The 212969-nt window shown below is 44.3% G+C and overlaps 3 protein-coding genes and 1 non-coding gene across 6 annotated transcripts; 3 read left to right on the plus strand and 1 right to left on the minus strand.

Moving 5' to 3' along the window:
* Window positions 1–29161: 29161 nt before the first annotated feature.
* On the plus strand, window positions 29162–43483 carry BMF (Bcl2 modifying factor). Of its 3 annotated transcripts, none has more exons than XM_068966357.1 (3): window positions 29162–29453; window positions 30967–31127; window positions 43382–43483. In XM_068966357.1, the coding sequence occupies exons 1-3, from the start codon at window positions 29162–29164 to the stop codon at window positions 43481–43483; spliced, it is 555 nt and encodes a 184-aa protein (XP_068822458.1). The 3 variants fall into 3 exon arrangements, with proteins under 3 accessions (XP_068822458.1, XP_068822459.1, XP_068822460.1); XM_068966358.1 differs by having other exon boundaries at window positions 30967–31073; XM_068966359.1 differs by lacking the exon at window positions 30967–31127 and having other exon boundaries at window positions 43382–43455.
* A 49822-nt stretch (window positions 43484–93305) lies between these two features.
* Window positions 93306–96605, plus strand: SRP14 (signal recognition particle 14). Its single transcript, XM_068965643.1, has 5 exons — window positions 93306–93388; window positions 93537–93609; window positions 94130–94242; window positions 95411–95443; window positions 95943–96605. Exons 1-5 carry the CDS (start codon window positions 93365–93367, stop codon window positions 96030–96032), a joined length of 333 nt encoding a protein of 110 aa, XP_068821744.1. The 5' UTR covers window positions 93306–93364; the 3' UTR covers window positions 96033–96605.
* A 247-nt stretch (window positions 96606–96852) lies between these two features.
* Window positions 96853–198683, minus strand: EIF2AK4 (eukaryotic translation initiation factor 2 alpha kinase 4). The gene is made up of 39 exons (XM_068966743.1): window positions 198540–198683; window positions 182778–182890; window positions 179624–179726; window positions 172432–172584; window positions 170353–170433; window positions 168743–168891; window positions 162971–163086; window positions 159718–159875; window positions 158296–158831; window positions 153176–153282; window positions 152432–152589; window positions 148292–148719; window positions 147686–147755; window positions 145498–145581; window positions 143578–143700; window positions 142208–142312; window positions 140105–140162; window positions 139280–139359; window positions 135203–135304; window positions 133789–133842; window positions 130821–131057; window positions 128880–128955; window positions 128210–128331; window positions 124806–124855; window positions 123734–123902; window positions 122326–122442; window positions 120544–120609; window positions 116981–117151; window positions 116421–116555; window positions 113476–113583; window positions 112777–112905; window positions 111060–111146; window positions 105138–105250; window positions 101914–101972; window positions 100929–101026; window positions 99642–99710; window positions 98933–98977; window positions 97483–97601; window positions 96853–97000 (listed from the first exon to the last, which is right to left on the minus strand). Exons 1-39 carry the CDS (start codon window positions 198681–198683, stop codon window positions 96943–96945), a joined length of 4950 nt encoding a protein of 1649 aa, XP_068822844.1. The 3' UTR covers window positions 96853–96942.
* On the plus strand, window positions 176981–177082 carry LOC138074684 (U6 spliceosomal RNA). The gene has a single exon (XR_011144509.1). It is a non-coding gene; the product is annotated as a U6 spliceosomal RNA (small nuclear RNA).
* Window positions 198684–212969: the final 14286 nt, after the last annotated feature.

Here is a 212969-nt window from a genome sequence, read left to right on the forward strand (position 1 = left end):
CCTGGTGCCGTCTATGGGGTTGCACGGAGTCGGACACGACTGAAGCAACTTAGCAGCAGCAGCAGCTGCACAGCCGTCCTGAAAGATTCACTAGAGCCCTTAATAGCTAATGCACACTCATGAATCTCTGAGGGAGGGAGTATATTCTGTCTTCTAATGTTCTCTAACAAGCTTCCATAAACTTAGCAACTTAAAACATCACAAATTTATTACCTTACAATTTGGTAAGTCAGAAATTTGACTCAAGTCTCACACTAAACAAGGTGTTGGCAGGACTGTGTTTCTGGAGGCCCTTCAGGAGAATTTGTTTCCTGTTTTCTTGTTTTTAGAGACATTCGCCAGTATTCCCTAGCTTGTGGCCCCTTTCCTCCACCTTCAAAGCCAGCAGCATCACTCTCCTGGACCCAGTATCTGTCACCACATCTCTTTTTCTGATCACAGTCAGGAAAATCTCTCTGCTTTGAAGGACTCATGTAATTATAACAGACCCATTCATATTATCCAGGATGACCTTTCTGTCTCAAGGTCCTAACCTTTAGTCACATCTGCCTAGTTTCTTTTGCCACATAAGGTGACATATTCACAGGTTCCATGGATTAGGACATACTCATCTTTGGGGACCGTTATTCTGCCTACCACAGGGGACACTAAAATATGTTGGCATCTCTAGACTTATTTGACCATAAAGAAGCCTTTTCACACATCTTTCAGAAGAGATTTTGGCTCTTTGTACTCTAACAGTAGGTCCCAGGGAAAGAAAATTCATAGCAGAATAAATCTTAATGATGGAATTTCAGGTTCAGTGGCAACTGGTAAGAGTTGGGGACTAGCAAGCCTCTCATTTTTCACCCATTTACATGCAAAGCCATACCTATCTGCATCAGTGGTAGTTTAGTTTTGTTGTCAGAAAATCTATGAGCTCTTGCTTGGTCATGGGGGGATGTGTGTGTTCTTGATTGTCAAAGGCTGATTTTCCCCAATTTTGCCTTCTTGAATTATACAAAACCCTACTTTAGCAGGCTAAACACTGCAAAGTTGAAAATCCCTGGGTCTCCAGGGATCCCTGGACAAACTGCTTGTTTACTGTGCAACCACAGGAGGAGAGAGGGACTTTCTGAGGATGCGAGGAAGGTCAAGAGAGGCTGAATGAGGGTGTGTGTGTTCAGGACCTGAAGGAAACCACATCTGGCAAAGCAGCATCACCATGCTGCCCTTTACCCCAGCAACAGATCAGCCAATCAGGGCAGTGGTTGCATCTTGTATTTACCAGTGATGAGTTGTCCTGAGGTAGAAGAACCAATGAGGAGGAGCCATAATAATCCAAACCATCTTTGTGTTGCCAGGAGGAAGGGTGAGAAGAGGCATTAACCCCAGGGCTGGCAGCTACTGGCTGCTACCTAGTTGCATCTCACAGTGGCTGTTGTGACAAGGTATTAGGGAACTCTCCTAGGAGGTGGGTTTCTCTCCAATTCCATGAAAACTTTCTGGACTCTACTTCTGCTTTTCGGAAGAACTACCCTACTTTTCATGGGTCTTCTCAAATCACTGGAAATTGCCTGACCCTGAATTTCCACACTGATGAATGCAAAAAATACACATACTGAACAAAAAGATATCAGTTATCAACTGGTATCAACAGAAAAGAGCCAAAAGGTCAGAATGGATCACAAGCTAAGAACAGAAGCATTCATATGGCAGGGCCATTAAGATACCAGGTAAGATACAAGTTTGTCATCAATAAGAAGTGCAAAAGCAGGCTGTTTTGATCTGGAATTAGCCCGACCAGAGTACCAGAGTTTTACCCTACAGGAAGGTCTTGGATAATTTAGAGTTGCCAAATATTCATTATTGTACTCAGTTTATACAGGAGGTGAGCCAACCTCAAGGAAGTAAGTGGCAATGAGAGTCACCCATTATAGGAAGAACAGAACAGGATCTGAATGCTGCCAGCGTCCTACTTCTAGACCGGTGCTCTGGGTGCCACAAACCTCAGTTCTAAATTAAGGAATTCAACCTTAATTTATGTTGAATTCTTTCAACCCAAGTTTATGTTTAATTAACTTCAGCTTCTGGGTGCCAAATTCTTGGGGAGGAAACTAGTATCATGAAGAGTGGGAACCTCCACTTATTCCAACATATTGGATATTTGAAGAAAAAAAAGAGGATGGGGTGCCTGGCAGGCAGTTTTTTTTGTTTCTGAGGAAGAAGAATGGTGGAACCATAGGCTTGGGGAGAACTGGAATGGGAAGGGCCACTTGATATCTATCTTGGGCAGTGAGCCTTCTTGACCTGGCCCCAAGGACCCTGGCTTTGTAGAGAAAGGACTGATAGGCAGAGGCTGTAGAAACTGATACTGTGTAATGCTGGCCTCCAGCAGCACTGTCTTCAGGCCCAATTGCCAAGGGCACAACCCAGCTCCAACATCTCAATTTCTGGCCATTCTGAGAGCACTGGGAGGCCATTCCTGGACCCCATGCTAGTGCCACATCAGCACCCTTGTTGCAGGCTCCAGCAGAGGGGAAATATCCTCCAGTGGTCTCAGAGGTAGAGGCCTTCAACCAGGGAGCTAGAGCAGGAAGGGAAAAGCATGGCAAATACTGGATGGTGACAGTGGGGAATGGACAGGTTGCTGAGTGCCAGATCTCTGGGAAACACTCAGATGACCTGGGGGAGGCTTTGAAAGGGAGGTTGAGTCAGGCCCTCATATATAATTGTCCAAATTATGCTATGCCCAAGAGTGCCTGGCCAGAGGCACAAATGGAGAAGCTTTTTTCTGCTTCATTCACTCAGAGTAGGCACTTTAAAAAGAATATGCCCAGAGGGACCTCCTTTCTCTAATTCATCCAAAGCAATGTATGTATTAACCGTTACCTTGGGTCTAGAGATCCTAAGGAAGAGCCAGTGGAATTTTCATTATTCATGTTCAGGTGGCTCCATAGCATTGAGACCTGAAAAATGAATTTCATACTGGTCCGTCCTTATTCAAGGCGGTAGAGATGCCATGCTAGGTGGACAACAACTGGGATGGCTCTTGGCAGAGCCAACCAGTGTGGGAAAACTGACAGGAGGATGGAGTGTGTAGGGCATGGGTACCCCACCTCCCATTACTTATCCACCTAGGAGGCTTCCTCACTCCCTTTCTCAGTTGTTGCCTCCTGGGGCGTGGTGCAGACTGGAAAGTTTGCTTCTGACATTCTGAGGGGCCCAGCTGTGGGAGACATTCTGTGGATCTGGGTTATGTGATGCTTTTCCAAGAAATGACCAGAGGTCAGAGGCCACCAGGCTGGGACAGGATAAGATGATTGGAAACAACTTAGTTTGGCTGAATGTGGGAGCCAAGCATGGAAATATTTGGATTGCACAGTAAAAGCCAGCCATGGTTAGATAGGAGATGATTCAGAGAATTAAGTGATGTGACAAGTTATTTGACCTCTGCTCCCACCTCCTCCTGCTCCTCTAAAGGCTGTCCTTTTCTGATCATTGCCTGGAAGGGTGGGTCCTCACAGGACTGGTCACCATTGTTTCTTTCTTAAGTCAATTCTGAGACTGAGAGCCAGTGGAAAACCTGAACTTGGGCCACTTCTAGAGCAACACTAGGGAAATTCTTCACATTTCAGAGTCCCAGGCTCACTCCTGGGCTTGAACATGCCAGTGATGAGAACCCTAAGCTCTTGAGCTGGATCAGAACCATACAAACTTCCTTTCTCCATGGAGGTCTTCAGGACATGTTGCCTCTGGGAAGTTCCTATGTCTTTCTTTCAACACAGGTTCCCAAACTGAAGGAGGGAGAAAGAATCCAGAAACAGGCAGAGTTAGAAAAACATCATCTCCTAACAGCTAAAGACAAGAGTAGATCAATCTGATCTTGTTTCTGATTTTCCATCCAGACCCTTCGTAAGGAGTTAGAGAAGGCGGTGAGCATTCCAAGAAGAGTGACCCAGGGACATCTGCCAGCTGTGGTCCTTGTAACTTCACCAGGGGAGCTGTGGTATTTGAGAGGCTGGCTTCTACCAACTGAGAGCCTTGTGTCTGGGACAGATAGACCCTGGATACGTATTACTTATGGTGGCTGTCATGGGGAAGACGATGCCTCACAGACAGGTGTGAAAGAGGCTCAGCCCTCCCATCTGTGGGAGACAGTTTCTTCCTCAACTGCAAACAAAGAAATTGGACCAGCTGGCTCCTCTAAGCAGTCAAAGGCTCTGCGTTCTACAGCGTGACCCTCAGTGGGGTGTAAAAGCCACGAGGTGGGGCTTCCCTGGTGGTCCAGTGGTTGAGAGTCTGCCTTCCAATGCAGGGCACATGAGTTTGATCCCTGGTAGGGGAATTAAGATCCCATCTACTGCGGGGCAACTAAGTGCATGCACTACCACTACTGAGCCCGTGTGCCTCAACTCAAGAGAAGCCCACTGGCCACAGTGGAAGATCCTGAATGCTGCAACTAAACCCCAATGCAGCCAAAAATAATAATAACATAAATATTTTTTAAAAGAGAACCATGATGTGGGGTGTCACGGTTCTGGCTCTTCACTGAATTCCCAGACTGATGGAAGTGAACATGGCTCAGATGGTAAAGAACCTGCCTGAAATGCAGGAGACCCAGCTTCGATCCTTGGGTTGAGAAGATCCCCAGGAGAAGGGAATGGGTACCCACTCCAGTATTCTTGCCTGGAGAATTCCATGGTCAGAAAAGCCTGGTAGGCTACAGTCCATGGGGTTGCAAAGAGTGGGACACTTCTGAGCGACTCAGCATGAGCACGAGGACATGACCTTGGTGACCAAACCCTCTGGGATGTCCTTCATTCATGCAACAAACACTGCCTAAGTATTTCATGTCAGGTGCCATACTTGACAGGTATGGACACATTTTCATATAAATATGAAAAATTGCATAAGTCCTGTGCTTAAAAAAAACTTCTATAATATGGCAGCTTATGAGCCTGGAGTTAGGGGAACTCAAAAGAGAATGCAGCTCCTTCCCCTCCTGGGAGCTGACAGAAGGGGAAGTCAGAAGAGGGGTCCTGGAAAATGAGTAAAAGATACTGGAAGAAGAGGAAGTGACTTCAAGGCAGAAGGAACAGCATAGCTAACGTGTCATCCTAGGCAACAGAGAGTGCGCTGGGTGTTACAAAGGTAGGAGCTTAGAGGTGAGGTGGAGACCTGGCTATGGATGCCCCCGCCCCCTATGCCTGGCAAATGGCAAGGTTGGAGGGCAAACCCAGCCCTCTCGGCTCCTGTTTAGGGCAGGTGTCCAGCTGTAGTCTAGAAGCTGGAGATCTTCCATGGAGCTCTTCCATGGAGCTCTCGGGTTTCCCAGCTATGGAACTATGTATTCCAGCCGGCTCTGGGAAGGGCCTGAAGAGCCCTCTCCTCCATCCCAGGTGAGAAGAGGGCAGCACAGAGCACAGAATGAGCACCTCGCCTACCTGGATGCATTCCCTTCCTCACCTCAGACACAGCTCTCGGATGCCAAACTGTTGTCATTTATTTGCTCTATCCCGACTAGGTTGCCGAGGCTGCCAGGACCAGGAGGGACTGCCCCAGCTGGTCTGACTGGTTGGGCTGCAGTTGCAGCTCTGTCTCTCCCAGAGGGCTCCTGTGTCTCCCCTGCTTCCCCTCCTCCAGCTCCTCCCTCCACCCTCAGCTCTGACGTGTTCCCATTGGTTGGAGTGGCTTCTCCCGGCCAGTGCTTGGCAGCTGGTACCCTCCCCCAGCTGGGGCTGTGGTGGAGAGTCGTGATGTTTGAACTTCTCCCTTTCCTTGCCTCCTGGATTCATCTGCAGACTGAGGCAGCCTCCTGTTGGACAAACTGTCCATACTTCAAGAAACATTCCACTCGGGGGGTTTGTACCACGGGGTAGTTCTGGTCCCCAGAGGGCATCTGGAGGGTGAGGGTAACTGATCACCTAGGAGACCGAGCTCCGTGTGTGCATTTAATGGGGACGGGGCAGGGATGTCCTGCAAAGCAGGGGACAACCCAATAGAACAACGAATTGTCCCCTCAAATGGCAGTAACTTCCCTAGTTGGGAAACATTGCATTGGAGCCCACTTTATTCACAGGGTGCAGTTTGCGTAATCTCTGCAGCAGTGTTCCTCCTCACACTTCATTGCACACAAAACACCTGGGGATCTTGTTAAAATGCAGATCTTGACTCAGTAGGGTCTGGGGAGGGGCCCGAGCATCTGCATTTCTAATGAGCTCCCAGGTGTTCATGCTTCTGGTTCATGACCACACACACTTTTCAAAGCAAGGCTTTACAGCACAAATGTGTATGTCTTTTCTTTTAGGGAAGGACATTTTACCTGCCGAATTTGTTGAACTGAATATTGCCAAATATTTGCTTAGGTTGGTGGTTTTCCATAGCTAGTGATTTTGCCTCCTCCTTCAGGGGACATTTTTTACTTTGACTGTCACAACTAGGGTAGTTGGGGGTGTGGGGGAGAGGGGCTTGGGTGCTACTGACGTCTATAGCAGGTGGAGGCCAGGTATACCACTGAACATCCACCAATGGATAGGACAGCCCTTTACAACAATGAGCCAGCCCCAAATGTCAGTATTGCCAAGGCTGAGAAACCCTGGCTTGGATAAAAATTTTAAACAATGGGAACTATATTTGTGGGGAATCTGACTTCATTGCAACTTCATTGCATTAGTGACTGCAGCCACGATGCTGTGAACCCGTCATCCACTGAGACTGGGGCTCTTCTAAGCATGATCACATCCAGCCAGTTAGACATCAGAAGCACTGGGTTGTGGTCCTGATGAGTAAGCTTGGTAGTGGGTATTACACTTCATCAGCCTTGGAGAGCAAATAAAAAAGAAAGCAACCACAACTGTGGAGGGTAGTGGGTGGCAAGAAGCGGGGCAGGATGAAGGAGGAGCACACAGGTAGAGGTGGCAGGAGTCCATATTTTGGTTCTAGCACTGAGTGTTCATGACAGTTTCTTATATTATTTTGAAATAAACAGTTAAACATAAATAAACACAAGGATGGACCATGCATGGATCAGTGAAGAAAGGGGGCTATAGACCAAGGATTATGATTAATCCAGTGTACCTGGGGTTAAAAAAAAAGGTGATTTACACAGGGCAACTGACTAATAATAAAGTGATACCATTATATTGATGGCAAAATTATCTGCCGGGGGGAGAGAACGTGACAGGTTATGCAAATGACAAAAGTAGGCACCCTGGGAAGATGCCACTTGCCTCGGGTCTGACTCTTTCCTCGCATGTGCAGAGTGGAGGGGAATCTGGAAGGTGAGGGAGACAGGCTTTTTTATCTTCTGCTCAGTTTTAGCCATGTCAGGACTGTCCCATGAAGTGTTGCACTGGAAGGTCAATGGCTCCAGCCTGTATCCTGACAGCCTGCCACCCAGAGATGCCTCCCATCAAGTTCCCTGGTCTGCCTTCCAGGAGCAAGCTATCCTTGCTCCTCTGAGATCCACAGCCTGTCTGTTCCACTGCCTGACTCGTCGTGTTCAGCTATTCTGCTAGACAGACACAGGCAGTTGATGGTGTTTTCTCTGGCAACTTTCCATGCGCCCACAATTCCCCACTGTCTTTATTTCCCCTGTGTTCCAGTTACCCAGGCTCCTAGCCTCCTGTTCTTGCAGAATCTCAGTTAGCCCCAGAATACACAGTTCACCTTGCTTCAGACTTTCTTTCCTATCCACGTCAACACATACCTTTCCTATGGTCCCTCCCTCCAGACGCCTGTCTCTGAGACCATATAATTATAAACACCAGAGAATTTTCCTCAGTGACGTTGATGCACTTTTTATTATAACTTCCTCATGTGGTGGATGTGCATTTTAACAGAGGATATCTGAATAGCTGGCTTCCCATGTGACACTAGTGATAAAGAACCCACCTGCCAATGCAGGAGACATAAGAGACGCAGGTTCAATCCCTGGGTTGAGAAGATCCCCTGGAGGAGGGCGTGGCAACCCACTCCAGTATTCTTGCCTGGAAAATCCCACAGACCGAGAAGCCTAGCAGGCTGCAGTCCATGGGAGAGCAAAGAGTTGGACACGACTAAGGCAACTTAGCACGCATGCATGCATGTGAGTAGCTAACATCTCAAACCAAAGAAACACCTGCAGAAGCGGGAGTTTTTTGGTCTGTGGTGGGAGTTAAAAAATCACCAAATGTCAGAATGAGAAGAGATCTTGGAGGTCTTCTAAAGCAACTCTCTCAATTGACAGATGAGGAAACCAAGGTTCAGAGAAGTTATCTGCTAAAGGTCACATAGCATGTAATGGGGGCAAATTTGAGGGCACAGTCCAACTCCCATTTCTTTTTTCAGTTACTCAGTCAGCAAATCCTTATTGGGCATTTACTATTACATGCCAGGCACTAACTGGGCAAGGGGGTCACAAATAAGGTGGGATCTTTGTTCGAAGTCACTCCCAGCCTAGTGGGAAAGAAAATTGCCGTACAGTGGGGTCAGTGATTCAGCAGAAGTAGCATATGCAGCTTGGACATGTGGAGAAAGAGAAAAATTCTGAGGAAAACTTGGCAGAGCAATTTTCTGACCACACCAAGGGTGTCTCTCCATAACTCTCACCAAAGTGGAGACTTAGACACCAGACAGAAACTCAGAGCTACTCCAGGATGACCAGAGAAACGATTGTCTAAAATAATAACAGTGATAGGTGGTGAAAGTGGAGTTGCTCAGTCGTGTCCGACTCTTTGCAACCCCGTGGACTGTAGCCTACCAGGCTCCTCTGTCTATGGGATTCTCCAGGCAAGAATACTGGACTGGTTTGCCATTTCCTTCTTCAGGGGATCTTCCCGACCCAGGGATGGAACCTAGGTGCAGATGCTTTAACCTCTGAGCCACCAGGGAAGCCCCAAGGTAGTGAAAGGGGACATTTTTAATAGTTATGCCTGGGCAGCAGTTATATATTACGTGTTTGGACTATCCTAGGCAAACCTGAACATGTGTCCTTCCTAACTTTGGGGTGGTACCTTTTGGACCTCCCTCCTGCAGGCCCTCTATCGTGCTTAAAACTGAATCACCAGGAATACAATCCTGCCTGCCGGCCTTAAGGGTGCCCCAAAAGCTGATAAACCAATCCTGTTGCCCTCCACCCCAGGCAGAGGATTTGCTTTTCTTCTCTTTGCCTTTCGTGCCCTGCAGAAGGGGTACAGGGATGATTCTGTGAGGACTGTGGAGCTGTCCTTGTTCAGGCTGTGTCCTCCAGGGAAACAGAAGCACCACGGACTCTTTCAGAGAACACCAGGACTGGATTTGAGTTTGGTGTGTGCTTACCTTAAAGGGAAGATGTTGGGTCCAAGGAAGGAACTTCCACATCTAAAAGCCCATGATTCTGTGGTGGTTCCCACCCTGCACAGATACTGAGTGACGAGACTGACGGTCTTACCCTTGCATCATCAGGGTATGGGTGAGATTTAAGATTGCACCAAAATCTGTATACCCCTTGGAGCAGGGCTCCATGTTTAGAAATGGCAAAAATCCAAGACCAACGCATAATGAGTCACACGGGGCCCCTCTCTGGGTCCTCTCTGCTTGAGTCTCCCTTTACAAGAAGGGTCCACTCTGAGTCTTCGCGCGCCACCCTCCAGTCCCTTTTTTCTAACTCATTTCTCCAAGCCTCCTCAAGGCCCATCCTGGGCCCTCTTTGACTATGGGAAAACATCTACGCTGGCCATGACACAATGGTGGTTTCTTCCTCTCCAGCAAATTCCATTAGAAGGGAGAGACGAAAAGTGAGGACCCCAGCAGCATGTTCCTCTGGATCACACAGTTGTCAGTTTCATCCATATTTCTCCATGTTTTTGTGCCTCCCAGCTCTCTCTCTTGTCAAATGTTCTTAGGCATTAAATCTGTCCAGTAGCTTGAGGTTTGATATACTGCAGTTTTTGATTGAAACCAGTGAAATCAGGAATGCCCCCGAGGTCCAGTGGTTAGGACTCTGTACTTTCACTGCTAGAAATTTGAATTCAGCAGGTCAGAGTCACAGTCTGCTTTCTTTCTTTTTTTTTTTTGTAATGTAATGAACAGCCTACTTTCTTAACATAGTCTATATAGGCTCCTGTTTCTTTCCACCTGTAATAGCTTTCTATATGTATTTTCAATCTCTTATCTGTACCCTTGGGGCCAGATAATATGGTGCATATACCATGGTTTTTTTTTTACCACCTCCAGCAGGGTCTGCGCCAGCACTGCATTTGTAAATACTTTGCTAATTTGGCAGAAAAAAATATAGTATTAATCACCCTAAGTGGAATAGAAATTATGAATAGCTTCACATCATTTTAATAGGCTTTGATGCCAAGTGGTTTTTTGCTTGTTTCTTTAAGATTTTGGAGCATTTCAGAATTTTGGATGAGGGGTTGTGAACATGCACCTGTCATTCTCCTCTTTGTGGCTATAACAACCATCCTTCTTCAGTTCAGTTCAGTCGCTCAGTCGTGTCCTACTATTTGTGACCCCATGAATCACAGCACGCCAGGCCTCCCTGTACATCACCAACTCCCAGAGCTCACCTAAACTCATGCCCATCGAGTCGGTGATGCCATCCAGCCATCTCATCCTCTGTCATCCCCTTCTCCTCCTGCCCCCAATCCCTCCCAGCATCAGAGTCTTTTCCAGTGAGTCAACTCTTCACATGAGGTGGCCAAAGTATTGGAGCTTCAGCTTTAGCATCAGTCCTTCCAATGAACACCCAGGACTGATCTCCTTTAGAGTGGACCATCCTTCTTAGCAGGCTTCACACCCCACTTGCTGATTCCTCTTAATCACTTCCGAGGCGCACTGCACTAAAGCAGTTTGTCCAAGGATGGCCAACTGAACACGTCGGGTGTGAAGCCCCATGTGGAAGTGGAGGGAAGTAAAACGGGAAATTTGGGTCTGTGGCTTTTGTCAAATGAGGGAACAAACCCCTTAGCCCTGAAGAGGAGGTTGTGGCTGAACTTTACCCCAGATAAACTGGAGCACCTTCTATAGGGGAGGCCTCGGCTCCTTTCTCCAAGCCTTTCTTCTAGCAACCGCTGCATCTTACCAAGACCTTCCGATACTCCAAAAGGATCCCAGCTGTGGGATTTGTAGGCCTCAGAGGAGGCTGTGGGAACTGAGAGCTTTGGGACCTTCCTCAGGTCATTCCGCATGAACACCTACCTTCTTGACCTAAGTATGGACAATCCTGTGACGAGAGAAGGTAACTTTCGCAATGCTGTGTGGGTGGCTCTGGCCTGAGGGTCACGTAGGATCTAGAGACATGAGTCATGGTTGGGCTCTGCCCTCAGGAAACCAGGTAACTCAACAGCTTAAGGGCACAGAGCTCCTTGAGAGTGAAATTTGGGGCCAGAGTTCAGACTTCCTCCTCACTGTGGGAGGCTCAGTCCCAGCTGTGGATGCAGCCACACATGCTGTCCCCTCATACTTCCTCCAGGCACCACCAGGCTTCTAGGACAGAGTTCTGAGTGACAGCTCATTAGATGCAGAGAGTCTATGGAAGTTCAAACTTTAGAACAATCTCTCTGGCTTTGTCTGGAGCCAGGCTGGTCAATGGCCAGAGAACGAAGGGTTCTGCAGGAGAAAACAGCATGCCACTTTAATGGTGTACCTTAAGGGCAGGTGTAACGGATCAGGGCCAAATTCGGCCCCGACCCCCCACCCTCCAGCCCCCCAGGGTCTGCTCCTCTGCCTGCCTTCCAGGAGATTTCCCTACAAGGCTCCACACTACTGGCATGCTGCTACATGTCTGCCCTGCTCTAACTGCTGTGTGTATTCTCTTGGGGGGAAGTAGGCACTGCCAAAGGGATGTGTGCTTGGCAGGTTCTCTCTTCCCAGACTGGGGCACTCCCTGCAGTCTGAGGCTCCATGGGGGCTCAGGCCTGCCTTTACTCAGTGCTTTCAGGAGGGAGTCACTGAGCCAAGGCCTTCCCTGGATCTGAAGGGAGAAGACGGAAGGGCAGATGGATCTGGATCTGGAGCAGGGCAAAGGGGGAAGTAGAGAGGGTGAGAGGCTAATAGAGAACGCTCAGTTTCTGTGGCACTGGGTTTCTGGCCTCACTTCAGGGAGCTCCCCCCAGCACAGTAGGAGCTTCTGGGCTGTGGCACTGTCCTGCCCTGGCCTGTGGTCATGCCACCTGTTTCACAGACCAGTTTGTAATATTAGGGTTGATTGCAGTCATCACTGGGCACCCTAATTAATTCATGTGCAAGTGTATGCAAATATATGCAAATAAGAACAACATCTGGACTATCCCAAGAATCTTAGTGTTATTTTTGTTCAGGTTCCTGGGCTGGAAATGCAGGGTTCACGTGGGGTTCATGTGGGCTGGGGGCATTTAAAGGACAGAACTGTTTCCTTTTTAAAACAGTCCTTTCTTCCTCTACTTCCTTTTCTTCTTTCTAGTAGAAATTCAGCCTTAGACTCAGTGAGGGAAAGGAGAAATGTGAACCCAAACCCAAAATTGAAAGTCCAGAAAAAAAAAGCCCAAGTTTTCATGGGAATGGGTACAGCCTGGAAGTACTGTCTCTCCATTAAAGAAATAGGGTCATAAGATTGTCATATTATTTTTTGAATAATGTCATAATCATCTTGGAATTAAAACAAAGTTTATACCCAGCTATTTGAGTCTCTAAATTATGTGCGGAGAATGTAGATTGTAACTGAAAGTGGATTAAACCACAGGTTTGCTGCAGCCCTGGCTGGGTAGTTACTGAAGAGGTATTTAACATGTAAATCTTACCCTGTTTTTAATGAGCAGTAGCTCTGAAAGACACAGATGCTGAGTTACAGGGACACTGGTGGTTCTGGGAGGTCACAGAGCAGACTCAGGCAACTGGCCTATCATACCCCTGCTGCTCCTTCCCTTTTCTGGGAAAGGGAAGGGAAACTAACATTTCCTGAGCATCTATGTGATTGGCACCAGCCTAAGGATGAGCATGTGCGTCATCTCATTTTTAATCCCCAGTTTTTAAAAACAGATGAAGAAACTAGGATGAAAAAATGTTAAGTAATTTATAAGGGACACAGCAGGATTTCTTCCTGTCTGAGATTCCAAACCCCACCCTTTTTTTACTAACTAGCTACTTCCCTAAAACCGCCTGTAGCAGAGGAAGCTTCTGCTTTACTGGCAAGCCCGACCAAGACTGGTGGCTATCCTCATAATTGCTGGCAAAGCTAGGGGCAAATATCTGCTGCCTCCAGAGGCCATATCTTGCACAACCATTTATATAGGTTGATAAATGAGCTCTAGGCCACCCTGGCTTCCATTTCACTCTGATAGGCTGACCTCCATACCAAGTTTTCTTTCTGTCTGAGAAGTAGTCTTGGACTTTGGAGGCATCAAAAATACACCAGATCAGGCAAGGTGTACATGCTGCGTACATGCAGTGAACAGGCTACATGCTGGAACAACCTGGATCAGGCTTCTGTGGTGCACGATTGGGGCTGATGAAGGATTTTTCTGGTTTCATGAATAAGGTAAGGATTTGAATGACGTGAGACCCTCTGTGTTCAAAGGAGATGCCTGCTAGTCCTCCAGAGAGAAATAACACAGGTGATTAAAAATGAACATCAGGCTCAAACTTGCAGTGTCTGTTCTCCAGGATGGCAGTCACCCTAAGGGAAAGGGGCAGGACAATTGTTCCACACCCACTAGCTCAAACTCAGGTTAGAGAAGTGGCTCTGTTTTCTCTTGTTTTTCCCTTCTTGTAGGGCATATTTGGGAGGAGGGGGCATAGATGGAAAAGGGGCATTTTAGGACTTTATCTACAACCTGCATTAGTAAATTTATTAATTTTAAAGGCTGAATCTTCTTTTTTCCTTTTTAATGCAAGTCTCTATCTAGAGTTGTAGCCCTAAATTTCAGATGTCCGTTTGAATAACCTAGAGAGTTTTACAAAATTCCAAGGCCTGGATCCCCTCCCTAGGGGGGATGGTCTGAGGGGAGTATGCATGCGTGCTAAGTTGCTTTAGTTGTGTCTGACTCTTTGTGATCCCATGGACTGTAGCCCGCCAAGTTCCTCTGTCCATGGGATTTCCGAGGCAAGAATACTGGAGTGGGTTGCCATGCCCTTCTCCAGGGGATCTTCCTGACCCAGGGATCGGACCTGCATCTCCTGCATTGGCAGACAGGTTCTTTACCACTAGCACTATCTGGGATGCCCAGGTGAGCAGAGGCATAGGGATTTTTTCAAGCTCCCCAGGTATTCCTAGCATTTAAAACCACTGCATCCAAATCACTTGGAGGCTTTATTAAACCACAGACTGCGGGGCACACACTCTGAGTTTCTTAGTCAGTGAGTCTGAGAAGATCAAGAATTATTAGCTGGGCTTCCCTGGTGGCTCAATGGTAAAGAATCCACCTGCCAATGCAGGAGACACAGTTTCGATCCCTGATCTGGAAAGATCCCACATGCCTGAGCAGCTGAGCCCATGCACCACAATTATTGAGCCTGTGTCTAGAGCCCAGAAGCTGCAACTATTGAAGCCCATGTACCCTACAGCCTGTGATCCATAACAAGTGAAGCCACTGCAATGAGAAGTCTATGCATCGCAACTATAGAGTAGTCCCCACTTGCCACAACTAGAGAAAAGCCCATGCAGCAACGAAGACCCAGCACAATCAAAAAGTAAATACATAAATGTTTTTTAAAAAAAGAATTATTAGCATTTCTAACAAGTTCCAGGTGATGCTGATGCTGCTGAACCAGAGACCACAATTTGAAAAATCACTGTTCTAGAGAGATTAGGTAAAGGCAACTGTTAATAATAATAACTACTACCATGTATTGAGTACTTATTATATGTCACTTAACACTTTGGTATTAAGCATTTTACATATTATAGCCTCATTTATTCCTATAGTAGTCATATTCTATACAATGATTTTTTTAGGTACCTTATATGCTGTTTTTATAATGCTACAGTTATTTTATATGTGCTAGGTTGGACTCCCTAACTGGAACATGCACCTTCCGAAAATAGAGTTGATGACTTTTTCATTCTTCTTCTGGACTTTATTTTCCTGGTCTATGGTTGTCACACAGTACTGAACACATAGTAATAGCTATGATTTGTTGAGCATCTAACATGTACCAAAAGCTCTCTGCTAGGTTTTTCATATAATTTATTATATTTTCTACTTCCCAACAACTACCTGAGGATGAGTGCTATAATTATCTCCATCTGACAGACGGAACTCCATCTGGAACTAAGTTCAGAGAGATTAATATACTCGTTCCAAATCACCAGTAGGTGCCTTTGCTGGAATTTGAATCCCCATTTGTCTGACTCCAAAGCTTTGTTCTTACCCTGTTATTTTGGCTTCTTAACTGAGTCACAGCATTATCTTTGGCCACCTAATTAAATCCCCAAGGAGTCCTGGTCCTCTTTTCAATGGACCGTGGGAATGACTGGAGTGGAGAAGGGGTGGGAGCAAGGGTCTTGATGACTTCGAAGATGCTGGCTAGAATGGCAGGGAGGCACACTCACCAAGGCCCCTCGGCCCTGGTAGCTTTTATCTCCCCAAACCACAATACCTGCCACGTAGTTGGTACACAATAAATATTTATCAGAATAGTACTGATGCTGTCTACCTTATAGTACTTGGTTACATACTGTTGGTGCTAATGTCCTCTATTTCTTCTTCTGTATAAATTTTATCTCCTCAAAAGCCTATAACAGAGCAAAAGACAGGCAAACTAATATTAGTGACATATAGAAATGATCATACGTGAAGTGGAATTTGTAAGGTTGCAAGGTTGGTTTTATACACAAAATCAATCAATAACTAACTCAATATCAATAAAATAAAGAATAAAATCACATGAACATCTCAGTAGAAACAAAAAAGCATTTGGTAAAATCTAAAAAATTTTTGTGATAAAGACACTCAATAAACTAGGGATGAAAGGGAACGTCCTCAACCCGATAAAGGGCACCTACAAAAACCCCACAGCTAACATCACACATAATAGTGAAAGACTGAGAGCTTTTGCCCTAAGATCAGCGACATGACAAAGATGTTCACTCTTGTCACTTCTCTGCAACATTTTACTGGAAGTTTTAGCCAGGGAAGTTAGGCAAGAAAAATAAATAAAAGACATACAGACCTTGAAAAAATAAGACTATCTTTACTCACAGATGACCTAATTAATATCGTACATAGAAAAGCCTGATTCCTCAAAAATTTAAAAAACAAACAAACAAACTATTGGACTAAATAAATGAATTCAGTAAGATTGTAGAATACAAGATCAATATAGAAAAATTAATTGTATTTCAATGCACCAGAAATGAACAATATAAAAATAAACTTAAGAAAACAATTGTATTTATAGCAGCAGCAAAAAAGTAAAATGCTCAGGAATAATTTAATGTGCAAAAGTGTACACTGAAAGCTATTAGACATTGTTGAAAGAAATTTAAAAAGATCTAAATGAAAGGAAAGATACCCATTGTCATGAATCGATCAGAAGACTTAATATTGTTAAAACGGCCATACTTCCTAATTGATTTACAGATCAATGCAATCTCCAATCAAAATCCCAGATGGCTCTTTTGCAGAAATTGACAAGTGTATCCTGAAATTCACATGGAAATATAAGGGACTAAGAATATCCAAATGATCTTGAAAAACAGGAGAAAAGTTGGAAGATTCACACCTCCCAATTTTAAAAGTTACTATACAGCAACAGTAATTCAGATAGTATGGTAATGGAATAAAGGATAGACACATACATGAAAGGAAGAGAAATACAACTTAGTGACCAACACCATTCAATGGGAGAAAGAATAATCTTTTCAACAAATGATGCTGGGACCACTGGATATCCATGCATAAAAAAATGAACTTAAATCCCCTTTTTAACACTATATACAAAAGTTAGTTAAAATGAAGCATAGCCCTAAATGTAAGAGCTAAAACTTATAAAACTCTTGGAAGAAAACATATGAGTAAATCATTATGGCCTTAGGTTAGGTAATGGTTTCTTGGATATGACCCCAAAAGCATAAGCAATATAGAAAGAATAGACAAATTGAACTACATCAAAATTATAAATGTTTGTGCTGTAAATGACATCATCAAAACAAGAAGTAAAAAGATAACAGAACAGGAAAAAACATATGCAAATCATATATCTGATAAGGGACTTGTATCCAAAGTATATAAAGAATTCTTACAGAAAGTTAGAGTTAGCTGCTCAAAGAGTCTTCACTCATGCAAGACTCTTTGCAACCCCATGCACTGTAGCCCACCAGGCTGCTCTGTCCGTGGGATTTTCCAAGCAAGAATACCAGAGTGGGTTGTCATTTCCTTCTCGAGAGGATCTTCCCGATCCAGAGATCAAACCTGGGTCTCCTACGTTACAGGAGAATTCTTTACTGTTTGAGCTACCAGGGAAGCCAGCCAATAAAAAGACACATAATCCAGTTTTAAAATGGGCAAAAGATTTGAATAGACATTTCTTTAAGGAAGATATGCAAATGGCCAATAAGCCCAAAGCCCATGAAAACATATTTAACATCATTCAGTTCAGTTCAGTTCAGTCACTCAGTTGTGTCCGACTTTTTGTGACTCCATGAACTGCAGCATGCCAGGCTTCCCTGTCCATCACCAACTTCCGGAACTTGCTCAAACTCATGTCCATCAGGTCCGTGATGCCATCCAACCATCTCATCCTCATTCCCTTCTCCTCCTGCCTTCAGTCTTTCCCAGCATCAGGGTCTTTTCCAGTGATTCAGTTCTTCACATCAGGTGACCAAAATATTGGAGTTTTCAGCTTCAGCATCAGACCTTCCAATGAAGCATTAGTTATTACATAAATGCAATTAAACCCCTTGTGATTCTTCAAAAGATTAAACATAAATTTACCAGTTGACTCAGCAATTACACACTCCAGGTATACACTCAAAAGGATGGAAAACAGGTATTTAAACAAAAACTTCTACATGAATGTTAATAACATCAAATGGTGGATACAACACAAATGTATACCAACTAATGAACAGATAAACAAAATGTGATAAATTCATGCAATGGAACAGTATTCAGCCATCAAAAAGAATGAAGTACTGATACACGCTACAGCATGGATAAATCTAGAGAGGACTGTAAGTGAAATAGGCCAGTTACAAAAGACAACATAGAATATGATTCCATTGTCAAAGTCTCAGGAATAGGCCAGTTTATAGAGACGGAAAGTAGATCAGTGGCTACTTGGTTACTTGGGCTGGGGAGTGACTGATACAGGGTATCAGCGTACAGGGTTTATTCTGAGGGTAATGAAAATGTTCTAAAATTGTGAGTATTTAAAAAAACATTAGGTTGAATACTTTAAATCAGGGATCCCCAGCTTCTGGGATCTAATGCCTGATGATCTGAGGTGGAGCTGATGTAATAATAATAGAAATAAAGTACACAGTAAATGTAATGTGCTTGAATCATCTCGAAACCATCCGCCCCACTGCCTTGTCCGTGGAAAAATTTTCTTCCGTGAAACCAGTCCCTGGTTGGGAACTGCTACTTTAAATGAATGAATTTTGAGGTAGGTGATTATAACTCAATTATATCTCAGTAAAGACTATTTAGCACAGGCAATGAGAAGGCAGTCAGGAAATGTGTCTTATTCCTCATAGCCTCTGTAACCCTCATATAGTTAGAGGCACACAGTCTGTATTCAATAAACATTCAATATAAAGGAGATAATTTCTTTGCAGAGAATAATGATTTCCGTTAAACCTATTGGGGATGTGTAGAAATAGGAAGAGACCTCCCTTCATTTACAAAGAATCAAAAAGATCAAATAAAACAAGAGCTCCAAAACATAAGACTAATTTTTTAAAAAATGATATTTCAAAGATAACGACACAAACTTTATTTCAAGTACAAAGAAATGGAATACAGAAGCTCTCTGCCTACAGGGAATATTTGAATAACAAACATTCAAGCAAAAACTTCCTTCCTGCAGACAGGGAAACTGGTAAACTCCAGGGATCCTTTTAGAGGAACTACATTCTAAACCCAACATTGTTTTATTATCCTCTTCTGGGAGCTTACCTAGTCCAAAGGCACAGTGAAGGTCATAGCCTGTGATCCTGTCTTGGAGCTGAATTAGGCTGGGAAGTAGTTTCTCCCTAAAGTCAATAAGAATTTATGCCTGGGGCTTTATACAGAGGTCAGTTTTGTATATTTTATATCCTCATTGTGAGAGCAATCAGGATGGAAAAAATAATTTTACTCTGAAGTATCTGCGAATTTTTGATATTTTTCTCTAGTTGTGAAAACCAGGATTGACCCCAATACTTAAGTTTCTTTATCACAAGTTTACATAGTCTCAGATGATAATGCTTAGAAGTTTGTCAAACGTGGAACAGGCTCCATAATCTGGTCTGATCTGGGGAAAGAGTTGAGGGTCTTTGGCTTCTCCCTTTATCCCTTAGAGGTCCTCACATCTTGAACAGGTTCAATGACCCTGAATCCTTAGGAAAGAGACTGAAATGGCCCTATCGTTACCTAATTTCATGTCGCAGTTTGACATTTCTCTGAACAAAGTTAACCAGTGTTAGTAATTTAAGGCTGGGCTGGTCCTAAGAGAACAACCTGCTACTTACTCAAATCACTGATTTCTGTGTCCTAACACCTGCCAAGGAGTAAGTCAGGTTTGCGTACAGAGAACATCTGAAAGCTGGGAAAGATCCATATAGTGGTCACTGGTTTAGCATAGCTACCTCTCTGGGTAAAGAGACAGTAATAACCCCACTTGTAGAGCTGTTTAAAATGTCACCCAGATGGAGGCAAATCATTTTCACATGGGGATATAACATTAAAGGAAGCAGCCTCTAGCCTTTTCCATTCCTTCTCTGAGACCAGCATCTTAGAACTGGAGACAACTCATTGGTCTACATGAGGACTTTGGATGAATGCAGCTTATACATATGGTAAAGAGTATCTTAAAGAGAAACAACAGATTAATTTTCATTAATTTTTATTTCAACATTGCTGTATTTTCTGCTTTTTTGTCTTTAATGACTGGTTATGAACATAATTAAACAATATATGATTAAAAGTAAAACAACATAAATTAAAAATAAATTTAAAGAAAGCAGCACACATCCTCCACACAGGATGACTCCACTAAAACGCTGAGCATTTTATGAGCTCATGAAGGCTGACTGCTGTGGCTGTGGCCCAAGGTGAGGCCAGAGAGAGGTGACAAATGCAGAAGGAAAGCAGGGTAGGAAGAGAGATTAAGGAGACAGAATCTGCATGGCAGATAGAGAAAAGGAAGTTGGCAGAGAGGGAAAGGAAGTCCAGGATGGGCAGAAGAGGAACTTTGGGGGCAAAGATCTATCCTTAGTTCCAGAAAATTCCATAACCATTTAAAGAGCGCAGCAAAGCCCAGAGCCATGTGTCTGCCTGTTTAATGGGCCTGAGACATCCTAGCTGTGTTGGCAGGCTTTACAGCCCCTTCCTCTCTGGCCCACCTGAGAAGCTCACGTGAACCAGACAGAAAGTCAGAGGTGAGGTAATGGTGGCTCCTGGGACTAGTCTCCTGCATCCAAGAGGACTTTTTCTTTGAGCTTACAGGATCTCTGATTGTTTCTTGGCTGGGAAAGCCCCTTCAGCCTGACTTACTCTCCCTCATCCAGCAGCGTTCAGAAAAAGGGTGAGTGGCCCCAGTAGGTCCCTACAAACCCATCCGAATAACAAACCACAGTCCCTTGTCCAGACATGCACATTAGCCTGAACCCACAGGGCCAGCGCAGGAGTAAAAGATAAGGTAGTGTGCTCAATGTACTCAAGGATAGAAGCAGGAACTGAAAACGTGCCCCAGAGCTGAGGCTGGGCTGCTGGACCGCTTCCTGCGGGTGATGCAATCGCTTCTGCCACAGGTGGCGGCGGTGGTGGGAGTGTCTGCAACTGAGAGAGGCTGGAATTTACCTCACTAGGCTGCCTCCGGCTTGGCCTTCCAGTTCTGGGGGCACTGGGGACACTGTGTTATTGAGGGGGAAGAGGGATGAATCCTGCCTGTCGGGAGGGCCTGGGCGTGTCTTTGGGGCAGTAGATGTAGGGGATGTGAGCACTGGCTTTCATGCCAGACAGATGTGACCTTAAATCAGGGTTCTGTTGCCTGTCTTTGGAGAAGTGACCTTAGCTTCCTTGAATGTAAAATGGCTCTGATGTTGATAAATCCCTCTTGGGATTGTTTAGGATTAAATGAACTGTGCCTGGCATGCAGTAGGTGCTCAACAAGTGAGAATTGTTTTAATTATAGCCCAGGGACCTCAGGCAGGATTGAGATAAGAGGCTGGTGCTGCCCCAAAGTCCTAACCCCTACCCAGCCTGCCTATTTACCTAAATTATGCCACCTCTGAATCTGTAGGGGCAAAGATGTAAATGTGAGTGCTGGAAGGTCACTTGTTGATGGCAGAGCTGGGAACTGAATTCTTTCTACTTGGCCTGATGATAGCGGGGCATCAGGCATTTCCCAGACGCTCTGTGCAAGGAAAGGCAAGACCACTTGTGGGGATGCTCAGCCTTCCTGGAAAGGCCGGTTTCCCTTACCTCGTGCATTTGCAGCTCTTCCTGCCATACCCTCCTCCTATCCCCAGTTTCTCTTTGAGCTTGTGTGTAGGTGTGCAGATGAGGGTTCATGTTTGGGATGAAAGGGTGTGGATATATTCAGTGATCCCCGCAGGGATTTATCTGCACCTCCAGCTCTTGGCGTGGAGCCTAGCACGTGGCAGGTGCTCAGCAAATGTCTGGTGAACTCACACGTGGGTAAGTGAACACCTGGCTCGCTTTCAGATAGTGGCCCTCTCCCACTCCAGGACAGCGGGGAGTTGAGCGTTTGGCTGGGAAACAGCTGATCCAACTCATTTCTTGGCCCAGCACCTCTTGAACACCAGATTCAAAAACTGAGAGGCTCTGAGCTTGAAAAGCACAGGTCCCTGGCGCTTCTGGTGGCAGGTTTCCTTGATAGCAACTGATTGTACTCTGGCCTCAGCTGGAAATTTCTGAGATGTTCATGCCAGTCCCAAGGAGACTAATGTACTGATGTAACTTTGCCCAGGAAAGAGGATGCATCGAGGGAGGAGTAGAGTAAAAGGCAGAGTATTTTGATTGGATTTCTTCATTCCTTGGCAGGTTAAAGCCAACTTCTTTTCCACGGGCTGAGCAGGCTGAGTGCTGGACTAGGCAAGAGGCAAGAACACTTCCTGAGGGCCATGCTTATAGTTTTTCTGCAAATTTGTCTGCATAAGCTTAGTAAATTCTGTCATGTGCCAGACCTGGAGGAGGGTAGTCTGAAGGTATCAAGATGTTGATGGCATCAGCTATGCCTCTTAGGGGGAGGCTCTGCTGGTGAGAAGAAACATGTAAGCCAAGACAATGTAGATAGGGCATTCACGGAAAATCTTCCACTGCAGCTTTTTTCTCCACTCTTCAAACACAGGACTATTCCTATTTTCTAAATGTGGAGAGGCACATTCATTCACTCATTCAGCAAATACTTTTTGAGTATTCCCCAAAACAAAACTGTGTACTGACTGTCATAATGCATGTGATCCCAAACTTCACCTAATCTTTTAGGTACCATTCAGCTTTTCCATGGTAGCCTCAGTCTCTGCATTTCCCTTTACATCCAGGTCTTGGAATTCCTAAGTATTTTCTCTTTAGCAACGCTTTTTCTATTTGAACCCCACTCTCCAGTGATTGGTAAGGAGGGAGTTCAGTGACTAGGGAATCAAGTCTCTCCACTTGCTCACTCGATTAGAAGAAGCCACTCTGTCAGTTCTGGTAGGTTCCCCTCCCTCCCTAACCCCTTGCCCCTCTTCTGTGCCACGTGCATACACACACACATACACACACACACACACACACAAACACCTCTCTGCAACTCAGAAGAGACTATTCCTTTGCACACAGATGGAATAATGCACAGAGAGATAAATTCACTCTGTTAGAGCAAGTCCACTGAGGAAGGACACCATGGCTTCCAGGTTCCCGGCCTTTCTTACACACACGATCCCTCCCAGAGGGAGTTAAGAGGCAAGAGAGTTGAGCAGTATGGGCTTTTCCACCAAGACCCCCACCTTACACATAAATCAGTTTCCAATCTAACCCCTCCCTAGGGGTTGAGTTACAAACCTCAGTAACCCCAGGGCGGCCTGCCTGGTAATTCCTATTATTCAGCTGTCAGCTGGTGTTTTTTAAAAACCTCCCTTCCCAGTGATCCAGTTACTAGAGTTTTAGAGCCCATTCCTTGTCTCAGAGAGAAACCCTATAGCCAGGTGAAACAATGGAGAGAGCTCGGCAGCTTTCTACAGGGAGCTGGGTTTTCTCTTCTGCTGAAAGAAGCCTCCCCTTAACTCTTTGCATTTCCTCCCCGGTCTTCTGTGCCTCCCTCTCAGGCGCCCAGCTGATGCCTTTCGGAGTAACTTGACTTTTTTTTTGCGGCAAAATACTTCTTCCCAGAGCCAGCATTAGTTAGCAGAGGGAAAAATAAAAAACAAACAAACAAATGGAAGAAAAAAAAAAAAAAAACGGGCAAAGAATGGTTTCAACAGAGATAGAGGGAAAAGAGATTCTGCTGCGGATGCAAGATGCATGTGCTCTGAACCACAAGTCCAGGGTTCTTCTGTTCCCAGGGTGCTGCTGTTGGTAGCAGACTTGGAGCCAAGACCTCCAGCCCAGCAGGTCCTGACACTTCGGGCTGCAGAGTCTATCCTGTGTTGGAGGGGAGAAAGGGCATGGGGAGGGGTCTGCTTTGACAGTGATGAGAAGTGGGAGTGAGGCTTCTGACCTCCCTGACCCCTTCATCCCTGACAGTCTTTTTCTGGTCCCTCTAGCTCATAAGGCTGGGCCCCTGCTGCTTGACCTTAGAGGCTGAGAGCAAAGGAGGCCAAGTTATGGGTGTCCTTCACAGGGAGCCCAGGGGGGCAAGCTGGGAAGGCCTGGTAGAGAGGCCTGTGAAGAAATGTCACCACAGGGTATGACCCTTCTTCTATCTTCCAACCTGCTCAGACCCACTAAAATGATCCCCTCTGCTCCTTAGCCCCATTCCCCTACAACGTGAGTTTAAAACTTTTACAGGGTCGCAGACCCCTTTGGGAAACTGTTCTAAGCAACAGAGCCACCACACCCACATAAAAATGCTTGTGTGAACTCACAAATACAATCTAGCAAGTTTCTCTCCTAAAGCTGAGGAGCCCCTGGTGAGCCTGGTGAATACATGGACCCCAGGTTATAAGCTTTCTCTACCAGATTCCTTGCCTCATGGACCCAGTTCTGCCTTGCAGGGCTGTGGTAAGGCAGACAGAGCTTTAGCAGCTCACGTGGGTCAGGATGACCCATGTACCCTGGGGCCTGTGTTGCCCCAGAGGACAGACTCAGACCTGGTTTGTCCTTCAGTTCTACTCTTGACCCTAAGTCATGCCCTTAGGCCCAACTGGCCCACCTGAGATACGGGCCCAGGAGGAGAGCCAGTCAGAAGAGACGGACGGATCTAAGGAGGTGAGTGTAGACCCAAGCAAATGTGGTGAGGGCTCCTTGGTGCCCCGCACGGAGTCTGGTCTTGGGTTTCTCGTCTGCTCGCATATGGCATGACTGCTTCATCACCCTGACCAGTTCTGACACTCCTTCTTGGCCAAGCCTCCTGGCAAAATAATATACCTCCTTTCGGCTCCAGCACCTCTTTCTGGACATCTGTCAACTTATGTGGGGACCGGGCTGATGACCAAGCTTGACTCTTGCCCCTTTCCCTTTTCCCTCTTCTCCATCTTTTGGGGATAGCATTTTCCTACTCTAGCAACCACAGCCCTCATTATGCCTGGTCCACTTTCTTAGGTACGCTTTGAAGGAGTTAGGGACAGAATGAGTAGGAAAAAGGGACAAGAGCTTTAGGCTCCACTGGGCTAAGAGTCCCAGCCCCACTTAGCTTAAATTTGAGTTTACAAACTCAGAGAGAGCAGCTTGGTGGTCCCCACTACCAGTCCCCACTGTCCCCTGGGTCAAGCCCCATCATCCCTCACCTAATCTGTTGCAGGGACTGGCTCCCTTTCACTGATTTCTGGCCTCTTCATTTATCTTCCCTAAAATCCAGGCTTGGTCAAGTCAGTCATCTTCTATGAAATCTTTGCTGGCTGACCTATGCCTCTGGAATAAAGTGCAGATTCCTCAGCTGCCATTCCAGGGACACCTCTGTAATCTGATCTGAACCTCCCTGCCCATGCTCACCCTTCCTTAGTCCAGGTGTGCACTCAATGATCCTATACGTCCCCCTGCCCTTGATCCCTTGACAAATTCTCCAGTTCAGCGCTTGATTGTGCTAAAGCTAGGCCTTGGCTATTTTATCTGGTATTCCTGATTGAAAAATTGCTGCATCCTTCAAGGTCCAATTCAAAAGCCACCTTCCTAAAGCCTTCCCCAGTCTTAGCATTCTGAATTCTTCTGCATTCCCAGCAGTCATTATCCCTGGCATTACCACATTTCATGTCGCTTTCCATTATCTTCTGGTCTACTTCTCTAAGGGCAGGCACCAGGTTTTTGGTACCTAGCCCAGAACCTGGTACAACGAGGGTGTTTAAGAAGTGTTTGTGAACTAGCCCATAGATTCCCCTGCCGATAGTAGGTGGTCTGCAGGACACGCTGCTTTCCTTGCAGCCCTAGCTCCATCTCTCAGCGCTGCCATAAGCAAGATGTGTGTAAACTGCCCGAGCAGCCCCTGCATTCCTGATCTCTCCTCTCCTCAGCCAGATGTTAATTTTGTTTGACTGTCCATTCCCAGTCAAGAAGAGAGCCTGTGGGTCCCTTTGGATGTTTGATCTGAGTGTCACTCGAGATAACAGTGTCAGTCACACATGTTTTCAAGCTTCCTACAGCTTTGAGGGCTGGAGTTTGCTTCTGACCTGCCCAGCAGCCAGGGAAGATGCTTTGCCACCAGGTGGCCGGGATCCACAGGCACCCGTATCTTGGGCCCTCTGGATGCTGCCAGCCTCATCATTTAAAATCTCCCCGCTTCCTTCTCTTCGTCTCCCTTTCTGGACGCGCCGAAATTATTCAGTCCATACTCTTGAAAAAGAAGACAAAAATCACTTTGGCGCCCCCTATCTCCCTCCTAACAGGGAGGACTAAAAGGCTCTCGAGTGCTTCCAAAGTCCGTGTTAGGAACCGAATCTGCTTGGGCGACGGCGCTCCAATTGCGTTTCTGGCGGAGGTCGGAATTTGGCTCGGTCCCTTGCAATGTTTCCAAGGGAAGGTTAGTACAATCGTGACAGTCCCTGGCAGCCGCCCAGCCCGGGACTTCGGGCTCCACTCTCCATTGGCTAGCCATCCGTGTGACGCTCCGGAGGCGGGGCCTCATCAGCTGTTTGCGGGATGCCCCGAGCGGGCGTATTTTGGAAACAATACCGCGCGGTGCAGAGTGGCCTCCACCCGAGCCTGCCCGCCTCCTGCCGCCGCCGCCCCTGCCCGCGCCTCCCGCCGCCCGCTGCTGCCGGGTGAGCGCCTGGGCAGCCAAGGGCCGGGCGGAGTTGGATCTCACCTCCTTGGGGAAGTGGGGAGAGGATCGCGCTGCGCGTGGGGGCCCGGGAAGGGTTGGGCTGCGGGCGTCTGGAGTGATCATGGACTGGGGCACCGGGGTGTGGGAACGGGGTACCGAACCCACATGTAGGTGCGCTGCTCCACAAAGGAATGCGGGGCTAGTGGCATTTGAGTCTCTAATGACTTGGGTCCAGGTGGGCAGAGGAACCTGCGCTTCCCCGCTGAGCAGATCTGGGTGCCCGAGAATGGCCCGGTCTCTGGATCTGACATTGGGGTAGGGCAGGGAGTTGTGGGACCTCCTACATCCCTGCGGAGTCTGAAGGCTCCTCTCCTTAACAGCTGGGCTTTCCCCCCTCCTTCCCAATTGAGTTTGGGCGCCAAGCCCCCGAGTGCTCGTCACGCTGGACCCTGGCACGGAACCCTGGCATCACGACTCGGAGGCCGAGATTCTCCCCTGGAGCCACCCAGGTCTGCTGTGTGTTGTGTGAGAGCGTGAGTGTGTGTGTGTGTGTGTGTGTGTGTGTGTGTGTGTGTGTGTATGTATGTGTGCGTTCCCAGATTTTAGCCCTCGAAGAGGTTCAGAATGTCTGGCTACTGCCTTCTCCCAGGAGGAGGAGTCTGAGTTCAGCATCCCTGTTAGTGTCCTTAAGGGCTGGGATGGCTCCAGCAGGTTTTAGGTCTCCTTGATAGGACTGCTTCTCTGGTAGTGCACTTAGGAAGTGCCCTCCTGCTGCCTGTTTGGACACCACCTCTTCAGCTCAGGGGAAGGGGAGAAGTCTTTTTACTGTATCCCAGTTTGCACTTGATCTTGCCCAGCACCCCTCTGAAGGCTCCCACCTGCAGAAGAGCCATCGTAGTTCCTGTGTAGAGTGGGAAGGGTCCCCCTAGGCTGGCAGACCCACACTCTCTGGCTGCACCTCCCCCACTGTCCAGTGCAGGCAAGGGCTGAACTTCGGGGCTTTGCTGGGAGAGGGTGGGAGAGGTGATAAGCTTCAAAGGAAAAGCCAAGACAATGACTGTTGCTTGCTATTGGCTTTGGAGGGCCCCATCTTAGGTTGGGATTGCCAGCTTGCCTAGAGGAGGTGGAAGGGCTGGAGGGGAGCCCCTGCCAGGTGACTGGTAGGACAGCGCTTGGTCCTTTCTGCGGGATGCCTTGTTTCCTGGCACTGATAAACTAGTCCTCTCACACCTTTTAGGAAAACACTGTCCCAAGAACACCACGTGCCTTTTTTTTGCCATCCAAGTGGACAGGGAAGAGGGCAGGCAGGATAGGGACCATAGATAGCTCAAGGACAGGATGGGATGGAGGGAGAGTTGAAGCAGGCGCCTTAAAGAAAGCTTGCATTTGAGAAAGCCAAGATTCTTGAATTAACTGAGATTCCTCTAAGTACTTTACCAACCCACAGACCATTTGGCTTGTTCTTCAAGGGCAAGAGAGTGGAAGACAGAATTCCCAGGGGACCTCTAATTGACTCTGGCAGTGACAAACACCATCTCTCCATATCCTTAACCACTCAGGTGGTTGCTTTTCTGACTGCCCCAGGGACCCTGAGGGGTTCCTGGTGTGTGTATAGGGGACTGACTTTGAGCACAAGAAGCTGGGTGACTGCAAGCTCGTACTTCCAAGAGCCATCAAGTGGAGCAAGTGGAACTTCTTTATCACCAAGAAACTCATATCAACAACCTGAGTTCAGGCAGCAAGTGAGGTCACAGAGAGAGGGCTGAATTTCACTTCCTTCTATGAGGCAGGTTGTACCCATCTCAGGTTTGGTGCTGGCAGGAATGGTAGGCTGTGGGGAAGGATTTGAAGTTGTGGAGATTAGTGACTCCACACTGAGCTGGGGAACTCTGGGCACTTTGCTGCATGCCGTACCTCTCCTCTCGGCTAAGCTGTGGTAGACAGATAGCTCCAGTCTGCTGAGAGGGCAGCTGCAATGACTAACTTGGGTTTTTCTCCCCCTCTCTCTCCCAGGACACACTCTTACCACATCGTTGAGCCTGTTTGTTGTGTTGAGCAAGCAGCGGGTGGAGACTAGAGTCTTGGGCGGGGCTTAGCAGGTTTGGAGGGAACCTGGCCGGGCTAGGATCGCTGGCTTTTGTTTTTGCTGCCCAGCCTGGAGCTCTGCTCAGACTGAGATGAGAACTTGATGGTTACTCCTCAGGCCAGCAAGGGGGTCTGTGTGTGGTGAGCACTGTGGGTACAGCCAGTCACAGCACCTTCTGCCCTCCCACAGCCACTCACAGAGGCTAGTCTTGTTGACATTTCTCCAGGTACCCTCCGTACTTGTAGCAGCTGACCATACCCCTGCTATGTCTATGAGTCAGTAGCAGTCCAGCTGTGTGACTGTGACCAGCCTGGGTCAGAAGAGGATGCTGAGGGGAAGGTGGCTCCAAGTGGGCGCAGGGAAGAAACATGGAGAATCCTGGAACTGCAAGGCAGCCCACATTTGGGGGTGGGTTGTCACCCTTGGCAATGCTTTATCTGTAGGATTGACTGTCATCAGTGCCTGAGCCCACTTCTCCACATAAGAAGGGGGAGCAGGAAAGAAGGAAAGGGAGGGAAGTCCTTCCAGGTAGAGCCTGGGTGGGGGCAGCCTCCCGGATGCCTGCATTGCACCCTCACAGGGGAGATGGAGCCACCCCAGTGTGTGGAGGAGCTGGAGGATGACGTATTCCAGCCAGAGGATGGGGAGCCAGGGGCCCAGCCCAGGAGGTTGCTTTCTGCTGACCTGTTTGCCCAGAGCCAGCTGGACTGCCCCCTCAGCCGTCTGCAGCTCTTCCCTCTCACGCACTGCTGTGGCCCTGGGCTTCGACCCACCAGCCAGGAAGACAAGGCTACCCAGACTCTCAGCCCAGCTTCCCCGAGCCAGGGTGTCATGCTGCCTTGTGGGGTGACTGAGGAGCCCCAGCGACTCTTTTATGGTGAGTGCTCTTAGCCTCAGGACTCCTCCCTTAGAGATGGGGGAAAAGAGGGGACTTTCCCTCCCCAACCTGCTCTTTGCTATTTCCTTCCCCAAATTGAGCAGCAGGGGCTATTGATCCCTCAACTGTTCACCTGCTGACTCTCTGCTTATATACTGCTTCTTGTCTGTGCTCCTCAGGCCACAAGCAGGACAGATTGCCTTGCCATTCTTTTCTGCTCATTTGTCCCTTTCTGGAGGGATCCTTGGGTCCATGGTGTCTCCTTGGGTTGGAAGAAGGGTACCTGGGTCTTGGCTTTTACATATTATGGCCTGTTGAGTGGCCCAGGCTTTTGTGTCGTAATAGTGATGTACCTTCCGTAAAGTGGCTAGTGTTGCCCTGGAGAAGGCTGGGGGATCTGTGACTCGCTGTTGACACTGAAGGGGAAAACCCAGCTTGTTCTGGGAGAGAAGTTTCCTGGAGGCAGAAGGTCCCCCGCCCCGGTTGTCACTTGGGACTTTCTGTGTTTGGAAGGGGAACTGGAGAAAGAGGTTGGGCCTGCCTAGGCTCATTGCCAACAAAGGGGCTGTTTCCAAGTCTCAGTCAGATAAGACCCTTTCATTTGTGGGCTTCAGTGGTTGGTTTTAATAGCAATTTGCCCTCCTCTGGCAAAAGGGCAAGGTTAGATAGCCAGTGTTCTTCATTTAGCACAAAGCTTATGGAGGGAAGGGTGGTTCAGAGGCTATCTTGCTGGGTCCAATGGAGCGGATTGAGGAGACGCTGCAGTTATTCCCAGAAGGAGCTGCACTGTAGGACAATTCAGGCAAAGTTCTGGCAGGAATCTGAGAAGATGGATAAGGCAGGCGGGCAGGAAGGAGGGAAAGACGGGAGCAAGCGGGCGCCCCTAGCGGCAGCTCGGTGACCAGCACTTGGTCAGTGAGGAGAGCAGGTCTAGATGTCTGGCCTGGGGCTGGCTGCAGAGAGGAACTTGGCTACTCTGTGGTTCAGAGGAGTCTTCTCTCCCTGTGTTTCTGTGCCACTGCCCACAGCTTCAGGGCCTGAAACCAGCCTTTCTCTGCTACACCAAAAAGTGAGGTTACTTTCTGATTTTCTTTCTCTGTCCCTTGCTTTGCTCAACTGAGGATCTCTGGAGAGCTGCCTCCAATATTTTTCTAGAGAAGAGCTTCAGCCTGCTGCTACTGTATGAATAATGAATAATAAATTGTGGTCAAGCGTAGCTGTGTAAATAAGGACAGAAGGTTGGCAAGTTCAGCCACACTTATTACCTTTGCCATGGCACTGCCAGTGAAGGGAGGGCTGAAGGAAAGCCTGGCATCAGCTTTCATACTCTCGGTCAGCAGGCAAGTCAGGCTGTCCACATTTGGCAGAGTGCCCTGAGAAAGGCAGGCTCAGTTCCTCTCCCTTCCCATACTAGAGTCTACCCTTGACCCCGGGTCTTGACCAGGGGTGGCAGGCATGGGGAAGATGGGGCAGTGGTGGAGCTTGCTGAGATGTGGGCCCTCTGTCTTTGCAGGCAATGCTGGCTACCGGCTCCCCCTTCCTGCCAGTTTCCCTGCAGGCTTGCCCCTTGGTGAGCAACCCCCTGAAGGACAGTGGCAACATCGAGCAGAGATACAGATTGCCCGAAAACTCCAGTGCATTGCAGACCAGTTCCATCGGCTTCATATGCAGCAAGTAGGCACTGGGGCTTGGTGGGGGGAGGTGGTGTGCATCTGCTGGGGCTGTGGGGCTGGGGCCTGCCTCAGCAACTCTGTCTCTGCCAGGCCCCACGTTACCGTGATTCTCTTGAACTGGAAATCGAGAATGGGCCTGGCTGGATGAGTGCTTTTGCTCTCACCTATGAGATCCAAGTTGTTTATCTGCCTGCTTTCAGCTCAGGCCCCTGGGAAATGCTCCAATCTCTTCCGGAGAATGGCATAGCTTCTTGCAGCCTTGATTGACACACTGTATCTTATTGAGTTCATCAGTGGGAGATGGTCCCTTGCAGACCTAAGGGGAAGATTTTCATGGTGCTGAGGAAAACTGGACAGTCGGAGGTACCTGGCTGTGGTGCAGTGGGAAATGGGTAACCGAGGCCTGGACGGGTCTGAGTTGGGAAAAGTGGTGGAACCGGTTGTAACCCGACACTTTCCAGCTGGGGAGGCCGCTCCTCATTGTCTCTGTCTGGAAACCAGGGCCAGGACTCTGGAGACTGTGTACCTCAGAGTCTCTCCAGACCAGCGACCGGGTGCTCAGCGGGCAGCCTGGCACCAGCCCGCCAGGGCGGAGCATCGCGTGTCACTGGAGCTTGTGGCAGAGCCCATCAACAAAGGCGGCGGCTGGCGGGCTCGTGTGGAGGAGCCCTCTGTGCCTTGGGCTGGAGGCTGCCTGGCTCTGCAGCGGCAGTCTGGCCCAGCCCCTGGGCACTTAACTCTTCCTCCCTGGGCTGACTTTCTGGATGGCTGCCAAGGCGGGGAGAGGAGCCTGAGGCTGGATCCCTGCTAGTACAACCACCGCTGAAGCAAAGTCATGCCACGTGGAAATGAACACATTCCCTGCCTCTGAGACAGTGTCCTTGCCTAGTCGGCTGTGTGTATGTGTATGCGTGTCTATATATGACTGTATATCAGGAAATCAAGAGAATAATTAATCCACCACGATTAATTAGACCCTGAGGTTAGGTGGGGAAATTCAGGTGACCGGAGGAGAGCTATTGATAATAGGTTTGGCTTGAGGACCAAAACATGGCCAGCACCTGGCGGGAGGTGGGGTGGGGAGACAGAAATTGAGTTTAAGTTTCCTGAGATCCAGACAGAAGGGGTTATTCTCTGCCAAGGTGAGAGTCTTTGCCAAGGGGTTCTGAGGGAAACGTGGGGTTAGACCTGGTCCTGGTGGGTCCCCCAGTCCCTCAGGAAGAGAGGGTGGCCCTATGCTTAGATAATAAGGCAGCCTGGCTGTCTCCTCTGGCTCCAAGTTCCTATTCCCTCCTTTGATAGTTCTGTGGAAACTTGGCTTAGGGTTTTCCCTTCAGTCCACTCTGGTTCTTGATTTCTGCCTCTTGGCCTTCTTCCTACCCATTCACTTTACGCTGGTTGTGTAGGCCTGTGGTTGGCCTGAGCTCGCAGCTCCTAGCCCCAGTGCTGTAACTGATGGAGGACACAGTGGCTCTGGGTCTCCTGGACTCACCTGGGGGACTACCTGGAAGGCAGTTTTCTGCATTCCCATTAGACCTGATCTCTCTCAACAGCTGTTTCCCGGAATGTTCCACCATCCACTGGTGAGCCCTTCTAGGCTTGGGAGCAGGCTGGGAGGCCTCCCCTGCCCAGTCGAGCCCTGGCACAGGACTAGAACTCAGCCCAGGGGCATTTCTTCCCAACTCAGTCCCTCACAGGAGAAGCTGGCCCTGATCCCAAGGTCTGACCCTGCCCTTTGCTGTTTGGCATCACTGACCCCAGTGCAGAGCTGTCTCTTCGAGGGCCTGGTTCAGCTTGGGAGCAGGAGGGGCAGAGCCACAGAGTGGGAGGAGAACTAGAGGAGAGTCTCCCCAGCTCTGCACCTCCTCCGCTGCTGGCTCCTGACTTCCCTGTGCCCCTCACCATCTTGCCAGCTACCTTCTCCTACCGTGCAGTGGCAGGAGGCCGGCCAATGAGGCCGAGAGCTGGATTTCCCAAATTTTCCATCGCAAAGAGCCAGGCTTTTTGTCCATGGGAGTCTTACTTTTATCGCCCTCCTCCCCACTCACCCTGCTCACTTCGCCGGGAGCCCATCCTGTGGGAAGGACTGGGATCATGGCCATGGGCAGATGGAGTGCTGGCATGTGTAGGGCCTTTTAGCAGCTAGTTTTAAGAAGTGAGTCATTTTCTGAACTTGATTACAATATAAACTAATGTCTAGATATTTCATATCCACACAAACCTGTCGTCACTCTTACATTCTTATCCTTCATCTTCTTTCCCTATTCCTTCCCTTCATCTCTGCAAGCAGGACACTGAGGCACAGGGGTAGAAGTAATTTAGGGTTAAGTCTTGAGGCTTCAGATACAAAGTCTGAAGGCCTAGGTTTGAATGCCAGCTCTGCCATCTACCAGCTACTGGGAAGACACTTGATCTGGCAGAGCCTATTTCCTCTTCTGTAAATTAGACCTAATGTCACAGAATTTGATCATGAAGATTCAGTGAGAAAACACCTATCTGAGTTCCAGGCACACAGTAGGTATTCTTTGATGCTTGTTTCCTTTGTCTCTATAATCCTGATCATCCCCCACATTTGTTCTTGTCAGTTCACAGTGCATCTTCCAGCCCACCTGTCCAGCTAGTCCCTAAGCAGAGCTGCCTCCTGTGGGCTCCCTTCCACCTGCCCTGTTCAGAGAAATTGGCTTCCAAGCTATTCACTTATGGGCCTTGTCCTTGTACATTTCTCCTGGGGGAATGATGATCAGTCTCCATCACTGTGGGTTGAGTTTAGATAACCAGGAAAGACAACTCAAGACACAGTAAGAAGGTTGAAGGGGCCTGGCCATCTCCTTTCTTCTCAGGTCTGGGATGGTGTCCCAGGGCCAGACGATGGCCATGGGTCCCCGAATCCTGTAGGGAAGGTGAAGCTTCTGCCTTTTGTCCCTGGTTAGGGATCTCAGTTATTTTTTTTTTTTTTTTGGCCACAGCAGGCTTGTGGGATCTTAGTTCCCTAACCAGGGATTGAACCCATGCCCTCAGCAGTGAAAGCATTGAGTCTTAATCACTGGACTGTCAGTCATTTCCACTTATTCTTTTTCTATATGAGGGGAAGCCCCAGGAGATGTGGAGCACAGGGAAGGGTGTGATGATGGTAGTGCCTTATAGGATGGCATTATGGCAAAGTGAGTATGTCAGCATGACCCTAAAGGCAACATGCTCCAAACTCCCCCTGGTGCTGCTTATTGTGGGCTGTAAACCCTCCCAGCATGTTTCTCAAGGAGCTTGCTGGATGGAGGTCTAGCCTGGCTACCCAAGTGATCTCTCCAGGATAGCTTCTCTGAACCAATGGGCAAGGATTGGAGACAAGCTGTGCTTGCTGTCAATGCTTTGGGTCTCCAAAGCAGCAAGGGAGTTGGTGGCAGAGTGAGTGGAGATAAAAAGCCTTTCCAAACCTGGTCACACACCCCTAACTTCCTCTGGCTGGGTCAGGAGTAAAAGATTCCCCTCTTTGCTCCTTTGTGAGCTTAGCTGAGCTGCAACAGTGATCGGTGGTGGTCTGGTGACCTTAGCCTACCTTGACCTTGGCTCTGTGATGGTGCCTTGGTGTTTCTTGTCTGTCCAGCTTCTTCAGGGAACATGGCAGTACAGGATTGCTTCCTCCCTGCGCTCAGGGGCTGCTCTGGCCCAGAAGGTGAGTCCCAGTTTCTTTCCATTCCCCTTGCCGTGGTCTCCTCCAACATGAGTCAAAAAATGGAAAAAAGCTGGTGTCCTCTCCCCTTAGGAAAGTCTCCTGTCCCAGTGGCACCCTCTTGAACTTTGTGGGGTATTTCTAGGCAGTGTTAAGAAGCCAAGAATCATTAAAAAAAAAAAAAAAGTGGCTACTGGAGACCGTTGAGTGAGTAAAGCTACAGGAGAATTGAAATTCTTGTTGGAAATGGCTTTTTCACCTGGACCAGGAGTAGCTCCATTCAGAAGAGTCAGATTTGGAAATTCCCTGAATAGTAATTAGACTTTATGGAAAATGAGATCTGAGAAAAATTTCAGCCACTCAGTGGAAACCATCTTTAGTTGTAAGGTCAGAGAAAGGATCCTGGGGTTAGACACAAAGTCTGGTTCAAATCCCAGCTCTGTCCCTTATGAGTCCTGTGTTCATAGGCAAATCATGTAACTAACTTATCTGAGCCTCAGTTTCTCATACACACCTTGCAGAGTTGATGTGAAAGCCCTTTGGAAATTGTAATATGTTTAACTATTAATTCCCTGGTGGCTCAGTAGTAAAGAATCTGCCCACAATGCAGAAGACCCAGGTTCGATCCCTGGGTCGGGAAGATCCTCTGGAGAAGGGAATGGCAACCCACTCCAGTATTCTTGCCTGGAGAATCCCATGGACAGAGGAGCCTGGTGGGCTACAGTCCAGGGGGTTGCAAAGAGTCAGCCACGATTGAGCGACTAACACACAGTAACTATTAATGCCTCGACAATTTAACACTTTTGAAAATGGGTTTTAGGATTTTGTTTGGACCTGGTTTTGGAGTTCTTGGGGAGCTCTTTTGGAAGTTGTACGTGAGCTGGTGGTTTCTTGGTTTATTAACTAGTGGCTTCTCTGCCAGCAGCCTGGATCTTTTGTTCAGGGAGCCCCTCACTGCTTCCTGACCCTTTGGGATGCTGTCCTTGTTGGTGAGTGGTTTTCTGGAGTTCAGACTATGCCTAATAAAGCTGTTCAGGCTCTAGATGGGGAAGCCCGGGGCAAGAGCCCCAGAGATTCTCTCTAGGGTAAGAAGGGTCCCTAGGAGCCAGCTCCAGAGTGGGAGTTACCCCTCCGACAGTGCCTGGGGAAGAGTGAGGCTGGGGGAGGGGCTGTGGAGAGTGCTGTGCGTGAGAGCCAGTGCTGGGGCTTTGGGGGCCCTGTGTTTGCTCTGTGGCTGGCTCTGTTTATATCGCTCGCTATATTTAGCTTCTGAGTCATCAGCGTGGCTGACTAGAGCCGAGTTCCCCACACAACTCTGCACCTGACTACTCTCTCTTCCAGGAGAAGGGCCTTGTAGTTCCGGACAGGCCATTCCGTCCCCACCAAGGCAAGCCATAGGGATAGGGTTGACTTTGGGTTTCCCCCCTCCTCCCCCCCAGGGCAGGGAGGGTGATGGGAGGGAGGGATTTGGAGGAGGCATTAGAAAAGAAGGACAAAGAAAAAAGTCTGGTTTGCCTTTTGATCTGTGTCTGGCAACCAACAGGGCATGTTCCATGACCAGTACAGAAGCAGCCAGTGTGTGGGGTGAGGAGGAAAGTCTGGCCTTCGGTGCTCGACTTGACCGTCCCGTCCAGGGAGTGGCCCCAGGCGGGATGAGAACAGTCAGCTGCAAAGGCATCAGGTCGGGAGGTAGAGCCTTGGGGGTTTCTTCTCCCCCTCCTTGTAGATCCACAACGGACCTGCTCCCTCCTCACTCCCCTCTCTCCCTCACTTTTTAAAAATAATCATTTATTTTTTAATTGGAGTATAGTTGCTTTACAACGTGGTGTTAGTTTTGCTATATAACAATGTGAATCAGCCATATGTATCTCCCTCTCTTGTGACCAGAGCGCACATACCCCTCTTCCTGAGTTCCTAAGAAGCTGCTCAGTAGTTTGAAGGAGCTGCTCTCAGACTGGGGGAGACAGGGGCAGCTGGGTCAGGGCCTCAGTACTTCCTGTCTCCAGGCCACAGAGGGGCAACCCAAGGCTCTGGGGCATGGGTGGCAAGCACAGCCCTATCCCCCACCCCCAGGGACTGAAGCCGGTGGCCTCCACTTATGTTAGGGGAAGCCCTCCAATCTTGGACTGAGCTGGGCCCAGGCTGCCCTTCTGGGAGAAGCAATTGGTGTTGCCATGGTGGTGACTGATAGCTTCAACGTCTGTTAGTGCTGCTGGCTGGGCTGAGGAAGCGCTTGGCGCGAATTTTTTTCCTTTTCCGTTTTGCCACATTGCTCATTCCTTGGTGTCTCGGACAAAAGCAATTTGGGACAGTAGGCCCACAGGGCCCATGGGGCTGCCCCGGGGGTCTTAGAATTCCTTGCCCAGCCTGGCAGCCTGGAATCCTGAACCTGGCTGCCTCTGGCTGCCATGGTCCATCTCAGAGTGAAAAGTCAGGGATTCCTCCAGGACTTCATGAGCCTGCCCAGAAGATAGTGCTCCTGGGGCACTTGCTCTGAGCTGAGGGTGTCAAGGGAATTGCTCCACAAAGTCGAACCTGGACCTCACCAGGGACTGGGGAGCTGCTCCAGGTAGCCACGGCCCAATGCTTTACAGATACTTCTCTCATTTAAGCACCACAGCAACCTGGTACTTCGACACCTCATTACCCCCATTTTATTGGAAGCCAGGGCTCTGAGAAGTGGGATTACATGCCCATGTGACACTGTTGATCCATGGTCTTCCCATCACTTACCCCTGCTCCTCAGCAGGTGCAGCCCAGAAGGCGAGAATCTGATGGAGGTCCCACTCTCCACCCTGGCCCACCTTTGCCTCCTGTGAAACTGAGTTCTTGCTTTCATCCCTTTCAGACTGTAAAATAATTGAAGACAAGGCTTACAGCTTGCTTATCTTTGTGTCCTTCGTAACTCTTAGCTCAGTTGGATACCTGATAAAAGGTTGCTGAATCAAACAGAAACATCTTCCCGACCTCTTGTATGTGGAATTTTCCTGAAGTCTTCCTTAGCTCTGTATGCCTGTTGTCAACAGCAAGGCTTTGTGCTTCAGCCTCACTGTGGTCGGTTTAGAGTTGATGGGGAAAGGAAAAAAGTGCGGTAGGAAAACGACATTTTATAGAGAGTGTATTACCCTATATTTTAAAAGAAACTGAACATGGTTTCAGAGAAACATCTGAAGTTAACATTTCAGACCAGTTTTAGCTTTATTTCTGTTTGATCTTGAGTTAGCTCTGCCTCAGAAAGGTTTATTGTCTTTCTAGTCCACAGCATCCTTACTAGATAGTTAATGATCTGGAAACAATTTCTTTAAACGTACTGGAGGGGAGGGCAGTTAGGTGGTGATTCTCTTTGAACAGTAAATATCATTTTCATAATATGAATAAATACACTGTAATATTTTAGAGAAAGAACACATCTCTGGAGTCAGGGATCTGAATCACCCCCTCCCAACTAACATTAGGGGTAACTTTTCTGAGCCTTTGCTTTCCCATCTGTAAAATGGGATTGAAAATAATACCTGCCCTTCTTATTGGAGAAGGAAATGGCAACCCATTCCAGTGTTCTTGCCTGGAGAATCCCAGGGACGGGGGAGCCTGGTGGGCCGCCATCTATGGGGTCGCATAGAGTCGGACACGACTGAAGCGACTTAGCAGCAGCAGCAGCAGCAGCAGCCTTTATTATGGCCCAGATTTTTGTGAGGAGCAAAAGAGATGATAAGAAATCATTTCAGGTATGAGATTGTTATAAACTGATCTGTTTGGTCGATTTGCATTTTGTGTGTTTGGTTTTTCGAAATCAGGGCTACAGTGTAGCTTTGCTCTTTACCCAAATTCTTTGAGGGTGAACTAGCTCCTGCTGGAGCATCTGGTACACCGGTGACACACAGAGTCCCCAGAGGGTGTGAACTGGATACGAAGCAGGAGAGACAGAGGGAGATTCTTATCAGGGGAGAGCAGGGAACCCTCTTTGTGCTTAGAGCAGAGGCCATGTGGGATGAAACAGAGTTTGATATGTGTAATACAACCTTGTCAGACACTGCAGCCAGCTCTTAAAAAAAATAAAAAAGCCTTTAATAGTTGGGCCTCTCTCTAGGCAAGAGGCTGATCCTATCGCATCAAGTACATCTTCAGACCTGGCCAGACATCAGTTGTTCCTGGCTTCAGACAAGCAGGTTATCTTGGAACACTGACTTTTCTATAGTCAGGGCAGTGTGCTTGTTGAATACCTACTGTGTGCCCTACGTGTTCCCCATCATCCAGGATGAATGACTGGGTATTCAGTCACAGTGCCTTGCACACAGTGGGAATGACTCCAACACTTGTCAGCTGACTGCCTTCATCCCCCGCCCACAGAAGGAAAGTGGGGCTGAAAGGAGAACCCCTGGTCTGTCATCCTGGTTGTGCTCTCTTAACTGAAGAGAGCATTTTTATCCACCATGTGAGGACCCCTTCCTTTGGGGCATTCACCTCGATTCTTGCCTTCCGTGCCTTGGTCCTACCTTCTGGACCAAATTTGAGAGCTCTGGTGTACACTTAAATTCCCATCAGCTTCTCATCTTCTGAGCCCATCTTCTAGCCCTGAGGATACCCTGGCTATGCATTCTGGGAACCCCCATTCTTTGTAGATTCCCAAACTTGAGGGGTCCCAAGCAGCTTGGGAGAGCTGAACCTTGTGCCAGGGGTCAGCACTCACTGATCTCAGGTGATGAGTCAGGGGCCAAGCGCACTCTTTCCTGGTTCCCCTTTCCTTCTCCCTTTCTCCTGGACACCCTCTCCTGGAAGGATCCATGTGCTCTGATGTTTCAGTGTCTCCGTATACCTCATCCTGTTCAGTGAATGTTGACTGCCTTTCTTCTTACTCTTTCTCTCCCTGGCCTCCCTTCAAGTCCTTTTTCTTTCCTTTCTAGTAATGTCCTTTTTAAAAATTTAGAAAAAACATTTTATTTATCATTGTTCTTCATAATCAAGGCCTTCTGGTTCTCTTACTGTGTGGCGATTTGATGTCCTTTCAGAAAAGGGCCTTCTGGAGCTCGCCCTGTGGCCCGAGAAGGCTGGGTGGGGTATGCGTGGCATTGCTCGTGCTTGCAGAAAGGGTTGCTGGGGCAGTAGATGGTTTCCCAGGCCCTGGTCTTGCTGTGTCTTATGGCTGCCGGGGCAGCCAGCTTGACCCTGTACTAGGCAGCTTGTTCTCCAAGCCCACCCAGACCCTCCACCAGGCTGAATTTAGTTGTTGGAGCTCTGAGTTATAATCCTGAAGGTGATTGTGGGTGACAAACTCCGAATCACCAAGCTTTATGGTTGGAAATCACCTCGGTGGTTTCTAAATGCCTGTGTGGCCTGGCTGCCTTAGAAGCACCTGGGCAGGATTAACCTCCAGCTTCGCCAAGTCTTTACTCTGGAGGGAGGAGATTGAAAGAGACTAAAGAAAATACCAAATCATGAAATGTTTTCTTCTAGGCTATAGAATCATGAGTGATTTTATTTTCTCCTTTCTAATTTCTTGTATTCCAGTTTTTCTACAGTTAAGATGTATCATTTTTATGACTAAAGTAGACAATAGATGGTACTTCTGATTTCAAAAAATGTCACTCGGGAGCATTTCAGTATACAAATTCTTGGGCCCTTCCCTGAAGATTCTGCCCCAGTTGTTCTGGGCGGGACTTGAGGACTCTATTTACAATAGCTCCTCAGTGGCTTCTGTGACACAGCAGGTATGGGAACCACTAATACCATACTTCCACTTCACCTATGAGGAGAGGGAAGACTCAGGCTGGCTGGTGAGAGACCCCAGCCTCCCAGCTCCTCTGATTCCTGGCCCCGGGGAGTTACCCGCTGCCTAGAGTGCCTCCTTCCTGATTCAGGAGCCCCAAGGCCTGTCCCAGGCAGAGGCCCAGAACCTAGGTCCTTCCTAAGGCTGGTCCCTTGTGGAGCTAGGCCAGTCTGTGTCTCCCAGCAATGTCTCCACCTTCCAGTCTAATACCACTGTCTTCTGGGTCCCTAGAACCCACCATGATTGGAGTGAGGATTCTCTCTTGCCTTATTTGCAAAGACTGTGGGCCCAGAAAGTTACCCAGAGTGGCAAGTGGCCTCCATTAGGGGAATGTGGGGAGAGATTGAGGCCTACAGAGATGGGATTGGCTCAGGCCCCAAACTGTAGAGCTGTGATCTCCCTTCCTTGGCCCTTGAGCTGTTTTGAGATGATTTAGAGAACGGGAAGATGGAGGGCCTGCTCTGGTATAAAGAAAGGTGTGTGGTGGCACTTGGAGGACAGTGTAATGAGTAAGGACATTAGGGCCAGGTGGTCTGGATTTAACCCAGTCCCTGCTGCTTACTAGCTGTGTGGCCAAGTTTCCTAGCTCTTTGAATGATCTCATCTGTAAAATGGGCATGATAATATATACATGTGTCATAGGGTTGTTGAGAGGATCAAAGGAGCTTAATGTGTGTAGAGCAGTTCTTCTTATACTCTGATGTGTCTTAAAGTTACCTGGGGATCTTGTAACAAACTCAATAAAGACTTTAAAAATGGCCCATATTTTTAAAAAATGTTTAAAAAATGCATTCTGATTCATTACATCTACATTTCTTATAAGCTCCCAGCTGAGGCTGAAGCTGCTGGTCTGTGGACCACACTTTGAGAACCAAGGACATAAACCAGAACCTGACACACTCAGTTTACAGTGACTGTTTGGATTTTGGCTGTTATTGTTACTTGGCCTTTTCAAAGAGGCACCTGAGGAGCCTCTAAATTCCAGCAGACTGGCCTCCCTAGAGACCAGTCTTTTCCTGGATTTTCCTCCTATTCCACCCATGACCTTTGCACCTGTCCTGGGTAGCAGCTGGGGAGAGGAGACAGGAGGAGGGGGTGCTCTGTCCAGCTGCTGCAGGCAAGCCTGAGTCTTCAGGTTTGCAGCTGAGTCCGTTTTCACGCTGCTTTACTCTAACCAGATTTTGTTAAGCCTGGTGTGTTTCCTCTTTTTACTCGTCTTTGTTTACAAAACACAAGGAAGCCATCAGTCTCCCCAGTCGCAGTCTGCCAGGCCTCCTCTGTGGCACACCCTGACTTCCCTCCCCTTCCTAGCAGGAGCCGTGCCTCCAACTTTCTGGGTTTTCCAGTCTCCCCTTCTGCAGGGAAAAGAGCAATGCTATTGCTACAGATAGGGGGTGCGGCTGTGGGGGGACACGGATACATGACAGGGCCCTGAGGTCAGCCTCAGTTGACATCTCACCTCTCCTCTCTGTGGCCTCAGGCAGGATGACAGGGAACCCAGCAACCTGGCCAGTTGCCTGGGGACAGGTCAGGGGGTCAGGGCCTGACGTCCCTGGGAAGCTCTGGGAATCCAGGAGCTCTGGGGGCTCACTTTGCAACTCTGCCACTGACTTACTCTAGCCTCTGCTCAGCTGACTGGGAGTTGCCTGGTGGGGGCCGGGGCTGTGGTTAAAGACTGCAGGGGCTCCAGCTCCCCCTACACACGCCCACCTCACGTAAACGTGATTGCTGCCCAGGCTGCTGCAGCAGTCCAAGTCCAGCCTCTGTGCTGGCTCCTTTTTTTGCACACTAGGTTTTTATTCCCCTGTCCACTGAGAACCCTGTGGAGAGGGCCCCAGCCTCGTCCTCCTGCCCTGGCAGATAAAGAGAGAACAAAGACCGCCTCTCCCAGCACCCCTCAGTTCCCTCCGGGCCTCTGCCGATACCTGTGTGGGTGGGGCACCAGCCACAGTCCTGTGAGTCACTGACCCCTGACCTTTGCCCCAAGCTTCCCTGCCTGACAGTAGGACCTGGGATAACCTCCAGAGAGTAGTGTGCATTCTTTGTTTTTGTTTTGTTTTCAAGTATGTTCTTGCTTAACGTTTAATTGGCTCCAGTCAGTAGGAAAGCGCTCCAAGAGGGATTATTTATGGCTTACTGTCAAGAGCAGCTATAAAAAGGGCAGCGCGGAGCTGAAGATGCTGGGAAGGGAGAGAGGGCAGGCGCCCAAGTGTGTGTGTGTGTGAGTGTGTCTGTGTGTGTGTCTGTGTGTGTCTGTGTGTGTGCGTGTTTGCACTGGATGAAATCAGATTTTTGCTGCCTCAGCAGTGTGGTTTAAATGGAAGATTAACCCTTTGACCTTCACAGTGTCAAATCACTTGCAGATGGAGGCTCCCCCCCTTTCCCCCTTGTTCTCTGTGTTACTTTGGAGTTGGGGGAGAGAGGGGGGCACTTCTTCTCTTTCTTTCTGAAGAAAGTTTGTTGTTCGTGCAGCTGAGGTTTGAGGGGCTCAGGAGCCAATCTGATTAAAAGCAGCACTTGGCTAAACTCTGGAAAATCCTGCAAGCAGGGGAAAAAGTTTAATCCTCTTGTGCGCAGTGCATAAAGAGCCTGGTCTTTTCTTTTTAACGTTCACACTGCAATTGTATATGGAGAGCTCTATCTCCCCCTCATCGCCACTTTTCTCATCACTCCCCCAGATCCCCCATGCCCCCGAGTTTGCTGTCCTGATGGGATTAAGGTGCTGCCCTGGGATGTGTGGATCTGAACTTTTGCACTGGAAATAATAAGCTGTCGTCTCAGGCTGCATTTAGGAGTTGCATCGCCTTTTTTTTTTTTCTTTTAGCACCAGCAGAACCGAAATCGCATGTGGTGGCAGATCCTCCTCTTCCTACACAACGTGGCTTTGAATGGAGATGAGAACAGGAATGGGGCAGGCCCCAGGTGAGGCTGGGCTGCCCCCTTTGCACGGGCACCATGGAACGACATCGATGAGGACTGACACTGCGTCTTGTGAAGTTTTGTTTTGTGTTTTTATTTTAAAAATTTCTCTGTGTACATAAGACATACCCAAGCAGGACCTCTTTCCCTGTTCAGGGCCTCGACCAGGAGTGGGGGCCTTTGTCAAACACTGTTGAAGCAGAGGCTGGTGTGTCTCCCTGGAACCTCCTAAGGGCTCGGATGAGTAGATCCTTCTGTCATCAGTTGTTGAAGACGACCAGGTAGTGATCTCCCGTGAGTGGACTGTAGTTTTCCCACAGGAACTTAAGAGATAGAAGGCTGGATTAGACTTGTGGTTCCACCAAACCTATCAGCCTTCCACCGTGAATGGAGCCCCTATCTGACGGGTCACACTTTAACCCCCCCAGGGCCTCAGCCAGGGGCTTTCCAGCTGTGCATGGCAGCTACACTAGGTCGGTCAGCCAGCTCCATGTCTGGGCTCTCACTGGGCCCAGCCATCGCCCGCCCCAAGGGCTAAAGGGTTCTTGCCCAGCCCCTGTCATCTCCAGCAGACCTCAGGGAGGGTTGGGTTTCTCCATGGACCCTCAAAAAGTGCCGCAAAAATGAACCAAACTTCTGGGTAGGCCTCACGTCTGCCTTGGTCCCACTTAGAAGCCCAGGATTGGTCCTGAGGTGCAGAACCACTGCCCACTCTGGCTGCCCGGGACTGGCTGGGTGTCAACCACGGAGGAGCCAAATAGCCAGTCAGCGTGCTGTAGCCAGCAGCTTGTGCCTTTGTCAGGTCTTCTTTTGAAAGAGCCAGCCAACAGACTGCGTCCCGCCCCCAACAGCAGCACTCTAGGGCCGGAAGAGACAGGACCGGACTGTGGAGGTGTCGGAAACCAGGCGGCCATCCCACCCATGAGAGTAAGCCCTAGAGGAACCCAGACCCCTTGGTTTCCTTGGAAACCAGTTACCTCCTCCCTCTTATCCCCATTCCTTTCTCACACCTAGTGGGATCCAGGAAGAAGCCAGCATAGTGGCTTTGTCAGCTGAAATGTGTCTTTTAGAGTAACAGACAGTAATTAGAGTGAGGAACTATCAAAGCTGGGTGCACATTTCCCGTCTTCCTTCAGCTTCCAGCCAGGCCAGAAAGGCAAGCGCTGGAATGCAGCAGGATCGCCGCTGCCTCTGAACTCCTTTTCTCTCCCTGCTGTGGCACTAATGGAGAGAATTTAAAGCAGCCTGCCTGGCAGCTCTGAGAGCAGACATGGGGAATCTGAAAAAGATGCAGGGAATCTGTTAACTGGACACCTAGAAATTAAATTATCAATTTTCGATACGTGAGAAAAGTTAACATTGGTGCTAACGGTGAAGCAAGGCCCGAAGAAAAGACGGCTTCCCTGGGCAGAGAAGGCCCCAGGGCTACCCAAGGAAGCTGGAGGAGTCCAGAGCAGACTCTCATATCTGAACAAGTCCCCGCTCCTCTGATTGTGCAGAGAGGAGGTCTTCGTTCCCATTGAAGGACACACTGATCTGGATGTACGGTCAGGCAGGTTGTTCACTGCACAAGGGCACCGGCAGAAGAAGGTGATGGAAGCTAGAATCTAGCCCATGCTCTGCTCACTAAGTTGTATGCCCTAGTGTCGGGCTGTGTCCACTTACAGGAAGGATGCCTTTCCTAATTTGCACAAAGGTACCCTATGAGCTCACAATGGCTTGAAGAAGGACTTCAAACTGTGCATCAGCCTTGGTTTTGTTCTGCTTGGATATTCTAGAGGTATTGCCTACCTATTCTTGGTCAGAATTGTATTCTCAGGGTGTATACCATGGTTTGTCTGCTAAGAAGATAGGTTCCTTCTGGAACCCAGGGAACAGGCATGGAGACTGGTGCTGGGATAGGCTGACCATTGTGAAGTCCAGCCTTCCCTGTGGGTCTTCACACCATTTTTTTGAATTGCATGGGACATGTGTTATTTTTCCCTCTCCTGGACCAAGGCTGTGACTGGCAGAGTGCCGGTATACCTCGAGTGGCACACATAAGGAAACAGGATTATTTTTACCAGCCACTTTTACCTCCTCTTAGCAGACTTTCCATGTGAGCTGAGTGAGAGCGGAAATAAATGGCCCAGGCCTTGGTGCCTAGGCAAAGCCATCAGCCTCAGAGACCTTGCCGGGCCGAGGAGGATGTCCAGTGGCCTATCCTGAGAACTGAGCCCACAGTCTGAGAAGCTCAGTTGAACATTGCATCTGGGGCTGGGTGGAGGGTCGTCTGACTGTACTGTCTCCATATTCCATGAAGCCAGAAACTAATTCACTATCCTAAGCAAGCCAGGACCAAATGTGAAACACCCCTCCTTCCCTTCCCGCCAGAACTCAGCAGGTAGAATAGTCCCAGGAGGGAGAGGTTCCTCCTGGCTGGCTGTTTTTAATTGGTGTAGTGATCTAGACTGGCCTCTTCCCCCTCTGCCTGGTGACTTGGTCTGAACATTCCTCAAGTTCAACCTCAAGAGACCCGTCTCTCCCCTGGGCTCCCTCTCCCCAGCCCCCACCCCCAGGAGCTTGGCTGTCTCCAGTTAGGGGGTGGAGAATCAACTGGAGGGAGAGTCTGACCTGGCTCCTGACCTGTAACCGACAGAAGACTTGTGGAGCTTTTGTGGTTTGCTGAGGGTGGGGTTCGGGAGAGGGACTGGAAACTCTTCCCTGGTAGGAATTGCCCTGGAGGGAAGGGAAGCCTGATGTTCAGGGTCAAAACAACTCTTCTCATTAAGAACCCCAGAGTAGGGGCTTCTGAAAAGTGGCAGGACTAGGGAGGGAACCCCCTCAGGCCAGCTGTCTGACTCCCTCAGACAGTTCTAGGACTCAGCTGGGCCTCTCTATCTTTGGCTGCTTCAAAGCCTGGACTGGTAGAAGGCTACCCCTGGGGCCTTTTCTTGCTCAGTCCAAGGATCACCTCCCTCAAGTCCCCAGAGCAAGGGGCTTATGTGACAGGCATGTCCTGAATGCTCAGAGGGGCCCAGCTGACGTGTCTCTCTGTCCCCAGTGGCCAAGCCTCATCCAAGGATGAGTTGGACATGGCAAGGAGGGACATAGTCCAGCCAGGGCCTCCTCCACTTGGGGGCCGAGGAGCCACTGTGATTGTCCTGGTTAGCATGCAGAGAGTTCTGATGAAGTGGGGTGGGGCAAGTGAGGGATAGCAGAAGCAGGCACATCGGCTCTGTGGGGGCTTCTGCACATTGGTCCTGCAGGGTCCCTCTGTGTGTGGGTGGGGACACCTTGGTGAGAGACTACTCAGGCTGACTCCTTAACTCATTAGCCTGTGAAGCCTCCTGGGGACACTGAACAGTGGGTGTCCAAGGCTGGTGGGCACTTTGAGCCTTGAGGGAACAGCAGAGCAAGCCATAGATGCGTCAGCCGCTCAGGCTGAAGGTGCTTGGAGCTCTGCAGGCTCCTAGTCCGTGCTGCCCTTCTCTCTGCACAGCAGACCAGCACCTCTCCCTGCTCCGTGAGCATCACCCAGCAGGTCGCTCCATCCCTGGGTCCACAAGGGCTGTGGGGGAGACCTAGTGAGAATGTAGCATTTTGTCCCTCCCAGGTTAGCTGTCCTGGGTTCACTGTGCTCTGCCTCTGGGAGAGAGACAAGAGAAGAGAGGGAGGGGATGGGAACTCATTGTTTCTAAACCTGTACAGAATATTTGGCTTTGTGTTCTTCACATGCATATATGTGTATATATCTTTGCCCTCATCAATTGGTACAGTTTTTAATAAAACCATTTAAAGCAAAGCTGGTCTTTTCCAAGGTGTAATAAAAATGCAAGGGGGTCTTGTTAAGGGATTCAGTTCAGTTCAGTTCAGTTGCTCAGTCGTGTCTGACTCTTTGCGACCCCATGAATCACAACACGCCAGGCCTCCCTGTCCATCACCAACTCCCGGAGTTCACTCAGACTCACATCCATCGAGTCAGTGATGCCATCCAGCCATCTTATCCTCTGTTGTCCCCTTCTCCTGCTGCCCCCAATCCCTCCCAGCATCAGAGTCTTTTCCAATGAGTCAACCCTTCGCATGAGGTGGCCAAAGTACTGGAGTTTCAGCTTTAGCATCATTCCTTCCAAAGAAATCCCAGGGCTGATCTCCTTCAGAATGGACTGGTTGGATCTCCTTGCAGTCCAAGGGACTCTCAAGAGTCTTCTCCAACACCACAGTTCAAAAGCATCAATTCTTCAGTGCTCAGCCTTCTTCACAGTCCAACTCTCACATCCATACATGACCACAGGAAAAACCATAGCTTTGACTAGACGGACCTTAGTCGGCAAAGTAATGTCTCTGCTTTTGAATATGCTATCTAGGTTGGTCATAACTTTTCTTCCAAGGAGTAAGCGTCTTTTAATTTCATGGCTGCAATCACCATCTGCAGTGATTTTGTTAAGGGATTAGAGATTCCCAACTTGCTTCTCCCAACTTCCTTCTCGCTGCCCTCATGAGTGACACCCCACCCCCACCACCCCACCCCCGCCCAGGACCCCAGCTTTTGTCAGGACTTCTTTTCCCTCTTGGGGCTAGTGAAGAGACATTCTGATCACACAAGAAGCACAGCAGAGGCCCCATGAAGTGGAAAAACACAAACTTTGGATCCAGACCTGGATTTGGATTCGGTTCCAGCCTCCACCAGCTGAATGATCATAGGCAAGTCGAATAACCTCTCTGAGCCTTCAGTTTTTCTGTGTGTAAATTACTGGCATGCTTGCCCTGCAGGATTAAAGGGAATGTGGACAAAGGACTTGCCCTGGGGCCAGCCCTTGGCAATGGCAGCCTTAGTGACCAGAAGTGCCCTAGTGGCGCCTCCACACAACTGCTCACCCCTGTCATCCTAGGCCTGGCTTTCCTTTTATCAAGGTAGCATCTCACAAGGTAGGCTAGTTGTAGGAGTACTTCCTGGCTTGCCTTTGAGTATTAACAATGTGTTTGACTCAAAGGGGTAGTTTAAAGCGCTTGACAGAGCTCTAAAAATCCTTGGGAAAAACCACTCACAGCAGTAAGCTGTGAACCAAAGGGCCAACTCACTTGGCCTGTGCTGGGCCCCCATGACCTGGGAAGCTGTTGGCTCTCTGAGGATCAGCCTTGGACTCGGGTTCCTAGCCTGGTAGAAAGTGAGTGCTTGAAGTGATGTCAGTTGTCTTGTCTAACCTCTTCATTTTAAGGAGGAGAAAACTGAGGCCCAGAAAAGGGATGCAGTTTTCTTTTGGGACTTTTTAAACAGCTGAGTCAGTCAGAGCGGGGCTCACCCCATCCATCTTGGTTTCCATTTGGAAATTGCAGTGCTCTTGCCCAGATCTGCAGGGAAGCCAAAACTCATCTATTTTTAATGCCAAATAACTGCCTCTTCTCCTGTAAAACATGGCACTTCTAACCACTCTATATTTGGACAGCAAGGTTTATTTTTACTGGAGTGTGGTAGAAGTGGGGCCTGGTGCCATATCCGGATGTTATTCTACATTTCACGTGCGGGGTTGCAGTTGAGCCCTTAAAGCAGCTCCTCTGAGATTCGTGGGGTATTAGGTGATTGTGACAGAAGTGACGTTCTTTCAAGTCATCTATGCCTGCTTCAGGTGAGGCTGCACTCATGCCCAGCTAGAAACCTGATGGCTCACCTGTCCCAGCCAGGCCCTCCATTCTCTCTCCAATCCCTCCAGGAGTCCATTGAGAAGCTAAAGGCTCAGCTGCCCAAGCTTGAACCCAGGCCCGGCTGTTTGTCAGCAGAGCCACACTGGGCAGGTCACATAGTCTCTCTGTGCCTTGGTTTCCTCATCTGTAAAATGAGATGATAATAATCTCATAAGTTTGTTGTGAGCATTAAATGTGTGACTCTGTGTAAGGGACTTAGAATAGTGCTTGTTACATGTTCATTTAAAAATATATATTAGCTGTTAATATTATTGCTTTTATTATTATGATTTGTAGGCAGATGACCAATAAGCTCTGACCATTCTTATCTGGAAATAGCCCCTGCACCTGTCTTCTCTCTATCTCTGCTACACTGTTTCAGGGTCAGTTTTTTCCCTGGACAACTGCAAGCCCCTACCTGCTCTCTTTCCCTGCCTTGCCACACCCCCAGTGCCTTCTCTGCTGCCAGGGGACCTTTCTAAAAGACAGACTCCATTCCACCCCTCTCCACTGGAAAACTTATTCTACTCTATCCAGTCCACATTCATTTCTTAGCCTGCCCCTCCAGTCCTCCTTGTATGAGTATTCTGACCCATAGAAACTAGGATCAGAATAGAATGAGTTGCCATTCCCTTCTCCACTGTATGTGTATTCTTATATGTGTATTATACATGGTAAATTACCCCTAAATGTAGCTGATTAAAGGGTTTCCCAGGTGGGTCAAATGGTAGAGTCCAGCTGCCAATGCAGGAGATGTGGGTTCAATCCCTAGGTCGGGAAGATCCCCTGGAAGAGGAAGGGGCACCCTACTCCAGTGTTCTTGCCTGGGAAATCCCATGGACAGAGGAGCCTGGTGGGCTACAGTCCATGGGGTCACAGAGAGTCAGATACAACTGAGCGATTGAGCATGCACGCACATAAACCTCTTAAAACCACCAGTCATCTCAGTTATTTATTATCACTTCACAGTTTCTATGGGTCAGAAGTGGCAGCCCAAGGAGGCAGTATGTTGAGAGGCTAGTATAAAGGTGGAGATTTCTGGAGCACCCATTCAGTTTACACTATACAAGTTCAGTGAGACAGGGGGAACGGGGAGAGAGAGAAATGCATTCACTAAGGTAGTGCAGCAGACGGGTCTCTGGGCCTGCACTCAGGGAACATGTGGTACCTGGAGTGAGTGTAACATAGAACACAGTATGTGACAGGAGCATGCACGACCTCTTATCGCACCAGCATCTTATCCCTCAAAGATGCTTTTCTTCTGGTCCAGTCTGGCCCTACATGTCAGTGGTTTCCTCAGCTGCTCAACTGAGGCAAGAGGACCCTCTTCCAACCTGAAGGAAAGCTGGCTGTCTGGGGTTTCCTGAGCAGTGATCCTGTTGTACGTCATGGGTGTCTGACAGGATTTTCAAGGGCAATTTTCACTTCCTGTGCTTTTGGTCTTACAGGAAGCCTTAGCAGCAGTCCCTGTGGAAATTGAGACTCCACTGGACCCTGAAACCAGTCATTCTGCCCTTAATCCCCTGCTTTCCTAGAGAAGCTTTTGCCCTAAGTGGGAAGGGTCTGAATGGAATTAGAATTGGAACTGCCCTGAAGGGAGGGTAGAGAGTACGTGATGTAAGTGGTATTCAGTCTGGCTGTGGCTTTGCTACCATCCAAAGATGCCCTGGCTCCATGCTACCCTGCGGGCAGATCTCTCTCTAGCGTTTGAACTAATGCCGAGCTCTGCCTGTGAGACAACAAGGTTCACTGAACAAGTTGACGGCCCTGGCTGAGCCCTTTGCCAGGAGCCCTTCAGCATGACGCCACTGTAAGTTCATGCATAGATTTCAAAGAAACACGTGATCCCTGTCCACAACATTAGGTCCCAAAGAAAACCAGTTACTCTGAAGCAGTGCGAAGTTCACTTGGCTGGGATTAGGGAGATGGGTTTTTAAGATGACTCTGTCACTAACTAGCTGAATGACTTGGGGCAGGGAAGTGATGTCACCTCTCTGGTCCTTGGTGTCCTCATCTGGACATTAGGGTGGAACCAGACTGCCTATCTGTGACCTGCCCAGCATTTTCTTCTGCAATTTCTTTGTTGGGTTTTAAGCTCTTTTAAAAGAGATTCTGCTGGAACTATATACCAATCCTCTCCTCAGGAGAATGCACAGACTCAAGGATTTTTGTATCAGATCCCAGGCAGCTTATTTGGTCTCTTGGTTTCCAGATTTAAGGACTCTAAGGACAAAAGCAAAAGGAGGAGTAATGCAAAAACTCAGAAACCACAGCAAGCTCTTTCTTCATTCTTCCCCTGCCTTTGTTTATCCCACAGGAAGTGATCCTCTCTCCCAGACACTTCACCCTTGTGTCCACTGTGAGGGAGAGTGGCATCATCTCTGGAGGGCCTGCGTTTACTGCATTCTTGATTTCAGAGACACCCACTTCTCCATCAGTGCACAGGGGACTGAAGCTGTGACAGTGTTGTAGCTCTTTGAACTCATCCAGCTTGAAGCGGGGCAGTGAGATCTGGGCAACTTCCTATAAACTCAGGGAGGAAAGGGGCTTCTGATGAAGGTGTCTTGGAGGATCGTGCTGAAGGAGCTGGCAGGAAGCACGTGGATGCTGACGATGAAGGAGAGCATGGCCCGTGGCCATGGGAGACCCAGGAGCTGCCAAGGTGAAAGGCCTGGGAACTCTGGGCACCCTTGATAAAAGGTTCTTGCTTTACACCTGAGTGAGTTCAGGGTTCTGCCTGGTGATTCTGCCTTTGAAGTGGAGAGGGTTCAGTGCCTGGCAACAACCTCATTTCTAACACCTCATTACATTTGCCCAGAGTGCCCTTGAACGCCAGGTACAAACTTTACAGGGACTGTACATGTCCATACACACACACACACACACAATCAAGTGGGCTGAGTACTGGTTTAAACAGCGACAACAGTCTGATAGATCAGCCCAGGGTCTGGTAGATCAAACCTGCATTCAGTGAGCCTTTCGCTGGAGCACTAAGGCTGGATACTGCTCAATGTGCTGCTGCTGTTGCTGTAGACCTAACCTCAGTGATTCCCTTCTGAAATGTAGAGAAGAGCTGGTGATATTTCATCTACTGAGGAAACTGAAATTCACCTGTAAGAATGACTGTCATACCATCAGGACCGCCTCTCGCCACTGGCAGCCACCATTTACCCAGAATGAGAACCTGCGTTTCCTTGATTAGCATGTGAATGACTGTGTGTCTCTGCAGACAGACTTCTGGTGGCAGGAACTGGTCTGTCTCATTCGCCACTCTATCCCCACTATCCAGCAAAGAACCTGACACTTGCACGATGCTCAGAAACCTCTGTGGAAGGAAGGAGTGATGAATAAGAATGGGAGGAATGGAATGAGTACCAATGTGATATTTAGCTAGATGGGCCATTCTCCGCCATATGTATTTCTGAACTCCTCTGGAGTCCCGTGGGTACAGGCATTAAGTGGCAAAATGAATCTTGTTTCCTTATCCTCCCCTGCCGAAGTCTAGAAGTCAAATTTTTGCAGACTTTCAGGAAACTTGACTTGCTCACTTTAGTAAGATTGGATGCAGTGATTTCTGGGCAGAGGTGGGGTCAGGGAAAGGGCATGCTGGCACTGGGGCAGACGGGCTATGAGCAGTATAGGATGGTGGGTCAGGCTCAGTACTGGCTGTGAGCAGAACCCAAGCTCACCCAAGCCCACCCAAGCCCATGGTGGATGGTGCTGCCATGGGCTGCAAGTGCCTGAGGGTACAGCCAGGGTGGGCTGAATCAGCAACCTGTCAGCCTTCCTCTGGCAGTGCCAACTCTCCTCCCCCGGAGGGGGCCATTGAGGGGGAGATGTGGTCCAGGCTGCCCTGTTGTCTTCTCTGGTTCCTCCCAGCCATCCACAACAAGGATGGGGAGGAGTTGGGGGAAGCACTGGCCCAGGAACAGCCTGCAGTGTTTAGATGTTAGGATTCCAAGGAAGTTCTGTTGCCTAATTTATCAAAAACTCTCCCCCCGGACATTGCTCTTGCTTTCAGTTGCCTTAGCTTGCCTCTTCCCCATACTGGCTATAGGAGTACTTGTGTCCCTTTGCAAGCCAAGGAAGCTCTATTTATTTATTTTTGAGGTCCTCTGCTCTACCATGAGCCACAAATAGAAGCTCTCCCCACGGAAGCCTTGGAGCCTGACACAAAGAGTTAATCTCCCTCCAGTGGCATCCTGTCAGACCCCTGAAACCCGTGTCAGCTCTCTCTTTCCCGTTCCCCCTGTGTTTAGCCTCAGGACTGCCTATTGCTCGCTCCTTGCACACAAAGGCTTCTCTGTTTCTGGCCAGGCTGGAGTCACATGCTTTCACTCTTAACCCCAGAGCTTTAAAACTAAACACCCACCCTCTTTGGCCCCGGATGACCCTGTTTACGTCTGCTGAGCCAATTCCAAACAGCAACGGTAGTGAAACTTGGTTGGGAGAGACTTCTCGACTACTTGGTGTAAGAGAGCAAATCTTCACTTTGTACATGTGAGGACTTCAAGAAGTTTTGGGAAACAGCTTAGAGGGGGAAAAAACAAAACAAAACAAAACACAAGGAAGCCGGCAGCCTGCCCCAACTTCTCTATTTTCTGAAGTGCCTCTTACCAGAGACCCCAGGGGCTCAGGACAAAGCTTGCAAGAAACAGAAAATGGTGAGCTGAGTTTTAATGGTTGAGGGGAAAGACATTCTGAATTTTCTTATTGTGATCCTGCTTTTTCTTAAAAAAGAAAAAAAACTCTTAAGGAAAGGAATATTATTTTTATTTTTAAATTTATAATTTTTTTTAAACAAAAGATGTTCCCTTCACTCCATGCTACTGAAAATAGGAAAGAAAAATTCCCTTTCTTGGTCTAAGGGAGTGACTTGTGGAACTTCAGAGGCTGTTGGAGAGGAGGTCTGGACCTATCCATTTCAAAGTTCTGGGTCAGAAGGACCTGAGTTTCTGTTTTCTCCCTAAAGATTTCTTTTCTTTCTGTCTTTGTGTTAGCCCATGTTAGCTGTGAAGGAAGTCAAATTTCCTTTGATTGTTTTTTACCCTGATCAAAGTGGTAGAAGTTGAAGAGAAAAATACCAGAGCCTGAGATCGCTGGTAACATAGGAGGCCCCATATTAGATATCTGTAAACAGTATAGAAATCAGAAATGAGTGTCTGTTGGTCTCATGTCCATCTCCAAAGAAAGCAGTGGGGGCAGAGCCAAGAAAACCAGTTCTGTGTTCAAGGGGTCAGTGAAATTCCATAGACCGGGAATGGCAAGTAAGTTTCATCTCAAGTGATAATACTGACAAACTGGCAGCCACCTGTCTAGGGAAGGATTCTGATGGTGTATCTAGACGTAGCAGAAAAGAGTGCCTCGATTAATCAGTGCTGTCTGCTGGGCATGAGGAGGAAATGATAGCACGTTTGCTGTCTCTGTCATAGTTCAATCTCAGAAAGTTAGGAGTATTGTACGCACATAAAGATGACTAGAAAACAGGCAGTCCCAGAGAGGAAATGGCAGACGAGATGGGAGAAGACATAGTAATTATGGCAGAGACACTGGTGCTCACTAACACTGTATTTAGTCCTGCATTGTAGGCAGGCCATGTCACAACGTCTAAACAGTGAAATAGAAGGAGGAATGCTGCGCGTCACCTCCAGGTTGGAGCAGAAAATATCTGTGAGCCATTTTTTAACTCTCTTCCCTTGTTCCAGTGACTGAGGAGGACTCTTACTCAGGTAGTGCCGCTACCACATGGTATAACCTATGTTATCCTAGGTGCCTGAGGACTATGTGGAGCAAAGCCCCTGGCCATATGGAATGAACACATAACATAGGAAAGAAAGAAGACTTGTTGTGTCCACTGTGTTCAGAGTTACTTTATTGCTGCAGCACACCCTAGCGTAGCCTGCCTAACAGAGTTAACAAGGGGGAACAATTTTTTATTTATGTTTTTCATTCTCTGCCCATATTTGAAGTTACTATTTCAAAAACATGACATGATAGAACTTTGGATATCAACTCTGGTGTATATGAGTGTCACCAATCTGGAAGATATTGTCCACAGTAGGGATTACAATTCTACAAAATAGTGAAAATGCATTTGAAAGTAACTTGAAAGTATTGGGTTGGCCAAGAAGTTCATCAGGGTTTTTCCCATAAGATGTGACAGAGAAACCCAAATGATCTTTTTTTGGCCAACCCAATATAAGCAATATACAAATAAAGTATATTTTAGACATAACTTCCAGGACTAATGCTTACTCTACCCGTACTACCATCACTGCCTGGGGCCAGAGAGGATGGTGAGAAGGATCACTAGTAGCAAGGAGGAGAAAAGACTTCAGATTCCTGAAAACACTAGTGTTGGGGTACTTGAGCTGGGAAATTTCTAGATATAAAAGATAAAAGATATAAAAGGTAATTTAATTATATGCCAAAGGATTTCTTAGGAAAAAATGCTGATTACTGCCCATCACAATTAACAAAGTATTCCCATGCCAAGATCTGTTCACCAACCTCTTCCAAAATGTTTGCACAGATGGTTCAGTTTATGTACTTGTTATTAATAACCACCAGCCTTGTTGATCAGTTTTCTTATTTTCTTATCAGCTGCTATTCTTCTTTCTTCCCACCAGAGCTATTAGGATTTGTACTACAGTGCAATTGCCCGAACTAATTTTTTCTCCTCAGGTGCCCACTTCTCATTCCCATATCTCCAAGTCCAATGCAGTGATCACTGAGATCATAACCATTTAAGGTTCTGCTCATTCTTCTTCGGCTTTCTAAATCTTTGCATCTCTGATGATTTCTATAAGTGTAATATCTAGGTCAGAGATATTAGGAATGCTAACTGCTATATTATATAGCAACCCCCTGGTCAAATCTCCAGGGCTTAACACACAAAAGTTTATTTCTCATACACAGCTGTCTAATGTGGGTACTCAATGGGTGATTCAGGGATCCAGACTCCTTCTAGCTTGTCACTCATCGAGCTTTAGCATGTACCTTTAAAATCCCCTACTGATGGGTAAAGAGAGGGTGAAGAAGGCATGTCTGCTTCTTCACCACATCAGCTTGGCAATGATACACACCAGCTCCATTCATTTTCCATTAGTGAGCTCTAGTCACATGGTACTGTACTTATGCCAGGAAAACTGAGGGATAGAGCTCCCGGCTGGGTGGGCACTTCCCAGCATCACCTGCATGCCATGGAAAGTGAAAGTGAAAGGGTTAGTTGCTCCGTTGTGTCCCACTCTTTGTGACCCTATGGACTGTAGCCTGCCAGGCTCTGCTGTCCATGGAATTCTCCAGGCAAGAATACTGGAGTGGGTAGCCATTCCCTTCTCCAGAGGATCTTCCCGACCCAGGGATCAAACCCAGGTCTACGGCAATGCAGGCAGATTCTTTATGGTCTCAGCCTGCATGATATGGAAGGGGACATAATTTGTGCACAGCTAACCATTTCTGGCCACAAAGGGTATTCCAAGTCAATCTGCATTAATTCAGTGAGGAAAGTCCCCAGCACTGCTGGGTCACATGATTGACTAAAGTGGCTAAAATTCTCCCTCACCCTCTCCCCAATACTCTATTCCCCTCCTCTCCTCATTAGGCTCAGAGTGAATCACGTTGATTCCATGGTGTGATTTTCCTATCCTCTGGACCTCCTTCCCCTTCCTCTTTTACCCAGCAGCTTGACAGTCTCACTTAGAGGGAAGTTCCCACCTTGCTCTTCTTCCCTTTCAGGCAAGTAAGTTGCTGAATGCCCTGGTTTGCTCCTCTGTCCTTCTCCTACCCTTGGTGCTGCCCTTCTTTCCCCGGAGCTCCAGCAGATATTCCTCTACCGTTTGAGTCTTCTCCATGAGGCTTCTTCTCCCTTGGAACCTCTCTGGAAACCAGTTCCCTCAACTCTTAGGATTTTGATTTTCAGAGAGTGTTCCTGCTGATGTGGGCCTACCGTTCACCTCATCTCCTGGCCTGCTTGCAGTCCTACTCATTTAGTCCTGTTCCTGTCTCCAGAGACAGCACACAGTTTGCATCTGGCTGGCTTCAGTGCTGATCTGGAAGGGTAGACTTGAAGCCCTGGGCTCGTCCCTGGGCCTGGCAGGCTCTCCTTCGATGAGTGGTTATGGCTGGCATGGGAACAGCAGGCAAGACACTTCTACCCCCAGATCCTGCTGACCATCTTAATAGATAGAGGAGGAGGGAGGGAGAACAGGGAAGGAGGCACAGTGTTAACTGCACTTGTGCAGGTCCTGAGCACTGTGCTACGTCTTCTGAGTTAGATTGGCCAAGTTCGGTGCTGAGAAGCACATAAGCCTTGAAAGAACAAGGGAACTCCCAATCTGGGCTGGGAGTGCCTGCCACGCATTCTGAGCCCAGAAGCCCCTCCCAAGACCCCTGGGATCCAAGGTTCTTCCCAGTGAATAACTTCTTTGCAAAGCTTCTCCCGCAGGAAGGAGGCAGGTGGGGCAAACTCCTGTTTGTCACTGGTGTGAACAGGAGAAGCAAGTTATAAACAATCTATTACCTCCTTTCAGAACTGGCGATGCAGGAGCTCTAGTGAGAGGAGCTAAGGCTCTCCTAGCCCCAGGAGCTCTCTCTTTCCCTCCTTTCTCTCCATGCCTCCAAGTGTCTAACTCTATAGGAGAGTATTGGCAAACAGACCCCCAAGCCAGGGTATCGACTGAACTCTGAGCTGCTTTGTGCTTCAGACCCCCCCCCTGCCACCAACATACCTGCTTTCAGTATAACCCTTAGGAATGAACCTTTTGCGGGGGAGGGAAGGAGTGGGAAAGACATCAATTTCCTTGAGAGAGGTGGGGCAGGGGAGCTGCAGAGAGAAAGCTACTCTGTCTGCAAAGGAAGTCAGAAAGGAAGACAGAGTCTCTTTGAACTTCTCCCCTCCAAGCTGACAGGAAAACTGCAAAAACACCATCAGACTGGATCAGGATGCAAAGGCAGCAACCAGGAAGACGTGGCTCCTTTGAAGGTTGCCCGCTCTGCGCGAGGCATGCTTCTGGAGGGGAATCCCAGCTGGTGCGGTAAGCAAGCCTGGCTGCTCAGACTGACCCCAGGCTGGAAACAGGCTCATGGGGCTGTCGGGTTCCTGGCATCACCAGAGCCAGAGGAAAGGGGGGTGTAAGATGTAGATGCCAAAGAGCTGGCCAGGGACAGCGGAGGATCTGGCAAGGAATGCTGGGGCCGGCACAGAAGAGGGAGAGTTAAGCAAGGGCAAGGTCATCCAGGCCCCGGGGGAGATACTGTGCTGATGAGGCCCAGCCGTGAGGGATTGGGACGATCAGCACTGGCCTCAGGCTGGGGGACTGGCAGGATGTGAGCAGAACTTACTATGTGATTTGTGGGAGCCAGTGCAAAATGAAAATGCAGGCCCATTGTTAAAATGGGATGAAAAGGTTTAAGATGGCGACAGCAGACTATTAAACCAAGGGCAGGCCCTTCTAAGCACGCATGGGGCCCTGTGTGGCTGCTCATGTCACACATCTGTGAAACCGGCCCTGGATGTGGAGGTTATCCATTGTGAAAGGCCTGCAAGCTCCTGGGCCAAAAGGATGAGTCCAGACTGCAGAAGTGAAGGGCAGAGTGGGGGAAAAAAAAATCAGACTCCCTGAGGAGTCTTTTGGTTTTTAAAAAATACTGGGGAAAAATAAAGACTCTCCATTAACAACACGTTTTTAACTTTTTAACAGGCCTTCTCATCTCTAAAACCATATAACAAAGGTGACAATTTTATGAGCCAAGTTATACACAGCACATTTTATGTTCCTAAATGACCTAAGTGATTTTTGTAGGTCCTCATAGGACACTAAAAAAGTCAGTGCAGTGGTTGAGGGGGGGATGAATTGTATGTATTTCTACTTCTCCATCAAATATCCAAACTTGTTTTAAAGGAAAGTCATCTCTCCCACTACTCCTCCCTTTGTCCAAAATGCATGGACACTTATCCTGAGTGCGGACCAGCGTGTCTCTTACTTGTCACCGCATCTGTTTTTCACAGTCCAGGGGCTGCAAGTCCCCAGTGCTGTGAGAGTCACTGGGTGAATAGCACATCCCCCTCCCAATCCCCCACCCCCCATCCCCACCCCATCCCAACCTATCCACCTTCAGCTAGTCAGTCATTCCACTATCAGATCCCTCTGAGTACAGGTCACAGAAAAGCAGAGGATCCGGTCCCAGAGCTTGAAGAGCAAAGCGGGGGAAACTGAGGGTTAGAAAGAGATCTTAAGATGGCATGAGAGCTCGCTGTTCTTCCTCTGCTCTTGGAGGGCTGTTTCAAATGCCTCTCTCACTCCCTGTTTCAACCTCCCTCTCTGGGTCACAGTGGGGTTAGGGTGCCTATCACTGCCTCCTGGGCTGGGATGCACTCGTGCGCCTGCATCTCTGAGGATGTGGGACCATCACGCTGTTGCAGGACCTGGCCTCCCTGCTTTCCACCCCAGGCCTCGGGGAGCAGGGACTGTCACTCTGGGCACATAGTCAGGTGTTTTCTCTCCCCCAGGTTTATTTTTCTGAACATCTCAGGGGAGAGATGGACTGACCACTCCCTAAAATTTAGAGACTCTGCCTGGCAGGATGATCTCCCTGATGTCAGACCCGATCAGCAAGACTGAGACCATAGATCTCCTCTGAACAGACTGAAGAGTCCGCTTGAGGTGGAGACGTGTGTGGTGGTGAAGGGTTACACTATACTTCACTGCCCAGGGGAGAGCCTCCAGGGGAGTCCGGGAGCTAGAAGTAAACTTAAGAAAGCAAAGAATTTCCCTTCCACCCAGCCGAGCCTCCGCTCATAAACTGCAATGGGAACAGCTTCACAGCAGCCAGGCTTGAGAGTGAGCCCTCAGGTCGGCTTCCCTGCCACCCCTCCCACTCCCTGTTCAGGGTGGGGGAGCTGAGGTGGAGCTGAGCCAAGTGGCCCTGCAGGGTTTTCGAGGGACAGGAAAAGCAAGCCTCAATCCGGAGAGCAGAAGGGGGGCTGCTTCACCTGCTCTTCCTGCTGACAGACACCAGCCAAGCTTAGAAACCTCCTGTGGTCCTCCTGCTCTCACCGTCCCATCCCCGACTCCCCACCCCACCCCCATCAGCCGGGCCACAGAGCAGCCTCGGAGGCAGCCAGGGACAGGAAGAGGCTCTATCAGGGCAGTCCCCTGGGGAGGACCAAAGGTCAGAGCCGGGGGTCTGGAGCCTCAGCAGGCGGCCCTTCCCCACTGACAGTGACGCCTGCAGCTGGCTGGGGCCCGGCCAGCGGGTGGCAGCAGCCCCCGGGGCAGGCCTCATGCCCTCGTGGCCAGGGTGACTGAATCTGCCAGCTGTGGGGCCCGCCCGTGCCAAGTCTGCCCTGGCTCCGTCTAGTCGTAATCGATGCTGGCGCCAGGCCAGGCCCCCTGCCAGCTCCGGTCACACTCGGCTAACGCCAGAGGCCCAGCCCATTAACTCCTCGCCAAAGCCCATTGTCTGGGTCCCAGCCCGGTGGTTTATTTACTCCGGGGCTGGACGGCGGGGGCGGGGAGGAGGTGGCCCGGGCTGGCGGGCCGGGCGGGGCTGAGGGGGAGAGTGGGGCTCGGTGGCTGCTCGCGGGGAGGGGCGGAGGGCTGGCTGAGCCCTGTTGGCCCGGCGTCCAGAGCCCCAGGGCAGGGCACGCGGGGGAGGGTTTGGTTTATTTTTTAGTCTTTTTTTTTTTTTTTGGCCACATCAAAGATTCCCTGTAAAAGCGGAGCAGTACAGATGCATTTCCAGAGGTTGATCGGTACCGTAGAGTGGGAGCAGGCGCTGTAGACACCGAATTCTTAACTCCAGACAGTGGCCTCCAAATCCTCTAAAAGAATTTTTAACATTACGTACCCTCTTGTATTTTTTAAGTTCACATTTAAAATTTTTCATCTCAAGTTTAAATAATTCCAAAGGATATCCTTTCTCACATCCTATGAACATTGATTTTTTTTCACTTAACATGTGCCTTTATTTGATTATATAGTATAGTCATGAAAAGTCAAAGAGAAATAAATGTTGACACCTCAAAATAAAAATTTTAAAATCTATTTTAAATGTTCAGTGGAATCTAAATATCATAGCAATTTGATATCCTCCATTATTCATTAAGAAATAGAAAAATAGACAAATTTTTCAACAGTTGGAAATTTATGTTGATTTTTGTCTCCATGAGCTTTTATTTCCATTCTACTCCTGTTATACATTTTATCCTAATATATTTTTTATGATTGAAAATCTTCTTTTGAGTAATAATATCAATAAAAGGTTTTAAGTTACAACTTCCTTAGCTAACAATTTTTGTTATGGTTTTAGTTGTCACAGTGATTAATACTAATTGATTGATCATAGCCATGTAAATTACACAATTTGATAAACTATTAAACATAAAAAGTAAATTTTTTTTGGAAATATATCTCTTAATGAGGTGGCAGGGGCAAGTTTTCTTCCCAATTAGTGCATCTATATGTAAATAACTATGATTTACTGCTAAACTGAAAGTTCAGCATCTATTTCATTCCATGTTTTATTTTTATGGATTTAAACATTGTTCACCTAAATAAGTAAATAAATGGAAACCAATGAGTTTTGTTACAGGAATGACATTCAATTCTTTGAACTTCTTCCAAGTTATACGCTTAATATCTGACTCTTCTGCTAGGAGTGAGCTCCAGACATGATCTAAACACACAGATACTTGTGGCCAAAGCTCTAGTTCATGTTCCCGAGTCCAAGCGCCTACTGCTCACCTCACTATAGGCCACTCATTGAGAGATGAGGTGTTGGGGCAAGGAATAGCAGACTGAGAAGAAGGCAGACTTAGGTCCTGAAAAAGCATCTTCCCTGAAGTTAGAATTTAGGCTTCTTTTATACTCAAAGGGGAGGGAATAAAGTCCAGGTTCCCCATATTTGGTAGGGGATGTGTTAATTTCTTCCTTCCTGCAGCCATTCACAGGTGGGTCTGGTTAAGATGTTTCCTGTTAACAATGGTATTTTAGCTTAACACACATTACGTAGGAGACAGGGTTCCCAGAAATGGGCCAGTCTGTACAATTTAAACTGATGGGTAACATACCCTTAGTAATTGATGCCTAATAGAATACAAAGATTCTTCCCTGTTATATTCACAGCCCTCAGACTACCCTTAGCAGAGCTCATCTCCCTCTAGTCCAGCCTTCCTCAGGCTTCCACCTGAAACCTGCTATTTATCAGCATTATTTATCAAGGGTTCCCTGAACTAAGGGAATAAAGTGGCTGGAGGCTGAGAGAGACCTGATTCATCAATTAGAAGCATCAGTCTATCTCAGGATCCTAGAGAAGCGGTTTCCAGACAATCGGCAAAAGCTAAGAGGCAGCATTCTCAGATATACAAGTTATGTACATATACGGCTGTCAGTCCCTACATTATGTGGATTACATTTTATTTTAGAAATTAAAAACATGAAATTTGTTTTAGTCCCCATGCTTCTTTGTAACGCAGTGCTCTAGAGCTTTCACTCTGGGGTATCCTCAAAGCCCCAGGGAGCGTGTGGGGCTGGGCCAGGAGGTGGCACTGGAATTTCTGCTCTGGCTTCTCAAAAGCATGGTGTTTTTCAGTCCTTCAGCCAGTGTTTCCTAAGAGTACATGCCAGGTGCTGTGCTGGTGTCTGAGAACACAAAGTGATACGCCCTTTTGTTGTACAACAGTGTGAGTATAGTAACAGTACTGCATTGTACACTTAAAAATGATGAAGATGGGACATTTTATGTTATATGGGTTTTTCTGTACACAGAAAAGGTGGTATCTACTCTTATAGAGATTATAGAATAGTGACAGGAAACAGAATTTGCTCATTAGTTTATGTGACAACCCTTCATTAAGGAATACCGGTCACATTCCAGGCCCTGAGTAGCTGCTAGGGAGAAGCCTGTAAGTAAAACGGGGCACCTTTGTGTCTTATGGAGCTGACGGTCCATGACCAGGCAGCAACATACACCTGCATTGCCCAATACAGTAACTACTAGTCACATATGGCTGTTTAAATTAATTAAAATTAAATACATGTAAAATGCAGACTTCAGTGTTACTGTAAGCTACATTTCAAGTGCTTGATAGCCACAGGTGACTGGTACTACCATATTGTAAGCACAGAGAGAGAACGTTCCCATCATTGCAGACGACTCTGAAGCATGAAGTATGATCACTGCAATGAATGAGATGAGCCAGATTATCATGTAGGATCCTTATCAGCTGATCCAGTGCCTCAGGGGCAATTTGTAGGATTTTCTGTGTAGGGAGGTGCAGCTCTAGAGAAGTCCACATCTCAAGAACAAGAAATGTGAATTACCATGTGGTAACCAGGTTCCCACTCGGGAGCTCTGAGTTATGGCCTTATCTCCTCTCACAGGATCCTCGTCCGTCAGTATATCACGTGACCTTGCTTGTGCTGTTTTGTCAGCGTTGGTCCTCTGCACTTTTCAAGGCCCAGGTGAAACACTACCTCCTTTCTCCCCACAGCCTTTCTTGAGCCCTGTATGAAGCTGATTAATATTTATTGAGCACATATTGTGTGTGTTATAGGTGGGCATGGATGGTGGAATGTGGTCCTGTGGCCACAAGATGAAAGAGGAGCCCTCAGATTTTCAGTGTGAGTGGTAATGAAGAAGGAATTCACAGGGCCTGGACTCCCTTAGGCCTGTTCATGCTGATCATGCTCAGCCACCTTTCCAATGGGCTCTGAACTCTGTGTTTAGTGCCTACGAAAATAACAACAGAAGGATAAGACCCCTCCAGACAGGGGAACCTTGAGGATCCTATCTAGGTTACTCATCGCCTAAGAGAAAACATACACTAATCATCCCTTCCTCCAGACAGGCCATACATTTTTCTGTATCAATCGGAGCGTAACCTCAGGTTTATTCATTATTGGCTAATTGACTGTTTGAGCACATGAGCACATAGCACGTGAATGATGGGGTTATTGGGATTGTATTTTCCTTGGTTTATGTAAGTCTCAAGGAATTTGGAGTGGTGGGTTCAGACACATACACATGGGGTATAGAAGATTTTCACAAATGCTGGTCGGGGTCCTAGGCTAAGAGGAGACTCTGCCTTGGGCCCGCCGGTGTAATAAACTGCACTCCACTATCTGCATTGTCCTTCTGAGTGAGTTTGTTTCCCGGAACATGTGGCTACAACAAGTTTAAGGTCTCTGAACCACATGGCTGGCAATGGAGGCTTCGTCATCATCAGCACACGTTCTTCAGCAACAGATGCTGTAGATCCCCCTGGGTGGTTAGGCCACTCAAGATGGCTGTTCTCTTGCTTTCTGTACATCCCCTGCCTGACCAGTACCTGTTTTCCACATGTGGCTATCCAGTCTTCTTAATTATAGAGCTTAATTTGTCCCTGGTAACTGATGAGTTCATCTGATGTCAATTCCCTCTAGAAATGGTAGCTTCCTTCTCTCCCGCAAAGAAGTCTCCTTTCATGTCCTGCCCGCTATCTGCGAAGGGGTGTTGCTCCAGGAAGCTTTGTGTAGGATCCCCCTATCCAATAATCCATTAATGCTTCTGTCACTGTCTCCAGACTCTTTCTTTGGTCTCAAAGCTGTGCAACTAGTCACTACAAGGCTTGCAGGCCTGTAGTGTACGGCCCAATAATCCCTCGTCCCACTCCTAACCTGTGGATTCTGAAGAGCAGCAGCAGCCTGACACATCCTGTCTCCACCTCCTGCCTCAGGTTACATATAAAATACACCAGAAAAGGACTCGGTGAAGGAGTCTGCCCTTTCATGCCTCAATTATCCAACCTGAGAGATGGGGAGGTGAATCTTTACCAGCTGACCATGACTCCAAAGTCTCCAGAGATTCTCAAAGAAGTCTGCAGAGAAGACTGAGATAGGGGCCAGTCTGACTCTTCCTATGCATCAGAAAATCTACCTCCTCCTGGTGCGTTTCAAGAGGAATAAACATTGGACTTCCCTGGTGGTCCAGTAGCTAAGAATCAGCCTTTCAGTGCAGGGGATGTGGGTTCAATCCCTGGTCGGGGAACTGTGATCCCACATGCCTTGGAGCAACTAAGTCCACAGGCTACAACCACTGAGCCTGCACACTTGAGAGCCTGTGCTCCACAACAAGAGAAATCCTCCCAGCGACAAAGGAGACCCAGTGCAGCCAAAAAAAAAAAAAATTTGATCGGTATTGCTGCCTGAGTTCTGAAGTGACGGAGATTTTGTTGTTATTGTTTAGTCACTAAGTTGTGTCCAGCTCTTTGCAGCCCCATGGACTGTAGCCCACCAGGCTCCTTTGTTCATGGGACTTCCCAGGCAAGAATAGTGGAGTGGGTTGCCATTTCCTTCTCTAAATGATGGAGATGTATCCTAGCAAAACGCTTCCTGCCAGTATCTGGCTAGCTACCTCCTCCACCCTGCAGAACCTGCCTGAGTGAGAGTACAGTTTCTGTGTTTGCACAGATGACGCCTTGGGCACGGCAGCCTGAAGACCCCTGCCCCACATGCTAATGCTGGGGATGCTGTGTGGACCAGTGAGAAGAGGATGAGCTATGGAGTCATGCCTGGGTTCAAGTCCTGGTTCTGCCATCAGCAAGCCCAGTAGCCCTGAGCAAATAACTCAACCCCTCCATGTCCATTTCCAGATTTGTAAAATGGACAATGATACCTGCTTCCCAGGGAACTAAACTGCATTTCTCACTCTGCCACTTATTGGCTGTTGGAGTTCAGATGAGTAACATAGATATTCTGAGTCCCTGTCACTCCATCCCTAAAGGGGGAATCAGACAGGGCGCTGTGAGGAGTACTCAATGGCTGATGCACGGAGAGTGCTTCGTGCATGTTGGCCTTTCCTACAAGTGAAGTAAGCAAGGTGGATATAACTCTCTCTGCCCGGTGGGTCAGGGAGGATCACACTTGCTTTGGGGGAAGCCTGGATGAGAATATGGCTCCCTCACATCCTAGCTTCAAATCAAGCCCCCTGGCTGAAGCCTTGTTCTGGCTGTTTCCCTGAACTGGGCCCCAGGTGCCCAGAGTTACTGAATAGTGACCAGCCCATCCCCGAGCCAGGGCTACTGGCTCTGCTCCTTTTCGGAGAGTCTGGGGAGCCTCTCCATGTCAGTCTGTGGCTTTGCCACTTGTCCCTGCTCGTCTTCCCCATGGCCTGTGGGAAGTTCTGGCTCCTCACTCATGCCTGAAGTTCCCTCCAGTACCCAAGGGAAGGCATGCCTACCTTCTTGATTGCTCAGGATCAGAGTGGCATGGCATAGTGCATGCAAGGGGCATTTTAGAGCCAGGGAGGAGAAAGAGAGCTCTCCTGACAGTGGGAATGTGGTTAATATAAAGTAAGGGCCCCAAGGAAAATAAAGCCTGGGCCAAATGGTGGGGAGTCTGAGAAGGCAGGTGGTCAGGGAAAGGAGAAAGAGAGAGAGACCAAAACTTACAGAGCTGGGACTCACCTTGTCTCTTCTCCATTTTATAGGTAAGGAAAATGCTGTCCATTTTGCACAGTTACACAACTGTTTGTGAGAAAGGTTGGGGTGATATTGATATTCTAGCCTCTTGAGTGCCCACTCAGTTTCCCTTCCAGTACCAAAGCTGCCCTCATTTTCCATTCTGAGCAGTTGGTGTCTGGGAAGACTTCCCCTCCCCTAACCCCAACATTGCTACCTCAGGGTCACATACCACCCAAGGGACCAGGCTGGGATGAGACCTCTTACACATCTCCCTCTGAAAGACCATCAGGACAATCCCATTCATGCCTTGCTCCCTTGCCTGTCACCTCCTGAAGTCTGAGAATCTTGGTCATCCTCTTCCCCCAGACTTTTACTTTCATAAAGCTCTGTAATCATCCTAATAAGATCAATCCCCCAAATACTTTAACTTTACTCTCTGGAACTCATGGTTTATCATCAGCAAAATCTCCCCATACACTCAACCTTCTCTTTGAGCATTTCTTCACCTTCCTGCTCTTAATGGAAACCTCCCTAATCCCCAAAACACAACTCCCTTGTAGCCACCTCTTGTGGTTGCTCTTTCTTCTACATCCCTCATACCAATGAGTCGGGAGGTGGGAAGTTGTCCTCCTTGCTCCTGTTGGGGATTTCTAGGATTCTTCTCCTTCCCTCTCACCCTAAAACTTCATCTCCTTTGAAGGCATCAGAAATGCTGTCTCCTCCAGGTGAATTTCAGGAGGGCAAGATAGTGCCATCAGACCAAATCAGCCACCTCCCCTTTGAGGAAGTTTACCATGCTCTAGGCCATTCCACTCAATCCCGGAATACTTTAGTGCCTGGCTCATGATCTTCCCCTCCACCTCCACTCCTTCATTATTTTCTGAGAACTTAACAATCATCCTTTCATTCAACAACTATTTTTGAGCATTTACTATGTGCCCAGGAAGCATTCTTAGAATTGAGGATACAGAAGTAAACTAGAGAGAAAATGTCCCAGCCTTCAAGGTTTTTACATTCCCATGGGAGTAAGGACAATTAACGAGTAAGGACTACATAAAAGAATGTCCCTGGTGGCTCAGTGGCAAAGAAACTACCTGCAATGCAGGAGCCGCAAGAGACGCCGAGTTCACTCCCTGGGTTGGGAAGATCTCTTGGAAGAGAAAATGGCAACCCACTCCAATATTCTTGTCAGGAAAAGTCCCATTGACAGAGGAGCCTGGTGGGCTGCAGTCCATGCGGTTGCAAAGAGCTGGACGTGACTGAGCAACTGAGCACGCAAAATAACGTTAGGCAGAGGTACGATGAAAGGGAAAACGGCAGGTAGAGGGTTAATGCAGGTGATGAGGAGTTGTCTTAGACACAGCGGGCAGGGAAGGACTTCTACATAGATAACCGACCCAACACCTAGGCTTGATGGTCTTTGACGTCCTCTCTGCACCAGACTTCTTCCCACCTCTGCCACACACTCCCATGCCCATAACCTGAGCTCTACACTTCTGAAGGCCCCACTTCCTGATCACCACTTCCTGTGTTTTTAGCTCATCTAGTCTATCCCCTCTGTTCTATTCTTTGTCCCCTTTGGGACCACCATTCCACTGAACTCACCCTCTTTTGCTGTCCGTTAGCCCCTTGATCTCCCATTAACCTCCTTTTCCAGCTTGAGTCTGTGGTCTGACAGTAATCACCTTTTTGCATAAGCCCTCCACTCTCTTGGCCCTTTCCCTTCAGTTGGACTCTCCTGACACACCTTGACCCTACTTAACCCCAACACCCTACCTACTCTGCACCTGTGCTGAGTAGCTGAACAGAGGGGGGAAGAATTCACAGCCATGCCAACTAGCTCTACTCTACGTCTCTGACCACAAACCTCAAGTGGGCACTCAGCTTGCCCAGTAATCCTATTGTGTTTCTCTTTTAGATTCACTGCCCCACTTTCCAGATGAGTGTTTCACATCTCTCTTCTCCAGTCCTCAACACCTCCTGTTTGTTCCCAACAAACAACAGCCTTGGTAGCTAACAGCCTTGCTCCTTATTTTGCTAAGAAAATAGATGCAATCATATGAAAAGTATTTGTCTTCTCACCATCAGCTCTCCCAAGTGCCTGCAACTATATTCTAGTCACTGCCTTCTTTTCTTCCAATGAATGGCCTCCTCTCTAATTCCCAGCCAGCCCCTCTTCTTGTTCACCAGATTCCAATCCCTTCGTTCCCTCCAGGACTTTGCCCCCAATCATCCTTCTCTTTCCTGCATATCCAACTGCCTTTCTCCACCAGATCGTTCCCTTCTGCAGATAAATGTGCTGTCATCACTCTCATCCTAAAAGCAAACCCTCCCTTGACCCTGTGATCGCTCCAGCTCTGCCCTGTCTCCTCCCACCCTGCATTCTCACCCCTATGCCCTCTTGGCCCACTCCAGCCAAGATTTGTCTCTACCACTCCACTGAAGCTGCACTTGTTCAAGCCACCAGTGATTTCCTTTTAGGCATAGCCAATGATCAGTTTCCTGTCATTTTATCCCACCTCTCAACTGCATTTGCTTAGTAGACAAATTGCTCTGGTTTCCTCCTACCTGCATAGCAGCTCTTTCCTGAGTTCCTTCACTGGCTCTTACTCTTCTTGACCCTTAATTGTTAGTATGGTGTGGGGACTTCTCTCCTACTTATAGTCTCTCCTTCTTAGGTCCCATCTTGGCCTGTGACTTTCAATGCCATCTAGAAGTTGGAGTCTTCAAGAAGCAATGATGGGGGAAGGACTTCCCTGGGGGTCTGGTGGCTAAGACTCCGTTCTCCCAGTGCGGGGGGCCCTGGTTGGGAAAGTTGATCCTACATGCCACAACAAAGATCAGAAATCCCATGTGCCGCAACTAAGACCAGGCGCAGCCAAAGAAATAAATCAATAATACTTAAAAAAAAAAAAAGAAGCAATGAGGAACAGGGCAGAGGATGAAAGAGCAGCTCCTCCTGTCTAGATATGAGTCCTGCTCCACCCCGATGAACTGTGTGACCTTAATCTTCTGTGTCTCAATGGATGGTATCTTAAATGGGATCTCCCCAAACAGAGTCTGAGACAGAGGCTTCACTGTATTTGGGAACATGACCCAGGGAACAGGAGTGAGGGAGAGGAAGAGAGAATCACAGATAGAGGGTTGCTGGTCTAGACATGAAATTAGTTGGCTGTCTCTATGTGTGACTGCTGCTCCATCCAGCAGGATCTTCTGAGAAGCATGAAATGTACTTCAGAACCTCCCAGAAGAAAGAGGGGTCACTTGTACATCAGCTCCTATGAAGTTACCCCAGGGATATTAACTACCTGCCCTGCTGGGTGGCTCATGGGTCAACACCAAATGGATTCCATGGATGTCCCCCACACCAGGGTGTCAGGAGGCTTTAAGATGAAAGCAGAAGGACGCTGTTGGTGCTTTTGTGCCCTGATGCTGGTCAAGGCCTGTGCAAAGCTGTTTACCACAGTGGGGTCAACTCTTCAGAAGGGAGGCCGAGGGAATCTGGAGTAGTGCACACAATGTGCCTAGCATGTGCTCAGTGTGTGCTCGGTTGCTCAGTCATGTCCAGCTCTTCACAACCCCCTGGACTGCAGCCCACCAGACTCTTCTGTCCGTGGGATTATCCTAGCAAGAATATTGGAATGGCTTGTCATTTCCTCCTCCAGGGAATCTTCCTGACCCAGGGATCAAACCAACATCTCCAGCGTCTCCTGCATTGACAGGTGGATTCTTTCCCACTGAGCCACCTGGGAAGCCTTGTGTCCAGTCCTGATGGGGTAACTGTAGAGCTCTCCTCACTGGACTGCTAACCCGCAGCTTGTGACCGTTGGCATGCTGGTGACTCTGATTCTGACATCTCCCTCACCTAGTGGACATCTCAGAGGCCTGTCATGTTCAAAACTGAGCTCTGAGCCCTGCCCCTCCCCCAACCCAACTCTTCCTCCAGTTTTCCCCATTGTAGTTTAAGAGCCTGGATTCATCTCTCTTCCCCTCCCTTTGCATCCAATCCATTATCAAATTCTAGTTTCTAAATACCCCAGTCTGACCTCTTCATTAATTTCTATCACAAAGCAACCAGCCCAGGCCAAGTGACCCATTCGCCCATGTACCCCTCACCCCTGAGCCTGGCCCAGGGCAGTAGCTGCTGCTGCTGCTGCTAAGTCGCTTCAGTCGTGTCCGACTCTGAGCGACCCTATAGACAGCAGCCTACCAGGCTCCTCTATCCCCGGGATTCTCCAGGCAAGAACACTGGAGTGGGTTGCCATTTCCTTCTCCAGTGCATGAAAGTGAAAAGTGAAAGGGAAGTCGCTCAGTTGTGTCTGACTCTTCGCAACCCCACGGACTGCAGCCGACTAGGCTCCTCCGTCCATGGGATTTTCCAGGCCAGAGTACATTGCCTTCTCCATCAGGGCAGTAGCCTCCCAGCTATCTCCGCTTCTGTCTGTGCTCCCTTAAAGTTTATCCTCCCGCAGCTCACTGCATGATAATGTTACTCCCTGATTAATGCAGGCCTCCAAAAACTTCCCATTATCATTTTTTATAACAGCTTTATTGTATAACAGCTTTATTGAGATATAATCCATATACCATGTAATTCACCCATTTAAAGTATACAATTTAGTGGGGTTTTATTTTTAGTATATTCACAGGATCATGTGACTGACCATGGCTGTAATCAGTATTAGAACATTTTCATCAACTGCCCCCTGAGTTGTATCCATTAGTAGTCACTGACCCATTTCCTCCCAACTCTCCCAGCCCTGGGTGAATCTACTTTAGAGACTAACCTACTTTTTCTCTCCATGGATTTGCCTATTTTAGATATTTCCCATAATGAGAACCATGTCTATATGTCTTTGTGACCAGTTTCTGTTTCCTGTTATTCTTAAAATAAGACCCAAACTTCTTGCCATGGTCCAGCACCCACCGGAGGCTCCCCAGCTTGCCGCCTGTCTCGTTGGCTGCCTCCTCCAGCCTCACTCAATGCCTCTGTGCTGTGAGCAGTCTCACTCCTTCACGCTCAGGACCCCGACCTTGCTCTCCCCTTTATCTGTCCTGGACTCTCTTTCTCGGATCTGTGAATGGGCCACTTCTCTGGACTTGTGTCTGTCCTAATGTCACTTCCTCAGAGAGGATTTCCCTCTTTTCCATCTCATCTGCAATCTCTAACAATCTGAAATATTTATTTGTTTACCTCTTTAGCCCCTGTAGACCTCTGTAGCACAGAGCTGTTTTTGGTTTTTAACTTCATCCTTTATTGAATTGTCCAACTCTGAGTGTTTTTCTGGACATACTGTGCAGCATGTGGGATCTTATGGCCCTGATTAGGGTCAAACCCGCACCCCCTGCAGTGGACGTGTGGGATCTTAACCACTGGACTGCCTAGGTAGTGCCCTAGAGCGGAGGTTTTTGTCCTGTTAACGTTTGTATCTTCAGCACACAGGGCAGTTCTGGGTGCCAAGTTAGGGCTTGACATTTGCTGCACCAATGATTGGATGGTGCTTCCAGGAAGTCCCACTGAGGAATTTCCACAATTCCTTCCACCTCCTTAAACAGGATGCTGCTGCTGCTGCTGCTAAGTCGCTTCAGTTGTGTCCGACTCTGTGTGACCCCATAGACGGCAGCCCACCAGGCTCCCCTGTCCCTGGGAGTCTCCGGGCAAGAACTCTGGAGTGGGTTGCCATTTCCTTCTCCAATGCATGAAAGTGAAAAGTGAAAGTGAAGTCGCTCAGTCGTGTCCGACTCTTAGTGACCCCATGGACTGCAGACCACCAGGCTTCTCCGTCCATGGGATTTTCCAGGCAAGAGTACTGGAGTGGGGTGACCATTGCCTTCTCCGTAAACAGGATGAGACACCTTCAAAGTTACAAGCTCTTCCCTCAGTTCAGTTCAGTCACTCGGTCATGTCTGACTCTTTGCGACCCCATGGACTGCAGCACTCCAGGCCTCCCTGTCCATCCCCAACTCCCGGAGCTTACTTAAACTCATGTCCCTTGCGTTGGTGATTCCATCCCACCTTCGCATCCTCTGTCATCCCCTTCTCCTTCTGTCTTCAATCTTTCCCAGCATCAGGGTCTTTTCCAATGAATTGGTTCTTCGCATCAGGTGGCCAAAGTATTGGAGTTTCAGCTCAGCATCAGTCCTTCCAGTGAATATTCAGGACTGATCTCCTTTAGGATGGACTAGTTGGATCTTCTCGCAGTCGAAGGGACTCTCAAGAGTCTTCTCCAACACCACAGTTTAAAAGCATCAATTCTTCAGTGCTCAGCTTTCTTTATAGTCCAACTCTCTCACTTCCATACATGACTATTAGAAAATGAAAACCCACAATATTATAGTTGTCATTATTTTCTTTTTCTGCTGGGTCTCATGATCCTTGTTCATGTACCATGCACCCCATATACTAGCTGAGCTCTCTTCCCTTGGGCTTTCTTCACGGATTCTCTTCCTGGAGTCCCTTGCTCTTCTAGGGAATAGCACTCTGATTATCAGTCCTGAGGCTTAAACACAAATGAAACACCATGGCCTGGACCACACAGCCCTCTGCTATCTGTGCACCTCATCTGCCAAGCTGAGTGCTCTGGGCTCCCGCTCTGGACTTGGCCTTCTTCTTCCCTTGCTTCTTTGGAGCCTAGACATTGCCTCCTTCTTTTCTCTTTCCAAATCTCAGTCTGGTGGGAAAACAGGCCTTTTCACATATTGCTGGTGGGAATGACTGTGGCACAATCTCTCGAAGACAGTTTGCAAGTCTCTCTAAGTTACAAGTGTCCCAACCCTTGGACCCTGTGTACCTGTGCGTATGGGAAAGGACAGATCCTGCTCTGTCTGGCAGCAAGACATTAGAGACTGACTATCTAGTGCTGTCAGTGGAGGACTGGCTTAGAACAAAGGACACTTTGTTAAGTGTAAGAGAAAACGGAGAACCTTCCATGTGTGGATATGGAACAATCCCTAACATGCAGTGTCAAGAAAAACTATGATTGTAATAAACTACCTCTTGAATAATAATGAGGAAAACCAAGGAAATATATTTACACAAAGAAATACTAGAAGGAGAAGCATTTTTTTATATCAGGGGATGAGAACTGTTAGAAAAAAATTAGAAGGAAGACTTCCCACTGAGATTTTTAATGTTTTTGTATTTGAACCATGTGACTGTAATTACATATTTAAAGATAAAGTAACAAAATATATTGAAAGATCACAGTCTTATTTGGGGGGTTCTTGTCTTCTAAGGACTCTAAGATTTTTCTTTCAAGAAATTGAAAGTGTTCAGCAGTCATGGCTGGGTGCAGAGAGAAACCCCCCATGATGCTGGCTGTGACGTCTGGGGTGCAGCCTGTCAGCTCATCAAGGAAAGGCCTTGTTTTATTCATCACGTGTTCCCAACACCAGCACAGGGAATCATACAGAGCAGGCTCTCATTAAATATTCGTTGACTGAAATACAGATAGAAGCATGAACAGAAAGATTCCGAACTCAATAATGGAGAATTTCAGTCTTGGTTAACTGTCCATACTGATATAAAATTGTCAAAATGGGTGAATCTGAGCAAGAAGGAGAAGGGCAATGCTGTTTAAGTCAGAAATCAGAAGGTGGCATTCAGACATGGGTTGCAGCTCTCCCAGCCACAGATTTACTGGAATTTTCTTGACATATGGGGTCTGGACAACCACAATGAGTAAATGCCCATGATAGTGTAATAAGACCAATAAAGCAAAAACACATAAATCAGTAGCCCAGTGAGGAAGGACCACCTCCTCGAGGGCCTCCTCATCAAGGTCCCTCATCTCAGGAGCTCAAAGTGCTTTTCACGGGGCTTTGCCCCCGTACCCGTGAGGGAACACCCAGCTCAGTGGTGACTCCCAGCCAGAGCTCCGTGCTTGTGGCCACGTGGCACTGCTGCAAACCAGCCAAGCACAAGTCTGGAGCTCACAGTGGACTCTTGGCACTGGCCTGGGTGGTTGGCACCAGCCCTACCCACTTAGAGGTGTCAGTTTACACAGGAGCCAAAACTGAAGCTTGCCCAGTACCCGCCCAGCACACACCCTCACCTCCTCCGGCCTGGCCGCCTCCCTGCAGCTGGCCCCGTCTTGAGGCAAGGGAGTGAGGACCGAACTTGCGGGTGGTGCCAGGCCTTCTGTCTTCCTCCTCCCCATTTCTGACTCAGGAGTTTCTGCAGATGGGTAGATCTGCTTTCTCTCAGGCCTTCTTTGCCAAATCGCCTGCCCCGCTGCTTATCCTGGGTGAGGGAGCTGTTTCTGAGGGGGAGCTGGGCTTTTACTGCAGACTGGAGGCCACCATAGCCCTGAGCCCGAGGCCATAAGGCCTCAGAGGCAAAGTGTTGAGCAGAAGCAATTTGCCTGGAGCTGGACGTGAGATAAGCCAGAGCCCTGGGCCTTGTCACCACCTGTGCCTGTCAGACCCCAGCCTTCCCATCCCTCCATCTCCCAAGCCTCTGGACCCAAGTGAACGTTGCTCCGCTGGGACCTGGGCGGAGCACCAGCCACATGTCCCCCTGGGATGTGGGTGTGTGCCCAGCAGCCCAGGGCAGGGCAGCGGGCAGGCTGTTCGCATGGGCTGAGCCTCTAGACCTTATTCACTCTATCCCGGGAAGGTGGGGGGCGGGAATGTCTCGGCAGGGAAGCTTCCACATTTTTTGCTTCATTGCCTCAGAGTGAGTAGTGCTCTGAGATCCCTTGAGCACAATGGTCTGCCCCAGAGGGCAACTGGGGTAACCTGCCCTTTTCTAGGCAAGACAGAGAACAGCGCCTGCCAGAGTCTAGCACTGTGGGCTCATGGCTGCCTTGACCAGCAGAGGCCTGGCCCTGCCAAATCTCACTTCCTCCTCTTCCTTCCTGTCCATCCCTCTCACCTCTCACACTCAACTCACCCTCAGCTTCAGGAGCCCCCATCCCTCCTCTCCTCCCCTCCCCACCCAGGGGATGCCGAGCCAGCACTAAAGAGGCCACCAGCTTCTTCCAGAAGTCAGTGGTCTGGATCCAGGGAAGAGTTGAGAGGCCCTGTGGAGAGGGTCTACGGTTGTCTCTGAAACGGGAGTCTCTGCCTTTGGCTTTAGGGAAGCCCGGCAGACCCCTCCCAGGTTTGGTCACTCAGCCAGAGTGCTCCCTGTGGCAGGTCCAGGTCAAAGGGCTGCCAGACTGCTCTGCCACCCCCAGCAGCTGGACCAAGGCTGAGGCACCCCTCCCAGGGGCCTCAGGCCTGGGGCCTCTCAGGTTCCCTCAGAGGGAGGGAGGGGGCTGCCGCAGAGCCAGCTGCAGCTGTGGGAAACCACACACCGCAGCCTGCAGGTGCAAGGGGCCTGGGGGAAGGGGAGAGGATTCATTAACTATTTCTTGGAAGCAGGCCTTCTCCATTCCTTCCATTCCCAAACTGTGGCTTCCCTAAAATGCCAGGTACCATGCTTGGTGGTGTAGGGTGGATCCATGGCCAAAGAAAAATCAAAAGACCTCTGATACAGGGATGCAAGAGACAAGCCCCCACCCAAGACATCCAGAACCCTGCAGAGCGAGGCCAGGGGACTGTCACTGCCTCTCAGCTAGCTTTGGGGGCCACTGAGAAATCTTGGTGTCAGGTCTGTTTTCCTGTGTGGTTCCTTGGAGAAATTCCATGTCATGGGACACTGCCTGGGGGGCTGGACTGGAGCCTCCTCCTCAGTGATGGCACTCACTGCCCCCCCCCCCACCAGCCTGCCCACTGAGGACCCCTCAGGGGGCTATCTAAGGGGGCAAAGGGCCTAGTCTCAGAGGAAGGATGGATGGCCAAGCAGGTCTGCTCACGCCCAGTCCAGGTCTTGGGGTGGGAACTATTACTATTGAGTAAACTGTGGCTTGGATGCTGGTTGGGGTTTCCAGGGGCTGGAAGCCATTCAAGGGGAAAGCTTTCACACAGTCCCCGGAAGGGCACCTGTCTGCTGGACCTGCCCCCAGGTGCTTAAAGCTGCCCATCTGCCTGCCTGCCCGCCCACGCCAGTCTGACTTCTCATCCTGCCCATCCAACTGCCTGCCGTGGAGCACCCGTCAAGGGCAGTCTTCCTACAGGGGGCCCAGGAGGTGCAGGACCCTGTGGGAAAAGGAAGTCTTGCTCTTGTTTAAGCTCCACTCCCCTTCTCATTCTCTGCAGTATAAGTCATCACTCATCCCCCTACTCCCTTGATCATTCCTAAATGTGAGAAAGGTGACGTTTTCTAGAAGGAACCAAGTTCATTCTGCACACCTGTCTGAGCACCCACTGCTTGGCAGGCTGTGCTAAATCTTGGAGTGTAGAGATACGTCTTTGCTCGGCAAGAGCTCACAGTCTGGCAGGATAAATGTTCACACTCTATTCAGAGAGAGGACTCTTCAAGGGAAGGCACCCCATTCTTCCAGGTCAGAGGAGGATCAGAGGAGAGGCTGATGTTGACAACAGATGTCTGCAGAGAGCTCACAACTGTTATACAAAATGTCTCCACTACTTATCCTCTACCGTCACCTCTTTGGGAGGGAGGGGGTGATTGCCTTCAGTTTCTGACTTTATCAATTTGCCCCATCCTACCTTTCTAACCTCAGCTTCCTCCTCTTTGCCCTACAGGGAACATCCGTTACAATTGCAATATAATAGACAAATGTATTTGGTCTTGATCTTACCTGCAACAGAACTTTAAATAAAAGCATGCTATTTCCTCAGTGATGGGAATTATTTTTGGAGTTGACAACCTGTCCTTTGGGTCACAATTGAGTTTTTGCTAATGAGGTGACTGGTGGTGGGTCCTTAGATAGTCTGAAGTTGAGGGGGGGACTGGCCCTGCCAGAAAGAAGGTGGGAAATTTCATCCCCACCCCACTCCCAACCTCTGGAGAGACGAAGGCAACTGGAGATGGAGTTCAATCATGTGGTCAGTGGCTTAACTAACCGTGCCTGTGACATGAAACCCCACCTAAAAACTCTGGAGACTGAAATTCGGAGGAGCTTCCTGCCTGGTGAACACATCGATGTTCACCAGGTGAGGTGGCACCTGACCCGTGAGGACAGGGCGCGGAGACTCTGCCCCCAGACCTTCCCTGTATGTCGCTTCAGTCTGGCTCTTCTAGAATTAATTGTACTTTATAATAAAACTCTAAGTCTAGTACACTTGGTAAGTTCTATGAGTGATTCTAGCAAATTGTTGAAGCTGAAAGGAGGTAGTGGGAACTAGTATAGCCAAATCAGACAGAAGTGTGGGTGGCCTGGGGACCCCATTTGCATCTGTCAACAGAAGTAAGGGCAGTCTTCTTGGGGCCTCTGCCCTTTAGCTTATGGGATCTGAAGCTAAGCCTGAGTAGTTAGTGTCAGAATTGATCCTGAATTCAATTGCAGGACTCCTGGTTGGTGTCAGAATGTACTACTAAAGAGGCCTGCTTATCGCCTTCCCTCTAAATCACATGCATCCCTAACCCACCCTCCTGTCTGAAATGTCTCTCTTGGCTCCCATGTTCACTAGTCCACTAGCCTCAGTTTTTCCAAATCATTCCCATCCTTCAAAGCCCGCCTCCTGCACAACTTTTTGGCAGTAGAGGTGCTGTCCTGAAGCCTTCCTTGTAGGCAGAAGTCTGGCTCTCCTGCCAGGTGGCATGTCTGGGGAGAGGGATCTGGTGCTGTGGAATACTTCAGGTCAAGGAGTGAGTGAAAGTCGCTCAGTCGTGTCCGACTCTTTGCGACCCCATGGACTATACAGTCCATGGAATTCTCCAGGCTAGAATACTGGAGTGGGTAGCCTTTCCTTTCCCCAGGGGATCTTCCCAACCCAGGAGGGATCATACCCAGGTCTCCTGCATTGCAGGTGGATTCTTTACCAGCTGAGTCACAAGGGAAGCCCAAGGAGCTGCTCTTTAAATGCTCCTGGTCAAATAGGAGGAGAGGGCTGAGTCAGAGTGAGGGGGGCTGCTGGCCTGGCTGAGCTCTCCTTGAAGATGTAGCCTCTATGCAGCCCTGTCCACCTCTCCCCTTCTTCTGATTCTGGGAAAAGCAGTGTCTTGGGGTAGGCAGGGGCTGGGAGTTCTGGCTCTGCAGCCCCCAGCACCACTAAGCCTGATGGTAAATACAGAGTTTTGTCACCTTCTCCATGGTGGCGCTAGTGGTAAAGAAACTGCCTGCTGATGCAGGAGATGTAAGAGACTCAGGTTCAATCCCTGGCTGGGGAAGATCCCCTGGAGAAGGGAATGGCTACACACCCCTGTATTCTTGACTGGAGAATCCCATGGACAGAGGAGCCTGGTGTGCTACAGTTCATAGGATCGCACAGAGTTGGACATGGCTAAAGCGACTTAGCATACACACACTATAGTGATGGGCAGCACTCACCCAGGTCAACAAACACACACCTTCTTGTGCATGTACACTTGGGTGTGTGTGCATACACACACACAAACATAGACACACAGAGGAGCATGCCAAGCCCGTGTCTGCACAGCTCTGGGCTACAGCTGTGAAGCGCCACATGTCAGCTTGGTCTGGCCCTGTTCCTCTCCCCTTTGCTTTTTTTGCCAACATTGGTCTTGGCAGAGCACTGCCCCACAGGCTAAAGGCCAGTGGAGACTAGCATACTCCCCTCCTCCCCTCCCTCTAGCCTTCCTCCCATCTTACACACTCCACCCTGGGCTGAGGCTGCCTCCAAGAGCCTAGGGTTGTGGCTCCAAAACAGCGCAGACAGCATCGAAGCCACGTGGGTGATCTGGTGGGAGGCCAGAGAGCAGTGTCATTCGGTCTCCTGGCCCCCACACTGGATAAAGAACAGGTAGTAGATGGATGAGAGCTAAACTGGACTCTCCTCTTAGGGGTTGCTGAGGCCTGGGAAGCAAACAGGGAGGGTTTCAGAAAGTGACCCGGAACCCCAAGGCCTTCTGCCTCATCACTGCCCACAGGAAACCTTGGTCTGGCTTCAGAGAAAGCAGGTCTCCTGTGATATCTGGACTGCCCCCTTCTCTCCCTTTTCCAGCCCCCACTCTGCTGAAAGTCTCTCCAATGATACCTTGGGGTCCTAGAAAGGCAGAATCTTAGCCTTGACTATTTTTAGCTTGACTGTGGCCTGAAAGGCTCAGTCCCCAGTTGAAGGAATTTTAAGGAGCAGCTTCCATGAAGAAGAGCATTAGAAAGCCTGGGCTTTTTCCTTCTTTGTGTTACTGCACCCCTTGCCCTGCTCTCAGATGTGTTCCTCCTCCCAGCTCATTGTAAAGTGGGGGTGGAACGACCTTAAACTATCTAGAAAGAGTCTTGCTCTTCACTAAGTGTTGGGGAGCCTTCTATAAGATGAGCTTCTCTTGAGGTGTTCTCAGTCCACCAGATCCACTGCTCTTTATCGTGGGGATCTGGGGGAAACAAAACTACCATCTCAGGTCCTAAATTAAATCCCATTCCTTTTCTTTTTAAAATTAATCTTCTTGGCCATGCCGTCTAGCATGTGGGGTCTTAGTTCCCGGACCAGGGATCAAATCCACCTTCTTTGCATTGATCTCAACTACTGGACCTCCAGAGAAATCCCGAGTTCCATTCTATTTTATCTAGCCCTCAATCAGAGTCTCATCCTAATTTCTCTCTGTTACTCAAGCCCTAGTTTTCACAGCAGCCCCAAAGCGTCCTCTGAGCATGGGTCTCTCACATTTTAAACTGGAAGTCACCCAGACCTCACCCATCCCAACTCTTCGTGTTACAAAGAAGGAGACTGAAGTCTGCCTAAGGGAAGTGACTTGTCCAAGGTCACACAGCTTTTCCCTGGCAGGATTAAGATTGACAAATCCTGCATTTTGATTTTGTGCTTTTTCTGAAAAGCCACACCACTCAGCATCTCCACTCAGTTTGGAGTTTGGGACCTGGAGCTTAGGTCCTATTTTTAGAGACATCCTTAGAAATTCAAGGGTGAGGACTTTATGAAGAGACAGTGCTTGTTTCCCTCCCCAAAGCTCTTGTTTTGAGTTACATTGCATCATGCGAGAGAGGGGGTGAGGGGGCTGCTGGGCCATGGCACGCCTCTGCTGACTTGTCCAAACCGACCTGGGGAGCAGGTGTGGGCCCTCTGTCCCCAGAGCTTCTCGAAGAACAGTTTGTTCTGCGGGGGCTGCTGCTGGGGGAGAAGGAGAGTGACAGACACTTGCACACAGCCCTGGAGCCTGCTGCAGCTGCTTCCTGTTGTCAGATGCTCCCCGGCTGAGGGGGTGAACTCCCTGGCACCCCTCGCCCCTGCCTAGCTCTCCACGTGGCTACCTACCTCCCTAGGCCACTGACACCCCATGGATTCAGAGGAAGACCAAGTTCAAGGAGTGAGAGCTCAGAGGAAGGAAGCGGCCTGGGGCCAGGCACACTTCCAGTCTCATTCTGTGCAAAGAGAATCTGTCCTGAGAATATGCATGTTCCCTCCTGCCTTGTCTCCCCTTCCCCAGTAGAAGACCTTTTTCATCATTCCCGCTGAGCCAAATTCTTCCCAGGGGGGTCCCCTGGGCCGTTCCACAGTGATTCCCCTGTCCCCTTCACCCCCCCATGGGCTGTACTGGACCATCCAGTATGCAGTATGAGTGTGTGGGCCCCAACCTCACACTGCCTTGTTTTGTGGTTTGACTTTTCACCTGGCTTTGTTTTATCTCCTCTTTAAGACTCAAAGACAGGAGAATTTGGGTCCCTGACCACTGCCTCCTACTTCAGACAAGATCCCACACAGAGCTGAGCTCATGCTGACCCAATTGGAGGGACATAATGAATTCTCATTGAATGTCCCAATGTCTCTGCCCTGGTTCCCATGTGAACTGCAGTCACCCCAGCCTGGGGTGTGTGTGTGTGTGTGTGAGGGGAGAGGACCATGATTTCAGCTTCCCTGCCTGGAATTTTCTGTCTGATCGTCACCATGCCTCATTACAGGAAGCTGCCCACGGCCTTGCCCCTCTCCAAGCTTGCTTCCAGATTCCCCTCTGACTCATGAGAGTACTACGGGGCTGATCAAGTGGACCATCTCCGGTCTACACAGGGTTCTCCCAGTGTGAACGCTGGCAGGTGGACAGCCAGGGAAAAGGGAGAATGGTTGCTGCCTGCAGGGCAGCCACTGCTCACCTCAGGGCACCACTCAGAACACTGCCAGGATGAGCTCTCTGCTTTATCCTGCTTTATCGCCCGTCTCAGGTAGGGCCTGGCTCGTTGTACCCAGGGGGTCTGAGAGGGGCTGGGGTGGAGGTGGAGGGAGCACTAAGCCCAGACTCTCAGCCTAGCGCTCTTCCCCACATTGTGAAATGGCCTTGGATGAGGGCCAAGCAGGAAGCCGTCTCCAATAGCCTTTAACCCAGTGCCTGGCGCTTGCGGTGTAAAGGTGGGCCTCAGGCTCTTCTTTCCCCAAGGGAGGGCTGAGCTTGGCATTGAGCCCACCTGCTAGGAGACAGCCTGATCTGCCCTTGGCTAAGCAAGAGGGCCCATGCCTCCCTACCACCTATATGGGACATTCAGAGGGGTGTGAAAGGAAATGGAAAGTGCATGGGCCTGGGGCTTCGGGTCTCCAGCCTCTACTCTGCCATGATGAGCTTCATGATCTTGGGCAAGTCACTTTCCCTATCTGGGCCTCACTCAGGTTTCTTATCTTTGAGCAACTAGAAGGGTAAGCGTTGGACTAGAACGATCTTGTAGGCCTCTTAACAGTTTCGTATTGTGACTCACTAAGTCAGTGGTTTAGTGATGTTATTAACCAGGACCTGGCTCTGATCTGGCAAGGGGTCAGTTCACCGTGTCTGTCTAGGTTTTGCCATATAAATCTGCATCTGCTGGTCTCTCAGAGTGCTGGAGTCGGCTTCCCTGGACAATCAAGGATAAATGATGGCAGAAGACAAGAGATGAAGAGCATCTGTTACTTTGGGGAGTTGGGACACCTGGGTAATTTGCACAGAAACTCTGGCTACATAATTTCCTGTCCTTCACTTCCCAGCAGGAAATTTAAAAATTTAGCATCCCTAATCATCATGAATAAAGGGGCTCCTTGTCCCACTCACTAAACTCTTGAAAGTAGGGGGAGGAGGAAGGCAGGAAGAACACAGGGTTCTTCATACCCCAGATCTCCAGCCTGCCTGGGATGACTTGAACTATAACCACGCCTGCTTTTCTGGGTCTCAATTTCCCCTCATACAGCCTGGGGTGTGATGGCCTCTCCTTCCTGAGGTTCAGCAAGGAAGGAAAGCATCAACGAGGGGGGTAACCCTGTTAAAGCTCACATGTATTTCATGAGTGCCATTACCCAATTCTGCACACTTCTGACCTTCCAGGAGCGTAAGGCAAGGTGCCCATGGGGTGTCATCTGTGGAGTACTGGGAATTGCTTTGAATCTCCCCAAAGCCACAGCACCTGAAATCCTACCATTAGAGTCTTTTCTTTGTCTAATATTGCTGAAACTGCCTCCAAAAATGGAGTGTGTGTGTGATGTATCTAACCATCTGTCATGAACACGTTAGCATGATTTAGCTGCCAGATGGGTGGCCTGTGCACCACTAGCTGAGGTTAGTCAGAGACTGGGGTTTTGGTTGGTGGAGGGGAAGGTGTTTCGGAGGACTGAGGGCTTGTACTGGGGCACTGCTTGAGCAGGAGGGGAAAATATCTGAAACCTGGCCTTCCTGCCGGGCTTTCTCAGGTCCTTCTCCACCAAAGCAGTGTAAGCAGAATATTCCCATTTTACAGTCTGAGGAAACAGGCTCATATAGATGAAAGAAGTGACTTTTCTTCAGAAACGCAGCCAGAAAGTGCTGAGTTGGACCTCGAATCCAAAAATTGAGGACCCAGGAGGCAGGATTTTGTCTGTGCTGGGGGTGGAGCAGGGTGGAAAAGGGGATGGAGCATGGGAGGGTGGTGGGGAGAGACGACAGATGGAGAGCAGAGTCCTGGGTTTTGCTACTGCGCCCAGAGCTGGCCGCTTTTCTGACTTCCCTCCCTTCTCACCATCTCCTACCCCTCTCCCACCACTGTCTCTGGTCTGGGCTGCCCTCAGGCTGCACCATTCACCCGTTCTTCACCCTGTCAGGGGCAGTGCAGCGAGGTGGCTGGCTCTGAAGTCAGTGAGCCCAGGTTCAAACCTCCACTCCACCTCTTACTAAGGGTGTGACCAAGTCACATCTTTCTACTCGCTGGTGCCTCAGTGTCTTCCAGAAGCTGGATGTCAAACAACACTCATCTCACAAGACTACTATGAGAGTTCAAGAGATAATACATTGGCTTGGACAAAGTGGTAAAGAATCTGCCTCCAATGCAGGAATTGCAGGAGACCCAGGTTCGATCCCTGGGTTGGGAAGATCCCCTGGAGGAGCGCACGGCAACGCACTCCAGTATTCTTGCCTGAAAAATTCCATGGACAGAGGAGCCTGGTGGGCTACAGTTCATGGGGTCATAAAGAGTCAGACATGACTGAGTGACTGAGTACAAATGCAATATTTGAAGCAAGCAGCAATGAGCCTGGCACTAATAATTTCTTTTTTTTTTTATTATAAATTGTGACTATATTTTTGTCTAAAGTACATAAGTAGAAAGTAAAACCTTATAATTTCCAGATATTTAGCAGATCCTCCTTCATTCATAGACTAATTCTCATTTTACATTTATTGGGTTACTTTCATTTAAAAAATTTTTTTTTTAATTTTTACTTTATTTTACTTTACAATACTGTATTGGTTTGAGCCTGGCACTAACAATTTCTTAATAAATATAAGCCAGGTATTGTGTGAGAAAAAAGGAGTTCCTCCTCTCAGAGAATTTGGTCCACCTCCCCTGACTCCACCACCTAGAATGGTGCCTGGCATGCGTGGATGCTTGTTCAGTTCACATTCAATGATTGAATGAATGATATCCATTACAGAGAAACTCCTAGCCTCAGCAGAAGGCTGAGTTTTCATTATTTTGAAAAACAGTGGGAACACTCTTGGATTTTTTTATGTTCTAAGGTCAAGCGACAATATCTGGGAAGGTTAGGGCTGCCTGTGGCCGCACTTGTCCGGTGAGGTTGGGGCGTCCCCTACCGGCCCAACGGAGCACTGCAGGCAGGGCCCAGGGAGGGCCACCACCACCCCTGAGACTCTTGCCTGGAGGGGGGCCCTGGTGGCAGCGCCTACTTCCCTTATCTTGCCACGTGCAAGGGGGAAGGCCAGTACTAACCACAGGCACTCATGGACTCTGGAAACTTCCCTAGGGCTCTCAGGTGGGGCTGGGGGAGAGAAGCATAAGCTCATACGTTTGGCAATGGAAGTGACTTCAGCAATTTAGTCTAAGTCCTTAACGTAATGATGACAAAACAAATTATTAATAAATACATCTGTTGGACACTTACTGTGAGCTCTTTACATGGATTATCTTACTGAAACCTGAAACCAACATTTGGAGGTATCTACTACACAGAAGTAACTATAGATAGGCACCTTGCTCAAGGTCCCACACAAAGAAGGACCAACGACAAACCCAGGTCCCCTGACTCCCAGTCCAGTGCTCTCGTGCTGTCTTTTCAGGACACTAAATCCAGGACTACATCCTGGGGGCACAGTCGGGCAGAAGTCTCTGGAGGCTTGAGTCTCCCGAGAAGACACACAGTGAATACTTGTTGGCTGACTGACAGAAGGAATAAAGGAAATGGCAGCTCCAGGTGTTCGGTTGGCTTCAGTCCAGGGCGTGGTGACCAGGAGGGCCTCCTCTCACTCTGGGGACCCAAGCTTCTAGAACACTTCTGGGGGAGGTTTGGCCATCTCCCTCTGGTCGCATCTCTCTCAGATGCCCCCACGCCTTCTGTCAGATGTGCCCACCAGACCTGACCACCTCTCACAGACTCAAGAGGGCTCCCATCACCTCACCTAGGACCTCACTCAGGACCTTAGGACCTCACTCCCATCACCCTGAACCCAAACCTACCCAACTTCACTTCCTGTTGCGTTTTGGTGCTACCCTCCCTCCTTTCTTCTCTTAAGCTGATCTTAAAGTCAGTACATTGGGGTTAGAGTGAGGCAGGTCAAAATCTGAGGTGTGGTCTCCCTCAGAAACTGGAAATAGTCAAACTAGCACAGTATCTGTCAAGATGGACGCTGATTTACGCTTGTTGTCATGATCTGTTTCTGTAGAATGAACCTACCTTGACAAACAGGAAACAGGAACAGCCAACTCCCATCCAGATGAGTAGGATGTGATAGTGACCACCTTAGCTCATTTCCTCCTCCCCATGGCACTTGAACCTTGAACTTCATCTCCATTTTGCCAGTGAGGAAATTGAGGCATAGAGGATTTACATAAATTTGGAATAAGCAAAAAAAATTAGTGGGTGTCCACTGGAAAACTTTGCAGTGTTTAGAGCTCATCCTCTGGGCTGATTAGAGCCTTTCGTTGCTTCTGAGCTTGTTTGCTATTCTAAATTGCAGAGAAATGATGGCAGTGCAATGATTCCTATCCTTGGTTACTCAGATTCTGTTTGTTTGAGGGATGATGCTCTCTTCTTGTGGAAAAGTCAATTTGCTTCCATGTATACTGATTTCAATATTCCTGTTCTATATGTGTGTTTGTTCCTTGGAGTCTCCTTTGAATGGATTGTGACACCTACCTGCTTTCCTCATTATAATGCTAACGTAAATAGCTCTTACATATGTGTATGAGTCATGATTTTACCTTTTAATTTTTTAAATTATCTTTTAATGGGGATAAAAGGTAATTTTTCTCTGGTCATTTAGACAAGGATAGGAAGACCTGGGGTTCAAAATCAGGCAGCTAGGATGCAACATCTGTGTTTATAACCGTCACTCTATGTTCCAGGTACCTTGATTGCATTAGAGCGGCTGCAGCTGTAAATTAATCAACCCTTGCCTAAATAAGACCCTTGATCCTAATTCAAACCCTAGCTCTGATTAAAAGCTAATAAAATAAATGGTGGACACGTGTGACCCCAGCATTTCTGAGAGATTACCTTAGGTGATATAAGCAGGACACTCTTGCAGGCCCTACGGCTGAGGAGCACGGGTCTTTCCTCCCAGGTTTTCTGGTAGTGGCCTTGCACTTGACCTCAAGTAGATGGTGGAGTTCCAGGGTGATCTGTCTTGCCCTTGGTGCTGTGCAGACCTTTTTTGAAGACCAGGATGTGGGAGGGGATTTGGAAACAAGTTTTCATTCCCCAGATCTCCTTGGGTGAGGGAGAAGGAGCCAGAAGCTGTCTGGGTTGTACAGCTGGGAGACAGTGACCCAGCTTCCTGCCACATATACTCCAAAAGCCAAAAGCCATCAACCTGATTGCAAGGTAGGATTTCAGGTGCTTGACAACATTAGAATTTAACCATGTCTTATTGACAGAGACTTTCAATATTTTGTTCACTGAGCAATCTTTACTCCTAACTGGATCATAAACGATTCCATTTTTTCTCATTGGAGAATTTATTTTCAGGTGTTTGTTTTCATAAATTGATTCATTTCCTTCTTGTTTTTATTCATTATTTTTACTTTTTAAATCTAAAGTTTTAAAATTTAGCCACATTATCTTGTTTCATAGTACTTGTTTTTATCATCTTTTATTTATGGCAAAAATACGGGTTTTCCATTTATGATAATGATTTTATTTTTGCTTTTCTTTATTTATTTTTAATTGGAGGACCATTGCTTTACAATATTGTGTTGGTTTCTGCCATACATCAGCATGGATCAGCCATAGGTATACATATGTCCCCTCCCTCTTGGACCCCCCTCCCACCTCCCACCCCATCCTACCCCTCTAGGTTGTCACACAGCACCGAGTTGAGCTTCCTGAGTCATACATCAGATTCCCACTGGCTATCTATTTTATATATGGTAATATATATGTTTCCACGCTGCTCTCAGTTCATCCAATCCTCTCCTTCCCTGACTGTGTCTGCAAGTCTGTTCTCTATGTCTGTGTCTCCATTGCTGCCCTGAAAATAGGTTCATCAGTATCATCTTTCTAGATTCCATATATATTCATTGATGTTCAATTTTGTTTTTCTCATTCTGACTTACTTCACTCTGTATAATAGGCTCTAGGTTCATCCACCCCTTTAGAACTGACTCAAATGCATCCCTTTTAATGATGAGTAGTATTCCATCATATGTATGTACCACTGATTTTTTAATCCATTCATCTGTTGATGGGCATCTAGCTATTGCAAATAGTGCTGCAGTATACACTGTGGTACGTGTATCTTTCAATTACGGTTCTCTCAGAGTATTTGCCCAGTAGAGGGATTGTTGGACCGCATGGTAGTTTTATGATAATAATATTAAATAAACTTTATGTATAAAATGAGTCAACTTAAAAGTGTTAACTACCAATGCAGGTGGTAATTGGGTAATGGCAGAAATCAAGATGGTGGTATCCAAATAATGGAAGGTGCCTGTGTGTGTGCACACTCTTTGTGACCCCATGGACTATAGCCTACCAGGCTCCCCTGTCCATGGAATTTTCCAGGCAACAATCTTGGAGTGGGTTGCAATTTCCTCCTCCAGGGGATCTTCCCAACCCAGGGATTGAACCCTAGTCTCCTGTATCTCCTGCACTGGCAGGCATATCCTTTACCACTGCACCACCTAGGAAGCCTGGGTAGGAAGGTGGCTGGGCTATAAATCATAGCACTGCTTAGTACTCTTTGCTGAGCATTCATTGCATGCCAGCCTCGATGTTATCCACAGCAGTGGTGTCTGATAGAATCTGTGCTAATGGAAATGCTAATCTATACCTGCACTATCCAAGCTACATGGGGATATTGAGTCCTTGAAATGTGGCTAGTGAAACTAAAGAACTGAATTTTTTCTTTCTTTTTTTTTTTGGCTGAAGCACATGAGCTTGTGGGATCTTAGATCCTTCACTAGGGATTGAACCTGGGCTCACAGCAGTGAAAGCACTGAGTCCTAACCATTGAACTGCCAATGCCTGATATTAATTTAAATGTAAGCATCCATGTTTACTATGTTAGAGCAAGCTGAAGGGTCAATGGACATGAGTTTGAGTAAACTCTGGGAGTTGGTGATGGACAGGGAGGCCTGGCGTGCTGCGGTCCATAGGGTCACAAAGAGTTGGGAAGTAGTGAGATGTGTCCACCTTGATGGCTAATTCCGACAAGGCCCTGGATGAATCATGGCCTCTTTGTTCTGTGCTCCTTGAGCACAACAGGACTCTTTCCTTCACCCTGGTGTCACCAACACGAAGCCCATACCTCTAAAAAACATTTCTCAATGTTCAATGAATAACAGAGGGTCAGAGCACAAAGCTCACCATTTAAGGCAACCTTTGGATCACACAAGTCTGTAACTAGTTTCACTTAAATTCGTGACCATAAATATCAGGTTAGCCCTCACATTCCCTGGCAGTCTACAACACATCTTAAATATGTCCAGTCTCTGATGATTTCACAGTTTCTTCCAAATGTCCAGCACCCTGAAGACCTTGTGTAGCAGATATATGCTGGCTTTCAGTTCTCCAGGATCTGAACCTATTTGTAATCCTCCACTGTGGGTCTTGGTGAAAGGCAAGGAAGATTAAAGAGTCAGAACCTTATCCACCCCAGAACTAGGGCTCAAGCATTATTGTTTAGTTGCTAGGTCATGTCCAACTCTCCAAGGACTGTAGTGTGCCAAGCTCTGTGTCCATGGGATTTCCCAGGCAAATATACTTTGAGTAAGTTGCCATTTCCTTCTCTTGGGGATCTTCCAGACACAGGGGTTGAACCCAAGTCCCCTGCATTGGCAGGTGGGTTCTTTACCACTGAGCCAGCAGGGAAGCCTGGGCTCAAGCATATAATCTATAATTGGCCAATCTGGTGCTTACAACCAGGACTCTGATTTCTGAGCTAGTGACAGCAAGACCCAGGGATCTTTAGAGGCTATTTATAGTGCTAGTCATTGCAGAGTGGTCTTGTGCTGACAGCTTTATAGGAGGGGTTTTCACCAAACTGTTCTAGTACCATGGGCCTATGAAGATGCCTTCCCAGTTTCAGTTATAACTTTTACCTTTTCACTGAACTCCAAACTTGTGTATGTAGCTGCTTACTTAATAGTTCCACTTGGATATGTAATAGGAATCTCAGATATTACAAGACCAAAATAACCCCTTTCTTCTTCTCAAAAACTTTCTCTTCTTCTTCACAAAACTTTTACCTCTCACATTTTTCCTGTCTTAGTAAATGGCATCACCATCACCCATTTGCTCAAATCGAAAGCCTATAAGTCATCCCTGATTCCTCTTTTCTTCTTAATGTTCACAGCCAATTGTGTACGAGTGCTATTGACTCTACTTTTGAAGTATACACTAATCTGATTGCAAATGTTGCAAGCACCTAGAGTTTTGCAATAACCTCCGGGGTCACTCCCATATCTCCCCCAAGTTATTTATGTCCCAATACCTGAACTTGTGAATATGTTATGTTACATGTTTAAAGGACTTTGTGATTAAATTAAAGATCTCTTGACATGGGGAGATTACCCTGGATTATCTAGGACGGCCTAATATAACCACAGGGTCTTTATAAAAGGGAGGCAAAAGGATCAAAGTCAGTAGTAGGAGACGTGGCAATGGAAACAAGGGGTTATAATGAAGTGAAGAAGGGACGCCATGGGCCAAGGAATGCAAGTGGCTTCTAGAAGGGCAAGGAAACAGATTTTTCCTCTGAAGCTTCCAGATGAAAAGTAGCCCTGCAGACACATTGATTTTAGACTTCTGACCTCCAGACCTGTAAAACACTAAGTTTGTGCAGATTTGTTATGCAGCAATAGGAAGCTAATGCAACTGTCTAATTGGTCTCCCTATTTCCTGCCTTGTCTCCACAGTAGCTTCTCTACACCACAGACCAAAGATCTTTAAAAAATGTAAAATAAATTATCACTGTTCTGTTTAAGACTTCCTTAACAAGAAGCTTTTCTTCGTATTTGGAACAAAATCCAAATTTGTCATAACCACAGGTCCTATATGAGTCCTATATGAGTTGGTCAGTGGCTACCTCTCCCAGTTTTCCATATTCCTTCACCCCTCCTTCCACATCCACTCCACCCCCACACCCCAAGCCTTATGAACACATGGCAACTTGTTTCCCCTTTGGGGTCTTTGCTCTAGCCATTCTCTGTGTCTGAAACACTATTCCTAGATTTTTGAATGGCTGGTCCCTTTAGTTTTAAGCTCAAAGTTCTCCTCAGAGAGATTTCCCTGACACCAACCTGAATCATCCTGTTTAGTTGTCTTCATAGCCGTCATTATCTGAAGCTATACTTCTTATTATTTATTTCCTTCCTTCTCCTTTAACCCAAGTTTCAGGAAACCAGGAATTTGCCTTTTATCCTGCAGTAGCTCCAACTCCAACCATAGTGCCTGGCACAGGCTGAGACCCTCAGTGAAAACCCACTGCATGATTTCATACTTGACTGTATCAAGGCCTTAAGGTTCAAGTTGGCAACAGCAGGGCTGGACCTAGACCCCAGGTTTCCTGACTGAGCTGAGGCAAAACTAAGACCTGACTCCAGGCCTTCCTGTTAGAGCTGGGGCCACCGAGCCTGGTCAGAGAAGAGGAATAGTTCAGAGGACCCCCTTGGGAACGTAATACAATGGCAATGATAAAAACGACAAGTTCAGTTCAGTTCAGTCGCTCAGTTGTGTCCAACTCTTTGCGACCTCATGAACTGCAGCATGCCAGGCCTCTCTGTCCATCACCAACTCCCGGAGTTCACTCAGACTCACGTCCATCAAGTCAGTGATGCCATCCAGCTATCTCATCCTCTGTCGTCCCCTTCTCCTCCTGCCCCCAATCCCTCCCAGCATCAGTCTTTTCCAATGAGTCAACTCTTCGCATGAGGTGGCCAAAGTACTGGAGTTTCAGCTTTAGCATCATTCCTTCCAAAGAAATCCCAGGACTGATCTTCAGAATGGATTGGTTGGATCTCCTTGCAGTCCAAGGGACTCTCAATCAAGAGTCTTCTTCAACACCACAGTTCAAAAGCATCAATTCTTTGGCGCTCAGCCTTCTTCACAGTCCAACTCTCACATCCATACATGACCACAGGAAAAACCATAGCCTTGACTAGATGGACCTTAGTCGGCAAAGTAATGTCTCTGCTTTTGAATATGCTATCTAGGTTGGTCATAACTTTTCTTCCAAGGAGTAAGCATCTTTTAATTTCATGGCTGCAGTCACCATCTGCAGTGATTTTGGAGCCCCAAAAAATAAATTCTGACACTGTTTCCACTGTTTCCCCATCTATTTCCCATGAAGTGATGGGACCGGATGCCATGATCTTCGTTTTCTGAATGTTGAGGTTTAAGCCAACTTTTCCACTCTTCTCTTTCACTTTCATCAAGAGGCTTTTTAGTTCCTCTTCACTTTCTGCCATAAGGGTGGGGTCATCTGCATATCTGAGGTTATTGATATTTCTCCCAGCAATCTTGATTCCAGCTTGTGTTTCTTCCAGTCCAGCGTTTCTCATGATGTACTCTGCATAGAAGTTAAATAAGCAGGGTGACAATATACAGCCTTGACGTCCTCCTTTTCCTATTTGGAACCAGTCTGCTGGTCCATGTCCAGTTCTAACTGTTGCTTCCTGACCTGCATACAGATTTCTCAAGAGGCCAGTCAGGTGGTCTGGTATTCCCATCTCTTTCAGAATTTTCCACAGTTTATTGTGATCCACACAGTCAAAGGCTTTGGCATAGTCAATCAAGCAGAAATAGATGTTTTTCTGGAACTCTCTTGCTTTTTCCATGATCCAGAAGATGTTGGCAATTTGATCTCTGGTTCCTCTGCCTTTTCTAAAACCAGCTTGAACATCAGGAAGTTCATGGTTCACGTATTGCTGAAGCCTGGCTTGGAGAATTTTGAGCATTACTTCACTGGTGTGTGAGATGAGTGCAATTGTGCGGTAGTTTGAGCATTCTTTGGCATTGCCTTTCTTTGGGATTGGAATGAAAACTGACCTTTTCCAGTCCTGTGGCCACTGCTGAGTTTTCCAAATTTGCTGGCATATTGAATGCAGCACTTTCACAGTGTCATCTTTCAGGATTCGAAATAGCTCAAGTGGAATTCCATCCCTCCACTAGCTTTGTTCGTAGTGAAGCTTCCTAAGGCCCACTTGACTTCACATTCCAGGATGTCTGGCTCTAGGTGAGTGATCACACCATCATGATTATCTGGGTCGTGAAGTGAAGAGCTAATATTGAGCAGGCTCTATGAGCTGTGCACTGTTTTGTTTAATATTAGCTCATTTATTCTTCAAAGCCACACTGTGAAGTGGATACTATTAGTATACGTTGAGGAAACTGAAGCACCGAACTGTTAGGTGACTTGCCCAACACACAGCTGAATGTACACAGCTATAAAGTGAAAGTTGCTCTGTAGTGTCCGACTCTTTACGACCCCATGGACTTGCCCATGGAATTAACTGAAGTGGGTAGCTTTTTCCTTCGCCATGGGATCTTCGCAACCCAGGAATCGAACCCAGGTCTCACGCATTGTAGGCGGATTCTCTACCAGCTGATCCACAACTACAGGTTTCCATCAAATCCTTCCGCGCTCTTACTCCCTTCCGCTGCGTGGATGAGGGGATTGCTTGTCTGTGAAATCAGACACACTCCAAAGGCCTTCGGGGTCGTCGCTCTCCCGGAACAGAAGGGGGAGTCCCTGAGCGCGGGCGCGAGGTGGGTGGGGCGGAGAAACGGTGGAAGCAGGGATTGGGTGAAAGAGACAAGAAACCTAATAGCGGAAGTCCCGCCCAGGCCGAGTGAAACTTCCGGCTCCAGAGGATTGGGGCTTGGGGCTTGTGCTGACGGAGCGGAGCCAGCAGCGCCGGGATGGTGCTGCTGGAGAGTGAACAGGTATAGCCAGAGATGGCCGGCTGAGGGACCGATGGTGTTTGGGGCTTAGCTCGGGACCTCTGTCTCTTTCTTCGGGAGGGACAGGGACTTGACGAGGCGGGAAGGGGGTTTGTGGTTGCCTAATGGGGCCGGGCTTGTTGTGTTCCAGTTCCTGACGGAGCTGACTAGGCTCTTCCAAAAGTGCCGGTTGTCGGGCAGCGTGTTCATCACCCTGAAGAAGTGTAAGCAGCTGTGGACGCGGCAAGGCCGGAAGCGGGCTGGGAGGCCGAGCGAGACCCTGGCCCGGGTGCCCAGTGACTGGGAGCCTCAGGCAGAATCTTTCTGCTGCGCATCCTCTGCTTCCCCTGCCTTCCTCCACTTTATCCTGGGCCCATTCAGAGATGAGGGGCCAGAGAGTATTAGGGATTGGGGCTGGTGCGGCCCCCAGCACTTAGCCACCTAAGTCAGTTCCGGTTCCAGTGGGCCCCAGTCATGTCAGGGCTGTCCTTGTCAAAGATTCCAGGCCGCGCCATGATTAGTGAGATTTAATGTGCTTTGATATTACAGTGTTCCCATCTTGGGAGTAGCAGGTAGGTTCCCAAGATGTGGCCAAGCCATCTGTGATAGCAGATAATGTGGTTAACAGAACTAGATCAGTGGAGGTGGATTAGGTATCCTCTTTGTATCCCTTCCCGACTTATTAACTTTTTGTCTACCTGTTAAGTCTGTGGCTGTGTTCAGCAGGATGTATTTTTCATGCAGATGATGGCCGAACTAAACCCATTCCAAGGAAGGGTTCTGTGGAGGGCTTTGAGCCCTCAGACAACAAATGTCTGTTAAGAGCTACTGATGGGAAAAAGAAGATCAGCACTGTGGTAAGTTGGACTCCTAATACTCCTGTTTTGGAATTTTAGACTTGAACTTAACTGAGGATGGGTTATATCTGTACCAGGTTTTGTGTTTTTTTTTTTTGTAAGTTACTAAATAAAGCCTAGTGTGTAGTTCCCCAGCTGTTAATAGAAAGCCCAAGAGGAAAATTAAAATGAAGGCGGTAGAAGTCAAACACTTGTTAGAAAAAAATATTAGCATATCGGTCCTTACTCAGAGTAGTACTGTAAGGAGCAGCTGGCATATTTGATTCCTTATTCCCTTACTGTGCTGGGGCTTCAGTGAACAGTTTCTTGGTACCAGATGCTTTTTACTTTTAAGCTGATTATTCCTTTATCGTTGTGGTTCAGGTACCAAACATGTATTATATCAGGCTTTGAATTTGAGCATGTAGCCTAGCATCCATGGGGTTGCAAAGAGTCAGACACTACTGAGCATATGGCACACTGAGTAAGAGTTCTAGCTTTCCCTTTCAAAGTGGAAGTTGATGGCAAAGCAAGAAGACTCCTTGGATCAAATGAATACTTCTTTATTCTACTGGGGCAGAACCAGGCTGCCCTCTAATCAGTATAGGATGTTCAGGAAAATGTGGGCTATAATTAGTTGTTTAATCTTCCATTACCAATTATCTTGAGAAGATTTTTACAGTAAAGCAAGCATTTATGTGGCTTAAAAAAAATAAACTTGGGTATCATGAAGTACGGAAAACTAAGGAATCTTCAGACATAAAATTTCTCTTGTGGTAGCTTGCAGTTTGCTTACATGGGCCTGAATTAATGGAAAGTAGGTTTAAAATAAGATGGGGAGGGTGTAATTTAAATGTATCTTGCACAAAAGGTTAAGTTCTTTGACATTGCTTAGACTCCTTAGAAAAAGTCAGTGCAATGTGTTCAAGAGATTTCAACAGAGGCGAGAAGCATAGCTTCTTAAGCAGCCCATGTTTCCCATCTTGGTACAATTCTCAAAGTGCAGAGCTACTTTACTTGTTCCTCAGGCAGAGGAAAGTGGAGTAGAAAAATAGCTTTCCCATTCCTGCAGTGGGGAAGAAATATTTTTAAAGGTTAGGATGTCTTCATGAGGCTTTTGAGTTTTACTGGGTGAGGCAGATGATTTTTTTGTGGTAACACGGGTGATCTTTTCCCCCTTATTTTCCAGGTGAGCTCCAAAGAAGTGAATAAGTTTCAGATGGTGAGTTTCTGGTGTTCTCTGTGTCCTATTTCTTGAAGCAAGAGTCAGCCTAATGTTTAACACTGGGTTGGGTTAAGACTGTGATTTAAGTTCACTGCTCTCCTGTGATACTGTGTTTTACCAGTAGTTTACAAGTAAAAGCTGCCAAGCTATGAATTTTACTTCAACACTGACATTGTCTTTTTAGCTAAATTTTGTTGTCTTAGGCTTCATATATGCTGTACTTACAGTACTATGTAAGTCGCCTGCAGTCTTCCATTTTTGCTTAAAAAAAAAAAGTAAAAAATGTGCAACTCAATAGTGGGTGTTGCAGAAGCTGCTATAACGTGAGGGTGTTTGCCTTACACCATATTCCTTAGGATACAGGTGTCCCATAGTATTCTATACTTTATCAGTTAGGCTTTCTGATTTTGGCAACCTTAAATCCATTACGGAAGTAGGGCAGGTGCTCCACCAATTTGCAACTCTTTGCACTAAGGTCACGCTCTGTGTCTTTTAGGCTTATTCAAACCTATTGCGAGCTAACATGGATGGGCTGAAGAAGAGGGACAAAAAGAGCAAGAGTAAGAAGAGCAAAGCAGCGCAGTGAAGGGCACCAGCTTTCCCGTTTTCACCAACTAACCACTGAATTGCTATTTTTCCTTTGGTTTTTATTTTTGGCCACAAAGCTGAGTTTCTGATTCCCTTATAATGACTGTTTTCATGTGAGATTAGGGTCATTTTTGGATGGAAGAAGGGCTGCAGTGTTTACAGGGTAGTTACACGAAGCCAGTTTATCTTAGATCTGGCTAGTGGTTTGTGTTGGACGGTTGTATATTCCTGGATAATAGTTTACAGACGCTGTAGCCATCTGTAAAGAGCAGTGTATTATTTAACCTGTATTTATCAGCACTGACCAACTTTTATTCTTTTTCCTACCCCATAAAAAGTTTCTGGCCATAGCTTCTCGTTCTGGAATGATGTGATTATGTATAGGCTTGAGGCCCTGTCTTTTGGTTTACTGGAACTGAAACCTGACAATTTTATTAAAAGTTGTGTTATTTCATGGGTTTCCCAGCTGGCTGTATAATTTTATCATCTTAGTTCCTTTAGCAAATCTGAATGAGTTTCATAGCCAAATAAGAGATTGCTTAACCAAACTAAGGATAAGCTTATTAGAGAATCATCAAGAATAAAGATTCCAAGTTAATGATGATATTTGATTTCTTTATGCCCTTTACTTTGGGTATATAGGGCTAAGAGAAGAACAAAGCTGTTTTCTTGTGTTCTAGCTCCATAAACCCTGTAGTGTTAATAGATTTGTAATTAAAAAGCAACAGATATATGAAAACATTTATTCAAAAGATAAATTTATAATATATTACACATGAAAAACCTACAAAGCTCAGCTTTGTAGGACAGCTTAGAATGTAAAGCTAATTTAAAATTATAATGAATGTACAATGTTTTGTAGTATAAGCTCCTGCCTGTTTGAACAGTGTAATCATAGTTCTTTAGGATTAAAATAAGATTCTGTAGTAGTCATCTCTGTAGCTGTACAGGAAGAGCACAGACACCCTGCAAGAGGAGGGAGAAGACGGGATCAGTATAATGGGTAAAGAACGGGGCTGATAATTTATTTTTAGAACACTTAACTGTAGGAGTTCTGTGTAATCAAAAACAAGATGGAAGGCTAGTCACTAAAAACATTTTAGTGTTTGAAAACATGAACAACTGGCATTCTGACAAGGGGACATAAAACATAGGAGTTACCTGGGTGATTAAAATGATAACTGGGATAGCTGCTACTGAGATCACCGTGTTGTTATTGATACGATCATGACTGTGATTCACAGTCCTGACATGTATTCACTGGTCACCAACTGCAGTTCTAACATAGCAATTTATTAGTCATCTAACCTCAACAAGACAATAACATATCTGTCACTCTAAAACCCCTTCTTGGGGAAAAACTCCTAAAAACAAACAACGCCCCCCACCCCTCCCCAGCTTGAGTTTTAACCTATATTGAAACCTGCAATGCCTAAGTGATAACTTACTTTTTTTCTACTTTGATGTTATAAATCTCATCACAGACTAATTTGAGGTATCTTTGCTTTGGCAGGCGTGACAGCAGCTGCTTCACAGTTGTGTTAAATGCCTGTTCATCAGCATCCCACTAGGAAAAAGTATAGATAAGACTTAACAGGTACTAAGGTTTATTAATTGACTTTTCCTGGGTCACTAATGAGGTGTCAGTGCCATCCCCCCTCTAAGTACACTGAAGAGATCAGTTACAGGGGGAAAGAACTAGTGGGGAGACTGCGAGGGTTCTTCTTTTGAAGAACTGAATTTCTTTATAAAACCAGCTTACTAGATCCTGCCTAAGAGTGCTGCAGCCCCAGTGTGTTAATGTGACTGCCAACTGTTATTTCTGCCAACTGTTGACTTTAGGTGAGATGGAGATGCCACCTCTGATGTGCACCTGTTTGAGTGGCTCATGAAGCAGTAAATTACCAGTATTGTGCTGTATGATTATTTACCAGACAGGAGAATACCAGTGGGGATAGAGGACAGGGGAGGGGGAAGTTAGCTTATAAGCTACAGGATATATTGTACAGTACAAGGAATATAATCAATATTTTGTATAAATGGAGAATAACCTTAAAATATAGCATGAAATGTCAGTTCTGGGGCAAAGTTCATTTTTCATCTAACTTAATCTGACTAAACACTCTGGATAGACAAAAGTATTCTTTGGTTAGATATGCTGCAAAAATCACATGTAGTTATTCTTACAGTTAAATATTCTTATAGCAAAGGTAAATATTAAATTTTTTAAAAAGTTCAGTTAGGCTATTTGATAATAAAGGTATGTACCTATTAAAAAAAAAAGCATATAAAAAAAGACCTACATTCAGTTTTTACAGAAAGACCTTCCATATAGTTTTAGTTTTGCAAATGAGCTTCCCTAGTTGGAATGAAGGTTTGTTTGAAGCAGCACAGATAGTGGGTGAGAATGTAGATTCCACTAGTCTGCCTAGGTTCAAATCCTGGCTCTGCAACTCCCTAGTTGGGTGACTTTGAGTGAGATGTTTAACCTCTCTGCTTCCATTCTCCATAAAATGTAAAATAAGCATCTGTAAAAAGGTAACGGTATGTATCCCTTGGGGTTGTTATGATTAAATGAGTTAACATTCCTAAAGTGCTTAGAACAAGGCCTGCTAGAGCTCGAGACACAGTAAAAACCCTAGGTGTTTGTTAAAAAACATCTCTGAAATGTAAAAAAAAAACAAAAAAACAAACCACTAGGAAAGTGTGATTCCCTCAAAATCTGATTTAGTAATTCATATCACATAAAATAAACAATGCTCCTAGATTCCTGGGACTGCTAGAAAAATGCCTCATATCATAAAAGAAAATAATGCCACTTTCAACTTTCTTTCGGCAAATCAACAGCAAACTTTGGAATTTTAAAGACTATAGTGCAGAAGAGTTCATCTTGCTTACCTCTAATGACAGAAACTGTAAGATTGTTTCTTTGGGTAGATCCACCTGTTGATACACAAAAATGTATCACGTCAGGGATCCTAAGCAGCACATACTGACTTGTGACTGTGGTGTCACTTTGGATGGAGTAGCATGAATGGGATGCTTCCGTGCTGCTTATTGAATTTGGCAGTGATGTGATCTCAGCACTTAGAACTAACACATCACACCACAAAGCTTTGGCAGCACTACCTGCAAAGGCCTGGAAAGTCAAAGAGTGAGTCGCTCAGTCATGTCTGACTCTTTGCGACCCCATGGACTGTACAGTCCATGGAATTCTCCAGACCAGAATACTGGAGTGGGTAGCCATTCCCTTCTCCAGGGGATCTTCCCAGCCCAAGGATCAAACCCAGGTCTCCCACATTGTGGGCGGATTCTTTACCAGCTGAGCCATGAGGGAACCCCAAGAATACTGGAGTGGGTAGCCTATCCCTTCCCCAGTGGATCTTCCCGACCCAGGAATCGAACATTGCAGACAAAGTCTTTACCAATGAACTATCAGGGAAGCCTGAAACATTTAGAAAAATGATTTTCATTTTCAGTCCCCCTACTCCCAATCTTTCAGAGGAAGAGATTAGGAGAAACAGGCCTGTATCCCAATTCTGTTGACAGCAAAAATTTGACAGTGTGAACAAAAGCCATCCTCAGGAAGTTAAAGAAAGTGACTTACGGCCAAAATTTCAATTTCGCTGCTTTTCTGATGTAAGTTAGCAAGGGAGGTCTGAAGTCGGGTTTGTACCTAACAAGAAGGAAAGTGTGTTAGAATTCAGAACCTGTCCAGTCAAGCCATCTTTCTTACCATTTCAGTTCTTATTCTAGGAAACAATCACAGGTGACAAACCAAAGCCTAAAAGGGATCCCAAATACTATATAAGGACTTGTTCTTCATCTGCCTCAGTAAGATGAGTGTCTAGTGTATTACGACCTCAGGGAAAATGAGATTTTATAGCCTACCTTGATCCTTTGTTTACTAATCCACTTATTTCTTTATAATTTTGAACTGACATGTAATAAAAGCTCAGTACTGTAAAACAGTGCATGCAGAAGCAGGGAGATTTTAGTATTAAGCTAAATTTAAGAAGGGGACAGTGACAGCATTGAGAACATGGAACTGAAATATGGTAGATATGAAAAGTGAGTTTCCACCCAACACTGAGAAATAGCCAGGAAAGCTAACAAAATGAGGTAATTTGATCTTTTGTGTTTCAGTCTAATTACATTCCTAAGTAATGGCTACCCTCTCACACCCTACTCTCAAATGAGGCCAGTGTCCTAACTCTGCTCATTAGCTTTTCTACGCTGTCCTTCCCTCTGTCCCTTCCGTTTGGAATGCCCTCATCTTACCTCTCTGCCTGCTGAAATCCTTCAGGGATCACCTCCACGAAGCCTTTCTTGATCATCCATACAAACACTGATCTTTCTCTCTCCTCCATGTCTGTAGCATACTCTTAACACTCATTCAGTATACTTAATTCAGCATCCTAGTACTGATTTTCTTCTATTCTCCAACTATATATATGCTTCTAAGGTTATAAAGTCTTGGAGGACTGTGGCCATGTCACGTGTTTTCCATTTTACCTGGCACTTAGCACAGAATCAGGCAAATAACATACCAAAAACATGTATGCAGTGAGGAACCTGCTACACGTCTTGGGGTAGATCTCCTCTGCTTTGTTATGTACAACAAAACCAAACAGGATCAGAAACTTTTTGTTTGGACACAGTATTTCTGACAACAGCTGCTTCTGGGTGCCTACAGTGTACACTGAGGCCTCTTTGGAGGACAAACAGGGCAGAATCTTGGCACCTGAGATGCTTTGTGTTGGTGAAATTTTCAGAAGTCACCAAGTTCAGGAGTTGGGAAGAAAAACATTTCCAGGAAACTGTCCCTTCGTTCCCTTTCTCGTTTTCTTCCTCTGCGGCTCATGTTAGAAAGCTGAGGACTCTGACCATGTACCTGGGTCTCATACCGCCTTCTGGTGCTGGCTGACAGCTTTTCGGGGGCGACCACACTCACAATGGGAACAACCGTTGCTCCATGGATTTCAAACAAGCCTGAAACAAGAGTTTAAGCAGTTATGGCCTTATCTGGTCCCACTTTCTATTACACACTGCAGAGCTGGCAGAGATGATTAGAATCCACTTGGGGGTGATTCTAGGGACTGGACCATGTCTAAGCCTTGTTTTCTGTCTCTGCAGCTGTCTGCACTTGACCAGAACCCCAGAACCCCACTTATCGCCTAGCAGTTCTGACACTTCTGTCAGGACCGCAGCCTTCCTCCTTCAGTGGGAGGTGACAAAGGCGCAGGGAGGCACAATGAGTCAAACCTCATGAACCTAAGGAAAGAAAGGCGAGCTTAACATTTCCCAACTGTAATTCTTTAAATTCCTCTAAGTATTTGAAGTCTGATGGTGGCAGAAAGCCTGCTAACAGAAATGAACCCAAAAGACTTAATTCTCTTAAATGTCAAGTAGTGTCTTCTCGTGGACTTCACTGGGACATTTCCTTTTCACTTGGGATGACAAATGTAGTAAAACTAAAGGTGTAACTATCACCACTGTTTCCTCTTGGCTTTCATGAAAACAAATCTACATAGTGTCTCCAGGGCATCTCAAAATACTTTGCTTCAATCTTCTATATGGGGAAAATTTATCCACATTTGATCTACATAATAAACTGAATCAAAGGAAGATTAAACCACTTGTAAAAATCAGACAGACATATCAGGACCAGAAGAGTCACCAAACTCCCAGTGGTTTTTATCATTTTCTAGAATGTAAGTTTCATAGGGATTAATTCTTTTTGGTATAACTAATTGTACATATGTTACTTTAAGAGGATATTACTGATGCAGTGAGTTAGCCACAGTTCTAAGTATTTAGAGCAAACGTACACACACACACAAGCATTATTATGTTTAAGTTACAATTAGTAATTATACCTGAAGCATTAGAAAATGATCCCTTCAGATTTTGTACTGTAAGATTATCGGAAGCTTCTCTAAAAACAAGCAAACAAAAACAATTAGAATAAACAGTCGCTAAGACAAAAGCAACACATAATTTATAGTGAGCTACACTTAGAGGCTTTCTATTAAATATACTGATTTAATAAATATTGGTCATTAGTGGAGGAAACAAAATTTGCACTTAATTATGTTTTTTATTAAGAGCAAATAAAAATTATAAAGGATGTCACTTCAAATTAACATTCTTAGAGACAACATTCTGATTTATTCAGCTGGGTTTGGAATACTGGCTCAACATAAGAAGCTAATTTCAATGAAATACAATGGGTGTTCTTTCTGCTCTCCTCACAATACAAGGAAACATTAGCAATGCCCCACCTTCATTATGGATGCAACCTTGGTGATCACCCACCAGAGAACATTTAGTAAATGAGATTCTTTCAGAAGCTGTGAATGGATGTTCTTTCAGACTGAATTAATTTATAGCCTTTGAGAGACATAATAGCACTCTATCTTGGGAAAACAGGGAAATAATCATTCACATGGAAGAAAGATTTTAAGCCCTTCCCTGCTAAAACTAAATCCATCTGGCCTGTTAAGTGTCTTAATAATGTTTGCCTGTACTATTACTAATAGTCGCTATTAATTAGCTGACTTTTTTGTTTTCTAAAGCTCTGCCTTTGATTTGGATTCTTAATTCTAATATCTAGAGACTTCAAGAACATGATGCACACGCACACCCCAATTCTAATATCTAGAGACTTCAAGAACATGATACACACACCCACACACCCACCCAATTCTAATATCTAGAGACTTCAAGAACATGATACACACACACACACCACCCCTCCCCCCAGACATACACACACACACACAAACCCCATACCCCGCCCCCTCCCCCTAGACACACACACACACACACACACTGCCCCTCCCCCCAGACACACACACACACCCCGCCCCTCCCCCCCCACACCGCCCCCTCCCCCCAGACCCTGACAGTGAATTTACTCAAGCTAGGTGGAGATGGGCGGGGCCGGGGCCAGGGAAGGCATGCAAGCAAGAACATTGATTTTATATAAGCCAGGATTTCTCAGCCTGACATGTGGGTCAGATAATTCTTTGTTGGGGTGCAGGTGGGGAGTCAGTTCTCTTCACTATAGGATGTTTAACAGCAGCCCTGGTGTTTACTGGGCTTCCCTGGTGGCTCAGTTGGTAAAGAATCCACCTGCAATGCAGGAGACTGGGTTCAGTCCCTGGGTTGGGAAGAGATCGCCTGGAGAAGAAAATGGCAACTCACTCCAATATTCTTGCCTGGCAAATCCCATGGACACAAGAGCCTGGCTACAGTCCATGGGGTCACACAAGTCAGATACGACCTAGTGACTAAACCACCACCACCCTGGTGTTTACTAGATAACAGTAGTAGACAACAACCAAAAATCTCTGCAAATATTGCCAAATGTCCCCTGAAGGGCAAAACTCCGGATTGAGAATTACTGATGTAAGTCAAAAAAAGTATTAAAATTTTTTTTTAAATTTATGGCTGTGTTAGATCTTAGTTGCAGCACGCAGGCTCCAGAGCACGTGGGCTCTGCAGTTGTAGCACGTGGACTTGGTTGCCCTGTGGCATGTAGGCTCTTAGTTCCCTGACCAGGGATTGAACCAGTGTCTGCTGCACTGCAAGGAGGATTCTCAACCACTGGACCACCAGCGAAGTCCCCCAGTAGAGTACTCTTTTTCTAAGCATAAATAAAAAACTTACAAAAATATAGAAAAGCAAGGGAAATGATCCTTTGTAACCCCACTAATCAAAAATAACTACAATGAAAAATGTGGTTCATCATTCCAGACATTTTTCTATGTATGAACTATATATTGTGGTTGCAACAAAAATGGGATCATATCTTATTTGTGGACATCTTTCCTTATAATAAACTCAGCTTTATTAGAAAAATAATTTTTAAAGGCTACACAGTATTTCATTATATTTACTGTAATTTGAGCAATCTTCTATCACTGAATTACTGTGATATTGTAAGTGAGGTTCCCAAAGTGTGGTTCAGAGACCCTGGAGGTCCCTGAGATCCTTTCACAGGTATTTGCAAGGTCAAAAGTATTTTCACAATAATCCTAACAGGTTAATTATCCTTTTATTGGTATCCTTTCATTAATGTGTAATGGAATTTTCCAGAGACTACATGATGTATATCATAAGAGACTGAATGCAGAAACAGACAATATAAAACAGTAATAATAAGAATAAAACAATGTAGTTTTTTCTACTTAGCATTAGAGATTATAAAAATTAAAGCAACAATATCTGTTAAACTGTAAAACAATGCTACCTTTCTTACTAACTTTATTTTGTTTTGGAAAATAGTTATTTCCATTAAAACTGTTATTTAGGTTTGCATGTAATGAGTTTATTATTGTTATTTTAGAATAAGTATTTTAAAAATGTTTACATTTTAGTTTCTAACACAGAAATATTGATCGATATAAACCACATAAATGAAGCTCTTAGGGGGTCCTCAAATAATTTTTAAGGGTATGAAGTGTTTCTGAGACCAAAATTTTTGAGAACTGCTGTTATAAACAATGTGTGTTGATAGACATCTCTGTACTATCCCTATGGAATAATTTTACTGTAAATTCCTGAAGTGGAATTGCTGGGTAATTTTTTTTTTTTTTTTTTTTAGTTTTAAGGCTTTTAACTTTGTTAAATTCCTATGCAGACAGTTGAACCAATTTGCATTGCTGTGATGAGTGAGAACTTTTCCCAGAACATTATTATTTTCCAGAATATTAGATCTTTCAAAACCAGTGACAAAACACTACTGCAGTTCACTGACCAAATGAGATAAATGGCAGCTAGACTGTGGTTCCTCAGGCTTTTCAAAATGATACAATAATCTTTGACGTGTTATGAAGGACAAATGCTGAGAGTAAGTTATGACTAGTTTTACACGGAGTTATATAATTAAACTACTGAGTTATTCAGAAGCTGTCCTATGGTTCATTAAAAGTTACCTTTACTATAGTTCATTACAAGTTACACTGGGGGGAAGAAAAAAGTTATTCTGACCTGTCTTTATCTCCCCAAAGGATCAAACTGACATTTAAAATAAATGTATGAAAATTTTACGTAGGCAGTTGCAGCTGGTTTTTTGGTCTTTCGTTTACTAAGTTACCTGGTAGTCCTCTCATCACTGACTTTAGTCCTCAGTTTCTGTACAACGTGGTCCACGAGATCAGACTCCAGCACACGTTTCTCTGTTTGCCTGTCCTTCTCAAAAGACTTAACCTTAAAAAGAATGAAACAGACCCATCATTTCTAAAGCCAGCAGGCTGAAGAGTACCATAGTAAGACTCTTCAGTCAACAGTTTAGGTTGGTGGCTCTCAACCAGGGGTGATTTTGCTCCCCACAGGGCATCTGGCAGCAACTAGAGGCCTCTGTGGTTGTGACAGCTGTGGGGGTGCTACTGACATCTGGTGGGTAGATGCTAGGGATGCAGCTCAACATCCTACAACGGACAGGACAACAGGCCCACAAAGAAGCATCTGGCCCAAAATGTCAAAATACGGCTGCTGAGAAACCCTGTCCAGATTCAAGCAGCTTATTATAGATGACAGAATTTTTTAAAGAAAAAAGGCCAAGACAAACCAGCTCCTATTTCATTTGATTCTTTCACATGTTTTCCTCCTTAAACATCCTCGGGTCAGTCACCAAGATTTCTACAACTCCTCCCCCTCCTTTCCAAACCCGAGTCCTGACATCCCACTTTTATGGCGCCCGTCTGTTCATCTTCACTCCCATGGCCAGTGCCCTGCCTTGGCTTGGGACAGTCTGATATTCTGCCCTCAGCCATCCCCAGCTTCAGGTATCCCTCACTCCTTTCCACGTTACATCTCCCTGCAGGTTAATGTTTCTTATATACTCTGATGTTCCCTACTGTCCAAAAACATCCACCGACTCCCCACTAGCTGCTAAATCAAGTTTGGATTCCCTAGTTGGGCATTTTGGCTCTCTATGATCCAGCTAGAACCATATTCTCCTGCTCAAGTGCCCCTCTGCACAATTCTGCTTCACTCCAAATGGACTATTTGGGGTAATTCTGGAATAGTTCTCTGCTGGCCTGCCTTTATCTTTGGGACCACCTACTGAAAGAACTGCCATTACTGTTGCTATTCCTTTGCTTAAAAAGCCTTTTTAGTATGCTGCCCATCCATGGGGGTCCAGCATTAACTGCACCTCCACTCTGAAGACTTCCCTGCTACCTCTGTAGTAATCTCTCAGGTTGAGGAATCCTCAAAGAATTTTCCTGTAGGACTCTCATGGCATTGAGCATCTTCTAGCTCATAATCATGCATGAATGTCTTCTGTTCCCCACCAGATTATAGGATCCTTGACAGCAGGACCTGTGGCTTATATGTCCCTGCATCCCTCATGGCCCTAAATTCAATCCCTTCCACACTGTGAATGCTTAATATGCACTTGCTGAATGGGTGAACATAGTGATGTCTTGCCCTTCAAATATAAAGATGCTGCTATTTTATATTTACAAATATACATGTATTTATATATATGCTGCCACTACCAGAGGCAGAAGAGTCAAAAGAGCTGGATGAGCGGGAACAATGTACTAAAGTGAACAAGGTCACATTTAACAGAGACAAATATGAGGTCCTGTCATCAAGCCCTCACTGCAGAAGACTGGTCAGATATGGTGACAACTGTGGGAAGGCCAGTGGGTTTCAGATGATGATGAATTCAGGAGGACCAAAAGAGCTACATGGTAGATAAAGTTAGTTTACTTATTTATAGGCTGTATTAGGAGAAATATGTTATCTGGATTGAGGGAGTTTACAGACCCTTCTTGTTTAGTCAGAATATGCTTAGAGCACTTGTCGAATTCTATTATCACATTTAAGGACAGACACTGACAAAGTTAAATGTGTCTAGAGGAGGTTAACTAGGAGGGTGAAGGATTTGGAAAATCACTTTATGAGGAATGGCTTAAGTAACTGGAATGTTTAAACCAGAAAAGAGGACACTTAAAGTGGTCCACTGTATGGCAGTGGTCTCCTAAAATTCATGTGAAGGTAGTTAAGAGAAAGAGGAGGAATTAGACTTGTTATTTTGACCATTCTAGAGGCAGAAATAGGACCAATGAATGTAAATTTGGGGAAGCAGATTTTGATTCAAGATTTTAAAATTTGCTGATCATTATAGCAGTGGGTTATGATGCTATAATTATCTAGCAGAGGCTAGTTGGTCATGTCTTGGTAATATTACAGGAGCAGTCACTGCTTTGGAAGAGGTGTGATCAGTAGGACTAGGGTCATTTATGATTTTGTGACTTATCAAGCAGGCTAGCAGTGGAGACTTACAAACATTCCCATGAAGAACTAACTACTGTAAGAACTCCCTTCCTGCCTTAAATGACTAGAAAACCAGACAAAATATATAAATACTGTTTTTCAGACACTGGACAACAAGTAGTGGAGGACTGTTATTCTGAGAGGAGGGGAATGAAGTGAGCCTTTGAGTGCCCCAGATAACTGTGCTGAGGAGGTCTGCAGACTGCAGTGCAGGGAGAAGGAACCTAAGGCCAGGAGTCTTGCTGAGCTGGGAAGACAGACTAGAGGTTAGGTAGGCCAGGATGCCTAGAAACTGTGGGGCAGAGGACTGAAGAGGAGAGTTACACCCAGAGAAAGAAAGATTTCTGAAGCTCTGCAGAGAAGTCCACTCACATCTTTGGCAGAGAACTGATCTGTGCGTGGGAGAGAGGGAACTATCCAAGGCTGTGGAAACAACCAGCAGAAATGAGCAGGCATAATAATTCCTGAAATCCACAGGGATGGGAATAGTTCTTGTTCTTACAGAGTGGAGAGACCTCGTAATACATGGAACCTAAGGCAGAATCCTCCAAAGGGCACTGCCTTAGGAGTGGGGCTAAATTAGATCTAGACTAAAGGCTGTCCTAACAAAACTTAAAGGCTGGAAAGGATGAAGCAAAAGTCAAGGATATTAACTACATCCCAGAACAAAGTCCAGCAGTATGTAAAGGAACATAAGGGTAATTACCTGGCTGTCTAGTGGTTAGGACTGGGAGCTTTCACTGCCGTGGCCCGGGGTTCAATCCCCATTCAGGAATTAAGATCCTGAAAGCTGTGCAGTGCAGCCAAAAAAACAAAAAAAAAAGCAGGGGGTGGGGGAGGGGACATAATAAAACACAGTACAGAAAAATGTAAACTTCATAATGTCTGATAACTACTCACAAGTTAACAGGCATAAAAAGAAGAAGGAAAATATGATTCATAACCAGGAGAAATTCAGACCAAAAATGTCAAGATGATGGAATTAAAAATGACTATTATAAAGAATGTAAAGGAAATAAGAACTATGATGAGGGAAGAAATGGAAGACATTTTTTAAAAACAACACAAGTGTAACTTACACAGATGAAAAAACTTCAATACCTGAAATAGGAAATGCACTGGACGGGATTAATAGCAGATAAGATATTGCAGAAAAGATCAGTGAATGATCCAGAATAAAGCACATACAGAGAGAAAAAGCAAACAAAACCCACAAAAGAACAGCCTCAGTGAGCTGTGCTGCTGCTGCTGCTGCTGCTGCTGCTAAGTCACTTCAGTTGTGTCCGACTCTGTGCAACCCCATAGATGGCAGCCCACCAGGCTCCCCCGTCCCTGGGATTCTCCAGGCAAGAACACTGGAGTGAGTTGCCATTTCCTTCTCCAATGCATGAAAGTGAAAAGTGAAAGTGAAGTCGCTCAGTTTTGTCTGACTCTTAGCGACCCCATGGACTGCAGCCGACCAGGCTCCTCCGTCCATGGGATTTTCCAGGCAAGAGTACTGGAGTGGGGTGACACTGCTTTCTCCAATGAGCTGAGGGACAATATCAAATGATTAACCTTCTGTAATCAGAGCCCCAGAAGGAAAAGGGACAGAAAAGTCTGAATAATTTCCAAATTTTATGGAAACTGTAAGTCTATAGTTCAAAGAAGCTCTGTGAATACCAACCATTAGAACATAAAGCATGACACCAAGGCACATCATATTCAAATTGCAGAAAACTAGTGACAGAAGAAAATCTTAAAAAGGTGTCAGAAGAGAAAAAGATAAATTACAGACAGATGATCAAAGCAGACTTTTAAACAGAAACTATCAGGTCAGAAGACAATAAAACACAATGTTCAAAGTGCAAAAGGAAAAACATGTATCATGAATCATATATCCAGCAAAAATATCTCTCAAAAACGAAGGTGAAGTGAAGACTTTCTCAGACTAGTAACAGTGGAGAGAATTCATCACTTGCAGACCTGCACTAATCAGAAATAATAAGAAATTCTTCAGGCAGAAGGAAAATAAAATCAGAATGCTATCTGGCTGAACACAAAGGAATAAACAGTTCCAGGAATGGTAAATATATGGGTAAATATAAAGGATGTGTGTGTGTGCTCAGTCGTGTCCGATTCTTTGCGACCCATGCACTGTAGCCTGCCAGGCTTCTTGGTCCATGGATTTTCCAGGCAAGAGTACTGAAGTGGGCTGCTATTTCCTCCTCTAGGGAATCTTCTTGACCCAGGGATTGAACCCACATCTCCTGCATTGTAGGTGAATTTTTTTACTGCTTAGCTGTAGAGGAAGCCCTATAAAGGACATTCCCTCTTTATTTCAAAAACCTCTGTAAAAGGTTATTGATTAATAAAAACCAAAATACAATGTATTATGAAGTTAGTAACATATTTAGAAAACAGATTGGCAGCAATAGCACAAAAGATGGTGGGGGAAATGCAAGTATTTGGTTGTAAGGTTCTTATACTACATGTGAAGGCATACAGTAGTTTTTGAAGGCAGAATTTTCAAGTTGTATACTACAAACCCTAGAGAAGTCATTAAAAAATACCACTAAAAATAAGAGTTATGGTCAGTAAACCAGTGATAGAGATAAAATGGAATAAAAACTATTTGATCTAAAAACAAAGCATGAAGAGGAAAAAAAAAAGGGAGAAAAAAGAACAGATGGAACAAACAAAACAAATAGTAAAATGGTAGATTTAAGCCCAACCATTTCAATAACTGCATAACATATAAATTATTTAACCATTTCAATAAAAGGCAAGGAATGTCAAAAAGTGGGTAAGAAAAGCAAACCTCAACTAGTGACTGTCTCTAAATCCAAATTTAGCAGAATGAAGAAAAAAAAGGAAATCAATAAAATAGAACACAAATGAACAAAAAATAGAGAAAAATAAATGACATAAAAAGCTGGTTTTCTGAAGACAAAATTGATAAACCTCTAGCTAGGGTGATCAGGAAAAAAAAAAAGGGGGGGGGATATAAATTACCATATCAGGAATGAAAGGGAATATCACTACAGATCCTACAGATAGTAAGAGGAATATTTGAATACTTAGGTGAAATGGAATATAAACTACCAAAACTCAAGGAGAAAGAGGCAATCTGATAGCCCTGTATCTAGGTCCCAGTGTTTTTACTGGTGAATTTTAGCAAATATTTAAGAATGAAATAATACCAATTCTACAACAACATTATCCAGAGGACAGAGGATCCAACTCATTTATGAAGCTGAAATCACTTTGCTATCAAAACCAGACAAAGACATTAAAAGGAAAAAACAAAGGGAAAATATATTGATTTTTCTCCCTTTAAAAACAGAAATAAAGGTTATGAGGTAATCTATTTATGAACTTTTTGGGTTAACTACAACATAGTAAAAATGGTTAGGAAGTTAACTAGAGATATGTCTGCCAGGAGATATTAGCTATAGTTATTATTTTTATCTCCTTAAAGGGAAGAAAAAAGTAGAGAAAAAACCTAGTCATAGCTTTTTAATTTTTTTTAAGTTCAAAGAAAAGTGTTCAGATTCAGATTCTCTCTTCCTTATTTCATACACTTTTTCCAAAAAACAGGCCTAGCAATTCAAAAGGAGAATGAAATAATGGGTTTCCACTCATGCCCAAGGCCAGGACAGGGCCTCAGTGGGAAGGTTGGGCATTCCATGGTTAATACAGTTTGGGAAATTTGATTGTTGAATTGTGAAAGATTTCCTCTGGTCTTTACCTTGACATGGCTTCCTTCTTTATCCGAGACAAGGGCCACATAGGTGATTTCATGATGTCTGCAGTACTCTTGTAATTCCTCTTGGGACTGAAACAAATAAACACCAAGCACTTGGAACAGCTTCAAGTAGTTAAGGAGAATGAAAACACTATGCTCAGTGTGTTCTCAAAGTGAATAACTAAACATGTTGATCTTATGGTTTATATAAATAAATATTAAGCAAGAAGAGTATAGAATTCAAAGGAGGAATAAGATTTCTTTTGTTTTCTGTGCTTTCACTATTGTTCTAAGGGGCCATATCACTCAGTGTGGTCAGGACATAGTAAGAGGTTTTCAAAAGCTTCACATCTTGATGATTGCTAAATATTAACACACATACACACACACACACACACACTCAGTGTGGTCAGGACATAGTAAGAGGTTTTCAAAAGCTTCACATCTTGATGGTTGCTAAATATTAACACACACACACACACACACACACACAGGGAAAAGGCCTTAGGGGAAAATAAAGGCAACAAAAGAAACAGTAGAAGGTGAAAAGCAGAACTGAAGCGTAAACCAAAGAAGTATCAGAGCAGAGAAGCCTGCAGGGGACACCCCTGTGCTGGGCTGAAATCACCATCACTGAGCTTATAATTTTACTTTAAGACAGAACACTTCTGTAACAATTTATGAAACAAGTAAGTGGAATTAGGATACTGTTCTGTTAAATGATTATAATTTATTGCTCAGCATACTTCTGACATGAATTTTTATATAACACACACAAAAATGGACAGCAGCAGCTGCTGGCAGGTAATGTGGAATAAACAGGTGGAAGGGTAGGGTTCTGTTCCCTAGGCGTCTCTTCATGCTCTGGGGCACCATGAGTGAGGGTGAATGTGTGTACAGCTTGGAGGACCACCTGGTAATGCAGCCCCTTTTGTGATCTGCTTGCAGAGAAGTCAGCCATCTGAAGGCCCCTGACTCTAAAGGGTAGGCCAGGTGCTCGGTGGTGCCATTCTTCTCATCTCCACCCCCAGAGCAGGAGTTAGGCCAGCTGTGAGAGGCCCGAGGAGACAAAAGCTAAAAACACTAGACACAGAATGCCTCTAGGAAGTGTGCTGGGCTGGATAATGGCCCTGCAAAGATGTCCACATCCTCACCCCCTGGGAGCCTGTGACTACAGTATCTTACATGGTAAAAGGGATTTTGCAGATTGATTAAAGATCTTGAGATGGGGAGATTATCCTGGGTTATCAGGATGGGCCCAGTATAATCACAATGGTCCTGGTAAAAAGGGACAGGAGGGTCAATTTGAGATAGAAGGACAGAAACGTAGTGCAGAGGAAAGAAGGTGCTACCCTACTGAGTCTGAAGATGGAGGAAAGGGCCACAAGCAGGCCTGTAGGAGGCTTCTAGGTGCTAGAAAAGGCAAGGAAGTGGATTCTCCTACTAAAGTCTTCAGAAGGAACCAGCCTTACCAGACACCATGATTTTAGCCCAGTGAAAGTGATTTCAGGCTTCTGAATTCCAGAAGTGTAAGATAACAAATAAGTGTTGTTTTAAACCATTTAGTTTGGTAACTTGTTACTCCAACAATCAGAAACTCCTACAGGAAGCAATTGAAATCATAGAGATAGTTTGGCAGAAACTAAAGCCATAGACGCTGATTTGCTGTTGAAGCCATGACTAGGCGCCCTCTACTCACAGGCGCCTTTTGTCTCCTTACCTGTGACCAGTCATACATGATTTCTGCTGTGATTCCAGCTGACCAGAGTTTCTGGGTTAGGTTGATGGCCCTGGACATGGACATCTGACCAACACTTACAACCAGGAGGTCACAAGAGCTTACTGTAACCTGGATCATAAACATTGATTACATTTAGAGGAGGGAGAGTCCAGGCATGTATGTGAGACCATGGAGGCAGCACTCATATGGAAACAGGCACCTTAAAATCACATACAGCAACATAAATGCACAAGTCTTTGCTTCAAAATGGCATGGTAAAAAAAAATGACACAGAAAATTTTTATATTAGTCTTTTAAGATAAAAGACTTGAAATTATTTCTAAATCATTAGGAAGATATTCTTTTTCTCTGGGAAAACTAATCTTGCCTGAAACATAGATGAAAAAACCATTTCTTTGTAGAATTATGACAAGAGGGCTTTGATATGAATCTGTTAACAAGTGTAATCTCTCACATTTATGTAGCATATTACAGATAAGGAGAGTCAGGCTACTGGACTAAGGTCCCCCAGCTAGAAAGCAGAGGCTAAGTATCGACACCAAGATTTAGGCTTGTCCCTCACAGCAAAGACAGTCGCCCTAAACCTCAGTCTATAGCTACTATATCTGGGGCTCCATGTGAATGACTACAAAAGGAGAGCCATCTCAGAGCATGCTGGAAAGCAGAGCTAGTACTCACAGGCTCTTCCATGTTGAGGACAGCAGTGGTTATCTTGTCTATGGCTATGCTGACCCCGATGGCAGCAGGAACTGGCCCCAGAGCCTGTGGTCCTCTAAACTGGGGAATCTGTGGAGAGACAGACGGCTCTGGTTATGAAATGGAGAAGAAAGTGTGATGATAGGAAAAGCGATGATTTGGGGGCATGCACTCTAATAGCAACTTATCAAAGGGTTCAACAAAATAAAGTGTGTCAGAGTGTGTGTGTGCGTGTGTGTGTGTAGCAAGAGAGAGAAGCAAGCAAACCTGCAAATTCAGGAGATGTTAATGAATGCTGCACCGAGCTCTGCACTGTTCAGTTTGGCAGCCACTAGCCACATGGGGCTTGAGTATGTGAAATGTCTAATCTGAACTGACGTTTGCTGTACATGTGAAACACACCGGTTGCAAAGACTCAGAATGGAAAAGAATATAAAATAGCTTCTTAATAATTTTTAGATATTTGATTACATGTTGAAATAGTATTTGGGTATACTGGGTTAAACAAATGTTAACTGTAAAGACTTAGAAAAAATGTAAAAAGCACCTTAATAATGAAAAAATTTTTGATTACATGCTTACATATTATTTTAGATATATTGGGTTAAATAAAATACATTATTAAAATTAATGCCACCTTTTTCTTTTTACTTACTTTATGTTACTAGATAATTTAAAGTTGGATACATAGGTTCTGGACCAAGATGGGTAGATACAGTTCTCCCTGTTCCTCTAAGTACAGCTAAAACCCCTGGACACTACACATAAAACAAACATTAGACGACTCTGAGAGTGGAGAGAAGATGGCAGGCTGACCAGGGACCATGGGGTCCGAGGAACCACATGTGGTGAGTTCCCTGGGTTTGGTTTTTGCCTCTTGTACCCAGGACTGAGTGCTGGAGAAACTGTCATCCCAGAAATGCCAAGGAGAACAAACAAAAAAGCCCCAAGGAAAATCTGATCTCTCTGGTCAAAAAAAATCAAGAAAGGGGCAACCCAGCAAGACAGAAAATCTGTAGACAATACTGGCCCTGGTTGGCCAAATGTCACAGAAGAAGCATAGACATTCCCACTCATGACTCAGTGGGGTCAAGACATTCCCCTTTATCCAGAGAGCCCCCACCAAGTCCCAGGAGGGTGGTATCTGAGAACACCAAGGGGAGCCGGGACTTTCCTATCTGTGGGAGTAATGCTTCCCCTCGTGGTGTCAGTGCAGACCAGGATCTCCAACTTCCACCCCACCCAAGTGGTACCAAGGTGCCCCTCCCCTCTTGGGTGGTGCCAGAGGACGCTGAATGGAAGCTGGAACTTTCACCACTTTCCAGCAGTAACAAGGCCGCCTGCCAACTCCCCCACCCGGATACAACTGAAAATCAGGCATCGTAACAAGAGCCAGGATCTCAAAGTGAATGAGAAAAGGCAAATCGACAGACACCAACAAAATGAAACAGATGTGAGAATTATCAGACAAGGATTTTAAAGCAACCAGCATAAAAATGCTACAATAGGAATCATAAATGGGCTTGAAACAAATAAAAAAAGCAAGGAAGTGGGAGACAAAAAACTCACTGGATGGGCCCAACAGCATAAATGGAGATAACAGGAAAAACAATCAGAAACTGAAGATAAAATCACTAAACAACAGAGAAAAGAGACTGTAAAGAAAGATATCCCAGAACCATAGGAGCATAACAAAAGATGTAACATTTGTGTTATCAGAGTTCTAGAAAGAGAGAAAAAGTAAAGCTGAAAAAATTGTGGAAAAAATAATGCCGCATACTATGCTGGATAGTGGTCAAAGTTCCAGCTTCCCATTCAGCCTCCTCCGGCACACCCCAGAGGGGAGGAGAGCCTTGTTACTGCTTGGGTGAGGGTGGAAGTCAGGGATCCTGGCCTCCACTGACTCTGCTGGTGGGAGGCGCACTACCCCGAGGCAGATATGGAAGTCCTGACTCCCCACTGAACCCTCTCTGAGGCCTGCTGGTGCTTGGTAGGAGGCTCATTAGCAAAAGACAAACCTATAGATTCAAGAAGCTGGGAAAAATCAAATAACAGGACAAATCCCAAGAAAGTCCTGCCAAGACACATAATTGAACTTCAAACTAAAAGCAAAAAAACAAAAAAAATCTTAAAAGCATTAAGAGTCATCTTTCCTATAAGGGAAAAATAATTCAAATAACCCAGATTTCTCATCAGAATCCAGAAATTTTGGGTAAATACAGTAAACTTTCTTCTTTTCTTGAGTTTTTCAGAGTTCAACACTGGAAGCAAAAAGCACAACACTGTTTGATGTGGACCTCAGTGTACACTAAGGAAATATTTAAGACAATCTCATATAGGGGATGAGTAAAGGACATAAAGGAGTTAAGGTTCCATTAATATCTTCCACTGTATCTCAACTGTGGTGGTAATTACAGGAATCTACACATGTGATAAAAATGGCCCAGAATTAGACACGTGCCGTATGTGGAGGTCCGTGTCCTGGGCTTGGTATTTTATTATGGTTATACCAGCTTTAACCATTGGAAGAAACGGGATAAAAAGTACACAAGACCTCTCTGTACTATCTCTGCAATATCCTGTAACCCTATTAGCTATTTACACCAAAGTTAAAAATAGTACAAATGCATTTCATAAGACATTTCTATTCCTAGTTGAAATATATATAGGTGTTCAGTAATACCAGTGATTCAATTTTTCTGTAGTTTCAAAACATTTCTTCCCTGGTGGTCCAGTGGCTAAGATTCAATGCTCCCAAGGCACAGGGTCCGAGTTTGATCCCTGGTTTGGGAACTAGATTCCATATACCACAACTAAGAGTTTGCATGCCACAGCGAAGATCAAAGCTCCCACGTATGGCAACTAAGACCCGGTGCAGCCAAATAAGTAAATATTAAAACAACAAGCTGAGGAAGAAGTGCCCTCACCAGCAGGTCATATCTACCACCAGCTGCAAGGATTTCAGATATAGCCCTTTGCCTCCGTCTGATGAATGCCACAAACTGGAAGATGATTCCGCTATGCTGCTGCACCTTGTAAACCAAGCCCAAATTGATCAGGACCTGTCAAGGAAAATGCCACACGGATGTGTCAAGGGCTTGAGATTTAAAGAGTGTGCAATGCTGAAGACCCCATTTTCTATCATGAACATCAGAACAATATATTTAGTATAAACAAAATATTCAGTACACAGTCTGTTAGACTACAGCCTACCAAGTAAGAGGAGCTCTGTTCTTTTCAAGAATAACCACCTCTCTTGAGGCTGACATAGTAAGAATTACCACACAATAGGAATTGTGATGCTCACAAAGAAATTCTGATATAAGCCAAAATTATTACTAGGTATATCAAATGTTCCAAAATGTGGAAAGCAGCGTCCTTCTGGAAAAATAAAACACTTAACTAGCATTAAAATAAAACCCATTTCCTCCTTGTGCTATTATTAATGCTACAAATTCGCGCTGCCAGAATCAAACAACCGCCAAACCTGTAACTTTATGCCAAGTTTCTTCAACAGTCCAACGACCTCCTCCAGATCTTTTAAGCCGTACTTCACCAACTGGGCAACACCTGTTTTCTGTTTTACTAATGAATTTATGGTTGGGGTTAGATCTTGCAGCTCTCCCTTCTGCTCAATAAATTTGTAGAGTCGACACAGCTGGAAAGCAAGGAGGCACAGTTAGCTTCCAAAATCCATGGCAAGAAAGACTCACTTTGCTGCATGTTTCCTATACACGGGGGAGTGGCAGAGCTCTTGCACCTCCAAAAGGGTAGATTTTGTGGTCAAGGCTCATTTTAGTCTTTTCCACAGTCCCCACTAAGGATCATTGTTTTCCAACAACTCTAAGGCACCTCGCAGAAGTGCTCTAGGTCCCTACTCACAGTTCATTTTCAGTCCCACACACAGCGAGTGCTGACCCCAGCAGAGCAGACCCTGACACTAGCAGAGCCTCCATTATATATATTTTCAGGCCAGTACTGTTCCTCTTTGCCTTCTTCATGCTCGTGAAATTCCATGACTATAGGCATGTCAATGAGGGACAGGAAGGCAAGGTCTGACTCGTTCTAACACTACACTGAATTAGGATGGGAATTCCCTGTCCTCCCTTGAACAATTCCTACTTGTAGGCTTGAGATGCAGTTTGGATACCACCTCCTACAGGCAGCCCGCATTGCCTTCTCTTCCGGCTCAGACCTTATCCTAGATCCCAGCTCTCCGCAGCAGCTGTCCTCATCGTCTTCGCCAGGAGGGGGCAGCAGCTAACAATGATCCATCTGTGGACCGGGCACAGGCCCTGGCCCAGCGCAGTTAAAGAGGAATTAACTATGATCATAAAACCAGAAAAAAAGACTCCAGGGGCTAACGTGGAAACTAACAGGCAAAACTATAGCTACTTTGAGACTATAGGCAGACAGAACCTGGTTCATCTATAAACAGGTACATGGAATTGAAGAGCTGAATGAAGACTTATGAATGAAACTTAAGGTAGTTCCATAATCATAAATCACTTATATTTTAAAAAAATCCCAAAGTGTTAATAATTTCTTTAGTATCTTAAAGATAACATTTAAAAATTTTATGTCTTTGATTTTATTTTTTTCTTAATAAGATTTTTTAAAAAATTATATTATCCCATTAATCAGAGAAGGAAATGGCAACCCTCTCCAGTGTTCTTGCCTGGAGAACCCCATGAACAGACGAGCCTGGCAGGTCCCAGTCCATGGGGTCGCAGGAGGCAGACATGACTCAGTGACTAAACCACCACCACCACCCCATTAATAAACTACCAGAAGCATCAGAATTTACACCCCCAGATTCTGGTACTCAACCTATCACCAAGTAACTCCATGTACCGTGGGATAAGTCACACATCTCTTTGGGCTTTAGGTGCCTCGTCTGTAAAATATGAAGACTGGGCCAGATATTTGAAACTTCCCTGCAGTATTTCTACTCCCTCTTCTAATACTCTTAGGGTTCCCTTTTAAAATAATGAGAGTACCAAATGCCTATGCATGCTAAGTCACTTCAGTTGTGTCTGACTTTTTGCGACGCTATAGCCCATCAGGCTCCTCTGTCCCTGAGAATTCTTTAGGCAGGAATACTGGAGTGGGTGACCATGCCGTCCTCCAGGGGATCTTCCTGACTTAGGGACTGAACCCAGGTCTCTTAGGTCTCCTGTGTTGGCAAGCGGGTTCTTTACCACTGAGCCACCTGGAAAGCCCACCAATGCCTATATTAGATACTAATTTTTCCATTCTGAACTAATCAAACACACAACTTTCAATTAACGCTTAATATCAAATGACTGGGCTTCCCAGGTGGTGCTAGCAGTGAAGAGTCTACCTGCTAATGAAGGGACATTAAGAGACACAGGTTCGATCCCTGGGTTGGGAAGATCCCCAGGAGGCGGGCACGGCAACCCACTCCAGTACTCTTGCCTGGAAGATCCCATGGACAGAGGAGCCTGGTGGGCTAGGGTCCATGGGCCTGCAGAGTCGGACACGACTGAAGCGGCTGAGCATACGTGCACATCACATGACTAATGGATAGAAATTCAGCAAAAAGCAAAGCAGCTGACATTTTAGCAACCAATGTGGCTATCTTGTGCAAGCGTGAAGTATTTTGAAATGTGATATTAGTTCAGAGAACCTTTTAGGCTTGAACCATTTTAAAGAGTCACTGAACTGGGCAGCTTCTTGGACAGATTCTTTGTGTTATTTATACATGGGACTATTTCTGCACATGGCTATGTGCTATGTACATATCTAGGGTATTGCATAAATACTGTCCTTTGTACTAGAAATATTATGCCATTGAGTCACTCTGTAGTTATTAATACCTCCTATAATAGTTAACATTTAAAATGCAATCTGGTCCAATTTCCAGAGTTCCTAGCGCTATGTATCTGGTTTACTTTCCCAACCTGCAAACTATTAATATTTGAGTGAGTTCTTTAAACTGTGACACCCTGTGAAAGTCGTGAGCTGAGGGTAGACACATACTGGATGGATCCCCTTATGGCTTTTAAAGGCCAATATGAAAGAAGTTGAAAGCAGTCCATGGACTCTTCCACTGACCTTTCTCTACATCCCTAGCCCTGTGCCTGACACATGGTAGGCGCCCTAGAATCTGAATAACTCTGCCTGGCCTGCACACCATCGTATTTTATTTTATCCCATAAGTGAAGTTCGGTTCCCAGGTGGCTCAGTGGTAAAGAATCTGCCTGCCAAGCAGGAGACATGGGTTCCATCCCTGGGTGGGGATGATCCCCTGGGGAAGGAAATGGCAACCCACTTCAGTATTCTTGCCTGGGAAATCCCATGGACAGAGGAGCCTGGCAGGACACAGCCCATGGGGTTGCAAGAGACTTAGTGGCTAAATGACAACAGGATTATGTAACTGAGTGTCAGACCAGGTCTAGAAGGGCTCTGGGAAAGTAAAAAAAAAAACAAAAAACCTTCTCTTAAATAAATATTCAGGAAAATGTAAGAAATCCCTGTTGTCTTTTGCTTTTCAGGGGCTCAGTTAAGTCAGAGTGACTGGCAAAGATCTGGGCCCAACCTCATGCTCGAAGAGAGAAATGACAAACCTATTTACCCTGTGAGATTTTCCTAACTGCCAGTGAGATTTTAGGAGTAGGTAATGCCCAGAAAAGCCAGAGCTATAATGCAGCTCTGAGGTGCTGGAAGACTAGGAGGTGGGGAGGCCTGTGAGGTGGAGCTGTGTGTCGCAAACGATCCTGAAGAATCTACTTCAGCAGAGGCCGAGCAGCGTGAGGCATGCTCGCAGGAGGCTCCACCGAGCACAGCCTTAGCAAGGAGTGTGAAGAGAAGGATATGGTGTCAGGAAAACACCATGGAGACGCATTCTTTGATCATGGCCCCGATTTCTCTTCCCCTAATTCCAGACGTTGCCATGGCAGCTACTTGAGGGAAAAACTGTCTGAGGTGGCGGGAAGCGCTGCTGCCTGACTGCAGTGAGAATTTGGCATTTTCTGGAATCACAGTGTTACAGGGACAGCCGTAATCACACCATTGAAAGATACTTACACTATTTGACGACAAGGATAGATTACAAAATTTAGCTTCCACTTCTCTCCTCGTCAGCTTTTCTGTCTAATGGAGAAGAAGGAGGTAACAATGAGAGTCACATTTGGCCGTGAACAAGGTACAGTGTCCAGGCTAATTCTGACAGGTGTATCCTTCATTTTGGACAAACTGCTCCTCATCACGAAAGATGGATTAACTGATTAAAGGACTTTTTTTCCCTCCACAATTCACATAAGCTATATAACTAACATTGTTTTAAAATGTGGGAAAGATTGAGGGTGAGAGAAGCGGGCAGAGAGGATGAGATGGTTGGATGGCATCACTGACTCAATGGACATGAGTCTGAGCAAACTCTGGGAGATAGTGAAGGACAGGAAAGCCTGGTGTGTTGTACTCCACGGGTCGCAAAGAGTTGGACACGACTGAGTAACTGAACAACAATTCCTGACAAAAAAGAATTAACAAGGGGAAAGCTGTACTTGCTGAATGGTGAGGTGACCCAGAGGAAGAGAGGCTTACCCAGGGGTGCTTATGCTAGAGTCAACTGATCCATATCCCCTAATGAAAGCCACGTGTGGACAGGCTCTGAGTGCCACCCCATGCTGCCAGGCAGCCTATAGAATATGAACAAGAGTGATGGGAAGCTCTCTGCACCATCCCTGGGCTTTCTGCCAGCCTCCCACTGACACTCTGTTCTATCTGTCCCTGCCAAACAGCAGCAGCACTTTGGGAGGAGAAAAGAAACATGAAGAAGCAAACAGTAAAGTCAGGACCCTTGATGTGTCCCAGGAAGATGAAATAAAAGCTGGTTGAGCTTTTTAGTGTACAAAAAACAGTCAACCATTACGAACTTCCCCAGCTTATCCTGTCTAAATTATAGGCTGTCTGGCACTGCTAGTGACTGTATCTTCTTGATGTTATTATAAAAATAATATTTAACATGAAAAGAAATTAGAAAAGATAAGGAAGGATTCACCTCCACCCCAGCACGCTAATATTTAAGATCTTCACTGTCCCTCCTTCAGGCTTTGCACAAATACCGGAGAGTAATAAATACAACGATGTGGCTAAATTCGGAAGGGCAATGGGAGGTGATGCTGCCCCAGTCTCACATAAATGAGGTGATAAATGAGGCCCCAAGAAAAGTCTAAACCAGTCTCCCCCAGTCTATAAATGACTTCACTGATAAGCTCAGACAGGCTGGAAGAATTATGGGCAGGACATAAGTCTTTCACTATCAAAACTAATACTCCCTTTCTTGGCCTCTCTAAAGGACAATAACAGTGCTTGTGAGATTAACTTAGGCAAGTTAATCTTCATAAAGGGTTTAGAACAATGCTTGGCACATATATTCTGAGCACAGTGCATGCTTAGTAAGGGCTGACTATTTTTAAACTTATTACAGGCAAGTATCAGGACCAATTAGTGATTTTTTTGCCTTAAGAAGCAAGTGAGTGAAGAAGTTTATTACCTTATCAATTAAATAAGATAATTCAATCTTCAGAAGTTACCCTTGCAAACAAACCATGGAGGTGTGCTACTAGGGACTAGTAGCACAAGGCTTAGTACAGGATAAAAGCTCAACCAATACTTGTTAACTATTGATAGAAAAACAAAAACAAAACTGTTGGTAGAATCAAAGCCATTGGTTCTTTTACCTCAGAGCAATGAGGGGAAGGAGATAAAATTCCCAAATCAGTTTTATGGTTACATCACTAAGAAAATTCTCATCAGCTATTATTATTATCCTTCAATATCAACTCAAAGGAATTAAATGCTTACCACAGCATCATACAGAATAACATAGACTTGGCTGAGTTTATCTTCTGGGATCCCACAGTGTAAGAGTATTGCTTTCAGTAACATGGTATGGTTCAAGTAAATACTGTAATTTCTTTCCTAGGATAGAGAAATTATTATTTTCATTATAAAAGCAACACAGGCACCTGACAAAATCTAGAATCTTATCCCTCATTTACCAAACTGACACAATGGAAGGAATGAATTTTAGCATATTGCCTTCTAGTTTACTTTTTCATATATATTCTTCTTACACTGTTGTGGTCAGAGTATAATATGTTAATAATTTAATCTTTATCATACACATCAGAAATACTTTCATCTCCAGCTACGTTCAAAAGCCTGAGCAAAGTGACACAGATTTCAAAGTGGGAGAAGACCTGGTTCAGTACTGACTGACCTATAAGCCCAGCTGGTGGAGTATAAGCGCACAGCCAAGGGCATTCACAGGGTGGTGAGCTGTGCGCTGAGCCAGGGGCAGTGGGCTGCACAGACAGTGGCCCTGAAAGAGCATCTCTGCCTGGAGGAAACAGCTGGCAACTGGCTTGTGGGTTCTCTCTCATGTGCTGTGAGAGCTGAGAAGAAAAGGTGGCTGGCCCATCAGGGAGGTTGCAGGCAGGCTCCCGGGCCCCCACTGCAGCTGGGTAGAGAGGTCTATCTGGACAGGGGTGCACGGTGACTGATGGGAGGCCGCCGTGGAGAGAGTAAGAGGGGCGTGCAGCGGGGATGGGGAGGGAAGGCCGAGGAGAGCAACCACTGAGCGCACAGGAGCCTCCGCTGGCTGGGGAGTCCACAGAGACCACACAAAGTGAGGCCAGTCGTTAAGTGCCTGGGCGGGACGTCCCTGGCAGGCCAGTGGTTAAGACTCTGGGCTTCTAATGGTGGGGGCTTGGGTGTGATCCCTGGTTGGGGAACTAAGGTCCCATATGCCAACGCAGTGTGGCTAAAAATTTTAAAAATTAAAACCTGTTGCAAATCAACTAAACTTTGATTAAAAAAAAAAGAGAGAAAATGCATTCCATGTAATCTAAAGCAATAAAATAATTAGTACATATTTTTTTAAAAAGAGCCTGGGCGTAGGAGGGAGCTGAGGGTTCCCAACATACTCAAAGAATCCTAGGACTCTTAGCTGAATTCCTCAAATTTTGGAATGCATGGAGAAACTATAGCTTCCCCACAACCAAAGAAACAAAAACAAAATTCATTCCTTTCTAGGCAGAGCTAAGAGCATGAGACGTCCCAAAAGCGACATGAAGTCTTCCCAGGGGCTTGAGTGGCAGTGTGATTCCCGGCCAGCACCACCTGAGGAGCTGCTCTATGGCCCCATGGAATCTGCTGAAGGACTCTGTCTAGCGGGATAACCTTGGGATGTTAGGGTCTGGGAAGGAACCTGAAGCGCTGGGAACTCCTGGATGATTTCGTAGATGGTGTAGATGATTTCAGCGGTGGGCAGCGAGCTATTGGTAGTAGAGGTGACAATATCAAATGCACACTCCAGAAGTTCTTTGGGATGAAATCGGTCCAATTTTCGAGGTCTGAACACACGTTCTATGCAATATCTGCGGAGAGAAGCCCGCATTTCTAAGGTCATTGCTTGCTGGAATTACATATGTGTAAGAGATTGTTGAATAAAAGAAATAATATGGAAAAATCAATCAGTAGTATGATTAAGAGAACAACATAAAGATAGATTTGCTTTGTATCTAGGTTCCAATTCCCAGTGTTGCCACTATTAAGCAATGGGGTTTATTTTTTTTTAAGTCTGAAATAGACATGAAATAACACAGAAAAACAAGTTTATCATAAGTGTTTGCTTTCTACACAGTGATGCCCACACTTTATGATTAGTAACTGTTTACTTGGAATTGAGAATAAAGGCATGTAAAAGAGCTTTGACTTTGTTTAGGAAAGGAGCTGCAAAGTCAGATGCCTCGCTGACATTGCTCCAATTTATGCAGATCTTGGTGTTTGCCCCTGTGGTATTTGAATGAAAACCTTTCCCCAGCGGTAAGTGCCTGGAGGTTCAGCACTCCTGCTGGGTTTCCTCCACTTCTCCACAAGCTGTTTTTATTCAGTTACCCGTGCAGGCAGTTTTCACACAGAGACCACCGGCCACTTGTCCTTTCAATTAAATTTTAAAAGGGGCCATCTGTGATCAAGAACAGCCAGATGTCTTTCGAAGCAACCATTTGTGACAGTACTTGGTCAAGTGGCTTGGGGACATTTAGAAGGCAGAGAAAAGACTGGGAGTCTCAGGCTGCCACCCAAATGCAACATTCCTACAAACAGGAGGACGCCAGTCTTGATCACAGAAAGGGGTACTGGCGCTGGGCTTTGTGACCATGTTCCAAGCTCAGTACTTTAAACTCCAGACACCTGACTGTGTAATGATCACAGTAGATGAAATACTCTTTTTGGGTTTCTTTCCCACATGCACCAAATGAACCCCCATTTTTTCTTACCGCTTTAAATTCAATATATTATTTCTCGCCACATATCTTGCAAAAGGAACCTGAAAAATAAAGTTTCAAAGGTCAGTATCAAGAGGTGCCGACCACTACTCCTTTTGTTTTTTTAACCTTTGAGTTGTAAGTCACATACCATAGAGTTCACCCTTTTAAAGTTTACAATTCAGTGGTTTTGAGAATGTTCACAAAGCTGTGCACTGCTCGCCACTCATACTCCTTGGAATGTTTCTGAGTTGGTCAGTCAGCAGCTGATCTCACTGCTGGATATAACACCAACCTTATTCGCTGTGGCATTTCTTAGGTTCTTAAGTTTGAGAAGAAAATCACTTTAGTGAAATATACTCTGCCAAATTTTATTCTGTGCAAGTTATGTGATGACCTGTGAATTTTTTTTTAAGTGTCACATAATACTGCAGTCAAAATGGGTATTACCTCTTACAAATTTCCTGACTTTCTCATAGATCTTACAGAAGAAATTCTTAATAACCACCCACTAATAATCACCACAGTTTATAAAACCATTACCAGATTGCTTCAAGAGATCTGACGTGGTATCATTAACTAATAGGTCAAATTCTCAAAGGGCAATTATTTTTTATTTGGGGGGATTTAATATATTTGCTCCCAGAAAGAAAGCTAATGTTTAACAATCTGCATTTTAATGTCCTAATGTCTAGACAATAAGGAGCCAGTTTTAAGTATAGTTATGTAAATATTTGCCCTTTTGTACCTTCTCTAACAGAGCCCAAATCTGATATGCTACCTACTCACCTCTCACTCAAAATAATCCCAAACCACCTGACTTACTGCAAAAGAAAAACTACATCCAAGGGCATACAAGGAATTTCCTCTTAAACCATAAAAGCAAAACACGTTCTTGCAATACACTGCAAAACATAGATATGAAAAAAAGACAATGTCCTGATTCCAGACCTCCCTCCAGAAAAATACAGCCAAAAGTTCAAGTTTTTGACACTTCAGTCTGGGGATACAAACAAGCTGATATGTGTCATTATTCACACGCATGTGGGAGCACTATATATATCTCAAACATACCAGGTACATTCAAATACCCATCTTTGTGTACATGCTCAGCTGTTTTTTTTTTTTAAGCTTTTTTCATTCTCTGTATAATAAAAATGGAATTCTTCAGTTCAGTAGCTCAGTTGTGTCCGACTCTGCGACCCCATGAACCACAGTACGCCAGGCCTCCCTGTCCATCACCAACTCCCAGAGTCCACCCAAACCCATGTTCATCGAGTCGGTGATACCACCCAACCATCTCCTCCTCTGTCGTCCCCTTCTCCTCCTGCCCTCAATCTTTCCCAGCCTCAGGGTCTTTTCAAATGAGTCAGCTCTTTGCATCAGGTGGCCAAAGTATTGGAGTTTCAGCTTCAACATCAGTCCTTCCAATGAACACCCAGGGTTGATCTCCTTTAGGATGGACTGGTTGGATCTCCTTGCAGTCCAAGGGACTCTCAAGAGTCTTCTCCAACACCACAGCTCAAAAGCATCAATTCTTCTGTGCTCAGCTTTCTTTATAGTACAACTCTCATATCCATACATGACCACTGGAAAAACCATAGCCTTGACTAGACGGACCTTTGTTGGCAAAGTAATGTCTCTGCTTTTTAATATGCTGTCTAGGTTAGTCATAACTTTCCTTTCAAGGAGTAAGTGTCTTTTAATTTCATGGCTGCAATCACCATCTGCAGTGATTTTGGAGCCCAGAAAAATAAACTCAGCCACTGTTTCCCCATCTATTTCCCATGAAGTGATGGGACTGGATGCCATGATCTTCGTTTTCTGAATGTTGAGCTTTAAGCCAACTTTTTCACTCTCCTCTTTCACTTTCATCAGGAGGCCCTTTAGTTCTTCTTCACTTTCTGCCATAAGGAATTATTAGGTAGTTAGATTAGGAAAAAGGAGTCCAGAATGAAGTGGCTAAAACACAAAGGGAAAAGCCCGTGAAAACAGAACAAAGGAAGGTCTGAGGACTGGAGTGAGAACCTCAGGTGAAACAGACAGCCCTCCTGGCTAGCCCAGTTTACACAGGGCAGGCTCGGGGGGAGGAGAAAAAACATATAAAAAGAGGAGCCAAAATTGAGCCTCTGGCTTCTCTTCTCTTTGCGTCTTTTGGGTCAGCCCGCCCTCATGCCTTGAGGGTGTATTTTCCTTTCCTTGCCAAATAAAACTGAGCTGTAACACCAAGCTATAACACTGGTCCGTCCATCACTTCAAATTTTTGCTGCGGCGAGACAGAACTGAGGAAATCACAACCTCCCCAAAAGAATCATATTACAGTTCCTTTGAAACATACTTTTTTTTCCAGCTAACAGGATACCATGGATATTCCTATGGATCAAATATAGATATGGATCTACCTAAATATATATGCATTTGACATTTTATCTCTTTAATATTCCATAATAAATTACTCAACCATTTTGCTGCTGATACAGTAGCAGTTTTCAGTTTTCAACCACCATGATAAATTGGAAATGGATGTCTTTTTAATATTTGTACACCAATGTGTTATTTCTTTAAATAAATCCCTCAAAGTGGGATTGCTAGCTCAAAGGGTGTAGTATATGCATTTACTTTATTAAATACATTCAGATTACTTTTCTAAAGGTTCAGCAACTTACATTCTCAGCAGCAATATATTAAAGTACCTATTTTCCTAAACTCTAGTCATCTGTGGGCATTAAAGATTTTTGCCAGTCTGAGAGGTGAAGTTCAGACACCTTTGCTTTGTGTTTCCTTATTAGTGAGGCTGAATATCTGTGAGAAAATTATTAGCCCTATGCATCTTCTCTTCAGAGAACTGCCTGGTTACAGCCTTTACTCATCTATCTACTTGTAAGTGCTTTCTGTACAAGAGGAATATTAAACCTCTTGCCTGTCACATGCATGTACAGTACAGATGGGCTTGCTAGCAGCCAGCACCCTGCGGGTGATCAACCAGTAAGCGTGCTGCTGTCAAAGGGAACCCTGGGGATAAGAAAGCAAGCATGAGCAGACTTCAGCACAGACACTTAGCAGTGACCCTTGCTGTTACAAGAATTCAACCGTTCTAGACATTAATGTATGGGAAATGTCTGGGTTGGCCAAGTGAGCCTGCTATGATCTCCTGGAGGAACTCAACACTGATGTGCAGATGTAGTACCTGCTTCTACATAAGCACTAAGGTGGAGGCACACACGGTCAAAGGTTTACCATGATGCTCTCATGATGCTGTCACCCTGATAACTCTCTTAAGATTAAGTTTCCTAGAGGTGACATTAAGAAAATAAGCCTGGGGGCAAGAATGATTGGTGGGGCTATTCCTTTAATATGATACCAGCCCTGGGACCAGGCATGGCACCCACACTGTCAGCAAAGTCTGCCAGCCTCACCCGCAGGTCGAAAGGCAGCATCACCAGCATCCCACTGTGGTCCATGAATAAGGCAGCTTCGTTGTGCTCATAGATTTGTCTGTTTCGGGGAAGCAGCAGTGGGGTACACAACTGGACAGCTCCTATACCAAATGAGAAAAAATAACTGGTCACTGTTTCTCATGCTTTCCAGAGACATAAATTAAAACAAACACAAATGTGACAGTTAAGAATCTGCCACTGGGACTGTTGAAATCACTTTATCTTCAATTCCCTAGGTTTACTAATGGAAAGCTCATCTAAGGTTAAGTTTGTTAATTTAGTCACATTTCCTTTTTTTTTTTTGGCTGCACCACACAGCTTGCGGAATCTTAGTTCCCTGATCAGGGATCAAACCCAGGCCCATGGCAGTGAAGGCACTCAGTCCTAATCACTGGACTGCCAGGAAATTCCTTAGTCATATTTCCGACTCCACAAACCAACTATATTTTAGCATCAAGGTTATAATACTCAAATCTGTCTCCCCTCCACAAGCTGAATTATAAAAATAAGCTTAAACATCACGGGTGTCAAATGAGTGTAACTGAATTTAAAAGTTAAGCATGGCTGCACCCAAGTCCATTAACATGACTTTCTGAAGAGGAAACAAAACGTCTTTTGAGAAGGCCCATGTTTTTAAAAGACGACATACCGTGTCTTTTGAAGATGCGGATGATGGTTTCACACACGTGCTGCTGTATCTTGGCTGTGCGGATGGAGAAGCTGCCCTAGAACATGACCAATTCAAGTGTCATTGAAGCCTGATCAAAGGGATCGCCCAAAATATCTTTCTGTGGCTTGTCGTATGCATTATACTACTTACTCCCAAGATCACAAAACAGATCTCAACGAGTCACTCCTCTTTTGAACATATTCAGGAAAGGAGAAAACCACATGTTTTGCAACATGGCCTATTTTGGGAAGGCTTCCTCAGTTCAAAGTCCAAGCTCTCAGCAACGGTGATGTGTGCCTTTCAGAGACAGCTAGTCCTACACACAACTCTCCAAAAGGACTTTCAGAGATACTGTGGCAGTCAAACATCTAACAGCATCAAACCCCCTCCCACAGACTACAGTATTTCATAGTGGGCCTCTTGAAAGCTACATGGCATTTATATATTTTGTAAATAACTTTCTTTTTCATTTTTTCTTATAATAAAAGTAGCACTATTTCACTACAGAAAATTTATTAAAGACAATACAGAAGCAAAAAACCAATAATTAAAAAGTCAACCGTAATCTTGTAGATATCTAATATACCAGTGAAGAAAAACCACTTAGCCCCTGAAATCTATACTGATCTTCCACAAACCTTACCAGGACTTTCTGCTACTCTTCAAATTCTATTTTAAGCATATGGAAATGTATACAGAATATAACAAATATCTATTATTAACTCACCCAACTTTATAAAATTTTAACATTTTGCTATACTGTTTCAGACTGTTTTTGCTTTTAAGAAAGAAAATGTTGAAGTCTCCCAAACCTGCTTGTGCTTCATTCAGAAGCCACCTGATGAGCTTTTAAACTGAGATTCTTTTTGTTTATGTATTTATTTGGCTGCAGTGGGTGTTAGTTGAAGCTCTCAGGATCTTAGTTCCCTGACCAGGGACTGAACCTGGACCCCCTGCATTGGGACCATGGAGTCTTAAACACTGACCGCCAGGCAAGTCCCTGAACAGAGATTCTTGAAGTGCTTCACACTTAGACTCCAAGTCACTGTACTGGATGTAGGTCCTGAGCCTCTGTGTTGTCAAAGGGCCTCACAGGTGACTTTCGCGTACAGCCAGTATTGGGAGCTGGCTATTTAACCTGGATCTGAACTGGTTTTTTCAGCACTGGCATCTGGGCCAGGGCTTGGTCTCTGAAAGCACCACTTCTTACCCTCTTTGGTTAGGGGGTGGATCAGGAACTCCTACAAGTGGTTAAAAGTGTGGCTCTTCCTAGAATAATGCCCACACACACATTTTGCATATACAGACCTCAAACTAAGAGCTTATGCTGGACCAGGACCTACGGTATAGCACAGAGAACTATAGTCAATATCTTATAATTGTCGTCAGTGGTTAAGTTCTGTGTGACTCTTTGTGACCCCGTGGACTGTAGCACACCCGGCTCCTTTGTCTGGTGCCATCTCCTGGAGTTTACTCAAATTCATGTTCATTGAGTCAGTGATGCTATTTAACCATCTCATCCTCTGCCATCCCCTTCTCCTTTTCCTTTCAATCTTTCCCAGCATCAGGGTCTTTCCCAATGAGTCGGCTCTGCATATCAGGTGGCCAAGGAACTGGAGCTTCAGCTTCAGCAACAGTCCTTCCAGTGAATATTCAGGGTTGATTTCCTTTAGGAAACAACCTATAATAAAACCTATAATAACCTATAATAGAAAAGAATCTGAAAAAGAATAGATAGATATAGCTGAATCACTTTGTTGTATACCTGAAACTATTACAATACTGTAAATCAACTATGCTTCAATTAAAAAAAAGAGAGAATTTATGTTGGAGGCATTAAAGGAACCCAGGAAAATTCAGGAATGGACTCGATCCTTTCGTAGAGCAGGTAAAGCTCTTTCAAGCCATGGCTCACCCCACCTTCAGTATGTCACTGTCGTAGGTGTAGTCGATGGCAGGGGAGACGCGCTGGGCGAAGATCTGGCCCATCATGGTGCGGTAGGCCTTCCCGTCCACGTTGGCCAGGGTGTGGTGCAGCACCTCGTGCAGCTCTGATTCCTCCATCTGGGGCGGGGGCAGCAGCTCACTCTTGAGCAGTTCTGTGGCCGTGGGCCGCTTCGCCGGATCGTGGTTCAACAGCCAGGAGATGACAGATTTCTACAATGCAATACTGGGGATGGGATGCGATGGATGGTGCTCGGGAATTCTCCCAGCAAGCTGGTGGTTGGTTCAGGTCCTAAAGGACACACTTCTTCCCCTTAGATCATCCATTTTAGTTGGTATTTCTGAAATTTCTGAATTTGTCATTTCCCCCCAATAGTTCATTATGGTCATAGGATTGTACAACAAGGTAATATTAATATAATATCTTTCCTAAAAGGTAGAGGCCCTTTTTGTACTTCACTGTTATAAAGGACCAAAAAACCTTCAACAAAGACATAGAAGCAAAAGTTAGGCCTTCTAAACACACTGTATCTAAAATACAGCTTTTTTTGGTACAGTTCTTGAACCAGACAAGATACGAGAACATAAAACAAGTTATTTTTAGGTGCCTAATTTTAGTAGAAAATATAATGCTTAAGAGCTGCCGGAATCCCTAAATCAGTAGAAAATATCTTGTTTTTATGGTATCTGTATTCATACCATTCCCTTGAATTCTCTTCTGTTACTCATTTATTATACTTTCATAGCTACTACCTAATTAAGCAGGGAACTATTTGAAGATACTATAGTTCCCTGCTTAAACCTTTGAAAGGCCCCAGAATGATTCTGTAATTCTCTTGTTCATAAGGAGTCAGAAGAATACTTGAGATCAGAAAACCTCAATATAGATGAATCTCATTAAGCATCTTTAATTACATATCTTTAAAATACCCTCCCCCATAATCCTTAACCCTGGTTGAGGCTAGAATTAAAAACACAGGTAATTATTTTTCATATAAAGAAAGGAACTGATGTGATATAACTTTATGAATATATATGTTAAATTAAACTGGTAAAAATAATATCCTATTCAGCAAAATCAACAGTAATACTTAATTTCTGTATGTGGCAATAACTGTTATACTCAGTCAATAAGCATTTTCTATGCTGCCTTCTTGCAGATAAAAAGCAACAATGTGACATGGGAGGCAGCAGTGGCAGTGGCTGCCATGGTTAAGTTTATACGTTTTATAAGGTTAAGTTTATATATGGTTATATATGGATAAGTTTATACATCCCCAGTGCAAATGCTCCAGGGTGCCCAGTAAGTCCTTGTGCTAGGAGGACAATCACTGTCTTGAGAAATGGTGTGTATAGCTGTGCTTATGCCTGCAGTTTAACTACACCACCACAGAAGCCACCATGTGGGAATACTGAATAAGACTGACCTCATTACAGGGAAATGCTATGATCTGAGTGTTTACTTATGATACCCTAAAAAACACAGGGAACAACTCAGTTCAGGTCAGTGATAGCTAGTAAAAGAAGGAGAAACATGACTCAATGTATTTTTTCATGTATGCTCAGTCACTCAGTCATGTCCGATTCTTTGCAGCCCCATGGACTATAGCTTACCAGGCTCCTCTGTCCATGGGACCTCTCAGGCAAGAAAGCTAGAGTGGGTGGCTGCTTCCTCCTCCAGGGGATCTTCCTGATGCAGGAATCAAAACTTGTGTCTTCTTCATCGGCAGGAAGTTTCTTTACCACTGAGATACCTGGGAAGCCACTTTCTAATGGTTCTAATTCAACATTTGAGGCAGAATGGGTCCCTCGAACCATAAACAAATGTCATATGTTAAATGCTACCAAATTATAGGATGTTTGTGCCAATATAAAATAAAGGATATTTAATATCTCTATTTTACAGGGGAGGAAAATTAGTCTAAAAAAGTTAAGTCCATCCAGATACAAAACCAATAATCAAAAAATAGCAAATTAATGCAATATTCTAGCTAGGTTTCTGTTCTCAACATTAAAATTTAAATAAGGGATTCTGCCGTGATTATAATTGTTAAGAAATCAGTTTAAGGAGTAAACTTCTACATGATGAGAGTATTAACCATGGAAGGTTCCTCTAAGACAAACAGCCAGCACTAACAAGAAAGGCACACCAGAAGCACTATAATAAATTCACTAATAATTATTCCTTCATATTAGCCAGATGCTAATAATTCACTATGACATACATATACTACAGGGGCTTCCCAGGTTGCGCTAGTGGTAAATAGCCCACCTGCCAATGCAAGAGATGTAAGAGATACGGGTTCGATCCCTGGGTCGGGAATATTCCTTGGAGGAGGGTATGGCAATTCACTCTAGTGTTCCTGTCTGGAAAACCCACAGAGAAGTCTGGTGGGCTACATTCTATAGGGTAGCAAAAAGTCAGACACAACTGAAGCCAACTTAGCAGGCACGTGCGTGTACACACACACATGTATTTATAGTATGGAGGAAAAATTATTTTGTTTAAATTACTGTATCATCTAACTGTTTAGTCTTCCCCTTTACAATATAAGCTACTTTAACCAATATAAGACAGGACAAAATTACAGTTTTAAAATGTATTTTCTTTTTCTTAAAGTTTCAAGCTTAATCTCAAACAATGAGCTGTAAGAGCATTCTCTTTTTTCAATAGCTAACCCAAAGGTCCAAACAGTACTTCAAAAGCATGATGAATCACAAAAAAGAACCCTGTAGTTTGTTAATTTTCTATGCCAGCCCTTGGCATTTTTACAGTGTTTTTCAAGTCTAAACACATTTTAAGTACTCCATCTTTTGATATTTTCCCCCCACGTTGTTCCCATGACACAAGAGAATGAGTGGCAGAAGATTACTAATTGAAGAAGAAAAATAGTAATTAAAACTCCAGAGTGAGAACACAGTAATTAAAGTATCAGAAAATTACCTGCTTTATATGCTCTCCATCATCAAAGTCTTCTGGAAACTTAGGTGAAGTGGGCTAAAAAAAATATTGTATTCAAATCAGCTAGTGCTTGGCAGACTGCCACATTTTCACAATAAAATGTGAAAGCATTTTATTCACCAGAGGTAAGAAAATCAAATAAAAGAAATGAAAGTTTGCTAACAAGGGGAGATGGACAAGAAACTCATCTTGAAACCCAATGTCCATCCTTCCAAGGAGATGCGTTTTAACTCTAACTTCACGCAAATGACAGCCTAGGTGACAGAAAGCACCTCATTTGAGAACAAAGTATTTTAGCATCTAAGGGCTTCAGAGAAAGACAAGAGCAACCTTATTAAACGAACAAGGGTAAAAGTACAAACCGGTCAACACAGAGTAACAGAAAACCAACATGACAATCTCTACCCACCCCCTCAAATTTCTCACCTCTCTGGTAAATAAGACCTCAGTCATAACATTAACCTGGCAGTTGAGATATTCTTGAAATGAGGCAACAAACATGAATTTTACACTAAAGAGAGGCACTTCACCAATGACATAATCCTCGAAGAGCACTCCAAGTCAAGGCAAGGACACAGTAATCACTTTGTTTCCTCTGATACATGATGAACATAGCTGCCCACGCCGTCCTGGCAGTTGAACTATCAAACTCCTTCCTGAGATACCTCACAGGGTATTCTTAGTCACGCTGTATGTGATTAATACCAACAGACATGCATTCTTGGTTCTGCTCTAGGAAGGAGGAGGAAGATTCTCCATCTCTCTTACACAGGAATATGTGAACCTCAATCTCCCTCACTTTAACCTTATTCTCCCCTCATCTTAATGCTGATGCCCATGGGCACCCTTGACCTCACACACGCCAACATTCGTCCCTTTTAGTTTGGGAAGAGGCAGGAATCAAACCCAAGAAGACTGAGGGAGATCTCATTGTGAAAAAAATTCAAGTGGCTGATTTTTACTCCAGACCCCACTTACCTTCTGGTCATAGTGGTATTTTTTAGGCATTACTATATCCAGTACATTCAGCTGGAACCTTTTAATTTCTAGATCTAAATATCTGCTATCCTTATAACTCCTTCCCATTGCTGTAACTATATTGATATTATGCAAAATTTTTAAATCCCTTTGTTTTAAAATCAAGAGGAAATCTCAAAATATTTTCAAAAGGATAACCTAGCAATATCTCCAAAAATAAATCAATTTGGGGTAAGTTTTTTATCATTGTAAGTGGATAAGCTGAGATGAATTTCCATTTACTAGAAAACAGAAAATTACAGCAGGACCACCCCTTTCTATATTATAAATAACAGATAAACACCCAGCACTGAATTCTAATGTCCATACTAAGATTCAGGTTACTGGAAGTGGAGGCACTAAAACATCTGATACATACATCTCTGAGCTGGTTGAGAACAAAGATTCTTTCTGAGGCTGTGACCATGGGGTGATAGGACATCTCAAAGAAGATAATCCCCAGGCTGAAGAGATCCACTTTCTGAGGAGGAAAAAGAATTACATTTAGAGCCTAGATATGAAAGCATAATCCAACAGGGAATTAGAGGATGAGCACTGTTAGATGGGATAATGTTCACCTAAGTGAAAAATTAGCCATACGAGAAAAAAATTCACTCTGTCCTAAAAAAAAAAACAAATCTGTAAGTATAAAATATAGATGGGATTTTTATATTTAGATGATAAAATATTTGGGACGACTTCAACATTTTTCTTAAAAATTGGTTGTAACTGGTTCAGCCCTACCCACAGACATAGATAACCCCTGGCCACACATTGAGAATAATTATTACAGAGCAAGGACAACTGACATCTTTAAAAGAGTCAGCTTTGTATCTTTACAGGGCTTCTGCAGTGGTTCAGTGATAAAGAATCCACCTGCAATGATGCAGATATGGAGACACAGATGCGCTCCCTGGGTCAGGAAGATTCCCTGGAGTAGGAAATGGCAACCCATTGCAGTATTCTTGCCTGTAAAATCCCCTGGACAGAGAAGCCTGGTGGGCTGCAATCTATGAGGACCCAAAGAGTTACGACTGAGCAGCTAAACAACACAACAACAAAACTGCATTTTTATTGATCATCTCAAAAGGGAAACACAGCACAATCTGCATCTGACAGCAAGTATCAGCTATTGATTGCAAAGCCATACTGATGAGGACAGAAGCACAGCACGACAGAAAGATCGCGTGACAAATCCCCACAAAATAGGGAAGTACAAGTAAAGAAGGCAAAAGGCAAGTCAGTGCAGAGTCTCAGGTAGGCAGCTGCCAAGGGGAAGAGGATGTTTAGAAGGTCCTGTGCCTGTGGCAGCCGAGCACAAACAGGCCGAGACTGCTCATGGTACACTGCACACAGGCACAGAAGCTGTTTCCAAGGAAAACTTGAATGCAGTTGGACTCAAGAATTAGCAGGAGAGCCTCTCCAACCGGTGACCTCCAAAGTCTTAAAAACAAACACTCATCGTGTCATTTCCTACACATTAGCTGTAGAAAAATGTGGAATATACAGAAAAGCACCAAGAATAAAATAGCAACCATCCATAACTCCATTGCCTAAAGAAATTTACTACTGATGGCTAAGATATGCCCACTTTATGCCTTTAAAAAAAATATCTACACACACACACACACACACGCATTAAAACTAGAACCACAGTGTCATCTGTAACTTTTACTCTCCTAACACAAATGAATATTTTAATACTATAATGTCATTTTTCTAAAACGTGATTTCAATGACATATTCAATTACATGGAAGCCCCATAATTTAACCAGTTCCCTACTTTTAAACACTTACGATTCCGCCCTGTTATAAACAACACTGTGACAGACGTCTTTCACACTAATCTTTCTGGATGTCCCTGGTTGTTTCCTTAGGATACATTTCAAAAGGTGGAAGAGGGCTAGGCCAAAATCCTTTCAAGGATTCCATTACCCTCTTGCAGGCTAAACTGGAGTGGTGACACTATAGGTGCCTCCCTCCCTCAGGATGGGCATGTCCACCTCTACACACCCTCATCCTCGCCTGGTATCTGGAGGTCTCCTTCAACTCACTGCCTGGTGCTCTCGTCAGAATCAAAACCCACACTAGAGTTGCCACCGCAAGCTTGAAAACACGCTTTGATGCAGACTGCCTGCTTCGTGTGTTTTAAAAATTTACCTCTGTGGGTCTTGGCCTAAGTGATTTCAGCCAGGCTCAAGCTTTTAAATCCCATCTGTGTGCTGGTGACTCTCAAATTTATACCCCTGACTTTGACCTTTCTTCTGAACTTGAGTCTTCTTTTTAAAAAAATATTTATTTATTTGACTGTGCAGGGTCTTTAGTTGCAGCATGTGGGCTTTTTTAGTTACAGCATGTGAACTTTCACTTGCAGCAAGCAGGATCTACTTCCCCGGCCAGGGATCGAACCTGGGCCCCCTGCATTGGGAGCCCCGAGTCTTAGCCACTGGACCATCAGGGAAGTCCCTGAACTTGAGTCATGAGTCTTCAGCAGCAGACTGGACCTCACCAATAGGATTTCTCATCTGGCATTTCCTTCTTAACGTGCCCCAGGCAGTTTTCTTTGCCATTGTCTCCTCCACCTCCCATGTCGTTCTTCAGGGTTCCTAGGCTCAGTCAACTACCCTTCCCCTAGCCGCTCCAGGCAGAAAGCTGAGTATTGTCCTGTTTCCCTTCCTTTTCCTCACCCAACACCCACTCCATTAAAAAAACCTGTCACTTCCCCTCCAATGTGCATCTCATATCTGCATACTTCAGAGATATCACTTTGGTGACAAAGGTCCATATAGTCAAAGCTATGGTTTTTCCTGTAGTCATGTACGGATGTGAGAGTTGGACCAGAAAGAAGGCTGAGTGCCAAAGAATTGATGCTTTCAAACTGTGGTGCTCGAATAGACTTTTGAGAGTCCCTTGGACAGCAAGGAGATCAAACCAGTCAATCCTAAAGGAAACCAATCCTGAATAATCATTGGAATGACTGATGGTAAAGCTGAAGTTCTAATACTTTGGCCACCTGATGCGAAGAGCTGATTCATTGGAAAAGATAATGATGCTGAGAAAGACTGAGGGCAGGAGGAAAAGCGGGTGACAGAGGATGAGAGTGTTAGATGGCATCACTGACTCGACTGACATGAGTTTGAGCAAACTCTGGAGATAGTAAAGGACAGGAAAGCCTGGCGTGCTGCAGTCCATGGGGTTGCAAAAAGTCGGACATGACTGAGCGACTAAAACAGCAAACCCGGTGTCTACTGCCACCGCTCGTCCTAGCTCAGCCGCCCATCTGGATTTCTGCAAGGCGTCCGGCAGCAGGTGGAATGAACTCTCTCACTCGAGATGCTTCAGGGGCTGCCTGTGCTCACTCCTTATCATGTCCATGCTGGCCCTGCATCACCTGCCCCTGGCGTTCCCCCCAGCTTTGCTTCGTGCCTCTTGCCCCCATGGCTCACCTTGCTGTAGCCAGTCTGACATTCTTTGCGACTGTCCTAAGTGCACCACGCCATGCCAGCTCTCACCCATGCTAACACACTTCTCTCTGAGGTGCAATTTCCCCTGCTTATCCCTCTCCCCTCAGAGCCAAGCTCCAGGCCCCAACTCTTGTGACTTCTCCCTCTTTTCCTCTTTTATCAGGACAGCTGTCCTCTCGGAGAGGCTTTCTGTAATCAGTCAACCTAAGGACGATGCTCCTTATTGTCCTCTGGTCACTGGATCCCATTTCTTTTCTTCTTAGCTCTTACATAGTTTATGATTTAAGAATTTTTACTTGTTTCGTTCATCCATCAGTGGACAAGGCCCCTGAAGGCTGGAAAAAGATGTCTTATTAGTTGATTGCGTTGTTCCCTGTGTTCCCAGGGCCTGGCCCAGGGCCAGTTAGTTTAAATCTTTAGATGGACAGAAGGCCTGTAAGCTCCTTGGCAGCAAGAGTGCCAGCTTCAGTCACTGTCTTTGGGCATCACATGTCCTACCTGGAACAGTCACTCAACGGATGCAAGATACAGACTTGGACTGCAAGGAGATCCAGCCAGTCCATCCTAAAGGAAACCAGTCCTGGGTGTTCATTGGAAGGACTGATGCTGAAGCTGAAGCCCAATACTTTGGCCACCTGATGCGAAGAACTGACTCACTGGAAAAGACCCTGATGCTGGGAAAGACTGAAGGCAGGAGAAGAAGGGGACAACAGAGGATGAGATGGTTGGGTTGCATCACCGACTCGACAGACATGAGTTTGAGCAAGCTCCAGAAGTTGGTGATAGACAGGGAAGCCTGGCATGCTGCAGTCCATGGGGTTGCAAAGAGTCGGATACGACTGAGTGACTGAACTGAACTGACAGACTGAATGAACGAATGTTTCCCGCTTTCTCAGCTGGTAACTGAACCCCGAGCGCTGTGATCTTCATACTCTTTCTTTTCTCTCTCTCTCTCAATCTTTCCTTTTCCCCGCAAAGCTGCTTTTTTTACCTGGTTGTATGCAGATTTGGTGCTTCCTTGGACCTCAGGGCTTACATATAAAGCAGTGCCAACCATCCCAGTCAAATGACCTGCAGGGAAGAAGGCAGGGAAAAGGTGTCTAATAACAGGACTTAGAGATAAGGCAAATTTTTATTTAAAAAAAAGTTTCTTAAGAGAGAGACACAGACTGTTGACACTATTCACAGGAAGCAGCAGCATACATTTCACCAAGCTGTTAACCCTGAATCGTGGCCGGCCGGCCACATACCTTGGCTCTGCTGTGGTAAAGGGGCAGTGCCAGGCAGGAAGATCTCAGACAGGCCAGGTCATGAAGTAATCTCCCATTACCACCTGGGGTCAAAGTATAACTGCTTGCCCACAGAATCAAATTATTCTAATTGAAGCTCTAGTTTCTTAAGAGTCCTCAAGAACATCAATATAGTGAAGAGGGGAAAAAAATTAAAGAATGTTCATAATTTTGTTAACTTAATGAATAATTATAATTTGCTTTAGAATAAAATCTTTACAAATGAAAAACAGGTTTCAAATTGAGAAATTTTATACTGTATTTCATATTTAAAATTGTCTTGTTAAGTATTCTTATCACAAAATTGGTAATGATAATAGTAATAAGTAAGAAGGCAGGGAGAAACTTGGAGGTGATGGATATGATTATGGTGATGTTTTCTAAGTGCGTATGTACCTCAAAAGGCCTCAAGCTGTATACATTACATATGTATAGCTTTTTGTATGTTAAAAAAAAAAAGGGAAAAAAGGAAATTTTGTGGACTGCTTATTAACACATGAATTAAATACACAGTCTTCTGGATTTACCTGAAGGGTCTGATTTAATCATCTGATCTCCTGATGTGTCATCTTGTTTGCCGTCAGCCTAAAAATATAAGTAAGCCAAATATCAAATTAAAATATTATTCCACAGGAATGGATTATCACTTCTAAATGAAGACTGAATAAAAAAATACTACAAAGAATCCAGGACAACAGTAATAATGCTTTTCTGAGCTATGTATTTTTTTTAGTTCAGTTAGCCTACTAACGTAGGGCTCACTAGAAACCCAATGAGGTCAAGGAGAGGGGCAATTCACCCAGACCTCCTTCATGGCAGAACCCCTTAAAGTTTACCAAAACTAATTTATTTTCATATTTCAAAACAGAATCTATTTACTGGAGTTAAAGAAGACTAATAACAACAAACTCACTTTCTAACTTCCCACTGTTATTACTTTATTCACTCTTCTCTCCCAGAGGCCGGTCACCAAATGTATCCCTCCAGAGCTGTGAATACCTCTTAGGGAGCCTCACCTCCTCCACTACATCTGTGACAGTGCTGTCTTGCATTAACCCGAATCACTATTTTTCTCTCATCACTCCGTGGATTCCTGTTATAAGCACTGCCACGGATAACAACAGCTGTAACATTTTCAGAGCAGGGCACTGCTCCAGGGTTCACCTAAATTCTTATTTTATTGTGGTGACAACTCTGAATTCAGTACTTACCTTAGGCACATGTTTTAGAAAAGATGCTAGGAAGCTAAATAACTTACCCATGGCTTCTGGCCCAGGCAGCGGGCATCCAGAGCCTGAGCTCTCATCTACTTCATGTGCATGTGGTCAGTCGCTCAGCTGTGTGGGCTCTTTGCTACCCCATGGACTGTAGCCTGCCAGGCTCCTTGGTCCATGGAATTGCCCAGGCAAGATACTGGGGTGAGTTGCCATTTCCTTCTCCAGGGGATCTTCCCGACCCAGGGATTGAAATTGTGTCTCCCATTTTCTGCATTGGCAGGCACCTGGGAAGGCCCCCTTATAGGGGAGGCCCTTATATACTAAAGGCCGACAGACATAGACTAAATGTCTGTCTATAGATGAAAGCTGACAGACACTGACCGTCTATAGACTAAAGCCGAGACATCAAATTAAATTCGTTCGTTTGGTCTTAGCACTCTTTGAATTCACCGCCGTGCTGGTCAGGACCACGTCCTTACTGTCCCCCTTCCACTTCCTCCCTCTCTGTTCCTTCTAATGTCACCTTCTAATTTAGCCCTTTGGTCCTTCTCACTATTAATCTCTTCCTCTGACCACCCTTAGAATTAACTGTGTTTACCACAGACTTTGGTGCCTTAAGCTCTGGCTCGTGATGTTAAGTAAAACTCTTCCCCTAGTGTTCAATCACCTGCAAGAATCCCCAACCTTAAGCCATCTTCTTTCATGGCTCCCCTACACCCTCACAGTTTCAACCAACCAGACAACAGGCTGGCCTTCAACAGTCATGTCTGGTTACCCCAGGGCCTTTGCTTATGCGGTTCTTTTCCTCTGGAACCCCTGACTCTGGTGTCACCAGGCCCTGCCCTCGATCCCAGCCTACTGGACTTTCAGGCCCATATGAGATGTTCTTTTCTCTGTGCAGTGTTTCTTTATCCTCATAACCATATGTAAATTTTCACTGTCTTTTAATCTTATATGACTATTTCACTTATATTGTTTTAGCTTTGTTAAACTATAATGTTGTGAATAACATTAATACTTTCTGACTTATGCTGTCTAGAACTCATTCTCCTGATGTTCCATGGTTTTTAAGTCTTATTTCATTAAGTTAAAAGTCCTTGGAGTGTAAAACATCTTGCTCAGTGTCTGGCATGGTAGACCAAGACACCAAATCATTTCATAAAGTATTATATGCCTTTGCCCTAAACATCACCCACTAACTAATAATTGTATGTCTCTCAAGAGGAATGCACTCACTAACACATATTCACAATCTCAAAGTCTGCAAGATAATTTACAGCCACTCCTTCAGACTTGTATACTTCCCGGGGATCACACAGCAGAGTTCAGGGAACTCATGAGAATGTTAGAAGACAGGATAATCGAGGCACATGCATTTGTTTTTAGGCACACTTGAATAAAAAAAATACTCACAGTAAAGGCTAGATGGTCGGTGGCCAAACCAAAATCACCTATTTTGACGTGGTCATCAGAATCCAAAAAAATGTTGACAGGCTTCAAATCTCGGTGAATCATTCCCTGATAGAAGAGAGCAAAGAAACCAACAATACTTTTTCCTAAGAACAGCTTATATTTTTCCTGTTTCCTCATTTAAAAGGATGACCTAGTGATAAAAACCGGGTGAGGCCATCTCCTGCAGACCATGCTAGTCTAGGCTGGCTGACCTCTGCCACCCTCTCCCAGTCAGCCTGCTGCTGGTCCTGAACAGGTCTGATCCCAACGGTTCCCTTCGGCATCCCTCTATCAGACTTTCAATGATCCTTCTCTCTGCTGTATCTTGTCTCCCTGTTCTGGTCAGGGAGACAAACACCACTTTTATTTCTTCCTCTATTTATAAACTGGACATCTGGAAATTAAGCGTCCTGCTCTTTTATATTATATAAATATAGTACAGTATAAACATTTTAAGGTTAAAGAAACTTGAGGAACGGGGGGAAGAAAACATATTTATGCTAATGCATTAGAGAATCTCATGTTTAAAATGTAAGCTGCGTTTCATCCTGAAGCTAGGTCCATTAGCATTTACGTCATGATGACAATTCCTAGTTTTAAAGTGCCATTTTATACACCTGGCAAGCTATGTTCTCAGTCTCATCTCTTGCTAGATGACTTTCTGGTTTTCCATGTTCCTAGGAAGGGCAGCACTGAGTCAGAATCACACACCTTGGCATGAATCAATCATGCTCTCACTTTCTCTAAACCACTCGGGGAAGCATGCTCCCCTTCCCTACTTGTTCAAGTATTACCACCTAGCCCAGAGGCTGGCAAACTTTGTCTGTAAAGGGTCAGACAGCAAGTCTTCCAGGTTTCACGGGCCACACAGGCTCTGGCACACCTACTGCACTGTGCAGCAGCAGCGCAGGCCCAGCCACAGGCGCCACTTAAACCGTCACGGCCACGGTCCAGCAAAACGTGACTAAGGGACACACATCTGAATTTCACGGAATTGTCAGGTGTCATGAGATGTTACCCTTCTTTCAATCTTTTTTACAACCGCTTAAAAATGTAACAGCCATCCTGAGCCCACAGGATGAACAGAAGTGGCTAGGGATCCTGTGGGCACCATAGTTTGCTGATCCCTGTCCTATCCTTCAATGTTTTCTTTGAACTGTGAGGTTTTATGCTATTTTCTTATCTTTTGACATGTTCTATTTCCTATAAAAATAGATTATTTCAAAATACCCATAATTTTCCCTCTATTTCAGTTTTTCTCAAGTCTCATATTTACTTTTGTTATAAATTTTATGTGAAACATGTCAGATGTGAAATGTTGCCAAGCTTACTTTCTCATGGATGTAAGCCAATCCATCCAGAATCTCTCGGAAAAGCCTCCAGAGCCTGACAGTGTCTCGATACAGCCCCTGGTCAATGGTGTCTCGTAAAGTGCTCTTCTCACAGTACTCCATCTACAGATAAGAACGAACCAGGCAGGATTTGATGACAGATTTCAGTCAAGGAGAACAATGGCAATTAGTGTAATCCTGTATTTTAAAACATGGACCACAGATTTTAAGTACTTACAGGAAAGGCTTATCTTTTTTTAATTACAAAAAGAAACCAACAGTATTAAAAAAAAACCCAAAAACTGGGGGGAAGAAGCATACTCTTAGCACTCCAACAAAATCATTCTTTATTTTTCATATTATTGTTCATTAAAAAATAAGACTTTAAAAGCCTTGTCAAAAGTGATACAAAAACAGAATTAAATAAAATTTTATTTAGTTTTACAAGATTGTTTCCAAGCCCACATTTTCAAGAAGGGCCAATTAGTAATTCAATGATGTCACTAGTTTCTCTCATCTGCTCACAACGGCCTTCAAGTCTAGAGTGAAACATTGTAAATATCCAAATATTCAAGAAAGGGCTCTATCTCATCCTGCTTGACTGTATTAATCTATCAGAAAACAAGGCAATGTCATTTAAGTCTTAGATCAACATATAGCATTTAATTTATGACACCAGACTGTATGTTTCAAACGAGCATCAAAGTTGAGATTCCTCATGGATTTTTTTGTTATTGCTTTTAAAGAGAGGAACATGTCATTTAAAAAGAGAGAAATACCCTCTCAGGCTCAGAATGACATCTACAAATTCTGGCTTGTCTTCCAGAGGGCCTCTGCCTCCCACACGGTGCAGGTACCCGCACTTCACACACCTCCCTTACATACTTTCGCCTCACTGTAACTGTTCAGAGAGTACTGGAATGGAGAAGCTACTCAATAGTTAGCAGTTTGGGGGACAAACACTTTATCATGAGTGTGAGTGATTTACGTTAGGAAAAACCTAAAACCAGCTGCAGCTTCTGTAAAGTAACCACCTAACTAACCTCTTTTGAAACATTACACTTGTCTGAGGGTTCCTTCTTTGGCATAGTACTGATTCTCACATTTAAAGATCTGCCTCCTTGCAGATGTGATTGAAAATACTAATAATGACCCACAGTCCTGTTCTCTTGGGCCAGAGGCACGTTTTCCTCTTTGGTTTGTGGCTGTCCCTCTGCTGGCAGGCTCCCACTGTCCAGAACGTGCCCCTTGGGAGAGGGAGCAGGACAAAGCCTATAGGCTTCCCTTTAGCAATGCCTCATTGGAGCTGGTTCTCCAATCCCTCAGGGGTTCCAGGACAAGCTACTTTCCTAAAACCAGGCTGGTGTGTCTTCTGCGCACACGAGGATGTTATATGCCTCATAACTTACTTGTCCAGATTTAACTTGTTAGACAAAACAGAATTTCTGTATGTGTACAGTCTAGCGCCTGTGGCCTTGGGTATGGTTCTAATTACTTTACACACATTACTGTGTTTATTCCTCACAAGTCATTAAGGTACCTGCTATTGTTTAATTTACAGGTGATTAAATTAAATTACAGGTGATTAAATGTCCCAGCATCCTGAGACACAGGATACTGAAGAACTTCGCCTGAGCTCACACAGCTGTGACTGGTGGATCCAGAATGTGAACTTCCACGATCCAGGTGAGCTTAGAACTGGAGACCACTGCCTTATGCTGTCTGTTGCTCTGGTACCAGAGAGCTCGGGTTCAAGGCTGAGGGAAAGGGCCTCCATTCTGCAATCCTCTCTGGCCAATTCATCCCTGGCAGTGCTGCTGAGCCCTCTTCTGCTTGTTCTTTCACTCTCATCTCCCAAAACCTACTCACCAGCAACTGCTGGGAGTTGCTGAGTCACTGAGCTGTGTGTCAGGGCCTCACCTGGATGTAGAGGTAATGCACAGCCTCGGTGGTTGCTGGTGGCTCACTTTCATGACAACTGTTCTTTCCATTGCAATCTTCATCCTAACACAAGAGGAGCACAAGAGAGCTCAAAACGAGGCTGAAAGGACAAAAAGTCATTACTGTCACCAAGTCGTTTATGCCCGCCCTACCACATACACGGCCATCATGCTGTCTTGGAGGGTAGGTCAGTGAGCAGAACAACCACTGTCCTTTTTGATGCTCACTGCACTTAAAAGCCAACTTTGCCAATACCAGAGTCTAACACATAGTTTATAGGTCTATTACTGTAAAGAACAATGAAAGGGACAACAGGAAATAGGTATTAAAGGTGCACAATGCACAGAAAGATTCAAAGTCAATTCCTTCTTACCACTGACATCTTCCTACGGGTAAGAAGGGGTAGAATGTATACAGGTTTATGTTTTAAGGCTACAGTTTTACTGGAATGTCACCTTTGATGGTAGGCTTACTTTGGAAACAGAAGATGAGAAATCCATCTTTAGCTAAAACAATTTAAATATGCTCATGTTACCAAATGGCACACTGCCCTTGGCTATAGCACTAAAGAACCACCACCCGGCTGCCACATAGGGTGACCAATCCCCCACACCACTTTTCCACACGGTTTGTCCCCTACAGCTATTTTTCTAACTCATCCCTTCAAAAAAAATTGTTTCTTCTTCTAAAAGACATATTACTCTTTCCAACCCCCAAGTATGAAAAAATATTAGGTAGTATTTGACTGTTTCTGATCTGCATTTTTTTGTGTGGAAACATTTTTCAAGGTTTTATTTATTAAAGGAAAAATAACCTGTTATGGAATCAATCAAGTTCTACTCTTTTTTTTGTGGGGGGAGTGGGTGGAGGTGGATCTTAGTTTCCTGACCAGGGATCGAACACGCCCTCAGCAGTGAAAACTCAGAGTCCTAACCACTGAGTCACTAGGGAATTCTCCAAATTCTACTCTTGAATTATTTATTTATTCTAGGGGTTATCTGTAGAAAATTGTTAATCTCTTAGAGGCTTCTACCCATCAATCAGAGTGCCCCATGGGATATCTCACTTACTTGAGCAAAGCCAGAATTGTAAATTTGGTGCCCCCATAATAATTAAATGCATAACTAATGCTAAAACCAAAGCAGATAGCTTAGACTACTTATGCTATTATTCCTTAAACTTCCTCAGGGGTTTAAGGGGGATTTTAATAGAAAAGAGAAGTACTTACAAAAAATGCTGGCTAATGCATTCAAACCTCATTCAAACCAATTTAACTGCTTATCTAAGAGAGTCTATGTGTAGACTTACCTTTATCTACTGTGAATGCACCCTGCTTGTAACTCTATTTTTATTTTTGGTAATAAAGTCACTGTATCCAGTCCCCAGCTACAGAAGATTTCTCTAGCAACTACAGACAGCCCTAGAGATCACAAAGCCTCACCCTGAACTCCATGTCATCAGCACTGAGGGGCTCTGCTGGCCTGGGTGGAGGAAGACACAGAACTGAGCGGGGTCCAAGGCTTAAAGCAGTGTTTTCAAATCTTTCAGACCATATTGTATTTTACAATACCATAAGAGACAAGTTCTGTGAACAGTTTACCTTTAGTAGTGTTATGAATTTTGCATTCTATACTCTTCTCTATAGCACTGAAAATAAAATGAAGCTGGTTGTAACCCTTGAAACTGATTTCATAACCTGTTACAGGATCATGACCTACAGTGTTAAAACACTGTTCTAGGGGATGGTTTATGAGAGTAAGTCATCAAGATTAACTGATGTGAGAGAGACCCACATAACTCCACAATTAGGGTATTCATTTCCCCAAATAATTTGCATTCAACCCTCATTCCCAACCACATAATGTTTCCCCAAGTCCTCTAGGAAATGGTTTTCACTAAAAGCAAAGCAAAACAAAAAACCTAGCATGTCAATTTATTCCTTTCTTCTAATAAAGCAGGCCTGTTTTATTCTGTGGATAAATTAAGACATCTAAGTAATCACATGGATAGCGTATTTTAAATAATCATGCTTTTTAAATTGACAGTTTCTATATTTGCATGTCAGATTAAGGCTTTATTATTTTACTTGAGGTGTATAACATCAAACATTTGCTATGTCCCCATCCCATGAAGAATAAAATGGTATCACTTCCATTTATATATTTACCTGATTCTGGCTTTTACTGTTCTCATCTTCATTGTCAAAGATGATATCACTGTCAGAATCTGAAGCAGGTCTTAAAAAGAGAATTAGAGAAAGACTAAAGAAACTGAATTCCCTGTTATATATAATTCAATAGCTAGGGGTCATAATAAACTGCATCCAATCAGATACAATGAAATAAAACCACAAATGTAAATAACTAGGATGGATTCTAAGATGAATTAAACTTTATTTTAGGACCATTAATTATTGGTTCTGTAACCCTTTTTAGAGCTGCAGTAGGCCCCATATCAAGACTCCAAATTAGTTCCTTTATTTCCAGAGTTAGAAGCCTTTATCTAAAAAGAATACTCTTCAAAATCCTATTAAATGTATTAACAGGAAGAATTGGAAGAAGTTTCTATTTTCCTTCTTCCAGGACTTGAATTTTAGAGACCTCTTAAAGATAGCAGGTGGTAAAAAAACATCTTTGGACTGAATTTGTTTCCTCTCTAAAATAAGTTCCATGTACATGTATTCCCACACGGTCTACAGGACTGGATTTCCAACCTAGTCCCCCTTCCCCTGCCTGGGCCTGGCAGGGAGGCAGGATGCGACGGAAGCTCTTACAGGAAGGACTGTGAGAAGACGCCCTGCTCCTCGTCGTCGTCCTCTTCGCTGCTGGAGTCTGGGCCGGCGGCGGGGAAGCGGGTGCTGGTCGAGCGCTCGCCGGAGGTGCTCCACTCCACCGAGCTGCTGAGGATGGGCGGCGGTGCGGCCGCCTCCACGCTGCCCGGGCCGTCCGGGTCGCTGTCGCCCGCTGGCTGGGCTAAGGCTTGCCCGTCCTGGGCCTGGGGCCCCGAGTTCGGGGGCGGGGTTGCCGGGCCTGCCGGCCGCTCATGTCTCTCGATCCAGGCATTGTAGTAACGCACGATGTTCTCATGATGGAGGCGCGACAGCAATGTCACCTCGCCCTTGATCCTGCGGAAGTGCCTGCTGGCCGGGTTGATGGGGATGCGCTTCACCGCATAGCAGCAGCCGTCCAGCTTGTTCTGCACCTGCCGCGCGGAAGGGAAGGAAGAGGGGTCCAGCAGGTCAGCCACTCGGAACCGCACAAGGATTGGCATTCCTACTGAACCAGCCCGCCCCTCCCAAGGGGAACCCCTTAGCCAGAATCCACAGCTACAGTCGAGGACCACACATCTGAAGCTCTTAGGCTGAACAAAGTTGTGACTGCCAAAAACTTAGAAAACATCTCACCCCAAGCTAGATATATTTAGCTTGCTAGGAGACTCTGAGGAAAAACATAATATTCATTTTACCTTATTAGCCTTTTTGGCGGCGGGGGGTGGGGTGGGGATGGGGGTAGGGGGGGTGGGGGTGGGGGTAGGGTGGGGGGCGCTGGCGCATACCATTTCAGGCAGGATTCATGGCACCGAGGATGGAACACATACCCCCTGCAGTAGAAGCATGGAGTCCTAACCACTGGACCACTCGGGAATTCATAATCTCCATTTTAATTTATTCACAATTACATCCCTGCCTTGCCAATATCACATCTGCTATCTAAATTTCCAAGTAAGCCTTGTTGCTTTTCCAACTTTGTTTTTAAAAAGTTATTTTATAAACTCAGTATAAAGTTTTAGAAGGTGATTTTAGTTTCTTTCCAATTTTTTTTTTAACACTTAAAATCACTAACACAAACTAAACTCCAATAGTTTTAATAGACCTGCATGCAAATTCTAAACATCAGCTTATAAAGAATTTGGGCAAATAATAATTGCCTTGAAACTCATTTTTTTAAACTGTAAAATGGAACTTATACCACTGTCCTTACCTCAAAGGTGACTGAAGATTAAATGAAGTGATGTGAGTGAGGCACCTGTATCAAGGCCTCACAGAGAAAAGTGCTCAGTAAATATTAATAAAAGTAACTGGCAATAACACATTTACTGCCCATTGATTTTTATTACGAGATTGAAGATTTACAATTGATGTTATGTAGGGACTAGAATAATATAATTAAGAATAAAAGAAAAATACAAGAAAACATTTCAAAGGCAAATCTCCATATATTACATAGAGGCATCCTTACCCTGGGCAGTTTCACTATGCAATTGAATTGGCTGAAAAATTTTATTCAAAATTTTGTTTTCTGAACATTCCAATCAACCATGCAGGTCACCTGAAGTGATAAAAACTAACAACTTGCCCATAGCAGAGGGAGAAACTAGTTGGTTACAAAAGATAGCATCATTCTCTTGCTTGGCTCATGGGCTTCAATTTCTATACCAAAACTACTTTTAGGAATGAGAAAGGAACACTATAAAAATGAGTTTCAGATTATCTTTTTTGGGGGGTATGAAAACAGTGGTACAAAAGATGTTTTTGAGTCAAACAGGTCAGTCTGAATGCTGGTTGATATGTCTTATTGATGCATGTAACCTCAGGCAAATGAAATAACTTCTCTGAGCCTCAGTTCCTTCATCTGGAAAATGGTATAATACCTATTCTAAGAATATCACAAGATTAAAAGACAAGGTTAGTGAGCCACCTACCCAAGCCTCAAATAGCGAATGTACACTCCAAAAATGACAGCCCTTTTACTGCCATGTTAATAGAGGGGAGGATGGTGGGAAGTTTTGGCACTGTCTTTCAACCTTATGTCTCAGTATATATCACACATATCACAAATGTAAGCAAGCAGGGCTCCATAGGGCCTTCCCGGGATAAATCAGCCATGATGTCCCCAGCCTGCCTCTTTATAGTCTCCCAGGCCTCTCCTGAGTCAGAAAAGGCTGCTCAATAATGACTGAAAGAATGTGAACACAGAGTGACCAAAAAAAATAGTAGTTGGGCCAGGAGAACTGGAACGATTTAAAAAGTGAATCAGCCATAGAGCAGTCACAGGATCTTTAGTTCTTTCCTGAAGCACAGAGATAACAGTGTCTGAAGCATATTCTTGAATTGTTTTACAGATACTAAAACCTCCACCAGATGGAAGAAACTCATGATGAGCATGAGCATGTAGCCCCCCAGACCAGGTGGAGTCCAAGGACTTAAGATGTTAAGTCCTGTGACACCACCCTGTTACACATCATCAACCAGTCAAGAGAACTGTCATGAGCTGATCACTCACCCTACTGTTCTCTCACCTTGCCATTAGAAAACTGCTTCCCTGGAATCCATTGAGGAGTTTGGGTCTCTTGGGCATTAGCTACCCTTACTCTTTGCTTGGCGCCTGCACTTTCCCTCACTAAATCCTGGTGTCAGTAGATTGGCTCTACTGAGAGTGAGCTGGGTGAGCTGACCCAAGTTTGGTCTGGTAACACTGTAAGTCACTGGCTGTGGTGTGGGGCCTGGTACATGGGAACTCTTAGGAATTCATTTATTAAAATGCAGAGGTGCATGAACAGTAACAGCTCCAACTGCTAATGAAATGCCAGACTTCTGTGCACAAAGCCCTACCTTAACCTGAAAATAGAGATGGGGTGTGAGGGCTGTGAGGTTCTCATAGTGAGAAACCACAGGAAAAACACGGGGCTTAAATTGCTAAAATGTTTTTGTTATATGAGTTTACTAATCACTCCAGAAGGTAGTGAAGGATAGGAAAGCCTGGTGTGCTACAGTCCATGGGGTTGCAAAGAGTTGGACACAATTTACCAACTGAACAACAACAACAATAATCATTTTTAAATACTTATAAGGAAATGAAGTTTGATCATGTTTTGCATTCTAAGTATCTAAATATAAAGAAGTTAAAGAAGTAGATCAAAATTATGATGTGAGTTAAAGGGGTAATATATATTTCAATCACCCATTCCTCTTAAAAATAACTGTGATTACCTGATCAGAATATACCTGCCCAAGCAGATTTATTTAGTCATCTAATGTCTACACTTTCAAGAAAAAAGTTGAAAAATTTCCATGATATTATGACTTTGTTTTTTGGAAAACTTGCTGAAGTTTGTCTTTCTGTCCCTGATTACTACAGAAAAACTCATTTGCTTCTTTTTTCAGTGTAAAAGGCCTTCTACAGTGAGACAGGCAAAGCTTCTTAATAATACTCTCAGAATCCTAAACAGAAATCTGCTCTATTGATGGTGGGCTACCTTCTTATGGGTAAGATGATATATTTCTCATATGGATTTGATAACAGTAATCTGGGTCTGTTAAATTCTAACAAAGTAGCTAAATTACACAAAAAAGAATTGAAATCTCTCTCTCAAGGGGAAGCTGATAATAAAAGTTGCCCAAATAGCCTGGAATGAGGAAAGCAAGACCTAACAGCAGCATACCTTAATAACGTATCACTAGTTTTCCATCTCGGTAAGAGCTGGAAAATAAAAGCCATCAAGACCATCTGGGCCATTTCCCAGTTTGAATTCCATCTCAGTTCTAACCTTGTATCTCTCTTAGCTACAGTGACTCTAAAAGCAAATGGGAGAAAAAGAGGACAATCTTCTTTCTGAAGCGAAGCACACAAAAACATTCTTCATGCAGAGGCCTTGACTCCACTTGAAGGGCTGTTACAATCATGTAGTTATCATGTTAATGCCCTGCATCAGCAAGGGAAGAGGAATGATGCATTCTTAATGTGTCTGGTGTAACTTTAAAAAAAGCCTTTAACTACATTAAGGGGAAGATGATCTTTGTTTCAAATAGTTGTGTTCACTTTCCTCCCTACCCTCAAAATAGAAATCCTTACCTCTACAGAGATGGAACAGGGAAAGGGCTCTAAAAGGGGTTGGGGACAACTCTATATCACACCTTGATGACGGCTCCAAAAGCTCCTTTGCCGAGAAGCTGTAATTCTTCAAACTCAATGAAATAGCGGGAAAACTGTCTCTGGGTCTCACTGAAGAACGCAGCACTGGGTAGCTGGTTGCTAGGAATGACAGTCTCCACATAATCTTGTCCTCCAGAATCTGAGATAAAACAAGAGAGGCAACTGAGGCATTGAAAACAGAGCTGCAAAATCCAACCGCGATCCAGGCATGGGAGGAAGGGGCCCCAGCCGGGGGAGCTTTAAAAAGTACCTCTTACCTGGCTGACCCGTTAATACTTTCCTCACCTCGTATTCCTTAAAATAGGTAGAAATATTTAATTAGCCCAAGTCTACAGGGAGGGGTAACTGAGGGTAAAGAAATGACCGAGCAACAGAGCCAGGAGCCAAACCCAGGTCTCTTGATCATCCCAGTCTCTACTGAGGCTCCTTCATCTGCTACTCGAGTAACAGCAGGGAAATCTGGTTCTAAGGCAGTGAGGGTGACATGATGAGGGCGAATCCACATGAAGAGGCTGCACTGCCTGACATTCCATTAGAGGGGATATGAAAAACCAGGATGGCCAAACACCTCCATGTACACAAGACACAACCAACGAATGGATTCATGTATAGCTCAGCATAAAATAGATAAATGACCCATGCAGTCCTTTCCAGTCTTAGGTTTATAGCCTTTCAAAATAATTTATGTTAAATAGGCTATCAGAAAAGAATGGTAACAGACTCACCTTCGGGACTTTGTTCCAGTAACGGTATTTTAGACTGAGGATTTATAAAGCTGTGTTTTAACAACTGCTGAGGACTCCATCTTTCCTTGTCATCTAAGCAGACACACCTCAATGAGAGGGAAAAAAGAATCTCAGCAATGCACAAAATAAATGCTAAATAAAAGTAATCCAAGGCTTTTAATTATGGGTTTATCTTTCAAAGATACACATTAGAGAAATCACGTTACTTGCGGACCAAAATGTGTCCCTAAGTGAATTTAATTTAATAAACATTCTTGCAGGATTTATATGCTAAGCATCAGGTTCCATAAGTGGGAGAAAAAAAAAGTATAGTCTCTAGAGGCCAGAAGACTGACTCATTTTTTAATATTTTTAAAAGTCTAGGATAAGATAGCACAAGTAGGTTATGAACTTTCACTCCCACTAATAGCTTAATGACCTGCCATGCTACACTAAGCTTTCCTGGGGACCAGTCATAAGAGTTTCCAAAGGAAAAGCAAATCAGACAGTTAGCTGACGCAGGGTTGGGGCCCAATATGACATACTTTAGATGCAGCCTGTTCATCACAGTTTGAAGTATGCTGGTAACAATTAAGAACAACTTTTCAAAAGTCCCACATTTTATCACCTGCGTATGTGCCCAGTCACTTCAGTTGTGTCTGACTCTTTTCGACCCTATTGACTATAGCCTGCCAGGCTCCCGTGTCCATGGGATTCTCCAGGCAAGAATGCTGGAGTGAGCTGCCCTCCTCCAGTGGATCTTCCCTACACCGTGTCTCCTGTGTCTCCTATGTTGCAGGCAGATTCTTTACCTACTGAGCCGCCTGGGAAGCCCATATTACCACCTGGTTTCTTTTAATTATCATTCCTTGAGCCTTTCTGTTTAATGTTCTAACAAACAATTTGTTTAATAATGAAAACAAGCCATACCTTTAAGCTAGTGTTTTTCAAAGTGAGGCCCCTCGAACACCAGCATCAGTATCACCTGGGAAATTTGTTAGAAATACATATTTTCTATCCCAGTCCTAGTAAATCAGCAACTATGGGGGGTTGGGCTGTAATCTGTGCGTTAACAAGCTCTCCAGGTGGATTCAATCCAAGAGAAAGTCTGAGAATCACTGTTCTAACTAATCCAATAAGCTGCTTGGCTTTCATAACAATGACCCAAGTAGCACTGCTTGGTAGCTCGTTGCCCTAATTATAAAAAGGTATTTAAAACAATCAATCATCATTGTGAATTATGGACTTAAATCTACACGTATGAAGTGGTGACAGCAACTACCATAAAAGGTAATATTTAATTTTCTCATGGCACAGTACTGAAAAGTAAAGCACTCCTAATTTCATACCTTGAGAGGGAAGAAAAGATTGCAATAAAAGCATGTAAAAGATACTGTATTGTCTCCTAAATTAAAAATTAACTTTTAATTACATCATTAACGTGTGAATACTTTCTCCTTGCAAATATTAAAACATTACTGATAAGGATAAAGTCTTGGACAACCATTCAAACAAAAGATACAGTTTTAATTTGTGAACACAGAGTTTAAAAAGATAACACCATCCTGAACATATTTTCATCAACTGCTTTCTTCATTTGACTACATAAAAGGTTTGGCACCCAGTTTTACTGAAGCGAGGGTGTATCCCCACACCAAGAAGCAATTTCCCAATACCAGTTGGGTGTCATACAACTCAACTCAATTCTGACACTGGAGAGAGCATCAGATCCCAGAGGTTAGGGGCTCAGTCTGAGACTTCCCTCCCTACTCTGACTTGAGACACCGATAAAAGTCCATGTTGTCACCTGTGCTTCTGACCAATGGGCTACCGATGGAATGGAGATTCCAATGACCTCCTCCTGGGTTCAATTAACTTGCTAGAGCAGCTCACAGAACTCAGAAACATTTTACTTACTAGTTTATCAGCTTAATGTAAAAGGCCATATAACTTAGGAACAGTCAGCTGGAAGAGATGCAGAGGGCAAGGTATGTGGGAAGGGGCTTGGAACTTCGTTGCCCTCTCCGGGCCACCACCCACCCATCACCTCCATGTGTTCACCAGCCTGGAAGCTCTCTGCATCCTGTCTTTTTGGTTTTTAATGAAGGCATCACTATGTAGGCATGAACAATTAAATCACTGGCCATTGGTGATCCATTCAACTTCTAGCCCCTCCCCTCTCCACGGAGGTTGGCGGTAGGACTGAAACTTTCAAACCCTAAATCAAGTGGTTGGTTCTCCTGGCAACCAGTCCCCATCCTTAGATGCTTTCCATCCTTAGGTGTCTTGTTATGTTATTTGCTATTATCCCTGTCTTTTGGAGGAAAAGACTCAGAGTAGGGAGTTTAAGTCACTCAACCAGTGAGGGATAAAGGCAGAATATGAACCGAGCTGTCTGGCTTCGACTCTGGGCTCTATCCTATCACTGAGACTGATGTGAAACAAAACCTTTCTTCAAAAGATGTTCACCAATAAGTAAAAATGTAACTACACATGAAATGCTGCTACACTTGTCTGGGAATGATTTTTTGTTGTTGTTAACTGGGGTTAGACAGCAAACGTAGTAAAACAATACTGTACATCTGCTTCTTAAAAAAAGTGGTCTATCAAACCACTCTAGGAAGACAGAGAAATATATGACTCAGTCTAAAGGACAACCATATTATTAACAGAATAAGAAATGGTGCTGATCTCAAGTTCAAAACTGACAGCATAGAATTGTTCTCTAAGAGAACTATGAAAGTTTTGGCAACTGAGTCCTTCATTTTACTATTAAATATGAAAGATATGTTCTACTTAAACTTCCCAGTGTTGTTTGTTTATATTACTAACCTTTACTAAACTATTCTTGACCAAGGAGGAAGGACAGAAAGCTAAAGGTGACATTCTGAAGGAGGAAATGAAATCTTTCCATCAGTGGTTCTATCTCTATTTTCCCTCTGATGTCATTTCAGCCAACTTCATCATCAGGGTCCTTTTATAAATAGTTTTAATAAGTTCTACTGCATTAAAGAGAAATCATAAAAGATTTCTTTAGAAATTTTAGATGTTTATATACTTTGAGAGGACACAGCATCAAGAATCGTTAGCCCCTTTCTACAATTTTGCGTATTGTATCTCTTCTATTTATTTCTTAATTAAATTATAGGTGATTTACAATGTTGTGCCAATCTCTGCTATACAGCAAAGTAATTCAGTTTCACATACACATACATCTTTTTAAAAAATATTCTTTACCACTATGGTTTATCCTGTGAGATTAGATATTGTTCCCTGTGCTATACTGTAGGACCTTGGTTTTATCCATTCTATACATAATAGTTTGCTTCTACCAACCCCAAACTCCCACTCCATCCCTGACCCTGACTATCACTGTCTGATCTCTATGTCTGTGAGGCACATTTACTTCTATTTAACAGTATACACGGGAGAAGGCAATGGCACCCCACTCCAGTACTCTTGCCTGGAGAATCCCATGGATGGAGGGGCCTGGTAGGCTGCAGTCCATGGGGTCACACAGAGTCGGACACGACTGAAATGACTTAGCAACAGTATACACAAACTATCTATTTAAATGTAAGTGCAGCTACTTTCGCTTCTGTAATGGGTAAGAACAACTGAGTGACAGGAAACAGTAATATGTAGATCAGCCAAATGGCAGCTGGAATAGATGGGAACAGAAGAAACGTAAAGGGTAAAAGAAATGTAGAGAGTGATGAAGTGAGTAAAAGTGAATGGTTGGGGGAAAAAAAACGGTGGGAAATATGACAGTGTCAGAAAGGGAAGAAGCCACGTTCACTTCTGCAGGACCAGGGGAATGTCTAGAAAAACGCAGACTAAGGGATCTTATTTTGTAGAGAAACAGAGAACCAAGGTGTAGCTTCGACAGGGGCAGGGCAAAATAAGGAATCACTGAATTGAAGGACCTGGGCAAAGACTTTTGGCCAGAGGAAAACCTCAGTAAGGACTATCTCAAAGTAGATAAAACAGACAAATTAGAGGTATGGTTTTAAAAGATACAAACTACTATATACAAAACAGATAAGCAACAGATTTGCAACAGATAACAAAACAGATAAGCAACAAGGACTAACTGTACTGTATATCACAGGGAATTATAGCTGTTATCTTGGAATAACCAACCATGGAGTATAATCTGCAAACATCCTGAATTACTCTGCTGTAGACCTGAAACTGGGCTTCCCTTGTGGCTCAGTTGGTAAAGATTCCACCTGCAATATTGAAGATCTGGGTTCTATCCCTGGGTCGGGAAGATCTGCTAGAGAAGGGATAGGCTACCTACTCCAGTATTCTTGAGCTTCCCTGGTGGCTCAGCTGGTAAAGAATCTGCCTGCAATATAGGAGACCTGGGCTCGATCCCTGGGTTTGGAAGATCCCCTGGAAAAGGGAAAGGCTACCCACTCCAGTATTCTGGCCTGGAGAACTCCATGGACTGCATAGTCCATGGGGTCACAAACAGTCAGACACAACTGAGTGACTTTCACTCACCATACCTGAAATTAACACAACATTGTAAATCAACTATATCTTAATTAAAAAAAACAACACTTGGCTCTGTAATTAAATCTGTAACTGTAATTTACAGATGTTGAGACTCCTCTGACTAGGGCAAGGAAGTCATTTGCTTTCTCTATAACTTGGCTGAATAGGACATTGCTAATGAAGAAGAATGGTTAAGAAAAACCAGGGGCAGAATCGTACTCCTAAAGCTGTTTTCTAAATGAGAGGTGTTGTCTTTGACCCCTTAGGAACCAGCACTAAAAGTGGCCTTTACCATTTGGAATACCTGGGGCATTTCTCCCCCTAGCAGCAGTTCCTACTGATTTCTTAGCATATACCAGGCAGTCCCCAAAAAGTAGTTTGAAAGTCTATTATTAAGCCCAAGTGAATTTAGAAGAATGTAGGAGTTATGAGAACAATAAACCTAACTGAGAAAATAGAACATATGTGGCTGGGAAAGGACTGGGAGAACAAAGAAGTAAGTCGAAACCTGTTCTTCACTTTCCAGATTATACACGACTTAGATGTTAAGCACATTCAAGCACAATCAAAAGTAAAGGAGTAAAATGCAGTTAGAGAAAAATCTCAATGACACTCACTTCTTTAGAAAATCTTGAAAATCAGCTGGTAAGTCACTAGGGATGGTCACGGGATACTCTTCACACTCCTGTCCTTGGCTGAGGGAGAGCAGCAGAAGGCCAAGACGCCAAATATCCCCTTTCTTCCCGGTTTTATAAGGGAGGGCACTGTCACTGAAACGAACCCGGGTCTGCTCAAACACATCCTCCTTGCAAATGTCTGCCAGGCGCTTAGAAATGCTGTAGTCCGTAATCTTGACGGTGCCCTCTGGATCCACCAGGACATTCGATGCGCTCAGAACCTTGTGCACTACGGAATTGCTGTGCAAGTAATCGAGGCCTGACAAGAGCTGAGCTGTGTACTTGCGAAGCTGATGTACCGGGATGGGGCCCGAGTGGCCCAGGTGGGCTGCGAGGGAGATCCCATTAGTGTGCTCCACCAAAATATCCACCACGATGGAATCGTCGTGCTCTTTGAGGTTCATCGCAAAGTAGCGTACTATGTTTGGATGGCTCAGTTTCACCAGTGAGCTGAATTCCGTTTCTGCCCCTTGAATCTGGAATGGAAAAAAAAAACAATAAGATGATGACAGCTGGGTTGGTCAGCATTTACTAATGTTTCACCGCAGAAGTGAAATATTTGAATAGAAAATGTACTTTCAACAGCAAGGAGAAGGAACATGCCCTGAACTGAGTCCTCCCCTAAACCACATGATCATCTTACTAGTTCTTAAAGATGGACAAGTTTTAAAAGCAGCTTCTTTTGCAATATGGCCACCAGAAAACAGAAACATTAATTTAAAAACAAGTTTTTCTGATTATAAAGATTCACTCTCAAAATTTTAATAGGTACTAATACGAAAGAAAAATCCCACAATTTATCTTTATGGTCACTACTCAAAAACAACTGTTATGACTTTAGTGTATTTACTTTCAGTTTTTCTTTCTGTAATAAATACACATACATTTCTAAACACGATGCTTCACCTACTGTTTTATAACCTCTTTATTCATTATGTACCACTGCAATATTAAATGTTCTCCTTAAGCTAAGTATTATGAATCAATTATACAATTCTCCAGTCCCCTAAAATGTAGTTGTGAATATTTCAAGAGACTGAGAAAATGCTAATGATTGCAAATAGCACCGTTATGAAGTACTCTTTAGTCCTTGTTGGAGAGAGAGCTATTAATGGAATAATAAGAGCTAAGAAAGGAGGTTGAGAAGCAGCTGCAAGAGTATGGACCACGCTCTGGAAGTTCTGAAAGAGGCAGCAGGGTCTGGGAACACTTATGATCCTCCACCATCCCCTCTGGTTGAACAGATCTCATCGCATTCTGGGTCTTTTTTGCTGGCCAGTCAAATGCTGAGTTACTTTGTTTTGTCATTGCCTTAAACTCCAGGTTAGTCCTTTCGCTCAGTGAGCCATCTGGGATGCCTACCTGCTTTTTGCACTTATCAATCTTCTCTTTTTCTTGACTGGTAAGGAATGGGCCCATTTTTTTGTGCCATTGAAGGACCCACTCATGCAACAAGACAAAGCTGCCAGTAGCTGTTTCCAAAGCATTGTAAACTAATTTTCCAAGCTGCTCGTCACTGCCTGCACATTGAAAGGAAATATAATTAAGTATCACTGGTATATTTTCTGTGGGCATAAAAAAAAAAACACAGGGAATAGTCATTTGCTCAACAATGGATACCATGTACTATGAGAAATGTGATTTCATGTAATACATGCTCTTTTGTAACCAATTTTTGGTGTTTTAACAATATACTCAACTTTAAAATATTTAATTTTACAAAGGGACAATATTCAACAGTGAGATCTTAGTATCAGATCAATGTTTTCTTCCATTTACTGGTATTCATAATGTTATTTTCTTAACCACCTCTGACAACTGTGCCTGCTGGTGTGGTAGTGTGACCTTCATATGCTAAATACCAACTGACATTGATAGGAGTTTGGAACCAGGAACGCTCCATCAATGAAGATTAGCCTGCATAGTGAAAACAGGTTTTAGTAACTCAGAAATTTGAACACATCAATGATCTTCTAAACACAAAATCTGAATATGCTCAGTAAATACAAAGAGGCCAATGGCTTTGAGGGAAGGAACAGGTCATGACAGTTTAAATTTGAAGTGCTTGAGAGAGACACATTTATTTAGTGATAGGCATATGGTGTCCACCTATGCCTGGGGGAGCTAAATTTTTGTAATGCCCCCAAATTTTTTACAAAAATCTAAAATTTTATTAAAGACTGTAATAGAAAATCACCAAAAAATTGGAAGTGGAGAAAAATATCACCCACAGTATCACCAATTTGTCTTTCTCTTCTAGAACCGTCTACCCTTTTGCCCCTAATTTACCAAACTGTAGCATATATAACAGGGTTTCTCACCCTCGACACTACTGACATTTGGGACCAGAAAATCCTTTGTGGAAGGGGGTTTTGTCTTGTGTGCTGTTAAGATGTTCAGCAGCAGTCCTCCCCTCTATCCATGAGATGCCAGTAGCACCTCCACCCTAGTGTTAATCATCAAAATATCCAAACGTCAACTAATGTCCCCTAGGGAACAAAATCACCCCAAATGAAGACTATTGATCTATTCTTTTTCTCTTACTATATAAACAATAGTTTTCAGTAATGCTACATTATCTTCATAATGAAAAGTAAAGTAACCTGTATACATAAGACAAAGTAGTTTTTGCAAAAATAGTCTAGAGAAATGTGGCTGAACTAACTCACTGAGAGAGGCAGTGTTCCTTCACAGATATGGTGACAATTTTAAGAGATTTTTAATTTTAATTGAAATGATCTGTTATACTAGTTATAAATAATTCTGGACATTCTTAGCTAAGGGAAAATAAAAATAAAAACCTCTAGTGTTTGAAAATCTGTCAACCAAAGTAAGCAACCTGTGGAATGTAGGATCTATGCAGCGCATGTTGGAGATACAGGATAGTAAATATTAATGGGATGGAATGTGATATGATATACATAAAGCCTAATTAAATTTGTGAATTATATGGCACAATGTCTTGCAATATATATATCCCCAGCAGGGATTAAGTGGTTATTTCGTAATTGTTGGCTGCATTTTTTTTTTGTATTATAATTCTATTATTGCCACCCACCTTTTGTCACTTCTGTGTTGTGGGGATAATAAAAAGAAAAAAAGAACACACTGAAACAAGGCTGAAGGAAAATGTTACCATAAGAGCTCAGACTGATACTCCACTGTGTGATCATTTATATAGAAGCCTCTCCAGTGCTTTAATATTAATATATAGAGAATAGTATCTGGGGAAACTCTTGATTCCCTCTAGTTCCAACAGCTTTAAATTGAAAAGCAAATGTTAATTAGTTGATCTTTCACAAAAACATTTCTTAAAAAATTAGGACCCATTTAAAAAATGAAACCCATTGTGAGAAAAGAAAATAAATAATTTACTTGGTGGTTTTACATTAAAAAAAGTTTAGATTGCACATGTGTCTCCTAATGAGAGTATTAACAAAGGTGAATTTGTCTAATGAGTACCAAGGAGACTAGGAGGCTGGGGTAAGGTAATACACAGTTGGATTGATTTGCCTTCCTGATTTCCCCAGACCATTAAAAGTAGTGAGTTTTATGTTGCCAATTCATGAGTCAGAAATGCCTTAGAGTCAAGGGCAGCCTCAAGACCAAAGCAAATCATCTCTGCCAAGGTCTTAAACCTTCCCAAATGGTGGCTGTGTCTGAAGAGGGCAGGCTCTGTGTGCGCGCGGAATCCTGCATGGTCCACACCGCCTCCATCAGCCAAGGTTACGTGTTCAGGTCATGGACTCTCCAGATGCTTCGTTTCTTTTCCCTCTACCTGTTGCCCTCTCCCTGGCAACTTCCCTTTCTGTGTACATCTCCTCAAAGAGGAAGGGAAAAAAGATCCCTTTACAAGAAAGCAAACTTGATTTAGGTAATTTAGCTGCCTACTAGCTCTGCTAAGAATACTCATGGGATTGGAAATGAAACTTAATTGTCAAATTCACCATATGCAAGTGATCCCTACACCAATTAGTGGCTGTATCTGTATGACTGATAAAAGATGATGTACATTTAGAGCAAAGGAAGTAGACACGGAAAACTTGATTTTAATACAAACAATTCAAATAAAAATTTGAACAAGATTTACTACAAATAGCCATCTGCTAAATAAGATGGCTAAACTGCTAAATAAAACACATAGAAAATAAAGTGAATTTCCTGGTCTGGTACAGGATGTGAAGCAAGAAAATGGTAAGCAGGTGGACAACAAATTAAGAAAATGAGACTTAACCCTCAAAGATCACAGGCATTAGAACTCATTTTGCTCTACATATTTCTTCAGTAACAGATATACATGAGGCAAAATTCCAGATTCATAATATTTCAACCAATTTGGTTTTGAAAATTTTGGCAAATTCTAATGATGACAAATTTTGTCTTTCTGCTAACAATATTTCCTACAGCCTGGGGCTTTATTTCCATCTTACAGAAGTGGAAAGCTGAGTGACTTCTCCTTTTGATCATCAGGAACGGGAGCTAGAATGACTGTCAGCTTACAGAGTTTCCCTGCAACCACGCTGGTCTAGACGACGTAGTGTCTATTCTCCCCTGTTCCTTCATGATTAACTTGAGTAATTAGAATAATTTAAACGAGTTTAGCTAGTTTACTCACCAATACATTTCCCTTTGTGCACCATGAGCTGATCCGGACTACCCACAGAGAAATACAGGATTTCACAAGAGCCAGGAGAATCTTCGCTACTACACATAGAATACTGACGTTCTCGCCTTAAAAATAAATTTGGACAATGATTTTTTTTCTTTAAGATTAACACAGGAAATTTGTGCCCCTCCATTTTCTCCTGCTTACTAGTCAATTCACTGTCCAACAGCAGTCTCTGCTGGGAACTGAGCTGAAGGTGCTAATGGGAAAGCTGTCCAACCCCCAACTCGCCATGAAGTCTTCCCCATGTGAACTCTACAAACCCTGTTCCAGATGGGCGCTGCCCTGTATGGTAGCCACATGTGGCTACTTAAATTCAACTACAACTAAATTAAATTAAAAATTCAGTTCTTCAACTTGAGTAGGCACAAGTACAGGGATTCCTCATGGTATTGTGCTCCACTTTACTGAACTTCACAGATACCATGGCTGCTTTTTTTTTTTTTTAAACAAATTGAAGGTTTGTGTCAACCTTGTGTTAATAAGCAAGTCTATCAGCGCCATTTTCCCAATAGCATTTGCTCACTTCATGTGTCTGTGTCACACTTTTGTTGTAATTCTTGCAACAGTTAAAACTTTTTCATTATTATTATGTATTTGTTGTGTGATCTGTGCTCAGTTACTACTATAACTCACTGAAGACTCAGATGTTTAGCGTTTTTTTAGTAATATTTTTAAATTAAGGTATGCAAACTGTTTTGTTTTGTTTTTTTTAAGATACAATGCTATCACATAGTTACCAGACTCCAGCATAGTGTAAGCATGACTTTTACATGCACTGGGAATCCAAGCATGCAAGTGACTCACTATACAGTGATACTCATTTCACTGTGGTGGTCTGCTCCCGCAACATCTCTGAGGTATGTCAGTACTCAACAGCCCCAAGTGACTAATGGCTACCATAGTGGGCAGCACTGATCGAGAACATTTCCATCAGCACAGAAGTTCTATGCAAGTGGTTTAGCTCAAGTCCATGTTGACCCCACATCCTGTGTACACGCACATCTGGAGAAAGCTGCAAAATCAGGGCTTAAGAGCACTACAAATTCCTAGTCACTAACTGGGCCCCACACTACAGAATGCCCAACCCCCACACTCAAAGCCTAACCCTTCTTTCTCTCTTTCCCTTTTTATCTGAGTGGAAAGCCAGATTACAATGCAAAAATTACAACTAACTTGCAAGAGCTCTGCAGGGACGAGGCCAGGAAGAGTGCCCTTGATGGTCAGGACTGGACACTTGTTAGAAATACTAAGATCAGGCACAGATCTCTAGGAAGCAGTCCTCTCACTGTGAGTGTGATCCTGACCTCCACTTTCACCGAGAACATGCAGCAATGAGCAGTGAAGCCCACACTTTCTGCGGGTCCACCTAGAAAGTTACTTGGCACCTGAGCCATTTTTTCTTTTTCTCAGACTCAGAGCAAGGACAGCTACCCTGGCCTCAGTTCCACCCCTGAAGTCTCCTCTGGGACCCTGGTCCATCAGTTAGTCCCCCTCTTCTTTATGTTCAATCTGTCCCTCTCCATTGGCTTATCATCTTCAGCCCATAAATCTCTCCCATGTCCATTCTCCTCTCCCTCAATCTCTTGCACCATCTTGTTTTTCATTTTCAAACTTCTGCACTTGCTGTCTACATGACTGTCCCTTCCATTCACTCTTCATGCTACTGCAACGTCAGTGAAACTGCCACCTACCCCTACTCATTCTCAATTGGATTTTCTCCTGGGCTCTTTTTTTGGTTGGTGGCATAGTCATCCATTCTGTCTCACTAGTCAAAATGTTCACGTCTCCCTGAGGTCCTAGATCTCCTGCAACTAACTGATTCCTAAGTATGAGCCTCTCTTCCCCAATTTCCCTGCCTTGTTCAGGTCATCACCAAATTTCTCCTGAACACAAAAGATACCCCACTATTAACTGGTCTTGCCACTTTCAATTCCTTCCCCTAACACCCTGCCACACTGCTGAGAAAACCTATTATGATTTGAGTCTCTGGTACTACATGTGTGTTCATAAATTCTTAAGGCCAGGGAATGATTAAGGACATAGAAAGTGAAGTTGCTCAACAAAGGCAAAAGTGTATCCGTGAAAAGCTGGGCCAAGAGGCCAGGTACTTGAGAATCAAGGCTTTAAGCTCTTTCCACTAGAACGCTCAGGGGTTTTCTGTTCTCTTTCTCTTGTTTTACACAGTGGAAACCTTTCATGACATAAAGCCTTACTGGTTTTTGATGTATCCCACACAAAAAAGAAAAGCTCAGTTGCCCTGGTTAAAGAGACTGCAGACCTTACCAGGGACACAAAGACAGTCCGTCCCTTTCTATCGTCCTTCCTGCCTCCCTCCCTCCCTTCATCAGATGTTTACTGAGCACCTGTCCTGTCCCTGCCAGGCACTGTGCCAGGCCCTGAAGAAAACACAGAGGCAAGAACCCCATACTTTCACAAAAGGAGAAGACAATTAAAAAGCAAACAAATGAATATGAAGTTTAGCTAGCAGTAACTGCTGTGGAGAAATTTAACAAAGCAGGAAATTGGAGAACAAGTAGCTAAGGTGTGGGGTGCTGAGGGAAGGCCTTGGAGATCACGTGTGAGGGGAGAACTGAGTGATGAGGAGTCGGCCATGCAGTGGAGCATCGCAGGCAGGGTAACTGGCAGAGGCCATGAGACGGGAAGGAGCTCGGTGTGCGTGGAGGACGGGATGGTGAGCGTGGCCCCCGTGCAGAGGGTGAGGGCGAGGGAGAGTGGTATGACACGAGGTGCATGAGCTGTTCCTCCACTGTTCGCCCCCACTCTCCGTTCTCCACTAGCAGCCAGGAAGGACTTCACTCAGCATGGGTCAGATGATACCGTATTCCTTTTTAAAACCTCAAACGGCTTCTCAGTACACCTGAACTCCTGATTCAACCGACAAAGACCTCACTTGTGATCTGCCCCTGCTGCCCCCTTGAACTACTGCCTCCACGACTGGTCATTCTCGCCATGCTGCCCTGGTTGATGAGCTCTGGGCAGGACCAGCCTAGGCCAGCCTGGGGTCTTCTATACCAGCTGTTCTTTCTAGCTGAGCAGCTGGCTCATTCCCTTCATCCAGATCCAGTATATGTGCCCCTCAGTTCAAAGCCACTGTCCCTTAGTCACTCAGGATCCAAATCCTTGGACTCTTTCCTCCAAACACCCAATCTAAAGTAACAATTCAGTCTTTCTTCAAGGCAGCCAATTAAATTCTCTGCAGAGCACTAGTCATTATCTGACAACTTCTGGTTTGCTTGTGGACAGTCTCTTCCAACTAGAATACAAGCTCCGTGAAACCAGAGTCCATCTTGATCTTATTTACTGAATCCCTAGGACTCAGAATAGTGTCTGGCCTTTAGCAAGACATCAAGTCTCTCGTTCTAGATTGTATTCCTTTTAGTCACAGCCAATTTGAATACTGACTGCTGACAATGTTCATGACAAGGTCATGTCTACTAACTCTACTGAATGTATCTTCTAGTTGAAAGAATAAAATGGAACACTGCTCATTTCCTTTGGCTTTCCAACTTAAAGACTAGTGAATAGCAAGGAAGAAAAAGAATAAAGAGTATGTTTGAGATACTTCAGTATATCAAGGACTTTTTATTTCTTAACCAAAGAAGCATGTAAACTATAACAAAGATTCATTCTTTTCTAGTCTGTAGGTGACATAGTGCCAGAGTTCCATACAGGTTTGTACAACAATCTTGGCAAACAATACATGAAAAGGACTTCTTGGATGCTCGTGGAAATGTCATTCTATCCAAGACATACTAATGTCCCTTTATAAGCGCTACATAAAAATCTGTTCTACCTGTGTCAAGGAAACAGAGAATTTCCCACCCTTCCTTGAATAAACTTTCTAATAATTACCAATCTCAAAAGCAAGTTTAATCTTGGATCCACTGTTTACAGTTAGCCACAAAAATGGAAAAAATTAAACTAAAAAAATTGCTTTTTATACAGCCTTATTCACAGCATCGATTTATTTCCACCATTTCTAACACAGTAGGAATTTGTTAGATATTTCCTAGTGGAATACTCTGACAGCTTCAAACTATGTTGCCTAATGGAAGCCCAGTTGCAAAAATAATCTAAATTGGTATAAGGAGTTATAATCTTAAAAAGAAATCATTACCAGAAACTACATTCAAGAAAACATTTAGCTCACCTTAAGGGTAGGTGGTTAAATGTTAATATCAAAATGTTTTCTGAGCTGATTTTTTTTTCAAAGTAGATAATTAGGGAAAGAAGTGAAATGACTCCTTCTTATAAACAAACTGTAACCCCAAAGATTATATAAGCTTTTAGTTTGGTACCTAAAATGCTGGTTTTAAGTGGTGCTTAGATTATCACAAAAGATAGCTTAAATACATACAGAAGCTGAATGATAATACCTGTGCTATTTAATCACCCACCTAATCACAGAAAGGAATTCTGTAGTAAAATTCCTTTCTGGTCTACAGTGGCAGTCACAGCAAACATAGAAAGTCCCCTTCATACAAACAAGTTCCATTCTGACAGAGTGTTCATAAGTCCAATTTGTTCATAAGTCCTACAAAATTAGCCTGGGTATCCAACTAACAAAACTGGCTATATAGTGCTGTACTATAATAGGTTTATAATACCTTTCACACAAGTAATATATAAAAAACAAATACCAAAAAAACTACATTTTTAATCTTATAGTACAGTACCTTGAATAGCAAGAAGTACAGTACAACAGCTGGCATACAGGGGCTGTCACTGAATGAACAGTCAAGAAGCGTTACTGACTGGAGGAAGGGGTAGAGATGGGAGGTGGGAGAGCTGAAGGATCGTCAGCACTAGGCGAGGGAGGGCAAGCTGCAATTTCGCTCACGCCTGACACTGATGGAATGCACGTCTGCATCTTTTAAAGTTCGAAACTTGTAGGTTTGTATGTAGGGGACTTACTTTGCAGGGAAGTTTCAATTCTTTAGTGGAAAAGGATACAGAGGAAGACAGTATCTTTCATGTGACCTTGGGTGACATGTAACCCAGGAGCCCACCTGCCGCGACAGGGAAGCCCAGTGTTCTCAGTAGCAAGGGGAGGGGAGCCCTGGCGTCAAACTGGGGCTCCCATCCTCACGTAAAGATCTCCTACACCTGTGCCCACTGTGGCGCTCTCCCCACATCTGTGGTGAGACCTATGGCGTTACAGACTGAAAACAGTGTGGATCTGACTGGATGATGATTCTGATGGAAGAAAAGTTTTTAAATCACTTACTGAATAATTGGGCTTCCCTGATGGCTCAGATGGTAAAAAATCTGCCTGCAATGCTGGAGACCCAGGTTCAATCCCTGGGTTGGGAAGATCCCCTGGAGAAGGAAATGGCAACCCACTCTAGTATTCTTGCCTGCAGGATTCCATGGACTAAGAAGGCTGGTGGGCTACAGTTCATGGGGTCACAAAGGGTTGGACACGACTGACCAACTAACGTTGAATAGTTAGATCATCAAAAGTCAGATCAAACTGCACTGGAGGCAACACTGTTTAGGTTAATAACCGTTATATAAAGGGAAATAAAACTAGCTTTGTGAAAGATACTTGGAAAGTATTAAAACAAATGAAAAATTTTATATTACTAATATATTAAGATACACAGGCTTTGAAAAAGTTATTAAAACTGTCATGTGACAACTCAACCAAATTTCACTACAAGTTGTTTTAAGGGACTGGAAATCTCAGGGACTTACTTAGACCTTCCAGAGGAGTTGGTCCGATGTTTACCATTTCCTACAAAGTCAGGAGAGCCTCCATGTAGAATGGCAGCTGTTCTGTGTCCTCCTGGGTCTTTTCTAGAGGTATGATCTTGATTTGACAAACTAGCTATTTCTAAACGTTCCTTAAAAAAAGAAAAATAAAACCTACTTTAGACCTAAAGTCATAATGGAAGACAATCATGGTAAGTAATCATAAATATGTAAAGCATGCAAATTTCATTTAAGCTGAAGATTTTCAAGCGTAATAAAGTTGAACTCAACTTTTTAAAATTTAGTGTCCAAATATGTACTGTTTCAAGAACAGAAGGTCAAGGTTACTGTTTTAAGAGAATGTGAATTTTATAAATACTTAGAAATGTGGACTATGAGTGAAAAGTTAGGGAGAAGAGCAAGAGATAAACAGCAGGAGGCATTCAAACAGAGCATACTCAATATCCTATAATAAACCATAATGAGAAAGAAAAAAAATATTCTAGTACCATTTGCAAAAAGGGCTATATTTTCTCCAGAATTATCTTTGTACCTTGCTCAAAAAATCAGTTATATATAAATATATGGCGTGGGGGTCTATGTTTAGATTATCTCTTCTATTGACAGAACTAGTATTGTTTTATTATCTATCTTGACTCCAATATTAAACTATTTTGAACACGTTTAAAGAAGAAAAAAACAGAGAGCAGAGTGGCTGTCGGGAAGGCAGATTAGATGTAAGACAGGCGAACAGTCGTATCACCTTAAATTTGTATACAGCTTTGTACATTCACAAAGGGCGGTACATTTTTCTGTAGGAATGGTTACATAAGACAGCCAGGAAAGCATTATCTGTGCCACATTAAGGGGTGAAGAAAATAAGTGCAGAGTGTCACCTGTCAAGGTCACCAAGCCAAGGCAGTAAAAAAGCTGAAGCTTCCAGCCAGGTTCTGTTTACTCGTACGTTAGTACTTCCTCCCACTGCACCTCACTGTTTCCCTTAGGTGAAATGCCATTTCTTTAAAGGAGAATGAGCAAAATTCTCTCTGGATTTCTCCATGTGTAACTGGTTTTCTGATTGAGTTGGACTCAGGAAAAATACAGGACAAAGGAGTATATCCTTTTTCCACCACTGCTTTTTAAATCTGGTTTCCATCGCTGAATGAAATCTCTGGCAGATCCATCTGGTTTCTGTTCACTCTTCAGTATGAACAAACAGCTTTGTTTTCCAAGCATTAGGAATTCGAGTCTGAGTTGGTTATCAAAGCTTCAATCTCCCCTCTCCTTCAACTCTGTTGATAAACTAGTCTAGTTACATAAGCCTAAGTCTTCTACAGATAATATACAACTCAAAGTTTGGTAACTATCTGGAGAATATAAAATACACAATGAATGATATTTGGGAGACTTTTAAGTGGCTCATTTTAAACTTTACTACTGATAGCAACAAAGGAGGGAAAAAGGAATAATGAAGAATGAAGGACAGAGGTCCTGACTTCTGAGATATTCAAACATTATGAAGATACAGTAATTAAATTACCATCAACGGAAAGAAAAAGATTGTATATTTAGCAAAATGTAAACTATTTGACTATGACAGAATTCTAGAGTACCTGCTTAGCCATTTCTTTCCTTTTTTTCTCCTCTTTTATCTCTTCTTTCCTTTTCTGAATCTCATGAAGGATTTCACGTTGCTGAAATAAATCATACTGCCATCAAATGCTGATCTCTGAAACCCATACAACACACAAATTCTGAAATCACAAAAAATCTTTTGAATTTCAGTCCTAAGAGTATGCAGAACCTTAGTGAATACTATAGTTTCATCAGTTTATCAGAGTTCTCATGCAGTAGACCTCCCACTTAAACGCAGTAGACTGTTGGGGAGGGACACTTCCTCCCCACTTTTACGTGGAGGGACTTGTTGTGGAAGCTCAGAGTCCTAACTATTGGACCACCAGGAGATTCCCAAAGTGGAGGGACTTTCACTGCGGCAACACCACTGGCCTCCCACTTCTCCCCACTCTTGACTGAGCCCCTCTTTCTTCTTGGTATCTGCCTGTCTGCAGAAAACATGCACTTGCACCTACTCTTTGCCCAGGTGGAGGTGGACTGAGCCAGCACCACACCCGTAACACAGACCTTCAGCTGCACTCCCCAGCCAGCTTTCTCACTGTTAAAAGGGGCATTTGGATTTATTCATTTGAACCATGTACCTATTACTCAAATGATTCTGAGTTTACGTAAAGTAGCATTTTTATGAGCCTCCTAAAATTCCAGGTTATAAGTATCAAAACCATTGAGAGACTAACCAAAAACAATTACAGCAATAATAGAAAATGTAAAAACAAACCCCAAACTTACAGCAGTACATTGAAACAAGACTGTTAATTAAATATCTTTATCTTCTAATTAAAATGTGTCTGCCTAAGAGCTAAGGAACTTTAAACTTTAAATGATAACTAGGCTATGCAATTAAATAGGAGATAAACAGTAACAAAATGAATGGAACTCACAAAGACAATGCTAACATAGGCAAAGGATGAACAAAATGAAGTAGGAAAAAAAGAGCAAGGAATAAGAACCTAAGAAAAGTAGGAATAACAAAATCCTAGAAGTAACTGTAACATCTAAGGGGAGAAAACTAAAACGCTCACTAAGAGATAAAAATATATGGAAAAACTATTCCTGGATAGGAAGTCTGAACTTTGTCATGATGTTAATTCTGCCCAAATGGATATATAAGTACAATTTTACTCAAAATTCCAGAGGCTTTGTTTTGATTTTGAGAAAGCAATCCTATAATTTCTCTGTAAGAATAAATGTGTGAGAATAGCTGAGAGAAAAAAAAGAACAATGAAAGAGGAAGGGACAGGGGTCCTGACTCCTCAGATAGTCAAATGTTACAAAGACACAATAATTCAAAGATTGTGGTATAGACCTGAGAAAAAAACAGATGAATTGAACCAAAGAGATAATTTACAAATAGAACTTAGTACAAATAAGTAGGTAAAATACCCTTTAAAGGAAGTATTACAAATCACCTAAGAATGAATGATTATTTAATAAATGTGTTAGGAAAATGGGGCGGGGAGGACTCAGACCCTCATTTTAACAACCTATACCAAAGTAAGTTCTAGGTAAGTAAGTTTATTAAAAGACTAAAGAGAAGAAAAAGAACAAAAATCAAGAAGGAAATTTAGATATACGTATTATGTTTGATTAAAGGATTTTTAAAGTAACACAGGAGTGTACATTCTTTTGCAGACTAAGACTAAAGAAAAAATACAAATGGTGAGTGAACAAAAAAATACGTTCAGCCTCTGGCTTTGGCTACTCGTTTGGGCATGAGATACTTGTCCCACAGAGGGAAGATGGTAATAGCCTCTGAACTCCTGCACAGTTTTGCAAGCACACAAAAAGTTTGCTTAAACTGACTTTTTCTTTCATTTAAAGACCAGGACTAAGGAAGGGTTCTAGGGGCAGCACTGATACTTGTTGGGAGGGAATCATTCATAGTATTTATTTCTTGGTTACTCCTAGGGTCTCCTTTCACATGAATTCATGGTTCTTGGATCAAATCCAGAGCAAAACTTAATAACTATGGATAAGTATGTAGGCAGAGACAGAGATTAAAAACCTATAGGGGCTCTCAGTCCTCTGGCTGGCCACCGTGGTGACATGAATCTCACCTCCTCTTCCTCTTTCCGCTTGGCCTCTAACTGCCTCCGCTGCTCCTCCTGAGCTCGCCTTTCCAGCATTTCTTCATGAAAAGACTTGGGAGGGGGCTTGTTGTGCTCGCAGAGAAATGACTGCACATAGTAAGCCAGTTCAAATATCATCACCTAAACACATGGATGGAAATCAACCACAAATGGTCAAGTGATGGGAAGACAGGGTCCAACAGCAAGACTACAGAGAAACATGCAGACCATCCGAGACCATTCACAATGATGATATTCATTTTGATGTGACGCATTCTAAATCAGTTATGGGAGGTGACCACAGCAGGAAAAAGCTTTTCAGCACTCATCTCACTATGTTGCTATCAAGACAGAACACTATCTAAGTAAATAAAAAGCATCACTTTTGTAGTCCAATTTATTGGCATTTTCTATATAATAAATCTTCTAAAATATTTTTCTATATAAATAAATCTGACAATATAGTTAAGATTTTTAAGATTGCATAAAAGTAAAAACTACATTCCTGACTGGAAAACCTGCCTATACAATGACAGTTGAGCAGAGAATAATCATTGCTAACATGAGTGCTTTCACCTATTCATGAACCCTACTGAAAACATCCTAGTTGGGTACACATGCAAACATTTAAAGGCCTCACTCTCTTCCTGCTAGCAATGGGCCAGCAGAAGGTGGATCAATAGTTGGAAAGCATTTCATTTCCACTTAGGGAAGCATTCACAGTATCAAAAGGAGAAAGCCTCCCCTCTCAGACATCAGATGTGAATGTAGGAAGCCACTTTTCCCCAGCCCCTTGGAGTCATAAATTGTAGCTTGGTTGGTAAATCAACAGAACACATGTTTCTGGGACCCACACTGACCAACTACCCCAACTTCAAAGAGGTTAAAACAGCCAAGTGCCTTCTGCAGACGAAGACCACCACTCTGAAATTTCTTTTTCCTCAATGACAAAGCAGTAGATGGAAAGTTCTTGTTTCTAAAAGGACTTAACAGGGTGGTAGAAAGTAATAGATGTCACTGTACACAAAAATATACAGTTCTCCTGCTGTTCACCTTTCTCTTTTTGAGAGAAATCACAGAGATCGTTGGCAGCACATATATACAGCAATGATTGGAGGAAGCTGTATTTTTTTTATTGTACTAGAAGCTGTGGCTTTCATTGGATATATTTCTGTTTACAGTTGAGAAACACTAGTCTAGAATCTAAGAGGCAAGCTACTGTATGAAAAGCTCTCTTACAGGAAGCTGGTGAAAGAAGGCAGTCTCTATTACAAAACCATTTCTACATGAGAAAGAAGCCAGGAGCCAGGTAGTGGAGGACTTTTCTTTTGCTAATCTATATAATTCACTAGCATTTTCTATACAAATCTGATAAATCATATAAGACTGGATGTAAATAAGAGCTACTCTCCACATTGACTCTTGTCCTCCTCATCCCCACATCTACACTGTTCACTGGCTTGCATCTCTCAGGCCTCTGCTCAAATGTCACCTTATCAGGAACCCCCCCCCCCACCGCCCCCCGACCTCCTTATTTATAGCAGCGACACTGCTTCATGACATAGTACACATCTCTATTAGTCAGGGTTCTCCAGAGAAACAGAACCAAATAGAAGGGAGGCGTGTGTGTGTTTGTGTGTGTGTGTGTGTATGTGTATACACACACACAAAGTCATCCCTTGGTATCCACAGATGCTCAAGTCCCTTATATAAAATGATGCAGTATCTGCATATCCCCTATGCCCATCCTCCCATACACTTCAAATCATCTCTACATTACTTACAACACCTTCTAGGATGAAAACACTACGTAAATGCTACGTGAATAGTTGTTGGCATGCAGTAAACTCAAGTTTTGCTTTTAGAACTTCCTGGATTTCTTTTTCATGAATATTTTCCATCTGTGGTTGCCTGACTCCAACTGCTGATGGGTGCTGATGGAGTACCCACAGATACAGGGAGCTGACTGTATGTTGTAGAGAGAAGAAGAGAAGACAGAGGGAGAAGGGAAAGGGAAGAATGGATTGAGATTTAGGAATTGGTTCATATGATTATAGAAGCTGCTAAGTCCAAATTCTGCAGGGTAGGCCAGCAGGCTGGTGAGGCAGGGCTGAGCTGATTCAGCTCCAAAGGCCATCTCCTGGCAATGCCCTCTTCTTCCAAGGAGGCCAGTATTTTTCTCTTAAAGCCCTCAGTTGATTGAGTGAGGCCCACCCACATTACGTAAACTGCTTAACTAAAAGTCTACTGATTTAAACGTTAATTTCATCTAAAAAATACCTTCACAGAAACATATGGAGTGTTTGGTCAAATATCTGGGTACCATGGCCTAGCCAACTGACACATAAAATTAACCATCACAACTTCTATTAGAAGAGCTAAAATAAAAAAGTCACATTAAATGCTGGCAAGAATGTGGAGAAACTGAATCACTCACATATTGCTGGTAGAAATGGAAAATGGTCAATCTGGAAAATCTCGGCAGTTTCTTAAAAAAATGAACACATAGTACCATACACCCACAAGTGCACACCTGAGCATTTATTCCAGAGAAATGAAAACATGTTCACACAAAACTCTAACGTAAATGTTTGGAGCAGCTTTATTTTTAACACACCCAAACTGGAAACAATTCAGATGTCTTTCACTGGTGTATGGCAAAACAAATATCTTATATAGACATAAGACGGAATAATACTCAGCAATAAAAAGTCACAACTATAGACACATGTGACAATCTGGATGAGCTTCCAGAGAATGAAGATGAGAGGGAGGTAGCCAATCCCAAAGGTTACATACTAAGACGCTACTTATATAATATGCTTGAAATGAGAAAGTTATAGAAATGGAGAACAGATTAATGGTTGCTGGGTATAAAGGAGGGCGTGGGGATATAAGGAAAGAAAGTGAAAGTTGCTCAGTTGTGTCTGACTCTTTGCACCCATGGACTATATATATAGTCCATGGAATTCTCCAGGCCAGAACACCGGAGTGGGTAGCCTTTCCCTTCTCCAGAGGATCTTCCCAACCCAGGGATAGAAATGAGGTTTTCCACACTACAGGTGGATTCTTTACCAGCTGAGGCACAAGGGAAGCCCAAGAATACTGGAGCGAATAGCCTATCCCTTCTTCAGCAGATCTTCCCAACCCAGGAGTCGAACTGGAGTCTCCTGCATTGCAGGCAGATTCTCTACCAACTTACCTATCAGGGAAGTGGGGATATAAGGAGGTGGCAACAAAAGGGATCTTGTGGTGATGAAACTATCCTGTATCTTGACTATATCAATGTCAATATCCTGTTTATGATATTATAATACAGTTTTGCAAAAATGTTACCATTGGGGCAACCTGAGTAAAGAATACATGGCTTCTCTTAGTATTATTTCTTACAAGTGCATGTGAATCTACAACTATCTCAATATAAAAAGTATATTTTAGGAGAAGGAGGTGAAGGGAGGAGAAGGGGACAATAGGGGATGAGATGGTTGGATGGCATCACCGACTCAAAGGACATGAGTTTGAGTAAACTCTGGGAGTTGGTGATGGACAGGGAGGCCTGGTATGCTGCAGTCCATGGGGTTGCAAAGAGTCGGACATGACTGAACTGACTGAAAAAGTATAATTTATTTATTTTTATTGGAGCATAGTTCCTTTACAATGTGGTGTTAAATTTCTGCTGTACAGTAAAGTGAATTAGCTATCTGTATCCATTATCCCCTCTTTTTGGGACTTCCTTCCCGTTTAGGTCACCAGAGAACACTGAATAGAGTTCCCCATGCTATACAGTAGGTTCTCATTAGTTATCCATTTATCCACAGTAGTGTATATGCCAACTCCAATCTCACAATTCATCCCACCACTCCCCTTCCCCTCCTGGTATCCATGTTTATTCTCTGCATCTGTGTCTCTATTTTTGCTTTGCAACTGAGTTCATCTGTAACATTTTTCTAGATTTCATATATATGCATTCATCTACTATATCTGTTTTTCTCTTTCTGACTTACTTAACTCTATGACATTCCCTATGTCCATCCACATCTCTGCAAATGGCACAATTTACTCCTTTGACGGCTGAGTAATAGTCCATTGTATACACGTACCATATCTTCTTTATCCATTCCTCAGTTGATGGACATTTAGGTTGCTTCCATGTGAAGGCTATTGTAAATAGCTCTACAATGAACACTGGGATGCATGTACCTTTTGAAATTTTGGTTTTCTCCGTATATGCCCAGGAGTGGGACTGTTGTGTCATATGGTAGCTCTATTTTTAGTTTTTTAAGGAACTTCCAAACTGGTCTCCATAGTGGCTGTACCAATTTACAGTCCCACCAATAGTACAGGAGGGTTCCCTTTTCTCCACACCCTCTCCCAGCATTTATTGTTCATAGATTTTTTGATGATGGCCCTTCTGACCTGTATGAGGTGATACCCCACTGTAGTTTTGATTTGCACTTCACTAATAATTAGTGATGTTGAGCATCTTTTCGTGTGTTTGTTGGCCATTAAAAAGTATAATCTAAAATAAAAACAATGTGCTCTCTTCAGCAGAACATATGCTAAAACTGGAGAGATACAGAGATTAGTATGGCCCCTGTGCAAGGATGACGTGTAAATCCATGAAGCATTCCATGTTTTTTTGGTTACCAAGGGAGAAAGAGAGGGGGGAAGGAGGGATAAATTGAGAGACTGAGATTGACATGTACACACTATTACATATAACATAGATAGCTAGTAAGGACTAACTGTATAGCACAGGGAACTCTTCTCAAAAGTCAGTAATGACCTACAGGGAAAATGAATCCAAAAAACAGTGGATACTGTATATGTAGCCATACAGTGGAAATCACTACAGCATTGTAAATCAAATCAACTATACTGTAATACAAATTTGAATAAATAAATAAAATAAAGTCAAAAAAAGGTGGAGCTGGGGTGAATGGGACAACAAAAGCAGAAATAAACAAGTGGGACTAAATCAAACATTTCTGCACAGCAAAAAAAAAAAAAAAAAAGATTCTGCACAGCAAAGGAAACCATCAAGAAAATGAAAAGGCAGACTACAGAATGGGAGAAGATATCTACAAATCATATATCTGATAAGGGGTCAATATTTAAATATATAAAGAATACAACTCAGCAGCAAAAATAAAAAAGAAAACCCAAACAATCCAATTAAAAAATGGACAGAGGAACACAATAGACATTTTTCCAAAGAAGACATACAAATGGCCAACAGGCACATTAAAAGATATGTAACATCACTGATCATCAGGGAAGCACAAATCAAAACCACAATGAACTATCACCTCACACATCAAAAAGACAGCGAACAACAAGTATTGGTGAGGGTGTGGAGAAAAGGGAGCCCTGGCACACTTTTGGTGAGAATGTAAATTGTTGCAGCCAGTCTGCAAAACAGTATGGAGGTTCCTCAAAAAATTAAAAACAGAACTACATCTGATCTAGCAATCCAACTTCTGAGTACATATTCAAAGGGAATGAAAACAAAGGACCTTGAAGAGATATCTATACTCCCACGTTATTGCAGCATTATTCACAATAGCTAAGCTAAGTGTCAATGAAAAAGTGAATAAAGATGTGATATAAATATACATACACAATGAAATATTCAACCATGAAAAAGAACATCCTCCTGCTTGCAGGAACACAAATGGAACTTGAGGCATTATATTAAGTGAAATAAATCAAAAACAAATACTGCATGATATCATTTACATGTAGAATCTAAAAAAACTGAAACAGGGACTAGAATGGTTGTTACCTAGGGACTGGTGGGTGAGAGTAAAGGCGAGATATGTAGGTCTGAGTATACATACTTTCAGTCTGAGTATACATACTTTCAGTTATAAAATAAGTAAGTTCTGGGGATCTAATGTATAGCATGATGATTATATCGCTGTTGTCCAGTCGCTAAGTCATGTCCAACTCTTTACAACCCCAGGGACTGTAGCACGCCAGGCTTCCCTGTCCTTCACTATCTCCTGGAGTTTGCATGACGATTATGTAACAGTTATATTATATAATACTGCACTATAAAAGTCAAATCAAGCACAGCAAAGAACTTTACAAAAAAATGACAAATCATGAATCCAAAAAACCAGAGGATTCTGTAGCTGAATTTTCAATATAACTCCATATTATTTTTCAGTTAGACATTAGACTACATTAGAAAGAACTTAAACTAGAAAGAACTCTGTAGTAATTCCCAAGGCCTATTTTTTTGTCCAAGCTGTTCTATAATCACTTTATGTACCACAACAATCGCTAAAGTTCTTGGAAACACAACTTAGGTGGGCAAAGATTTCAGGGTCAAAAAACACCCCAGAGGGCACACTGTAACTCACTGTGTTACGGAATGCAAGTGAAATTTTGTCCAGTCACTTTCCTAGTGACATAGAGGCCTAGGGCTAGTTCTTACTTAACTCTTCTCAGTTTTTATAGGATAGGATAAGTTAAAAGTGATGTGCACAGGCAAAAACACTGCATAATCTTACACAAAAGTGAGGAGAAGATGGATTATACCTAGGATACTCAGTGGGCTTAAGGAACAGACCGTAATACTCGCCCTAAGAGGTCACCCAGCCTGGCCCTCCAGAGAGAGTTCTCACCCAAAGAGGAGCTCATGCAGACCCTGATGTCAGAGGATTAAAAAAGCATCAGTACTGATGTAGGTGTAAATGTGCAGGTATAAAAGGGACATTGATGGAGGACAGTGAGTCCCTAACTATTGAGAAGTAAACAATTAGTTCTTCTGATATGAAAAGGGGAGATGTGGCAAAGTTTGGTCAGAAATCACTTGTTTGCAAACATTTTCCAACGTAAATGTTCAAGTCAAGATGAGGTCATGATGCCAGGCTCAAAGTGTGCAAAAAGTCTGGTCAGTTTCATATGGAGTGTTTCCAAAAGAATTAAATATCAACAATACTATTTATATACACTCTAAAATTTGTAATTCATAAGTACTGTTAATTAAAGCAATCCAAACAGCAATATTCCCCTTTGTAGATACCAATAAAAACCAGAACATTCTAGTGAAAGTTAGATCTGAGGTGCAATGGGAAAGCCTTTAAGCCAAAGAAAAGGCTGGAAGGCAAACACTAGTGAACATGATGAGATCTTTATCATTCTGTCATAATTTCAGTTTTACAAATCATACCTCACCACAGTGTTTTTTGGCCACTTCTTCTAGGCGGGACTTTAACAAATTAACACTTTCATTTGACAGACCTTTGGCATTCTTTAATTCTATTTCAGGGACTCTGGAAAAGAAAGAAAAAAGAGTTACTCTAAAAACTACAGACTGTTTGCATTAATATTTGCTAATTTTCAAGCTTGGAGCCTGGGGTTTCCATAAGGGCCTCACTTGTGAACTTCTCAGTACCCCTAGAACATTTCCTTTCATCTCAAAAGGATTTCAACTTTACTCCAGCAACTCTGTTGACACAGCACTCAACATGGAGTTGCCTGCAGCCTGTAGGGCAGAAATGGGCTGGCCAGGTGTCAGCGTGGGCTTTTGAGTGCCCTGCACCCCAAGAGGACCAGACTTACTGGGGCTCAATCAGGTGTCTCTCCAACTTCTGTCTCTGATTTCAGCTTTACAATCTGATTCAAATTTCTAACATCAACTACTATTTACTGCCTTTTAAAAAATCACTCCAGCTCTGTGTGTGATTCTAGCCTAGTAACTTCACCATGCACTCCCTTTTATGGTAATGCTCGATCCTGGCTTGCCCCCTAACATCAGCAAACTCTGACAGCTCACCCACAAGGGTCTAAGCACTCTGTGATCATCTGTCTGTTCCCAGCATAAAGCAGGATAAGGATAACTATGTGTGAGATGGAGGCACAGTGTTCTATCTAGTACTCCTACAACAGGCTGTGTCCCAGGAACTCATTCTGCTAGAAATGAGCTCACTCACTCATGTCATGCACACTCTGCAAACTGCTATTCCAAGGATGCCTACCTTACTCTTCATCTCTACAGGGCACAACTAACAGTCAACACCTTCAACCCAAGGAAAATACAATCAGCCCTCCCTTGGGGTTCCTCTTATTTCCAACCACAACACATCCAATAACAACTCTTGAGATTAAGTAGGCTTTATTTAATTTTACAGATGAGAAAATGATTCATCACTTCCCACCAAGCATTTCTGAGTAATTCATGGCATTTTACCTTGGTGAAGCCTTTACTATTCACTTATCTATGCATTCTCTCAATGCTTCATTATGATAGATTACTACAGTCATCATCTACCTGGATAGATGGAAATCTTAGCGAAAGTCTACATAAGGTCCATTTAATCCAGGATTCTCTTTCTCACAGTGGTATAAAGGACTATTTTGCAGAAAAGGAAAGTTTTCCTGGCATGATATTATCTCAAAAGATAGGAATGTTTCCCCAAGTCAAGACTTACATAATTTAAAAAAAAAAAATCAAGCAGTCATTATAGAGCAATATTAACAGATTAGCGAAAAATTCATCTGCAACACTAATTAAACACTGTAAAACTTCCAATGTTCTCTTCATGCCCTTGGTACATAATTCATAAGTTTATGTAGCTGATATTACAATGTTTACTTTTTAACTTTTTTAAACACTTGCATGCTGTTTCTTAAATGATACGGACACATTGAGATTTACCTGATGAGTTCTCTAACACAGTGGTTCTCAACCAGGGGTAATTATGTTCCCCCTCCAAGGTGACATCAGTCAATGTCAAGAAGGCAAAGAAGCTCTGTGCCCCTCTACATATTTCTTGCCTAAGCATCTCTTCCATCTGGCCAGTCCTGAGTTGTATCTTTGATAACAAACCAGTAAGAGCCTTCCTGAGTTCTGTAAACTGTTCTAGCAAATTATCAAACCTGGGGCGGGGGGAGGGGGTCACAGGAACATGCAAATTTATAGCCAGTTGATCAGAAGTACTGGGACTTGCAACTGGCATCCATGTCTCGTCATGGCACTAAGCCCCCAACTCCGCTATCAACAACTATGGACAGTTAGTGTCATAACTGAACTGAATTGTTCAGATACCCAGTTGGTGTCAGAAAAGATACCACCTATTTGGTGTCAGGAAAGGTAAGACCTAGAGAGGCACTGTCTTGTTTCTCTTTCATAAAATTAATTACCTTTCAATTAATGCATAAATTAACTTTCTGAATGTCTACTATATTCTACCCTGGGCACAGAGGTTGGGCTAAAATTGGGTTACTAACTTCAGGGAGCTCATCTTGACCTACCTGTATTTTCATAAACTCCATCACCTCTTAAGGTAACAAATTCCATACATTTACCACCCACCAGGTAAGGCAGTACATCCTTTTACTTGTCATTTTCCTTCACTGGCTTCCTGCACAACAAGCTCAATTAAAAAAACATCATCCAGGCCAAATCTGCTTTTATACATGGAATGTCTGGGAAAAATTACATGGAATATGCATGGTACTTGAAATGAAGATTACTTGAGCCTTGACAGCTAATGCTTTTGTTTTACTACTGGATTTGAACCCAAGGTGTTATTACCTTCAGGGGGAGTTTAGAAATACATGAGGCTTTTGGCTGTCTCACTGACTGGAAAACTCTTAGGCATTTAATGGGTAGAGGCCAGTGATGTTACACACCCTGCCATCTTCCCGACCCTGAAAGAGGGAGACTAAATCCTTTTCTACTTGGAAGTCAAGGTCTCACTAGGCTCGGAAGGCTACTCTAAGTCCTAATGTAAACTGTACTTTAAAACTAAGTACACAAGGCTTTTATAGTCACTGCACCTTTATCTTTTTTCCCCCTAAATTGTTCCTCTTCCTAGTTTGTGAAAAATTAAACAAACAAAAGTTAACAGAAGAAGCAAACATTAGTCATGGAGCAAACACTACCACCCATAGAGACGATTAACTAGAAGCCAACCTAACAGGAGACGGGCTTCAGGAAAACATCTATTGCTGACGTAGTTCTGATGAATTGCAGGTGATAGGAAATAAAATTTTAAATGGAATGGGGGCCAGAAGGAAAAAATACCATTAACTTCAACCTGTTCCTCTGTTTTCAAAACAGAGAACTGAAATCACATCAAAGCTATTTATAAACAGACTTCCCTGGTGATTCAGATGGTAAAGAATCTGCCGGCAATGCAGGAGACCTGGGTTTGATCCCTGGGTCGGGAAGATCCTCTAGAGAAGGGAATGGCAACCCACTCCAGTATTCTTGCCTCGGGAATTCCATGGACAGAAGAGCCTGGTGGGCTACAGTCCATGGGGCTGCAAGAGTCGGATATGACTGAGAGACTAACACACACACTTATAAATGAACTCACACATCAGGATAGGTGGGTGGGCATTTCACTCTCAAATCCACTTTTACGTACACTTCTTCACCAGTCAGGCCTTGAGGGTACAGAACTAAATTGATTTCAGGAGGCCCTTTGACCTAAAAGAGAAAAAGAAAATATTCTTTTTTCTCTAGACAGCCAGTCATTAACGATTAAGATAATAATTATTTCAGCTCAAAAGTTCTACTTTTAAAATATTATACACAGTTTTACTTTATACAGGTGCTTTGGTCACATTTTCCTAAAGCATGGTTTAAAAACAAAACTTGTGCCAGAGAGAGTACATTTTCCTTTTCAGGTTTCTAAGGAGTGACCTGAAATGTCCCATGCACCCTCCATTTATTCAAGTAAGCAGGTGCTGCCCTAGAGACTGAGAGTGCAGGGGCAAATCTTGACAGACAGGAAGCCAACTAGCTGACACAAAATAGAGGACATACAGATATTTTCAAATAGTGACCAGTGTTGTGAAGAAAGCAAAGCTGAGTCATGGAACAGAGTGATGGAGGAGGAGAAGGTATTCAGACAGGCGGGTCAGAGAAGGCCTACTGACGCTTCAAATACTGAGATAACACGTGAAACTTTTGACAAGGAGAAATCTGATAGCTCTTCTAAAACTGTGTATGCTTTCAACCAACTGTTTTTCCCCAAGTAACTAAACATTCCATTATCCTTTATTTATATATGCTCTTCCCAAAAAGGATTTGAGGCAGTTTCTATAATTTATAAATATAAACCTACCAACTCTGTGAGGTAAGTGTCATCTCCACTTTACAGACAAGGCGTTTCAGGCTCAAAGTTTCTTCCTCACAAACACACAGTGGCAAGACTGGACTTAAAGTCCAACTAAGACACCCAAACCTGTGTCTTTCCCATCAGCCCTCCCTTGTTAATGCCAATCCTGAGTTGTCGCGTTGCTAGAGTAAGGAGTGGAAAGGAGTTGAAGCTTGCCTTTGCCTGGGAATGTCAAGGCAGCCCGGGCAAAAAGAGAAGTGTGGCATTATCAGAAAAGAGAAAGCATAAAAATTCTCCCAAGGGCGACGAAGTATTGAGGAACATTAAATTCTGACAGAACACGAACCTTACATGTGGCACTCTGAGGTATCCAATCAGCTGTGTATATAAAATACATAAGCTCGGTTTTCATTTATAATAATCCTTGATTTTTTAAAAAAAGCTCCTGTAAAAATTCAGTCTGTGTTGGTGGCAAAGGACAGAGAAGAAGGTGGATTTGAGATAAAGCTGACAGAGAGACTGGGCCCTGAGAGAGGAAACCAGAAGGCTAGTGTCTTGTAGATCTCTAGCTCCCTGATGCAGAGTAGGATGGGGAAAAAGGACGTCCGCTGAGAGGAAACACGAGGCCTGCAGGTGGCCTTGCCAAGAGCAGACCCTGGTGTGAGAGGAGTGGGTGCTGGGTGAGGATGAGGCCACAGCAAGTCTATGGCAACTCTTTCAGGCAGGTGTGGGTTCGGGTTAAATTAAAGGAGACAGAGAGCGGGGCCACAGACTGGGGCTGGGGGGTGAAATCAAGGGATAATTTTATTTTGTTCTGTTTTAAAGACAGGAGATACTCCAGAGTGTGAGGATGTTGATGGAAATATGATGGAAGAGCGGGAAGGAGACCAAATTAGGATCTGAAGTTGATGGATCCTGGGCAGAACAGAAACAGGCTAGACTGACTGGAGGAGGGGTTTTCCTTCTAGACAGGCAGATGTGAAGGGGAAAAAAAAAAAGCAAGTAGAGGAGGCTTTCCTCTGAGGATCCTCACAGGAGTGAGAATGAAACGACCTGTTAGAGTCCCAGTTTCCTGTTTCCTCTTCAGTTAAGACACGCTGGCTGTTATCTGGTGTAAAGCAGATACAGATCATATCAGACAGAATTCAACAGGGCAACCATTTATTTACTAAAAGCAGCAAAAATACCAGTTCTCAAAGGACAAACTATTACCTTGACCAGTCTCCTAAACAGCCTCACTTCTGGAAAAGCTTTTCAGTATGGAAATCTTCAAACAAAGCTGATAATGATATAATGAACTCCATGTACTGACCAGCCAGTTTCAATAATGACCCATTTAGGGCCAATCTTGGGTATCTATATGTGCCCTATCCCCAAGTGCCACGCTGGATCATTTTGAAGTAGATCCTATCAACCAGTCTTTGCCTGTGTTACTATTATTTACTTCCCAACATCAATCCATTGAAGTAGAAAAAGGTATATATCTCCATTTTAGAGATGTAAAAACTAAAGAGAAAGGCTAATTAGACAGACTCAAAATTTTACCAATGGTTTCTCCACCAGGTCGAATCTTTAGAAATTTCTCATCTCATAGGCCACAAATTTTAGAGAGACACTACAGTCGCCAACTTACACTTTTGTCAAGAAAATACTTTTTTGCTCCCTCTCTACTGTAGATATCACTTTAGAAAGTAGAGAATATTTTAGTACCAAAAGTAAGAGAAAAGTACAAAAACAGAATAAAGTGTAGCCAATTTAGCTTATATTACTATATATCTTCACATATACATTATTCTGCCTTTCATTTTCTAATTTGGCTGAAGACCAACAAAAACTATATTTTAGAATGCAGATGGGGATACTGCTGTAAATCCATACTGACCCACTTAGCTTAAAGAGTCAAAATAAATATGAAAGTAAGAATATATATATATATATACACACACACATATATATATATCTGTAACTGAGTCACTTTGCTGTAAGGCAGAAATTAACACAACATTGCTAATCAACTATACTTTAATAAATTAAAAAAAAAATGGAAAATGCCATACAGATAATCTTCTTAAAGTAAAATATCCAAGATGCTGCAGGCCCAAGAAAAAGAGGTGGAAGCCAAGGTGTTAAAACACAAACACAGTATCTAGGAGCAATAGCAGATTTTCTGTTTTGAAGCAACAACATTGCAGTAGTCTTCTATAAATGAAAGGAGCAAGAGTCACCTGACTACTAATAGATAAGCAAGTTGTGTAAGTAGACACTATGAATGCAAAGCAAGGGATGAACTTTCCTGGGCTCGGTATAGAGATAAACTTGCAACAAATAGACAACGTATGACACATGAAGGGGGTTATCTCCACACACATATGATAACAAATTTGGTTTAGGATTCCCTTTTCTCTTTATGCAGGAAGTGCAGCGTCTATCTGAACGTAACTGACCTTCTCAGGAAATGGTCCAGGGAAGCCCACATTTCATGTCTGGAGTCACTACAACAGAAGCCAGCTTCAGAAAAGAGAGGCCATTGGGAGACCACACATTTTGAAGATATTCTTTAAGAAGTGAAAGTAAAAGTCGCTCAGTCATGTCTGACTCTTTGTGATCCTATGGACTATACAGTCTGCGGAATTCTCCAGGCCAGAATACTAGAGTGAGTAGCCTTTCCCTTTTCCAGGGGATCTTCCCAACTCAGGTCTCCCACATTGTGGGTGGATTCTTTACAAGCTGAGCCACAAGGGAAGCCCAAGAATACTGGAGTGGGTAGCCTATCCCTTTCCATTGGATCTTCCCGATCCAGGAATCGAACCAGGGTCTCCTGCATTGCAGGTGGATTCTTTACCAACTGAGCTATCAGGGAAGTCCATACCATTCTTTACTAAAGGGGATGCTTAAGAAGGAACAATGAATCAAGGTAAAGACTCCTGGCAACAATCAGGAAAGGAGGTCTCTCTCAGTCACAAGGGGACCACCAGGCAGAACATCAGTATATAAAACAACGGCCCAAAAAAGTGGTTAGGATACTGCAAACATTCCTGGGCTGACCCAGCCTTAGGACAAATGCAGGTCTAGTGTTCTAGTTACTTCCATTGCACAGCAACACTAGCAGGACAATGGTGATAATAGTGGTGAGCCCAGATAATGCCAAAGCAAACTTAATGCCAAAGCAAACTCTGAGGAAAGAGTTCGGATACAAAGTGAAGACACTCCTGGATGCATAAAGGTTTCAGTTTTAGGAAATGCATGAGTCCAGTTATGGTGGTTTGGATGAAGGAACAGACCCATGGATGCTGATGAACGACATATGTTGGACAAAAATCTAACAACTTGTCCGGTTCTGAGTACCAAGTGAGACCAACCCAAAGAGCAGGACATTGAAGCTCCCAGGTGACTAGATACTTATAAAGCTTTCGTCTTTGGCTGACAGCTTGACTGGGCCAGAATGATATTCTCTTTATGAAGCACAGACTGTGGAGTACTGTTTCCCCAATATCCACTCTCCTTTTATTTCTTTGTAATAGAATCCTCAATTTTTTTTTAGCTGAATACATTTCCCCAACTCGTCTGCAGCTCAGTGTAGCTACTGGATTAATTTAAAGCCAGTAATATGAAAGACTCACTTGAAAAGACCCTGATGCTGGGAAAGATTGAAGGCGGGTGGAGAAGGGGACGACAGAGGATGAGATGGTTGTATGGCATCACGGACTCAATGGACATGAGTTTGGGTAAACTCCTGGAGTTGGTGATAGACATGGAGGCCTAGCTGCTGCAGTCCATGGGGTCACAAAGAGTCGAATGCGACTGAGTGACTGAACTCAACTGAATATGAAAGAACTGTAAGATGCAATTTCCAGGAAGTGACCTTTATTAAAAGAAAGGGATGAAGCTTTTTCATCCCTTTCTCCTTCCAGCTGGCTGGAATGCAGACGTGATGACTGGAGGCCAGGCAGTCATTTCAGACCACATAGGGGGCAGTAAGGTTGGTAGAAGAGTAATTCAGAAAAAGCCCTCAGCCCCAGACTTTTACATATAAAAAAACAGACTTTGTTATTTAAAGTTTTCTGTCATATGTAGCTAAACTTAATTTTAACCAGCATAGGCTCACTGGGGGAAAAAAAAATAACAGTCAGGGAACAGTGCTTTCAGGGGTAAGAACAGAAAATTCACCAGGCTTTTCTCAAGCAAACTGAGAGGCTCCCCTACATGTAAAGAGGCTCTTATGCAAAACATGTTTAGGATACCAAGCATTAGCTCATATTAGGATATTCAAGGATTCCTGGAACTGAACAGGATTTCATTAAAAAGTTCAACAACCAAGATATATTGAAGATTAAGACTGGGTAGGGCATCTTCCATGCCTTTAGAAGATAAACTGTCACTAGAATTTAATGTTGATAAAATCTTTGACTTAACCTCCACAAGGAAATAATGAATTCCTGGAAAAAATATTTGTAGACAGAAAAATACATAGTAAGGGGTAAAAAAAATTTTTTGAGAGCATGTAATGAGAGGAAAGCAATGCAGAACATATTGCTAGAAAATATACAAAATTCTACATGAGGAAAAAGATTTGTTTTGAAGACTGAAAATATAAGTGACAGGAAGCAGTCATGGAAAGAAGGCCACACTATAATAAAATATGAGTAAATGCTTTTCAATGAGATCATGAAGTTGGATACTCGTCTGAAGTATAATACTATACATGCACTCAGATGCTCAGCTGTGTCTGACTCTCTGCAACTCCTGGTGCTATACAGTCCACCAGGCTCTTCTGTTGATGGAATTCTCCACGCAAGAATACTTGAGTGGGTTGCCATTTCCTTCTCCAGGGGTTCTTCTTGACCTAGGGATTGAACACACATCTCCTGCACTGGCCGGCAGATTCTTTACCACTGGGCCACATGGGAAGCCCTTTAATACTACAAAACAGTCAAAAAAATCCTCAAGGTATAAAATGTGAATGAGTAATACAAACTCAGTCCTAAAATATGAAAGGTAATACTCTAGACTAATTACCACCAGAGTTAAAAAAAAAAAGACATTAGCTCTTCAAGAAATAAACCCCAAGTATATTACTACATCCACAGGACTAGCAACACTGACCTGGGGGACCCTCTTTTCAGCACTGTGCACACCACCTGGAGAAGTGCCCAGCCAATGCCAGCAGAAACCCCAGTTTCTCAGTCTCACTATGCTTTTCGTGGGTACCTCCTCACACTCACCCCAAAATAAACTGGTATAAGAATGTGTCTATTTCTGCTAAAAGTACCAAAAGGAAGGATGTGTGTGTGCTTAGTCGTGTCCGACTCCTGGTGACCCCATGGACTATAGCCCACCAGGCTCCTCTGTCCATGGGACTTTTTGAGCAAGAATACTGGAGTGGGTTGCCATTTCTTCCTCTAGGGGATCTTCTCGACCCAGGGATCAAACCCTCGTCTTCTGGGTCTCCTACATTGCTGGTAGATTCTTTACCTGCTGAGCCACAAGACTATTAAAAAGAATTTTATCGACCATTCCACATAGGAGCACAACTTTTGGTTCCAAGGCATGAGGGTTAATGACAGCCTATGATTAAAATTCACTGGTTTACAAGATGAGCAGCAGAGTGAGGACAAGGTTTGGGAAATTAATTAAAAATACTAACACAAGAGGGAGAAGGATGGACTGGGAATTTGGGGTTAGTAGATACAAACTATTACATAAACAACAAGGTCCTACTGTCTAGCACAATGAACTATATCTAATTTCCTAGGATAAACCATAATGGAAAAGAATATTGAAAAAGACTGTATCTATGTGTAAAACTGAGTCACTCTGTTGCACAGCAGAGACTGGCACAACTTTATAAATCAACTATACTTAAAAAAAGAAAAACTAACACAATTTTCAATTAACCACATAAATACACTGAACCATACACTTAAAAATTAAGTTAGTATATTTTATGTTATATATTTTTATCCACAAGCATTTAAAACAAGCTATACAATTCAAACCACTTTCAGGTGTTCGGTCTAGAATTGTTATCTAGACTCTGCTAGTCAAATCCCCCTTAAATTCTGATGACAAGACTTGGTTCAGCATGGCCCCATGTTTATTACTTGCTTCTGTTCTCATTTCCTGTAATGTGGGAAATAAATTAGTTTGCATAAAAAAACAACAAATCTAGAAATAAAGTAACATGTGAAAGCTAGATAATCTGGGCAAGTCTTTAGTTTTAAGTCTATAAAGATACCAAAAACAAAATAATAATGAGAGTAAGAGCTCTCAGTCATTTTCTGTAACTGACCTTATAAAAATCACCAAGCTCATTCATTCACCTTCTGTTCTCAAGCATTTGCCTATTTGTCAAATGACCAAGAACAAAAAAACAACAAACTGCTAGATTCCTTAAAATTTAATAACTATGACTCCATTTTAAACAAACATTAAAATATTCAAATCTGAGTTCCCCCCAAATTAAACACAGGTAATATTAAGTGGAGGTGACGAATAGATTCAAGGGACTAGATCTGGTAGACAGAATGCCTGAAGAACTATGGACAGAGGTTTGTAAAGCTGTACAGGAGATGATGACCAAAACCATTTCCAAGATAAAGAAATGAAAGAAGGCAAAGTGGTTGTCTGAGAAGGCCTTACAAGTTGCTGAGAAATAAGAGAAGTGAAAGGCAAAGAAGAAAGGGAAAGATATGCCCAACTGAAGCAGAGTTCCAGAGAACAGCAAGGAGAGAGAGATAAGAAAGCCTTCTTAACTGACTAATGCAAACAAATAGAGGAAAACAATAGAATGGGAAAGACTAGAGATCTATGAGAAAATTGGAGATACCAAGGGAACATTTCACACAAAGACAGGCACAGTTTCAGTTTAGTCGCTCAGTCGTGTCCGACTCTTTGCGACCCCATGAATCACAGCACGCCAGGCCTCCCTGTCCATCACCAACTCCCAGAGTTCACTCAGACTCATGTCCATCGAGTCAGTGATGCCATCCAGCCATCTCATCCTCTGTCGTCCTCTTCTCCTCCTGCCCCCAATCCCTCCCAGCATCAGAGTCTTTTCCAATGAGTCAACACTTCGCAGGAGGTGGCCAAGGTACTGGAGTTTCAGCTTTAGCATCATTCCTTCCAAAGAACACCCAGGGCTGATCTCCTTCAGAATTGACTGGTTGGATCTCCTTGCAGTCCAAAGGACTCTCAAGAGTCTTCTCCAACACCACAGTTCAAAACCATCAATTCTTTGGCACTCAGCTTTCTTCACAGTCCAACTCTCACATCCATACATGACTACTGGAAAAACCATAGCCTTGACTAGATGGACCTTTGTTGGCAAAGTGATGTCTCTGCTTTTGAATATGCTATCTAGGTTGGTCATAACTTTTCTTCCAAGGAGTAAGCATCTTTTAATTTCATGGCTGCAGTCACCATCTGCAGTGATTTTTGAGCACAAAAAAATAAAGTCTTACACTGTTTCCACTGTTTCCCCATCTATTTCTCATGAAGTGATGGGACCAGACGCCATGATCTTCGTTTTCTGAATGTTGAGCTTTAAGCCAACTTTTTCACTCTCCTCTTTCACTTTCATCAAGAGGCTTTTTAGTTCCTCTTCACTTTCTGCCATAAGGGTGGTGTCATCTGCTTATCTGACGTTATTGATATTTCTCCTGGCAATCTTGATTTCGGCTTGTCCGTCCTCCAGCCAAGCGTTTCTCATGATGTACTCTGCATAGACGTTAAATAAGCAGGGTGACAATATACAGTCTTGACGTCCTCCTTTTCCGATTTGGAACCAGTCTGTTGTTCCATGTCCAGTTCTAACTGTTGCTTCCTGACCTGCATACAGGTTTCTCAAGAGGCAGGTCAGGTGGTCTGGTATTCCTATCTCTTTCAGAATTTTCCACAGTTTATTGTGATCCACACAGTCAAAGGCTTTGGCATAGTCAATAAAGCAGAAATAGATGTTTTTCTGGAACTCTCTTGCTTTTTCAATGATCCAGCGGATGTTGGCAATTTGATTTCTGGTTCCTCTGCCTTTTCTAAAACCAGCTTGAACATCAGGAAGTTCACGGTTCACATATTGCTGAAGTCTGGCTTGTAGAATTTTGAGCATTACTTTACTAGCATGTGAGATGAGTGCAATTGTGCAGTAGTCTGAGCATTCTTTGGCATTGCCTTTCTTTGGGGTTGGAATGAAAACTGACCTTTCCCAGTTCTGTGGCCACTGCTGAGTTTTCCAAATTTGCTGGTATATTGAGTGCAGCACTTTCACAGCATCATCTTTCAGGATTTGAAATAGGCACAAGAAAGGACAAAAATGGCAAGATCATAACAGAAACAGAAGAGATTAAGAAAAGGTGGCAAGAATACACAGAACTATACAAAAAAGGTCTTAATGACCCAGATAACCATGATGGTGTGTTCACTCACCTAGAGCCAGACATCCTGGAGTGTGAAGGCAAGCGGGCCTTACGAAGCATTACTAAACAAAGCTAGTGGAAGTAACAGAATTCCAGCTGAGCTATTTCAAATCCTAAAAGATGATGTTGTTAAAGTGCTGCACTCATTATGCCAGCAAACTTGGGAAATTCAGCAGTGGCCACAGGACTGGCAAAGGTCAGTTTTCATCCCAATTCCAAAGAAAGGTGTCGGAGTCCAGCTCCATCAGCCAGGGAATCAGCCTGAAGGGATAAGCAGCGTCGGCGGGAAATGATGTAGCCTCTGACTCCAGGTAAGTAAGGGACTACATGTTTATTTCAAGCATCAGGTTCTCTCTTATATTTTTTCAAAAGCATTATGTGAAAGGTTTGAGACTGTCAGTTTCCCCTCACCCAGATTATTGTCTCATTGTTGCCCTTCAAACAGCCTTCCTGCTTCAGCGATTCATTTACTTGTGATTACATTGTAACTCATGCTGATGTCTGGGCTGCATTCCACATTCCTCAGTTTATTTCTTAAATTTCTAAATCCTGCTTGCCCCTGGTATCCTAAGCTCACTATCTCCTTATAAAGGCTTCTAACTATTTTTAATTATTCCCCAACCCTAAGCTCAGCAAACTTCCTTTGCCATAAACATTTCCCTCACAAATTGGTCTCAGATAACAATCCTTCCCATGGCCTCAAGCTGCAGCCTACCTGCTCATCTTGGGACATTCTTTGTAAAAATCTTTGAACAAATGTCAATGGTTACTTTATAGATTATTTTCTCGGCACAACTGCAGAAGGCTTTGTGCTTTCTCACGCTTCTCTCAAGAACAATAAGCACCTTAACATTCTTTCCAGCCAACTCAGCGGAAGAAAGGAAAGAACAAGTCAGAATCACAAAACTTAACTCTTTCATCCCGGGTCCATGACTGTGGAATGAGGAGAGGGGGCTAGGGCTATGCCTCCATTTTGTCAGTAATGCCTAAAACGGCTCCCGACAGAAAGGGACTGCTGAACAATGTTCAAATTACCATACAACTGCACTCATTTCACATCCCAGCAAGATCATGCTCAAAATCCTTCAAGCTAGGCTTCAGCAGTACATGAACCAGGAACTTCCAGATGTACAAGTGAATTTGGAAAAGGCAGAAGAACCAGAGATCAAATTGCCAACATATGCTGGACATAGAAGAAGCAAGAGAATTTCAAATAAACATCTACTTCTGCTTCATTGACTATGTTAAAGACTTTGACTGTGTGGATCACAACAAACTGTAGAATATTCTTAATGAGATGGGAATATCCCTGAGAAACCTGTCTGTTAGGACAAAAAGCAATAGTTAGAACTGGACATGGAACAATGGACTGGTTCAAAATTGGGAAAGAAAAACATCAAGGCTTCTATATTGTTACCCTGCTTATTTAACTTACATGTAGAGTACATCATGCAAAATGCCAGGCTGGATGAAGCACAAGCTGGAATCAAGACTGCCGGCAGAGACAGAAATACCAACAACCTCAGATAAGCAGATGATGCCACTTTAATGGCAGAAAGTGAAGAGGAACTACAGAGCCTCTTGATGAAGGTGAAAAAGGAGACTGAAAAATCTGGCTTAAAACTCAACATCCACAAAACTAAGATCATGCCATTTGGTCAGATCTCTTCACGGCAAATAGATGAGGAAAATGTGGAAACAGTGTCAGATTTCATTTTCTTGGGCTCCAAAATCACTGCAGATGGTGATTGCAGCCATGAAATTAAAAGATGCTTGCTCCCTGGAAGAATAGCTATGACAAACAGACAGTGTATTAAAAAGCAGAGACATCACTTTGCCAACAAAGTTCCATCTAGTCAAAACTATGGTTTTTCCAGCAGTCACGTACGGATGTGAGTGCTAGACAATAAAAAAGGCTGATCACCTAAGAATTGTTGCTTTCTAACTGTGGTGCTGGAGAAGACTCTTGAGAGTCCCTTGAACCACAAGATTAAACCAGTCAATCCTTAAGGAAATCAATCCTGAATATTCATTGAAAGGACTGATGCTGAAGCTGAAGCTCCAATACTTTGGCCACCTGATGCAAAGAACTGACACACCAGAAAAGACCCTGATGCTGGGAAAGAATGAAGGCGGGAGGAGAAGGGGGCAACAGAGGATGGGATAGTTGGATGACATCACTGACTCAACGGACATGAGTTTGAGCAAACTCAGGGAAAAAATGAAGGGCAGAGAAGCCTGGCATGCTGCAGTTCATGGAGTCACAAAGAGTCGGACAGGACTTAGTGACTGCACAACAATAACAACATTATTATAGTAAAAATGCCGGTGTAATTTTTTAACCAGGCAAGTTGACTCTAAAGTTCATAATGAAAAACCAAAGTAAAATTAGTCAGGAATATTCTGTAAATGATGACTACATTAAATACTAAACCTGGTTATAAATCTACAGTAATGAAAGCAATATGGTCATAGAACCTAAATAGATTTCTGGGATAGAGTGTCAAGAAATATACCCAAATACAGTTGGGAATGGAAGCGGGGTTCCCTGCATTGCAGGCAGATTTTTTACCAGCTGAGCAAGTAGGGAAGCGTATATTAAGCAAACAACCAAATAAAAATTGAGAGCTGTTTACCAGGCAGTAGGCATGTAGGTGTGAACAACAGTGAGAGACTTTATTTTTGGGGGCTCTAAAATTACTGCAGATGGTGACTGTAGCCATGAAATTAAAAGATGCTTGCTCCTTGGAAGAAAAACTATGACCAAACTAGACAGCATGTTAAAAAGCAGAGACATTACTTTGCCAACACAAGTCTATCTAGTCAAAGCTATGGTATTTCCCGTGGTCATGTATGGATGTGAGAGCTGGACTATAAAGAAAGCTAAGTGTTGAAGAATTGATGCTTTTGAACTGTGGTGTTGGAGAAGACTCTTGAGAATCCCTTGGACTGCAAGAATATCCAACCAGTCAATCCTAAAGGAAATCAGTCCTGAATATTCACTGGAAGGACTAACGCTGAAGCTGAAACTCCAAATCTGTGGCCAACTGATGCAAAGAACTAACTCACTGGAAAAGACCCTGATGCTGGGAAAGACTGAAAGCAGGAGGAGAAGGGGATGGACAGAGGATGAGATGGTTGGATGGCATCACCGACGTGATGGACATGAGTTTGAGTAGGCTCCAGGAGTTGGTGATGGACAGGGAAGCCTGGCATGCTGCAGTCCACGGGGTCACAAAGAGTCGGACACAACTGAGTGACTGAACCGAACTGATCCTTATGAAGCCAGTCTACCCTTATGCAATGCAAAGGTGGCATTTCACATTAGTGGAAAAGATTCATATTCAGAGGTAAGAACTTAACAAAAAAAGTTGAAGGAAGCCTTTAAAAAAGTCATGAAAGATTTAAAAGAAAGCCTTAAAGAATTCATTTTTGGTAACACTGGAGCAGGGAAAAAACAAACCACAGGGACCGTGTAACAACAATAAAGAAAAAAAGATCATTTTGACTATATTGACTATAAGTTTTTAAAAACTGTATAAATTACCTAAATATCAAAATGCATAATCATCAGGGAAAAATACTTTCAATATAATAACCTAAAATGCTAATTTTCTTAACACATAAATTAACATATAAATGGTATGCCTCAAGATATAAATAGCTCTGACAAATGAATGAGAAAATAGACAACAGAGTATAAAAATAAACTAAACAACATCAAAAAGTTCATAGAAAAAAAAACATGGCTTACAGACAAAGGTGGTCCTAATAACTTATAACTAAAGAAGTAAACATGTTTCATCTATTTATTGGCAAAGATGAAAAAGTCGGAGGTCTACAATGTTGGTGAAGATGTAGGTAAAGAAGTACTTATACACTATTGGTGGGCCCAGAAACAGAAGCAAGGTTTTAGGAGGGAGGTAATAGCTATCAAATTATAAATGAGCAGGCCTTTGGCTGACAGAAAAGTAGCCAAGATAATTAAGTTAACAATACATTTATAACTTCAGAGGAAATTCTATTTTAAACTAGCAATGAGTGTCCAAAATTTAGTATGTAAGACAATTTTTAGCATGTATTCCCAAAATGTTTCTTTATTAATGATATATATATGCTACTAAACGAAACTATACCTTATAATACATCTCCCAAAAAGAGTTTAAAAAACTTCAGATGTTTAAGAAATTAAAGTTTACTCAGGTCAATAATCTTGAGCTGAATTTACTGGCAGCAAATTTGGCCTGAACCGACATGAGGCTATTAATAGTCTTTATACATCCCATTGAGGGTGAACACTAATATTCACATGCTTCACTGTGCTTGATTCTGGATGCTGCTCCAGACATTGAGGGAAAGAAAGTGAAGCTGCTCAGTTGTGTCTCACTCTTTGCAAGCCCATGGACTGTAGCCTACCCTGCTCCTCCGTCCATGGAATTTTCCAGGCAAGAGTACTGGAGTGGGTTGCCATTTCCTTTTCCAGGGGATCTTCCTGACCCAGGGATCAAACTCGGTCTTCCGCATTGCAGGCAGACGCTTTACCATCTGAGCCACCAGGGAAGCCACTGAGGGAGGTACTAGATAAGTATGGAATGTGCACTCATGGCCACGAACACAAACACTTCCAATTCTGAAACCCATCAAGCCTCAGGGTTTGGATAAAGGATTGTGGACTTGAATAACCTTCCCCTAAAGATTGGCAAGTAAAAAGTACCTGTTGAATGATTACATTCTTTTAACTTTTTAAAACTTTTTTTAATTGAAGTATAGTTGATTTACAATGTTGTGTTAATTCCTGCTGTACAGCGAGTGACTCAGTTATACACATATATACACCCTTTATATTCTTTTCCATTATGTTTTATCCCAGGATACTGAATAGAGTTCCCTGTGCTATACAGGAGGATTTTGTTGTTCATCCATTCTATATGTAATAGTTTGCATCTACTAACCCCAAACTCCTAGTTTATCCCTTCCCCCTCCCCTCCCTCTTGGCAACCACAAGTCTGTTCTCCATGTTGAATGACTACCTTCTGATTCATCCTTATAACTACCAATTAGCTGCTTGTGGGGCCTAGCAAAGTGTTAAGGATATTTGCCCATGTACCTCAGGGTACAGCTATCTGAATTCTTCTACCTGCCTCTTACACTCTTGGTTTTATTTACTATACTATCTTGTTATAAAGGCTACCAGCCATAAATTGAGATTATCGGTATCCCCACAAGCAGTTCCTTGTTCTTTTCTGTTTTCTTGCAGTCTTAGGACCAGATAATTAAGCTGTGTAAACTAAATACAGTCTCTGAATGAAGTCTTAGGAGCTTTGTATTGAGTCCCAATGTACACTTTGTGACACATTTTAGTTACACTTCCTGGTTCTCAAGGGAATTGAGAAGTTACCAGATCACCAGAAAGTTACCTTACTCTTTTATTATAAGCATGTATGAAAGTGAAAGTGAAGTTGCTCAGTCCTGCTGACTCTTTGCGACCCCCTGGATAGTAGCCAGCACCAAGCTCCTCCATCCATGGGATTTTCAAGGCAAGAGTACTGGAGTGGGTTGCCATTTCCTTCTCCTAAGTATGTATAAGGGGAATATTAACATTTCTACTATTTCAGTCTTAATTCTTGAAATTAAGTACTAGGAAAGTAAGCTCCCTGAAGGATGAGGGTTTGGTTTGGTTTGTGCTGGACTATATTCTGAATACCTAGAACAATAAATAGTTAAGGAAGGAACACATTGGGTGAGAGGGAGAATGTTTTGCCCTGACAGCTCCAGAAGATCCTAGATATTGAGCAAATCCTGCATGTGCTGATAAAGTGCATGTTGTAAAAAGCCAAGACTTAAAGGCAGATGAAGAAAGGTACTACTTAAAAAAAAATACTATAGATAACAATAGTTTGGTAGATAATGCTTCAAGGATGAGGGAAAAAAACTGGATCAGCAGCTTAAAATGTGCCTTATTTCCAGACAAAAAGGAAACTATTTTAGCCAAATGCCATTTTAAAAGGTTTGGACTCAGCACACTCCCTCTTCATTACAGCTAAGAAGAATATATTCCATACTCTTGAAGGACAGGCACAGAGGAAAGTTCCTCCACACCGCACAACACAGTGAGGATGCCCGAGGGGTACAGAGTAATTACACGGCTAACAGTCCTGAACACATACCGGAGGGTGAGACTTCTGATTAAGGACATCAATAAGATCTGTGCAAGAGCCCTCAAAGCGTTCCCAAAGTTGCAATGGGTCCCCATGAATGCGCTGTCGTATCAAACCCAAGGAGACAAGACAGTAAGGAGGCAGGTATGTTATGGAACGTCAGGGGGAATAAGAAGCAAGGCCAGGTAAGACGGGAGCCGATTTAGGAGAAACGCTGTAAGAGAACTTGTCCCAGGCAGGGGTTCTGAAGACCCGCCGTGCGGCTGCGGGTGCAAGGACAAGAAGTGAGCGCGGGTGGATCGTAAGGGATGAAAGGGCTCCAGAATCCGAAGTGGGTGTCGGGTGTTCGCTTCCGGCAAGGCCGGACGGGCCTAGCCGGGGTAGATCGCGCCAAGGGAGGCTGGGCCGCAGCACGCCAGCCCCGACCAGACATGCCAAGTTCCTACCCGTCCGCGCGCGTCCGGCCGCAGGTCCTGGAAGTCGGCGCCATAGATGGCCTCCAGGGCCTGCAGCTCGTGGTCCTGTCGCTGCGGGTAGCTCTCCGGCGGTTCGTCCCGGCCACGCCCGGGGGCCCCGCGGCCCCCGGCCATAGCAGTCCTGTGAGCCTGGAAGAACTGCCTGGCGCTAGCTTGTGGGCCCCAGGCTCCACTCCGGGGGCGGGATCGTGGGCGGGGCTTCTAGCCGGGGCGGGCCTTCTAGCCGGGGCGGGCCTTCTAGCCGGGGCGGGCCTGGGGCGAGTCTCCGAACCGGAGGCGGGGTCAGGGATGAGGTTAGGGGCTCTACGCTAGCGAGAAAGATCCGAGCTGGAGCTCCACGCCCGCAGTGGGCGTGTGGGCAGGGCGCTGAGTCCCGGGCCCGGTCAGAGTTGGGGTGGGTCCCTCCGGCACGAAGACTAGTATTGCTGTGTGCTCAGTCGTGTCCGACTCTTTGCGACCCCATGGACTGTAGCCCACCAGGCTCCTCTGTCCGTGGGATTCTCCAGACAAGAATACTGGAGTGGGTTGCCATTTCCCTCTCCAGGCTAGTCCTGTTAGCGCGCTAACAGCAGTGGTGTGTGAGCGAACCTGCGGGAGTTTGGCCTACATTTTTCCGGGGGAACCTGAGCGGAGGAACTTGCAGGAAAAAGAGAGATCAGATTAATCAGAATGGAATGATAATGCCAAAGGGTATGGTTTTCACGAAATAAGTCTCTAACAGAAGTGGCTTTTGGAACTCCTTTACTCTTGCAAGGGTAAGAGACGAAACAAGAGTCAGACTTTGATGGATTTCCCAGCCGCTTTGACTCACCTTAAACCTTCCCAGAAGACGACCAGGAGTAAAAATTGTGACCAATACTCCTTCGCCCCTGTTTTATACCCTCACACTCGTCCCCTTAATCATAGATTCAACATCGTAGTGCATGTTCTTTGTCCCTATCTGCCCACCCTGTACCACCATGCAGTTTCAACTGAAAAATGTTGTTCTACTCAGACATGAGCAACGTTCCCAGGAAGAGAATTATATTGCTTGTCCAGTTTGCTTGATGCAAATTTAAGAGGTCTCTCTGTTGTGTGCTGTCGCCAATCATATTTTTTCAAGTTTATAAAACAACCTATCTACCTGGACCTTGTCATCGCGTTTCATCTTCAGTTGGCTACTAACGCTGCATATTGATTTAGAATAATCATATCATATTACCTCAAGTTAGATGTAAGTGACATTTCCTTCTGTCTACCTTGCTTACCCATATGTGTGTTGTGTTAAGTCGCTTCGGTCGTGTCCGACTCTGTGACCCTACGGACTGTAGCGCACCAGGCTCCTCTGTCCATGGGAATCTGCAGGCAAGAATATTGAAGTGGGTTGCCATTTACTCCTTCAGGGAATTTTCCCTACCCAGGGATTGCATCCACGTCCATCTCTTATGTCTCTTGCATTGGCAGGCAGGTTTTTTAACGGGAGCTATACCTGGGCTTACCCCTATGTTGCTGCTGTTGTTGTTAAGTCACTCAGTCGTGCCCGACCCTTTGTGACCCCATGGACTGAAGCCCACTAGGCTCCTCTGTCGACGGGATTTTCCAAGCAAGGATACTGGAGTGGGTTGCCATTTCCTTCTCCATATACTGTTTGCTAAATAATGATGATTTAATTTTCTTGCTGTCATCTATATACTCAATTTTGGCCAGATAATACAAGGCACTAGTCTGACCGAAGGCCCCTTCAAATCTTCCCTCCCTGGGGGATCTGTTTGTTTTTCTTCCAGTGATGCCTGTCTAGGTAAATAGCACCATCGCCTCCCCAACCCAACCCAAGTAAGAGTAATCCTGGATATCGAGAGAGTTACCATTTCTTTCATTCATCCACTTCACTCTATCCTAATGACACTAACTTGGTTCAGTCACCATAATCTCTTCCCTGGATGACTTCAGCAGTTGGGAAACTAGTCAGTGCTTTCATTCTTGCCCCACTTTAAGCCATTCTTCCTATTGCAGCCAAAGTAATGTTTCTAAGTAAAAAATATGGTCATATCACTCCAATCCCTAAAATCCTTCCATTTCTCCATTTTAAAAAATTACAATACTCTAATTATGGAAATTTTCACACATACATTAAAAGCAGAGGAAATATTACCACCTGCCCATATTCATCACCCAGTTTCAACAAATTTAGATATCTTGCCAATCTTACTTAATTTCTCCCCTCTCCTCAGCCCCCAACACACACACACACACACACACACACACACACACACACACACACACACACCTCCCTAGGAATGAATCTCAAAGAAAATTTCAGATATCATATCATTAAGGATATTTTACAAAGATAACATAATACTATCCTTATACCCTAAAAAATAAAAATTGCTTAGCATAATTTAATATCCAATTTATGTTCAAAATTCTCCATCTGTCTAAAATTAGAATCTGTACTGGATGCTGGACCTATAAAGATATTATCAGAACAATCATCAAAATTTGAAGAGGGTCTTGTGGATTAGACAGCAGTATTATATCAGTGTTAATTTCCTGACATTAATGGTTGTCCTGTGGTCAAATATAAAATGTCCTTGTTATTAGGAAATTTCCACTCAAACCTTAAGGGGTAATAGGTTATTACATTTCCAATTATCTCCCAAGTGATAGAAAATAGAGGTATGATAAAGCAAGCGTAGATATTGACCACTGGAGGATTTAGGTGGAGGATATGTGAGAATTCTTTGAATAATTTTTATCTTTTATGTAAGTTTGAAATTATTTCAAAGTCAAAATTTCACAACAACAGCAATAATAAAAAACTTGGCAAGCTGTTTTCCAAAGTGGGCATTCCCACCAGTTTATGAGAATTCTTGTTAGTCTACATCTTTGCCAATAATTGTTAAATTTAAAAAATTGTAATTGGTGTGCAGTAGTATCTCATTGGAGAAGGCAATGGCACCCCACTCCAGTACTCTTGCCTGGAAAATCCCATGGGTGGAAGAGCCTGGTAGGCTGAAGTCCATGCTAAGCGTCGGACACGACTGAGTGACTTCCCTTTCACTTTTCACTTTCATGCATTGGAGAAGGAAATGGCAACCCACTCCAGTGTTCTTGCCTGGAGAATCCCAGGGACAGGGGAGCCTGGTGGGCTGCCGTCTCTGGGGTCGCACAGAGTCGGACACGACTGAAGTGACTTAGTAGTAGCAGTAGCAGTATCTCATTGTGCCTTAATTTACATTTTCCTGATGATATATAATGTTCGTCAGCTTTTCACGTGCTTATTTGTCATTCATATATCTTCTCTGTTCATACCTTTTGCTCATTTTACAAATTAGGTTGTTTGTTTTCTCATTATTGAGTTTTGAGAATCCTTATATTCTGAAGTAAGTCCATTATCAGATATGTAATTTACAAAGATTTTCTCCTAGTCTGTGGCTTGCCTTTTTATTATTTTAACAATGTTTTACAAAGAGAATAGTTCTTACTTTTGAGGGAGTTCAGTTTATCAGTTTTTATCTTTCATGAATCATGTTTTATCGTCCTATCCAAGACATTTTTGCCTAACTCAAAGTCACAAAGATTTTCTTCCATGTATTCATCTAGAACTTTTGTCGTTTTTGGTTTTACATTTAGGCCTATCATGAGTTTTAGTTAAAGTGTTAAACATATACTGATCATATGACTAGGTATTTATTTATCAAAGAGAAATGAGAGCATATGTCGATATAAAGACTTGTAATTGAATGTTCATAGCCCTTAATTACCAAACTGAAAACAAAAAGTGATGGACAAATTGAGGTAAAAACAAACTGAGATGTATCAGTAAAATCAACAGAACACTATTCAGCAATGAAAAGAAATTTGCTATGTATAGTAATAACATGGATGAATCTCAAAATAATTTTGCTGAGAGAATCCAGACAAAAGAGTACATACTGTATGATTCCTCTTATACAAAATTCTAAGAACAAACAAACTTAGTGATAGGAAGAAGGTAAGCGATTGCCCGGGGTTAGATGACAAAGGTGAGCCACAGGAAGGGATTCTAGAAGAATGGAGTGATTGATATATTCATTATCTTAATTATGATGATAGTTTCACAGATATTTGCATATATCAAAACTGATCAAACTGTACAATATATGCAATTTATTGTTATGTCAGTTATACCCTTCCCAGAAGTGTTAGTGGTAAAGAACCCACCTGCCAGTTCAGATGATGCAAGAGACTTGGGTTTGATCCCTGGGTTGGGAAGATCCCCTGGAGATGGGCATGGCAACGCACTCCAGTATTCATGCCTGGAGACTCCCATGGACAGAGGAACCTGGTGGGGTACAGTCCACGGAGTCACAAAGAGTCAGACACAACTGAGCAACTAACACTATTGTATGTCAGTTATACCCTAATAGTCTGTTAAAAGAGAGAGATTTGTTTTGTTTTGTTTTACAGTGCTTTGTAATAGGATCCAAACAAGGCCCACACATTGTATTTGGTTGCCTTGCTGATCATTCGAAAGTAAAGACTGCCTCTTTGCCTGGCTTCCAGCAAATAACCTCTAAACTCTCGGAGCATTCAGACTGCTAAAAGTGTTTATAAATGGGCTTCACATACAATTTTCAGGACACCCAAGATTTCCTTATTCTCTAACCCTTCCTTAAATCCTTAGATCAGTTCTCCAAGGAAGAGTCTCTATTTACCTGTGCCCTTCTTGTTTCTCCAGAGTATCAATACATCTCCTGGACTTACTGTTTATCCTCGGTTTTCCAAGGGAAAACTCCCAGATTGTTGGTCATTGTCCCCAAATTTTAAAATTATAATCTCTTTCATTCCTAAAGCATATTTTCACCGGATATATATATAGAATTTCGGGTCAGTGGTTCTTTTGTTTCAGCACTTGAAAATGTTATGCTACTTCTTTCTGGCCTATGTAGTTTGAATTCAGTTCAGTTCAGTCACTCAGTACCAACTCCTGGAGTCCACCCAAACCCATGTCCATTGAGTCGGTGATGCCATCCAATCATCTCTTCCTCTGTCGTCCCCTTCTCCTCCTGCCCTCAATCTTTCCCAGCATCAGGGTCTCTTCCAGTGAGCCAGCTCTTCGCATCAGGTGACCAGAGTATTGGAGTTTCAGCTTCAACATCGGTCCTTTCAATGAATATTCAGGACTGATTTCCTTTAGGCTGGACTGGTTGGATCTCCTTGCAGTCCAAGGGACTCTCAAGAGTCTTCTCCAACACTACAGTTCAAAAGCATCGATTCTTCAGCACTCAGCTTTCTTTATAGTCCAACTCTCACATCAATACATGACCACTGGAAAAACCATAGCCTTGACCAGATGGACCTTTGTTGACAAAGTAATGTCTCTGCTTTCTAATATGCTGTCTAGGTTGGTCATCACCTTTCTTCCAAGGGTTAAGCGTCTTTTAATTTCATGGCTGCAATCACCATCTGCAGTGATTTTGGAGCCCAGAAAAATAAAGTCAGCCTCTCTACTATCATTCACATTGCTTTTCCCTATAGATAAAGTGGCATTTCACTATGGCTACTTTTAAAATTTTTTTTCTTTGTTTTAGTGTCCAGAAGTGTGATTATAATGTGCCTTGGTATAGATTTCTTTGAGTTTATCCTGCTTAGAACTCACTTAGCTTCTTGAATCTGTAGCCATATGATTTTTGCCAAATATGGGAAATCTTCATATTCAAATCACCTCTTTGAATACTTTTTCTGCCCTGCTCTGTTTAAGTTCTCCTTATAGGAAGTAAAAACATTTACCTGTTCTTATAGCTCTTCAAGAAGCGGTCCAAGGAGCAGTGGCTGCGCGGGCGCAGGAGGGCCTCAAGGAGCTATCCCACATTGAAGGTCAGAAAGGGCGGCAGTGAGGAGATACCCCTCGTCCAAGGTAATGAGCAGTGGCTGTGCTTTGCTGGAGCAGCTGTGAAGAGCTACCCCACGCCCAAGGTAAGAGAAACCCAAGTAAGATGGTAGGTGTTGCAAGAGGGCATCAGAGGGCAGACACACTGAAACCATACTCACAGAAAACTAGTCAATCTAATCACACTAGGACCACGGCCTTCTCTAACTCAATGAAACTAAGCCATGCCTGCGGGGCAAGCCAAGACGGGAGGGTCATGGTGGAGAGGTCTGACAGACTGTGGTCCACTGGAGAAGGGAATGGCAAACCACTTCAGTATTCTTGCCTTGAGAACCCCATGAACAACATGAAAAGGCAAAATGATGGGATACTGAAAGAGGAACTCCCCAGGTCAGTAGGTGCCCAATATGCTACTGGAGATCAGTGGAGAAATAACTCCAGAAAGAATGAAGGGATGGAGCCAAAGCAAAAACAATACCCAGCTGTGGATGTGACTGGTGATAGAAGCAAAGTCCGATGCTGTAAAGAGCAATATTGCATAGGAACCTGGAATATCAGGTCCATGAATCAAGGCAAATTGGAAGTGGTCAAACAAGAGATGGCAAGAGTGAACGTCGACATTCTAGGAATCAGCGAACTAAAATGGACTGGAATGGGTGAATTTAACCTAGATGACCATTATATCTACTACTGCGGGCAAGAATCCCTCAGAAGAAATGGAGTAGCCATCATGGTCACCAAAAGAGTCTGAAATGCAGTACTTGGATGCACTCTCAAAAACGACAGAATGATCTCTGCTTGTTTCCAAGGCAAAGCATTCAGTATGACAGTAATCCAAGTCTATGCCCCAACCAGTAACGCTGAAGAAGCTGAAGTTGAACGGTTCTATGAAGACCTACCAGACCTTTTAGAACTAACACCCAAAAAAGATGTCCTTTTCATTATAGGGGACTGGAATGCAAAAGTAGGAAGTCAAGAAACACCTGGAGTAACAGGCAAATTTGGCCTTGGAATACGGAATGAAGCAGGGCAAAGACAAATAAGAGTTTTGCCAAGAAAATGCACTGGTCATAGCAAACACCCTCTTCCAACAACACAAGAGAAGACTCTACACATGGACATCACCAGATGGTCAACACTGAAATCAGATTGATTATATTCTTTGCAGCCAAAGATACAGTCAACAAAAACAAGACCAGGAGCTGACTGTGGCTCAGATCATGCACTCCTTATTACCAAATTCAGACTTAAATTGAAGAAAGTAGGGAAAACTGCTAGACCATCCAGGTATGACCTAAATCAAATCCCTTATGATTATACAGTGGAAGTGAGAAATAGATTTAAGGGCCTAGATCTGAGAGATAGAGTGCCTGATGAACTATGGAATGAGGTTTGAGACATTGTACAGGAGACAGGGATGAAGACCATCCCCATGGAAAAGAAATGCAAAAAAGCAAAATGGCTGTCTGGGGAGGCCTTACAAATAGCTGTGAAAAGAAGAGAAGGGAAAAGCAAAGGAGAAAAGGAAAGATATAAGTATCTGAATGCAGAGTTCCAAAGAATAGCAAGAACAGATAAGAAAGCCTTCTTCAGCGATCAATGCAAAGAAATAGAGGAAAAGAACAGAATGGGAAAGACTAGAGATCTCTTCGAGAAAATTAGAGATACCAAAGGAACATGCAAAGATGGGCTCGATAAAGGACAGAAATGGTATGGACCTAACAGAAGCAGAAGATATTAAGAAGACGTGGCAAGAATACACAGAAGAACTGTACAAGAAAGATCTTCACAACCCAGATAATCACGATGGTGTGATCACTCATCTAGAGGTAGACATCCTGGAATGTGAAGTCAAGTGGGCCTTAGAAAGCATCACTACGAACAAAGCTAGTGGAGGTGATGGGATTCCAGTTGAGCTATTTCAAATCCTGAAAGATGATGCTTTGAAAGTGCTGCACTCAATATGCCAGCAAATTTGGAAAACTCAGCAGTGGCCACAGAACTGGGAAAGGTCAGTTTTCATTCCAATCCCAAAGAATGGCGATGCCAAAGAATGCTCAAACTACCGCACAATTGCACTCATCTCACATGCTAGTAAAGTAATGCTCAAAATTCTCCAAGCCAGGCTTCAGCAATACATGAACCATGAACTTCCTGATGTTCAAGCTGGTTTTAGAAAAGGCAGAGGAACCAGAGATCAAATTGCCAATATCTGATGGATCATGGAAAAAGCAAGAGAGTTCCAGAAAAACATCTGTTTCTGCTTTATTGACTATGCCAAAGCCTTTGACTGTGTGGATCACAATAAACTGTGGAAAATTCTGAAAGAGATGGGAATACCAGACCACCTGACCTACCTCTTGAGAAACCTCTATGCAGGTCAGGGAGCAACAGTTAGAACTAGACATGGAACAACAGACTGGTTCCAAATAGGAAAAGGAGTATGTCAAGGCTGTATATTGTCACCCTGCTTATTTAACTTCTATGCAGAGTACATCATGAGAAACGCTGGACTGGAAGAAACAGAAGCTGGAATCAAGATTGCCGGGGGAAATATCAATCACCTCAGATATGCAGATGACACCACCCTTATGGCAGAAAGTGAAGAGGAACTAAAAAGCCTCTTGATGAAAGTGAAAGAGGAGAGTGGAAAAGTTGGCTTGAAGCTCAGCATTCAGAAAACTAAGATCATGGCATCAGGTCCCATCACTTCATGGGAAAAAGATGGAGAAACAGTGGAAACAGTGTCAGACTTTATTTTTTTGGGCTCCAAAATCACTGCAGATGGTGATTGCAGCCATGAAATTAAAAGACGCTTACTCCTTGGAAGAAAAGTTATGACCAACCTAGATAGCATAGTCAAAAGCAGAGACATTACTTTGCTGACTAAAGTCCGTCCAGTCAAGGCTATGGTTTTTCCTGTGGTCATGTATGGATGTGAGAGTTGGACTGTGAAGAAGGCTGAGCGCTGAAGAATTGATGCTTTTGAACTGTGGTGTTGGAGAAGACTCTTGAGAGTCCCTTGGACTGCAAGGAGATCCAACCAGTCCATTCTGAAGGAGATCGGCCCTGGGACTTCTTTAGAAGGAATGATGCTAAAGCTGAAACTCCAGTACTTTGGCCACCTCATGCGAAGGGTTGACTCATTGGAAAAGACTCTGATGCTGGGAGGGATTGGGGGCAGGAGGAGAAGGGGATGACAGAGGATGAGATGGCTGGATGGCATCACTGACTCGATGGATGTGAGTCTGAGTGAACTTCGGGAGTTGGTGATGGACAGGGAAGCCTGGTGTGCTGCCATTCATGGGGTCGCAAAGAGTCAGACATGATTGAGCGACTGAACTGAACTGAAAGCTCTCTCTGGCCTGGCAGGAGTAGGAGAGGCAATGTGGCTCCTGCTGCTCAAGAAAGTGTGAAATAAAAACTGCCCTTTTTGGGCATCACTTTGTGGGTATTTGTATGTAGCTACATATTTATATACCCAAATGAATCTTGTCCTCTATGGAATAAGTTAAGTAAATATTTTTAATCCAAAACTGTGCCACTACTTCCCAGTCATACTATTTTATAATCATATGTCCTTTTTTAGCAAAGAAGATACTGTCTTGACCTTTTATTCACCCGAATCGATCTTTGATAATTTTTGGCTCTTTCAAGAAATTCCAAATTTATTCTTAGAGAACATATTTATCACCATCAGTGAAACAATGTTTCCTTTTATGATACAGGAAAGAATAGTTCAGCTTCTGAAGTTAATTATAAAAGTTCAGTCAGTTCAGTTCAGTTGCTCAGTCATGTCCAACTCTTTGCGAACCTATGAACTGCAGCATGCCAGGCCTCCCTGTCCATCACCAATTCCTGGAGTCCACCCAACCTCATGTCCATTGAGTCGGTGATGCCATCCAACTATCTCATCCTCTGTTGTCCCCTTCTCTTCCTGCCCTCAATCTTTCCCAGCATCAGGGGCTTTTCCAATGAGTCAATTCTTTCCATCAGGTGGCCAAAGTATTGGAGTTTCAGCTTCAACATCAGTCCTTCCAATGAACACCCAGGACTGATCGATCGCCTTTAGGATGGACTGGTTGGATCTCCTTGCAGTCCAAGGGACTCTCAAGAGTCTTCTCCAATACCACAGTTCAAAAGCATCAATTCGTCTGCATTCAGCTTTCTTTATAGTCCAACTCTCACATCCATACATGACCACTGGAAAAACCACAGCCTTGACTAGACAGACCTTTGTGGACAAAGTAATGTCTCTGCTTCCTAATATGCTGTCTAGGTTGGTCATAACTTTCCTTCCAAGGAGTAAGCATCTTTTAATTTCATGGCTGCAGTCACCATATGCAGTGATTTTGGAGCCTAGAAAAATAAATTCAGTCACTGTTTCCACTGTTTCTCCATTTACTTGCCATGAAGTGATGGCAATTATAAAAATAAAGTATAAAAGAGAGTCCCCCAATGTATTGAGAAATCATACTGCTCTTCAACAGTTAAATGTTTTCCCAAGGTGACTTTTTTAAAGGTGATAGATAATATTTATGGATATTTTATTTTTGGCATACTTGCTATTAAAAAATTAGTCAGGTTGCTTTATAATCACTAAGTGTATATGTGTGTGTGAAATTACTGAGGCTTTCTGGGGGAAGAGGTATTCAGTCTTTCACCTTAGGTATTCTGGATGAATTTAATAGCAATCTATAGGTACAATGACTATTACAGATTGAGAAACTGCATTAGGAATTATAGATGCATATCAGTAGAAAACCATTTCTTAGTCCACATATTGAGATAATTTGGAATATGAAAAGGACTGTCTTAGGGTCTTTTAAATAAATAATTGCTTTGATGATAATTTAACTTACACCAGATTAAAACCTATAAAGTAAATGTATTTAACCCAATAGTGTAAAAGCTAAATCCCGGACTTCTAAATCTTCAAACAAAATTTCTCTGAAAGCCAATTGTGTCCTTTGTTAGTGGCAAAATAAGTGGTTCTTCCATTTTTTTTTAAATATAGGACTTGTTCAGCAGGTTTTTATTCATATTTACAAAGAGATAATTGTTTAAAATGTTGACAGATAATGCTTTTTTTTGATATTTGTCATCTTTAAACATCAATAAACAGGATTCAATCTTACATAGTTATGCTTTATTGATTTCCTGTGATGTGCCAGGTACTGTTAGAGATTTTCATTAATTTAGTATTTTATTGTCCTCTAAACAGCCTTGCAAAATAGGCATTTTTTATACCTATTTGATGGAGGAGGAAACTGAGCTTAGAGAGGTCATGTAACTGCCCAGTGTCACAAGTAGAAATGGGGCAATAGGCATTAGAACCCAGGTCCAACTGACACCATCATGTCCTTCCCCCCACCCCATATTATACTCTTTCCCTTGAGGGAGCTGGTTTGTCTGTGTAAAGAGACAATCTGAGTATGCTAAGCTTAAATACTCCGCAAAGAAGCTATAAATGACAAATTTATCAGAGACCAGTAGGTTTTTGGACATGAAAAATCCAATAGTTTAATTCAGAGATGCCCAGGGGCTTTATTATGAGCTACCACTTTCATTTTATAAGTACCTAGGATATCCTTATTGGTACCAATATACACAGATTTTTTTTTTTAAGTCCTGACTCACCTTCTATTCTCCAGAAATAAAGTCTATGCTCTCTTAAATATGCAGGCCCCAGTTTTCAGGATTGTATCTGCCAGGATAGCCTGGTTTATGCCCTGATAATGAGCAGCTCCAAAAATCTTGGTTGTTTAGTATAACAAATATTTATTTCTTGCTTATATAAAATTTTATGTTATATCGGGGTGGATCTTGAGGGCATCTGCAATACCCGCCCTCCAATATGGTGACTCAGCAGTACAGTTTCAGTATTTCAGCTCTTCCAGTTCAACACAAGTCCCCTTCCACAATCACAATGGAAGGCAGCAGAGAGACTTGAGAATCACAACTGGCTTTTCACTACCACTGCCCAGAAATGATTTGTCACTTCTGCTTACATATCATTAGTTATTGTAGTCACATGACCTTGCCCATTTGCAGGGGCAGATAGGAAAAATAGTTTTCTGTATGCCGATAAGGCTTAGACAGTCTGGAATCTTCCTGCAATGCAGGAGACCTGGGTTCTATCCTTGAGTCAGGAAGATCCCCTGGAGAAGGAAATGGCAACCTGCTCCAGTATTCTTGCCTGGGAAATTCCATGGACAGAGGAACCTGGTGGGCTGCAGTCCACGGGGTCACAAAAGAGTTGGACATGACTTAGTGTAAACAACAACTACAAATGGCCGTAAAGAAGAGGAGAATGAGATATCACTGAACACTAATGATGTTTGCATAATAACCTGCAATGTCTATGTCTGTTGTATAGGTATAGAAATAGCCATCTGGAAATAGAACTACTTAGTCCAGATGAGTAGCCAGCAGCCATAAGGATACCTCTTTTCTTAGCAAACTGTTGCTTGGGTTTACTGATGCAAAACACTCCCAGCTTTTTCCTTCTTTCCACCTTTAGTGAGAGGCCATGCAGGGACATATGACAGTGTAGTGTTGGGGACATGAGGGAGGAGGAAGAGACAGTCAATGATGAAAGGGAAGAAGGGGGCAATAAAACTCATAGACCCCTCCTCACTTCCCCCAACCTTCCCCTTGGTCTTTGCAGTTATCTCCAGTCCTATTCCATCTCTTGTTTCCCCTACCCAAGTCCCTTCCTGCTCTTTGATACATAGCCAAGAAAGTTGGAATCCAGGAATTCCTTTGAAGATAAATGGATCCTATATCTTTCCCTAGGCATGGAAATACTTATCAGCACCCATATGCTAACACTGGGAAGACTGAAGAAGGTAGGTCTTCAGAGAGCCCTTTCAAGAAAAGTAATTAGATGCAGAGGGAGGTGGGAGGGGGGTTCAAGAGGGAGTGGACACATGTATGCCTGAGGCTGATTCATGCTGATGTATGGCAAAACCCATCACAATATTGTAAAGTAATTATCCTCTGATTTAAATAAGAAAGAAAAGTAATTAGGGTTACCAGGGAAAGAGAAGTAGCCTTATAGTGGCATGATTAGTCTTGAGACAACCAAGAAATAACTGTAATTTTAATCAATTCGTAAGTTATTGTCCTGGGACCTAGTCCTACCCAGCACTATGTCAAAGCCCTCTACTGTGTCCTTCACTTATTAAAACAATACAAAACAAAAAAAGGTCAAACAGGCAAATATTTAGTTGTCTTCTCATCTCATTTGTCATTTTCTTTTCCCCCAATCCTCTGTTTGGATGCCATACCTGTTCCTTTTCCCCTTAGGCTTCTCTGTGCCATTTTTTCCCTCGTTTACTTGGTCATCCCAGCTTCCCAATTGTTTGCATCAGCGGGCAGAAAGTTGCTCACTCAATCTCAGAATCCACCCTGTTGGGGTTGGGGTGTATGGGGTGTGTGTGTGTATGTCCCTACGGACTGCATCCTATCTGTGTGTGTGTATGTCTCTATGGGTTGTACCCTATGCGTGTGTGACCCATGGACTGTAGACCTCCAGGCTCCTCTGCCCATGGAATTTTCCAGGCAAGAATACTGGAGCGGGTTGCCATTTCCAACTACACATGATCTCCCCCACCCAGAGGTGAAACTGTAGTCTCTTTTGCCTCTTGCATTGGCAAACGGATTCTTTACCACTGCACCACGAAATGGGACTAAGTGAAAAGGCCCAGGAAACTAGTGCACTGGATTTCTAAATCCCATCTTTCTTAAATAACTTCAGCTACACCCAAAGCCTGATGAACGAGACTGGGCTCCCTGCCCAGGTGGCAACGACGACGTGGAATTACCAGCCTCAGGCAGCCCCAGCTGCAGAGATAAGGAGTACTTAACGACAGCATTAAAAGATGCGAAGCACCGGAGGAGCACCGGGCTTGTCCACCGGAGCCAGACCCGGCTCCTCAGTGCCTGCCATTCCCCGCCTAGGCTGTCAAGCTCGTTGGTGGGGAGGGGGGGCAAGATGGCGGCGTCCTTCCCCTCTTCTAGGCTGAGCGTGAGGGCGGGGCCGCGCGTGTCACGTGGCCGCGCTCGCGGGCCGCGCGCTCCCCATTGCCCCAGGCGCACGGCAGGAGTCCGGTGCCCTCGCAGATGGTGGCTCTGCACGCCTAGGGGTGTCTTCTCGTGTCCCCGCAAAGTCTGGAGGCTCTCTCGCTGCAACTGGAGAGCCGGAGCAGGTCCAGGAAACGGGGCACTGGGCCGTGCAGAAGCAAAGGGGCTGCAGAACAAGATCCCTGCAGCCCGCGCTGAGGCAGGAGGTCTGAGCACTCAGCAAGGGGCTGGGCAGGAGACCTCGCGGGCATTCTGAGGGACAGCCGGGCCGGGCGTTGAGGGCGAGGCTATTGGAGAGGTTCAGAGCTTTCCACCCTGACCATGAGCGCTGTGAGGGGCTCCAGGGTCCCCTTGGGACTCCAAGCATTTGACTTGGCCATTTTCCGGGTTTCCCATGGCCATCTATCCTCGAAGCCAGCAGAACTGAGAAAGGGCTTCAGCTAAATGTTTTCTTCCCT

This window comes from Capricornis sumatraensis, chromosome 2, assembly GCF_032405125.1.
Source record: "Capricornis sumatraensis isolate serow.1 chromosome 2, serow.2, whole genome shotgun sequence".
Classification (NCBI taxonomy): Eukaryota; Metazoa; Chordata; class Mammalia; order Artiodactyla; family Bovidae; genus Capricornis; species Capricornis sumatraensis.

What these genes read in the sequence shown, in the direction of transcription:
- BMF (XM_068966357.1), top strand. Translation starts at nt 29,162, where the DNA reads ATGGAGCCACCCCAGTGTGTGGAGGAGCTGGAGGATGACGTATTCCAG. An exon ending in GCCCCAGCGACTCTTTTATG is followed by an intron (nt 29,454 to 30,966) that starts GTGAGTGCTCTT and finishes CTGTCTTTGCAG; the next exon opens with GCAATGCTGGCTACCGGCTC. An exon ending in ATCGGCTTCATATGCAGCAA is followed by an intron (nt 31,128 to 43,381) that starts GTAGGCACTGGG and finishes TTTTTCTTTTAG; the next exon opens with CACCAGCAGAACCGAAATCG.
- SRP14 (XM_068965643.1), top strand. Translation starts at nt 93,365, where the DNA reads ATGGTGCTGCTGGAGAGTGAACAG. An exon ending in AAAAGAAGATCAGCACTGTG is followed by an intron (nt 94,243 to 95,410) that starts GTAAGTTGGACT and finishes CTTATTTTCCAG; the next exon opens with GTGAGCTCCAAAGAAGTGAA. An exon ending in AAGTGAATAAGTTTCAGATG is followed by an intron (nt 95,444 to 95,942) that starts GTGAGTTTCTGG and finishes TGTGTCTTTTAG; the next exon opens with GCTTATTCAAACCTATTGCG.
- EIF2AK4 (XM_068966743.1), bottom strand. Translation starts at nt 198,683, where the DNA reads ATGGCCGGGGGCCGCGGGGCCCCCGGGCGTGGCCGGGACGAACCGCCG. An exon ending in CCAAATCTGCATACAACCAG is followed by an intron (nt 135,305 to 139,279) that starts GTAAAAAAAGCA and finishes TTTCCTCCTCAG; the next exon opens with AAAGTGGATCTCTTCAGCCT. An exon ending in GCGAAATTGAAATTTTGGCC is followed by an intron (nt 98,978 to 99,641) that starts GTAAGTCACTTT and finishes GTGTATCAACAG; the next exon opens with GTGGATCTACCCAAAGAAAC.